Here is a 285,999-nt window from a genome sequence, read left to right on the forward strand (position 1 = left end):
CTAGTGGAAGGTCCTTGTCATCAATCTTTCCCAGCTGAGGACCTTCTCAGCACAGGGACCCCAGGTCCAAAGGATGCTCTATTCTCCTGGCTCTTGTTTATTGGTGGAATGAGGTCCCCACGTCTCTCTGCTTGCTTTTCTCTTTTATATCTCAAAAGAGATTGACTTAAGACACAATCTAATCTTGTAGATAGAGTCCTGACTCATTAACATAACTGCCTCTAATCCTGTCTCATTAACATCATAGTGGTAGGATTTATAACACATAGGAAAATCATATCAGATGACAAAATCGTGGACAGTCACACAATACTTGGAACCATGGCCTAGTGAAGTTGACACGGATTACGGGGGGACACAATTAAATCCATGACACATCCCAAAAAGTGGAGGTCAGGCAACTATAGAGGGCAGAGGGCAGAAGGCAAGCCAGCTTTGCCAGAACATCCATTTCTGGAGGCAGAACCCACCCCCAAGAAAACTCCCTTTAAAAGGATTGGCTGCTCACATCAGATCACAAAATGGAAGGTGATTACACTGAGAATCATAGCCTAGCCAAGTTGACACATAGCATCAACCATTCCAAATAGTATCTGCCTCCATAGGGTTATTGAAGATCGAGTGAGCTGATACCTGCTGTGCACACCATTAGCTGTTCATTAGCTACTCTCATTAGCACGGTGTGGGTACTGGAGCCAGGTGAGAGCTAGTTCATTTGAAGAAAAGTTGGGAGGGACAAGGAGGAGGAAAGGAACAAATTCTTGGGAGAATGAGCCCTGTTTTATATCTTCCCAGGTATATGCTTCCCTCAAGTTTTTTTCTTTATTTTGACAATTTCAAACTTACAGGGAAGCTTCAAGAACAGTCCATTTTCATATATATTTCACCCCGATTCCCCAATCATAAATTTACCCCACTTGCTTTTTCCTATCCCCTCTCTCTTTCTATATATTTTCTGAACCATTTGTGGGTAAATTGTAAACCTGATGCCCCATTTAGCCCAAATACTGTATGTTTATTTCTTAAACACGAGAACATTCTCTTACACAACCAAGGTTTGATCATCAGAAACAAGAAATTAACATGGATACAATACTGAAATCTACAGGCCTTTTTCAGATTTTGCCAGTTCCCACTAACGTGCTTTATGTTGTTGTTAGCTGCCATTAAGTAAACCCCTGGTTGCTGGTGACCCCATGCATGATGGAATGAGACACTGCTCAATCCTGCACCATCTCCATGACTGTTTGCAGTTCGGACCATTTTGCTGCATTGGGTTTTCATGGCTAACTTTTGGAAGTAGATCGCCCTGTCTTTCTTCCTAGTCTGACATAGTCAGGAAGCGCCACTGAAACCTGTCCAACATCATAGCAACATGCAAGCCTCCACTGACAGACGGATGGTGGCTGCATGTGCTTTATGTTGTTGTTGTTGTTAGGTGCCGTCAAGTCAGTTCTGACTCATAGCAACTCCATGTACAATAGAATGAAACACTGTCCAGTCTTAACACCATCCTTATAATCGTTGTTATGCTTGAGCCCATTGTTGCAGCCACTGTATCAATCCATCTCATTGAGGGTCTTCCTCTTTTTCGCTGACCCTCTACTTTATTAATCATGATGTCCTTCTCCAGGGACTGATCCCTCCTGATAACATGTCCAAAGTATGTGAGACAAAATCTTGCCCTCCTTGCTTCTAGAGAGCGTTCTGGCTCTACTTCCAACATAGATTTGTTAGTTCTTTTGGCAGCCCATGGTATATTCAATATTATTCATCAACGCCATAATTCAAAGGTGTCATTTCTTCCCTTGGTCTTCCTTATTCATTGTCCAGCTGTTGCGTGCATATGAGGTAATTGAAAATGCTATGGCTTGAGTCAGGCGCACCTTAGTCTTCGAGGTGATATCTTTGCTTTTGAACACTTTAAAGAGGTCTTTTGCAGCAGATTTGCCCAATGCAATGTGTCTTTTCACTGCTTGACTGCTGCTTCCATGGGCATTGATTATGGATCCAAGTAAATGAAATTCTTGACAACTTCAATCTTTTGTCCATTTATCAGGATGTTGCTTATTGGTCCAGTTATGAGGATTTTTGTTTTCTTTATGTTGATGTATAATCCATACTGAAGGCCATAGACCTTGATTTTCAGCAGTAAGTGCTTCAAGTCCTCTTTACTTTCAGCAAGCAAAGTTGTATCATCTGGATAACACAGGTTGTTAATAAGTCTTCCTCCAATCCTGATGCCCCATCCTTCTTCATATAGCACAGCTTCTCGGATTATTTGCTCAGCATACAGAAAGAATAAGTATGGTGAAAGGATACAACCCTGACACACACCTTTCCTGACTTTAAACCACTCAGTATCCCCCTGTTCTGCTCGAACAACTGCCTCTTAGTCTATGTACAGGTTCCTCATGAGCACAATTAAGTGTTCCGGAATTCCCATTCTTCACAGTATTATCTATAATTTGTTATGATTCACACAGTCGAATGCCTTCGCATAGTAAATAAAACACAGGTAAACATCTTTCTGGTATTCTCTGCTTTCAGCCAGGTTCCATCTCACATCAGCAATATCCCTTGTGCCATGTGCTCTGCTGAAACTGGCTTGAATTTCTGGCAGTTCCCTGTCAATATACTGCTGCTGCCGTTTTTGAATGATCTTCAGCAAAATTTTACTTGTGTGTGATATTAATGATACTGTTCAATAATTTCCCACATTCAATTGGATCACCTTTCTTGGGAATAGGCATAGATATGGATCTCTTCCAGTCAGTTGGCCAGGTAGCAGTTTTCCAAAATTCTTGGAATAGATGAGTGAGCACTTCCAGCCCTGCAACGGTTTGTTGAAGCATCTCAATTGGTATTCGGTCAATTCCTGGAGCCTTGTTTTTCACCAATGCCTTCAGTGCAGCTTGGACTTCTTCCTTCAGTACCATCAGTTCCTGATCATATGCTATCTCCTGAAATGGTTGAACATCGACCAATTCTTTTTGGTACAGTGATTCTGTTTATGCCTTCCATTTTCTTTTGATGCTTCCTGTGTCATTTAATATTTTCCCTGTAGAATCCTTCAGTATTGTGACATGAGGCTTGAATTTTTTCTTCAGTTCTCTCAGCTTGAGAAATGCTGAGTGTGTTCTTCCATTTTGGTTTTCTATCTCCAGGTCTTTTTACATGTCATTGTTATACTTGACTTTGTCTTCTTGAGCTGCTTTTTGAAGTCTTCTGTTCACTATTTTACTTCACCATTTCTTCCTTTCACTTTAGCTACTTGATATTCAAGAGCAAGTATCAGAGTCTCTTCTGACATCCATTTTGGTCTTTTCTTTCTTTCCTGTCTCTTTAATGAGCTCTTGCTTTCTTCAGGTATGATGCCCTTGATGTCATTCCACAATTCATGTGGTCTTCAGCCATTAGTTTTCAATGTGTCCAACCTATCCTTGAAAAGGTCTCTAAATTCAGGTGAGATATACTCAAGGTTGTACTTTGGCTCTTGTTAACTTGTTCTAATTTTCTTCAGCTTCAACTTGAACTTGCAAAGGAGTAATTGATGATCTGTTCCATAGTCAGCCCCTGGCTGTGTTCTGACCGATGGTATTGAGCTTTTCCACTGTCTCTTTCCACAGATGTAGTTGATTTGAAGCCTATGTATTCCATCTGGTGAGGTCCACGTGTATAGTCTCTGTTTACGTTATTGAAAAAAGGTATTTGCAATGAAGAAGTCATTGGTCTTGCAAAATTCTATAATGCAATCTGTGGTATCATTTGTATTACCAAGGCCGTATTTTCCAACTACCAATCCTCCTTCTTAGTTTTCAACTTCTGCATTCCAATCGCCAGTAATTATCAATGCATCCTGATTGCATGTTCGATTAATTTCAGACTGCAGAGGTTGGTAAAACTCTTTGGCCTCAGTGGTTGGTGTATGAATTTCAGCAATAGTTGTATTAACCCATCTTCCTTGTAGGCGTATGGATATTATCCTGTCACTGACAGTGTTGTACTTCAGGATAGATCTTGAAATGTTCTTTTTGACAATGAGTGCAATACCATTCCTTTGCAAGTTGTCGTTACCAGCAAAGTAGACCATATGATTGTGTGATTCAAAATGGCCAGTACCAGTCCATTTCAGCTCACTAATGTCTAGGATATTGATCTTTATGTGTTCTGTTTCATTTCTGATGATATCCAGTTTTCCTAGATTCATACTTCATACATTCCAAGTTCCTATTATCAATGAATGTTTGCAACTGTTTCTTCTCATTTTGAGTCGTGCCACATCAGCAAATGAAGGCTCTCAAAGCATGACTCCATCCATGTCATTAAGGTCAGCTCTACTGTAAGGAGGCAGCTCTTCCCAGTCATATTTTGAGTGCCTTCCAACCTGAGGGGCTTGTCTTCCAGCTCTATATCAGTCAATGTTCCACTGCTTTTCATAAGGTTTTCACATTTTTTTCAGAAGCAGACCTCCAGGTTCTTCTTCCTAGTCTGTCTTAGTCTGGAAGCATGACTGAAAATGTCCACCATAGGTGACCCTGCTGGTATTTGAATACCGGTGACGTAGCTTCCAGAATCATAGCAACACTCAAGCCCCCACAGAATGACAAACTGACAGATATGTGGGGGTACATGCTTTATAGCTAAAGAAAATTCGGGACCATGCATTTCATTCAGTTGCCTTGTATTTTTAGTCCAAGTTTTGAAATCCCTCCGTGTTCCACTCAAAGTTCTGGCTGAGGCCACAGCTCTGAGCTGGCCGGTGGATGCTTGATGGAGTGGGCTCAAAAGAGGGGCCCTTTGTCTTTGCTTTCCTCCATCAGCCCAGCTTCTCACAAGTGTCCTCTTGTCACTTGGGTGAAACAAGAAAAGACTAGGGGCTTCTGCTTCCTCTACGGGATGAGAAAAGGGAACTATGGCAGAAGAAAGGGGCTCAGCTCCTATTCCTCCAAAGCTCTCTGTGTTCTCTTTTTCCCATTTGCTCCAGTTAAGGGAACTGGCTAAGGCCAGCTTTTGCCTAGGGCATGGATACTGACTCCGCATTGGGTACACGCATGAGGATTGAGGATGGACCAGGGAGCCCTATTACCTGTTGTCTGGGGCTGGAGTCCTTGTATGTCAGATCAAGTTGTAAGTCATTTTTGTGCCTACAGGAATACCTTCTCTCAATTATATGCCCTGACTAACATTTGGGGGCAGGGAGGCAGGGAGAGAGGTTTACTTGGATATAATTCTTTATTAATAACAAATTCACCACTTATTGTGGGTTTACTATTTGCTTTACACAATTGTCTCATTTAATTTTTTTTCTGGTGAAAATATACACACCAACACATTCACCAATACAACATCTTCCACATTTACAATTCAATGACATTGATTATATTTTCATCTTGTAACAATGTAACATAATAATGGTGATTATCACTCTCCTTTTCCAAACTACTCTACCACATTAACACAAACCCAACGTCCCCCGAACAAACCTGCCCCTTTTCTCCTTCCTCCCACCCGTGGTAACCATTAATAATCTTTGGCTTCTACATATTTGCTTATTTCATGTAAGTGAGACATACAATATTTCTCATTTTGCAACTGCCTTATTTTGCTCAGCACAATGTTTTCAAGGTTCATCCATACTGTGATATGCATCAGAACTTCATTTCTCTTTATGACTGCATAATATTCCAATGCACGTATAGACCACATTTTGTTTGTTCATTCGCCTGTTTTGGTTGTTTCCACCTTTTGGCTATTGTGAAAAGTGCTGCCATGAACACAGGTGTACAGGTTTCTGTTTGCATTCCTGCCTTCACTTCTTCTGACTCTGTATACCTAGAATTGGGATTGCTGGATCATACCTCATTTGACAACTTCATGAGCTATAGGTACTACTGCCTGTTTTACAGCTGAGGTAAACTGAGGCTGAGTGAGGTCTAATTAGTAACCAGCCCAAGGCCACATAGGTATTACGTGGCCAAGACAGGCTCCTATCTGTCTGTCTTCACAGCTCAGGACTCTTAAGCCACCACTCTATTTGTAAAAATTTGATTTGTTTACATTGTTACAGTACAAATTCTTTATTTGCTTCACAGTTTGGAGAACTGATTTAATACAGCCTTGCAGTTCCATTTCATTTGGAGCCCTGGTGGCGCAGTGGTGAAGACCTCGGCTGCTAAGCAAAAGGTAATCAGTTCGAATCCACCAGCTGCCCCTGGGAAACACTATGGTGCCTTTCTACTCTGTCCTACAGGGTCGCTATGAGTCGGAATCAACTCGACGGCAACGGGTTTGGGTTTTTTTTTTTTTTTTGCAGTTTTATCCCGCAAGAAGCACCAGGTCTTGATAGTATATGAGAAGAAAGGTGTCAACGGGGTCCGGAAGCTCAAAAAAACGCTAGTTCAGAGAGCTTTAAAAACTATCCTCGGAAAACGTCAGCCGGCGTCGCCTGCTGTTGCCAGCAGTGGCCACGAGGGGGAAGCCGATGCCGAGCTGCAGGAGGCACGCCTCTCTTCCTCTCTCTCATCTCTCTGGTTTGCTTGGGAAAAGAGCCCGCCTCCTGGCCCATAAGGCCCAGGGCCGGAAACCTCGCTCTCTTTTCCTGTTCTCCATCATGGCGGTGAGTAGCTGAGGTTTAGGGTTTGCTTACTTCATCCGCCTCCATCCGCGGCTGGCTGAGGCCTCGTGGGCTGCCCTGTCCGTGGCCCGAGGAGAACGGAGCCCGCAATGCCGGCCAGGCCGAAACTGGCGGAGCGGCGCGGGTCCGAAGCCGGTCCCCTCCCCTCGCATCCTCCTAGCAGCGGGCTCCGGGCAAGCTCCCGGAGGGCTTAGAGGGCCGGCCTGGCCGAATGGGGCGGCCCAGGACTCGGGCTCCGGGCCCGTCCCCGGTCTCAGGGGCTTGGGGCTGTTTCCCGGGGTCAGGAACCGTCAGTTGGTTCCTCTGTTTGGGGCGTCAGCCTTCGGCCGTAGCCAGCGAGCAGGGCTGTGGAATGGGGTGGGGGGAACGTCGCATAACCACGTGTTTCCTGTTTTCTCAGCAATTAAGCTTTATTCTCTAATCAGCCCTGTAATGGGGGCGCTCTTCCACAGGCTGCACCTTGAGCCCTTTGAGGTTCATCCTCGGTGGTTAACTTAACGCTCGGTACCTCGGTCTCAGATCACCCGTTACGTGGCCGGAGGAAGATGCAAGGTCTCGAGCTGTATTTTTTTAATGCGTCTGTTACAAACACGGTGAAACACTTAGGGCTTTTGTTGCAATTTGAGATGAACAGAAACATGCTGTGAAAATGGAAAGAGTAATAAAGATACTAAGTTTGCAACTGTGTTGGGCTTGTAAGTGTGTTGACTGCTGCACTTGCCCGTTGCAGCAGGATCAAGGTGAGAAAGAGAACCCCATGCGGGAGCTTCGCATCCGCAAGCTCTGCCTCAACATCTGTGTGGGGGAGAGTGGAGACAGGCTGACCCGGGCAGCCAAGGTGTTGGAGCAGCTCACAGGCCAGACCCCTGTGTTCTCTAAAGGTGAGTAATGTTATTACACCAAGTTGTTTCTTAACTCACCTGCTGTCAGGCCAGCTTAGTGCCCAGTTTGAAGGTGACAGTTGGCATAATTTCTAAAAAGCGTGAAGTATATGAACTACATGAGGAGTATCTTCCTTTGAAGATAGGATTTGGTGTCAGAATACTTGATTTTATATGAGCAGAGATGAAGCTAAAACTATCCCAGGTAGAGATTTTCCACCCAGGGCGTGCAGTCCCTGGGTGGTGCATATAGTTTGAGATTGGCTATTAACTGAAAAGCTGGCAAGGTTGTGGTTCATTTCCATCCAGCAGCACTGTGGAAGAAAGGCCTGGCCATCTTCCTGTAAGATTACAGCCATTGAAAACCTTATGGACTGCAGGTCTCTCACATGGGGTGGGTGTGTCTGAAGTATAAAGTTGTGAAGGACAAAATGAGTTGGTATGTGTGAAGTGCCTTCTACATACCAAGGGAAATGGAGGTGTTAACTATTGTTACTTTGTTTTTAAAGTGTTATTGACTTAGAATAAAGACTGATTAAAGTGTCTGGGTTCAAAATTAGCCTACCACCTGTGTGACTTTATGCAAGTTTGTTAATCTCAGAACCTCATCTGTAAAGTGGGGATAACAGCACAATAAGATTTTAACAGTAGCTATTATGGGTGTTTTGTTTTCTTAAGAACACAAGGACTGTTTTCCTTTCTAGGTGGCCTGTTTGGCTTATTCTGGTTGTGACCTTGACCTTCCTGAGTCTATAATATGGTTTCAAGTTTTTAATTGTTTGAATTGTGGTTGGGTGACTTCGAGAATCTGTTTTCTGTGTTGTAGATGAAATCAATTAACAGATGTAGGTGGAACTAGTTAGACTACCACCGCTTAAGTGTGTAGATGGATTCTTAGTATCTCATTTGAGTTACGGAGATGATGTTTTGGGAAGAAGCAAGTGCCTGGGATTATGACAACACCTCGCTGCTTGTTCCCTTTTGCCTGCAGCTAGATACACCGTCAGGTCCTTTGGCATTAGGAGAAATGAAAAAATTGCCGTCCACTGCACAGTTCGTGGGGCCAAAGCAGAGGAAATCTTGGAGAAAGGTCTAAAGGTGAGACTGATTCCCTAATGATTGCAAACAGTATTTAATTACGGTGGTAGTAATTACTACTAATGTTTTTGAAGCTTCTAAAGGGCTTTTTCTGCACCCAGTAGTTTTAAAATACATTCTGTCCTTTGGTGGCTTAAAAGGTACTGGGCATTGTTGTGTTGCCATTGCTTTCCCTGGGGTTTTCCCTGCTCTTTGGCAATTGGGAAAGCTCCACAGAATCTGTAGAATTGGGATGTCATTTGGTGTCAGGGAGAGGTTTCGTTCCCAGCCAAGTTTTTCTTTGATGGGGGTGCTGAGTGTTGCAGGCTGAGCGAATTATCTTTTGAGGAGTTGATGCTGATGAATGTCATTACTGCGTTTTCTTCTCAGGTGCGGGAGTATGAGTTGAGAAAAAATAACTTCTCAGATACTGGAAACTTTGGTTTTGGGATCCAAGAACACATCGATCTGGGGATCAAATATGACCCTAGCATTGGTATCTACGGCCTGGACTTCTATGTGGTATGAATATTTAATCTTCTCTGCTCTTGGTCTTTGCAGAGAGCAGTCTACTGCTGCTTTATTTTGTATGTGCTCTCTTGATGTTCAGGTCTGGGGTTGAAGCTTTGAGTATTGTCTGCTTGTCTGTTCTCCTCTTTTGGGAAGGTGTGCGTCCTGTGTGGCAGGCATAGGGATACAGTAGTAAACGAGATAGACAGGATCCCTGCTGTCAGGAAGCTTACAGTCTAGCATCTAGTGAGCACCAACATGGCCTAAAGGTGGAAGGAAGAAAGTGTTCAATCCAGGCACTGAATTGGAAAATTTTTGAGAGAGAGTGTTGGTGCTACTTTTGGCGCATGGGTTAGCTGCTCGCTGCTCTGGGGCTGCTCTTTCCCAGCCCGCCCAGTAGATCCAAGGATGGGGTGACATCTGCCCAGATGATACAGACAAGAGTTTTGGGTGACGTGGCTGTTTGCTCGGGATGGGGATTTTTAAATGTGGAGATGACCATTTGTGTTAGCAGCATTTTGGTCCAACCATACAACTAAAATAGTAATGAAATAGGATGATGATAGGGAGTTTGGGGGTGGCAAAGGTTTGGAAAACATTTTTGAGCTGAACCAGAATGGGGAAAGTTTGACTTTGTTTCTTTATGCGTCTCAGAATTTTTGAAGTTTTTTTTACAATATACATGTTGTAGTAAGTTTTGGGGTTTTTTTTTTTTTTTTTTGACGTTATTTTTTTAGAAAGTGCTTTGGAGGTTGGGGAAGCAGTGGTGGAGGATCTTTACATTGGAAGTTTAGGTAGGAAGGGGGAGGGTGCTGAAAGTTCCAGCCTCCAGAGTGAACCTGTAGCGTGGTGGTGTGTTGTCTGGGATGCTGAGAGCAGTTCTGCCAGGCAATTACGAGCATGGGTCTTGCTCCAGAATTCATTGGGCTGCAGGTGACTCTCGAACATCTCTCCAGTGTGTGAGTCTTGTCTGTCCGCTCTTGACTTGAGCTAGCTAGGTGACTGTTGGTTATTCCTGGGACAGGTGCTGGGTAGGCCAGGTTTCAGCATCGCAGACAAGAAGCGCAGGACAGGCTGCATTGGGGCCAAACACAGAATCAGCAAAGAGGAGGCCATGCGCTGGTTCCAGCAGAAGGTAAAGCTGATTTATCAAGTGAGGCGGTGGTCTGTGGTGGTGGTGAATGGAGTTGGGATTTGGGGGTGCAGAATATAGCACCATTTGGCGGGTAGCTTTTTTTAAAAAATGGAATATTTGGGCACTTTGGTGTATGGGAGCTTCCAGGGCTGGTGGTTGGAAAAAAACACCCAGAACTAAGTTTTCTGCTGTCCAAATGAATGTGGGTAGCTGGAAGGGGAGGAATATGGCTTTAAAAGGTGCCCCCTTTTCTGAAGATACAGAGGTTGAGCACAGTGTTGAAATTTTAAAACAAGCCAGCTTCCTGTTTGGTCCAAAAGGGGTGTGGGGTTTAGAGCCAGAGTTCTGCGTATCAGGTTTTAACTCTCAAATGTTAGCCATTGCTGCAGTCTTTGCCGTTGCCGCCTATTCTGAAAAAAATAAAATCTCTTCTCTTTCAGTATGATGGCATCATCCTTCCTGGCAAATAAATTTCCGTTTCTATGCAAAACGCCAATAAAAAATTTTCAGTGAAATGTACGTTACTGTTGTGTGTTCTGTGAGAGGAGCCTGGCCATGTTGAAGTCCTTGGACATCAAGCCACTTAAAGCTTCGATGGGAATAGCGGGTAACCAAACCCTGTCGTCCTGACTGGAGGCCGGTGTTGCCTGGCAGATGGAGTCCGCGATGTGTAGCGTTGCCCGTGCTCCCCACACCCTGGTTGACGTGCTGTGGTGCGGCAGTGTGCCTTTCATGTAAACTGATGTTAGGGAGGCGGCGGGTATGGTTGGGGTTGGGGTTTGAAGTTAGGTGGGGTGCAGTGCTTGCCATGTTCTAGGAGGCTCCCCTCTGGTGATCCTGTTTGTCACTAAGGATTTTATCAGTACTGATATGCTGGTAGGGTATCACAGGCTCTGGTGTGGCCCTTGGGATTAAATCTTGGCTTAACTGTTCAGGCTCCATTTTCCTTTGAAATGAGAATTCTGAGTTGTTGAGGGGCAGTATAAGTGGAGTGAATAAAAGGGTGGTCTTTGAGACAAATTGCCTGGATTTGCTTCCCAGCCCTGCTGTCCGCTAGCTCTGTTACCCTGAGCGGGGTTATTAATCTCTACCTCACTTTCCTCATCTGTATCAGAGAGGCAGTGATAATAACCCTCAGAGGGTTAAATGGATTAGTACTTGGAGAAGGCTTAGACCAGTACCAGTCCCAAGTGCTCAGAGTTACTTTCATTTATTTATTTATTTTGGTATATATGAGACATGTCTTATAAGTTTGCTCCCCCTTTTGGTGTGGAAGTTAGGCTTGCTCCTGTACTTTTCCAGATCACTGGAACAGTGACATGCAAAAACCATTTCTCTGACCATTAGACACAATACTTGACCAGCGGGTTGGTTCATGGTTTTAAAACCTTGCATTTAAATTTTAAGCACATTTTAATTCAGGTATATAATTTATTCATATGTGACTAATGAGTTCATTTGTCCTCCGGCCACCTTTTAATTGCTGTTAAATGGTCCCCTGATTTGTTACCTGCTTTTATAGAGGCATTTTTTTAACGTGACAAGTACTTGCTGTGCCCTATTTTTTTTTTTTAATGAAAATATGGTATTTTTTGTCTGCCTGATATTAAAATTAACACAGTAGATGTTCTCTTTTCCAGTTAAGATCAGATCCATTTGGTTAAAGGGGAGAATCATGAAATGTGTTCCCATATGTTATCGATCTCGCTTAAAATATAAATGTGCGTTCACATGTCAATCTTTTGCAGTAGGGCCAGGCTCACCACCTAAACAGAATGAAAACCTCTGAAGAAGTCTGATTCTTGTGATTCTGCTTCGTTTTTAGAGGGGGGAAAAGCACTCATTTTTATAACGTATGTAATTACAATAACAACTACAACGGACATAAACATGGTTGGGAACAAACTAACTCTTGGGGACTACGCAGTCAAGTAGCGCTGAGTGCTCGCTGCAGTGGGGAGTCGGTACGTTTTACAGAGGAGATGGAGGATGTATCTCAGTGTAACCGAAATGAAGCGTTTCAGAAGTAGGAAGTGTAAAAAGAGAAAGACCCTCTAATGCTCCTGCTGACCACGTCCACGTTAACTGCTCTCAGCCACCTGCTGTGTGTCTCATGTTTTTGTGTTGATATTACTATCGGTCTTGCTGTATTGTGTACTTGGTTGAACAAAAAAATACCTGGGCTCCTTCTGGCCCAGTGGAAGGAGCACTGCTGGGTGTTCAGAACCAAAACAAACCCACTGCCGTCGAGTCGATTCCTACTCATAGCGACTCTATAGGACAGAGTAGAACTGCCCCATAGAGTTTCCAAGGAGCGCCTGGCGGATTTGAACTGCCATCCTCTTGGTTAGCAGCTGTAGCACTTAACCACTACACCACCAGGGTTTTCAGAGATCCAACAATTTTAGTCCTAGCTGTAGCTAGCAGGTTTGGGATGAATCATCAAACATCTGGACTGGAACAAGTGGAAACATTTCCCTAACCAGCTTAGAGCAACTTGTGCTTGCCACTGACCTGATTAGAAGTTTGACTTCAGTCGCATCCCGCTGAAGCAGTGAAGTTTTGGGTTGGACTTGAAGTAGGTAGGTAGATAAGGTCACCTGGGAGTTAGTTAAAGCTCTGAGGCCCCACCTCAAACCTGCTGAATTAGACTCTGCCTTTAACCCTTAGGTAACCCAGTTATTTTCTGCTTTGAATTTTTTGCTGTTAGCATGCTTTCATTAATGGAAGCATGCCGAGTCACTGAGTGTATTTGGATTTTTGGTAGATAGTGTGGGCTTTCTTTCTTGCCCCTACTCACAAGCCTACCCTAAGTGTTCAGTGGTACATATGAAGTACCACTAATCATACCCTAGAGTGCCCACTGGGGTCTGTTGGTACATAAGTATAACAAAATCTCGTTTTCTTTTTCCTACCATAAATTCAGACAGCTCATACAATACCCTGTAAAAATAGTAGTTTACAGCGCATGCCCATTTCTTTGGTTTCAAACAGTCATAAAGGCCCCTGCCTTGTGGCAGCATGCACTATCAGTGTACAGCAGCTTCCCAGTAAACCCCAGAGGCTGAAAAAGTTCATGGTTGCTGTATGACTGCCAGGCACGAAGGGTTAACAAGATCCACAGGTGGTTTGTATGCACGTTGAAGTTTAGCAGCACTGGCCACATCCTAATACCAAAAAGGTGGGAGGACATGAGTGTCAAGGTTTCTTTAATAAGTTTAGTTTTATTTTTGCTGTGTGGTTATTTTTCTCCTTTAGCTACCCATGAAAGCTTGGCAGTGGATCAGCGTTTGGTGGCCTTGTGCCCCATGTCACATTGTGTAATTGTCTTTGGAGTAAGGTGGTGTCTTTAGTGGGCATCTGTCTTAATATCCCAATACCAGGCCAAGAGAAGCCGCATGCTATTTTGCTGAATAAATGTTCTAGCTCTGCAGCTGTCCTCTAGGGCATAGTTCTCAAGCTGGGTCAGTATTCCCCAGCCCCATCCTGGGGTAGTTGAACATTTAGGGGAATGGATTTTTGATTTTCACAGTAATTGGAGCTGCCATGGGCATTAAGAAACCCTGGTGGCATAGTGGGGTTTTTTTGTTTGTTTGTTTTATGGGCATTAGTACTTGAAGGTCAGGAGTGTTATTCCATTCAGGATAATCCCATGCAAACCAGTAAATACCTAAAGTGCTGTAGGTATAAAGGGTGTCACTGATAAGTGATAGAGCTGGACAGCTGTGCAAGCAGTAGGAGGGAGACCCCAGAGTATTTGGAGTGGTTGAGGAACAGCAGAGAGACCTTGTGGCTAGAGTGAGCAAAATTGGAGGCCAGTGAGGGGCTGGATTCTGGCGAGTGTGGAAAGCCTACCACTGCAGGTTTTGGCTGCTGTGACAAAACATGAGAAGGGATTTAGGGCAGAAGTGGGGAAATAATTAGGTTATGGTGTTTTATACCTGTGTGCTGGTATTTTCATCCATATAGGATGGCAAAAGGATAGGAGTAAAAATCTGGTAATAGTCTAAGTATTCTTTTAAAGGTGTGATCAAAACTTTAAAAAGTGTGTGAGAATGTGTGTCTATAAATACATACATAGAGAGAGATGTACATATTGGAGCCCGGGTGGCACAGTGGTTAAGTGCTAACTGCTGTTAACCAAGAGGTCAGCAGTTGGACTCCACCAGCCACTCCCAGGAAACCCCTGTGGGGCAGTTTTCTGTTCTGTCCTATAGGGTCACTATGGACCTGACGACAGGTTTGGTTTGGTTTTTAAATGTATATATACACACGCAGACATTCACTGTGTTTCGAGCTGTTAGGTAGAAAATTCCTGACCACAGGGATTGTTTGAATGTTAAATAATACACATGTTAAAAGCAGCACAGCTCGCAGAAGAGCGCAGGCCTAGGGAGGAGGTTCTCCCCATTGGAATCCCAGTACTTGCAAACTGCTAATGTTGCCTTATAGGCTTTTTATAATTTTAGTGTAGTTGAAAGCGGTGATTTTAATTTGTGCGTTTTACCCTGAACATAATTGTTCTCATGTCATTACAATGGCTTCATGATGGTCCATTTTATGGATGTATAGGACACACATACTTTGGACATGTTATCAGGAGGGACCAGTCCCTGGAGAAGGACATCATGCTTGGTAAGGTAGAGGGTCAGCACAGAAGAGGAAGACCCTCAACAAAATGGATTGACGAAGTGGCTGCAACAGTGGGCTCAAACATAGCAACATTTGTGAGGATGGCAGAGGACCGGGCAACGTTTCACTCTGTTGTACCTGGGGACGCTATGACACCACCTAACAATAACATAGGACACATTGCCTTACCTACCCAGCTGGCAGTGAATGTCAGGAACGTCATAGAACTGTCCCAGTAAAGATTCTGTTTTGTCCTGTTGGCTTGGTCCTTTGGCCAGTGAATACCTGTTAGGTCCTTGCAGTGGCTCTCAGAGCTGTTAGTTGGTATGTTACAGTGGAAAGAGCACTAAGCTGGAAGAGGGTTTTCTTCGCATTCTAATTTCTGCTGTGTTTCCCCTGCTAGTGGTGTGACCCAAGGGAGCTATAGCCTCTCTGGCCTTCCAGAGCAGAACCTATTAGGTTTTGTGTGTAACCATTTATTTCCTGAGTTTGTGCTTTTGCCTTTCCCTGCAGTTTTACCTCCTGCAAGTTGTAACTTCTTAGTCCATGCCCATGCTGAGTAGCTCAGGCCCTCCGATGGCTGAAGACCACAAGTAGGCTGCCGGAAGGGCCTGAATCCTAAAGGGTTAAGGCCCAGGCCTCTAGGTGAGTGGTGAGGTCAGGGCCCAGAATCTACTCCACAAATAGCCTAAGCTGCCAGCCACTGGGGACAGAGCTGGTGCCTGGGGCCACAGAGCCCCTTTCAGAGCAGCTTGTTATGGAAACCACAGTTGTGGTTGTCAGAGGGGAATCCAGCCTAAGGCACCTGGGGGCACCAGGAGGACTGAACTGAACTCTTCAAGATGTGGGAAAGCTTAGGAAACAAACCTACAGTGCATAGGGTTTGTGCTTTCACACATCAGTGAACGAAAATGATGAGGCTCTTACATAACTTGATTTTAGGATACTATGTAATTATATTTATTGCTGTTGATACAATTATGTTGTAAGTATGTCAGCAGTTACCTGGAGTCTGAAAGTAGCTGGAAAGGCAGTGGCATTCCACAATTTAAGCAGAAATGAAGTTCTTGCCCCACTCAGTTACCCTGCTGTTACTGGGGATTGGGGGTAGTGGATAGCTTTGATACTGGATGAGTACAGGTGGTCATTAACCCTTTGAATACCATGGTGACTGGCTCTGGGAACAGTATTTTTCTATTTTTTGCTTTAAAGATTGGTTCTGTTCAAACAGTGTGTGGTGTTGCCTAATGGTTAAGAGCACAGAATTTGAAGTCACACCTGGGATTCAGTAAGAACCTGAGACCTGGCCCTTGCTGCATTTGAAATAAAGCACTCGGCATGGTCCCTAGCAGATAATGTAGGCTTGTTTTTTTTTTTAATGAAGAGTCCTACTAGCTGCTGCCGGCGCCCCTTCCAGCCCTGACTTTAGGACTTAGTTGTGAGATGGTTGTTAGGGGGTGGTCATGTAGGCGTACTCTCAGGGAAGGTACACTTGCACTGCTGGTGCTTGGGATTCTTGATGTGCGTGTGTTAGCTTGTTTAGTGTTCAGGACTGTGAGGTAAGGTGGTAACCTTGCCAGGTAAAGACACAGGCATAGAGAAAAATGAAACCAAATTCTGTCTTTGTTTCCTAGTGCTGCTGTAACACCACCACCACCAAAAAATAACACACAACCGGATGGCTCTAAAGAAAAGAAATTGATTTCAGTTTTGGAGGCTAGAAGTCCACATCAGGCCATTGGCTCTGGGGAAGGACTCTTCCTTGTTGGTAGCCCTGGGCATTCCGTGTTAGTCTTTGTCTTGTAGAGGGATCTTCACATGGTGTCTGTCTTCCCCGTGTGTGTGTCTGTCCTCTTTGTAAGATACCACTCAGCAGTGATTGGGTTTAGAACCACTCTGCTCTGGTATGACGTCACTAACGTAACAAAAGAAACCCCTATTTCCAAACAAGGTCCTATTTATAGGTACTTTGGAAGGGGTTAAGGCTTCAAGCTAACTTGGGAGGACACAGTTCAATCCATAACACTCCACCCTTTGGCCCCCCAAAATTCATGTCCTTCGCACGTGCAAAGCAAATCCCCCCCTACCCCAGCATCCCCAAAGTCTTAATCCGTTCCAGCATCCACTCTGAGTCCAAAATCTCATCTTCTGAATCATGATAGGTGAGATTCCAGGTATGGTCCATCCTGGAGCAAAATTTCTTCCCATCTACAGACTTGTAAGTTACCTGCTTCAAAAGTGCAGTGCTGGAAAAAGCATAAGGTAGACGTTCTCCTTCCAAAAAAGAAAATTGGAGGGAAAGAAGGGTCACAGATACCAAGTAAGTCCCCAAATGACAAATAGGTGATGGCAGAGCTAGCCTTCAAACCCAGGCAATCCAACTCCAGAACCTCCAGTCCTCCTGTCCTTTTGTACAGGCTTGTGGCTCTAAATCACATCTGCCCCTTGAAATACCCTCCCAGAAACTTTGCCCTGAAGTAAAGTTGACCAACCCACAAAATATTGTTTATCGTTCCAGCCTATATGTCCCAAGTCTGCCAGGAGGGCCAGGAATCACAAAAACAGAGTCAGCCTTTCCTTGTCAACAGGTGAGTCTAAATGACACACCCAAATAGCCCCTGAATTATAATTGAAGAAAGCTGCTCAAAGTGGAAGGTGTGTGCATTTTATTACTGACATTCTGAATGCTAGTTATAGGGCTCTGTCTCACTGTCCATATGTTCCCAGCATCTGACCTTTGAGACCAGCTAGCTGCTCGAATTGGGCACAGGCAGCAGTGTTGTCCCTTACTGCCTGGGTGAGATCTTGGGCAAGTCAGCTAGACTCTCTGGGCCTCAGGTCTTGTGTAAAATAGGTTCAGTACCTACCTTGCTGGAGTGCTTTCAAACGTTAAGGGTAGTGTGTATAAATAGCTGGGAATAGAGTAGGAGTCGTCTTAAGTATTGTAAATAGTATTATTTATTGAGTATATTCTTTGTGTTCTGTGATAGGCTTGAACATAAGAGGTTTTCTGTAGCTTGAGTGCTTTCTCCCTTCCCTAGGGAAGAAGAGGGTGAGGATGGGGATTATTCACTGTAAAGGTATTGAATAAGCTCGAGTTTAGGGGTTTATTTGCTGGGCTTCTCTCTTAAAATCTATGGAATCCCTGAAATCTATGAAGAACTGGGCTATGGGAGTGAGAATGACTTGTAGAGAGACCAGATACAGCTTCCTGTTCTCTCAGTTCGGCATTTATCCTTTAATCCATTCAACAAATATTTGAGTGTTTACCTACATGAAGTGTGGCATTTAACTAAACAGATATAGTCCTCTTGCTAAGTGGGTGAAAAATGTACATGTTCTTCCTCCACCCCCTTTTCAGGCAGAAGGAAATCCAGTGCCCCTCTTTAATGCTATTTAAAATAACATAATAGGGTTTCTCCTACCTCCCCAATATCACAGTACAATGATATTAACCATGCTTGTTCAATCCTTTACCGCTACCAAAAAAAAAAAAAAAGGAATTTGCTTCCCCCGAGGCCATTCTGAAGGAGTCCTGGTGGCACAGTGGTTGAGCACTTGACTACTAACTGAAAGGTCTGCAGTTCGAATCCATCAGCTGCTCCACAGAGAAAAATGTGGCAGTCTGCTTCTGTAAAGATTACAGCCTTGGAAACACCATGGGGCAGTTCTACTTTGTCCTGTAGGGTTACTATGAGTCAGAATCCGTTCCATGGCAATGGGTTTGGTTTGTTTTGGTTTCCCCTCTCCCAGTATTGAAAAGCACTGCATGCGTTATAGTGTTTCTGTAAGTGTGGTTGAGAAGACCACCTGCATCAGTCACCTGGGAACTTACTAAAAATACAGATTCCTAGACTCTACTTCCAGAGACTTAATTTTGTGGGGCTTGGAAATCCGCATTCTTCCAGCATTGAAGGATGGATCATTGTTCTTTCTACAGCAGTGGCTGTCAGAGTTTTTTGACCACAACCCACGGTAAAAAATGTGTTTGATCAGTAATTACTACCTATGTATACATAGGCATGGGTTGCTTAACATTCACGGCATGCTCTGTGAAATAGGACATCATGGGATTCAGATGTCGTGGAAACACTGTTATATACAGGCAGTCACCAGATTACAAACGTCTGACTTACCTACAACCTTTAGTTACGAACCAGCCCCCGTAAAGCCTATTAAAAATTAGAGGTACATACAGTGGTTTGTAACAACAAATGGGTGCTACTTTGTGACATGCATGAAAACATTATTATTGCTGTATTATTACTCTGGGATTCCTGAACTCTGTTATAACCTCATGGGACCACAGGTGTACATGTGGTTGGGTGTTGTCTGAATGAATGTTATACAGCATGTGACTGTACTTATCTCCGAAAAAGGTTTTACAAAACAGTATCCTTAACTACAGACAGTGAATTTTTATTTTATAATCTGTTTTTTCTAATGGTGATTCTAACCCATTAAATAGATCTAATCTGCAGTTTGAAAAGCCCTGTGTACTGAATCAAGTTTCAGTCACAGAATTTCTGAGCCAGAAGATCCTTCAGAGGTCATCTAATCCAGCAGTCCCTACATACTAATCACTGCATAGTGCGGGGCTCGTTACAGGAGAATCAACTAAGACATTTGTTTAAAATCTAGATTCTGGGGCTTCGACCCCAAAGCACTTAGAGTGGAACACAGGAATCTATTTTTTATAAGCTTCCTAGCTGATCTGTATGCTCAGCCAGCTTTGGCAGTTCTAGGATGCAGCACTTACTCTGTGAAAGCCTTCTGGAATGGCAGAGGATTTAGAGAGCAGTGTTTCTCAACTTGCGTACATGTAACTGTCTAAAAAAACGTGTTCTGCTGAAGTCATTCATCCAATAACTTTTGAGTGCCTCTTACATGTTAAGCACTGTTTAAGGTGCTTAGGATGTATTAGTGAACAAAGACAAAAATTGTGCCTTCATGGGGCTTACATTTAGTGGAGGGAGACGGGCAATAAACAATACACATGTTAGAGTATGTCATAAAGTCATATGTGCTATGGTGAAAAGAAAAAGTCGGGTGGAGGAAGGTGAATAGGGAAGGCCGGTCAGAGAAGGAGAGATTTTAGAGTACTTGAAGGAGGTAAGAGTTGGCCTAGTGGTTGTCTAAAGAAGAGTGTTCAGAGAAGAAACTGTTAGTGCCAAGGCCCTCAGACAGAGGAGCGGAAGGCGGTGGGTGGGGAGGGGGAAGGCAAGATGGGAAAGCAACTCCTGTAGGGCTTTGTAGGCCGTTGTAAAGACTTTGACCTTTTCTGTGAGTGAAATGAATCATTCATTGTAAAGTTATGAGCAGAGGCATCACGTAATCTGACTTCTGATTTAAAACGATAACTCTATGACTGCTGCGTTGAGAATAGAATCGAGAGCAAGGGTGGAAGCAGGGAGACCTGTTATGAAGAACTGCATAAGCCAACCAGTCATGTTGGCTCTGACATGGTGGCAGCATTGGAAGTGGTGAGAAATGGTCAGATAATGGATATGTTTTGAAGATAAACCAGCAGGATTTCCTTGAATGATTGGATAAGGGATATGAGAGAAAAAGAAGTCAAGAATGACTAAAATTTTTGGCCTAAGCAACAAGAAGGTTGGAGTTGCCATTAACCTAGGTGGAGAAGGTTGCACGTGGAGCAGCTTTGTCAGGAAACTACGAATTCCGTCTTGAACATGTTCAGTTTACAGTGTCTATTAAGAGGAGATGCTGGGTAGGCAGCTTGAAGTCTGGAGCTTGGGAGAGGGGTCTGTGCTGAATCTGTGTGTTCGGGGGTCTTCAGCATAAGATCCATATTTAAAGTCTTGAGCCTGAATGAGTTCATGGGGAGCATATTGAAAAGGAGAAGAGGTCCCAGGACTGAGGTTTAGGGTACTCCAACATTAAGAAGTCTGGGAAAAGCAGAAGAATCAGTGAAGGAGACTAAAGAGGAGGGACCAGTAAAGTAGAAAGAAAAAAACCCAAAAGAGTGTGGTATCCTGGAGTCAAGTGAGAGAGTGTGTGAAGGAGGTGGGCATGTTAAACAGGCGAGTGCTGCTGATGGATCAAGTAAAATGAAGACTGAGAATTGACCGTTGGATTTCACACCATGGAGGTCATTCATGACCTTGACTAGAGCAGTATTGGGAGGGTAATGGAAGTGAAAGCCTGAGTAAAGTGGGTTTAAAAGAGACTGAGAGTAATTGGAGAAAGTTAGTATAAAAAATTCTTTTGAGGAGTTTTGCAGTAAGCAGAGCAGAGATAAGGAAAATAAGTTTTTATGACGGTTAGGAAAATCCAGTAGAGACAAAAATGAATTTGGGATCGGGGAGACTGGCTGCAGCAATGTCATTGAATAGGTGAGGGGGAAAAAAAAAAAAAAAAACCAAGCCCGTTGCCATCGAGTTGATTCTGACTCACAGTAACCCCTACAGGACAGAGTAGAACTGCCCCATAGGGTTTCCAAGGAGCGGCTGGTGTATTCAAACTGCTGACCTTTTGGTTAGCAGCCAGGCTCTTAACCACTGCGCCAGCAGGGCTCCTGAGTAGGTGAGAGGGGTTGGGTTTTAGCACACAACCGGAGGGATTGGATTTGCATTGAAGCAGGGTTGGGATATGGGGATAAGTAGAGAGGCTGGTATATGTGTGCAGATGTTGGAAGGTGGTAGATGTAGGATGGAGATCCAAGGACATTCTCTCCTGATTGCTGCTGTTTTCTTAGTGAAGTAGGAGAGGGAGGATGGGGTAAGAGGTGTTAGGTGTGAGAGGAGTGAGTCAGCTGGGAGAGTGGGACAGTCCTTGCACCAAATTTGGGGAAACACTACTGAACAGCAGGACCCTCTCAGTGGAGCACCCATGAATGAAGAAACAGGTTAAAGAGGTAAAGAGCTGTGCTCAAGATCACACAGCTGGTTAATGGCAGAGCCAAGCCTAAGCAAGTGGCCTCATTTTACTTGATAGATCCAAAAGGAACTAATCGTTTCATCATCCTGACAAGACTGAATCCTTTTCAATCTTGGCTCCCCCTGGTAGTGCCTCAGCCCCTGTTCTGTTGCAGAGAGCGGTCCTGTGAGCAGCTTTCTCTCCTCTCTGCTCTTGCTCTCTGGATTCTGTCTTGGCTGGCTGCTGTGTATGTTTAATAGACCCGTGATGCTTGAACTTAACTGCATTAGAATCACCTGGAGGCCTTGTAAAACTAGATTGTTGGGCCCTATCCTCAAAGTGTCTGATGTAGTAGTTTTGGGGTAAGTTCTGAGAATTCACGTATCTAACAAGTTCCCAGGTAATGCTGAGGCTACTGATTCAGGAACCATGCTTTGAGAACCACTATAAGCTTCTCTATGGGTCTCAAGTTCATGAACACAGAAGTCATCTGTACTCCATCATGCCTTAGGAGTCTGTCACTTTGACTACGTGTCCTAAAAATGTTTGCTGAACTCATTCAGCAAATTGTTATTGAGTGCCCGCCATGTTCCCAGATAGGTGTTGGGATCTGCGGATACAAAAGTGGAATGGAAGACAGTCTCTACCACTGAGGAACTTGCAATTCAGTGAGGGAGACAGACGAATAAATCCATATGCTTCCCCAACTTTATTCATTCCAATACTGCTTTTATTTTTATCTTATTTTATTTTTTTACCATATCCAGATACTGCTTGTGTTAGTACCTAATGTTTACTTTAAATAGACTTACTTATTCAATTTCTGTTTCTCTCTCTTCTACTAGAAATGGAAAGCCAGTATTACTAGCAGGTTAAATTCTGTTTCCTACATAAGACTGAGCCTGAGTCTTGCTCTATTCAGGAATAATTAGCAAGACTTGGAGGTGTTCAAGAGAGTGACTCTAGCTGTTTGTTCCTGAGTGCTTACCATATGCAAATCAGTGTGCTATTAACTGTTTTGATCATTAGCAGGACCCCATTTATGACGCACACGCACATAAAAAAAAACCAAACCCATTGAGTTGATTCCGACTCATTGTGACTCTATAAGGCAGAGTAGAACTGCCCCATAGAGTTTCCAGGGAGCCCCTGGTAAATTCAAACTGCTGACCTTTTGGTTAGCAGCTGTGGCTCTTAACCACTACGCCACCAGGTTTTCCCTATGAGGTAAAAACCCAAACCCATTGCCGTGGAGTCGGACTCAGAGTGACCCTATAGGGCTGAGTAGAACTGCCCCATAGGGTTCCCAAGGAGTACCTGGTGGATTTGAACTGCCAGCCTTTTGGTTAGCAGCTGTAGCACTTAACCAGTATACTACCAGGGTTTCCTGTGATGCACAGAGAAGTTAATTGGCTATTAAGTGGCATAGCAGGGATTGAACCCAAGCAGCCTGGCTCCAGAAGCTTTGCTCCCAGCCACTTTCTATGCACTGCTACCCAACTGAAACTTCATTCCTGTAGTTGGAGGGATTGCAAGAGAATTTAAAAGGGAATAACTGCCAAAGACACAGGGAAAGATTAGTCCAAAGGACTAATGAACCACAGCTACCACAATCTCCACCAGAATGAGCCCAAAACAACCCTGTTACCACCACCAACTGCTCTGGCAGGGATCACAGTAGAAGGTCCTGGACAGCTGGAGAAAAATGTAGAACAAAATTCTAACTCACAAAAAAAGATCAGACTTGCTGGTCTGATAGAGACTGGAGAAAACCCTAAGTATGGCCCCTAGACACCCTTTTAACTCAGCACTGAAGTCACTCTTGAGGTTTACCCTTCAGCCAAAGATTAGACAGGTCTATAGGGCCAACAATAACTTGTGAGGAACGTGCTTCATAGTTCAACCATGTATAGGAGACTAATGGGCACACCAGCCCAAAAGCAAAGACAAGAAGGCAGGCAGGAAGGGACAGGAAAACTGGATGGATGGAAACAGAGAACCCTGGGGTGGAGAAGGGAAGAGTGTTGACATATTGCAGGGTTAGTAACCAATGTTGCAAAACAATTTGGGCGTTAGCTGTTTAATGAGAAACTAATTTGCTCTGTAAACTTTTTCCTAAATCACTCACAAAAAAAGAATAGCTTTTTCACTGTGATTCCATATTATTTAGTATTGTGTCCATGTGCCATGTAAAATCACATGCACTGTAGTAGTACCTGTCCCACACTTTGGGATACAGCAGGCGGGAGGACAGTGTGATGTGTGGGGTGCCAGAGGTTTGCTTAGGCTGTTCTGTGAATATACATTTTGCAGGGAGGGGAGCTGATGACAAAAAAGCTCACTTGATTTAAATCGGTGTCATGAGTGAACCAGGAAAAGAAAAGGGATGAGGGAAAGGCATTTCAGGCTGGGAAGGAGTCCTGGTGGTGCAGCGGTTAAGCGCTCAGTGGCTAATGAAAAGGTCAGCAGTTCAAACCCATCAGCTGTTCTGCCAGAGAAAGATGTGGCAGTCTGCTTCCGTAAGGATTACAGCCTTGGAAACCCTATGGGGGCAGTTCTACTCTGTCCTGTAGGGTTGCTATGAGTTGGAATTGACTTGACAGCAACGGGTTTTTTTTGTTGTTGTTAAGGTATGGATGCAAGAAGGACAGCAAGTTATTAAGTGTGTCTGGAGCTGAGAGGAATTGTGGGCATGTTAAGACATGGGCTGAATTGGCTGTTTCTGAAGGGCCTTGTACGCCATCACAGAGAGACCGAACCTGATCCTAAAGGCTTTGGGAAGCCTATCAGGAAACCCTGGTGGCGTAGTTGTTAAGAACTATGGAAACCCTAGTGACATGGTGGTTAAGAACTACGGCTGCTAACCAAAAGGTCAGCAGTTCGAATCCACCAGGCGCTCCTTGGAAACCGAATGGGGCAGTTCTACACTGTCCTAGAGGGTCGGTATGAGTCGGAATCGGCTCGAGGGCAGTGGGTTTGGTATCAGGTATAATATGCTCTGGAGCCACAGGGATCTGGGGTAGAATTCCGGTTCTGGCACTTAATAACCTTGTGATCTTGGTGAGTTTCTTAATTTGTAGTTTCTTTGTCTGGTAAATGGGGATCGCAGATGAGGATTCCTATCTAACTACTTACTTATGAGGAGTTTCATTCAAAATGAAAATAAAATGCCTGGCATGTAAATGTGACTTAGATGGTATCAAATTACCTTTGTGCTTAGAAAGCTCACCTTGCAGGTGTACAGGGGGTACCAAGGCAGAGGCAGCAGGAATAGCTTGCTGTATTCCTGATGAGAGGTGATGTAGCCTGAACTGAAGCAGTTGGAAAAGGGATGGCAAGTAAGAACAGTTGACTGATCTATACTGTTTGCAAATTTTAACAGTCAAAGTTGCTACTGTTTGCCAGCAACCCTGACAGACTGTAGCAAATTTTAATTTGTAATTTTGTTGCCATCTCAGGAAAGTCAGTTGCTAGTGAGAGTGATGGAGGTAAAGAGAAAATGATGTAGCCTAAGACTGGGCTTCTAACTGGTTTGTTCCATTTGAACTGCTGCTGAGAATTTGCATTTCTAACAAGTTCTTAGGCAATGCCAATGCTGCTGGTTGGGGACCAACTCTGAGAACTGCTAGTAGAGCAGTGTTCTCAAAATTTATTATACGTAAGAATCACCTGGGGATCTTGTTAAAATGCAGATTCTGATTCAGTATATCTGGGGTGGAAATACACATTCTCAGCAGGAGTTTGAACCAGAACAAACTGGTTCAAAGCCCCGGTCTTTTGAAGGGTCTTTTTTTTTTGTCCCCCCAGTATACTTTACTTCATGTAAGGAGGCAGTTATGTGGAGGCATAACTCTTATCCCTCCAGAATATCAAGTGTTCTCTGTAGAACTGACAGGCTTTGGTCTATAATTTTCAAGGTTACACTTATCTTATGCTTTCAAAGATGATAACAAATGAAGTCATCTAGTGTAGGTTCTGAAAAGTAATTACAGGATAGGAATGTGGTTTGAGATACGTTAACTCAGTATGCTGGTCTGGTTTTTCAAAGCATTTGTCACTGATCAGAGCATGTCTGGAGAACTCTGGTTAGTTTGGAAGTTCACGCTTTAAGAGGGGAGCTGGAACATTAAAGTCCAGGGAGGGCCACTGAATATAAGGTATAAAAGATGTCTACACTGTCCTAGGTATTTTGTACAAACTGGTGGGTTCAGTGTAGACTGGGTTTATGCATTAACCTCTCTGAGCTTCAGTTTCCTTATTTGCAAAATGAGCCAAAAACCTGGAACCCACTGCCATTGAGTCGATTCCACCTCATAGCAAGCCTGTAGGACAGAGTAGGAGTGCCCCACATGATTTCCAAGGCTATAAATCCGTGAAGCAGACTGTTAGGTCTTTCTTCCACAGAGCAACTGGTGGGTTCGAACTGCTGACATTTGGGTTAGCAGACGAGCGCTTAACTACTGTGTCACCAGGGCTCCATTTGCAAAATAGAGATATGTAATACTACTGTTACACAGGGCTGTTGAGAACTGAGATCATATCTATACAGTTTCTGCCATATAATAGATCCACGGTATGCATTGGCCCCTGATATACTTACAAGTAACTACTAAACAGCCTTTGTATCCATTTATCTGCCTAGCTATTCATCTAACAAATATTTATTGAAGGCTAGTGTATTTCAGGCACTACTTTAGGGTCTAGGTATACTTACTGTCATGGAGCTTTACTTAGTAAACAAATATATGATGGCAAGCATTGGTTAAGTGCTATGAAAGGTAAGTGGATAGAGAATGATGTTAAGGATAGTAGGGGGGACCTCTGGGGAGGTTACATCTGAGCAGCCTTAAAGGGAATGAGGGAGGCAGCCTTGTGAATATCTGGGAGAAGAGCATTCTAGGCAGAGGGAACTTGCAAAGATCTTGACATGAGAAATGACTTGGCCCCTTTGAGCACGGAGGCCAGAGTGACTGAAGCACAGTGAGGGATGAGAGAGTGGAAGGAAAAGAGGCTGAAGTGCAGGGGAGATGGGGAAGGACCTTGAAGGCCATGGTAATAAGGACTTTGGATTTAAGTGTGATAGTCAGATGTTGAAGGGGTGGTACTTCATCAACTTTTTTTTTTTTTTTTTAATAATTTTACAGAAGAGCTGGAAAAGAAAAAAGTCTCTCACACACACAAATGAGTACAAGTATAATGGGGAGGATGAGTAGATTGTATTGATGTCAGTCTCCTGGTGATATTATACCATGTTGTTGTCGTTAGGTGCCGTTGAGTCACTTCCGACTCATAGCAACCCATGTGTACAGCAGAGTGAAACACTGCCCAGTCTTGTGCTATCCTCACAATCATTGCTATGTTTGAGCCCATTGTTGCAGCCACTGTGTCAATCCATCTTGTTGAGGACCTTCCTCTTTTTCGCTGACCCTCTCCTTTACCAAGCATGATGTCCTTCTCCAGGGATTGATCCCTCCTGACAATACGTCCAAAGTATGTGAGACAAAGTCTCACCACCATTGCTTCCAGAGAGCATTCTGGCTGTACTTCCAGGACAAGCTTGTTCGTTCTTCTGGCAGTTCGTGGCATATTCAGTATCCTTTGCCAACAGCGTAATTCAAAGGCATCAGTTCTTTGGTCTTCCTTAGTCACTGTCCAGCTTTCACATGCATATGAGGCCAATTGAAAATACCAGGCTTGGGTCGGGGCAACTTAGTCTTCAAAGTAACATCTTTGCTTTTGAACACTTTAAAGAGTTCTTTTGCAGCAGATTTGCCCAATGCAAGGCGTCTTTTAATTTCTTGACTGCTGCTTCCATGGACGTTGATTGTGGATCCAAGTAAAATGAAATCTTTGACAACTTCAGTCTTTTCTCCATTTATTGTCATGATGCTTATCGGTCCAGGTATGAAGATTCTTGTTTCTTTGTGTTGAGGTGTAATCCATACTGAAAGCTGTAGTCTTTATTCTTTCAGCAAGCAAGATTGTATCATCTGCATATCGCAGGCTGTTAATGGGTCTTTCTCCAATCTTGATGCCATGTTCATCTTCATATTGTCCCAGTTCTCAGATTACTTGCTAAGCATACAGATTGAATAAGTATGGTGAAAAAATACAACCTGACACACACCTTTCCTGATTTTAAACCATGTGATATTCCCTTGTTCTGTCCGAATGGCTGCCTCCTGTTCTATGTACAGGTTCTTCATTATAGTGTTGCAGTATCGTTTCCTATACTGTAGTTTTGCAAATGTTAATATTGGGGAAAACTGGGCAAAGTGTACAAGGAATCTCTCTGTATTACTATTGATAACTGTATGTGAATCTATAATTATCAATAAAAATTTCAGTTTAAAAAAATAGTAAAGCGAGTTCTAGTATACTCTTTACCCAACTTTCCCTAATATTAATATCTTACATAACCATGGTACAGTTATTAAATCTAAGAAGTTAATGTTGGTGCAGTACTATTAACTCTACTACGGACTTCATTTGGATTTCACCATTTGTACTACTAATGCGTGTTTTTTGTTCCAGGATCTTACATTTCATTTAGTTGCTATTTCTTCTTACTCTCCTCCAATCCGTGTCAGTTCTTCAGCCTTCCCTTGTCTTTCACAACCTCAGCACTTTTGAAGAGTACTGATCAGCTACTGCATAGAATGTCCCCCAATTTGGGTTTGCCTGATGTATTCCCATTAGATTGAGATTGTGTATTTTGAGAAAGTGCCACAGAGGTGATGTGTCCTTCTTGGTGCGTCCTTGGGGCATATGATGTGGATCTTATACTGAAGAGGTAGGAAAGACCTAAGTAACTTTGGAAAAGTGTTTTCATTTAATTCTGTAAGGCTAAAGAAAAACAGAACTGCACACAAACACCGTGCTGTAGTTGGAAAATTTATTTATCATGGGGGCTGGGGGCATGGAGTGGGATGGACCTGGATTAACAATTCTGAAACAACTTTACTGTAATACAGTGTAGACAATGAGAACCAGGTTTCTGTGTTCAAAAAGAAGTTTCAAAAAGAGTTACAAGTAGGCGATGAGTATACCTAACACCTAGATCTTGGTTTTTAGATGCCACTTTCCAATAAAAAGAACCAGGGCGCCCTCTTTGGAGAAGTGATTAGTTCCAGGGCTTGGATGGGGAAAATACAAGAGCCTGGAATATCTTGTGCTGTCAGATAGTAAGAAAATACTTTAAAATAATAATAAAGGTGGGGACATGTTGAAAGGGCACAGCCATCCTGAAAGAGCTCCCAGCATCCAAAGTTAGAATGATTTGAGCAAACAAATAATAATATTGGAGTATAATCCAAAGTATAAATAAATATTCTTGAGCCAGTACTGATATAAATAAATTATTAAATAAGTAAATACAAAAATCATTGCCGTCAAGTTGATTTCAACTCAGTGACCCTATCAGACAGAGTAGAACTGCCCCATACTGTTTCCAAGGAGCACCTGGTGGATCCGAACTGTTGACTTCTTGGTTAGCAACGGTAGCTCTTTACCACTATACCACCAGGGTTTCCCGTAAATATAAGGGGAGAAGGAATAACTCTTCCTTGAAGAAGAAGTCCAATTAAAAATGTAGAAGGAATGAGAAGATTGCCATTAAAATACCACAGTAGTAATTGCTGCAGGCAGGATCCACTGATGACTGCTAAAATTAGTGGGTGAAAGTTTTAGGAGAAACATAGCATTCGCATAGGCTTAAGGTGTCTTCCTCTAAATATTTATTAATTACAAAGGGAAAAATAGTGACTACAGTGGAGAAACCCGATAGATTCCACCTTAACTAAGTGATCAAGATTAACACCACCAGTCACGAGACATATCAACATGGTGATGTATGTTCTTAAAAGATTACCAGTATTTGCTGTGAGAATAGACTGTAGGGGGCAAAGAATGGATATGGAAGCCATTGCAATGAGCATGGCGGCTTGGACTGGGTTGGTAGTGGGAGAAGCATGGTGAGTAGAGTGGAATTCTGGATTCTTCGTTCTGGATATATTTGCAGAATTGACTGGATTTGCTGATCAATTGGATTAGATCGGGTGCATTAGAGGGAATGGCGTTAAGATGACCATGTAGATTCCTGACCTGAACAGCTGAGTGAATGACTGTGCTAGTTCTCAATGGGGGGAGACTGCCAAAGGACCAGGTTCAAAGAGGGAAAGTCAAGAGTTTAGTTTTAGACACATTTGAGATGCTTTTTAATCATCTAAATGGAGCTGTCAGATAAGCAGTTGGATATATGAGTTGAGCTCAGGAGAGAAGTGGGGGAAATAGATACAAATTTGGGAGTTACCAGGTGTCTTAGTTATCTAGTGCTGCTATTACAGAAATACCACAAGTAGATGGCTTCGACAAACAAAAGTTTACCCTCTCACAGTCTAGCAGGCTAGAAGTCCAAATTCAGGGTGTTAGCTCCAGAGGAAGGCACTTTCTCTCTGTTGGCCCTGAAGGAAGGTCCTTGTCATCAATCTTCTCCTGGCCTAGGAGCTTCTGAGCACAGGGACCCTGGGTCCAAAGGACACACTATTCTCCTGGCTGTTGTTTCTTGGTGATATGAGGTCCCTTTGTCTCTCTGCTCATTCAAAAAAGATTGGTTTACAGTACAACCTAATCTTGTAGATTGAGTTCTGCCTATTAACATAATTTCTGCTAATTCCATCTCATTAACATCAATGAGACAGGATTTACAACATATGGGAAAATCACATCAGATGACAAAATGGTGGACAATCACACAATACTGGGAATCATGGCCTAGCCAAGTTGACATACTTTCTGGGGACACACACAGTTCAATCTATGACATCAGGGTACTGAATGAACCAATTTATCTTTTGTGTGTAACAAAGTGCTTCTCAACCTTTAGTGGGTTTAAGAATCTCCTACAGAGCTCATTAAAACATAGATTCCTGGGCCTCCCAGGAATTCTGATTGAGTAAATATGAGGTGCGGGTCGAGAATTTGCATTTCTAACAAGTTGCCAGGTGATGCTGGTGCTGCTGGTCTTCCAGACTATACTTTGAGTAGAACTTAATGCTGACTTTCACTTTTTTCCTCCGTGTTCAGTTTTTCCCAGGGCTTCAAAGTGGTGCCTTATGGTTCCAACCCCTGCCGAGAATTTGTATTTCTAACAAGTTCCCAGGCAATGCTAATGCTGCTGGTTGGGGACCAGTTCTGAGAACTGCTAGTAGAGCAGTTGTTCTCAAAATTTATCATACATAAGAATCACCCAGGGATCTTGTTAAAATGTAAATTCAGATTCAGTATATCTGGGATGGAAATTTAAATTCTCAGCAGGGGTTTGAACCAGAATGAACTGGCTTAAAGCCCTGGTTTTCCCTTTGTCTCTCTCCAGGAAGGCAAAATACTCTGGAAGATAAGTGTCTAGAAATCATATGCCTCAGTTAATTATTTCTTTTTCTAAAGCATATAACCTGAGTCTTATTTACTCTCTCTTGCCCCAAACCACAGCATGAGTATATGGCAGAGTCAAATTTGAATCCAAATCTCCTGATGCTTTGCATTATGCCCTGGGGCCATGTGCAAGTTATCTAAACTTAGGTCTTTAAGCTCTCTGTCTTAGTTACCTTTGAAGCCCTGGTGGCACTGCTCATGCTAACCAAAAGGTCCGCAGTTTGGCGGTTCAAATCCACCAGCCACTCCTTGGAAACCCTGTGGGGCAGTTCTGCTCTGTCCTACAGGGTTGGTATGAGTTGGAATAGACTCCACAGCAGTGGGTTTGTTTTTGGTTTAGTCTTAGTTATCTCGTGTTGCTGTAACAGAAATACCACGAGTGGGTGGTTTTAAAGGACAGAAATTTATTTTTCACAATTCAGGAGGCTAGAAGTAAGGGCGGAAACTATAGGAGAAGGTTCTGTCTCTGTTGGCTCTGGAGTAAGATCTTTGTTTCTTTCAGATTCTGTAGCCTCAGCGTTCCTGGGTTCCTTGGCATCTCTCTTCTCTCTGTTTGTGGTTGCTTGTCTCTGCATACAGGCTGCTCTTTATCTTATTTATTTTTTAAATAATATTTTATTGTGTTTTTGGTGAAAGTTTACACAGTAAATCTGGTTCTCATCTAACAATTTCTGTGCATATTGTTCAGTGACTGGTTGCATTTTTCACAGCCTGTCAACATTCTCATTATTTCCATTCTGGCTGTTCCAGTTCCATGAATTTAGCTTGCCTCCCCCTGCCTCCCCACCTTCTCATCTTTGCTTTAGGGTAAATTAATTGTTTGGTCTTGTGTAACTGATAGGCTGTTTTTTATATCACTCAGATTAGGTTTAAAACACACCCTATACTGATATGACTGCTGTAACATAACAAAGAGAACTCTGTTTCCAGATAGAATTATATCCACAGGTATGGGGGGGATCAGGACGCCAACATATATTTTTGGAGGACACAGTTCAATCCATAGCACTCTCCACCTGTCACTGCCTGGCTCAAAAGAGATATTATATATGAAAGTGCTGGGTAAACTCTAACATAGTATATCCTTGGGAGGTGTTCTCATCATCCTCATTATAGATGTGGTCAGTGTTTGTTCATGTGCCTAACATTTCTGATCTGGGAATAGTAGTTAAAAGTCTCTCAGCTCTAATTGTGAATCGAGCCTCCGTGGAGAGAACGTGTGGTGCGTAATGAATTCCTCTGCAGAATATGGTCCTTTGGCCTTTGTCTTAGAAATTGCCCTCATGGTGACCAAAACCATAAAGGCTTTCAAAAACAGATTCTCCTGCCTATCAGCTAAGCACACACAGGGTAGGGGGCGGGGAAAGGCTGCAGAGGAGGAAAGGAGGGCTCCATGTACAGGCCTTAAAATCAGAAAACTTTAAAACATTGGGCAAAACAAGACAAACCTGTGGGCAGCCTCTTTGAGACCTCTGGGAATGAAAAAATCCCATCAAGAACTGCTTCATTTTTCTGCCGTTTACATCTGCTTCCGGCTCCACCTTTCCGCCCAACTCAGATAAACTGCCATTAATTTATTCATTTAGCAAATATTGATTGAAGCACCGGGCACCTGCCAATCCCAGTATCGGGTGAGACGGACATGGTTCCAGCCCTCAGGGTGCTAAAGGCTTCAGTGGAGGAAGGACGAGGGGGGAGAGGAGTGTAAACAAAACAGTAAAGAATGGACGAAAAGTCATGCAAATAAGCATATAATAGCAATGGCGGTAAGTACTGTAGAAATCCTATCTGATGTTGAAGGGCAGTGGTAGTTCGGTGGCAAAATTCTCACCTTCCATGTAGGAAACTCAAGTTTAATTCCTGGCCAATGCACCTCCTCAAGTGAGTGTTGCTGTGAGACTGAACAGGTTTCAGCGGAGCCTCCAGACTAAGACAGACTAGAAGGAAAGGCCTGGTGATGTATTGAAAATCACCCAGTGAAGACCCTATGGATCACAACAGCCTGAACCTGTTGTGCATGGGGTCACCAGGAGGGGGCAGCTAACAACACAACCTGGTGTTGGGAGAGAGGATTGTTCCAGTTAGTGGGGTTAGGGAACCAGGGAACCAGGTAGAGCTTCCTCAGTAGAATGGCATTTAAACTAAGCCCTGAAAAGGTTAATTTGGTAAAGGAGAGGGGATTGTGGAGGACAAAGCATTCCAGAAGGAAGGAACAGCAAGGTGAAGGCCAGGGACCACAGAGTTTGTATGTGGAGCACAGAGGAGGAGGGAGAGTGGGGAGAGGGCAAGTTGGAGAGCCAGGCCATCATCACACAGGCCCTTGCAGGCCACACAAAGGATTTTAGGTGCCTTCCAGGAACAAATGAAATCCACTGAAAAGTTTTGAGTAAGGGATGTATATATCAAACCAAACCTGTTGCCGTCGAGTTGACTCATAGCAACCCTATAGGACAGAGTAGAACTGCCCTATGGAGTTTCCAAGGAGCACCTGGTGGATTCAAACTGCCAACCTCTTAGTTAGCAGCCATAGCACTTAACCAGTACACCACCAGGGTTTCCTGATATGTGTGTGTGTGTGTGTGTGTATGTGTGTGTGTGTGTATTTTTTAAATAATATTTGTGTTTTTGGTGAAAGTTTACACAGCAAATCCGGTTCCCATTTGACAATTTCTATACAAATTGTTCAGTGACATTAGTTACATTTTTCACAATTTGTTAACAGTCTGTAATTGCTTTATGGTTGTTGCGTTTCCAGTGCTCTAGTTGCCCTGCCCCCTTCTCCTCTTTGCTTGAGAGTCATTGTTGACTTTTTGGTCTCATACAGATGGTTTTTTGGTGGCGCACCATACTCACAGGTAATATCCTTTATTTTGTGTCCCAAATCTGTTATTTTGCTAAAAGGTGACCTCAGGGGATAGTTTCTGCTCAAGGTTTAAAGAGTATCTCAGGGCAGGAATTTCTATTTTTAATTTGCAAGCCCATTGATCTTATTTGAGAGTAAGTAGATAGAGAAGGAAGTTAAAGTTTATTGAGGGCTCACTATGTGCCAGCTGCTTTACTTACCATTCCTTTCTTGGGTGGAAACTCTGTGAAGTCGGAATTATTGGGAGATGAGTTCCTTGAGGACAACAATCAACCATCCTTGTATCATAGTCACTAAGCATAGCACTTGGCACAGACAAGGTGTTCGATAATTACCTGAACGATTGATCTGACAGATGAGGCTCAGGGAGGTGAAGTCATTTGACCCAAGGGGTTCTGCATGTGAGTCCTGGACTTTGTGCTTTAAAAGTGCCTGCCCTGGATCTCCACCAGCTGTGCACCTCCCCTCAGGGTAAAGAATCTTTGTGGCCCAGAGGACGTTCCAACCTAGATCCCATACTCGCTCCCAGACCATGCTGCAAGTACCTGAAACCCCAGATTTCCCTGCTCAATAGTTCCAGCCCTCTTCCACAGCCTCAGTGGACCTCTTCTCTGGGCCCTTCCTCCAGAGAGCACTGGTGTCTGTACCCTTAGCCCAAGGGTTTGTGGGGCTTGTGAACTGGTGTGACCCCACAGGTGAAGATGGGGCCCATGTGGTACAGGGTGGAGCCTAGGTTGTTGTACTAGTTTCCTAATGCTGCTGTAACAAAACAACACAGATTTATTATCTTACATTTCTGAAGGTCTGACATGGGTCTCCATAGGCTAAAATCAAAGTGTCAGCAGGGCTTGCATTCCTTTCTGGAGACTCTAGGGGAGAATTCATTTGCTTGTGTTTTCCAGCTTTTAGAGGCCACTCACATCCCTTGGCTAATGGCCCCATTCTCCCATCTTCCATGCCAGCAATCACATGGACTCTGATCTCTGCTTCTTTCATTACACTCCTCTGACTCCGACTCTCTTGACTCCCTCTCTCGCTTATAAGGACCCTTGTGATGGCACAGTGGTTAAGTGTTTGGCTGCTAACCAAAAGGTTGGCAGTTCACATCTACCACGGCTCCTTGGAAACCCTGCAGAGCAGTTCTTCTCTGTCCTATAGGGTCGCTATGAGTCAGAATCAATTCAATGGCAATGGGTTGGTTGGTTGGTTGTGATTACATTGGGCCCACCCAGACAATCCAAGATAATCTCCCTATCTGAAAATAAACTGATTGGCAACTTTAATGCCATCTGTAACCTTAATCCCCCCCTTGTCCAGTAATATATCCATAGGTTCCAGAGGTTAGGACATGGCCATCACTGGGGGCCATTATTCTGCCTGACACAGGTAGGAAGGGAAAGGGGAGTGGCAGGGGCTAGTTCTTGTACCACCACATTCTGAAGCAGAACTCTGAGGAATCTGAGAATTCTAAACTCAAACCTGGCCTTCCAGGTCATTATGAAGGTGTATTTGTCAAAGTAGAAGAATACAACATATTTAATAGTTTGTTAGTTTGAATTATAAAGTTTCAATATTTAAGTATATTATATATGGGCCTCTATTTGAACTCCTGCTGTGGGCCCTGCAAATGTTAGGGGTATGACTAACCCGGAGTCACATAACAAGTGAATGTTTAAATTAGAACACAGATCCTCTGTTATTTCCACCTCACAAGGCCACCTCTTCAAGGGGAAGTAAGGCAACAGGCTGCTAGCACTGTCTTACTCAGTCTCCCTGTTTGTTACAGAGCTGCCTAACTAACAACAACAATCTGGAACTTGGCTTCCTGTACCTTCGGAAGCTGCGGCTCTCTCTCTCTTTTTTTTTTTTTAACTGTGTTTTGGTGAAAGTTTACAGCTCAAGTTAGTTTCTCATACGAAAATTTATACACATATTATGTGACCCTAGTTGCTGTACCTGTAAGACAGCACACTCCTCCTTTCTACCCCAACTTTCCTGTGTCCCTTCAATCCCATTCCTATCCCATTCTGCCTTCTCATCTTGCCTCCGAACAGGAGCTGCCAGTTTAGTCTCGTGTATCTACTTGAACTCTACTTGAACTAAGAAGCACACTCTAGATGAGTATTATTTTATGTTTTATAGTCCAGTCTAATCTTTGTCTGAAGAGTTGGCTTCGGAAATGGTTTTAGTTTTGGGTTAATAGAGAGTTCGGGGGCCATGTTTTTTGGGGTTCTGTAGTCTCAGACCATTAAGTCTGGTCTTTTTGCATGAATTTAAGTTCCGCACCCTACTTTTCTCCTGCTCTGTCAGGGACGCTCTGTTGTGTTCCCTGTGGACAGTCATTGGTGGTAGCTGGGCATCACCTAGTTCTTCTGGTCTCAGGCTGATGTCATCTCTGGGTTATGTGGCCCATTCCGTATCTTTGCTCATACCTTGTCATATCATGTATTGCCCTATGTGAATACTTCTTAAACTGACCCCTGCCCTTCTCTGGATCGTTTGAATTCATTTATGGATTCACCAGAACTTAATGAGCGTGTCCACTGGGCTGACCTCAAGGAGCTCACAGTCTAGTGAAGGCGCCAGACAGTGAAACAACAAGGGTGATGATACAGATTCTGTGTTACAGTGGTGATCTGGAGGTGGGGTGAAGGGGAGACTTTGCAGAGGAAGTGATTCTCAAACCAAATCTTGACTAGGCCAAGAGTCTGAGGGCTGGAATTTCGGGTTGAAAGTGAGGCATATTCATAGACCTTGAGGCTACCAAACCAAAAAAAACCCATTGCCATCAAGTCACTTCTAACTCATAGTGACCCTGTAGGACAGAGTAGAACTGCCCCATTGGGTTTCCAAAGAGCAGCTGATGGATTTGAACTGCCAACCTTTTGGTTTGCAGATGAGCTCTTAACCATTGTGTGTCACCAGGGCTCCCTTGAGGCTACAGTGGGGTAAATTTGGGGAATCACAAATGGGTCATAATGACTAGAACAAAGAGTAGGAGGAGGCCGAGATGAGGCTTAAAACACTTAACAGCTGAATTGACCCTGATAGACTATAAGCTTCATGAAGAACTCTAAATATTTATCCTTTTCTATAGTCTTAGTGCCCATAGTAGGTTCTCAGTAGGTATTTGCTGAAAGGGCAAATGACCTGGAGCTCCTGAACACCATTCAGAGGAACCTGGACTCTATTCCAGAGGCTAGTGATCACCTGGGGAGCTTTAAAAAAAAAAAGTCCAGGCCACACCCCCAAACCGAAATCAATTTGTCAGAGTCTCAGGGTAAGGGGACTTGGTGCTGGGATATTTTTGAAAGCTCCCCAGCAGGGGCAACACTATCAGCCCTAGCTTTCAACAATGGATTATCTAATATAATAACAAAAGACAAAATGAATAAATGGGACCTCATAAAAATTAAAAACTTCCGTTCATCAAAACTTTACCAGAAAAGTGAAAAGACAAGGTACTGACTGGGAGAATATCTTTGGAAACCGTATATCCAACAAGAATCTAATAACCAAAATATATAGAAAACTTCAACAACTTAACAACAGAAGGACAAATAGCTCAATCATGAATTGGGCAAAGGACTTGCATAGACATTTCACCAAAGGGAACATTCAAATGGCCAACGAACTTGTAAAGATGCTCAGCATCGTTAACCCTCAGAGAGCTGCGAATCAAAATCACAATGAAATACCATTTCACTCCCACTAGGATGGCTATGACCCGGCAATTCCACGCCTAGGTATATACCCAAAAGACTTGAAAGCAGAGACTTTGAGTCAAAAAGAGACTTGCACACCAATGTTCACTGCAGCACTATTCAGAATAGCCAAAAAGTGGAAACAACCTAAATGCCCATTAACAGATGAATGGATACACAAAATGTGGCACATACATACAATGTAATATTAGTCAGTAGGAGAAATGAAGTCTTGGTACATGCTATAGTATGGATGGAGCTTGAAGACATTATGCTGAGCAAAATAAACCAATGACAAAAGGACAAATATTGCATGACCTCACATAAAAAGACAAGAAAAGGCAGATGTATAGAGACCAAAGATTATTAGTGGATACCAGGGGCAGGAGGGAAAAGGAGGATTAATGATGATGGAAAAATAAAGTTGAGTAAAGGTAGGGTTGCACAGCTGATTATTGTAATTGCTGTCAATAAGTTGTACACCTGTAAAAAGTTGAATTGGCAAAAGTTGTGTAATAGATATATTTACAATGACCAAAAAAAAAAAAAAAAAAAACAGAGTAGCTGCCGAGGCTGCTTATGTACAACTAAACACCTCATGGGATTTGGCTCCTTGGTTTGGAAGTTAGGGACATACAGTTAATTGGCAGAATAATGTGTTTAGCGCTTCTGTTCATTGCATAGCGCCTGTGGTCTTAAAAGCTTGTAAGTGGCCATCCAAGGCACAACAGTTGGTCTCTGTTCACCTGGAGCAACAGAGGAAGAAGAGGAGTCAGGAATAGGAGGAGGAAATAAAATATGTGGCTTATTGCCTCCATGAATAACTGCCTCCTTTGCCATGAGACGAGAAGAACTGGATGGTGCCCGGCTACCATTATTCAACAATTTGATCAAAGATTTCATAAATGAATCCTGATCAAAAGGGGGAACATGCAGAACAGAATTTTAAATTTTCATGTACTCTAGGCTTTCTGGAGCCATGAAAGGTGAATGAATCCCTGAAACTATTGCCCTGAGATAAACTTTAAACCTTAAATCAAAAATATCACGTGAAGTCTCCTTAAAACCGAACAATAGTTTAGCCTTAACTAGTGAAAAAGGTCTGTCTTGACCATTATGCTCTTTTAAGAGCTGTCTATATGGGATCAAATTGACAACAGCATCTCAAAAGATTAGATAAGAAACTTATAGGGAAGCGAGTTTATATTAATGAGGGAGGAACCACTCAGAAAAGGAGGGTGAGAACGGTTGCACAACTTAAAGAATGTGATCAATGTCACCAAATTGTACATGTAGAAACTGTTGACGTGGTGTATGTTTTGTAGTGTATATTCTCAACAACAAAATAAAATTTAAGAGAGAGGGAAAAAAAAAAGGCTCCCGTCATTCTAATGTGCAGCCAGGGTTGAGAGCCGTTGTTGCAGGTCAAGGGAGACCATGGAAGTGTTTAAGCGGAATCAGATGTGTATGTTAGAAATCCGTCTGGCAGCTCTGCAAAAGGTGAATGGGTGGGTGCAGAGGTCGCAGTTGTTGTAGTGATCCAGGTGAGAGAGGGGGAGAGCTCAGCTAAGAATATGGGGGAAGCAAATAGATTTTGAGAGAGCTTGTTTTTTTTTTCTTGTTAGCTGCCGTTGAGTCAGCCCCTGACTCATGGGAACCCCATGTTCAATGGGATTGGACCATTGTGGTCCCTAGGATTTTCATTGGCTGATTTTTGGGAATAGATCACTAGTCCTTTTTTCTTAGACTGACTTAATCCAGAAGCTCTGCTGAAACCCGTTCAGCATCATAGCACACCCCAGCCTCTACTGACAGATGGGTGGTGACTGTGCATAAGGTGCCTTGACTGGGAATCGAACCTGGGTCTCCTTCATGGGAAGCAAGGATTCTACCCCGAACCACCACTGTCCCTGAGAGAGTTTAGGAAAGTGCAATCAACAGGATTCAGTGACCTGGGGGTGGATGATTCGGATTTGGGCAACTTGGTACATAATTGTGCCTGCTTCCTGGTATGGGAAATATTTGGTAGAGATTTATGGAGGGTTCCTTGTTTTATAGGAGCCCCTGAATGGTGCAGACAGTTAAGTGCTCAACTACTAACTGAAAGGTTGGCGGTTTGAATCCACCCAGAGGCTCCTCAGAAGAAAGCCCTGGCAATCTGCTTCCAAATGGTCACAGCCTTGAAAACCCTGTGGAGTCAGTTCTACTCTGAACCACATGAGGTCACCATGAGTCGCAATCAACTCTAGGGCAAATGTTTTGTTTTTGTTTTTTCCTTGCCCTGTAGAGCTCTAAGGGAGCCGTGGTGGTGCACTGGTTACACGCTTGGCTGCTAACCAGAAAGTCAGCAGTTAGAGCCTACTAGCTGCTCACAGAAGAGAGATGTAGCAGTCTGCTTCCATAAAGGCTATAGCCTTGGAAACTCTATGGGGCAGTTCTGCTCTGTCCTTCAGGGATACTATGAGGTGGAATTGACTTAGCAACAGCGGGTTTGGTTTTGGTTTTTTGGTAGATCTCTAAATAGCTGCTTGCTCACCTACTGGCCTTCTGACTGTTAAGTCCCAGGTTACAGTGGGGGCTTATACCCTGTGCCTCAGGCTCTGAGTTCCAGCTACTTTCTGTTCTTTACTGCCTCCACCATCCATCCTATCCACTGGGACACTTCTTCCACAAAGCCTGGCTGCAGCATGGGGCACAGTCTCTTCAGCTCCCCTCTGCTGTGCTGTCCTTGAAGACTAACACTCAGGGTCTGCTTTTTCAAGAAAACAAAAATGGGGTTGGGGTGGGGACAACAGGGAGAAGGCTTCCTTTACTGATACGAAAGTAACACTCAGAAGAGAAACTAGATAACTGGAAGCTCCTAAAAATTAAGCACTTATGCTCATCAGAATACTTCACCAAAAGGGTAGAAAGAGAACCTACAGACTGGGAAAAAAAATTTGGCTGCGACCTATCTGGACAAGAGTCTAATCTCTAAAATCTACAAAATACTTCAACACCTCAAAAACAAAAAGATAAATAATCCAATTAAAAAAAAAAGGCAAAAGAACAGACGCTTTACCAAAGAAGACATTCAGGCGGCTAACACACATGAGGAACTGCTCTTGATCATTAACCATTAGAGAAATGCAAATCAAAACTACACTGAGATACCATCTCACCCCCAGTAATACTGGCACTAATCAAAAAAAACAGAAAATAACAAATGTTGGAGAGGTTTCAGGGAGATTGGAACTCTTAGGCACTGCTAGTGGGAATGTAAAATTGTACAACCACTTTGGAAAACGATATGGTGCTTCCTTAAAAAGCTAGAAATAGAAATGCCATATGACCCAGCAATCCCACTCCTAGGAATATACCCTAAAGAAATGAGAGCCATCACATGAATAGACATATACACACCCATGTTCATTGCAGCACTATTCAAAATAGCAAAAAGGTGGAAACAACCTAAATGCCCATCAAGGGATGATTGGATAAACAAATTATGGTACATACACACAATGGAATACTACCCAACTATAAAGAACAATGATGAAACAGGGAAACATCTCACAACATGGATGAATCTGGAGGGCGTTATGCTGACTGAAATAAGTTAGTCACGAAAGGACAAATATTGTATGAGACCACCATTTAAGAACTCAAGAAAAGGTTTACACTCAGAAAAAACATTCTTTGATGGTTATGAGGGTGGGGAAGGAGAGGGAGGGGAAATCACTAACTAGATAGTAGACAAGTGTTAACTTTGGTGAAGGGAAAGAACACACAATACAGGGAAAGTCAGCACAACCTGACCAAAGCAAAGGCACAGAAATTTTCTAGACACATCCAAACACCTTGAGGGACCAAGTTGCTGGGGCTGATTGCTGGGGACCATAGTTTGGGGAGACATCTAGGTCAATTGGCATAACATAGTTCATAAAGAAAATGTTCTACATCCTACTTTGGTGAGTATCTGGGGTCTTAAAAGCTTGCGAGTGGCCATCTAGATATATCTATTGTTCCCATCCCCTCTGTAATAAGGGAGAATGAAGAAAACCAAAGATGCAGGAAGTATTAGCCCAATGAACTAAAGGACTGTATGAACCGGAGCCTTCACCAGCCTAAGCCCAGAAGAACTAGATGGTGCCCAGCCACCACCACCAACTGCTCTGACAGGGATCACAACAGAGTCCTGGACAGAACGGGACAAAAATGGAGAACAAAATTCAAATTCACAAAAAATACCCAAACTTACTGGTCTGACGGAGAAGGCTTCCTTTACTGATAGGAGAGTAAAAAGACTGTGATCCCTGGACACTCTGTTAACGCAGAACTGAAACCACACCTGAAGCCCATTTTTCAGACAAAGATTAGATAAGCCTGTAAAACAAACAATAAGACACATGTGGAAACATGCTTCTTAGTTAAATATATATGAGACCAAATGGTCAACTTCTGCCCAAAAGCAATGCGAGGAGCCAGGAAGGGATAGGAACTGGACGAATGGACACAGGGAACCTGGAGTGGAAAAGGGGAGTATGCTGTTACATTGTGGGGATTGCAACCAATGTCACAAAATGATATGTGTATAAATTTTTGTATGAGCTGTAAATTTTCACCTAAAGCACAATAACAACAACAAAAAAAAAACCCAAAGTAACCCTCATTTAAGAACATTTGGAAAATATTAAGGAAAAATTTAATCACTCACATTCAGCCTTCGTAAATCCAGTCCCTGCTACCTTTTGGCGTGTTTCCTGCCCATCTTTTTCATTAGAGCTAGCTTATTTTGTTTCATTCTTTTTATAGTTGTAATCATATTGGTGAAATTGAACTGATTATAAAAATAACAAGGCAGCTTAAGGAGGCAGCTGGAGCAGGGTACAAAGAAAGCAATAAAAAATAGACCCAGTGTAGGCAAGGGCATGGAAACCAGGCATTCTCATACAGCATTGGTGGAAATGAACCTCTCCTAACTTCTCCCAGCTGCCTCCATTTTTTCACGTGAAAAATGTTGATTATAGTGTCGCTCCTACAGCATTGTAAAGATTTGGGGGTACTAGCATATAAATATCTTGCTCAAGAAACTGTCTCTGTAGATCAATTGTAGGTCAAGAAATGGCTCTAGGTCCTGACCCCACTGCAGTTGTAACAGCAACCTCTGGGTTTTAACCCTAAGGGTGTATCCCACTGAGTCTCTAGTCCAGGAGGAGCACCTTGCTCCCAGGGCGAGACGTAATGGCAGTCAGTGCTGGCAGTGGGTGGGGGAGAAGAGCCACGTGGTAAAAGAGGGAGGCCAGGTGTTGCCCTGTGGAGACTGGGCCAGATCATAACTTTTTCAACAGAAGTTGTGAAATCTCCTAATTTTTAACTCTTGGCAATTAGTTCAATTTTATAAACAGTGTAAGGGCAAACAAAACATGTCAGCAGGCTGTCTTTTTAGCCCGCAAGCTGCCAGTTATTTCTCTCTGCTCTAGTTTTTCTACACTTGATTTAGCAAAATATTTACTATGTGCCTGGTCTACCTGTGGATCCTTCAGTACCTGGCCGTGTTTACTGTTCCACAACCTCAGGGCTGCAGGCCCAGCATTCCTATCAGGCACTAAATCAGTTCTCGTGGGTTTGAAATGGCAGTTCATTGTGGTCTTAATTTGCATTTTCCTGATTACTCCTGAGAAAGAGCATCTTTTTATATTGACTACAGAAGTTTCCTCTTCCTCAGTGGAATTTTAGTTTCATCCTTAGGTCATCCTCTAGTTGCTGATAGATTCAGGGCCTCCCTAATGGAATTTTTCTTTTGAATAACATCCCATCGACTAGACTGGACTCCTTGTTTAGGCTTGGGGCGGTCTGCACATCTCAGGAGGCCCAGCACCAGACACAGAGTACGAGCTCAATAAATACTTGAACGAATCAAGTCGTGTTTCAAGAGCAAGGTATTTCTTCATTATTCTTTAGTTCTTGGCACAGGTATTATTGATTTAGCTATCAACTTATTCAACAAGCTCAACTCACCACTTTGATTAAAAAAAAACAAAACAGAGGTTTGTCTGTGTCCTGCCCCCACTGCAAGCAGGAAGTAGAAAGGGGAACTGGCTGGCCTTAAGGGAACAGTGATTCATTTTAGGTGATGGGGAAGTATCTACTGAAAGAGGCTTTGGCACTTGAGAGAGTACAAGACTGGAAATCTAATAACCAACTGCATACTTTTTTTTTTTTTTTTTTAGAAATTATCCTAACACTGAGGCTGAGGGTAGGAAGCCTGAGATGTGAGCGCCCTTGCTAATTGGGGCATATCCTACAATTGAATATACTTTCTTCCCGTGTCATAGAGAGAGCCCTTCCCCTTTCATCGATCAGTCATTAAGTGAAGGCTCTTTCGCGAAAATAGCATTGTTTTCACGCCAGAAACCTGAGTTCCAGTCCCAGTGGTTCCCATTATCTCACCAAGCCTCAGTTTCTTCTTCTGAAAAATAGGGACAATAATAGTCATCCTGTAAGTTTGTCTTTTAAATGAGAAATTTAAAACACCTGCCTCCGCTAACAATATTAAGCCTCTGATTTGATTTTTTTTGTTGTTGTCACCATAACTTGCCTTCCTTCGTACTAGGTCAGAGGGACCAGATTTGCCACTAAATCAATCTGCCATTCTTAGGCAACTTATTCCCTGGAATGTTCTTCCTATGGATCTGCCGATCACGCCTGATCCTTGTCCATGGTGCCAGTTTCCCTGCTTCTTGGTTACATGATGACTTCTCAAGGGAGTAAGTTCCTTGAGAGCTGCAGAGAGGTCATGCTGATTTGCACATGGTGGTTCTGTATGGCTGGTTTTGCATCTGTGCTCTGTGGGGGAGATGGTGTATACACTGTAGGCATTGCCTTTCTCTCGACTCTACTTCATGAACCCTCTACTCAAGCCAAGTTCCATTTCCCCCAACACACCAGACTTGATCGGACCTCCAGTCCCTTTACACCTGCTGTTGCCTCAACTGGAGTGTCCTTCTCCTCACTTCTCCACCTGGCAAATTCCTTCCTACTTATCCTTCAAGATGTAGGTCAAATGGACCCTATCTGAAGCCTTGTCTGGCCCTCCAGGCAATTAGGTCTCCCTTCTTTGTAAATATTCACTCTTGCTCACTGGTTAGCTAATTGAGGGTCAGCTGTGTGCCAGGCAGAGGTTACTGGGATTAATAAAAAAGTAGTTCTTGCCCTAAAGAGATTCATAGGCTAGTGGGGGAGACAGACCCAAACGCAGAGACAAAAATGCTGACTGCATTAGAGAAGCACCGGGGAGGAGCACCTCACCTTCCTTGGAGGACAGATGACAGGGGTGGTTCCTGAAGGTGGTAATACCTGAGTCTTAAGAGTGTGTGGGTATCCAGATGGAGGGACCAGCTTGGACAAAGGCACAGAGGAGAGAAATAATGTGGTGTGTGTAGAACAATGACAAGCAGTTGGTTTTTCTGGAACATAGGCAGGGGTCAGAAAATGTAGGACTTTCTGTTAGGCTCAACCATATGAACTTACCATTTTGGTAGGTCAGCAATAGTCATATATCAGCAGTTTCACATGGCTCAACTTAATAGCTACCTTAAGGGTCTTGGACTTTATCTTACATCTCAGTGTTGCCCAAACTTCTGTCATTCTCGAACCACCTTTATGATTTTTACCCTTCTTTGAGTTCCTACCTACTCAGTATCCAATTAATTTTAATTTAGAGACTTATTTTTTAACTTTAAAATTTTATTTAAAAAGGAAGCTTTATATCAAAAATTCAAAAAACATTGTTACTTGTCATAAAAAGCAGGTAACTGTAAAAAGAAATTCAGTAAAAACGAAACAGTGCTATCCAACTCTTGCCGGACCCTGTTGCCCACCAAGCTCTGAGCCTAAAGTTTTCTCTCCCACAAATAAAAGGTATCTAAACAATTGTTAGGTTCCTGGGTGGTGAAAATGATTAATGCACTCAGCTGCTAACTGAAAGGATGGAGGTTCAACTCCACCCAGAGGTGTCTTGGAAGAAACCGCTGGTAATCTACTTCCAAACAAATCAGCCACTGAAAACCCTGTGGAGCACAGCTGTACTCTGAGATGTACGGGGTCATCGTGAGTCAGAACTGACCCAAGGGCAACTGGTCCTGGTAAGCAATCGTTAGAGAAGTCTGCAATCAGAACGTTTGAAAGAGAGTAGACATCGGTTAGGGGCCCAGGAAAGTTTGTGGCAGTAGGAGTAGAGAGGAGAAGATGGAGGTAACAAGTGTTTGGGATGAAAGTCACTAGGGTTAATAGGATGGCGATTGGGACTCATAGTGACCCTATAGGACAGAGTAGAACTGCCCCATAGGGTTTCCAAGGAGCGCCTGGTGGATTCAAACTGCTGACCTTTTGGTTAGCAGTCATAGCTCTTAACCACTATGCCACCAGAGTTTCCTTAACTGGTTATAGTGGGAGAGAAAAAAGGAAGCAAGAACAACTTTCAGGTTTCTAGCTGGGAGGTGTGAGCGTAGGTGACAGCAATTGATTTGGGAAACATTGATTTAGGAGGGAACTTGGTGAGGTGAGTTTTGCACCTGTTGCATTTGAGGTATCCGTGAGGTCTCCTGGTAAAGATGCCCAACAGGCAGCCAGGTGTGTGGGTTTGGAGCAGAGCCACTGGGTACAGATGGTCCTGTGGCTGTGGGTATGAACCCTCTAATAGAGGAGCTAAGGAAGCTGCCATTTTGGCAGGTATGCTTTGTGGCAAAACCCTCTCAGCCTAAGACTAAATTTTTGCCCTCCCCCTCAATGGAGGTCCCAGGGGCAAGAGTGTTATTAGTCATCTCTGTCTCAACAGCCCCTAGCTTATCAGAGGAGAGAAGGTTTAAGAAGATAAGTTCTGTCTTGAACTCGTTGAGTCAGAGGGGAACAGGGCACCCAAGTGGAAATGTCCATCCAGATAGATTCAGAATTCCATTAAGCAACCTAAAGTTTGGGACTAGACCTATGGATTTGGGACTCACCAACTTATAGGTGGTGGTAGAAACTATGAGAGTGGATGAGAACACCCAAAAAAAGTGTGTAAAACCAAACCAAACCCGTTGCTGTTCAGCCAATTCCAGCTCATAGTGACCCTACAGGACAGAGGAAAACTGCCCCATAGGATTTCCAAGGAACACCTGGTGGATTCAAACTGCTGACCTTCTGGTTAGCACCATAGCTCTTAACCACCACACCACCAGGGTTTCCAAAAGAGTGTGTAGTATCATAAAAGTAGCTGGCTGGTGACTGAACCCCGGGGAATTAAGGGAAGAGAAGTGATGAAAAAGGAGATACAAAGGACACAGAGAAGGAACAGCCAGAAACCTGTGAAGCTAACCAAGAGAGTGAAATGTCATGGAAACCCACAGAATGGAGTTTCACAGAGGGGAGTGATGACCAAGGTCAGATAGGCAGAAAGGTCTGGAAGGATAAAAGCACCTTCTGATGTTCCGATGAGGACTTTACTGATGACCTTAGTAGAGTGGTGAAAATAGAAACCCAACTTCAATTGGATTGAGGGTGGCTGGCTGATGAACAAAGAAGAGCAAGTGTAGACTGTTATTTGGGGGAGGTATAACTTACCTTTGTTATTTACTCATTCAGTAGGTCATTACTGACTGCCTATACTATGTGCCTGGTGATGCTGTGGTTGAGAGCTCGGCCGCACCAAAAGGTTAGCAGTTTGGATCTACCAGCCACTCCTTGGAAACCATATAAGGCAGTTCTGCTCTGTCCTATAGGGTCGCTATGAGTCAGAATCAACTCGACAATGGGTTTAGTTTTTTGGTTTTCTACAATGTGCCAGGCACTGTTCTAGAAGCTGAAGAACTAAAAAAAAAAAAAACCCATTGCCTTTGAGTCGATTCTGACTCATAGCAACCCTATAGGACAGAGTAGAACTGCTCCATACTATTTCGAAGGCACACCTGGTACATTCGAACTGCTGGCCTTTTGGTTAAGCAGCTGTAGCTCTTAACCACTATGCCACCAGGGTTTCGGCCAATGAATAAAGCAGTGCCTGCTTTCACAGAACTTACGTTCTAGTGGTGGTGATAAGTGCTTTGAAGAAAAATAAAGAGTGACAGAGGTGTGTGTGCTATTTCATATAAGGCGGTTAGGTAAGATCTCTGTGATAAGGTGACTATTCTAAGGGGATTGTTCAGTTTTACAAGGTTCTTGGCTGCAGGGTATCATGGTCCGTCATCTTGATACACGGTGTACAAGGTTAAAATGATTAATATATAGTTTTCATTACTCCTCACCTAAAATCCATAAAACTTTACAATAAGATACAAACTTCTTACTATGGCCTCTAAGACTGTACATAATCTGCCCCCTGCTTTCCTCACCAAATTCATCTTCCACTACTCTAGTCCTCATCACACCAACAGACATCAGTTCTTCCCACCTCCTTCTGTGTGCTGCTTTCTTAATTATCTCTACTTAATTCAGAGATTTTTAAATCATTTTTTAAAGAGAGGAGGGGTGTGTGGACCCTTCTGAGAATTTGTAGTCTGGGGACATTCAATCTCAGACGGTTCGTAGACTTCTGCAGACGTTCTGGGTCAAGCAACCAAATTGATTGATTCGATTAAACACAATCAAATTTGATGATCCAATCAGTAAAATTGATTAATTCAGTTAAAGCCAATCAATCTGATGATCCGATCAGTAAAATCAATTGATTTGATCAAATTCAATCAAACTGGATGATCCATTCAATCAAACTCTCTCTCTCTCTATCTCTCGTCTACCCCCATCAGTTTCAGACCAGCTACGTTTAGCTCACACTTTTTCTAACTAGTTTCATTCTAAGCGCGTTCTCAACAGAGACCACAGCCACAGTCTCCATTTCTGGGACTGAGGGCATAGGTGTCACATAAGCTTCCTAAGCATCAATATCCTTATCTGTCAAATGGGAATATGAATATCTGGTAGAGGAGAGTTGTTGTAAAGATTAATTAACATTGTTGATAGCACTTTGCTAGATGTTTTCCCACATAGGCTCATTTAATCCTCACAACAATGCCGTAAGGTTGATTTTCCATTCAACTTAATTAGTTAAATATTTACCAAGTGCCTTTACTATGTACCAGGGGCCCTGGCGGTGCAGTGGTTAAAGTGCTCAGCTGCTAACCAAAACATTGGCGGTTTGAACCCACCAGCTGCTCCAAGGGAGAAAGATGTGGTAGTCTGCTTCAGTAAAGATATACAGCCTTGGAAACCCTATGGGGAAGTTCTATTCTGTCCTGCAGAGTCGCGATGAATGGGAATCAACTTGACAGCAGTGGTTTGGTTTTCCTACTATACAGGGATAGCCACAGTGATACCTCGTGGAGTTTATATAATGGAGAGAGAGATAGACCATAAAAACATCAACTAATAAGATAATTTAAAAATCGTGATTGTAAGTGCTATAACAAAAATAAGATGAAGAGCTAACGGAAAGCATTTAGGTTACTACCTGGATACAGTGTATATAAATTCATAATGTATACAAGTATCAAAGTAAACAGTCTGGTAAATACCAGTCCTCGGCAGGCTGCTTCCCATGGACATTATAAAATGCTGCAGCCTGCGCTCTTTAGACAAAGGGCCTCAGAGGCTTTCTAGGCCTGATACGCTTATAGCGTTAGTGGAAAATTTAATGCAACTTCAAGGCATCCTATGAAAGGTGTGGATTCTGAATCTCAGACATCACTCGCTGGAGCTGGCGCTCTCCACTTGCATTACTATATTTGAGAGGGTGAAGCCAGTCTGTGAAGCCCAGCAAGATGCCATCCCTAAGTAAATAACCAAGTGAACATGTTTGAAGGATGTGAAACAAAGATGAATGTAGTCAATTCAGAAAAATGAGCCCATGGGAGAAGAGAACAGTGGCTACAGCTGTGCAGAACAAAACTGCCCAGATGGAGGATTTTATATCCTGCTTTACACAGAAGACGATATTCTCTTTATCAAGGCACTCAGTTTTCCCTAATAATTGATGCTTTAAAAAAAAAAAAACCTATATGCTAGCTGGAGCCCTGGTGGTGCAGTGGTTAAGAGCTCAGCTGCTAGCCAAAAGGGTTTCCTTGGAAACCCTATGGGGCAGCTCTACTCTGTCCTATAGAGTCGCTCTGAGTCGGAAGCAACATCAACGGATTTGTTTGTTTGTTTTTTTAATATGCTAGTTACATAACATAATGTATTAACAAGCCTCACAAGAAAGCAGTAAGGTAGAAGGAAACAATTTCAGTGAGTTTTAGTAACTTGACCAGGAGTCCCAGTTAGCAATAGTAGAGTTGGGAATTGGAGCTCAGGTTATCACTGAGCCCCAGCCTGTTCTTTACACCCACCATCCACGCAGCCTCAGATGCTGCCTCCTTGGTGAGGTAGAGGAGTGGCAGAGCCCAGGTCATGATCCGTCCCACGTGGGAAGCCCTCCACCGTTACCTCTCACTCAGCACTCTGTCCAGCCCGCAGAATCTCACTTGACCATTCCATGACAGGCAAGGGATCATTCGCTACTGAGGGCGTGGTGGTTGACTGTGTTTTTTATTTGTTTGCTTTTTAATTTTTTTTTAATTTCATTGATCTGTCTATATAATCACCCTTATATAGCCAGCCTGGGATTGTTCTTTTCCAAAATTAAAATATCTTTGTTCTTGTTAAAGTAGATCATATTTGCTGCAAATACTCAAAAAATATAAAAAGCAGAAGAGGAGAGCCTTCCTACCCATTACCCGCCTCCAAGTCACCGTAAACAGGCCTTCTGTGCAGAGTAGAACGGGTCCTTTAATCACCTCCCAGGGGCCTGGGTCTGTGATGCCGGTAAGAGAACTAGGGAGTTCCCCTCAGGGTTTCAAATGATACTCTGGGTTGTCCTTCAATTTAATAATAATTAATTCTGTTTTCAACCAACCTTCATTGAATGTCACCTCTGTGCTTAATGTTGCTGATCCAAGATGCCCCAAAACAGCCTTTGCCTTAGGAACTTATTCCGGTGTTGGATAAGACTGTCACATCTTCCTCCCTCGAAGCGGCTGTGTAAACTAACGTGATTGGAGAGTGGCACATACATAATTAACTGCTCATCAGTGGTTGTCGGTGTTAGGTGCCATTGAGCTTGTTCCAACTCATATGGACCCTATGTACAACAGAACGAAACGCTGCCTGGTCCCATGCCATCTTCACAATCATTGCTATGTGAGAGCCCATTGTTGCAGCCACTGTGTCAATCCAACTCATTGAGGATCTTCCTCTTTTTTGCTGACCCTCTACTTTACCAAACATGATGTTCTTCTCCAGAGACTGGTCCCTCCTGATACCCTACCCCCAAAAACAAAACCCATTTCCGTTGAGTTGATTCTGACTTATAGCGATCTTATAGGACAGAGTAGAACTGCCCCCATAGGGTTTCCAAGGAGCAGCTGGTGGATTCAAACTGCTGACCTTTTTGGTTAGCAGCCAAGCTCTTAACCACTGCACCACCAGGGCTCCAAGTCCCTCCTGGTAACATGTCCAAAGTACATGGGTCTTCGTCTCATCTTTCTTGCTTCTAAGGAGCATTCTGGCTGTGCTTCTTTCAAGACAGATTTGCTCATTCTTCTGGCGGTCCATGGTATATTCAGTATTCTTCGCTAACACCATAATTCAAAGGCATCAATTCTTCTTCAGTCTTCCTTATTCATTGTCCAGCTTTTGCATGCATATGAGGCGATTGAAAATACCATGGCTTAAGTCAGAGGCACCTTAGTCCTCAAACTGACATCTTTGCTTTTTAACACTTAAGAGGTCTTGTGCAGCAGATTTGCCTAATGCAATCCATCATGTGATTTCTTGACTGCTGCTTCCGTGCGTGTTGATTGTGGATCCAAGTAAAATGAAATCCTTGATAACTTCAATCTTTTCTCCGTTTATCATGATGTTGCTTATTGGTCCAGTTGTGAGGATTTTTCTTTTCTTTATGTTGAGGTGTAATCCATACCGAAGGCCATATTCTTTGGTCTTCATCAATAAGTGCTTCAAGTCCTTTTCACTCATCAGAGAAGTATCCATATATTCGAGCATAAAGAGTACTTTCCAGGTAACCTCAGCTCAGGCTGACACAGCTGGGAGACGGGTGATGCATCCTCCCCAGGATCCCCAGCAGTGTGTGGGCCAGGGAAGGAACTGCGTGCACATGCATGTTTCTTTTCATCCTAGTTGTTGAGATCTCCCTGGGCAACATGCACAAAACGTTCCGTGTGTCCCAAGTACGTGCCAGGGCAGTTAGTCAGCAGTTCTTCAAGAGCCAGCCCATATTCCATTACTCCAGCATTTGCCTGCTCACCACCTTTTCAAAATGGAAGGAACTGAAGAGATCATTGAAAGGCATTTGCTTCTAGAGGAGGGAGACTCCCAGGGAAAGGTAGGGCTGGGACTAGGATCCAAGTCTTCTAATGCCCAGTTTGGTGCCCATGCAGAGCCTTAGGGGCATCAAGTGGACAGTTGTTAATCTAGTATGGACTCTTTATCCAGTGCTGGTTATATTGCTGGATGGTCCTGGGCAGCAGAGATTCAAAATCGGACCAGTGAGTCACTGCACTTAATAATAACTGCCAGTGGCAAGATGGATAAGTTGACAACTTTTCTACAACCTGAAAAGGGCTAGTTGCAAGGGAACTTGGGGAGGGGCACCAAGCCAAGGGCTGGGGGACTGTTGGGAGGGCTTCCCAGCACAGTGAGTGAGTGAATGAATGCTCGTTTGAAGAAACAACTTATATTGAGTTTATTTTCCAGAGTTAGGACCTGGAGAAGAGACTGCTGAGATTTCCTGATTAAGGCTAGAGGTCAAACCGGCGGCACTGCACCTCTGGAGATCTGGCTAGGATCTAATCTGATTTGGCTAATTAAAAGAGATACATAGTAAAACCTGGGAAAGCCGGATTCTGTGTAAGCTGGAAACCTGTCAAAGAAGGAAAACTCAAATATTTTCCACTAAAATGAGTAATAGAAAAGTGGTAAGACTGCACCCTGACAGAAGTGGGAAATTTGCGAGACCCAGAAAAAAACAAGGCATCCTCTGCGAGTTCTGGCTTTCACGGGTTTCACTGTAATTAATGCTGACATTTTAAGTTTAGACTGGTTCCTCTTTTTTGTAGTAATAATAGTAAAATGAGACACATGGACTACTATTGCCCTTATGGAGCTAAGCTGTTTGACTTAGGACAAATTCCTTTCTCAGCTTCAGTTCTGAAACCTATTCAGAGGTATGGCTCACTCTGGATCTAGACTTGAACCAAACCAAACCCGTTCCTGTCTAGTCCACTCTGACTCACAGTGACCCTATAGGACAGAAAAGAATTGCCCCATAGGGTTCCCGAGGCTGTAAATCTTTAAGGAAGCAGACTGCCACATCTTTCTCCCGCAGAACGCCTAGCGCGTTCCAACCGCCTGAACCGCCCACCTTTTGGTTAGCAGCCAAGCGTTTACCCACTGCGCCACCACGGCTCCGGACCTAAACTTAGATTCAATTTTGGCTTCAACTCTTCCCCGTTGCATTACCACATGCAAGTTAATTTGTTCTCTCTGATCCCCAGTTCCATCTGTAAAATGGGGATAACGTAACTCGGTTCATCAGGTTTTGTGGAAGCTGAAATTAAAGGCAGTCTAACTACTGGCGCATGGTGCTCAACCCAGGGTGGTCGCCGTCGTTGACTCCCGCCGATTGACTTCAGGACCACCAGCGGGGGTGGCGGTGTGGGATTTATAAGGCCAGCGTCTGGCGCTGGACCCCCAGTCCGTCCGGGACTGCACGAGCGGATGTCATCCCGGCCTATGGCTCCGCGCAGCGAGGCCCAGACGCGCGGCTGCCCAGCGGCGGCCCTCGCGCGACCCGCGTGCCCAGACCCCGCGGCCCCCGGCTCGCGGCGCGCGCTCCCGGGCGCCCGGCCCCCCGGGACCTGGGGGCGGAGCCTGCGGCCGGCCCCGCGCCCCCCGCCCCCGGCCGAGCCCCGGAAGGGGCCAGTCGCGCTTCCGTCTCCGCCGGGGATGCACGGAGGGCGGAGCCGCGGCCCGAGGACGCGACGCGGACCCAGTTCCGGCGAGGAGGCCGCGCCAGTGACAGCGATGGCGGCGGAGTCGGCGCTCCAAGTTGTGGAGAAGCTGCAGGCGCGCCTGGCCGCGAACCCGGACCCCAAGAAGGTGAGTCGGCGGGCTGCGCGGAGCGGGGCGGGCGTTGGCCGGCGCGGGCCCCGTAACGGTCGCGGGCGCAGCCGGGGTCCCCGAGGGTCGATCCAGCCGCCCGGGGCCGGGGACTCGGACCCCGTGCCAGGCCCGCGGGGCTCGCGGACCCGGGTCGGGAAGTTCGCGGCCGATCGGCCGCTTCCCACGCGGTGGCTCCCGGTGTCAGGCTCGCAGCTGGGCGGCCCCGGGCCCCGTCCTTCCCTCCTGGTCCCCGGACGGCGAGGGGCGCGCTCCTGCCCGGCACCGCGTGCCCAGGGCTGTGCCCCCGCCGGGCTCCCGGAGCCGCTCCCTCGGCGCCCCGAGCCAGCTGTTTCCTGTCGGGGTGGCTCGCCGGGGGCCGGGAAGGGCGCTCGCTCCGGAGTTAACTCCTGCCTGCTCCCGGTTCCTGCGCTGCGTGCTTGGCTCCCTTGCTCTCCCTGCGAAACGCCCTCGGTTTCTTAGTGTCTTTAGGTGCCCAGAGGAGACGGTACAGCCTGTGCACGAGAGTCTAGACTCGGGGTATGTGGGGTCCTGCGTCCGTAAGCAAGGTTTTAATCGCTTGCCAGCTTTATGTTAGAGCACTGACCTTTTCGCTTTCTCAGTGAGTCCCTTTCACAACAAAATAAATAAAAACTCCACTCATAGAAACTTAGGTTGAAATTGGGAAGGTGAAAAAAAAACAAAAAACGTTAGAAGTTGCAGCTAGATTTCCTTCTGGCCTTGATAAAAAAGGCCAGAGTGATGGGCATTTTTATTTTTACCTAGCTAGTAGCGCTCGTTTGTCTCTCCTTCCTCTTACCCTGCTTCTCGTCTCTGGGAGCGTCTGGTGGGTGTTAGGATTTTTCCATTGAGGTGTTTGTAAGCATTCTAACTGGGCTGTACCCATACCTAGAGTTGAACCTCTGAGCCCGAGAATCCTGTTCAAAGAGGAAGCAGTGGAGAGAGGCAGTTGAGATAAAGTCGTGGAGAGTTTGGGTTCTAATCCGTTCAGCAGCGTAGACGTTGGGGGGAAGTTCCCTTTGCTGAGCCTGTTTTATCACCTGCATCATCGCTGCTTCCTAGGACTAAACTAAAGCTATTACGTGCCAGGCTCAGAGTAAGTGCTCAGTGGGTATTACTTGCCACTCTTTAAAAAGGCGTTTTTCTCTTTACCTTGTTCTTAGTCTCTCATAGGAGAGGTTTTCTCCATTTCCAAAGGCTGCCTACAGCTTCTCATCATCAGGTCACTTTTTAACTCTCCTTCCACTTTTTCAGGAAGCCATTTTAGTTTTAAACCTGTGAAAACTTAAATGCTTTCAATTGTGTTGTGTGATATTTTCTATTGCAGCTTTAGTGCCTAGTGGCCAGGCGTATTTGCAAGTTGCCTTTTACAGTTACCCTTTGTGGTCATCTAATAAATGGCCCTTATTTCTGAGTACTAGTTTGTTTTCTTAAACACTGTAAGGTTTATGACTGATTTTAAAACCACAATGCAATATTATGTCACCATCCCCCATTTGGTCTTTATTTCCATCAGATAAAAAGTGGCTTATGTAGCATCTATAGTCATGTTTCCACTAGTATTTAAGTTTTGAAGAAGGCTTTCTAGTAGTTGGTGTGTATGAAATATCAAATTTGCAAAACGCTTGTTGGTTTCCCATCCTTCTTGAACTGTACGTGATTTTTGTGAGCATTTGGACTTTGTCTTCATGGGTAGAAAATCACCCTGAACTTCTGGCTTTGTACTGTGAAGTGAGCATTACGAAGATGGCAGAATGTTGGGAGAGATCATTTTTACAGAGGACATAGTAGCTGGCATTCAGAAATGGTCTAACTGCAGAGGGAAAATTGCAAGCTGGCACACTGGCTGCCTTCCCTTCAGCCTTCTGTTAATGCTACAAGCTCGCACAGGTTGTTCTTGAAATTGCAAGATGATTATATAGCAGTATTGAATTTGGAACCAGATTTTGATTTCAAACCATTATTAGCCAAAGCGTTGATTCTACACCTACGTTCATGGATTTTCTGGCATTAAACACTGGTGTTTAACTGTAACTCAGTTTTCACCTTTAAGCCCATTTATGATCTAGGCTTACTTGGGGAGAAGGTATTTGGCTGACCAAGGCCTCTTGGTTTCTGTTCCACCTATTTAATTGAAGACTATTTTCGTGGTTGGTATAGTAAGGCATTAATACTTTAAAAAATTTACCTGTCCTGTGGTACATTTGGGGGTCCCGCTGGTTCAGTGGTTAAGCGTTTGGCTGGTAACCAAAAAGTTGGCAGTTTGAATCAACCAGCCACTTCTTGGAAACTCTATAGGGCAGTTCTCCTCTGTCTTACAGGGTCACTCTGAGTTAAAATCAACTCAATGGCAATGGGTTTTGGTTTTCGGTATGGCGTTTCTTGAATGCTAAAACTACAAAGAACACTATTTGGTAGCAGATGGAGAGCTAGGCGGTGGTGTCAGTAGGGGAGTACCAGGGTTGTAGACCACGCTGGGTGACACTGTCAGAGGGGGTGACACCGAAATAACTGTCTATAAAATTTTTATGCAGTGTTTCAGCAGAAGTTTATTACTTTTTAATAAAAAAATTCCTGTAGTTATAATAAGAAAAACATTTTTTGTAAGCCCAGCTGACATATATCAGTATACCTACTAGGCTAAAGCTCTATGCTGATGTACTTTTTGAGCCTTCTAATGCGCTCTGGTCAGAGCTGTCATTATCACCCAATTACAGTGACACTTCATGTGGCTTCATCTACACGCTACAGGCACGCACTGTTATTTTGTTGCTGCCAGTGTTTTTTAGTGGCTGATTTTGTCAAATTCTCTGGTGTTTTAGCTACAGTATTGTGGTGATTAGTATACGTGAACCTGTATCAGTAACTGCTTTTTTGAGGATGAAGGAGTAATTAAAAGGAAAAGGAGGAGTGACATGTGGGAATTACGACTGATGAGTAACATTAGTACAAAAAACGTTACTGAGGATTCTGTATGGTCTGGTGCATGTATGAGGAAGTCCATAGTGGGGGTGACACCGTGAGCTACGGCACTGGATGACACCAACCCTAGTGACGCTGCTGAGCTAGGGATCAGCATCACGAACATCTCTCGCTCTTTAGGTTGAAGGTGCGCACAAGGGACAACTGAGATTCCTAAACTTGTACTGTGCCAATGTTTGAAATTTCTCAACTGTCCTTTATCAGTTGGTCCTTTGGTTTGATAACACAAGTTTACCTGGAGATGCTCAAAGTACTTTTACCTTGTCATTGCTCTGTTCCTTCTTGACATTCATAGAAAATGGAAGTCCCTTTTCTCTTTTGTTTGGCCAAATCGGTTTGGAAATCTCGAGGGTTTTAGTTTTGAGTGCTTTTAAATCATCCCTGCTAACCCAAAGTGAAACAGGAAGGCAGTATTCTCTCCACTAGCAGCTAGTGCTAGGCTTCGGGATAAACACTGTCCGTGACCGCTGGCCTCAGCCTGTATGTTGGCTTTGTAGGTCCTGGGACTCTTTGTTCACATAGTGACCTCGTTTATGGTGTGGATTCTAACCTGTCTGGCAGTGTAATACTGACAGGTTGTTCTGCTTTGTTCCCAGCATGCTAAGAGACTGACGAGCCACTGCTCCATTTTCTTTTCCGATTTCCTAAGGATAGTGCTGTTATGTTGAATGTTTCTTCTGGCTTTGTAGTACATGGCGTGGTAGACATGTTTTGTTTACTTACTTATTAGGCAGATTACCTAACCCCACTGGGCTCAGCTTCAGTATCTGTAAAATGGGGAGAATAATACCTACTTCCTAGGGTTGTAATAAGGATGAAACAAGGTAACATGTGTAAGCACTTATCATAGTAGCTGATACACAGTGGATGGATATAAATGTTCCCAGCCTTCCTCTTCCTGGGAATGGCATTTTGGGGGAATGGCCTGTTTTTAATCTTCTCAATGATTCTATATATTCATTTAAGAAAAGGAATTGGTGTTGATTTTTGTACCCATAGCTTGGGTGATATGAAATGATGCACATAGAAATTGTCCTGAGTTAGATGATGGTGGTGGTCAAGTTTAAAGTAGAAGATAATTTTCAGTCAAATACACCAGTTTTCTTCTTGCATGTTCCCAGTCAAACAGGATTATCATCTGTCATCTTATTGCTCAGCCCAGCAACTATGTTAAGTAATTATTGAAGTAGAATGGCCAGAAAAACGTACTCTACCTAATAGCAGTATAGCATACTAACTATAGCCTGGGCCACACATGGAAGAAGACTAGATCTCATTATCTAAGATTTGAATGTAAAGGTAGTCACAGTTATCTATTTTGATCTAAGAGTACTTTGCAGCACTCCTGTAGGTATACATAAACATTTCCTAGAAAAAGGCATAGCCAATCATGACTCTTGGTAGAAATAGAGCAAGTTAGGAGTTGGCTGAGGAATACTCATTTGAAGATCCGGGTAGAACATTTAAAGAGCTATCAGTCGATGAATGAGATGATTAATAATAAACATTTATTGAGCATTTATAGCATTCCACTCACTGTGGCTCAGGACTGGACATGCATTGTCTCAGGGAATCCTCACAGCTAGTGAAAGCAAGGCAGGATCTAGTCCCTGCTTTGCAGGGGTGCTAGCTGAGGCTCAGAGAGGTTACTGACTTAGACAAGATCAACCAGCAAGGAGGTGACAGAGCCAGACTGTAAGGCCCATTTCTGACTCTGGAACACCATATTAACAGCTCTGTTCTACCAATTGTGACCTAGTTTCAGGGACTAGAGAAAGGAAATGTGGCCAAACCCAGATCACTTTTCTAATCTACACAGACATTTTATGTTTATCATTAATGACAAAACTCTGGTTCTGGTAACTTAAAATGCTGTAGGCTTCCGGCTTGTATTGAGATCACCTCCCTCTCTTTAACACTGTGAGTCTTCCTGGAAATGTGATACCCTTTTCCTGTAGAGACTTTGTCCCCTTTGTCCTTTCCTCTGCACCAGATTCATGGTTAATTTTCCTAAAATTGGTACCTTTCTGGTAAATTCTCTGGTAAAACTGGGGCAAGATGATAATTGTTGATGACTTTTATTAGAGTTGGTGAGTTTTGATTCTCTTCTAAGCCTTACTTCTTCCTGATACAGCATAGGGGTTGAAAGCATGGATCCAAAGACACAGACCTAGTGAATCCTGCCCCACTTGCATCCTGGGACAAGTCATTTAACTTTCTTGAGTGTGTTTCCACACTTGTAAACTGGGACAGTAACAGTACTTGTTACTGTATAAGACTTAACCCCAAGTAAGCGCTCAGCTGTTAGTTATTACTCAGCTTCAATGAATACGATTATAATTTTGTAGAAGTTAATGTTTAATGTCTTTTCTCTCTGCAGCTATTGAAATATTTGAAGAAACTCTCCATGTTGCCTATTACAGTAGACATTCTTGCGGTAAGAGTTGTACAACTTTGAATGTTACGAAACAATTTCCTACCCCCTACACACTGGGAAAGATTCTAGAGTAATGATTACGAGCATGGACTTTGAAAGTGAAAGAAGCCAGACACCAAAGGCTACATGTTGTATGATTCTGTTTTTATGAAATATTCAGAATAGACAAATCCATAGTCAGAAAGTAGATTAGTGGGTGGCAGGGGATGGAGGCAAATGGGAGGAACAGGGTTTCTAGAATTAGATAGTAGTTATAGTTGCACAATATTGCAAGTGTTCTGGAAACCACTAAATTGTACACTTTAAGATAGTTCAAATGGTGAATTTATGTTATGTGAATTTTACCTTCATTAAATACATATAAATAAAAGGTGCATGAGCTTTGGCACCAGCCAGTCCTGGGTTCAAATCCAAGCTCTGTGACTTTAGTCTGTACCTCTTTTGTAAAACTGGGTGACTCCTGCCTCACTGAGCTATTATAAGGACTGATTCAGATATTGTATGCAAGCCTCTTGTTAGCTCAGTGCCTGGCACCTGCCACTCTCTCTGTTATTATTAACGTGTTTTAATTAAATGTTCCTCCTTTAAATGTTGTATGCTTTGCTACTGTGTGTCATTGGAGAGTTGAGGCAAAGAAACAAAGTATTTTTTAAATTCTTGCTACTTCTGTCTCATGCATTTCTTGCTCTTTTTTTTTGTACATTAGACAATTAATACACATAGTTTTGTGACATTGGTTGCCAACCCCACAACATGTTGACACTCTTCCCTTCTTGACCTTGAGATCCCCATTACCAGCTTTCCGGTCTTCTCTTGCTATCTTTTCATTGCTCCTGGGCTGGTGTGCCCCTTTAGTCTAGTTTTGTTTTATGGGCCTGTCTAATCTTTGGCTGAAGGGTAAACCTGAAGATTGACTTCAGTACTGAGTTAAAAGAGTGTCTCGGGGCCATACTCTCAGGGTTTCTTCAGCCTCTGTCAGACCAGTAAGTCTAGTATTTTTTTTGTGAGTTAGAATTTTGTTCTACATTTTTCTCCAGCTCTCTTGGGGACCCTCTATTATGATCCCTGTCAGAGCAGTTGGTGGTTGTAGCTGGGTACCATCTATTTGTGCTGGACTCAGTCTGGTGGAGGCTGTGGTAGTTGTGGTCCATTAGTCCTTTGGATTAATCTTTTCCTTGTGTCTTTGATTTTCTTCATTCTCCCTTGCTCCAGATGGGGTGGGTCCAGTGGAGTATCTTAGATGGCTGCTCACAAGCTTTTAAGACCCCAGACGCTACTCACCAAAGTAGGATGTAGAACATTTTCTTTATAATCTATGTTATGCCAGTTGAGCTAGCTATCCCCAGAGACTATGGTCCCAGCCCTCAGCCCAGTAATTCAGTCTTTTAGAGAGAGGTTGAATGTGCCTTTGAAGCTTCCAAGATCTTGCCTTGGTCAGGTTGTGCTGACTTCCCCTTTACCAAAGTTACCACTTATTATTCGTCAATTTAGTGTTTTTCCTTCCCTACCCCTCTCCTTCCTAGTAACCATCAAAGATTGTTTCTTTCTGTGTGTTAACTTCATGAGTTTTTATAATAGTGGTCTCATACAGTATTTGGCCTTTTGTGATTGACTTATTGACTTATTTCACTCAGCAGTAATGCCCTCCTGATTCATCCATGTTTTGCAGATTCATCATTGTTCTTTATTGTTGTGAAGTATTCCATTGTGTGTATGTACCCTAGTTTGTTTATCCATTCATCTGCTGACTGTTGATGGGCACTTAGGTTGTTTCCATCTTTTTGCTCTTGTGAATAATGCTGCCGTGAACATGGGTGTGCAATGTCTGTTCCTGTGACGGCTCTTATTACTGTAGGGTATATCCATAGGAGTGGGATTGGTGAATCGTATGGTATTTCTATTTCTAGCTTTTTAAGGAAGCGCCATATCATTTTCCAAAATGGTTGTACCGTTTTACATTCCCACCAGCAGTGCGTAAGAGTTCCTAGCTCCCCGCAGCCTTTCCAACATTTGTTATTATCTGTTTTTTTTTTGATTCGTGCCAGTAATACTGGGGTGAGATGGTATCTCGTTATAGTTTTGATTTGCATTTCTCTAATGGCTAATGATCACAAGCATTTCTTCATGTGTCTGTTAGCCGTCTGAGTGTCTTCTTTGATGAAGTGTCTGTTCATATCCTTTGTCCATTTTTTAATTGGATTATTTGTCTTTTTGTTGTAGAAGTGTTGGATTTTTCTATAGATTTTAGAGATTAGACCTTTGTCAGATTTGTCATAGCTAAAATTTTTTTCCCAGTCTGTAGGCTCTCTTTACTTTTTAGCTGAAGTCTTTTGATGGGCATAAGTGTTTAATTTTTAGAAGGTCCCAGTTACCTTGCTTATCTTCTGGTGCTTGTGTATTGTTAGTCATGGTCTGTATCCTATTTATGCCATTTATTAGGGCGTCTTGCATTGACCCCATTTTTTCCCTATGATCTTTATAGTTTTTGGTTCTATATTTAGGTCTTTGATCCACTTTGAAATAGTTTTTGTGTATGGTGTGAGGTATGGGTCCTGTTTTTTTTACAGATAGACAGCCAGTTTTGCCAGCATCATTTGCTAAAAAGATTATCTTTTCCCCGTTTAATGGACTTTGGTTCTCTGTTGAAGATCAGGTGAATGTAGGTGGATGGATTTACATCTGGGCTCTCGATTCTGTTCCATTGGTCAATATGTCTGGTGATGTACCAGTACCAGGCTGTTTTGACTACTGTAGCTGTATAGTAGGTTCTGAGGTTAGGTAATGCAAGGCCTGCTACTTTGTTCTTCTTCAATAGTGCCTCTTTTCTTTCCATATAAAGTTAACGATTAGTTTTTCCATCTCATTAAAGAATGCTTTTGGTATTTGGATTGAATTTGCATTGTATTTGCAGAGTGCTTTGGGTAGAATTGATGTTTTCACAATGTTAAGTCTACCTAGTCATGAGTGTGGTGTGTATTTCCATTTATGTAGATCTCTTTTGGTCTCTTGCAGTAGTGTTTTGTTGTTTTCTTAGATACAAAATATATGGTACTAAGACTTGCAAAGTATGTTTTAGAGAGGAACTATTGTTTGTTGAAGAAGCCCTAGTGGCTGGTAATTGAAATATTGGCGGTTCAAACCCACCAGCCACTCAGCGAGAAAAAGATGTGGCAGTGTGCTTTCATAAAGATTGTAGCCTGGCGATCTATTTCTTTAAAAAAATTGGCCAATGAAAACCTTATGAATAGCAGTGGAACATTGTCTGATATAGTCAAGGAAGACAAGCCCCTCAGGTTGGAAGGCACTCGACATACAACTGGGGAAGAGCTGCCTCCTCAAAGTAGAGTCGACCTTAATGATGTGGATGGAGTCAAACTTTCTGGGCCTTCATTTGCTGATGTGGTACGGCTCAAAATGAGAAGAGACAGCTACAAACATACATTAATGGAATATGGAAAATCGGAAATCACCAAAAATGAAATGCACAAACATCAGTATCCTAGGCATTAGTGAGCTGAAATGGACTGGCATTGGTCATTTCAAATCAGACAATCATATGGTCTACTGTGCCAGAAATGACAAATTGAAGAGGAATGGCATTGTATTCATCATCAAAAAGAACATTTCAGGACCTATCCTGAAGTACAATGCTGTCAGCGATAGGATAATATCCATACGCCTACAAGGAAAACCAGTTAATATGACTGTTATTCAAATTTACGCATCAACCACCAATGCCGCAGATGGATAAATTGAAGTCTTTTACCAACTTACATAGTGTGAAATTGATCAAACCTGCAATCAGGATGCCCTGACAATTACTGGTGACGGGAATTCAGAAGTCAGCAACAAAGAAGAAGGATCAGAGGTCTCACCTTGCATTTGGCAAACGAATGCACCACTAGAAGCACTCACTTGTCTATGCCAAGAAATTTGGAAGACAGCTACCTGGCCCACCGACTGGAAGAGATCCATATTTGTGCCCATTCCAAAAAAAGGTGATTCAGCAGAATGTAGAAATTGTCCAACAATATCATTAATATCACATGCAAGTAAAATTTTGCAGAAGATCATTCAAAAGTGGTTGCAGCAGTACATCAACAGGGAACTGCCAGAAATTCAAGTCAGTTTCAGAAGAGGATGTAGAACAAGGGATATCATTGCTGATGTCAGTTGAATCCTGGCTGAAACTATAAAATACCAGAAAGATGTTTACCGGTGTTTAATTTACCATGCAGAGGCCATTTGACTGTGCGGATCATAGCAAATTATAGATAACATGGTGCAGAATGAGAATTCCCAAACACTTAATTGTCCTTGTAGGGAGCCTGTACATAGACGAAGAGGCAGTCTTTCGAACAGATCACGGGGATACTGTGTGGTTTAAAATCAGGAAAGGTGTGCATCAGATTTGTGTCCTTTCACCATACTTATTCATTGCGTATGCCGAGCAAGTGGAAGAAGCTGGACTAGATGAAGAAGAAAGATCACGGTATCAGGATTGGAGTTAGGCTCATTAACAATCTGTGATATGCAGATGACGCAACTTTGCCTGCTGAAAGCGAAGAGGACTTGAAGGACTTATTGGTAAAGACCACAGCCTTCAGTATGGATTACGGAACATAAAGAAGACAAAAATTCTCACAACTGGACCAATGAGCCACATCATGATAAGCAGAGAAAAGATTGAGGTTGTCAAGGATTTCATTTTACTTGGAACCACAATCAACACCCAAGGAAGCAGCAGTCAAGAAATAAAACAACACGTGACATTGAGCAAATCTGCTGCAAAAGACCTCTTTAAAGTGTCGAAAAGCAAAGATGTCATTTTGAGAACTGAAGTGTCTCTGACCCAAGCCAAGCATGGTATTTTCGGTTGCCTCATATGTGTGCGAAAGCTGGACAGTGAATAAGGAAGACCGAAGAGGAAGTAACGCATTTGAATTATAGTGTTGGCGAAGAATATTGAATGTACGATGGACTGCCAGAAGAACGAACAGCTCTGTCTTGGAAGAAATACAGCCAGAGTGCTCCTTACAAGTAAGGGTGGCGAGACTGCATCTCATGTACTTTGGATATGTTATCAGGGACCAGTTCCTGGAGAAGGATCTCGCCTGGTGAAGTAGAGGGCCAGTGAAAAAGAAGACCATCAGCGAGATGCATTGACACACTGGCTGCAACAATGGGCTCAAAAATAGCAGCAATTGGCACAGGATGGCCCAGTACTGGGCGGTGTTTCATTCTGTTGTACATAGGGTCCCTGTGAGTCGGAATAGACTTGACAGCACCTAACAACAGCGTAGAAGCCCTGGTGGCGTAGTGGTGGTTAAGAGCTACAGCTGCTAACCAAAAGGTCGGCAGTTCAAATTCAGCAGGTGCTCCTTAAGAAACCATATGGGGCAGTTCTGCTCTGTCCTTTAGGGTCGCAATGAGTTAGAATCAACTCGATGGCAACAGGTTCGGTTTTTTTTTCTGTTGTTGTTTAACAACAGCATAGGGTTGATATGAGTTGGAATTGATTCAGTAGCACACAACAACAACAACACTATTTGTTGAATAGTTTCTCAGAGCAGTAGGCCTTATTTCTGTAGAAAAATGTGAGCCTAGCTCTAAAATCCTCTAACAATTCCTTTCTCAAATGTGTAGGAGACTGGAGTCGGGAAAACAGTAAACAGCTTGCGAAAACACGAGCACGTAGGAAGCTTTGCCAGAGATTTAGTGGCCCAGTGGAAGAAGTTGGTGCCTGTGGAAAGGTAAGAATGTTTCTCTTTTGGCTTGCTCAACTTCATGGTTAAATCTGGTACTTGGAAATGTTTATCTTCAGAGATGGTTTTTTTAATTAATTCCTTTCTGCCTTATTTAAAATATCTATTTTGCCTCCGTTATAAAAATAATTTCTGTCATTTGTATAACATCAGAAGATATAGAAAAATAGAAATAAGAATAAAAGCTTCTTGTAATTTTACCATCCAAAGATAAGCATTATTAACATTTTGGTGTATTTCTTTCTAACCTCCTTTTAGACGCATCTTTATGTAGTTGTGGACAAACTGTATAAATTTGAAACCTCCCATTTTATGAAACAGGTTAAACATGTCCCCATGTTGGAAAAAAATAAGCATTTTTATGTCCACAAGATATTTGATCTTTTTTTGTATCCCGTAGTTCAACTAGTCATTTTCCATTTATTGAATATTTCAGTTTCACAATTTTAAAACCTACTTGAGTATTTTTTTGTTGTTGAAAATAGACACAGGGAAACATACAGCAATTCAGCAGTTTACCTGTATAGTTCAGTGACTTTGTCTATATTCTTTAAGTAGTGCAGCATTCTTGCTCTGCATTTCCAAATTGTTCCTCCCCTACCAGTATAAACTCTCTGTCCGCCAAGCTTCCTTGCTAACCTTATGAGTTTGATCCCATATAGATAGTTCTTTATGGAAGCCTGGTGGTGCAGTGGTTAAGAGCTCACCTGCTAACCAAAAAGTCAGCAGTTCCAATCTACCACCTGCTCCTTGGAAACCCTGTGGGGCAGTTCTGCCCCCTCCTATAGGGTCGCTATGGGTCGGAATTGACTGACGTTTTTCAAAAGAGCACAATGCTCAAGGCAGACATTCTTTACTAATTACGACTTGAGTATTTTTGAGCATAACCATTTATGTCTTTCCTGAGGTGTTGTTTCTAACTCTGCATTTTCGTCAGCTCTTTTGTGAGTTTAGGTTCTGTGATCCTGTCCTCTGAATAAGGATTCTACTGAGACTCGTTTGCTTCATCTGCTTTTTCTTTTATTTTAGGAACACCGAGACCGATGAACAGGACTTTGAGAAGAGTAATTCCCGAAAGCGCCCTAGGGATGCTCTTCAGAAGGAGGAGGAGATGGAAGTGGACTACCAAGGAAACTGGAAAGCCTCTGGTAGCCGATCCTACAGCCCTGACTACAGACAGAAAAAACACAGAAAACTCCCAGAGCTTGAGAGACCTCACAAAGTCTCTCACAGTCATGAGAGGCAAGATGAGAGAAAGAGGTGCCACAGAGTCTCACCAGCTTATTCTTCAGACCACGAATCTTCCGATTATGGCCACGTTCAGTCTCCTCCGTCTTCTACCAGTCCTCATCAGATGTGTGTGGACCACTACAGATCCCCGGAGGAGGACCACGTGCCCATTGTTCCACACCAGAAGCCTGGAAAAGGCCATAGTAATGCCTTTCAGGACAGACTGGGGGTCAGTCAAGAACGGCACCTGGGTGAACCCCAGAGTAAAGGGGTGGTGAGTCAAAGCAAGGAGCACAAATCTTCCCACAAGGAGAAACGCCTGTTGGATGCCAAGGGTGATGACAAGTCCTCTGCTCTGAGCAGAGAGAAATCACACAAGGCCATTTCCAAAGAGGAAAACCGAAGGCCGTTCTCAGGCGATAGCACAAAGGAGAAACCACCCTCTAGTGGTGCCAAGAAAGAGAAGGAAAGAGAGGGCAGCAACATCAAGAAAAAGTTGTTACCCTCCTTGGAGGTTGCTTCAGACAACCACCTTAAAAAGCCAAAGCACAAAGACTCAGAGAAAACCAAATCAGATAAAAATAAGCAAAGTTTAGACAGCTTAGACACAGGAAGGGGGGCAGGAGACCCAGTGCCCAAGGCAAAAGAGAAGGCTTCCAATAATCTAAAGACTCAAGAAGGGAAACTAAAAACTTCCTATCTGGATAGAAAGTCAGTGGGCTCCTTCCCTAAAGCTGAGGAGGCAGATATGGATGACGAATTTGAGCAGCCCACCATGTCTTTTGAGTCATACCTTAGCTATGACCAGCCCCGGAAGAAAAAGAAAAAGATTGTGAAAACTTCAGCCACTGCACTTGGAGAAAAAGGACTTAAAAAAAGTGATTCTAAAAGCACTAGTAAAAACTTGGACTCGGCTCAGAAACTACCTAAGGTGAATGAAAACAAATCAGAGAAGTTGCAGCCGTCTGGAGCCGAGTCAGCCAAGCTGAAAAAGGTAACTCCGTGAGCCCCTTGGTGGCCTCGTATTCAGAGCATCTGGCCCTCCAGAGCTCACAGGATCCGCCTGCTGCTGTTTTGTTGACTTGGCTTTACATGTCCTGTTGAATTTCAGTTTGCGGTAATTTTTTCTGGGCCTCACTAGCTGCCAGGGTAGGTTGTACCCAAGTTATATATTTTCTGAGGTGTCCCATTGTGATGGGCCCATGTGTACTGACTTCCTGACTTAGATGTTGTCACCCATGACCACTCCCCGCCACCGGTCTGAATCTGATGGCAGTGTGCCCAGTTAGTCCTGTTAGGAGTGGGCTGTAGGGAAGAGCTGTTTTCGTAGAAGGGGCTCTCCATTCACTGTCTCTTTTCTCTGCAGGTCCCCACCGATGTACTGCCAGTGTTGCCAGACCTCCCGTTACCCATGATACAGGCCAATTACCGCCCACTTCCTTCCTTTGAATTGATATCCTTGCAACCAAAGCGAAAAGGTAATTTTCTGGGTGTTTTTTTAAATCAGATAAAGATTTTAAATATTCACGTACAATAGCAAAAAGATGGAAACAACCTTGATAGATGCCCATGAACAGATGAATGGATAAACAAACTGGTACCTACACATAATGGAATACTACACAACTGTAAATGATGGGTCTGCGAAGCATCTCACAACATGGATGAACCTGGAGGGCATTATGCTGAGTGAAATGAGCCAATCACAAAAGGACAAATAATGTGTGAGGCCACTACTATAAAAATTCATGAAAAGGTTTACATACAAAAAGAAATGATCTTTGATGGTTATAAGGGAGGGGAAGGGTAGGAAGGGAAAAACACTAAATGGACAATAGATAAGTGGTAACTTTGGTGAAGGGTAAGACAGTACACAATACTGGGGAAGACATCCAAACTCCCCAAGGAACCGAGTTGTTGGGCTGAGGGCTCTAGGGACCATGGTCTTGGGGGACATCTAGCTCAATTGGCTTAACATAGTTTATAAAGAAAATGTTCTATATTCTACTTCGGTGAGTAGCATCTGGGGCCTTAAAAGCCTGTAAGCGGCCATCTAGGATACTCCACTGGTCTCACCCCTTCAGGGGAAAGTGACAATGAAGAAAACTAAAGATACAAGGGAAAGATTAGTCCAAAGGGACTAAGGACCACAACTACCAGGGTGTCCACCAGACTGAGTCCGGTACAACTAGATGGTACCCAGCTACCACCACTGACTGCTTTGACAGGGATCACAATAGAGAGTTCCAGACAGAGCTGGAGAAGAATGTGGAACAAAATTCTAACTCACAAAAAAAGACCAGACTTACTGGCCTGACAGAGACTGGAGAAACCCCAATAGTATGACCCTCGGACACCCTTTTAGCTCAGTACTGAAGTCACTCCTAAGGTTCACCCTTCAGCCAAAGATTAGACAGGCCCATAAAACAAAACAAGACCAAAGGGGCACACCAGCCCAGGGGCAAGGACTAGAAGGCAGGAGGGGACAGGAAGGCTGGTAATGGGGAACCCAGGGTTGAGAAGGGAGAGTGTTGACATGTTGTGGGGTTGTTAACCAGTGTCAGAAAACAATGTGTGTACTGTTTAATGAGAAGCTAGATTGTTCTATAGACCTTCATCTAAAGTACAATTAAAAAGAAAACAACCAAAAAAAATTCCCATACAGTCTATCACCAAAACATAGTCATCATAACATCAGGTTTTGGTGCATTTCCTAAGAGCACAAGTTCTGGAGTTTGAAGGCTTGGGCTCGATGCCCAGCTAAGGCACCTGTAAGTTATATGAGCCTGGGTAATTTCTTAATTTGTTTGGGCCTTAGTTTTGTATTCCGTAAAATGGGAGTAACAATGATTTCTGTCTCATAGAGTTGTTAAGTGGATTAAAAGTGATAATGCCAGTAAAACCCTTAGTTTTGGGTTTTTCACATAGTAAGTGTTCAGTAAATCTTAGCTGCTGCTGTTATTATTAGTCCTCTATTCTATATATACTACATGCACTTTTTATCTTAGAAAAAAATTGTCTAGTTTTAATAGCAAAAGAATTAGAAGCCACCCACCTAGGAGCCAGAGACTAGCAGTTAAATAAACCATGGTTCATCCATGCAGTGGTGCCCTGTGCGGCTGTAAAAACGTGGAACGTCTCTATACACTGACTTAGAATCATCTCTACAGTAATGGAAGTGAAGAAAGCAATGTGTGCAGTATATTTTATTTTTGCATAGACTCCAGATACTCAGGAAAACGGTAGCATTGATTGCCTTTGCAAAGGAGACCTGGGAGGCTAAGGAGTGAGGTGGGAAGGAGAATCCCCTGTAAAGCTTAGCACCTTTCGTGACTTCCTTTTCTGTTTCTCTGGCTCTGTAGCACTCTCTTCGCCCCAGGAAGAGGAAGAAGCTGGATTTACTGGACGCAGAATGAATTCTAAGATGCAGGTGTATTCTGGTTCCAAGTGTGCCTATCTCCCCAAAATGATGACCTTGCACCAGCAGTGCATCCGAGTCCTGAAAAACAACATCGACTGTAAGTCACACACTTCCCTCAAGCACACTGTCACACTGAAGACTTATCACTGTGTGTTGGCCACTCCTCAAGACTTTCACCTTTGATTCTCTGCAGCAATCTTTGAAGTGGGAGGAGTCCCATATTCTCTTCTTGAACCCGTTTTAGAGAGGTGTACGCCTGATCAGCTGTATCGCATTGAGGAGTACAATCACGTGAGTATCCTGTTTTAGATGAGGACAGTTTTCTGGCCTCTGTCTCCAGAAATAGCCTTGTTTCTGTGTATCTGCCAAAGCTGAAGGGCAGGCCAGTGGTCAGATCACCTTTCTGGGCATTTTCAGTCTGCATCTGTGCCTTTAAACAAACAAATTGTTAGCACCTGCTCCTGGCATCTTAAGTGGACCTCTTGGGCTCGAATCAAGGTGGGATTCAAAGGGAGCAAAAAACACATCAGTGCCTCCCCTGAGCTTGCCTAGTCACAAAGGTCGAGGGAGAATCCTGGCAGCAGTAAACCTGGGACCCAGGGCAGGGACAGCGCTTTGTGTTGACACTCAGGTGTCTGGTATATATGAAAGAGCACAGATTGGCTGGCTGTCTCCTGAGACATCTAGATCTCTCCAAAACTCCTTGTAACAATGTTGGAATATACTCATTTGATTGCATTAAATTCAGAGAAACCTCTCCTTAGGAGGCCCCCTCTCCACTATAGTTCAGTGTCTCACTGGAGCAATGCCTAGATTTGACTTCATCCCATCTCTACCCTTTACTGATTTCCCAAAAGCAGAAAGACTGTTTCTTAACCAGCTTTTGCTTTGCCTCTTCTCCCAGCCCCACTCCCCAACAGCAACTAGCATAGTGCCTTACATAATTTTTTAATTTAGTGATTTGATTTTTTTTCCCTAGAAACTGTGATGTTTAAATATTATACTGCTATGAGGACCAGAAAATTATTAGAAAACTAGTCACCCCTAGGTGATTAAAGAACAGAAAAGAGACATGTAAGAGTGCTTGTAAGTGAGTGTATATAAATGATGTCCTGGTTCTGGTTTCAGGTATTAATTGAAGAAACAGATCAATTATGGAAAATTCACTGTCACCGAGACTTTAAGGAAGAAAGGCCAGAAGAGTATGAGTCGTGGCGGGAGATGTACCTGCGGCTTCAGGATGCCCGAGAGCAGCGGTTACGGCTACTGACGAAGAATATCCGGTCCGCGCATGCCAATAAGCCCAAAGGTAAAGGGAAGTGGGCGGAGTGGGGGAAGAACAGCAGGATGGGGCCTGGCGGACAGCGGGCCTATGCTTTGGTCGTCAGCAGGGTCTTGCTGGCCCGGCTGATACAGGACCTCTGGCACCTACATTTCTTTTGCATTTGCAGAGGGTGGGCAGAGGTGGGCGTGCTTCTGTGCCATTCTGTAGTAGGGATTTCAGAATTGATAATCCCTTAGAGTACTTGGAAAGCCTTTATCTCTTCATAGCGTGGATGGTTTAAATAATAGTATCATCTCCGCACGAGAAAGCAGGCGTTAATCTCTGTATCTTTCCACAGGCCGACAAGCAAAGATGGCCTTTGTCAACTCTGTGGCCAAGCCGCCTCGTGACGTCCGAAGGAGGCAAGAGAAGTTTGGAACAGGAGGAGCAGCTGTCCCTGAGAGAATCAAGTAAGACTTCTGCCCCTGTGTGGTTTCTGCATGGTCAGGGAAGGGAGCCCCCAAGCTTGTCATCAACCCCAAAAGGCAGCCGTAGGAATGGGAAGAGACTCCTTTTTGGAGGGGAAATCAAGGCAGTGCAGGGTGTGGGGTCTGGAGACAGATCTTGGCCTGCTCAGCACTTTACCTCCCTGAGCCTCAGCACCCTGGCCTGCAGAGTGGGGTCTGTAAGTATTCCTGACCCTCCAGTGGTCAAGAGTGAAGGAGGAACAGAGCCTGTCTCATGGCCGGAGCTTGGCAAACACTATTTCCCTTTCACCATTTAAACAAGAAAACATAAGCATTTTCAAAATACAGATTTATACCTAAATAGTGAAATATTATATAATAGCTGAGATTGTCATTCATTCTGAAAGGCTGATGCAGTGATCTCTGAGCCAGAATCCAGGGTCCACTGGTCGAATAGTGGCCACAAAACAGTCCTCAGACAGGCCAGCTTCAGGCTGTTCGTGCTGAGGGTGGATTCACTGATGCTGATGACTGACCAGCTGTGTCCATGTTACAGGATCAAGTCAGACCTGTACACCACAGGAAGCAGCCACGCTTCTTCCAGCAGTTGCAGCAGCTTTAACCCTTCCACCGAGGAGCCGGCCTACGACGGCCCGAGCACCAGCAGTGCCCACTTGGCGCCGGTGGTGAGCAGCTCTGTCTCCTATGATCCTAGGAAACCAGCTGTGAAGAGTAAGTAACTTGGGGTTCCTGCCCAGATATTTCAAAATGAGTGTTTGAACCCCTTCACTGTCATTGCCACTATTACACTGGGTGTAATGGATGTAGCATGTGGATGGTGCCTTGTACATAGCAGGTCTCAACGTTAGTGCCTCCTCACCTACTTTCCTGCTTGTCCGTGGTACACGTGTGCCTTTGAAATAGTGAATGTTCGTTCCGGCACTCTGCTGCTTTCACCTGAATGAAACCCTTTTCTCCAGACGGAAACACGGGGTTTACAATTACTTTTTAGCAGCTAAATGACAGTCTATCTGATTGAGGTTTTATAACCTTATAGCCCCAGCTTCCAAGTCTTTATTTTTTATCTAGCTGGGTCTATATTTTGTTAATGTTATTACATTAGACAATCCCCAGTATCCTAAGGGGGGGTCCTAACTTAAGACTTAATCTGTATTCGTTGGTGGGCCCATGGTGGGTGGAGGGGTGAGGGTCCTGCCTTAAGCTTTTGCTGTGCTCAGTTTAACCTGTTGAGAAGGTGGGCTAGTCCTCCTTCAGCTGGATTTGCATTTAAGCTCACTTTAGACCTGTGGCTGCTCTGGGCAGACAGGGGTATTGTTTACTGGCTTGGATATGGCTGAATATGTTAGACCTCTCCGAGCCTTGGTGCACATCGTTAGAACGGCTTGGTAGGTGTTCGGTTGTTAGCTGTGTGCCACTGCTCTGACTGTTGCCCTTTATGTATCCTTGCTGTTGGCAGAGTTAACAACTTGTATCCATCTGTCTGGTGTGCCCAGCCTAGAGTGGCAAGCCTCGGCTTTGATAGTGTGAAGTGTGGCCTGTGTCTAAAGTGTCAAAGGATCTGAAACAACTGCCTCATTTCTCTTTTTACAGAAATTGCCCCGATGATGGCCAAGACAATTAAAGCTTTCAAGAACAGATTCTCCCGACGATAGACCCAGGACTTGCCTGGGAGGTGGAATTTGGGGTGGGGGTGGGGGGAAATAGAAGGGCAGTGGGGGTTGGGGAATGGAACGTCCCAAGGAGACCAGAGTCTTTTGTTCTGTGGAAGCTTTTGGTCTCGGATCCTGCAGTTTTCAGGTGCTGCCCCCGTGAACCTGCGTGCCACACCACTGCCTCCCTGCCTGGAGAGCCCTTCAGAATTCTGAAGATGTGAAGCCTCAGTCTTACTGAGGATTTTAAGGTCAATTATACTTTTGTTGTTAACTAGCTTCTTTGTAAAGTATAAGACATAGTTTTAATTAATAAATATTGTCCCCAGATTGTATTTATATTACCCCCAGTATTTTTTTTTTTTTTTTTTTTTTTGGGGTCCTCTACCAAACAGCCTTTTACTCTCAGAGTCCTTTATTAATTTAGGACAGAAGCCTGGTGAAAGCCATTCCCGTCTCAGTTGAGCTCTCCCGAGTGAACTCGAGTCCAGAGGGAAAGCTGGGCATCCCCCAGAGCCTGTGTGGTGCCTGCTGCACTCGGGCGAGGACTGGGGCCAGGGCCGCCCTGGAGGGGGCAGGGTGTGTGGGACCCTTCGCCTCAGAGGCCCTTCTCAGTGTTGCTTGGAGCCCCTATGCAGGTGCATCTCTTACTCATCAACTAGTATTTATGAGCGAGGTTATTTGTCAAGGTCGAGAGATTTTTCTGCCATCCTTTTTGCCAGTTGCCTTTTTTGTTTGTTTGTTTTTTTGAGGCTTCACTGGAGGACATAGAACCTGTGGGAGACTGGTTTGCACAGAGCCCCAACATTTTATAATTTCCAGTTTTTGCCTCAAAATTGTAGGGTTTTGTTCCCCTTCCCTATTGTTCCTTCTCCCCACTAGTGTGGGGAAAAAAACAGAGACCCATGGCAGGGCTTCCTGTAACCCCAAGTGAGACTGTAGACTTGTAGAAGCACTTTAATCTCTTGTTCCCTGTGAATTAACTGCTACCAGAAGTGAATGGTTTTAGAAGTTGCGATGCTACGTTGGAAATTGGTTTTGTTTCACCTTTTTTAAAAAAGATAAGATCATGTGATTGGAGGAGCACAGCCATATGCTATGTTTTTTAAGACAGCTGAAGCTCTCTCTGCCCTTTGAGCAGAATTTGGAAGGAAGAGCCACGCAGAGAAAGTGTCTGAGCTGCAGCATCAGGATGGGCGGAAACCGCAAGGGCATCACGTTAGGGAAGGGAGAATCTTGCTTTCTGAGTGACCTGGGAGTGAGATCAGGATGAGGAGGACAGTGCCGGGGCCCTCCTGGGCTGTTGAAGAACGCGGAGTTAGTCAGAGTCCACTTGGTTGTGACCTAGGTTGGAATAAATGCTATAATTTGAGATGCCCGTTCTTAGGAGACCTCAGAGGCAGACTGAGGGGTGGTTAGTGTGGCAGTGTGAAGAGCTTTGCAGTCAGTCCCTTTGGTTAGCTTTCTCCAAGCCCAAATTATGGGCCCCTTGTTTTTAAATATCCTGGAGACCTCAGATAGGCTAACCTTGAAGATTCCAGAGCAATGCAGGGCATCTCCTCTGCAGCATGTTTCCGAAGGGCGCCAAAGCTCTGCGTCACAGTGCACAGCGCCAACGGGACACAGATTGCTGTGTTTTAATTTGCATCCTGCATTTTTGAATTGGGTAAAGCATTATTTCTTTTGATTGCTTGTATTACCATTCCGCCCTTGTCCCACACCCTGCTCCCCAAATCTGATGTTAGGAAGCCCCTTGCCTGAAACCAAATGAAAATTTCAGTCGGTGCAGCCATCTGTTGCCTAGGATAACTTTCTTGAATTCCCCTCCCTGCCCAGCCTTGAATTTGTCTCTTAGCTGTGTGTTCAAGCCTTTGTCACTGAAACCAGTTTTCCATATTTCAGATTCAGTTGTGTATGATTTAATTTCTTCTATTAGGAATTTTTAGGCAGGGAGGGAAGAAAGGACACATATATCCTATTTGTTCATCCCAACATCAATATCCATTTTTGGCACATGAGAGATTTTTTGATCATCCCTGTTTGCATAGAGCCAGACCTTCTCTTGTTCACCTCCCTACCCTTCTCCACAAGTGTCTGCGTCAGGGATGTGACTTGGTGAAAAGAGGGAAGAGGAAAAACCTACTAATTTCTACACGACCTCCTCACCCGGGTTGTGGAAATGGCTGTGGAGCAGACACATGATATCAAACTTTTGGTCTCATTTGTGAAAACTTGTGCAATTTTTTTTTTTTCCTGTGCTACACTACATACAAATCACCAAATTACAAATGAATGCTTTGTGATCCTTGGTGTGAGGAACAGTTTCTTTGGGGCTTTTTCTTTCCGGGAAGCAGGAGGGAACGGAACAAGTCGTCATCCTGCCCTTCATTTGTATTTTGGTCCCAAAATGTAAATACAATTTTCTATGTTACTTTTTTGTGGTAACTACCAAGATGAATATTTTAATTAGATAAGTTATATGAAAAGGAAGACAAATTCCATGTCTAAATAAAAAAAGAAACAAAAAAAACCCACACGCCGTCATCTTTCTTCCTTTCTCCTTTGTTGCGTCAGAGAATGGAAGCCAGTCACAAACTGGTCCCTGGGCTGCGAGGCAGAAATCTGAATCCGTGAGTTAAGCCTTAGAGATGTTGGGTTCCTGCCTGTAGTAGGGCATGGCTGAGAAGGGGGAGTTCACAGGGAAAGAACCCAGTGGGCCGGGGAGGAGTCAGATGTGATGAGCACATCCAGGGACCAGACACTGTCCCTCGTTATACTTGGAAGCCTGGAACCGAGCTACCATTTTCTAACCATCTTATAGTTAGAAACTGAGGCTCAGAGGGTAAAATAACAGCCAAAGCCACATAGCTAGTGTCTTGATTATCTAGTGCTGCTATGACAGAAATACCCCCAGTGGATGGCTTTAACAAAGAGAATTTTATTTCCTCACAGTCTAGTAGGCTAGAAGTCCAAATTCAGGGCATCGGCTCCAGGGGAAGGCTTTCTCTCTCTGTTGGCCTTCTCATCAATCTTCCCCTAGATTAGGAGCTTCTCCACACAGGGACTCTGGGTCCAAAGGACTCACTCTGCTCCCAGCACTGCTTTCTTGGTGGTATGAGGTTCCCAACTCTCTGCATGCTTCTCTTTCCTTTGATCTCTTGTAAGATACGAGGTAGTGCAGGCCACACCCCAGCAGGGAAACTCCCTTTACATTGGATCAGGGATGTGACCTGGTAAGGGTGTTACATCCCACCCTAATCCTCTTTAACCACAGGCAGAGATGATGATTTACAACACATAGGAAAATCACAAAATGGAGGACAACCACACATGGCCTAACCAAGTTGACACGTATTTTGGGGGGACACAGTTCAAGCCATTACAGCTAGTAAGTGGCCAAAGAAAGGATTTGGAACACAGATTCTCTGGCTGCATGGGTGTGCCCTGCAAACTTTCAGGCTCCTTGGGAGTGGGAAAGGCCCAGGTAGGTCTCCAGTCTTGAATTGGTGCCCTAACAGACCATAAGAAACACTAATGGGCAGGTCAGATCAGCAAGGACGTAGTAAGAACCTGGTGTGTTGGTCCTGGCTGAGCTGCAGGCCTTTCAGCATTTGCTATGGATCCAAGGGCTTGGTTTCAACCCCTACGTACAATAAATGCACTGGATCCCGGATCAAACCTACAACATCTCAAGGTGACATGGTTTCATTATCCCTGCTGCTCTCGGGTAATGGGTTGATTTGTGTGTCCCCAAAATTTATGCTAAAGTCCTATCCCCTGGTACCCGTGAGTATGACCTTGTTTGGAAATTGGGTCTTTGGAGATGTTATCAGTTAACATGAGGTCATGCGGGAGTAGGGTGTGTTCTAACCCAATCCAAGTGGTGTCCTATAAAAGAGGAGAGATAGAGACAGGAAAAACAGCCATGTGAGGGCTACCAGAAGCTTGGGGTTCAGAAAGGATCTTTCCCTGTTGCCTTCAGAGAAAATATGGCCCTGCTGACACCCTGAAATTTGACTTCTACCTTCCAGAACTGTGAGACAATACATTTTTGTTCTTATGAGCCTTCCAGTTTGTGGTATTTTGTTATGGCAGCCCTACCCATTGCCACCGAGTTGATTCCAACTCATAGTGACCCTATAGGACAGAATAGAATTGCCCCACAGGGTTTCCAAGGCTGTAAATCTTTATAGAAGCAGACTGCCACATCTTTCTCCCATGGAGCAGCTGGTGGGTTCTAACTGCTGACCTTTTGGTGAGCAGCCGAGCACTTAACCAATGCACCACCAGGGCTCCTTGTAGCAGCCCTAGGAAACTAATACACCGCTTTCCCTCCCAAAGAGGGCATTCTTGTTTGATCTGGGCTTATTTTTCCCAATTTTTTTCATAATGTAATTCTCGCTGTTAGAAACTGCTATCTATGCATTGAAGGTAACTATGGAGTGTGATATCTGGTGGATGGTTTTACCCCAAGTTTGCAGTTTAGTCCTTTGTCCCTTATGCATTAATTTAATATTTGCCAAACCAGAACCTGTATTAGACCCTGGGATATAGAGTAACATATAGTTAAGGCTGGAGCTCACAGTCAGGAGTAACTGCAGCTACTATGTGCCAAGCACCATTCTGTCTTGTATGCATGGTCTTGGCTATCAGCGATCCTACAAGGCAGGGAGTGATGGCCCCGTTTTACAAAAGAGGAAACAGGTACAGAGAGATTCAGAACTTGCCCAATCATACCGTCAGTGAGGAGGGCTGTGTTGGCCTGACTTCAGAGCACAGGCCCTTAGTCACATTAACCTTCTCATACACAAATACACATCCCCAACGTGAGGCTTCTGTAAGCAAAGCTGGTCTCCACAGGTAGAGAAAGCAATGCAAAAAGATCCTTGGGCCAAGGCTGTAGTTTTGAGGATGATTTCTTCTGCCTGCTGTGTGTAACCAGTGCCCAGCAGAAAATCCTCTCCCTGGCTTATCACCTTGGCAGATGCCCTCTTCCCAGGGTTTCTCTTCTAAGGCTCCTTGTCTGCTTGAGTCTCTCCATGGGTTTTGAATAAATGGTAAATAGGCACTTTGTCTTCACAGGTTCCCAGACTTCTTTCTGTGATGTCCCTCAACCTTTTCAAAAACTTATGGGGAAGGTTCCAGCCATCAAAAATTTGGTCTGTGTGTTGTCTAGCTACACCTGCGTTTCTCAAGCATAGAATCTCTGCAATTGGAATCCAGGAGTATGTTTGTTTTAATAAGCAACCCAAGTAATTCTTCAAATATATACAGAAGGTTGAGCACTACCACTCCATAGAACTTGCCAAAAATAGTGTAACTGCTCTTCCCATTGGGTCTGATGAGGTCTCAGCAAATATTTGTGCGTCACTGAGTAAGACAGACATGGCCCCTGTCCTCGTGGAGTTTTCATCCAGTAGGAGAGACAGCAATCAAACAACTGCACAAATCATTGTTTAAAATACAGATTTCTGGGACATGCTGCAGAAAACTGTTTGAGTAGGTCAGAGGTAGGATCTGGAGGTACATGCTTTTTTACACTCCTTCCAATGAGTTTAATGAGCAGTGTGGTTTGAGAATAGCTAGTGGGCTGGGAAAACCATGCTCGAGCTTTGGAATGATCAGACAGAGCCAGGTTTAAATCCTGGCTCCTCCACTCAAGGGCTATGTGAAATCTCTCTGAGCCTTAGTTTCCTTATCAGTAAAACAGGATAATAATTACACCCCACAGAAATTATTTTAAGACTTCAATGACCTTCCTCCATTCCCCTTAAATGTGGAACGAAAGGAAAAAGTTTTGTTTCCTATTGATGGAAATTCAAGCATTAGGGTCACAAGCTAAGAGCTATTCTGAGGTCAGCGAGTCCTTTCTGATAACTGATATCTTATCCCCTGTTTTTTTTTTTTTTTCCTACCCCAGTTCAGGGCTGTTTAACTCTTCTGGTTTGGGACCTCTATCTTAGTCTTTCAGGCCCTTACACTGTAGCTCCTAACAACCTCTAAGAAGGAAAACTCTACCAAGTTTCTTCTTATCACAAACTCAAATACTGGGGCTTATTTTATACCAGACAATGGGAGTGGTTGGACCAGAAGAAAAATGAGAGCTGTTTACACAGCGGCACCTGATCGTTTCAAGGTAGAAGGCAAGGCCCTGTGTTGTCATACCTTCTGAGTTTTAAAGGCAGAAGTCCAGATTTCCATGTGAAATTTTCCCAGTTTTCAAAAGTCTATGCCACAGCTCTGTGTTATATATAGAAAACCTATTTGGTACATTTGGATACTTTTCTAGAAAAATACAATTTACCAAAACTGGCCCCATAGAGACCAAATTGAAACAGACTAATTACCATAGAGGAAACAGAGAAAGTATTTACAGAGCCTCCTCCATGAGGAAACTCCAGGCCCAAGATGGTTTTACAGGGGAATTCTTCCAATCTTTAATGATCAGATAATATCAACACCATTTACACTATTCCAAACCAAAGAAAAAGGACAATTGTATTGAAGCTAATATAACATTGAGCTTGAAAGTGAATAAAGATCGCACCAGAAAAGATAATTATAGACTACTCTTATACATGAATATTGATGTGACCATCCAAAATATTAGCAAACAGAATCCCACAGCACATTAAAACAAACAAAAATCACATCCAAGTGGGGTTTTTTTTAGGACTGACAGGACAATCCAATTCTGTATTAATCAGGAGAGGCTAGGGCAGTAGTTCTCAACTGGGGGCGATTTTGCCCCCTGTGGTACAATGGGCCATGTCTGGAGACATTTTTGGTTGTCACAGCTGGGAGGGAGGTTGCTACTGGTATCTAGTAGGGAGAAGAGGCCCAGGATGCTGTTAAACATTTGACAATGTTAAACATTTGACAATGCACAATACAGTCCCCACAACAAAGAACTACCCAGTCCAAAATGTCAATACCCTGAGATTGAGGAACCCTGGGCTAGTTATGTTGCAGTAGCAACCCCCAAATCCCAGTGGCTTAGAAACAACAAAGATTTCTTACTCACACTGCATGCCCATTGTGGGTCTGATGGGGGCACTGCTTCATGTCATCCTCAGTCAGGGACCCAGGCTGACCCTAAGCATCTAAGATTTCCACATTAATGATGTACATCTGGCAGTAATGAATGCTGAGGTGCCTCTGTTTATCTTTCTGGGGGGAGGGTCCACAGCTTTCAAATGACTCTGAAAGGTGCCTGTGGCCCCAAAATGGTGAAGAACCTGTGTTCTGAATAGAATAACACCCTTCGTCTTCCTGGCTGTGATGGTTAAGGTTATGTATCAGCTTGGCTGGGCCATGATTCTCAGTGGCTTGGTAGTTATGTAATGATGTAATTTGGCAGTTGTGTAATGATGTAGTCATCTTCCATTTTGTGATCTGATGTGGTCATCCTCCATTTTCACATAATGCTGATTTTCGCACAACAACCTGGTCTTTGGAACGTAACCATGTTGATAAATGAGGAGTGGGTGTATACTAAGACAAACATTTGACTAACTGACATTAGATATGAACCATACCTAACTGTTTTGACTTATGTACAAATTCGACTTAAAGACAGACTTAGGAATGGAACTCATTCGTAATCCGGAATACTGCTGCTATATAATACAGTGCTGTGCAATGTCCAAATCACGTAACATTCTATTCCACAGAATGTATCATGGATGTTAAGTGACACATGGCTGTACTTTTACTATACTATACCTTTGCCACAAGAGAACGTTCAAAAGTAACCAGAAACCAGTTTGTTTCTCTCATCCTAGCTGAGGCAGGAGAGAAGGGTAGATGGTTACAAATTCAGCAGTCCTTGAGGTACAGAAATGTTGCAGATGGAATGTGGGAATGGGAGAAAGAAAAAAATAAGCAGCTTTCCTCCCTGCCCCAGGGCAGTCCTAGAAGTCAGTGAGATAGCACATTTGTCCTCAACACAGGAGTACCAGAAATGGGACGATAAGCAAAGGCACAAGGCATTATTCCCAGATCACAGCTAAGCCACTCTGCAATCCAGGTGGTCTTCCAAATCCAACCCCCTTAGCAACCGTAGTTTCTCATCCAACCAGGGGGTGGGGGCTGAGCTGACAGCCGTGCTCCTGGCAATAGTAATAAGTCCATAAGAAGCCTATTGCCGTCCAGTTGATTTCGACTCATGGCAACCCTATAGGATATAGTAGGACCGCCCCATACTGTTTCCAAGGAGTGCCTGGTGGATTGGAACTGCTGACCTTTTGGTTAGCAGCCGTAACTCTTAACCACTATGCCACCAGGGTTTCCAGGGCAATGTAATAGTCACCATTTACCTTTTTCCTATGAGCCACGTGTACCACTTTTCATGTGGTATCTCATATTACCTTCATAATAAAACTCTGCAAAGTAGGAACTCTTATTATTCTCATTTTATATACGACAAATCTTGCCTAGCAAGACACCCTTAATATTTATGGGACCAGGGCAAAAGTACAAATGGAGACATACTTAAAAAGTTATAAATGAAACGTTAAAATATGTTTTATTCTCCTATCTTGACAAATAAACCTTCACAAAGAGCCAGAAATTTCGAATCACATTTTTGGACCTCTCAGAGTTCTGTACTGGAGGTGATACAAGGGGGGATAGCGGGACCACAGTCCTGATCCTTTTCATATCCCCAAATCCATTTGCCTAGTGTCAGAAGAGAAGCCAAAACTGAGCAGATGACCTGGGAAAGGCCTGTGTTGGTCCTGCAATGTGACACGGTCTTTCCAAAGAAAGGCTGCTGAGTGTCATTCAATTAAACAAGCATTTACCAAGCTTTTGCTGAGGGCCAGACCCCTTCCTTGAAAGCAGGGATAATCCATACCATCGAGCTACTTTGAGGCAGGAGGGAGTTTGCCTATTTCACAAAGAATTGAACTGGACATCAAAATATTTCTGAATGGAACTTGAACAGATGGGCATTTGGGTTTGTATTCCACCATGCCCAGTCTGGACACTCCAGGGCCAGATGTGAAGAGTGTTTGAAACATACAGCCTGTGAAGGGCAGTGGGTACGGGATTTCCCATAACTCTCTGCACCCCCTATCTTTTCTCCTCCCATCCAAAACAAAAAAGCCAGATCCATTGCTTCCAGTCAGTTCTGATTCATGGCAACCCCATGTGTTACAAAGTAGAATGCTCCATAGAGTTTTCTTGGCTGTAATCTCTATGGAAGCAGATTGCCAGGACTTTCCGTGGTGCTGCTCACTGGGTGGCCTGGAACTGCCAAGCTTTTGTTTAGTAGCTAATTGCAAACCTCTTGCACCACCCAGGGACCTCTTCCTCCCATCTAGGGAGCAGGAAAGTTTTCTACAAAATCATATCCACTCTAAAAGGAGGCTTTCAATTCTTTTGACTATGACCCACAATATGAAAACATTTTTCATTGCACTCAAAACTGAAACAAAAGTTCCATAAATCAATACTTACAATGTATAATACGTTTTGGAATTTTTAAAAATTGTATTCTATTATATTTTTAAATGCCAATCACAATCTTCCAAATAGATTTTAAAACCTATTTGTTGTTAGGTGTCATAGAGTCCGTTCTGACTCATAGCGACCCCATGTACCACAGAACAAAACACTGCCCGGTCATGCACCATCCTGACAATCATTGTTATGCTTGAGGCCATTGTTGCAGCCTCTGTGTAATGGATGTTTTCAGCTGTTTCTTCTCATTTTGAGTCTATTAATGAATCGCAATCAGCTATTTGAAAAAAAACTGATCTGAATCATCCCAGGGATGGGAACTTAACAGTCATGTAGTCCAATCTCTTCAATTTACAGGAGGAAAACTGAGACTCAGAGAGGTTAAGCCACTTGCCCAAGGCCACTCAGCTAGTAAGTGGCAATGCTTGAATTTGAACCAAGATCTGACTTCAAGACCGCTTCTAAAATTAAATAGTAATTACTGTAATAACCAAAATCTATTGAATTCTTAGACCACATGTCAGGTGGTGTGCTGAGTTCTGGTGCATTATTTCATTGAATACTCACTGCGATCCTACGATATAGAAATGATCATTATTCCCACTTTACAGATGAGGAAACGGAGTCTCAGAATGGAAAAGAACATACACTTTAGCTGAGGGGCAGCAGGTATCGAATTCCAGCCCCATCACTTATTCGGAACACCAGCTGAATCTCTCTACCCTTCAGTTGCCATATCTGTAAAGCTGCGGTAGTACAGCGTTCGTCTCAAAGATAAGACAACATTAGTTCCCTGGCACCCGACAGGCACTTGTCAAACGTCAATCCTCTCCCAGCCCCGCCCCCTGCCCCGGGCGCATGCGCCTTACAGGCGCGCCTTTTACGACGCGGCGGGCGCGTCGCGCTTGGCGGCGGGAGTGGAGCGAGCGCGGCGCGGCGCGGCGCGGCGCGGGCGGCGGTGGGGCCGAGGGGTCTGGCGGCCGGCCGCGTCGCCATGTCGCACGGCCACAGCCACGGCGGGGGCGGCTGCCGCTGCGCTGCCGAACGGGAGGAGCCACCCGAGCAGCGCGGTCTGGCCTACGGCCTGTACCTGCGCATCGACCTGGAGCGGCTGCAGTGCCTCAACGAGAGCCGCGAGGGCAGTGGTCGCGGCGTCTTCAAGCCGTGGGAGGAGCGGACCGACCGCTCCAAGGTGGGCCTGACGGGACCTGCGGCGGGTGGGAGAGGCGGGGACCCGCGCCGGGCCCTGGCCGCCAGCCTTATTCGTGCTGTTAAAAATAACGACAGCCCGCTTGCCAAGCGCCCTCCCATGCCCACCTCCGGCCAGCTTTTTGGGATGCGAATAGGGTAGAGTCTCCTTGTTCTGCAGATAGGGAAACTGAGGCCCCGAGAAGAAAAGGGACGCCTCGGCTTTACCCAGCGCTGTTCCAGGGCTGTGGGAGGTTGTGAGGGACGATAGTCTGTGGGCGTTTTCCGTTGCATTTGATCGCTGGTTCCAATGGCTGCCCGATCATATCACCTGATAAAGAGCAGACCAGGAAGACGAAGGGTGTTATTCTGTTGAGAACACAGATTCTTCACCATTTTGGGGCCACAGGCCTCTTTCAGAGTCATTTGAAAGCTGTAGACCCTCCCCCCCAGAAAGATAAACAGAGGCACCGATATTTGCACACCATATCAGGAAGCTGGTGGACCCTGGAAGTTCCCCATAAAGCTAATTAAAGTTAAATACTGGAAAACCGAGGGAGGTTGACGATTTGCACTGCACCCCAGTTGTAGAACAGCGTGGGGGATGCTTGAAATTAGGTTCTCAGCAAATATTTGTTGCTCTCTTCTCTCCACACCCCACCCCCTCCAGTTTGTTGAAAGTGATGCAGATGAAGAGCTTCTGTTTAATATTCCGTAAGTATCTCCTGGTGCCTGCTTCAGGCTAAATAGGCTATACCCAGTTGCCTAGTCAGATGGATTATTTCATTGGTGGCATCAGGAGTACACACATAGTTGCCAAAAATGGGGTTCGGTGGGTTTGAGGAGGTGAGCTGCATACCTTTTTTGGTGCAGACTGGAAACAGATGTATTTGTTGAAAGATAATTGAGAAGTCAAGGTAAATTTCTTAGAATTGTAGTATTCCAGAGTTAGACAGGATCTTAGAAATTATCTAGTACAAACCTGACCAGTGACTAAACTGAAGTCCAGAGGGGAGGGTCTTGCCCAAGGTGACGCATCTAAGCAGGGATTCAAATCCGCGTTGACAACCGTCTCTTGCATTTCTGGCAGATTTACGGGCAATGTCAAGCTCAAAGGCATCATCATAATGGGAGAAGACGATGAATCGCATCCCTCTGAGATGAGACTGTAAGTGGCAAGGGCTTAGGCCCTCAAGAAGCTCGTAGTCATTCTCTTTCTCTGGTAGCACTTTATTAACTAATAGAGTATTATTTTTCTTTTCACTCTTTTTTATGTTTTTTTTTATTTCATGGTCTTCTCATTGTTCTGTATGTGAACGCACTTATCTCTTCCTGAATTAACGGCTTTTTTTAGGTTAAGCATCTTCTGGGCCAACAGCTTATCTCTTTTTTCAAAATGCTCACTCCAGCACCATTCATTCAGAGGGCATCCTATGAATGCCAACTGTTGATGACTTTGCAGTTTTTTTTTTTTTTTTTAATAACTCAGCTGCAGTTCTTGAATGACCTTTATAGATTCTGTTCTTGAAGTTAGTGTCAAAATTTCCCCTGGCCGGCTCATACAGTAATAATCTTTGTGTGTGTTTTGTTGACATGGAATTTTTTCACCTGCACTTGCGTGGGCTTTTTAGTTAATGAAGTTCTGTATATTTCTCGGAACGGTGGCTCTGTTGCCATCAGAGATAGGACTCCTTTTTGACAACTAACCTTATCCCTAAGAAAACGAGAAAGCAGCTTTTTGAGTGCTGGAGGAAGAAATGTCAGGTGATGAGAGTAAATGAAGTGGTATCTTGTGGTTAGCTGCACTGTTTGCAGTATAGGTTTCAAAAAGCTCTTGTTTAAAGAACGGTACATAAATTGCATTTGAAAAAAGCAATTTAAATGGATTTTAGGGACATTTAAGAAAGGTTATTAACACTATTTTTGGATGTGAGAAACATGAATTTAAAAGCAGCTCATCCACATACTTAACCATTTTAAGAAAACAGGAAATGGCATTCAGAGATGCTTTTGGGGGCTCATTTACTTTTGGGATGAATTGGCTTTAGAAGACTAAACATCCATGTTGTATCATGGTTAAGAATGTAGGCTCTGTAGTTTAAAAAAAAAAAAAAAGTGTAGAGTCAAATAACCTGCGTGGGCTCAAATTCTGGCTGGACCACTTGCTAGCTGCATCACCTTGGGACATTACTTGTCTTCTCTGTGCCTCGATTTTCTCATATGTAAAATGGAATAGTAATGGTACACACCTCATAAGATTGAGGAGAGAATTAAATGAATTATACGATGTAAAGTGTTTAGAATAGGTCTGAACCATAGTAAATGCTCCATTTTGGGTAGGCAGGTATAAATACATACTTAGCCTTCAGTTTTAAGCATTTTATGTATATTATACTTTATTAAATCTAACATGTAAGATGGACCATTATTTTATATACCATTAATAAGGGAAAATACGCTGCCAATTCAACTATAATATACCATTGACACACCAGAAAAGTTAAATTGAGAGTCTTAAATCAGAGAAATCTGAACACAGACTAGGTATTTAAAGATACTGAGGAATTGTTAATATTGTTAATTAATGTAAAATGGTATCAGTTTTTTTGTTTGTTTGTTTCAATTAAGTTCTTTTTTTTTGTACTTTAGATGAAGGTTTACTGAACAAACTAGCTTCTCATGAAACAATTAGTACACATATTGTTTTGTGACATTGGTTACCAACCCCACGACATGGCAACACTTTCCCTTCTTGACGCTGGATTCCCTATTACCAGCTTTCCTGTCCTCTCCTGCCTTCTTGTCCCTGGGCTGTTGTGTCCTTCTAGTCTTGTTTTGTTTTATGGACCTGTCTAATCTTTGGCTGAAGGGTATGCCTCAGGAGTGCTTCATTACTGAGCTAAAAGGGCATCAGGGGCCATACTCTTGGGGTTTCTCCAGTCTGTCAGGCCAGTAAGCCTGGTCTTTTTTTGTGAGTTAGAATTTTGTTCTACATTATTCTCCGGCTCTTTCCAGGACCCTCCATTGTGATCCCTGTCAGAGCAGTCAGCGGTGGTAGCTGGGCACCATCTAGTTGTGCTGGACTCAGTCTGGCGGAGACTGTGAAAGTCCTTAACTTTTTGGAGATACATACTAAAGTATTTATGGATGAAGTGATATGCTGTGTGGGATTTGCTTTAATACTGAGCAAAGACAAACTGAGGGTGATAAGCAAAATCTGCTTAATGTTGATTATTGAAACTGGGTGTTAAGTATATGGAGATCATTATATTATCTCTACTTCTGTCAGTGTTTGAAATTTTCCTTAGCATCTCTTAGAATTGGTTCATTTTAATCTCCACATCAACTATAGGGGGTAAGGACTATCACTCTCCCCATTTTTCAGATGAGGAAGCTGAGACAGAGGTTAAATCACCTGCCAAAGGCAGACAGCTGGTAAGTGAGAGAGCCAGGCTTTAAACCCAGGAAGTCTGGCTCCAGAGACGCTGTGCGTAACTACAGGGTTATGCTGCCTCTCATAATGCCGCTCATAAATGTTCACTATTATTACTATTAGTATTCTGCCTCGCATCAGTCTTAGAAACACTTCGAAGCACACATTTGGTTTTTTAAATGACATATGTTTTGCTGCGGCTCAAAAAAAAAAAAAAAAAATTTTTTTTTTTTTTTAATATCTAGGCCCTTCTCCTGTGGGTGTTTTAATAAAATACCCTGGAGATAGGTGTGTGGCTGTGTAGCTCAGCCCTTTAGAATTTGTGTGTTCTATGTAGGAAGACGGCTGTTTTCTTAGATTTTTTCTTTGAGCAGTCTTTTCTTCACTAGCAGTTTGACCTTGACTTTCCCAAATCTCTTGTGAGTTTGCAGCCTTTTGTGTTCTTTTCAAAATGGAAATCCTTAAATTGTGTTTTTTTGAGAGCTGTAAGATGACTGAGTGTATAGGCCAATTTCTGGACACAAAAAATGCTTGAGTGTTGAGTTACCTGATCTTATCTCTCAGCTGTTTAATACGTTTCTGCCAAAGTCTGTATTTTCACCCATGAGTAGGCTGTTGGGTTTAGCATCCCCAGCTTCGCGTGATGTGCTGAGCTGGGTGTTTTTCGCTGGGCATTTGGTGCACGTGGTCTAGTTTGAGCTGTCTCTTTGTGTATTACTTGTCATGTGATCTTAACCCACTCAGAGATGCCACTTGGTTATGTTGCAGCTTTCAGCTCTTTTCTTGTTGGATTAAAGATATTTGTGTCTAAGTGCCAATAAAATGCCATTTCCAAAATTTTATGTCCTTTTGATAGAACCAAAGGCAGTTTTGAGGAGTTAGTAGAAAGTTCTTAAAAGCCGAGAAACATGATACTGCACATTTCTTGAACTTCCTTTCCTTTCCTTTCTCAGGTATAAGAACATTCCGCAGATGTCCTTTGATGATACGGACAGGGAGCCAGACCAGACCTTTAGTCTGAACCGGGATCTGACAGGAGAGTTAGAGTATGCTACAAAGTAAGCGCTTGGCCTGCCTTCTACTCTGGCCTTTCCTGAGGAGCCGCAGGTGCTCCCTTATCTGCAGCCAGCACACACGCATCAGCACTTACTGCACTTGCCATTTCCTTTTGGCTGCTCTCCTGCTCCACGTGTCAAAACTGAGTTAAAACAGTGGAGGAGGAGGCTTGATCCTGGCTTGGTCAATTTTTGGCAGAGATGCAGTGCAAGCCACCGACTTGTTAACTTGTAAGCAATTGGCAGATGTAAGTGAGCTCTTAAGGTAGTTTTAGGGAAGAGGTTTTCAGAGTTCCTCTTTGCAAAGTGGGCTTATAAAAAAAAAAAAAACACTAAACCAAACCCATTGCCCAGGATTTGATTCCAGCTCATAGTGACCCTCGATAAGCCACATCATGATAAACAGAGAAAAGATTGAAGTTGTAAAGGATTTCATTTTACTTGGATCCACAATCAACACCTATGGAAGCAGCAGTGAAGAAATCGAAAGGCACATTGCATTGGGCAGATATGCTGCAAAAGACCTCTTTAAAGTGTTGAAAAGCAAAGATGTCACCTTGAAGACTAAGGTGCGCCTGGCCCAAGCCATGGTATTTTCAGTTGCATCATATGCATGTGAAAGCTGGACAGTGAATAGGACGACTGAAGAATTGACGCCTTTGAATTGTGGTGTTGGAGAAGAATATTGAATATACCATGGACTGCCAAAAGAACGAACAAATCTGTCCTGGAAGAAGTACAGTCAGAATGCTCCTTAGACGCAACGTTGGCGAGACTGCGTCTTACATACTTTAGACATGGCTGTCAGGAGGGAACAGTCCCTGGAGAAGGACATCGTGCTTGGTAAAGTACAGGGTCAGCGGAAAAGAGGAAGACCCTCAACGAGATGGTTTGACACAGTGGCTACAACAATGGGCTCAAACACAGCAATGATTGTAAGAATGGCGCAGGAGCAGGCAGTGTTTTGTTCTGTGGTACTCAGGGTCACTGTGAGTCAGAACCAACTCGATGGCACCTAACAACAACATTTTAACCCTATAGGACAGAGAACTGCCCCATAGGGTTTCCAAGGCTGTAAATCTTTACTGAAGTAGACTGCCATGTCTTTGTCACGTGGAGTGGCTGGTGGATTTGAACCACCAATGGCAGGCTGAATTTTCATGTGCCCACCTTCCTTTACTCTTTGCCAGTTCCCTTTTACCTAAGGGCAAGATCCAAACTGAACTTGGTTATACAGCATTTCTCATTCCTACTTCTTGAGGGCAGGAACAGTATTGATTCATCTTTCCATCCCTTCTGGCTTGGACAGTGTCTGGCCTAGAGTAGATGGTCAGTAAATCTTCATGGGATTAATTGCCTATCCAAAAGAGAGGGATGAGAAATAAGAATCTAAGAGTGTTCAGTGATATTTGTCCACAAGTTGGAGCTGGAATTGCTTTTGACATGGTGGTGAGATATTCAAGGAACTCTAACCTGTGTCTTCTCCCCCCACTCCTCTCATCTTCTAGAATTTCTCGTTTTTCAAATGTCCATCATCTCTCTATTCATATTTCAAAAAACTTTGGAGCAGATACCACGAAGGTCTTTTATATTGGCCTGAGAGGAGAATGGACTGAGGTAAGTTGGGGTTGTATATGTATTTTTCTGCACCATATGGTAGTGGGTGGGAGCTTTAAGAGAAGGGAAACAAGCAAATGAGACATCAGTTACCCCCAGTCTGTTTGTAATTTTTTTTCCTGGTTTCATTGTAAACTGTCCATCTCATTTGATAGGGTGTAACTATTTTTAAGGGAGTTGAATTATTGATATTCATGGTTTTTCACTTTAAAGTTTCTTCATTCTACAAACATTTTTTGATAAACTTTCTTGTTCCAGGCATCAGACAAAGTCTTATAAACAAGATAGGCAAGGTCTTGTTCTCCTGGTGTAGCCATTACAGTAGGGGGGAGACATAGGAATCTTCTGTGTTAAGGGGTGGACCATTTATAATGATCTTTGCAGGCTTCTCAGGATAAAAAGTATCAGAAAAGAAGAGATACTAGATGATGACTTCTAAAAATGAACTTAATCAGGACTACTCCAATGTGTGTGATCTTGGAAAGCACCATTCTTTGATGGCCATCTAACCCAGCTTCATGATTTTCTTGCAGCTTCGCCGACACGAAGTCACCATTTGCAATTATGAAGCATCGGCCAACCCAGCAGACCACAAAGTCCATCAGGTTACCCCACAGACGCACTTCATTTCCTAAGGGCTGGCGGAGGCTCCCACAGAGGCTCTCTGTCAATGAAGATATATAACTACCTATTGGAAGGAAAACATGATGGGGCTCCCAAGAGAGTTGGCTGCCACAGCCTCTGCCAACGCTTTGTCTTTGGGGCTTGCTGTAGAAACTTGGCCTACAGAAGATACCACACCACTGGGAGGGTTGTGTGGGTGCTGAGGGACAATCATGATTCTCTAGGGCACTGCAGAAATTTGGTCTTGGGCTGGTCCGACATTTGGCAGTCATGGATAATAATGGCTGCTTTGCCAGTCTGAATGTGCCATGGAATCCCAAGTGTCTTGTTGATTTGTGGCAGGATTTGTGTGTGACCTGTTTTTTAAAAAATGGAAACGATTCCTGGGCTTCAGGGAACTTCTGAAGCCTCTGGATCGTGTCTGTATTAGCCATCAGGAGAGTCTCCAGTGAGAAATACTTGTCCCTGCTTGCTCCTTCTCCCTGTCATTGTTCAGCATTCTTGTCAAGTTGCCCAGCTTGGAGTTGTCTGTCACGCACGAGTGTCCCAGAAGTAATAGCTGGAAGGGTAGGAGTCTCCTGGTGATACTTAATAGCTTGAGGAGAAGGCCTTTTTTCCACTGCCTAGGCAAGCAATCTGAGGAGAAATGGGAATCGTTTCCATGTTTGTGGAAAGATTTGGGGGTGAGATTGGGACTTAGGTAAGATTCCCTTTTAGAAGATCCTTAGTGTTTATTCGCTTCTCACTAGTGTTTTTAATGCCAGAATTTGGAGATCTCTGAGTTCTTCTGTTCATGGCTTTTTATTCTTTGTGACTAATAAGCTTCCTAATAAATCCTTGCCAGACTTAATGTTTGTATTTTCTTTTGAGTTCTTGGTAGCACTGGTGAAACTTTTATCTTACTGTGAACTGTATCGAACCTTGAAAAAAATGTGTAGTTTTGACCTAAGTAGATCATAAGAAGTACTACAATTAAATCAAGATTAGATTAGCTCCTCCAGGGAGGGTCAAGAGGGACATTTACAAACATAAGAGAATGGATTCTGGAGATCAAAAGAAATGAGGATGAGGAGAGTAGTTAAGCGCACACAGCACGTGGGGGCTGAAAGTAGACCAGAGACCTTGGACTTATTTTTTGAAAGGAATTTATGTATATCAGTACAGCAGTTGGAGAGAATTTATGGATCTAAAAAGGGATTTGAGATGGTCAGTATTCTCTCTTAGAAAATAGAAATGGTTGATAAAGGGAATTGAACCTGGGTTACTTGAGAGAATTCCTCCGAGGGACTGGTCCACACTTTCGTTAGGAGGATATGCTCGCTGCTTCACCCTGTCCTGGGAGAAACCTGCTACCACCAAGCCTTGTGAAGCCTCAACGTTTCTAATATGCAGTCTGAAATCAACCAGAAGGCAAATGCAATTCTGGGTGCCCAAGGATCCTACTTCCTCAGCCACAACCTCTGTTCCAGTTGAATCATCTTGGGGATAAAAGAAGAGCCATGTTTTAATTTGAAGGGATGGAGAGGTGGAATAAAGTTAGAAGTATTAGAACTGACTATGCTGTAGAGTCAATTTTCAACACTTAAGACTAGCCCTTCATTAATTCCACTAATAAAAGCACTAACTGGTAGCCCAGCAACTGGGCCTCTGAATTTGAAGCTTTACTCTGAAGAATTTGCTCAGAGTCCCACAGTGTCTCAGGTGATCTCCGGGCAGAGGAGGAATCAGTTGTTCATTGTTCTATAAGCAGACCCAGCAGGGAGTGGGGCAAGTGCATTTTTTTTTCCCCCTCCCACTGCTATCTCCTTTTCCCTTTGTCCCACCCACAGTTCTGGGTCCTTGGCTTGTTTTGGTCCTCTGGTTGGAAGGTTTCCTGCCTGGAATCCTGGTATTTTATTTTAGGCTCTCTGTGACCTGTTGAGCACTTAGGCCCAACCTGCCTCTTGACCTGGGGAAAGTGCTTTGTGAACTTCCAGTTAGTACTGTTTTCTTTCTGTTAAAAGAAAAACTAAGTTGCTGAAGGACGAATGTGACTCATTTCCTGTTTGCTGTTGTCCACATGCTCACTCAGGGACATGGTCCTTCACTGCAGTTTGCCATGCCTCCCAGCCTTTCTGTGGATTCTGAGCCGCACTTCCACTTTTGCAGCAAAGAGCATAGTGTCTCATTGGTGACCAAATGAAGCCCTTTCTGTTCTTAACTGGAGCTCATTGATGACATTATTTTGTGCACTGTCTGCATGGCACTGCTGGTCGAGCTAAGACAACACTGCTGATGACCTGTCCAGCTACCCCGGTATGGAGCATGGCCTGTGTTATTTTCCCGGGGTCTTTTTAGAGTCATTAAGACCTCTCACTGATTTTACCGTGTATAAAGCATTTTCGTGTGACCTCATTTGAGCCTCATAGCTGAGTTGTGAAGTAGGCAGGCTGTTTATTACTCCCATTTTATAGCTCAGAAAACAGGTCTAGAGAAGCAGTATTACAGTAGAATATCGAGGTGGCTTATTTACTTCCCCACCGTGAGCCTCAGTTTCCTCATCTTTAAAATAAGACTGGAGTACTAGATGATCACTAAGGATAGTCTCAGTTCAGAGTATACGATTCCACCTATGATCCTGGAATTCTTAAGGGCAAGAAAGCCAGCAGTGGATACCAAAATCAAAACCAAACCCATTGCCCTGGAGTCTATTCCAGCTCATAGCAACCCTATAGGACAGAGTCCAACTGTCCCATAGGGTTTCCAAGGACCGGCTGAAGGATTCGAACTGTCGACCTTTCGGTTAGGAGCCATGGTTCTTAAACACCACACCACCAGGGCTCCAGTGGTAGTAGACACACAAAGCCATAATGAATTGTGTCCCATGCGGATGGGAAGGTGGTACACTTTGTGCTAGTAGTGTGAGGAATGCCTCTCGGATAACACTCCTCTAGGAGGCGAGTCTCCAATGCCCTGCCTAGACTGCAGGTCGGTGCTGGCAAGAACTCAGTGACTCGGTGTCTTAATTACAGGGAGTGGTCCCGCCGCAGCCAATATGGCAGCTTCTATCGGGCGAAACCCTGTACCCCACTTCCGGATTCCGTAACTCTGTCCAGGCTACTTCCGGCAGCACGATGGCTGGGTTCCCCGGACACAAACGGAAGTTCCGGCGGGGGCGGCCGAGGGGAAAGAGTGTGTGTCTTGTGCGGGAGAAAGAGAAGAATCGCCCGAGACGTCTGGCACCCCGCCTCGGGAGTGGAGGTACCCTGGTCCTGGGGCAGGCAGGCGGAGGGAGGGGATGGGGAGGCCGATAGGGCCACCGGGAGGGTCCCGAAGAGTGGGGAGGGGGAGCTGCAATTGTGAAGATGGGGGTGGGGAGTGAGGTACGGAGAGGCGCCCTCCAGTCTTGGGGACTTTGAGGGTAGAGAGGGGCTAGGAAAGAGGGTGTCTGGGTGTGATGAGAGGGACTCCGGGGTCGGAAGTGGAAGATGCCATTGTGGGGCGGGGGCTCCCCAGGGCCAAAGGTAGAAAGCCCCTTTGTGGGCAGGAGCGGTGCTGGGTCAGGGTAGAAAATGTCACTGTAGTGAGGGGTGACCCTTGGTCAGAAGGAAGTTCCCATTATAGGGTGTAGGAGACCCTGGGTCAGAGTGGAAGTTTTTACTATGGGGAGGGAGACACCACGTTGGGGTGGGGGTGACATCTCTCTGAAAGGGGGGACACGGGGTGAGAGATGCAAGTCCCCACAGTGGAGGAGGAAGGGAATCCCAGCTTAGGAAGAAAGGTCCACTGCCCTGTGGGAAGAAGGACCCCCCTGGGTCAGAGGTGAAAAAGCCCACTGTGGAGAGGTGCACAGGGGACAGGGGGCTGTCAGTTAGGAGAGGTGGGTGCTGCTGGGAGGGGTATGCACTTAAAAGCAAGTAGCAGAAGCTTCCGGGCGAGTTTGGAGGATGCTGAGGATGGGGAGGAGCCAGCCAGCCTGACATTCTTTTGTGTATTTGGGAGTCCCAGGGCCTGGCCAAGCTGGGGAGCCCATTTGGAGTCAGTAGGCAACAGCAGCAGCAGGTAGCCCATTCAGGGAGGCTGGAGCACCATTTGGGGAGTGGGTGATGGAAGGGAGTCCATATGTCTTCTGAGGACATAGGCATCCCCCAGGGGCTCTGGGAAGGGCTGAACCAGAAACTGCTGTGAAGGCTGGATGGGGGCTGGATGGGCAGGAGGGAGGGTGGAGAAGGGGGGTGTGTGTGTGTGTGTCTGTGTGTTGGGGGACAGAGGCTAAAAGCATATTTCCCTGGCATTTTTCTTCCCTTCATTTTCCAGAAGGGCTGGTGGAGGCGGCTGGGGGGGGCACCCAGGGGCTTCAGAGAAGGGGGATGGCGGGAGAGCAGGGAGGCAGTTCCGCCTGGGCAGCAGTAGCTCGCTGGGCATCAGTAGCTGAGGAGAGGCAGCAGGGGGTGCCCTACCTCCCCTGCTGTCCCTGAGTCCTGCTCCTGCCCCACTCCAGCAAGTTCAAGCTCTGTGTTGGGCCAGAACCAGGGATGTGAGTTCTGGGCCACTAGGTTGACTGCCTGTAAAACAGAGGCTAGCCTCTTGCCCTCTCTGCTCTGGGACCTCCTGCCTGCCTTTTTTTTTTTTTTTTTTGTGGCCAGAACAGAACTCTGGCCAGGATGCTGTGTGAGGGCTGATGGCTTGGGCGGGCCCTAGGTTCGAGGCCCCGCCCTGTGACAGGAGTCTCTCACCTGCCTGGCTTTGCTCGTGAACACCCCCTCCCTATTTGTTCAGGCCCCAGCCGTGGAGCCTTGAAGTGTATGTGCGGTAACACCATGTCTGTGCCCCTGCTCACCGATGCTGCCACTGTGTCTGGAGCTGAGCGGGAAACGGCTGCGGTAAGGGTCCTTCTACCCAGACTCATACTTAGCTGGGGGCTGCCCACGTGGCTGGCTAGAGGAGTGTGGGAAAAATGGAGGTGGCAGTGATGAGAAGGGAGCAGCCCGAGGCCAGAAGGCTGTTACCTCAGTTCCCCCCAGGTCCTTTGGGGTAGGGGAGAGGTAGCAGAATTTGAAGAATAAAGAGGGGAAATGATAGCAGCATGCTGACTACCCTCTTCCCCAGCTTCTCATTTCTCATTCTTTTCCAGGTTATTTTTTTACATGGACTTGGAGACACAGGGTGAGTGAGCTGGGTGGGGATGTTCCTTGGGGAGGTGGGGCCTGCCACCCCTCCCTTCCTCTGCCCTACATCGGAGTCTTTCCTTCCTTCCCTCCTACAGGCACAGCTGGGCTGACGCCCTCTCCACCATCCGGCTCCCTCACGTCAAGTACATCTGTCCCCATGCGTGAGTGTCACCCCAGCAAGGGAGGGGCTGAGAATGGTGACCACCCAGGGGTGTGGTCCTGTGGTCCCAGGCCTGTTCTCTCCCATCACCTGTGTACTGGCTTGGGCCCAGGGCATCAGGAGTGCCATTTCAGCCTTAGCTCCTGTGGCACCTCCAGGAACGGGTCCCGGCACCAGCCCCCAGCCCTAGGGCCTCCCAGAACTGAGACCTTCTAGAATCAGGACCTCCCTGGGTCCCTTCCCCAAGTACTCACCCACTGTGCTGGACCCTCTCATGCTAAGTGTTGGTCTCTGCTTCTCCATCGCTACCACTGATGCCCCAACCGCAGCTTCCTGCCCCACGTGGCTGTTTGCCTGGCAACACCTTAAACACAGGCTCTCCCTGCTGGGAGGGAGCCCCAGGGGCTGCTCTGCTCCCTCCCAGCCTCTCTGCTGTGCCCTCCTTAGCCCTCCTGAGCATGGGCCCTTCTTGCTGTCCCTCCCCAGGCCTCGGATCCCCGTGACACTCAACATGAAGATGGTGATGCCCTCCTGGTGAGTGTCGGGAGGGGGCATAAGCTGAGGAGGTACAAGGGGCTGGTCGGGATCCTCCAATGGCTGCCATTGCCTCTGCTCCCCCAGGTTTGACCTGATGGGGCTGAGTCCAGATGCCCCGGAGGATGAAGCTGGCATCAAGAAGGCAGCGGAGAACAGTAAGGCTCTAGCCTCTCATCAGTGTCCTCCCTGCCCCTTCCCCAGAAAGGTTGGGCAGTGCCTGCCGGGCTCCCTTCCCTGGGCCCCTCAGCAGCTTCCCACCCACCCAGTCATGCCCCTCCTCCCTCCCAGTCAAGGCTTTGATTGAGCATGAGATGAAGAATGGGATCCCTGCCAATCGTATCGTCCTGGGAGGATTTTCACAGGTGAGAGGAGAGGTGGGTGGTGGGTGGTGGGTAGGTGGGCTGTGCCCTCATGACTTCTTGTTCTCTCATCAGGGTGGGGCCCTGTCCCTCTACACTGCTCTCACCTGCCCCCACCCTCTGGCTGGCATTGTGGCGTTGAGCTGTTGGCTGCCTCTGCACCGAGCCTTCCCCCAGGTGAGTGTCCCCACAGACCCCGCCTCCTGCCCTTCCAGTCTCCTGGCCTAGGGATAGTGCTGGTGAACTGGCTTTGCCCTGAGTCCTGTCTGGCCCACAGGCAGCCAATGGCAGTGCCAAGGACCTGGCTATCCTTCAGTGCCATGGGGAACTGGACCCCATGGTGCCCGTACGGTTTGGGGCCCTGACGGCTGAAAAGTTGCGGTCTGTTGTCACGCCCGCCAGGGTCCAATTCAAGACTTACCCAGGCGTCATGCACAGTTCCTGCCCTCAGGTCAGTGACGAAGGACCACTTCCCACACCTACCCCTCTCTTCCCTCCAGCCAGAACTCTCTCACAATCCCCCCTCGCCCCCAGGAGATGGCAGCCGTAAAGGAATTTCTTGAGAAGCTGCTGCCTCCCGTCTAACCAGAGTCGGCCCCCAGCGCAGTCCCTCAGCTCTTGAGGGACCCAGCACGCGCGGCACCATCTTGGATCTGAGCCGGTCGAGCCCCTGTTCTCACCTTCCTCAACCTGTTCTCTCCCACAGGCCTTGAGGCAGACAGGCCAAGGCCTGGCCCAGCCTGCCCTCCTGGCCTCAGCCACCTGGCGCTGTCTGCAGCAGGGCTGGGCTGCTTCCTTATCCCATTTCCCTGGAGGCGGGGCCCCCCCCAAGCAGCAGTATTGGAGGGGCTGTAGGCAGCGGGAGGAAGGGGCCCAGCCGCTGACCCACTCACTCAGGACCTCACTCACTAGCCCCGCCTTGGGCCCCCCTCCTGTGACCTCAGGGTTTGGCCCATGGGGCCCTCCCAGGCCCCACCTACTGACCCCCACCAATTTTGCCCAGATAATCTTGTTTCCTGCCTCCTCTCCAGCTGCTTTTCAATCATGAATGTGTCCACGGCCCCACCCCCTTGCTGCTGTGGGCCACCTGTCCCTGGACAGGACTGTTGGTGAGGGGGGTGGAGTCCCCCCAGGGGCCTTCCCTCAGCTGTTCCCTAACCCTTGGGGGCTGGGCCCACCTCCCCTTTCCACTCCCTCCCGGCAGGCCTGGAGCCTGCAGGGCTGGACTGAGGCTCAAGGTCTCCACCAGCTGTCCCACCCACACTGTGTCCCCACTCTCGGGCCAGGGAGGTGGTGGGGGAGGAGTTGTGTCTTGTCTTCTGTCTCCATGTGGTTTTTGGGTGTTTTTCTTGTTGTGTCCTGGATTCCGATAAAATTAAAGAAATCGCTTCCTCAGCTTGGGCCTGGCTGATTCTATTCAAGGGAGAGAGAATGATCATCTCTGAGAGCCTGCCCCAGTGTAAGAAAACCTTTTATTTTAAATACTTTGCAAAGCTCTTCATAGCAGTATAAATTAGTGCTTGGGAGGAGGGTATTTGTCCAAGGGTCCTTGCTGCCCCCACTTGCTCTTGGTGGTTCCTGTGGGGTTCTGGACACTGTGGAAGGTAGCCATTAGAGACCCCTGACTCCTGGTCAGTGGAGCTCCTGGCCTCAGGCCTGCCTGGTGGGCTAAGCAGCCAAGCTGGGGTTTGAGGTAGGGAGACCTTGGCTTTGCCCAGAGGTTCATGGGTCCCTAGGTTCCTGCTGGAGGCTGGAGATCAGACAGTTGTTTCTCTGTTCTTTTTCTGGTCCATCATAGGAGGGTCCTCAGGCCTGCGTGCCAAAGCCTGACGGATTCTGCTTCTGCCAGCGCCACAGATCCTCACCTGCAGTAGGATCGGGTGTGGGGGGTGTGGTCAGGGCCTACAATGGGATGTGCCCAGGTGGGCACGCCAAGAGCTGATTATCCCCTTCTGAGCCTCAAACTCTCTCCCAGGGGTCAGGGCTTGGGCAGTACTCACACATCTTGTCCAGCCCTAAGGCTGCTGACCAGCCCAGCTCCTCACAGGCCAGGCTGGGGTTGGCATAGCAGGCGGCCACATCACCTTCCCGCCGTGCAACCACCTTGTAAGGGATCTGTAAGAGGAGATGGAGCTGAGCTGAGCCAGCTCGGCCCCAACCACCCAGCTGCTGGCCAGGTCCTCAAGAAAGGAGGCTGCAGAGGAGGGTCTTGCTCGGTCACCTGGTGCTAAGGGGCAAGGCAGAGCCGAGGAGACAGGGCAGGCTGGTGGGCACCCAGGCTCTTCTCTTGCTGAGCGTTGGCTGGGGTGGCCTACCTTCTTCCCAGAGGCCTTCTCCATGGCATGGACCATCTGCAGCACCGAGTAGCCTGTGCCCGTGCCCAGGTTGTAGATCTGCCCAGGAGAGGAGGCCAGGGTTTGTGGAAGGCTCCCTCTGCCCAGGCCTAGGCCCTCCTTCCCTCTCTCCCTCTTCTCTTTCTACCCGGCAGCCGCACTGCTCCTTCAGCTTCCTCAAAGCAGCAATGTGGCCCTTGGCCAGATCCACGACATGGATATAATCCCGGACGCCTACAGAGAGGAGGTGGGGGTCAGAGGGGTTCAATACAGCCTCTGCCCCACCTCAGCCTCCCCTCCTGGGTCCTCCTGGTCCTGGGCTCACCTGTGCCATCCTCTGTGTCATAATCATTGCCGAAGACATTGACGGCCTCCCGTCGCCCAATCGCCACCTGGTGGTGGTGATCAGGTCAGCTCCTCCCAGGCTCCCAGCACCAGCTGCACCCCAACCCTAGGGCTACCCCCTCTCGGTCCCTACCCCCTTCCCCCACCTGTGAGACATAAGGCATGAGGTTGTTTGGGACGCCCTGGGGATCCTCGCCGATACAGCCTGAGGCGTGGGCACCTGTGGGGTTGAAGTATCGCAGCAGCACTGCATTCCAGGCCTGTGGGTACAGGGATCAGATGATGGGGGGCGGCGGGCAGCATGTCTTGGGTGAATCCAGAGCTCCCTACCTCACCCCCTACGCCTGTTCTCTGTCTCTAGAAATGTGCAGGGGACAGGACCCTGCCCTCGGCGCTCTGACCTTGGGCATGTCACCACTCTTTTCTGAGCCTGCACTTCTTCCTTGGTGGGTCTTGCTCAGGAGTCCACCCTCAGGCCGTGGGGTGGCTGTGAGGAGTCCAGGAGCGGAGCACTACTGGGTCAAGGGGAGTCCTCACCTTGTCTGCTCGGCACAGGTCCTGGATCATCTCCTCGATGAAGAACTTGGACTTGCCGTAGGGGTTGGTACAGCCACCTGTGGGGTGGGCCTCATCCAGAGGCAGGTACTGGGGATTCCCGTACACAGTGGCCGAGCTGCTGAACACTAGGTTCTTCACCCCGTGGGCCCTCATGATCTGGCCGTGGAGGGAGGGGAGGAGTCAGCAGCCTCGGCCTCACATATTATCCCCACCCTGGGACTTCCTCCAGAAGCCCTGGTGGTGCATTGGTTAAGCACTTGGCTACTAACCAAAAGGTCAGCAGTTCAAACCTACCAGCCGCAGTCTGCCCATAAAGATTTCCAGCCTTAGAACCTTTGTGGGGCAGTTCTCCTCTACCCTGTAGGATCACTGGGAGTCAGAATCAGCATGGAGCTGAGCTGATGGGCGCTCACACTGACAGAGGTGAAGATGTTCAGGGCCTGGCTAGGTCAACTGGGACTGGAAACGGAGGCTGTGTACATATCACTCTAGCACCAGGTCCTTAGCCACTGTGTTTGGTTGGCACTGCCTGCCAGACTGGGGCCTGAGACGGCCTGCCGGCCTGGCTAGGGGCCCTCCCTATGTCTGTGTCTCTGCCCTAGGCCTCTCACCTCCAGAAGCTGGATGGTCCCTGTCAGGTTGACTCGGTAATAATCCAGAGGTTTCTGTACCGACTCGCCCACAGCCTTGAGCCCCGCGAAGTGGATGACCGCCACAAAGCTGTGCTGTGGGGGCACAGGTGGGTCAGAGGTTGCTCTCCAGGCCCTGGGCAGTGCATCCTGCCTGCTTGCCTGCCTACCAAGCCCCCACCTTCTTGAAGAGACGCTGTAGGGCTGCTTTGTCCAAGATGTCAATTTCCTCAAATTCCACAGAGCGGCCTGTCAGCTTCTGTACCCGTCGAAGGCTCTCAGGCATGGAGCCCCCTCCTGGTTGGGCACATGGAGGCCATCAAAATCAGAGGAGATGGGATCCAGGGTTGCCAAGGGATTAGCTAGACACACACCCCTCTGTGGTGTAGGTGGAACCCAGGGCTTTCCTTCTGCCATTCTCTCAAGAAGCCCCGGCCCCTGGCCACTCCACACTCACCACGGATGGCATTATGGAAGTTGTCAATGACCACAGGTGAGTAGCCTGCCTCCAGCAGCTCCAGCACCGTGTGGCTGCCAATGTAGCCAGCTCCACCTGTTACAAGCACCTTCTCCTCCATTGCACCTAGACAGGACACAAAGTTCAGGGGTGACTGAGGATGCCGACTTGGGGCATCCTAACCAGCGGCTGGCCCCGTGAGCTCACCTTAGAGGGAGGCAGCAGTATGTCTTAACTAAAAGGCTGGCTCAGGAGTCAGCCCTGGTTCTAGTCTCGGTACCATCGCTTTCTGGCCTTAGCCCTAGGGCAGCTCACTTACCCTTTCTTGGCCTCAGTTTTCATTTTGATGAGATGGACCTAATTGTACTATTTCACATGGTGGTGTGACAGTTAAATGAAGTGATTTTAAGAGCCCTGCCCCATGGTACAGGTAAGGAGACTGACACACAGGCCTATTTTCTGGCTTAAGGTTGGGAAGATGGAATGTGAAGACCGAACCTGAGGACCCTCCCTAGGGTGCCCGAGGGCTGGGGAGGCCTGGGCAGAAGGAAACGTGGCAGCAGGACTGGGACTTCAGCAGCCAGAGAGAAGGGGTTCTGTCTGCTCAAACAGCCTTCCCAGTTCCTCTGCCATCGCTCTAGGTAAACAGGCTTTTCAGCTCAGTGACTAATACCTCCCCATCCAGGCAGCCCTCCTGTCTCCTTCTCCCTCAAGGGTTAGCTGGGAGGAAACAGGAAATATACAGATGGCTCAAGGGTGGGTCCTCTGGCAGGCAGGGTGAGACCAGCTTTGGGGCTGCAGTACCCACTGTCCTGGAATGGACCCCACTCCACCCCACCGGAGGGCTGCCAGGCTGGCTCAGCCTCTGCCTCTGCCCATGCCAGTGTTCTCCAGGTTTGGAACTAGGGATCTCGCCCAACTTTAGGCCGAACGGGGTGGGTGTGAATACGTGGCCTTGGCCCTGTCTCCACTACCAGGTGTGCACCTCCGCCCTGAGCAAACTCTGCAGGGCAGAAGGGTGGAGGGAGGAGGAAACCCCAGACACTGAGGCCTTTCATTCTAGGGTGTCTGGCCTGCAGCCACCTTCCTCCATCCAGGCTGCCACAATCTCCCTCTCAGCTCATCCAGCTCCAACCCGGTTGACTGAGCACCCCCTGAGCCCCAGGCTCTGTACTGGGCACTTTTGCACTATTTTCCGGGATGAGGTAGGTGTGATTACTGGCACTTCACAGAGAAGGCTGTAGAGGGTCAGACAGGTGAAGTAATTTACCTGAGGTTAAACAGCTAGGTTAAACAGCTAGGTTAAAACGCCGATCTCCAGGACCGCAGCCCAGTCTCTCTTCCCCACCACCCTCCCACCCCCACTTCCGCTGGACTCTGCTCCCCTGCTCTGGACGCTGCAGCCACTTCTAACCACCCCACCGAGCTCTACCCACTGTTCGGAACCCTGGAGACTAGTTGCAGAGGGGCCTGGGAGACAAGGCTTGCGGTCCGTCTCGCCCCGGACCCATCCGCTTGGTGTCCTTGGCCAGCTGCCGTCGCCTCAGTTTTCCTAGTCTGTATAATCGACTTGACGGGGCGTTGAGTCGTAAGCGCTCAAGTGCAGCTGAGCCTCGGGCTGCGAATCGGGCCACGGTTCGGAGGGACCGAGCCAGGAGTCCTCCGGCCGGGAATGAATGAGCCCGGGCCACCCCAGCCACGGCGGCGGGGAACTGGGAGCAGGGGGGGCGGCCGGTACGCGGCCAGGGCCCCGCAGAAACTCTCCCCTCGCTTCCTGCGGGCCACCCGCCCCTCCCGCAGCCCACCTGCCCCCACGGCCCGCCTCCCGAACCTGCTCAGCACCCCACGCTCCGCGCTGGCTCCAGCGGCGCTGCCCTCGGCGCCCCGCGCGGTGGTTCTTTTAGCAGCAGACGGTCCACCCAGGTCCCGCCCCCTCCCACGCCCCTACAGCAACGTGTCATGTGGGAGGCGGCCACTACGGAGACTCTGGGAGGACAAAAAGGTCGCTGCAGTTACCACGGGGCCTGCGCGGCGCGCTCTCGCAGGGCGAGGAAGTCCCGGTACCATCCCCGGGACCAGAGCGGTGAGCGGGCCGTCGTGCCGGTGACTGCGGGGGCGGGGGTCCGCTCGCTGGCCAGGCCCCCGGGGGCCCCCGAGCAAGCGCGAGCGCTCGGTCTGAGTCCTAGAACCAGGCTGGGGGCAGGGAGGAGGAAGATCGGGCCCCTCCAGGGCCACCCGGCAGCTGTCCAGCTGCAGGAGCGACAGGGATCAGGAGCAGTGCTGCTAAGCCCCTGGCCCCAAGCTAACCAGCAGGTTTTCAAACTTTTTTGTATTTGCCAAACTTATTCTTCAAATTACGTCTTGCATGAAGTATGCGACTACTACGTGGAACAATGGCAAAAGGGGGCTGTGGTGATAAAAGGGGAGGGGGATTTAGTTTGAAAGACACCTGGAAAGCTAAAGTAGGAGTTACAGTGCCGAGGGCTCTTAGCCCTCACTGTGGCCTCACTGTGTGGCCCTCACTGTGGCCGTCTAACTGCTGGGGAAGGTTTGCTCCTTGCCTACCACAGTATGTTAGAAACCGGTGTACGTTTCTGTGCAAAGAAAGGTAGCGCTAGGGAACGATGTGTAAAAAGTTGTGTGCCACACGGAGTGATGAAACCTGAGCAAAGAAGTAAGTCCATCCTGCATAGGCATGTCCCCAGCATAGAGTGCCCTCCCTGCCTGAGCCCAGCAAGGATGACCGGCAGACCCCAGAGCCTGAGGTACAGAGACAAGAGAGCTCCAGCTAGCTACAGAGACTGCTGCCCAGGCCCAGGGGACCAAGTGGCAGCTGCAGCCCACCAGCGAGCTTGTGTAAGTGCCCTCGCTCAGAGGCAGGATCCTCAGAAACTTCCTCTTTGGCTGTTCTGGCCGCCAATGCTGCAGGCATTGTCTTGAGACCAAAGCTCACCAGTTTCTAGTCACTATGAATCTGGGGCTCAGGTGGGTAAACAGGGAAGAAACCAAATGATTAATAAACTACTTCAAAGACTACATTTTCCTTTCAGAGTGCCATGTTCTAAAGACGTTTTATTCCCCAACAGTCTTCCCCCCTCTCACATACACACACACCTGCACAACGGAATATCGGGACCTTCTGTGCCATTACGCCTTTAGTCACATAAGCTGCTTTCAGAAATCACATTCCGAGGGAAGAGTGTCCTCCATGAGAATTTCCAGGAGTGCTCAAGTTGGCAGTTGGCCACCCCACAGCAATGTTCCTTTGCTCTAAGAAGTCAGAGAGCAATGGCCGCAGGGCTAGGGCAAGGTCAAGCTGTGCAGAGGGTAGCTAGCTGCCAGATTTCATCCAGAGACAGGACTCTCGGATCAGCCCAAGCCAAGGACTTGGGCTCCCAAGTGCCCTCAATGGACACATTCAACTGCTGGGTCCACAGTGAAGGGACACCTTCAGCCCCCAAAGCCTCTTACGTCTGACGGGACAGCTGAGGCCATGTGGCTCCTCCTGTCCCCCTCCTCCTTTCTGTGAGGTACCTGCTCTTTTCACTTTTTATTCCACTTCCATATCCCCGTCCACGATTCATCCATGTGTGCCCTACTCCCATACAGTCCCCGGAACTTCAGGTGGCCAAGTAGCTCAGAGTTTACTGGTGGCCTGAGCCACTTTGGAGCTGGTTTTTCTGTTTAGGGCCTTAGAGATAAAGGTCCCAGCTTCCAGGAGCTTCTGGAGGTTCACACCCTTTGAGAAACAAGTTAGAGGAAGCAGTAAGTCATGGCATGCCCTCCACCCAGGGCAACATCAGACTGGACAGGCAATCGGGCTACTGGAAAAATAAAGGTGAAGACAAACAGGCCCTTGTTCCTCTTGATGGTGGGACATGGGCTACCTGTGAGGTCCTGTCCTTCTGGCATCTGAGGTTAGCCTGACTCCTCACGGTATAAGATGCACCAGTCTGTGCCAATGGTTTGCAGTGCTGCCTCGAGGGCAGTGGTAGCACCAGTCTTGTGCAGTACTCCACCTCAGGGCCTAAAGCAGGGCCTGGTCACACTGGCCCAAAACTGCATATCAGTGTAAGGACTGTGGGAAGAGAGAGGTAGGACCGACAACACCAACCCGAAGGCCAGGCCGAAAATCTGTTCCTAAGAGTAGCTCATATTTAGTGATGCTTGGCTCTGTGCTAAGACCTGTATATACATTTCCTTCCTTAATCCTAATAGCCCTGTCAGATAGGTGCTGTTATGATTCCCATTTCATAGGCCCAGAGAGGTGAAGTAATTTGTCTGAGGTCACAGAGCCTCTGAGTGGAGAGCTGGGTTTTAAGACCCAGTTCCATCTGATCCAAAGCACAGATGCCACATTGCTTCCATCCTATCACTGAAGGCCCTCGCTGACCTGGGCAGGGCCCGTCACGCTGTCCAATTCTGCTGCACTCATTTTACAGAGAACAAAACAGGCCCAGAGAGAAGTGACTCATTTCAGGGCATGGGCATGGGCATGACTCCTGTAAGGGCTTTTTCCTATACCCTGGTGCCTCCTGGAATTGAACTGTCAAAATCACATGAGAGCCTAGCCCTCTTGTGCCCAACTCATGGCTTTGTTTAACCACATGCTGCTGCCTTAAAAACATAAGACAGAGCACCCTTACTCCCCTGGGACCCTCCCCCTCTTGAACCACTCCTCCACAAAACAAAAAAAACCCCTCAGCTGCTGCCCTCTGGCTCCAGGCTGAGCTCCGGTCAGTTCAGGGCTGTCGCCACCAGGGGGCAGGCTGGCTTACCGTGTGAATGCCCAGGCCTGCTAGCATGTAAAGGAGGTCCTCTGTGGCCAAGTTTCCCGATGCTCCTTGTGCATAGGGACAGCCTCCAAGTCCTGCCACAGAAGAGTCCACGACACTCACTCCCATCTGAAAACATAAGGATATGGTGAAACCGGGGCGGGGGGGGGGGGACGACGACGACCAGGGCCTGTACAGCTGATCCTCACAAACCACCCAATTGTCTGCTGCCTGAAATTTTACTATGACAGGTGTTCATTCTTGGCCTTATGGTTCTGTTGAAGTGAAAATTCCACTGAAAGAGAAGGTGTTTCCCCTTTTAGTTCCTGGAACAGTGAGTCTTTTTTGCATAGTTTCCTCTGCCTGTATAACTCTCCTCCATTCTTTTCACGGCCGACTCCTTGCCCTTGAGGTCTTAGCCTAAAAGCCACCTCCTCAAGGAGGCCCTTCCTGACCACCAACCGGAACCCCCCCCATCACTGTGGAGATTTCACACCCCTGCTGTTTGCTGGGAAACATTTACCACGGCCCCCCAGGCTGCTCTAACCTCCCCTACGCTGTGGGTCCTCCTCGGGCAGTCACTTTCCACTCTTTTAGATGACAGTTTCACCTTCTCCTCTCCTTAAACCTCTCACACCCCTTTCTCCATCCTCACGCTCAGCTGCTTCCTTATTCAGAGGAGACAAATCCATCAGAAGATATGTCTCCATTGGCTCCCACCATCACATCCACTCCCACCTATACCTGGTCTACCTTGTGTGCCGGGGTGGACTCCCCAAGCCCCCAGCCAAGGCCCACCCCTCCGCTTCTGTCCGAGGCCCATGCCCATGCGTGCCCTTGCTCAAAGGCAGCTCCATTAGTCCCTCCTCGCTCCTGCAACAGCAGTTCCTCCCTCTACTGGCTCGTTCCCACATCAGCTGGCAGGGACGTCTTTCACAAACTCTTTTTTGGAACCCATATCCTGTCCAGGCTCCCGTTTCTTTGCTCCCATTCACAGCAAAACTCCCTGATGGGGCTATCCCTACCTACCGCCTCCTCCCATTCTCACCTGAACCCACTTTAAAGTTTTTATCCCTACAGCCTTCCCTGAGACAGCTCTAGTCAAGGTCACTGCACCCTCCAGCCAGCTAATCCAAAGGTCGATTCTCAGTCCTCCGTACTTGACCTATAAGCACCATCACCTCGGAACACTTTCTCCACATGGGCCAGTCCTCCGGGCTTTCCGCCCAACCCTCTGGCCTCTCCTGAGGGCTCAGGCCAGTCTTTTCCGGATCTTTCTTATCTCCCTGAACACTTCTTGATCTACTTTAAATACTCCACCTCTGTGCTAAAGACACCAAAATATTTATCCCCAGCCCAGATTCTCTCTGAAATCTAGATTCTTACACCAATGCCTCCTCAGCAGCTCCACCCAAAAACCCCATTGCCGTTGAGTCGATTCTGACTCATAGCTACCCTAGGGATGCCTAACAGATACCTCACACTTCGGTGTCAATAAAACAAACTCCAAACTATCCTTCCACACACCTGCTTCTTCCACCTTTCACCCGGATTATTACAGCCTCCAAACTGGTTTCTCCGCTTCCATCCCTGTCCTCCTAAGGTCTGTTGGCCATGCAGTAACCAGAAGGATCCCTTTAAAGGGAGAAAATCTGATCACACTTCCCCCTCCTCCCGGCTCACAGAAAGAGAGGAAGTCCCACAGGGTCCTGATCTGGCCTCACACTACCAGGTGCTCTTCTACCTCCCGCCCCTCACTCATGCTGCGCCTGCCACAGACTGCCTTGCTGTTCCTTCAACACAGCAAGCACCCCGAGCTGCACCTGCTGTTGCTGTGTCTGGGATACTCCCCTACTCCCAGCCCATTCGGGATGTGTGTCTACCTTGTGTGCCGGGGTGGACTCCCCAAGCCCCCAGCCAAGGCCCACCCCTTGCTTCTCTCAGTCTGTCCCAAATGTCACCCTCTCAGTGAGAACACTATATAAAGTAGCCGGCCCACCTTAATCTTCCAAAGTGGTTCTCCCTGGTCCCCTTTCCTTTTCCAATCGCTCTACTCCTCTGCATCCTGCAAGCCTCGCTCAGGCCTCACCTCTCCTGGCAGATCCTCCCTGACCTCCACAGCTGGGACAGGGCCTGCTCCAGGTGTCCTCAGCCCCATGCTCCCCTCTTCCTGGCATCTGTCATGATGCATAAGGATTAGCAGGTAATCCCCTAGGAGAGGTGGGCACTTTCAGGGCAGGGTGGCATGTCTGTGTCCACTGTGTCTAGCCCAGGGCCTGGACACAGGCATCAGTAAATGTTTGCTGAAAGAAGAAACAAAACCAAGCTGTCCTGCCCCATGCCCTTTGGGAGAGCGGGCATGTGCCTCTCTCCTAGAACACACCCTGGTTACCTGCAGGGCCATCAAGGTATTGGCCAGGGCCTGTCCGTAGGTATCATGGCAGTGGACAGCCAGGGCGGTCACAGGCACCTCGTGCATGACAGCGGACAGCATGTCTTTCATCACCCCTGGGGTGCCTACACCGATGGTGTCCCCCAGGGAGATCTCGTAGCAGCCCATTGAGTACAACTTCTTGGCGACCTGGGGAAAGCAAGCCATCACTGGAGGATACCACGTTCCACCAGCCAGGGCTCAAGGGCTCAGGGATGGGGGGCTTTGGCCTGAGCAGAGCACTTCCAGGGTCTGAAGTGCTAAATTCCTATCAGATCATGGGCTCCTCACAATTTAACCAAGAATAAAAATCCTCATTCTACTGACAGCTAAGGCAGGGGACTGAGCCTTAAAGGAGCAGAGCCAGCCGCATGGCAGGGCCCACAGCTCCACCCCGTGGTTCCTCACCACCCGTGTCTCTCAGACTCAGTCCTTCACTTACCACCTACACACATTGTCATTCCCAGGTGCTGGAACCAGGAAAATTGATTCCTTTCATGTAGCTTTAGCCTCAGCAGTGAAAACCAAACCAAACTCACTGCCGTTGAGATGATTCTGACGCATGGAGACCCCATGTGTTACACAGTAGAACTGCTCCATATGATTTTCTTGGTTGTAATCTTAACAGAAGCAGATTGCTAGGACTTTCTTCCACAGCACCACTGGGTGAGTTTGCACCACCAACTTTTAGGTTAGTAGTTGATCGCAAGCCACTTGCACCACCCAGGGACCTATAGCCTCAGCAATAAGACCTGTGAAATTATTGAGTCTGAGATGCTAGCTAGATATTTTTAACAGATGAACATCATTATTTAAATTTTAGAAGTCCATTTGCATACCCCTAAAATCACAGCAAGACTAGAGAGGTACAGGTACAGAGGGGACACTGCCCCTGCCAGGCTGCTGCATGAGGCAGAGGAAGGATGTGGCAGGGCCCGGTACACAGAGGATACTCAGCAATGACCTGCCAGAGAAGGGAAGTGCTGGCCTCTCCACCATTGCCCACACCAGCAGTATGAGGAACAGCGGCCTCTGTCTCTGTTGGGAGGCAGCAGGGTGAGTGATAGGAGTGGGCCTCTGAAGTCACATGATGCCAGAGTCAAATCCCAGTTCTGCTGCTCACAGCCATGGGGCCTCGGGCAAGGGACTTAACCTTTCTGAGTTTCCATTTCTGCTTTTGAAAAATGGTGGTGACCCCTCGTAGGGCCACGGCGAGGACTGGGCACCGGGAGGCCAGGACCTGGAGTACAGCACCACTCTCAACGGCAGAGCTATGGTTACCATTCCCCATACCTGGATGTTACACGGTGCGGTGGGAAGAGGAACTGGGCTCTAGAGGTGGACAAAATTGGGTCTGAGCCCTGGTTTTACCATTTACAACCTGTGTGGCAAATTATCTAGTCTCAGTTTCCTCAACTATAAAATGGAATAATACTACCAAGTGTGCAGGGTGGTTTGGAGAACTAAATGACATAAGCTGTTGGGCTTCTCAAAATCAATTCCCGAACCGTGCTCTTCTCAGTGCTGACTCGGTCATTGGGCATCAAGGGTGTGGCACCTCCAACCAAGAACTGCACAAATCCCTCCTCAGAGGTCTGCACACCCTCGGTGCTTAGTTAGCACCTGCCGACTGACCACAAACTGCAAACAGAGTCACGGGCTCTTCCTCTGGGGTAGAGGACGAGCTTCAGAGACTATACGCCTGCCCAGGAGGTAGCTTCCAGGGAGCAAGTTCAGGGTTGTGCACGCAAGAGGGCTTATTAAAGGAGCTGGGTAAATGAATGATATCAGTGACCTGCCAGAAAAGGGTGGGAAGAGGAATCTCTACACTCAGGGGCAGGCAAGTCAGCCAAAACCCCAGCGCCAACAGACACACACCTCAGCTACTTTAGCCGGGGAGATCTTTCCTTGGTAGGGGCATCCAAGCACACAGGAGACGTACCTGCGGGAAGACAGGGGAGGAATGAAGTCAATGCCCCTGAACTCTCTGGCCAGCAGGGCTGAGACAGGGTGGCTGTTTGACAACCATCCCTGGTCCGCCTGCAGTCACAAAACCTCAAGTTGGGTGGGAGGCAGAGTGTAGCTGAAATTAAAGCAGTGAGGCCAGAATGCAGGTAGTACTGCTTAGCACCAGGAGTGGCAGTAGAGAGCCACGGCAGAGACGGGAGGGGGCCTAACAGGCCTGTATTTCAGGAAATAGGAGTTGCTTAAGCCTCAGGAAAGCCCGCCAAGAATTTACAGTAAGAGACAAAGACCAAGCAAGGAGGAGGAGCTAGAGAGGGCAATATGAGCAGGCACCTGAACTGTATGGAGCTGAGGTAAAGCAGACCCATGCACCAGGGTAGCTGGGACTAGCAATTGCAAGGAGACTCAGGACTAGATGAAACCAAACGCAGGAACGAGAGCTGGGTAGGATCTGAGTCAATGGCAGGCTGGATGGGCCTGAGAGCCAAAGGCTTAGCTGCTCCAATGAGTTGCCAGAGGATTCATTCATTCATCCAACTGATCCTTACTGAGTTGCCTACTATGTGGCAGACACTGGGTACAGAGCAGTGAGCAAGACTGCTAAGGTCTCTACCCTCATGGAGCTGACTTCTAGTTAGGGAGAAAGCCAACAGAAAGACAATCAAATAAGTGAGATAATCTCAGAAAATGATGTGCTATGAAGGAAAGAAAAGCAAAATGTGATAGGAGCAACTATTGTTGTCAGGTATCACTGAGTTGGCTCCAACTCATAGCGACCCTACATATAACAGAATGAAATGTTGCGTGGTCCTGTGCCATCCTTACAGTCATTGCTATCTTTAAGCCTATTGTTGCAGTCACTGTGTCAATCCATCTCATTTAGGGTCTCCCTCTTTTTAGCTGACCCTCTACTTTATCAAACATGATGTCCTCCTCCAGGGACCGGTCCTTCCCGATGACATGTGCAAAGTAAGTGAGGCGAAGTGCGGTGTGATGGATCACTTTTGCGTGGTCGTTCTAGCCATGATCTTTTAACTTCCAAGCAAGTGATTGGGCAGGACTGTGCAGATATGGTAATTACAGCCCACCAAAGGGATTGGTCAGTTTTGCCATCCTGCTGGGCTTGAAATAAGCCATACCAGAGGCAGGAAAGAGAAGATCCCACCACCATGAAGGAAGAACAGCCAGAAGCCAGCATGTCCTTTGGACCCAGGATTCCTGTGCTAAGAAGTTCCTGGAACCAGGAAACCAAGAGAGGGAGCTGTAACCCTCTAAAGTCAGTAAGAAGCAGTAGCAGGAGTTACCTGGTAGGAGAAGACAGCACCGTGGGCTTCCCAGCCCATGGAGAGAGAAAGCCGGCTGCCTTTGGGCAAAGGCTGGGGGCTAGGGAGAGGCTTGCCTGCAAGCACAGCTGGGAAGAGGCTGTCCTGATGGAAGAACTATATCCTGAGTGTTCCTAAGCCTGGATTTTAACTGTTACTTCCCTAAAAAAAAACCCATAATCGTGAGCATTGTCTGTGAGTTGTGTGTGGCCACTGCAGTGAATTAATGAATCCAGCAGAGAAGTAGAGGGACAGCTGGTGTCAGGATTGGTAAAGACAGCAGAGAGAGGAAGCACGTCTGACCTCTGCCTCATAGGAATCAGCCTTGGGCTGTTGATCTTGGTTCTCCTTCCCCCTTGTGAAGTCAGAGGAGGTCAGACACTGTCTCCAAGCCATTTTGATATGAAGTCTCACCATCCGCACATCTAAGGAACCAGTCTGGCTGTACTTCTTCCAAGACAGACTTGTTTGTTCTTCTGGAGTTCATGGCATATTCAGTATTTTTCGCCAACACCGTAATTCAAATGCATCAATTCTTTTTCGGCCTTCCCTTTTTCATTGTCCAGCTTTCATATGAATATGAAGCAAATGAAAATACCATGGCTTGGGTCAGGTAAACCTTAGTCAGCTTTGCTTTTAACACGTTAAAGAGGTCTTTTGCAGCAGACTTGCCCAATGTAACATGTCATTTGATATCCTGACTGCTACTTCCATGGACACTTGATTGTTGACCCAAGAAGACTGAAATCCTTGACAAATTCAATTTCTCACCATTTATCATGATGCTGTTTACTGGTTCAGTTGTAAAGATTTTCATTTTATGTTGAGGTGCAATCCATAATGAAGGCTGTAGTCTGTTACCTTCATCAGTAAGTGCTTCAAGTCCCTCTCACTTTTGGCAAACAAGGTTGTAAGTCATCTGCACATCGCAGGTTGTTAATGAGTCTTCCTCCAATCCTGATGCTGCATTTTCCTTCATACAGCCCAGCTTCTCAGATTATTTGTTCAGCATATAGATTAAATAAGTAAGGTGAAGGAATACAACGCTGCCGCATACCTTTTTCCATTTTAAACCAGGCGGTATCCCCTTGTTCTGTTTGACGACTGCCTCTTGATCCATGTACAAGTTTCGCACGAGCACAACTGAGTGTTCTAGAAGTCCCACTCTTTGCAATATTATCCATAATTTGCTATGATCCACACAGTGGAATGCCTTCGCGAAGTCAGTAACACACAGGTAAACATCTTTCTGGTATTCTCTGCTTTTGGCCAAGATCCATCTGACATCAGCAATGATATCCCTCATTCCATGTCCTCTTCTGAATCTCTCTTTAACTTCTGGCAGTTCCCTGTCGATGTATAGCTGCAGCCGTTTTTGAATTATCTTCAGCAGAATTTTGCTAGCATGTGAAATTAATGGTATCGTTTGATAACTTTCACATTTTCTTAGATCACCTTTCTTTGGAATGGGCACAAATACAGAACTCTCTTCTAGTCAGCTGGCCAGGTAGCTGGCTTCCGAAATTCTTGGCATATATGAGTGAGCGCTTGCAGCGTTGCATCTGTGTACTGAAGCATGTACATTGGCATTCCGTCAATTCCTGGAGCCTCGTTTTTCACCAATGCTTTCAGCAACCAGGAGCGACTAGAACAGGCCAACAGTAGCTAGGACGTGATATTGGAGCTGAGAGAAGGAAGACAATCTGGAGGAAGGGCACTCCAGGCCAAGAGGGGAGGATGTATAAAGGTCCTGAGATGGAAAAGGGCTGGGTGTGCTCAAGACACAGACCAAAGGACGGAAGAGCTGAGGCACAGACAGCAATGGGCAGAGATGAGGTTGGAGGTGGGCAGGGGCCTGATTATGGGGTCTTGTAGACTATGGTAACAAGTTTAGACATAGACGGCATCTATTTCCACCCATCCCTTTGGGGCCAAGGTACCTTTAAAACCCTTTAGAGTCTAGCGAAATATTTCGCATATTAAGAGGCATGATAAATTTTTGCTGGATAAATAGTTTCAGATTCAAAGATCTCAGTGTATTTTTCCATTTTAATTCTCTCACTTATTCTCCAAACATAGCTGGGCAAGAAAATTATGAGATACTGAAAAAACGGCACAGGTTTGGGAGTCAGGTAATTTTAGTCTCCCTGGACTGCTCTGCACAGGAGCACCCAGGGACTGAGAGTGATGCAGGCTCCGCCCTCGTGGGCACAGGGAAGAACTTAAAAAGCAGCTAAGTGCTATGGTGGAGGATGTCCATGGGACTATGGACTCCCGGAGGAGGCATGCTAACTCCAACTAAGGGACAGGGAAAGCTGCTCAGAGGAGCTGGCATTCACAAGAGGACCTGAGGAATGAGCAGGAGCAGGATGTAGGAGGAACTGTCTGAGTATACGGAAAGCACGTGCACAGGCCCAGAGGCAAGAGAGCCTGGGCACACATGCCAACTGAAAGACATCCCAGCTGGGCTGGAGTGTGGTGCGTAGAGGAAGCAGTGGCCAGTGGGGCGCAGTGCACAATGAGGCTGTAGAGAGTGGCCAGGGCCAAATCCCACAGGGCCTTGTAAGCCATGTGGAAAAGTCTGAACTTGGGGAGTCCATGAAAAATTTTTAACCAGGGAGAGATGTGATCACATGTGCACTTTTGAGAGAGCACTCTGGCTGCAATTTGGACAACTGTATGACCTTAAAGTAGCTAGTCATCCTCTCTGAGCCTGTTTTGTCATCTGTAAAGTGGGGCTAGCCCCCTCCTGGCTGGAGTGTTGTGTGGGTTAAGTTAGCTAATGCACATACAGTAGCTGGCACTGTTGCTGTTGATATAGCAACTTAAAGGCCTAAGGCAGTCTTCAAGGATGTGTGAGGAGTTGGCGCTGAAGCCATGACCACACTGACCTCACAGGCCCCATTTACTGTCCTGTCCTGCCAAATTCCTCTTCACACCCCTCTCCAGCGAACGAACCCCAAACTCGGGCTTGAGAGAAAGCACCTGCTAGGATTTCTCCTGACCACGCTTAGTTGGGCTGCCCTGCTGCAGGAAAAGGGGTATGTGTGTGGGAGGGTCACCTGAATGAGAACCTAGCCCCATTCCAGAATGGTTCTAAAGAAAAGGTATGTGGCACCAAAGTGGTCTGACTCACCCCCGCACAGGAATGCTTCGCGCTTGAGCTGCCTTTAAGACCTCGTCAGACCGCTGAAAGCTCTCATCCAAGGAGCAGTTGATGTTCTTCTTAGTGAACAGCTCCGAGGCAGCTCCCAAGACCGCCACTTCCTTGGCTCCAGCAGCAACCTGCCAACAGCCAGGTGAACTCCTTTCAGCATTTTTCTCAACAGAGACACTGACACAGAGAGGAAAAAAAAAAAAAACCTTTGTATTGTGGTGAATTTTATGATGTGTGAATGACTTTTCAATGAAAAGAAAAAACCCTATCTTTCCCCCAAGGAAACCACTACCACGCTGGAAACCACTCTTGAAAGAAGCCTTTTGCCTAAATGCAGAAGCAACACCTCTAATGGCGTTCTTGTTGAGAATCCTAAGAAAGTAGACAGATACCAGCAACTACTGTTCAAACTCTTGTTTAGAGCTTGGTTACCTTTCTCCAGAGAGGAAGTGGGTAATAAAAACAAGAGCTAACCTTTATTAAGGCTCTTGCTAAGCAATTTATATGCATTCTACCTTCTGAAATTCTCACGATTTTAGGTAGTACTGTTAGTCCTTTTTTATAGGCAGAAAATGAAGCTCAGAGCAGTTACGCAACCCGTTAAGATCACAGAGCTGGGAGTGGCAGAGCCAGGACTGGTCTGGGTCTATCTGATGGTGCTCTTCATCGCTGGAGAAAGCCATTCAGATAGACACCCCAGGACTGGGGACAGAGGTCCAGACAAGGCAAGGACAAATGCAATCAATCTCATTCCAGGAGCCCCCCCACCCACCAAGCAATCCTCTTACCGCGTCCTGAAAGCCTTTGAGATTTGGGGTCAAGACTGGGTAGTTGATGCCAGGAAACCTCTGAATGCCCTTCAAGACTTCAGCAGCGTCAGCCAACTGGGAGCCAAAGGAGATACAGACAAGTCATCACCGAGGGCAGTCAGAGAGAACCTTTTTATCACAAAATCTCTGTTCTCCAGAATCCCTGGAGAGTGACTCCGTCTGCAGAACTGAGTCTCCCCAGTGCTGTCACTGTTTGTTTGACTGCTGATGGGCCTGAAGGCCCCTAGGTTTGGGTGACACCCCCAACTTCTCCATATGGCAAAACCCACCAGGAGTAATAACAATACCAGCCATTTACTGAGAATGTTCTCCGAGCTAGGCATGGCTTCAACTCTCCCTGTGTTAGCTAACATTTGTTTTTTTTAACAGGGTTTTTATTACCCACTTGACAGCCTCTGTGAAGCAGGAGTCATCAGTTTTCCCGTCACATACGCAGAAACCAGAAAAAGACATGGAGATTCCAGACTTCTACTGCCAGAAGAGACTGGAAAGGCCATTTGCAATTTGGGGAGGCAAAAGACCTCTCCAAGGTCACCAAGCAAGTCAGGGGTGGACGCAAGATTGACTCCAGGCCTCCTGACTCCCAGGCTATATTCCGTTTGCTGTGCCATGCTGCTATGAATGACCTGAACCCTCTCAAAGCCAGGGACCCAGAAACCTATGTTCCCAACTTCTACTTACTTCTAAGGCAAATGCAAAGCTTTCCATCCCCGTCACCTGAGAAATCCTTCTCACTGAGGGCTGGGGCTCACCTGGGGAACCCACTTCGGAGACACAAAGCTGGTAGCTTCTATAACAGGGAGTCCCGCTTCAGAAAGCATGTCTATCAGCTTGATTTTCACTGGAGTAGGTATAATGTCCTACAATGGAGAGAGAAACATTAGACAGAAGACAGGTCAGCAAAGTGGGGGGAAAAATGGTCTCAGAACCCAGTGCCTGTCAATTCAAAGTCTCTAAGCAATGTGACTTAAAGACATGTGCAAAGAGCTGGAGATGGAAAACCAAAAGGGAAGAACACGCTTGGTGCTTCTCAAGCTGAAAGAACTGAAGAAAAAATTCAAGCCTCGAGTTGCAATAGTGAAGGATTCCATGGGGAAAATATTAAATGACGCAGGAAGCATCAAAAGAAGATGGAAGGAATACACAGAGTCATTATACCAAAAAGAGTTAGTCAATATTCAACCATTTCAAGAGGTGGCATATGATCCGGAACTGATGGTACTGAAGGAAGAAGTCCAAGCTGCTCTGAAGGCATTGGTGAAAAACAAGGCTCCAGGAATTGATGGACTATCAATTGAGATGTTTCAACAAACAGATGCAGCGCTGGAGGTGTTCACTCATCTATGACAAGAAATATGTAAGACAGCTTCCTGGCCGACTGACTGGAAGAGATCCGTATTTTTGCCTATTCCCAAGATGGGTGATCCAACCGAATGTGGAAATTATAGAACAATATCATTAATATTACACGCAAGCAAAATTTTACTGAAGATCATTCAAAAACAGCTGCAGCAGTATATCGACAGGGAACTGCCAGAAATTCAGGCCAGTTTCAGAAGAGGACGTGGAACCAGAGATATCACTGCTGATGTCAGATGGATCCTGGCTGAAAGCAGAGAACACCAGAAGGATGTTTACCTGTGTTTTATTGACTATGCAAAGGCATTCGACTGTGTGGATCATAACAAATTATGGATAAAATTGTGAAGAATGGGAATTCCAGAACACTTAATTGTGCTCATGAGGAACCTTTACATAGATCAAGAGGCAGTTGTTCAGCCAGAACAAGGGGATACTGATTGGTTTAAAGTCAGGAAAGGTGTGTGCCAGGGTTGTATTCTTTCACCATACCTATTTAATCTGTATGCTGAACAAATAATCCGAGAAGCTGGACTATATGAAGAAGAATGGGGCGTCAGGATTGGAGGAAGACTCATTAACGACCTGCGTTATGCAGATGACACAACCTTGCTTGCTGAAAGTGAAGAGGAACTGAAGCACTTACTAATGAAGGTCAAAGATCACAGCCTTCAGTATGGATTGCACCTCAACATAAAGAAAACAAAAATCCTCACAACTGGACCAACGAGCAACATCATGATAAACGGAGAAAAGATTGAAGTTGTCAAGGATTTCATTTTACTTGGATCCACAATCAACAGCCATGGAAGCAGTAGTCAAGAAATCAAAAGATGCATTGCATTGGGCAAAACTGGTGCAAAGGACCTCTTCAAAGTGTTGAAAAGCAAAGATGTCACCCTGAAGACTAAGGTGAGCCTGACCCAAGCCATGGTATTTTCAATCACATCATATGCATGTGAAAGCTGGACAATGAATAAGGAAGACCGAAGAAGAGTTGACGCCTTTGAATTGTGGTGTTGGCGAAGAATATTGAACATACCATGGACTGCCAAAAGAACGAACAAATCTGTCTTGGAAGAAGTACAGCCAGAATGTTCCTTAGAGGCAAGGATGGCGAGACTGCATCTTACATACTTTGGACATGTCGTCAGGAGGGATCAGTCCCTGCAGAGGGACATCATGCTTGGCAGAGTACAGGGTCAGCGGAAAAGAGGAAGACCCTCAACGAGGTGGACTGACACAGTGGCTGCAACAATGAGCTTAACCGTAACGATCGTAAGGATGGCTCAGGACCGGGCAGTGTTTCATTCTGTTGCGCGTAGGGTCGCTATGAGTCGGAACCGACTCGACGGCACCTAACAACAACAAAGCCATGTGACTGTGCTTTTGTTACAGCAAGCACCTCACAATCGCCTCAATTTCTGAGTAGTAACAGGAGTCACATGTAATCCCTGCCAATAGCGTGGTACAAGGCTTGTCTTCATATTTACCAACAGCAGTTTGCAGTGGAGGCAGTTTCTCACCTGCAGAGGAGTTAGTATTTACATGGAAACAATCTTTTTCTGACATATAGACTTTTCCTTAACCATGTGTTAATTTATGACCCATCATAAATCGGGAGCAACATGCTGTGGCCTGAAAGGGCACAGACATGACTTATCTTCTGGGTTTTGGGGATGACACCCCCAAAGTATCACATGTTCCCCTCTTCCGTCTCCCAACTTAGCTGGGACCTCATCTTCACAGGTCAGCCTCTGGCTCTCCCTCCCTCCCCCACCATGTCCTAGTCACTCATCAGATTCTATGGACTCCTTTCCAAACCTACCACCACTATCCTGTGCATGTTGTGGCAACAGCGGTCTAACGGATCTTGCTGCCTCCTAAGGTCTCACTCCACCAAGTCATCCCACACGGGAATCCTCCTAAAAGGCAGTCTGTTGTCTCACTCTCCTGCTCGAGAGGCTTTCATGGCTACCTACAGAATTAAGTTAAAATTCCTAAGAACTCTAGGTCCTTTTCACCAAGCCCTTCTGCCCTCTCTCTCTCCAATTTCTTTCCCATTGCTTTAATTCAATCCACTCCACAAATAGTTTTGACAGCCCTTCATGTTCCAAGCATTGTGCTAGGTGCCAGGGATACAGAAATGAGCAGATGCCCTCATGGTACTTAGGAGTTTATTGTTTCCGACAAGTACTCACTATTAAATCTAGGCTGGTCATCCTTAGATTTAAAAAAGAAAAAAAGCTTTTCTTATTGAAAAAATAATTTATATATGATTATTTAAAAAAAACATGCCAAAAACCAAAGAAAAGCACTCTTAAAACCTCCCAGAGGCAGGGGGAGGGGGAGATTTTTGTTTTGGGGGTTTTATGTTAAACTGCTGCTGTGGAGTTTCCTAGGCTGTCATTGTTAAGGAAGCAGACTGCCAAGCAGACTGCCACATCTTTCTCTTGTGGAGTGGCTGGTGGGTTTGAACTGCCAGCCTGGAATGTTTTGCAGGAGGACAGTGATAATGGTGGTACAACATGAAAAATGTAATCAGTGCCACTGAGTTGTAAATATGGAAGTTGTTGTCTTGGCAAATATTCTGGTGTGTATGTTTACACCACAATTAAAAAGAGAAAAAACAAAAACCTCCCAGAGAACACTATTAGCACTTAGATATTTAACTCTCTGCAGTCTAGTATGGTAGCCACTAGCCATATCTTTGATTATTGAAATCAACTCAAAGTATATAAAAATAAAAAATCAGTTTCTAAACCACACGAGTCACATTTCAAGTGCTCAACAGCCATATGGGCCCAGTGGCTACTATACTGGACAGCGTAGGTGTAGACCATTTGCATCACAGCAGAAAGCTCCACTGGGCAGCACTGATCTAGATCCCTCTCTAGGCAGATGCTCCCCCGCATGTATAAATGTTTTTGTTTCTTACACAACTAAAATTTTAAAATACATATACTATTTTATAACCTGCCCGAGTCACTTAATACACATCTATATTGTTAACCGTTTCATAGCGTTCCGTTTTATGAAAAGTTCATAGTGTCTGTGACCTAACCCTCCCCACATCGAGCATTTCCGTTGTTTCTAACTGCTCTGCTATTACCAGCAGGGTTGTGAGAACATCCCTAAGGCTAAATCTTTGCATACGGCCATTAGGACTTCCTGTGCATAAATCCTCCTCGGGGACTACTAGATCAAAAGGCACACTCACTTTGCCAGCTGTGTTTTACCTTTTCCCATTACTCCTGATATACTCTGCTGATGCCCTACACCTGAAATGCCTTTTCCACACTCTGCCTATGCAAACTGTCCTCCTTCACCTTCACTCTATACTCCCCCAGCACTCACTGCCCTGGGCCTTGGGATAGACCTGGTGACACCATACCTATTGCACAGCCATCTGAGATCATCTGTCCTGGGTGTCTGCCTGGCCAACCCAGATCCGCCCTAAGTTCTTCCAAAGCAGTGATCATGTCTTACATAGCTCTGTCCACCCCTGCTGCACCTACCACTGGACACTCAAAGCAGATGCTCGAAAAACCCTTTTTGGTTTTATTCCATCTTTACCTTTTCATTCTGTAGTCCATCTCGGGGGCCGACTTCCACAATTTTCACCCGTTTTGGAAGAGTGCCCACAGTTGAGGTGCTGACCTTCAGTTTAATAAAGGAAACAAAAAGTAATAGGAAGAGATTGTCATATTTCTTCAGGGAGCACAGAGCTGAAAGAACGGATCCATCTTTACCAATACTGAGACAAGAAGCATTATCTCTCACCTGTTTAGTTCACATATTTGGTCTGTTTTAGAATTAAGAATAAAAATATTTCACTCTAGAAACAGGAATGAACAAGAGAGTCATGCTCCCCGTACAGACTGTCACTGGAGGTGAGACTCATGCTTCTAACTGCTGGTAGGACAGGTATGGCAGTTCCATGCACCTCTCGTAAGACACTTAAAACTTGGCAGTCCCAAAACCGATGCTTTCATTTCTCTCAAAGCCCTGTTTGACTCCATGCTTTCTCTCAGTAAAAGGCGTAACCTTGTACCCCGGTGCTTGAGCCACACACCTGACTCATCCCCTTTCTCATTCGCATGGCCTAGAAGGCTCTGCATGACTTGGCTTCTGCCAGGCTCAGTAACCTCATCACTTCGTCCTACTGCCCGCCCCCTCCTCCTGCAGGGCCACTATGCCACAGCCCCACTGGCCTTCTCTCTCCCACAGCAGGGCCTCTGGGTTTCCTGTTCCCACTGCCTGGAATGCTCTTCACCTCGCTCTTCTTGTCTGGCTCCCTCTTATCTTTCAGACTCAAAGAGGTCTCCTCTGACCACCCTTGCTAAGCAACTCCTGCCCCATTACTCTCTATCTCAGGACAACTATTTCTTTTGGAGCACTAAGAAGAATACCTACCCAGTGCTTCCTCCAGTAGTATATAGTTAGCTCTATGAGGGACCCTGTCTGTCATAATTTCCACTTCATCCTATGTGTTTGGCACTGAGCTTGGCAAAAAGTAGGCATTCATTTAAAAATGACTGAAACAACACATAAATCCATGAAGGGCACAGCTGCCCCAGAGGAGGGCAATTATTGGGTGTAGGGAGCTGTGGTTAGTCCTAAACTCTGAGTAGGGGGGAGACTCTGTTCTGTTACAATCATAGGCTGACAAGGAGAATGGGTCTGAGGGGCGATGACACCCCTAGCAGCTGAAGATGCTAAGAAAAAAAAAAGGCCTTAAGTTGCTTCTACATAAAGTCTGCCCCAAATCTTCCTCTCCTTCCCACCAAGTAACATGATGCTTCTTTTCCCTCTTTGTGCTACCCTTCTTAATACCACAACTCTTCAAATGAATTTTGTTTTACCAGATTTAATTGGGATAAACACTGCAATGCGGCAAAGGGAGAGGTGCCACCGAGCAACCTGCTAAGGATACCAAACCCTCAAATCCTGAAATGCCGAAGAAGGGAACTAGTCCTGGCTATCAGTCAGTTAGGTTGGCTAATAGAAAGGCTGGAGGTTCAAGTTCACCCAGAGGTGCCTCAGAAAAAAGGCCTGGTGATCAACTTTAGAAAAATCCGCTATTAAAAACCCTACGGAGCACAGCTCTACTCTGACCCACATGGGGTCTCCATGAGTTGCAGCTGCCTTGATGCCAACTGTTTTTTTATGAATCAGTTGGCACGTGGACAACTCACTTGAATTGGCCTTGGTTTTGGCCAGCAAAGCTTCCTGGAAACAAAGGTGATGGACCATTGAATTTCATGAAGTCACCAGCTGGAAGGCATAAATTGGAAGGTCACTGCAATGTGAATCTCCTGCCAAAAGGGATTCCCAGTCTCTGCTGGCACATTACTCTGCTGGCACATTACTCACCTGCTAGGGGTGTCATCGCCCCTCAGACCCATTCTCCTTGTCAGCCTATGATTGTAACAGAACAGAACAGAAAGTAAGTTTCATAAGGGCAGGGATTTTGTTTTATTCACTGGTATGTCTCCAAGGCCCTGGGACACTGTAGGGGTTCAATAAATATCTGTTGAATGTAGTCGAGAGAGGTAAAACCTACTTCCAAGTTCCTTTTATTAGGTCAGAATAAACTCATTTCTACTTCCTTCCCCATAACAACTCATCATATAATAACAACCGAAAGACAACAACTCACATTTATTAGGCACTTAGTATTTGCCAGGTATTTATAAGAGCCTTTTACATATTAACCCATATCATCCTGTCAACCACCTTTTTAGATAGGAACTACTGCAATCCCTATCTTACTGCGAGTCTGTGAGAAATCTGAGGCCCAAAGAGATTAAATTACTTTCTCAAGTTCACAGGGCTAGCAAGTCACTAAGCCAATATCTGAATGTAGCAGTGTGACTCTAGATGCTCTTAACTCCCAGGCCATGTTGCCTCTTTGCTGCCCTTCAGTCCCCCTGGTTCTCTCTTCTGTAAACCACCCCAGTTTCTTCCCTCTGTAACATTCTGCTCAGAGGTGATCCCCTCTAACCACACAAGTCCTATGCCAGTCTCCTGTGCTATGGTGCACCAACATCAATAACCACAGATAATATTGACGAAAGCCCAGTACTAACTACAGGGACTATTATCCCAACTTGATGGAGGAAGAAACAGGGCCTCAAAGAAATTACCCCAAATCACACAGCCAGGAAGTTATAGAGCTTGGACTTGAACCCAGGTCTGGTTCTGATACCAAGATTATGCTAGTAACCCCATGGGGACCTATCACCACCTGCCTCATTACACCAGGAATTTTTTTCAAAGCACATTAATACCCACCATCTTGTTTGATTTTCTTAACTTTTCGAGTTGGAATTACCATCTTTATTTTGTTGTTTTTCATGTTAGCACAACAGGATCGGACAACTATGACCCATAGGGTTTTCACTGGCTGCTTTTTTGCAAGTAGATCACCAGGCCTTCCTTCCTAGTCTGAGTCGGAATCGACTCGAGGGCACTGGGTTCTGGGTTCCTTCTGAGTCTGTATTAGTCTGGAAGCTCTGCTGAAACCTGTTCAGCATCATAACAACACACAAGCCTCCCTGACAGAGGGGTCGTGGCTGCACAGGAGGTGCACTGGCTGCAAATCGAACTTGAGCCTTCCAGTGGCAAGAATTCTACTCCTGAACCACCGCTGCCCCATCTTCGTTTTACCCATGAGTAATTGGTGGAGGTAGGTGGGCTAGTAAAGACAGGAGAGTGGCTTTCTGAGAAGGGTACACTGCCTGCACACTGTAATTTTTCCCACCATACAGCTCTCTTTCTAAACTACCTAAGGTAACAATCCCGCCACTGGCTGATCACTTAAGAGCCAGGGTAATGCCAAATGCTTTACCTACATTTCATTTAATCTCCTAAACAATCCTGAGATATAACTGGAAAAAAAAAAACACAAAAAACCTCAAACTGCACTCCAGTCGAATTCCGAGTCATTGCAACCCTATAGGACAGAGTAGAACTGCCCCAGAGGGTTTCCCAGGCTGTAAATCATTATGGAAACAGACTGCCATATCGTCCTCCCACTGAGGGGCTGGGGGTTTACAACCACCGCCCTTTGCCCTTTCGGTTAGCAGCCAAGCGCTTAACCACTGCACCACCAGGGCTCCTTTAAGGTTACCCGTTTCTAAAACCTGAGGTTTAGAGGGTAAATAACTATGTCACTTGACCTAGAAAGTGGCAAAGCCACAGGAACAACGAAGCTTGAATTTTAACCAAGATAATTTATTCCACCCTTTACACAACTAGGTCTCCTACACTTTCCACCCACTCACTGAGCGCGGGGAAGGGAAGAACACCGGGACCGAAAAGCCCCCCAGTCCTAGTTCAGGGGAGTCACAGCGCGGCCCCACGGCCCAAGCCCTGCTCGGCGCGCGGCGATGGCGTCCCAAGCGTCCCCACGAGCACCAAGAGCTGGGAAGGTAGGCGGCGGCGGGCCCCCACGCGGAGCAGGAGTGTCGGTGATTCGTACTAACGAGGAGGTTAGGGAGGTCTCAGGTTCTCAGTTAGAGGAGAAAGGGGTCAGGGCCACCGAGGAAGAGACTGGACTGGAGCCAGGACGCCTGGGCTCGCGCCGCAGGTTCCCGTGACCCAGGCCAGTCGCTCCCCCTCTCCTGGTCTCAGTTTCCCGACACCCCTCAAGATCTCGGGGGACCGGGAACGTCCAGGACTCCAAGGCCCTCACGACTCTGGCCTGAGGAGCTGCGGACTTCGCCTCTGGGAAAGCAGCCGCCAGAGAGAGGCCAAACCTCGCACCCCGACCGTCACGGTGCCTGCAGGCCGCCCCTTCAGCGGGCGAGGCACTTACAGCCCGGAGGGACTCCAAGCCCGCCAGTCGCAGCCGCATCGCCTTCCTCGCTGTCGCCATCTTGGCTCGGCTTCCCCGCGGCCGCCCCTCTGAGCCGCACCCGACCGCCGGCTGAGAAGAGCCGGCCTGGTGGGCGTGGCCACGCCACGGGGGCGGGGCCTCCGGGACGACGGCGACGACGCTCTATGCTGGCTCCGCCTTCAGACTCTGTTTTTTTGGAAAGTTCTCCTTACTTGTTTACTGAGCGGTTATTGTTATCGTTGTTGTTAGGAAACCCTGGCGGCGTTGTGGTTAAGAGCTACAGCTGCTAGTTGAAAGGTAGGCAGTTCGAATCCACCAGGCACTCCTTGAAAACTCCATGGGGCGGTTCTACTCTGTCCTTTGGGGTCACTATGAGTCGGAATCGACTTGACAGCAACGAGTTGGTTTGGTTTATTGTTAATTGTGGAATATAAATATAAACAAGTTTAACTAAAGTCTCTGGTTTCATGAGTTCATAGTCTGGGGAGACATTAATAATCACGCAAATAGTTGCGTAGTTACTACTTTGACAATAATAAGAAGCCACACTATTTGCTACGCACTGTTATGAGTTCTTTGTATGTATTAACTGAAATTCATCAGGATCTTCAAAATTCAAACTCAGGCAGTTGACACCAAACAAGACAGCATCCTTTTCTTTCATACCTTGAAGGTTGAGTAAGATCAACCCAGGTGAAAAATATGCAAGGAAAGCTCCTCAGACAGAGGGAATAGTATATGCAAAGACCCTGAGGCAAAGAAATTGAGTGCTTAAAACCCATTGCCATTAAGTCAATTCTGACTCATAGCAACCTCGTGGGGCAGAGTAGAACTGCCCCATAGAGTTTCCAAGGAGCTCCTGGTGTATTTGAACTGCTGATCTTTTGGTTAACAACTGTAGCTCTTAGCCACTACACCACCAGGGTTTCCATCAAATGTAGAGCAGAGTTTTTCAAAATGTGTGTGGGGACTCTAACTGGTCATAAATTCAATTAAGTGGGTACCAACTGCTTTTTTTTTTTTTTTTTAATAAATAGATATTGAAGGCACTGTGCCTGCCTTCAAGGAGCTCAGGTTTTAGCTGGAGAAAGAACAAGACATTTTAAGTGTTCTGTTAGGCTTCCAGGGCACCAGAAATTTCCTTCTGTCATAACACTTAGAACACTTCTCACAGAATTCTAAACCTGCAGCTAGAGGGCTGAACTTGGTCCAAAGATGCTAGCGCGGTGTTTAAAAAAATGTCTTTACACTTGAAGCTTAATAAAAATTAAAAAAAAAATGTCTTTAGGCATGTCCTTGCCAGTTCCTCAGTCCCTGCCACTCCCCCTTGTTTTGCAAATTTCTCCTTCACTCAGTTCCCTGTCTGCCCTTGGCAAACTGCAAATGTAAATTATTTACAAGACTAGTTCAAAGGTGAGTACCTGCAGGACAGAGATTTTAACTGTTTGTTCATTGTGGCGTGACCAATACCAAATAAATACTAGCAAGTGTACAAGACTCTGCTCAGGGTCACCTTCAGTTGAGATCTTATTTTAACCAAGGTGCTTTGTTTGTTTGCCCTGTAACTTGCTCTCACTAAAAAGCTCGCAAGAATAATAGAAACCCTGGTGGTGTAGTGGTTAAGAGGTACGGCTGCTAACCAAAATGTCAGCAGTTCGAATTCACAAGATGCTCCTTGGAAACCCTATGGGGCAATTCTACTCTGTTCTTTAGGGTAAACTATGAGTTGGAATCGATGACAACAGTTTTTTTTTTTGTTTTGTTTTTTACCATTAGTCATCTTTTATACACTAGTCATGATATATAGGAGCTTTACATAACTTATTTATCATAAACTCTACAAGATAGATATTACTATTTCCACTTAAGAAATGGGGAAGCAGATGCCCATCAACAGATGAATGGATAAATTATGGTACCTACACACACAATGGAATGCCATGCAACAATAAAGAATAGTGATGAATCAGCGAAACATCTCACAACAGGAATGAATCTGGAAGGCATTATGCTGAGTGAAATTACTCGTGAAAGGGCAAATATTGTATTATAAGAACTCAAGAAAAGGTTTAAACACAGAAGAAAACATTCTTTGATGGTTACAAGGGTGGGGAGGGAGTGAGAGGTGAATTCACTAACTAGATAGTAGACAAGAATCATCTTAGGTGAGGAGAACAGCATACAACACAGGAGAAGTCAGTACAACTGGATTAAAGCAAAAGCTAAGAAGTTTCCTAAATGCAAACACTTTGAGGGACAGGGTAGCTGGGACTGGGGTCTGGGGGAGGGGCATGGTTTTGGGCTAGGTCAATTGGCATAACAAAGTTTATTAAGAAAATCTTCTGCATCCCACTTTGGTGAGTGGTGTCTGGGGTCTTAAAGGCTTGCGAGCAGCCATCTAAGATGAATCAATTGGTCCCAAACCACTTGGAGAAAAGGAGAAGGAAGAACACCAAAGACACAAGGAAAATATTAGCCCAAGAGACAAAAGACCCATATAAGCCAGAGACTCCATCAGCCTGAGACCAGAAGAACTAGATGGTGCCCTGCTACCATCAATGACTGCCCTGAGAGGGAACACAATAGAGAGTCCCTGATGGAGCAGGAGAAAAGCGTGGAGCAGAACTCAAATTCACATAACAAGACTGGACTTAATGGTCTGAGACTGGAGGAACCCCTGAAGCCATGGTCCCTGGATGCTCTGTTAACCCAGAATTAAAACCATTCCCAAAGCCTACTCTTCAGACAAAGATTAGACTGAACTATAGAACATAAAATAATACTCGTGAAGAGTGTGCTTCTTAGTTCAGTCAGATACATGAAACCAAATGGGCAGCTCCTGTCCGGAAGCAGAATGAGATGGGACAGGAACTGGTTGAATGGACACAAGAAACCTGGGTGGAAAGGGGGAGTGTGCTGTCACATTCTAGGAATTGCAACCGATGTCACATAACAGTATGTGTATAAATTTTTATATGAGAAATTAACTTAAGCTGTAAACTTTCACGTAATGCACACACACACACACAAAAAATGAAGCTGAGGCTCAAGAGAGGTTAGCCAACTTTCCTAAGACCATACAAGGTAGGTAAGTTCAGAACCAGGTCTGACTACAGGCCGTGCTTTTGTTGCTGCAAGTTACCACCATTTTTCTCTTTCCTCTTCCTTCTTCACCAACCTCTACAAAAAAATATAATTTACTAAGAGAGAGAGGTCTCTGTTGCTAAAGCACAACCCTGCGCTAGATTCTGGGAATACAGTAGAAAGCAAGACTCAGGAAAATTCTACGCAACTTTCTCAGGGCTTCTGATTTTGTGGTATTAGGTTTGCTTACTAGGCTTTTTTTTTTTTTAAATTGCTTTGACATGTGAAGCAGGTTGAGCAAGCTAAGAGATTATTACCTTGCTTTAAGCAATGTTAGGTGCCTCTGTTGTTGTTAGGTGCTCCCTTGTTCATTGTCCAGCTTTCATTACCTGGCCAACTGACTGTAAGAGATCCAAATTTGTGTCCATTCCAAAGAACGGCAATCCAACAGAATGTGGCAATTATTGAACAATATCATACGTAAGTAAAATTTTGTCAAAGATTATCCAAAAACGATTGCAGCAGTACATTGACAGGGAATGAATGCATATGAGGCGATGGAAAACACCATAGCTTGGCTCAGGCCACCTTAGTCCTTAAAAATAACATCTTTGCTTAACACTTTAAAGAGGTCTTTTGCAGCAGATTTGCCCACAAAAATACATCATTTGATTTCTTGACTGCTGCTTCCATGGGTGTTGTGAATCCAAGTAAAATGAAATCTTGACAATTTCAGTATTTTCTCCGTTTATCATGATGTTGCTTAATTGGTTCAGTTGTGAGGAATTTTTGTTTTCTTTATGTTGAGGTGTAATCTATACTGAAGGCTGTAGTCTTTGATCTTCATCAGTAAGTGCTTCAAGTTCTCCTTGCTTTTAGTAAGCAAGGCTGTGTCATCTGTACATCGCAGGTTGTTAATGAGTCTTCCTCCAGTCCTGACGCCGTTCTTCTTCATATGGTCCAGCTTTTTGGATTATTTGCTCAGCATACAGATTGTATAGGTATGGTGAAAACATACAACTGAGATGCACACCTTTCCTGATTTTAAAAAATGCGGTATCCCCTTGTTCCGTTCGAACAACTGCTTCTTGTTCTATGTACTGGTTCCTCATCAGCACAATTAAGTGTTCTGGAATTCCTATTCTTTAAAATGCTATCCATAATTTGTTATGATCCACACAGTTGAATACCTTTAGATAGTCAATAAAACACAGGTAAACATCTTTTGGTATTCTCTGCTTTCAGCTAAGACCCATCTGACATCAGCAGTGATATCCCTGGTTCCACGTCCTCTTCTGAATCTGGCTTGAATTTCTGCCAGTTTCCTGTTGATACGCTGCTGCAACCACTTTTGAATTATCTTTAGCAAAATTTTACTTGTGATACTAATGATATTGTTTGATAATTTCCACATCCTGTTGAATCGCCTTTCTTTGGAATAAGCACAAATATGGATCTCTTCCAGTCAGTTGGCCCAGCAGCTGTTTTCCAAATTTCTTGGCATAGGTGAGCCCTTCCAGTGTTGCATCCATGTGTTGAAACATCTCATTTGGTATTTCATTAATTCCCAGAGCTTTTTATTTTTTTTTGCCAATGCCTTCAGTGCAGCTCGGACTTCTTCCTTCGATACTATTAGTTCTTGACCATATGCTACCTCCTGAAATGGTTGAATGTCAACCAATTCTCTTTGATCAGTGACTGGGTATTCCTCCCATCTTCTTTTGATGCGTCCTGAATCATTTAACATTTTGCCCATAGAATCCTTCAGTACTGAAACTCGAGGCTTGACTTTTTTCTTCAGTTCCTTCAGCTTGACAAATGCTGAATGTGTACTTTTTGGTTTTCTAACTCCAGATCTTTGTACATTTATTTCATTATACTTTGTCTTCTTGAGCTGCCATTTAAAATCTTCTATTCAGCCCTTTTACTTCTTCATTTCACTTTAGCTACTCTACGTTCGAGAGGAAGTTTCAGAGTCTCTTCTGACATCCATTTTAGTCTTTTCTTTCTTTCCTGTCTTTTAAATCACCTTTTGCTTTCTTCATGTATGATGTCCTTGACATCATTCCACAATTCATCTGGTCTTCGGTCATCAGCATTCAGTGCATCTAATCTACTCTTGAGATAGTCTCTAAATTCAGGTGGGATTACTCAAGATTGTATTTTGGCTCCTGTGAACTTGTTTTAATTTTCTTCAGCTTCAACTTGAACTTGCATATGAGCAACTGATGGTCTATTCTGCAGTCGGCCAGACCAGATTGGAGAGGTTTGCTTCTAACATCTTGCCTTGAAGTATAACATTTACTGTAAATTGCTAATTGATACCTACTCTTAGTCCTGCTTTACAAGCCTTTATCACAAATGCGTTTTGAATTTTATTAAGATTTTTCGGAAACTGTTGAGAATATCATCTGAATTCTCTCCTTTAATGTGGTGAATTCATTGATAGATTTTTCTGATATCAAAACCTTGAATTCCTGAAATATAATCAATTTGGATATGATTATGTTTTTATGAATATCGCTTGGATTATTTGCCAATACTCCGCTTAAATTTTTTGCATCTAAATTCACGAGTGAATTGGCCTGTACTTTTACTTTACCCTCACCTGACTGTGATATCAAAGTTACTGTAGTATTATACACTATGTTGAGGAAAGTGTTCCCTTTTTGTGTTATCTGAAATACTCTTAAGACTGAAATGATCTTCTTAACTGTAAAACTGCTTGGTTCTGGCATTTTCTTTGTGGGAAGATTGCATACTACCGATTCTGTACCACTGATTTAGTTTCTTTATATATTAAAAGGAGTTTCAGGTTATCACCCTTTAAACCATTTCTCTTCATGATATTTTCTAGGCATGTGTGTACTTTGTTTTACATTTTACTGGTTTAAAATCATCCATATTATTCTTACAGGACAGAGCAGAACCGCCCTGGAGAGTTTCCAAGGCTGTGTATCTTTACAGAAGCAGATCGCCGCATCTTTCTCCCATGGAGCGGCTAACCTTTCAGTTAGCAGTGGAGCACTTAACCATTGTACTACCAGGGCTCTTTATTCTCTTTTTAATCTAGGCAGCAACTGTAAAGTGTCCTTTTCATTCCCAAAATTTATTTGTACCTTATCTCTCTCTTTTCTATTGTCTATTTTGTTAGTATTTCAATGAATCAACTCTTGGCAGTATTGATCATTACTGTTCCTGGTTTTAATTTCATTACTTCTTTGGATTAGTGCGCTTTTTTTCCTGATTTCTTAAGTCCTAATGATACTTAGCTCCTTAAATTTCAGCTTTTCTTCTTTTCCACATAAGCCCTTACAGGTATACATTTTCCTAATTCTGCTTATGAGGAGTTAGGGAATTATTTAGAAGTATGTTTTTAAAATTTCCAATCATGGGCTTTTTTTCCTCCAAGTTTTTGTTATTGTCCTCTAATTATATTGTAGACACACTATACAGTCTATAGGATACTGCTTCTTTGGTATCTGAGACTTATAAATGTTCCAAATGTACCTGAGAAAAATATGTATTCCTGAAGTGTTGGGCAAGGATTCTGAAATACATCTACTGAATAAAAAAGACACAGAAAATCTGATTAGACCTGTGATTAAAGAGGCTGAACTGGCAGTTAGCTCAGAATGGTACTAGAAGTGAGGGGCAGAAATTACATTCTTTGTTCTATATTCTGTATTAAGGAGACTCGGCAGTATTTTTTTTTTTTTTTTAAAGCAGAGACTGCTCATAAAGCTACAATCCAAATGGAAACTAGGAAAATAAAGTTACTACAAGCGTTTTGACAAAGGATTTGACATATAAATTTACTTATTTGATATGTACAAAGGCACAGGGCAGAATCACATTCACTTTCCTCACAGTATCACTGTAAACAGACTGGATTTCAGGGCCCTTAGTTTGCTTTGGAACTGACCAGTAACACCCTTACGCCTTTTCCTTTCCCACTAGGCTCCCCAGCCCTTTGGAGGGGAGGGGGAACAGCTGGTGACAACTGATGCAGCTTATCAAATCCAGTCCGCTTCCTCCCACAGGCAACAGTATAACTGGGCTTAGTTTTCATCTAAAGTCATTGGCAAGGATCAGCGGGTAGTGTCCCTTTCCTCTGGAACTCAAACATCACTCCACTCCTGTCAGCTTGAGAGTCCAAGCAAACTTAACAGGGAGAGCAGAGGGTGGTAACTGAGGCAGGGAAATGAAGAGGCCTTGACCCGGATCCTGGGACCATTTCAGATCACCTTCGAGTCCCAGCATCGTTACCTGCAAGAAAGCAAAAAGAGAACCCAGTGAATACAGAATGGGGCCTGACATGGTGGGTGACACAATGCTGGGTCAAGGAAGATAGTCTAAAAGGGGAATAAATATGGGAGAAACCTGGAGAAGGAAAGAAAAAGTAGCAAAGGTCTGTTGCTTCCTTTGTAAAAAGGTGTATCTTAGAAAGGACTAACTGAGGCTCCCCACCTTTGTAGCCGAGGTAGTTTTAGGGGACGCAAGGTATAAGACTCCATTTTTTGGCCACTGCAGTAAAATGGCATAAACGTCTGGTACTTTTGAGGTATACCTGGGAAAAAAGAAACATCATTGTCAAAGATACCTGGCTTGCTACCCTGACACGTAGTCTTACACAGTTCCCTTTCCATCAGCTACCAATTCCAAGACTTGGAGCCTGTCCCGGCTACTGGGAAACACTGAGAAGTGGATGCCAGTGAAGGTCGACGGGAAGGCAGCAGCCTCTAAAACGCTTTCTGGGCATCTCCTCCATTTCCTCTCTCTGGATGGGTATTAAGTTTTCTTTCAAAATTGTTAACTCTTCTACTAGGTATTTCACATAGAAGCCACTTAACTTATTATTCAAATCTTTTCATCTCCCAATCTAAGTGAAAGTAGCACAAAGGTGAGATAAGAAATGAAGACAAATTTGTTGCTCTGAGATGTCACTGTTTGAGAGAAGAGGGTGAAAATCACTAAATGGAAACTCCGCCAAAACAGAGGGATTAATGTGTTTCTCCTGATACAAAGACCTGGGCTCTTTAGTAATAACGTTAGCAGTTCCCTTTTATTGGACACATATGTGCCTGGCACCCCCTGACACTTTACGTATTTTATCTCATTTAATTCTCACAACCTCCTATGAGGCTAAGCATCACCATCCCATTTTGTGGTTGAAATAACTGAGGCCCAAGATCAAAATACCTAAAGACAGAATTCCAAGTGTGAATCACGGCCTCTCCACTTACTGGAGGCATACTGGTAGGTGGTATCCAAGCATTAGCTACTACAGATTTTAGAAGGCAGGGTAACATTCTCAGCTAGATCGAATGATACTTTGTAGCTCCTTCTCTTCCCACCAAGCCCACTGCCTCCCTCACCAGTCAATGATATCCTGGTGGAATAAGACATAACCCAATGGGGCACACATTTTAGAGCAAAAGAAGTGCTTTGGGGTTTCTTTAAGAGAACGTCCAGCCTGGCTTGCAACATGTGGATCTAAGAAGGACACAGTTGAGGATGGGCCACAGTCTTGTTCCTGCACGCAACAGAAGGTAAGACTCACCAGACAGATGTGGTGTTCCTATCTGACTGCACCCTCCACGGCTGAGAGGCATAGATAGCCTCCCCACTGATGCTCAGCCACTTCCCGACGGCAAGAAGCCTTTCTTGGAAGATGGGAACAATCACTCCATCCTTAGTTGGTCCAACGTTGAGAAGATAGTTGCCTCCCAGACTCACTGCCTGAACCAGTTCCTGGAGAGACCAGAAACAGAGAAGGCCTAGCTATGAATGCCAAACCTGACACAGTGCTTAGGACACACAGATGCTGAAAGAATAAGAATTTAAGGCACATTCTTCCTGCTTTGTGAATATTCTTGATTCTTTTAGAAATAACATCTTTATTTTTTGTCATTGTAAAAGCAGAACAGACTCATTAAAAAACTGAAAAATTCGTGTTACAAGATGGAGAAATATATTAACTCGAATTCCAGGGGGTGATGATTAGGGGCAAAGAAAGCAATTGGAATCAGAAGTGAGGCTGTACTTCCCATGGTGCTGTGTGCAGTGGAAGGAAGGATGGCGTGTCAGAAGCACAAACTGTGGGCTGGGACGCTGAGACAGCAAGCACCTGGCAGTGAAGAGATCACATGGAACAATGCAGAGAATACAGGGAACAGAGAGATTCTAAGCAGCTGCCATGGGGATTCTGGAAAGATGGAAGAGAGCTGAAGGATTTTAGGACACTCTGCTGCTGTGCCATGGGCTGATGCCCTCCGGGAAAACACGCTATAAAAAGATACTTTCTTCTACGTTCCTGGGGTAGAATCTCTGTGTGTATTTACCATGACCTTGACCAGGTGCACTTCAAGGAAGCCAAGTAAAAATAAGGTTACGTATAGCAATCTTAAAAACGGAGAAATTCAGTACCCCAAGATGCCACACCATGAACTTTTAATGTTTCCTTCCAGTCTTTTTCCTATGCAGTTAATTTCACACAGTTGTGATAATGCTGATAATATGTAACTTATTCTTTTACTTAACCCTCTAACGTTTAACCCATGTTACGTTCATAAACATTTTAACGGTCAAAGGAAAACTCCTAACTTCGTTATATCTTCATGGATACGAGAAAAAAAATAACTCACGTCCAACTGAATAACAACCCTGAGAAGGACATCTCTGTACGTACAACTTCCTTTGGTAATTACACTTATTTCCTTAGGGCAGGTTTACATTAATATGTTCAGTAACCCTAAACGGGTCTATCAATTTACACTTCTATCTGGAGTATCTCTGTCGCTCTTAGTTAGAAGGCTGGTTTGAGAGGAGTCGTTACAAAATACCTCAGAGGTGCTCTTACCGAAATGATCTCCTCTTCGCTTGCAATGCCTGCCATCACCATGTTGCGGCGATAGCCCCAGGATGACTTGTCCACGGAGGTGCACATCTCCCACTTGTGAGCTGGCAAGCTCTTTGGCATGTACTTATCTTGACAGTTGTAGAATCCTCCATGGTGACAGGAGCAGTTTTGACCCCACCGGTCATTTACTACCACCTGATCCTAAAGGAAGGAAGTGTACTAGGTCATCACCTAGTTTCCTAAACTAAAGCATTTTAATAAATGAAAAGTCTATGTGGAATTGTGCCGTAAAGTCGATTTGGACTCATAGCAACCCTATGTGACAAAGTAGAACTGCCCCATAGGGTTGGGTTTCCTAGGCCGTAATTTTTATGGGAGCAGATCGCCAGGTATTTCTCCCGTGGAGCCATAGAGTGGGTTCAAACCTTTTGGTTTAGCAGCCAAGTGCTTAACCATTGTGTCACCAGGGCTCCTTAGTCTACAGGACTGGTTCTCAACCGGGAGCAGTTTGTTCCTCAGGGAACATTTGGCAATGTCTGTAGATGTTTTTGGTTGTCACAACTGGGGTGGTGCTACTTGCATCTAGATATAGGCCAAGGATGCTGCTAAACATCCTATGGTGCACAGGACACTCCCCTACAACAAAGAATTGCCCAGCCCCAAATGTCAATAGTGCCAAGGCTGAGGAACCCTGCTCGAGAGACGCATAGTGTCAGAGCTGGGTAAGTCTGTTTTAAAGACCATCTAGTAAATCACTTAGTGTTCTATTAAACATAGAAATGGAGGTTCAGAGGAGAAGACTCGCCTGAGGGCACAACTCCTAGGCTGGGGGAAGCTGGGACTATGAATTAGGTATCTGAATCCAGCCCAGAAGACTTTCCACTGTGTAACCCTGAAAAGTCAGCAATCAAATATTTGTTTCCCTCCTTTAAGGTTAGCTGAACTATGAGAAATCATTACCTGGCATATCGTAATGTAAATGCTTAATGCAGTGGTATATTTTATAACAGGGTGGTAAATACAAGGTATAACTGAAAACACTTTCAACTCATCTTTAAAAAAAAAAAGATTTTTTTTAAGTTTAAAATCCCTATTATTTCTGTTTCAGGTTCATTCACACTGCTAAGTAAATTTTTCCTACAACTAGTAAGTGCCAAAGCAAAACAGAAGAACATTTGTTGTTTGAAGCTGAGTTTGATCGAATATCCTGTATTCAATTAGCAATGCCTGGCATCATACTTAAAACCAAACTCGTGGCCACAGAGTTGATTCTGACTCACAGCGACCCTATAGGACAGAGGAGAACTGCCCCAGAGGGTTTCCAAGGCTGTAATTTTTATGGAAGCAGACTGCTACATCTTTCTCCTGCAGAACAGCTGGTGGGTTTGAACCGCCAACCTCTTGGTTAACAGCTGAGCACTTACCACTGCACCACCGGGGCTCCTTTTGTGGTCTCAGAACTGAAAAGGGCAATGCATGGGCATCACTGGCTTTGAGGTCCACCCCTGGATCCACCAACTACTAGGCTACTCAGGGGGTCTTAGGCAAGTGACTTCACATCTTTAAGCCTCACTTGCCTTATCTGTTAAAAAAAAAGAAAATACCACCTACTCCAGAGGGTTTTGAAGAGAATAAAAACGACAGTGTGTCCTGGCACAGTGGCTGCTCAATGATACTCTGTTCCTGTCTCCTTCACTCACTCCCTCATTCTTAGCACCCTCAGACAGTCTGTACTTCTCCCTGCACACTTGGCCGTTAAAGACACACGGCCTTGAACTTCTTCATATCTGCACTCTCTAACTCGGTACCCTACAGTATGGTGTTCAGGCCAATGTCTGCGGATTGTGAAGCCCTTAGGATGTACTTCTATTGCCATTATTTATCACCTTGTAATGTAATCTGTGGAAACCCTGGTGGCGTAGTGGTTAAGTGCTACGGCTGCTAACCAAAGGGTTTTGAATCCACCAGGCGCTCCTTGGAAACTCTATGGGGCAGTTCTGCTCTGTCCTATAGGGTCGCTATGAGTCGGAATCAACTCGACGGCAGTGGGTTTGGTTTTTAATGTAATTTGTTTACATGTTTGTCTTTCTCTTCAGACTCTGAGTTCCTTGATAGCAGAAACCATTTTATTCAATTCTGTATCCCCTGGGCTAGCACAGGGCATGCCACAGAGCAGGCTTTCAATAAATCCCTGCAGAAGCAGAAGAGACAACACAGTGAGCATGGAAATGGGTAGCCACCACCTCACAAAGAGAAGCAAGCTGTCCTGGTTGCTCCAGAATTACTGTTTAAGAAAGCCCCAAAACACTCAGGGCCCTGACTAGTTAAGCTTTTAAAATGGCATTGGGGTTGATATGATCTTCCAAACCTGTATCTTTGCTAATCTTTTTTCCTTTGTGTGATACTCCCATCATGAACACTTGCCTGTAATCCCACACAGCAAACGACCTGGCTCCCATCATGAACACTTGCCTGTAATCCCACACAGCAAATGACCTGGCTCCCATCATGAGCAAATGACCTGGCTCCGTGGGTATGTATTCTGAAGAAGTATGTGAAAACCACTTCAGAGAAAAACGGGGCATCAGAAATCCTAGTCCTTCATTCAGCACTCATCTATTTAATCAATAACTCCTTACTCAGCAACTACTATAGGGCTGATCTTGTGGCAGGGTCTGGGGTATCCAAGGTAAATAAAGCACAGTCCTTGGAGACTGGCAGCGGAGACAGACATGAGGGCAATAACAGTGTGACCTCACATCAGAGGTAATCGCCTAATGATTAGCATAAACTGACCCAGGGAGTGTTTCTCACTCCTGTCAGAAAAGGATATAAACTGCCAGGAGCCGGACTTAGTTTATATTCAGCCAGTACTTATTATGGGCCTAACATGTGCCAAGTACTGTTTTTGGGGCTGGGGATAAAGCTCCAAATAGACCAAAACCTTCACTCTCGTGAAGATGACACCTTAGTAGGAGAGAAAGACAATGAACATGGGTAAATAATATCTGTAATATGTTAGACCATGAGACTAAGAAAAAAATAAAGCAGGGAAAGGTGTACAGTGTGACAGCGGTGAGCAGCCATTTTAGACAGGTGTACTAAGTCAATGACAACTGAGTAAAGACCTGTGGAAAGTGCGGGGGTGAGCAGTGCAGGTACTGCAGACGGAAGGCACAGGAAGGGTAGGGGCCTACTTCTCCCGATGACTAAAACACCCACCCTGCTGCCTTGTAGGGAACACTATACTGTGCGCAGACTGCAAAAAGGAGAACAGAAAGTGTCAGAAGTACTGGAAAGAGGGCGGAAGTTAACAGGAAATGAGAGCAGGCGCCATCAGCCCAGAGTCTCTGCCCCTCCCTGATTTTTCTCTGAGCTACTCCAGACAGCTGAGATCACACATTTACCATCTGGTTGCCTTGTTAAACAAGAGTACCCCCAATTTCTCCTCAAAATATTTTCCTAACATGAGTACAGTTCAAAATAACCCTTTCCTGAATGCACAAGAAAGCATTCAGAAGAGTGGGTAGAACAGGGTCTGCAGTGCCTCCAGGTCCCAAGTCTGAGCCACCCTAGCGTGAGGACCCTTGGGGAGAACGGTGATGATGTATGGCTAGGAGTCCCCACACATTCAACAAGTCCCAGTAAACCAGCCATCATCTGTCTTTATTTGTCACCTTGGATCTCTGTCCCTTTTTCCTTTCGTCTCATTTTCTGTTTGGTAAGAGTTACCCAATAAGCTCCTGAGAAGCTTATGACTCTACCAAGTTACCTCAGTTCAAATCGGTTTTATACTTAGAGTTTTATTCAAAACCCACAACAAATTTAGAACATGTACATAAACATTTGAAAATTGTCTACAATGAAGATTAAGATTTCTGCTACTTTGAAAATGTACCAAAATACAAACTATAAACAGGCAGCTGTTATGTATCGGTTAATAGTATTGATTATTGGGAAGTGGCTAGGAGTAAGCAAAGTTCCCTCAAGAATCTGAACATAAGGTTCACCCTTTTAACTCAGTACTGAAGTCACTCCTGAGGTTCAACCTTCAGCCAAAGATCAGACAGGCCCATAAAACAAAATGAGACTGAATGGGCACACCAGCCCAGGGGCAAGGACGGGAAGGCAGGAGGGGACAGGAAAGCTGGTAATGGGGAACCCAAGGTCAAGAATGGGAGAGTGTTGACATGTCATGGGGTTGGCAACCAATATCACAAAACAATTTTTGTTTAATGAGAAACTAATTTGCTCTGAAAACCTTCATCTGAAGTACAATAAGAAAAAAAAAAGAATTTGGATGTAAGGGAAATGAATTTGCTCCTTGAGAAGTAAACTGTATAGTCAACATAGAGTAGGTGAGGTCAAGACATGTGCATTTTATTCCTATCACTTAATTTTATGTTTTTTGTATATTAATTTTTTGGGTGGTTTTCCCATTTATAATGTTTGTTTGCTTATTAGAGTTCTCTTTTTTTCCCCTACAGTGGTTTGGGAATTCTACATACGATTTCTTTTCTACTACTTAAACTGAACAATATTTAAACCTGTATTTGTCAAAATCAATGAAGAATAAAAGGGAAGCCCTTAACAGCCGTTAAGCGCCCCTTTCCCACCACCCCAGCGTCGATATCACTATTTATTACCGCTGCTGTTTGGTTATTGTTATTACGCCACATCTTGGCTCCTGTGCCGTCTTTTATCGAAACTAACAAATAAGAAATAAGTCATGCAGTTACATACCTTGACCGGGCTATCATTATAGAGCCAAGCAAGAAAATCTGTAGAGTTCCAGTAAGTATCAGGACATTCCCACTCTCCATCAGACCAAATCAGGTCAGGCTTGTACCTGAAAGACAGGAGATGAGGACAAAGTTTATCAGCTGAATGCATTTACAGTAAAGTCTTGTGAACTTATTTTTGCCACGAACATTTGTTTTATGCATAGCTTTTCTTTCTTTTTTTTATTGTGGTGGAAACATATGCACCAAAACACCTGCCAAGACAACAACTTTCAAGTTTACAACTCAAAGACATTGCAACAAACATTTCAAAATTCATTTCCCCCATTTTGAAAGTAACATAAAATTAAAATACAGAAAATGTGAAAACCGAGACAAACAAAAACAAGCAAAACCCACTTTGCTAACATAACCACTATTTAATACAAACACAGCATTTCAGTGTATTTTCTCCTAGTCTTTTTCTTTATAAAGACGCCCTGATGGTGCAGTGGTTACAGTGCTTGGCTGCTAACCAAACGGTCGGTGGGTCCACATAAACCAGAGATTACACCAGCCTGAGACTGGAAGAACTAGATAGTGCCCGGCTCCCACCATGACTGCCCTGACAGGGAACACAACAGAGAATCCCTGATGGAGCAGGAGAACAGTGGGATGCAGATCTCAAATTCTAGTAAAAAGTCCAGGCTTAATGGTCTGACTGAGACTAGAGGGACCCTGGAGGTCATGGTCCCAGGACTCTTTGTTAGCCTAAGACTGGAACCATTCCTGAAGCCAACTCTTCAGACAGGGATTGGACTGGACTATAAGATAGATAATGATACTGGTGAGGATTGAGCTTCTTGGCTCAAGTAGACACATGAGACTATGTGGGCAATTCCTGTCTGGAGGCAAAATGAGAAGGAAGAGGGGGACAAAAGCTGGCTGAATGGACACAGGGAATACAGGGAGGAGAGGAGGAGTGTGCTGTCTCATTATGGGGAGAGCAGCTAGGAGTACATAGCAAGCTGTGCATAGCTAACCTTTTGTATGAGAGACTGACTTGATTTGGAAACTTTCACTTAAAGCACAATGAATAAATAAATAGAAAGGTATTGGGAAAAAAAAGGTCCGTGGATTGAACCCACCAGTTGCTCCACCAGAGATAGATGTGGCAGTCCGCCTTCACAAAGATGTACACCCTTGGAAACCATATGAGGCAGTTCTACTCTGTCCTATAGGGTCGCTTTGAGTCAGAACTGACTCAATCCCAAGAAGTTTGGTTTTGTTTTATACTGTTTTAGAAAATGGAGCTCTAATTAATATATTTACTAATTTGGTTTCCTTCCAGTAACTAATTTCAGTTACATCAGTGGTGCTGCAAAACTCTAGGACTAGGGTTTCTTTTACAATGTGTTAGAAGCTTGAACTATTCCCCCAAATGCATTTTTTTATTACGTACTCAAAGCTTCTACTGTAAAGGATCTACAGAATCCACTTGTGCCCTACTTGTACCTTTCACATATTATTATTGAGCCCTATAAGGCAGGCATTATTATTCCCATTTTAGAGAATGAGAATCTGAGGCTCAGAAGGGCTATTTGCTTTATTTTATTAATTTTTATTGTACTTTAGGTGAAGGTTTATACAGCAAACAAGTTTCTCATTAAACAAGGGCTATTTGTTTTAGGTAACAATGCTTGTAAGTAACAGGAGTGGAACTCAAAAGCAAATCAGCCAAATGCCAAACCTTTGCTGTGCTTCATAATTAGGACAGTAAGTAGGTGGCCAGGAAAAAGACGGCCAGTCTAAGCGGCAAGCTGTAACACAGACAGTGTGTTTTACCGTGCGCAAGAAACCGTACCAGGCACTTTATACTCATTACTCACTGACAACCCTATAGTGTACTATTCTATTTTGCAGGTGGAGAAACTGAGATCTAGAAACATTAAGTAGTTTGCTCAAGGCCACACAGCCAGTTAGAAAAAAAACCTGGGGTCTCAAGTTCAGTACTATCTGACCCTAAGCCTCTGCTGGTCTCTTACAACCATGCCATCTTCTTAGAGAAATTATGTGGACAGAATCTGGATACAAGGAGTTTTTTTGGTCTAAAATGAGTGTCAAAGGAGAAATGGCTGCCTTTTAAGCTTTAAGGGTCCACCATCGCCTATAAAGACCCCAGATACCAAAAGGGCACACTAGGGCTAAAACACAGTGAAAACAAGTGACAAATCCCTAAGTAAAAGCGATCATTTTAAGAATAATGATGATACTAACAACAGCCTTACTATGTACCAGGCACTGTGACAGGTCCTTTTGACATATTATTCTGAGTCCTATTAGGAAGCATTCTTCCCAGGTGGTGCAGTGGTTAAGCACTCAGCTGCTTACTGCAAGACTGGCAGTTCAAACCCACCAGCTGCTCCACGGGAAAAAGATGTGGCAGTCTGCCTCCGTAAAGATTTACAGCCTTGGAAACCCAATGGGGCAGTTCTACTCTGTCTTTTAGGGTCACTATGAGTCAGAATTGACTCGACGGTAGTGAATTTTTTTTTTTTTTTTATAAGTAAGGCATTATTATCCCCATTTTATAGAGCGAGACTGAGGCTCAGAGGGGAGATCTGTTTAAGGTGACAAAGCTTTTAAGTAACAAAAACTGAAGCTCAAAGCCAAATCCTATGCAGTGTCCATTAGACCAGGCTGCCTCTCCCCAGTGTCCTGACAGAGGGCAAACAGCTGGCAAGGAAAGAACTGTTTGACTTACCGCCGTCCTGCTTTTGGTTTGTTTTAATTTATAAAGGCAATGTGGCCACATTATAGAAGTTTTTAAAAGTCGGAGGGAAAAAAACAACCACCATATGTTGCCTTGATATAAGCACCACATTTATTATTTCGATGTCTTCTAGGTTTTTTTCACATGTCTTCTCTGCCCCCTCCCCACGTGTCTCACCGAACATACCCTAGAGGAGGCTCTGATTTCACTGGTAAAAGTCACATGCCAAACATTTGTCTCTTACCTATTAACGAGATCATAAAGCTCAGGCATTGTTTTCGAACTCACAAAATACTGGGTCTTGAAGCCATTTTTCTTATCAAGTAGGTAGAGCGGATGGAACCACTCTAAAAGTGAATGATAAAGTCCATAGCGTATGTTCCTTGAATAAAAAAACAGAGCAGCAGATGTCATTAAGCAAAGAAAACACATCTTATCTTAAGTTGCAGCATTTTCATATCTCAATGAAACTCACCCGTAAGGGCATGGAGGGGGATGGGATCCGAAACCATTTCCTCAAATTCTCTCTTATTCACTTAAGGAAAAAAGACTGGGTTTACTGTGTTTTTTATAATACATACAACCACTCTTTACACATAAATATTTTAACACCAACATGTCATTTAAACCATTTTTAAGGCAATTGTCTCAATAAATGACATAGTCCTACTTTTTAAAAGCTTTTTATCAGCCAATTATTACAAAATACATATTATAGGGAAATTGGAAAATAGAAGTATAAAGAATAAAATATCCAAAATCCTATCCGCAGAAGTAATCATTAGTAACATTTTCCACCTAGCTGAAATAAGTGAATATATGCTTAGCGTTGTATTTACCTAAGGTTTACCGATAGTTCCAAAATGAAACATGGTTAAAGTGACTTATTTTCATCAGAATAAAGTTTGTTTTGAGTAAAGAACGGTGAGTGTTACATAAACACTATAATGCAAGTAATATTATATATAATGCAATGTTACATAACGCAAGCAATGTAAAGCTAACGCTGCAATGGCACAAATAAGGCAGGAAGGACTGAAGTACTTCATCACATGACTCCGACTAGATAGATAAAAAGAAGGTAAAAATCATGTCTCTTAAAGTCCAAATCTAATCAACATCTTGGAATTTTACAGCATGACTACTAGCCACATACAGTGCTGGGAAACTGAGTATTGCACAGGTAACAGAAGTCAGCAAATCCTTCCTCAAAGGCTCAGACAGTATGTCAGGCTTTGCGGGCCATTGCTTTTTTATTACAGCTACTCAACTCTGAAATTGTAGCTCAGTGTAGCTTGAAAGCACATATAAACTAGTGGGTGTGGCTGTGTTCCAATCAAACTTTATGTACACAGAGGGCTGGCCTGCCCCTGAAACAGGATATCAATTTTACCAAATCATCACAGAGCTGAGGTTCGGAGTGGCATGGGTACCACTTTTCCTCCTTAGAGGCAAACACACCCAGACTGTAGGATCCAGCCAGAGTAAACCAAAACCAAACCCACTGCCATTGAGTTAATTCCAACTCATAGCAATTTTAGAGGACAGAGCAGAACTGCCCCATAAGGTTTCCAAGGCTGTAAATCTTTATGGAAGCAGATTGCCACATCTGTCTCCCACTGAGCAGCTGGTGGGTTTGAACTGCTGACCTGCTGGCTAGCAGCTGAGAGTTTTAACCACTGCATCACCAGAATATCTGAGTTTAAATTCTAGCTCTGCTACTTCCCAGTTCTTTGATCTTGGAAGTTACTTCCTATTGAATGGCAAATATTAGAAATCGTTCATTAGAATCTTAACTGCGTGCCTCCTCACCTCATTTTTTGCCGCTGTAACTGCCTTTTTTTTTGGTCTCCTACTTAATCTATCATTTACCCAAACTTTTCCTGGAGGCCTGCAAAGCTCTGTGCTGACCGCTAAGGCCTCCATCAGACACAGGATCCAGGCCGGAAAAGGCCCTGCATTGGGAGGTTCCGAGAGGGACTTCTTCTCAGACTGCAGATGGAGCTCCGTGATCTGTGCTGGGCACCCCTCACCTAATCAGACACGGCCAGCGTCACTGTTGGCCATGTGAAAACTGCCAAGCTTCAAATACACTGCTAATTGAATGGCTAGAAGCCCTCAAGGTTACCTCAAGTCCCTGCTAAATGCAAACTGGGAAAACACACAGAGTAGAGAAGGTATGGAGCTCAAAAGAGATGACGGAGTAACCATCCCCAGATACACACCTCTTCCGAAGAGCTGTTCCCAGTTCCCCAACCAAATCACGATGGGGTCCCAGGTCCTGAGAGTTCCAGTTCCAAGACACGGGACTTGGCCAGTTTGTGAAGCCTTCATGATGCTTTGCGGTCAGGACTACATACCTGTGGACATGAACACCATGTGAACAAAGGAAGTGGGTAGCAGATCAGGACCAAGTTCACGCCCAGCACGCTTGCGGTTTTTAAAATGGTCGGAGAACTTGACTACAGGAAATGTACTTAGCGAGTGACTATATATAAGTGATACCCAGGGGGTTGCTGCAGTCACAAGCCCCCTTGGGTATCGCTCCAGGGATGGAAGCAAACTTGAGAATGCCACAGTCCTTTGTCCCCAGCCAAGGAGAAGGCCTGGAAGGAAGAAAGGAGTAACAGGGGAAAAGACGTGAACCGTAACTCTCAGGTTCTTCAAGCCTTCCGAGCATACCTGATTAGCTTTTTTAACCCTTTGCCCTCAGTAGAAAAAGACCTCTATTGGAAAGAGCAGATGACAGAATATTGAGTTGTTTGTTTTATCAAGCCTCTATGAATTGCCTCTCATTTACAGAGGTGACAAAGGACTAAAAGGATTGAAAGAGCTGGAAAAAAGGCAAGTGTTGAAAGAGCAACCAAATAATTACAGTTTTATTTGGTTTTTTGGCAGAAAAAACAGATATTACCTACATGTGATAATATAATCACTGACTGGTGTGGGGAACTCCAGGACTTTAATAAGAAAGGCTATCGAAACTATCATGTAGCTCAACTGGTGTTTATGAAGAAAATGTTCTATATCCTACTTTGGTGAGTAGCATGTGAGGTCTGAAAAGCTTGTGAGCAGTCGTCTAAGATACTCCACTGGTCCCACCCCATCTGGAGCAAGGGAGAATGAAGAAAATTAAAGACACAATGGAAAATTTAGTCCAAAGGACTAACGGACCCCAAATACCACAGCCTCTACCAGACCGAGTCCTGTACAACTAGATGGAGCCTGGCTGCCACCACTGACTGCTCTGACAGGGATCACAATAGAGGGTCCCCGACAGAGCTGGAAAACAGTGTAGAATAAAATTCTAACTCACACACAAACAAAAAAAGAGCAGACTTACTGGTCTGACAGAGACTGGGGAAACCCCAAGAGTATGGCCCCCAGACATCCTTTTAACTCAGTACTGAAGTCACTCCTGAGGTTCACTCTTCAGCCATAGACAGGTCCATAAAACAAAACGAGGCTAAGGGCGCACACCAGCCCAGGGGCAAGGACAAGAAAGTAGAAGGGGACAGGAAAGCTGGTAAAGGAGAACCCAAGGTCGGGAAAGGGAGAGCGTTGACATGTCATGGGGTTGGCAACCAACGTGACAAAACAGGATGTGTATTAACTGTTGAGAAACTAATTTGCTCTGTACACCTTCCTCTAAAATACAATAAAAAAGAAATGAAAGTATAAATTAAAAAAAAGAAAGGAAACGCGGAACCTAGGGTGGACATGGGGAGAGTGCTGACACATTGTGGGGAATGCAACCAATGTCATGGAACACTTCATGTACCAACTATCATATGGAAAACTAATTTGCTCTGTGAACTTTATCTAAAAAAAAAAAAAAAAAAACTATATATGACTGATGTGGTCTGTCTGAGAAACAGCTTTTACCTAAAGGCCTGAAACCATTTTCACAAATTTAAGGCATTTTAGGGCTTGCCCTCTTTGTGCTGTAGTTTAGGGACTGGCAAGCTTTTCCTATAATGGACCAGGTAGGTAACATTTGTCTCTGTGGCATACTCTTTTTTTAAAAAAACAACCCTTTAAAAATGTAAAAACCATTCTTACCTCATGGGCCTTAGAAAAACAGGCAGAGTACCAATACCTCCGGACATAGTTTGCAGACCCTACAACATAGTTTGTAGCAGTAAGAACCTTCATCTTAGTGTCATGAGATTTGGAGTCTAGGACATCCGGTTCCTTCCTCTTTCTGGGCCAGTCACCTTGTCTACAATATAAGGGGGCCGGACAGAGGCTGTCTCCCAGATTTTAATTTTTTTTGCTCGTAAATTAGGGATCTCTAAGGCCCCTAGAAGTTGGTTCCTGGGTGGAGCAAACAGTTTGCACTCAACTACTAACGTAAAGGTTGGTGGTTCAAACCCATCCAGCGGCACCATGGAAAAAAGGCCTAACAATCTGCTTCCATAAAGATGATTGACAAGAAAACCCCATGCAGCCTTTCTATTCTGTAACCCACGGGGTCACCAGGAGTCAGAATCAACTTGATAACAGGTTTTTTTTTTTTTTTTTAAAGCCCGTAGTAGACAAAGAGGAGCCTTGTGGCACACTGGTTAAGAGCCCAAATGCAAACCAAAAGGTCAGCAGTTTGAATCCACCAGCTGCTCCTCAGCCGAACGACCAGAAGAGATCCATATTCATGCCCATTCCAAAGAAAGGTGATCCAACCGAATGCAGAAATTATCAAAGAATATCATTAATATCACACGCAAGTAAGACTATGCTAAAGATAATTCAAAAATGGATGCAGCAGTACATGGAAATGGAACTGCCCAAAATTCAAACCGGATTCCGAAGAGGATGTGGAATGAGGGACATCATTGTTGATGTCAGATGGACCTTGGCTGAAAGCAGAGAATACCAGAAAGATGTTCACTTGTGTTTTATTGACTATGCAAAGGCATTCGACTGTGTGGATCATAACAAGTCATGGATAACATTATGAAGAATTCCAGAACACTTAACAGTGTTCATGAGGAACCAGTACATAAACCAAGAGGCAGTCGTTCGAACAGAACAAGGGGATACTGCGTGGTTTAAAATCAGGAAAGGTGTGAAACAGGATTGTATCCTTTCACCATTCTTACTCAATCCGTATATAAGGAGCTCTGGCAGCGCAGGGGTTAAGAGCTCGGCTGCTAACCAAAAGGTAGGCAGTTGCAATCCACCAGCTGCTCCCTGGAAACCCTATAGGGCAGTTCTACTCTGTCCTTGTTGTTGTTGTTAGATGCCGTCAAATCAGTTCCGACTCATAGCGACCCTATGCAGGACAGAACGAAACATTGCCCGGTCCTGAGCCATCCTTACAATTATTGTTATGCTTGAGCTCATTGTTGCAGTCACTCTGTCAATCCACCTCGTTGAGGGTTTTCCTCTTTTCTGCTGACCCTGTACTCTGCCAAGCATGATGTCCTTCTCCAGGGACTGATCCCTCCTGACAACATCTCCAAAGTATGTAAGACGCAGTCTGCCATCCTTGCTTCTAAGGAGCATTCAGGTTGTACTTCTTCTAAGACAGATTTGTTCGTTCTTTTGGCAGTCCATGGTATATTCGATATTCTTCGCCAATACAAAGGCATCAACTCTTCTTCGGTCTTCCTTATTCATTGTCCAGCTTTCACATGCATATGATGCGATTGAAAATACCATGGCTTGGGTCAGGCTCACCTTAGTCTTCAAGGTGACATTCTTTGCTCTTCAACACTTTAAAGAGGTCCTTTGCAGCAGATTTACCCAATCCAACGCGTCTTTTGATTTCTTGACTGCTGCTTCCGTGGCTGTTGATTGTGGATCCAAGTAAAATGAAATCCTGGACAACTTCAGTCTTTTCTCCGTTTATCATGATGTTGCTTATTGGTCCAGTGGTGAAGATTTTTGTTTTCTGTATGTTGAGGTGCAATCCATACTGCCGACTATGGTCTTTGATCTTCATTAGTAAGTGCTTCAAGTCCTCTTCACTTTCAGCAAGCAAGGTTGTGTCGTCTGCATAACACAGGTTGTTAACGAGTCTTCCTCTAATCCTGAAGCCCCGTTCTTCTTCATGTAGTCCAACTTCTTGGATTATTTGCTCAGCATACAGATTGAATAGGTATGGTGAAAGAATACAACCCCGATGCACACCTTTCCTGACTTTAAACCAATCAGTATCCCCTTGTTCTGTCCAAACAACTGCCTCTTGATCTATGTAACGGTTCCTTATGAGCACAATTAAGTGTTCTGGAATTCCCATTCTTCACAACGCCATCCATAATTTGTTATGATCCACACAGTCAAATGCCTTCGCATAGTCAATAAAACACAGGTAAACATCCTTCTGGTATTCTCTGCTTTCAGCCAGGATCCATCTGACATCAGCAATGATATCCCTGGTTCCACGTCCTCTTCTGAAACTGCCTGAATTTCTGGCAGTTCCCTGTTGATAGACTGCTGCAGCCATTTTTGACGGATCTTCAGCAAAATTTTGCTTGCGGGTGATATTAATGATATTGTTCTATAATTTCCACATTTGGTTGGATCACCCGTCTTGGGAATAGGCATAGATATGGATCTCTTCTAGTCATTTGGCCAGGAAGCTGTTTTCCATATTTCTTGGCATAGGCGGGTGAGCACCTCCAGCGCTGCATCTGTTTGTTGAAACATCTCAATTGATAGTCCATCAATTCCTGGAGCCTTGTTTTTCACCAATGCCTTCAAGCAGCTTGGACTTCTTCCTTCAGTACCATCAGTTCCTGATCATATGCCACCTCTTGAAATGGTTGAACATCAACTAATTCTTTTTGGTATAATGACTCTGTGTATTCCTTCCATCTTCTTTTGATGCTTCCTGCATCGTTTAATATTTTCCCCATAGAATCCTTCACTATTGCAACTCAAGGCTTGAATTTTTTCTTCAGTTCTTTCAGGTTGAGAAATGCTGAGTGTGTTCTTCCCTTTTGGTTTTCCATCTCCAACTCTCTGCACATGTCTTTATAATACTTTACTTTGTCTTCTCAAGAGCCCCTTTGAAATCTTCTGTTCAGTTCTTTTACCTCATCAATTCTTCCTTTTGCTTTAGCTGCTTGACGTTCGAGAGCAAGTTTCAGAGTCTCCTCTGACATCCGTCTTGTTTTTTTCTTTCTTTCCTGTCTTTTCAATGACCTCTTGCTTTCTTCACGTACGATGTCCTTGATGTCATTCCACAACTCCTCTAGGACTCTGTCCTAGAGGGAGTCATTATGAGTCAGAATTGATTTGATGGCAATGGATTTGATTCAGTCTGTATGCTGAGCAAATAACTTGAAAAGGTGGACTACATAAAAAAGAACACAGCATCAGGATTGGAGGAAGACTCATTAACAACCTGCATTATGCAGATGACACAACCTTGCTTGCTGAAACTGAAGAGGACTGGAAGCACTTACTGAGGAAGATCAAAGACCACAGCCTTCAGTATGGAGGCTCAACCTAAAGAAAACAAAAATCCTCACAGCTGGACCAATATGCAACATCATAATAAATGGAAAAAAGTTTGTTGTTGTCAAGGATTTCATTTTACTTGGATGCATAATCAACACCCATGGAAGCAGCAGTCAAGAAATCAAATGATGCATTGCATTCGGCAAATCTGCTGCAAAAGACCTCTTTAAAGCGTTAAAAATCAAAGATGTCACCTTGGGGACTAAGGTGCACCTGACCCAAGCCTTGGTATTTTCAATTGCCTTATATGCACGTGAAAGCTGAACAATGGAAGATGGAAGAAGAATTGATGCATTTGAATTATGATGCTGATGAAGAATACTGGACATACCATGGGCTCCACAAGAATGAACAAATCTGTCTTGGAAGAAGTACAGCGTGAATGCTCCTTAGAAGTGAGGACATACTTTGGACATGTTATCAGGAGGAACCAGTCCCTGGAGAAGGACACCATGCTTGGTAAAGGAGAGGGCCAGCGAAAAAGAGGAAGACCCTCAATGAGATGGACTGACACAGTGGCTGCAACAATGGGCTCAAACATAGCAATGACTGTGAGGTTGGGACAGGACCAGGCAGTGTTTCATTCTGTTGGACACGGGGTCACTATGAGTCAGAAACGACTCCACGGCACCTAAGAACAGCAGCAATCTTTATGGGAGCAGATTGCCAGGTCCTTTCTCCTGCGGACTGGCTGGTGGTTTCAAACTGCTGCCTGTTAGCAGCTGAGTGCTTAATCACTGTTCCACCAGCTTTCCTAGAAGTTGAGAGAACCACTCCCTAACTTAACGACCTGCAATACACTGCCCTCAAGGCTTACTCCTTCATGACTGCCCTAGCCTTCAACAACCTCAAGGCTCTAGTCTCCCTCTCCCCGACCCCAGTGCTCTGCTTTTGGTTCTTTACTCTGCTTGCGCTTCTCTGAACCAACCACCTGCAAGTGCCAAGTAGTTCTCAACACAATTCAAACACTGCTTGAGCACATTCTATGTACAAGACTCCGAGAAGAGTAGATGTAATCCATACTGTTTCCCAAACACTCCAGAATTCCCATCTCTCCCTTTCCATCCTATTATATTCGAGCTGAAAAGACCTAGGACAACTCCTTCCTACTACCATCAAAGGGGGCTGCAGGGAGGTGAAGCCGTTTGTCCAAGGTTGAGGTAGGACCAGAAGATTGGTTCAGAGTTGAGGTAGAACCCATACCACTGGTTTAATATCCTGGAATCCTGACCGTCCTGTCAGCCTGGGAGGGTCATTCGGTATCACCTTGCTCAATCCTCTCGAGATAAAGCTACAGACACCGAGGGCTTTCCAGCTCACTTCCTCCCTGCAACCTTTATTTTCTAGTCCCCAAGAAGACGCACCTTCTCTTGCTTCCCAATTCTGCATCCTTCAGGAAGCAAAACACAGGACTTGAGTATATGGGTCAGGCACACATCCGTGTGGGCTCGCCTCCCTCCGCTCCGTGTCCACGTCCCCAAACCCCACCTCCTGCAGCTCCAGCCGGCCCGGGCCGGGAAGGGGCGTTCCCGCACACCCCGCGACCACCCCCCTGGCCCCCGCGACCGCTCCCCTGGCCCCCGCGACCGCTCACCTGGCCCCCGCCGCCCGGAAGAGGTCGGCCCAGTCGTCCGGCTCGAAGAAGGTGGCCGTGAACTGCGGCCCGAAGTCGGCGTAACTGAAGCCGGGCGGGTAGTTCTTCTTCATGAAGAGCTCGTACTGGCGCTGCCCCTCGCCCTTCCAGTGCCACCAGAACCACTCGCTGCCCCAGGCCGGCACCGAGTAGACGCCCCAGTGCACAAACACCCCGAACTTGGCCTCGTCGTACCAGCCGGGCAGCGGCCGGGCGTCCAGACTTTCCCAGTCCGGGGTGTAGCGCTGATGAGCCCCCCGTCGTGGCCAGGCTCTGTGCCTCGACTCGGCCGCTCCGAGAGCCAGCAGCAGGAGCAGCGCCGCGCCCACCGCCCGCGACCGCATCTTCGGGGTACGCGGCAGGGCCGGCGCGCCTCCCCGGGGGCCCCCTCTTATCGCGCAGGTGCGGGGCGCGCGGTCTCAGCCCACTCCGACTAATGATTGGCTCGGAGCGAAGTAAAGGGGCGGGTCGCGCCGGACGCATGAGCGACCGAGTCTCTTCCCTCAGCGCCGGCGGTCCCTGCAGCGCCCTCTGGCGCTCAGAGTCGGAAAGACGCAAGGAGGTGTTCAGAGCGCTCGGCGGAGGCATGAATGAAATCTCTAAAAGGGATTTAGCTGCTGGATCAAACCGTGGAGCAGTCCATTTTTCTGCAGCAATCCTGCAGAGACAGGCTGAAGTCTGGTTTCGGGTTTTAGTTACTAGGCAGTTGGGAGCCATAGGGGCTTTTTGAGCTGTAGTATGGCGAGGCCAAGCCTGGAGGCAGGGATACCAGATGGAAGGGCATTGTAACAGTCCTGGCAGACAAAATAGGACTTGAGGTAGAGGGATGATGGCAGAAAGAAAGCATTATGAGAGGGTATGGGAGAGAAAAGGAGCCCTGGTGGCGCAATGGTTAAGCGCTTGACTGCTAACCAAAATGTTTCTATTGCTCTGATGTCCCACGTGGCACTTATCAGTCCCACATATCAGTGAGAAAACTGCAGTGTGACAGAGTTGGAAGGGACTTCGGAGATCCTCAGAGCCATCCCCTTTCCCATCTCCCCCATTTTACAGAGGAGGAAACTGAGGCCCAGTGAGAGGAAGGGAGTAGCCTAAGATCACACAGCTAGTTTGAGTCAAAGGTGGGACCAGAACTTAGGTCTTTGGATGCAGAATCTATGGCTGTCTCCACACAGCTTCTCTTTTGAACCCCAGAGGGGGTCAGAACCTGTGCTAGCAGAACCAAGAGCATCCTCATCCTGGGAGTGATAAGGAAAGACAGTGACTGTTTCTGAGTAAACAGCTGTTTTCTATTTTGTATTTTGACCCAATCTGTATGCTGAGCAAATAATCTGAGAAGCTGGACTATATGAAGAATGCAGCATCAGGATTGAAGGAAGATTCATGAACAGCCTGTGATATACAGATGACGTTACCTTTCTTGTTGAAAGTGAAGAGGACTTGAAGCAGTTACGGATGAAGATCAAAGACTACAGCCTTCAGTATGGATTTCACCTCAACATAAAGAAAACAAAAATTCTCACAACTAGATCAATAAGCAACATCATGATGAATGGGGAAAAGATTGAAGCTGTTGAGGGTTTCATTTTACTTGGATGCATAATCTATACCCATTGAAGCAGCATTCGCGAAATCAAATGATGTATTGTATTGGGCAAATCTCCTGCAAAAGACCTCTTTAAAGTGTTGAAAAGCAAAGATGTCACCCTGAGGACTAAGGCGTACCTTACCCAAGCCATGGTATTTTCAATTGCCTCGCATGCATGTGAAAGCGGGACAATGAATAAGGAAGATGGGAGAAAAATTGATGTCTTTGAATTATGGTGTTGATGAATAATATTGAATATACCATGGACTCAAAAAAAAAAACTTTTTTTTTTTTTTTTTACCAGAAGAATGAACAAATCTGTCTAGGAAGAAGCACACCCAGAATGCTCCTTAGAAGCAAGGATGGTGAGACCCTGTCTTACATACTTTGAACATGTTATCAGAAGGGACCAGTTCCTGGAGAAGGACATCATGCTTGGTAAAGTAGAGGATCAGAGAAAAAGAGGAAGACCCTCAATGAGATGGATTGACACAGTGGCTGCAACAATGGGCTCAAACACAGCAGCAGTTGTGAGGGTGGTGCAGGACCAGACAGTGTTTCATTCTGTTGTACATAGGATTGCTATAAGTTGGAACCAACTTGATGGTACTTAGCAACAACAACGACATTGTTATTCCGTGTTTCTTCTTCTGTAAGATTATGTTGAAATATTGTCCAAAACAATAAACATTGACACCTTAAAATAAACTCAGTTAGACACTTTTTCCAGTGATCAGAATAAGCAATTGGTCTTTGACGTTGCAAAACATGTCTTCAGGAAGATAAAATGGGACACTGTGACCTTCATTTCTCCTTATGCTTATAACCAAAATGTACATCTGCAGGAGCAGATGACAGGCACTGTGGTAGAGTGGACAGAACTGGAAGCTAGGAAATCTGGGTTTCTCGTACGAGACACCATCTCGCTGGGTCTCCTTGGGCAAATCTGGGCCCTGTTTCCTTATCTAAATAATGAGGGCAGTTCTCAGTGATATTTAGGGTTCCTCCTCCCTCCTGTCACCCTTCTGCATAAATTCTGCTCCTTAGTTAAAGCAGAGAGTATAACTGCAGAAGGAGAGAGGTAGAAAGTAGGGAAGTGACAGCATTTAATTTAATGAATTTTTAAATCTAGTTTTATTTTTTCGACAAATATTTACTGAGTATCAATGTGCCAGGTACTTGGGCATCTTTTATGTTCAAATGAGAGAAGACCCACCAATGAATAAAGAAAGGCACACTGCAGCTTTAAGGAATCACAACATATGAACATGCAAATTTATTTTAAAAAAATTACAGCATTTCTTCGCTTTACGAAGAGTTGGGTTAAAATAAAATTTGATTTTCCAAAATGCAGTTCACAATGAGCTTTTCAGAAACATTTCATTTCTAAGTTATTGACCAGACCCCTCGGGACCATATGCTGGGTCCTCGCTGAGCGCTGGGGACCCCCAGGGGAACACAGAGCTCATCATCTTGTGGGGAAGATGAACTGGTGACTGCAATTTAACACAGTCTGTGATATGGGCTATGACACCTGGGCGGACTTTGTCCTTCGGGACATAAAATGAAGTATGTTGAGATATAATTATGCAAACAACTTTGCAATGATCTAAGGAGTGATAATTCAAACAGAATTTGACTAAAGTAGGCTAACAGGCTAGTGGCTAACAGGGCAGGCTTTGGAGTCAAACAGATCTGGTTTGGAAACCCCCGCTTTCGCGGTATGACCTCGAACAAGTGTCTTTGCCTCTAGGAGGTATCCAGATACCAAGACCTTTGTCTTAGTCATCTAAATGCTGCTATAACCGAAATACCACAAGTGGATGGCTTTAACAAAGAGACATTTATTTTCTCACAGTAAAAAAGTCCAAATTCAGGGTGTCAGCTCCAGAGGAAGGCTTTGTCTCTCTGTCGGCCTTCTCATCAATCTTCCCCCAGACTAGGAGCTTCTCTGCGCAGGGACCCCGGGTCCAAGGGATGCTCCTGGAACTGCTTTCTTGGTGGTATGAGGTTCACCACTCTCTGCTTGCTTCTCTTTCCTTTTATCTCTTGTAAGATAAAAGGTGGTACAGGCCAAACCCCAGGGAAACTCCCTTTCCATTGGATCAGGGATGTGACCTGGTAGGGGTGTTATAATCCCACCCTAATCCTTTTTAACATAAAATTACAGTCACAAAATGGAGGACAATAGAATACTGGGAATCATGGCCTAACCAAGCTGATACACACATTTTGGCGGGGGACATAATTCAATCCATGACAACCTTCTTTATCAGGTTATTGATCTCAAGTGATGATTTATATCTAATGATCAAATTCAACATGAAAATTAAGATGACTAGAATCTTAGCACTGTTGACATATGTTTCTGTTCCAACTGGCTGCTGAGACTATGGTCAAAATGTGCGTATCCATTGAGTTCAAAAACCACGACAACCTTGAGTCTGTTTCTATCTCTATTGAGGCATTAAAAACCAAAACAGAACCAACGAAAAAAAACATCAAGCATGCAGAAGCCAAAGTAGTTGCTTCAAAATCTAAGTACATATTGACTTCGCATCAATATCATTGTCATCATCATGCAGCCCAGTGCCTGGCACGTAGTAAAACCAACCCACTTGTCGTCAATGCCATTCTGCTTATACCAACACGATGTACGTCAGAGTAGAACTTTACTCCATTGGGTTTTCTTTTTTAAAATTTATTTTGTGTTTGTTTTTGATAATACACACAGAAAACATACCTACACTAATTCAGCCCCTTCTACATGTACAATTTGTTGATATTGATTATATTCGTTGAGTTGTGCAGCCCTTCTCACCCTCCTTTTCTGAGTTGTTCCTCCCCCATTAACATAGACTCACTGCCCCCTAAAGATTAGATAGGAATATCTAATCTTTCAACTTGCTGTTGTCACTTTGATCCCATATAGAGAGTTCTTAAAAGAGCACAATGCTCAAGGCAGACATTCTTTACTAGTTTTGCTAATCTTTTTTTTTTTTATTATTATTGTTTAGTTTTAAGAAGACTCCAGGGATATTTTTGTTTTAAGTTTTGCTCCATTGGGTTTTCAATGGCTGATTTTTTTGAAGTAGATAAACAAGCCTTTGGGTGGGCTCTGGGTGGACTCAAGGCTCCAACCTTTCGGTTAGCAGCTGAGAGCTTAACCATGTCCAACACAAAGGGACTCCAGCACATAGTAAGAGCTCGATAAAAGCCAGCCATCATTTATGACGGTATCACATAGTAGGTCTATCCTACCTAAAGTTGTATGCCCCAATTAATCTCTATCACATCTCCCTGTTGATTTCTGTCATCATACCACCTGTGATTATCTTCTTTGTTTACTTGTTTGCCTCTTCACGGGCTCTCTCTCCACCTGAATGTAGAATGTAAGCCCCATTAGACAGGGGCAGTCTCATTGATGACTGGGCACCCAGGACCTAGTGGAGATCCTGGTACACTTCTGTGAGATGGATGAATGAGTGAATGAATAGTGGAGTCGTTCTCTTGTAACTATTCAGTGAAGACATGTTTACTCAATATCTTTCCTTCTACTTGCATTAGAATTCCTTAGTAATCCCCCTACCACCTCACACCTCTTGCCTATTATTTTAAGCCTCTTGGTAGGAACTCAGCCTCTCTGATATGTAAAATATAGGTACTCTGGAATCTTCAAAAATATGGGACTGTATTCTTACTGCATTTGAGATGGGATAATGGACCATGGGATACCAGCCCAGTGCCATGGGCATAGACAGAGAATTACCCCCTCCTCCCACTTTTTCTGCTTATTATACATTATAGGGGTGCAGAGGAGGCAAAGGGGGCTGAATTGAGAAGAGTGGGAACACTTTGGGGCTTATAAAATCTTTGTTAATATCTCCTTTTCTGGAGCTTGGTTAAACAGGGACACTGCTCTCATTGGCTCCATCAAGCAGGGTTTTACAAGGTCAGTAAAAAACAAGATTCTGTATCCGAAGCAATTCCGGCCTCCTTCTTGTTTCCTAGGGACCTAAGAGATCACCGTGACCGTGAGTGGGGATTAGCAGGGTATCAGGGAGGGCTCTTGTCCTAATAACAAGATGTCCTGAGCTGGAGGTTTATCAGTTTCCTCTGTAAGAGATGTGTCAACGGCCTCATCAGATCCCAGTTCTTGGTCCTCAATGGACAAGAGGGACCTAAAGGTGGGGTCTAGCGCATCTGCTTTCACAGCTCCAAAACCAAGGAGGTCCCAACAATTAAGCAGAAACAAGGGGCTGGGCGGCCAGCCCATACACTGAGTTCCCAGGAGAACGATCCTTTTTTCTCAGATTTCCTTCAAGTCATTCATTGCTGGCCCTGAAGGCCCCCTCTGGCTCCCTATTGTCTTTGAAGGATGAGGGCACAAAATTGACTTGCTGGAGGTTTTCCTGACCTGACGTGGACTGAGCCTGTCCCAGGCCCTTTTGTCTCCTGCTACCCCTTGTAGGGCCTAGCTACACAACAGTAGGCATGGCCTGGTCATGCTCCAGAGGGCAGTCCCAATACTCATCTGTGAGGAATGGTACATGTCCGGGCTCCTGGGGTGGTTCAAATAAGATGAGGCAGTCAAGACTGCTCTCTGACCTCTAGGGAGTGAAATGGTTTCTGACTTGGGTGGTTTAAAACTGGGAAAGAGGCCTCATCGGAAACTAAAACTGTACAGACCTCTAGCATCTGCCCACTGGGTGATTTTCACATCAACTTCTGTCTCAGTGACTGAAGACCGAGGGACCTCTTCTTTTCCCTCAGGCCCAAGGCCTGGCAGGTACTTCTTCCAGTGGGCCAGGCAGTGGTGAGCAGAAGAGCGGATTTCCCCACTCCGAAGGGCATAGATGACAGGGTTGACCATGGAGTTGAAAAGGCACAGCATGGAGCAGAAGGCGAAGACCTTCTTAATCTGGTCGCTTAGCTTGGTGGCAAGGCTGTAGACCATGAGGGCCAGTACTGGGAACCAGCAAATGAGCAGCACAGCCAGCACCACCCCCAGGGTCTTGGCCAATCTCACGTCCAGCCTCATCCGGGCCATTCCTGGCACCTGCCTTTCCTGGTGCCCAGCCAAGCTAGCTACATGCTGATGGGCCTTCCAAAGGACATGCCCATAGGTGTAGATGATGCCAGAGAAGAGGAAGGTGATGAACAGAAGCCAACCCAGCAGATAGTTATTGGGGATCAGCGGGAAAAGCTCAGAGCAGGGACTGGGACAGCAAGTCCATCCCATGAGGGGCAGGTAGGAGACCAAAGCAGAGAGGACCCACATGATGCCCAGGGTTACCAGTGCCCTCCTCTGGGTGAGTAGAGCTTTGTATGTGGGTGGGTGGTGCAGGCAGAGGTAGCGGTCAATGGCGGTGAGAAGTAGACTGCCCACCGAGGCTGTGAAAGTCATGGTCACACTGCCTATCTTCAGCAGGAAGACGGCCTTGGAATCCACGCCATGGAAGACATGGAAATTTACAAAGTTGCAGGTAAAGACCACGCTGGCCAGGAAGTCAGCCCCAGCCAAGCTGCCAATGAATAGGTATGAGGGCTTCCTGCGGAGCCGGTGGGAGGACAGGATCAGGTAGAGCACAGCCAGGTTCTCCAGGGCACTTAGCAGGCCCAGAAGGGTACACAGCACCGCAACAGCTATCTTTTGGGGGCCGTTCAGGATCATGTAATCCTTCATGAAGTTGAAATCCAAGCCATCCTTGGAGACATTGGCATCCACTAGGCATCTCTCCATGGGGTGGATCTCTCAACTTTAGCTGAACTTGTCAAGAAGACTTTGCTGTGGTACAACGGAAAGAAGAAAAGAGTCTTTTTCAATCAGCACAATAATGACATCACACAATAACTGATTCTATTCAAATCCTTTACCTGTGTGGATGGATCATATGTTGAAGAAATATCAATTTATATTTTGTTCCCCTGTATTTTGCCCTTTCTCCGTTCAAGAGGGGAGCCAGGTCTCTACTGTTTGCCTCAGGGGAAGTATGTGGAATGCAAGAAGCAGAAGTGGCCTGCAAGCTTTCTGGCCTTTTGTTTTCCAAAAGACTAATTTGAAGACTTCCCTTTGAGCATTAAGGAAATCCCCAAGGGTTCAAAAACTAAGATGAAATCAAAACCAAGAAGAAATGGATTCTGGAGTCATAAGGTTAATAGATTTTTTTGCATTGGTGTTTTGTTTTGTTCACCAATTTTGGTAAGGTGCCAAAGTCTTAACAACTGTTTGGGGATGGAAGAGGCGATTTTGGCTTCGGAGTCCAGCTAAATCTGAATGTCAGATAAACAACAGTTTTTTAGTATAGGTATGTATCGTATATTATGTCCTCGCCTCCCCAGGCCCCTGCTCACCGCTGGCCCTGTCTTAGTCACCTAGTGCTGCTGTAACAGAAATACCACAAGTGGATGGCTTTAACAAAGAGAAGTTTATTTCCTCACAATAAAGTAAGCTAAAAGTCCCAATTCAGGGCATCAGCTTCAGGGGAAGGATTTCTCTCTATCAGCGTTCTCATCAATCTTTCCTGACTAGGAGCTTCGCTGCGCAGGGACCCTGGGCCTACTCCTGGCACTGTTTTCTTGGTGGTATGAGGTCCCCTATCTCTCTGTTCGCTTCTCTCTTGTATATCTCAAAATAGGTTGCCTCAAGACACAATCCAATCTTGTAGATTGAGTCCTGCCTCACTAATACAACTGCCACCCATCCTCTCTCATTAACGTCATAGAGACAGGATTTACAACATATAGGAAAATCACACAATACTGGGAACATGGCCCAGCCAAACTGGTACATACACACATTATCTGGGAAACGTAATTCAATCCATGACACTCCCCTCCACCCTGAAAGAAAAAAAAAGAGAAACTCCAAATTTCCCTAGAGGGATACAGTATCCAGATCATACAGGATTCCAACAAATAAAGGCCCATGGATTTTTTTTTTAATAATATATATCCAGAAATTGTGTTTAATATGATTAAACAATAAGGAATAGAAAAACATGAGAATGGAATAAGAGACCGCCTGAGCAGGTTTGAAGTAGAATCAAGTAAAATTTCTAGAAATGAAAAATAAAGTCATTGAAAATGAAATGCTTAAGGGATAGATCATACAGCAGAACAGACCAATTGAAACTCATTGATCTAGAAAGTAGATCTGAAGACATTTCTCAAAATGCAGCATAAGGAGATGGAAAATAAGAAAGAGAGGTTAAAAGACAAGAAGAATTGAAAGAAAATGTTTAAAATATATTTAATTGGAGTTTCAGAAAGGAAGAATAGAGAGAACTGGTGGCAGACACAGGGAGGGGTTAGTCAAAGACATAATAATGGAAAACTGTCCAGAATTAATGAGACAGACAGCCTCAAATTCAGAAATCACAGTGAACCTTGAGTAGAATTTAAAAAACAAATTCCACATTTGCATATATCATAATAAAACTTCAGAATACCAAAGACAAAGAGAAAAATCTACAAGCGATCACAAATAAAATAGAAATTACCTGCAAAAAAAGCCATAATTAAATGTAAACGCAGATTTTCCAATAACAAAAATAGAAGCCAGAAGATACAAAAAAGAAGAGAAAAACCAAAAAACCTGTCAGCCTATAGTTTTATACCCAGCTAAACTATTACTCAAGAATGAGGACAAAGTAAAAAAACGTTAAACAAATATAAAGAAAATGGAAAGAACGGGCAAAGACCAAAGCTAGTTCTTTGAAAAGAACAAACCTCAGGAAAGATTGAGAAAAAAGGGGAGAAACCACAAATAAGAAAAATATTAAGCATGACAAAGAAATGACCAATAATCCTTTGAAAAAATGCTCACCCTCAAATAGTAGACAGAGAAATGCCAGTTAAATGCAAGTTTCACCCCCATCAGACTGGCAAAAAATAAGCCTGACAGTATTTGTGTTGGAGAAGTATGTGGAGAACACTCAACACATGTTAGGAAAGGTGTGGAGCAATAAAAACTCTCAGCACTGCTGATGGAGTTGTACATTGTTACAACCGTTTGGAATTGGTACAAGCTCTTTGGAGAGCAGTTTAGCAAAATCTAATGAGGCTGACAATGCGCCTGCCATCTTGGATGCATCAATTCCACCCCTGGGAATATGCCCAGGGGAATTTTTGTGCATGTGCTTAGGGAGACATGTACAAGAACATTCCTTTTAGCTTTTTTGAAATAACAAAAGAATTGGAAATAATCTAAATGTCCGTCAAGTGGAAAATAGGTAAATTGTGATATATTAATACAAAGGAATACTATGAAGAAATGAAAATAAGACTAGAACTACACTTATCAATTGGAAACCCTGGTGGCATAGTGGTTAAGAGCTATGGCTGCTAACCAAAAGGTTGGCAGCTCAAATCAACCAGCCGCTCCTAGGAAGCCAAATGGGCAGTTCTACTCTGGACTATAGGGTCACTATGAGTCGAAATCAACTCTATGGCAATTTTTTTTTTTTAAATACTTATCAATGGTTAAGTGGTTAAGAACTTGGCTGCTAACCAAAAGGTCAGCAGTTTGAATCCACTAGCTCCTCCTTGGAAACCATATGGGGGCAGTTCTACTCTGTCCTATAGGGTCACTATGAGTCAGAATTGACTTGATAGCAATGAGCTCGGTTTGGTTTGGTTGTACTTATCAATAAGGATAAGTCTTAAAAACACAATGTTGGGCCAAAAGCCTAATCCTTTAGGAGAATTTAGAAGATTTATGAAGTAGATAAGGGAGAAGAGAATTTGAAGGCAGTGGCAGAGTATCTCAGAGAAATAGGAGGGAGAGCAGGATTGTTTTTCCAGACTAGGCCAGAAAGCAGCGCCTCACCTGAGGCAAAAGGAAATCTATGTGCCTCTACGTGGACATTTTAATGTATTTTTTACTGGTTAATTTTTTTAAAGCATTAAAACACTAAAGTAGTTAACACTGAAAACTTGAAAAGTAGGTATATTGAAACTCACCGTATTATTTTAAATTAACATTTTTTATTTATACTCAAATAGAATTTATTCTAATTTATTGGCTCCCCTTTAAATTTTGTGCCCAAGGTAAGTGTCTCACTAGCCTCACCCTAATCGCTGCCCTGCTAGAGATTCCTAGGGACTGGACTTTGAGACAAGAAAGATCTGTGGCTTCCCCAATAATGGCTTCTTGGTGTGTCTAGGTAAGAAGATTGTAACAGCATTTTCAAATCTAACCCTCATAACAGCCACCACAGTAGGTGCACTTATGCTCATTTTACAGAGAAAGAAACAGAGTCTCAGAGATAATAAGCTCTCTGGGCTTGTTGTGACTCAATTTTCGTCTCTGAAAAATGGAGGTGATGATGGTAACCCATCTTTATAGGGAATTCATATTGTGAGGTCTAAATGAACTACCAAGCAAAACCAAACCCAGTGCCGTCAAGTTGATTCCGACTCATAGCGACCCTATAGGGCAGAGTAGAGCTGCCCCACAGAGTTTCCAAAGAGCGCCTGGCAGATTCAAACTGCCGACCCTTTGGTTAGCAGCCATAGCACTTAACCACTACGCCATCAGGGTTTACAAATGAACTACAGTAATATGTAAAATTCATTTAAAAGAGAGCTCTTAGGGAGTTTGTTGTTGTTAGGTGCCATTGAGTCAGTTCCAACTCACAGCGACCCTATGTTCAATAGAAGGAAGCACTGCCTGGTCCTGTGCCTTCCTCATAATTGTTTTTATGCTTGAGCCCACTGTTGCAGCCACTGTGTCAGACCATCTTGTTGAGTGTCTTCCTCTTTTTTGATGACCCTCTGCCTTACCAAGCATGATGTTCTTCTCCAGGGACTGGTCCCTCCTGATAACGTGTCCAAAATAAACCAAGTCTCGCCATCCTCGCTTCCAAGGAACACTCTGGCTGTACTTCCAAGACAGACTTGTTTGTTCTGCTGGTAGTCCATGGTATATTCAATACCCTTTGCCAACACCATAATTCAAAGGCATCAATTCTTCTTCGGTCTTCCTTTTTCATTGTCCAGCTTTTGCATGCATAGGAGGTAACTGAAAATACCATGGCTTGGGTCAGGCACACTTGAGTCCTCAAGGTGACATTTTTGCTTTTCAACACTTGAAAGAGGTCTTTTGCAGCAGATTTGCCCAATGCAATGCGTTGTTTAATTTCTTAACTGCTGCTTCCATGGGCTTTGACTGTGGATCCAAGCAAAATGAAATCCTTAACAACTTCAATCTTTTCTCCATTTATTATGATGTTGCTTATTGGTCCAGTTGTGAGGATTTTTGTTTTCCTTGTGTTGAGGTGTAATCCATACTGAAGACAGTAAGTGCTTCAAGTCTTCTTCACTTTCAGCAAGCAAGGTTATGTCATCTGGATATCATAATTTGTTAATGAGTCTTCCACTAATCCTGATGCCCTGTTCTTCATATAATTCAGCTTCTTGGATTATTTGCTCATAGTGGGTATCTATTACTAATTTTGCCCTTGCCCAAAATGACTTAGCTATTTACGTATGAAAAACTGGGATTCAGCTCCAATTGTGTCTACACCTGGGCTGTAAATGTGGCTAGTCTGAATCGAGATGGCAGTGTAAGACATACAGTAGGATTTCAAAGACAGTAGGAAAAAAGAACATGAAATATCTCAATAATTCATGTTTATAATTAACAATATCAATATATACATACAATCATGTTAATAATTTTTATATTACAACTTGAAGTGATAATATTTTGGATATATTGGGTTAAATAAAATATGATTAAAAATTAATTTCACCTGTTTCTTTTTATTTTTTCTTAATGTGGCTATAGAAAAGTTAAAAATTGCCTATGTGGCTCTTGTTCTATCCCTATGGTACAGTGGTAGCCCGCACCAATGTGCTGTATGACCTATTAACAGCCACGTCAGAAGACCTTCCAGAGCAGGAAGCCCTGGTCCTGCTCAACCGGATACTTCACCATTCCCCAAACAGTCTGCTTTCCTGCCTCCATACCTTTGCCCTGGGGTTCCTTTCCCTGGCTTCCCTTCCTTCTTGAGCTTCCTTCTGGGCCCATCTCCTGCCTGGTGAAGGCTGCATTCATCTTCCTCCGACTAGATTAATAACTGCACTAACCAACACGTGTATGGAGTTTAAATTTGACAAAATATTCTTCATGGCCATAGTCTAATTTAATCCACACAAGTCTAAGATGTAGGAATTATGGTTGTTATCATTTCAAGGCTAATGAGGCTCAGAGACATTAAACCACTTCACTGAGACACATAGCTAGAAAGATTGAGCTCCTAGAGATCAGGGGCTGAGCCTTCATTATTTATGGATCTGCAGTGCCCTAGCTATATAGTAGGTGCTCAGAAACTGTCTATTTAGTTGAATGAAACCCACTTGGATGGAAAGGCGCTGTCTTGAATGGAGTAGACCCGAGGTAAGGGTATGAGAAGGAGGAGCACAGACTGTGTAAGTTCAAATCCCAGCCTTGTGACCTTGTTCAAGACACCTAATGGCTTGGTTTCCTCATCTGTAAAATGGTTTGTGTGTATACGTGTACGTGAATTTAAATAAATTAATACCTGCAAGTGCTTCTTGTTGTTGCTGCTGTTGCATTGTTGTGATTATAAGGAGCATACTCATATGGGGGGAATCCACTTACTTTGAGAGGTTGTTGTGAGAAACAACGTGTCTGGCACATAAGAAGCACTCAATAAATGGTAGACTTTATTATAATCCGGTGGCTTTTAAATTTTTAAGAAAGCAGCATGCTTTTTACAATTGATGGAATCCTTATTCATAGAACAGGTAAAATCTGAGTTCATGTTACTTTTGCCCTCTCTTCAAGGCAGCCCAGTTTCCTCTGTTGGAACCCTTGGACTCCAAGGACACAGATTAAAAACCTCTGATCTCATCTACCGCCATCATTTTACCACTGAGGAAACAGATCAAGGGTAATTTACCTAAGTTCACCAAAAAAATTCATGGCAGAGCCAGGACTGGATTCCACATCCCAAGTGGGAGGTAGTCACAAGACAAGATCTTGCACTTGGATGCACAGCTGGACAGCAGTGCTTCCCTACGACAGATCTAAGCTGAGTTCACATCTGAGCTGACAGAGACAGAAAGTGATGCCAGGCTAGTTCTGGTGGTGAGTGAGTGACAGTGCAAGTCTTTCTCAGCTCCCACATCTCCACCCTGCCACTTCTGGAGGCTTCCATCCCAAGGAACTGGAGATAGATAAAGCAATCCCCGTACCCTTCCTCCATACCACCTTCCTTCAGTCAGGGAATGACTTACCCACCTACAGCCTAGAAGAGGAATCGGGGTGGGGGGTACAGCTGGGATTTGTGCCTCACCCAGGCCTGGTGTGGCCACCACAAGGGGACTATTACCCAAAGTGGGTAAGGGCAGGAAATGCAGACATTTGAATGGAGATTCTAATAAGACAGCATCTGACAACCACAGGATATGCAGAGCAACAGGAAACTCAGTTCCCTGTCTGTCTTCCCTTTGGGCAGATAGACATCCCTTTCGGAGTCAGGAGACCTGGTTTCTAGTCCAGGCCATCCTCTAGGGCAAGGACTATGGCTTATTTGTCACAGAATACCCAGCACAGAGAAAGACTTGGTGTTCGATGAGCCAAAAAGTTGTTTTAGTTCCACCTCTGCCATGGCTTGTCATGTGACTTTGGGAAGTCCCTTTAACCTTTTGAGCTCCTTTTCTCATCTATGAAATGATAATACCATACCTGTCCTATTTTCCTTGGGGAGATCTCCATCAGAGCTTTTCTTTTTTTCATTGTGCTAAAATGTTATATAGCATAAAATTGTCATTTTAACCATTTTTCAAGTGTACAATTCAGTGCAGTAATTATCTTTATAGGAGGCAGTTGTGGTTAGTGGTAGAATGCTCGCCTCCTCCATGCAGGGTGCCCTGGTTTGATTTCTGGCCAACGCACATCATGCAGAGCTACCACCATCTGTCAGTGGAGGCTTGCGTGCTGCTATGATGCTGAACAGGTTTCAGCAGAGCTTCCAGGCTAAGACTAGGAACAAAGGTGTGATGATCTACTTCTTGAAATCAGCCAGTGAAAACCTATGGATCACAGCTGTCCGATCCACAACCGATCATGGAGATGGCACAGGACTGGGCAGTGTTTCATTCCATTGTCCATGGAGTTGCCATGAGTCGGCAGCTGTCAAGGGCAGCGAACAACAACAACAATTATATTCACAATATTGTGCAACCATCATCACTATTTATTTCCAGAACTCTTCCATTACCCTAAACAGAAACCCTGGACCCAATAAACAGTAGAAACTCCCCATAATGCCCCCGCCAAACCCCTGGTAACAACGAATCTACTTTCTGTTTCTATGCATTTGCCTACTCTAGATTTTTCATGTAAGTGGAATTAAACAACGTTTGTTCTTTTGTGTCTGGGTTATTCCACTCAGCGTAACGTTTTCAAGATTCATCCATCATAGTTTTTTAACCTGGAGTCCTTGGGTGGACTTTGACGTATATATCGATCCTTCAGTTCTTTTAAAGTGTATATATGTGTGTATATATATATATATAAAAGACTTTATGTCTGTGCATTTTTGTTAGGGGAAAGAGTGCATATATATATAATCAGCATGTCAGTACAGTTCCACATGCTAAGAAAAACTGAAGGATGCAAAAGCGTCTGTGCACTGACACTGTAGGAAGGTAAGAGTCAAAGAGAACCAACCAGCCAACTCTTTTCCCCACCTAGCAAAATTGCCAAAGGCCAGAAGTCCCCTGACGCCTTCCCTGGGTATCCAGAGGCTGCCACCTGGAGGAGCCCTGTCTCCAGCTGAGCACCTGGGAAGGGCACCTCAAGGGCAGGGGCACCTGCTCAGGGAACTGTGCATCACGGGGTTTGCTGACCCGAAGTGAAAAAAAGCGTGAAGTGAAAGAACGCCACTGTTACAGATGGCCCCACCGTGTTTAAAGTGCCGGAAGACCAAGATGTGAATTGAGTAGGACAACCCTTTGTGTTGGCTGCCACACCTGCACTGGGAAGCTGAGATTTGACTTTTATGCTTGACTGGGTGTCTTAGTTTCCTAGTGCTGCTGTAGCAGAAATACCACAAGTAGGTGCCTTTAAAGAACAGAAATTTATTTTCTCATAGGCCCTATTGATTCCTTCTCTGTAGGTAGCCCTGGGTGTGCCTTGGTTCCTCGCTGATCCTTAGGACTGTTACATAGAGTCTGTCTTCCCTGCCGTGTGTGTATCTGTGTCTAATCTGCCCTTTTTATAACTTAAAAGTGATAAGATTTAGAACCCACCCTACTCAGATATGAACTAATGAAAACCTTATTTCCAAATAGGATTGCATACACAGGTACAGGGTTTAGGATTCCAACACATATCTTGGGGGGATGCAATTTAAACCATAACACTGGGAGTGGGGAGGCCTGGGTTCTAGTCCCTGTTCTTCCACTGTGTGACTTTGGATGGGTCCCTTCTTCTCTTGGGGCCTGTCTTTTTCTCATCTCTAAAGCAGGTGGGTTGGGCTAGGTGACTTCTAAGGTCTCCTCTGAGAGACCACATTGGACTCCAATGCCACAGACTTTGGAACCAGACCTCTCTGGTTTCTGTAACTTCTGTAACTTTGTGACCTTGGGCAAGTCACTTCACCTCTCTGAATCTCTGCTTCGTTCATCTGTAAACCGTGAGAAAAACTACTTGTATCAATCACATTATTGTGCACACCAAGTGACAGAAGTTAACTAAGTTCATGGTGCAGTGCCTGGCTTACAGTAAGAGCCTAATGAGAGGCAGGCAGGATGTGCTCAATAGAGTTGGATTATAGGATTCTAACAGGATTCTGTGTTCGAGTCTTGCCCAACCTTCATCTGAGAACCTCAAATAGAGGCAGACAGAAAGATCTGCACTCATTCTCTACTGAAGCTTTACCACCATGAGAGCCAAATCAGCACATTTTAAAAACTTGTTTGACTGGCATGAATGACCCATCAGTAATAGACCAAGGTGACTCTCGGGATCCGCTCCCCAGCCAGCTGGGCCCTTGGTCTCTGTCTGGGCATAGGAAGGGTGTCGTAAGGACTTCTCTTCACATTTCTTCCTTGGAGTCCCCATTGTGCTTAGTGGCACTTGCTTGCAGTTGCAAGACAGTTTTCTGAAGTCTTGGGCTCTAGGCTGTGTGCCTTTGCCCAAATCTTAGCAATTTTTTCAGGCTCTACATCAAAAGTCATTTCCTCCAGGAAACAGTCTCTGCTCTCCCCTCACCCCTCCAGTTGGCTAAAACTCATTGAATCCTACTGCATAGATCACTATCTACCTTGTATTATTTGTGTCCACTCCTCATCTTGCTTCCAGGACTGTGAGCTTCTAATCTGGAGCTTAGAATGCAGGTGTGAGTCATTTTTGTAGTCCACTCCTCTTCACACCAGAAAAAGTGTCTCTTAGCATAAATGTTATGCCCACAGTAGATTCTCAGAGAAGATCTTTTGAAAGAGAGGCTAAAGCTAAGCTAAGTAAACCTTATGGAGAGAGAACTCAGCGCAGCTAGGCCAGACAATTAGATGGCCCCCCAGACACTAGTCTCTGTTCCTAAGCCCATGGCAGACATTGCTCATCAGCCATTGTCTTCCTTCACCTTAACCTTTGCTATGCTTCTTGACATAATGCTCCTGGGCCTGGGAATCAGACTTGTGGAAAGGAAAGAAGTGGGAACCACAGCTGCAGGCTATAAAGCAGAAATTGAGCTAGAAGGTTGGTGACTGTCCAGGCTCTGACCTTGTGCACAGACTACCAAGGTAGTCACGCCTAAGATGGGTGTGGCAGGGAAGGTGGAACAGCACTGTAGGGGAAGGAATTTACAATATGACTCACAGGAGACGTTTATTAATGCCAGGCAGAACGTAGAAGATGTGCTAGTAGAGAAATAAAAAGAGTTGCCAAAGAGATTGTTTCCCAAATCGATTCCTTTAACAAATTCTTCCTGGGATTTCCGGGCACTGTGCCTGGCAAAAGGTAGGCATGTGAATAAATATTTTAAAGTTGATTTATTGAACGAACGAATAAATGCATATTAGGAAAAAAGCAGACTTCTCCAGACCAGCTTCTGGGGTTCCTTTTCCCTCAGCTGCCAGGAAGCTCAGGGCTAAATGTAATGGCTAGCTGGTAGTCCCAGAGCCATTCAAGGTTCTTTTTTATTTATTTGTTATTATACTTTAGATGAAGGTTTACAGAACAAACTAGGCTTCTCATTAAACAGTTAGTGCACATATTGTTTTATGACATTGGTTAACAACCCCACGGCATGTCAACACTCTCCCCTCTCGACCTTGGTTTCCCTGTTATCAGATTTCCTGTCCCCTCTTGCCTTCTAGTCCTTGCCCCTGGGCTGTTGTGTCTTTTTAGTCTCGTTTTGTTTTACGGGCCTGTCTAATCTTTGCATGAAGGGTGAACCTCAGGAGTGACTTCGTTGCTGAGCTAAAAGGTTGTCCGGGGGCCATACTCTTGGGGTTTCTCCAATCCCTGTCAGGACAGTAAGTCTGATCTTTTTTTGTGAGTTAGAATTTTGTTCTACATTTTTCTTTAGCTCTGTCTGGGACCCTCTATTGTGATCCCTGTCAGAGCAGTTAGTGATGGTAGCTGGGCACCATCTAGTTGTACTGGACTCAGTGTGGTGGAGGCCGTGGTAATTGTGGTCCATTAGTATCTTTTCCTTGTATCTTTAGTTTTCTTCATTCTCCCTTGCTCCCAAAGGGGTGAGACCAGTGGAGTATCTTAGATGGCTGCTCACAAGCTTTTAAGACCCCAGTCGCTACTCACCAAAGTAGAATGTAGAACATTTTCTTTATAAACTATGCATTCAAGGTTCTTGATTCATTTATTACTCTTTTTATTGTTACTGTTAATTGCTGTCAAGTCGATTCTGACTCATGGCGACTCCACGTGTGTAGTGTAGAACTGCTCCATAGGGTTGGTTTTCAAGGCTGTGACCTTTCAGAAGCAGATCACCAGGCCTGTCTTTCGACGCCCCTCTGGGTGGTTTCGAGCTGCCAACCTTTTGGCTAGCAATTGGGTGCTTAACTGTTTGCACACCCAGGGACTCCTATTACTCCTGTTAGTGGTTTCTAATGCTTTGTTTTTATTTTAACTGTCCTAATTCATATTGTGGAGTCCCTGGGTGGTGCAAATCACTAATGCACTCAGCTGCTAATATAAAGCTTGAAGGTTGGAGTCCATTTGGGTATGCCTTGGGAGAAGGGCCTGGTGATCTACTTCTCCCAAATCAGCCATTGAAAACCTTGTGGAGCACAACTCTACTCTGAAACACGTGTGGTCTCCATGAGTCAGAATTGATGGCAACCGGTTTAGTTCATATTATAAGCCACCTCCAGTCCTTTTTGAAAATAATCTGTAATTGACAACATTGGGGCAAATGACCATTGAAGGCTCTTCTAGAGTTTCTTAAGTGTCTATTGGTTTTCTGCCCTGCGGGGCTGAAGGATTCCATCCCAAGCCTGCTGTCCACTCACCACACATCACCCTTCACCCTGGGTTCTGTGGGCTCACTGTTGTTGGACATGCTATTTCTCTCTGGACCTTCCTTCCTCAACTGTCTGTATCTCCAGCCTCCCTCCTGGGTGGGCTTGAACTAGGTGCTATCTGAGGCTTCCTTCCACTGTAGCAAATGTTGAGCGCCAAGGCTTTGGGATAAAAACATCACTGGGTTCAAAACGCAGCCCTGCCCTTCATGGGCTGCGTGTCCTTGAGGGAAGTTATTCAAACTCTCTGACCTCAGTTTCTTCATCCGTCAACAGGGAAACTAATACCTACCATTCTTGATGTGCAGATTTGATAATTATTTTAAATTTGTTAAGCAGTATCTTGACTGCCTGATTGAACTACCTATAGACCCTGTGTGTGATGTAGTGGGAAAAAAAAGGGTTCCAAGTTAGGAATCAGTGCTCAGGATTTGAGCCCTGGATCTGGCACCAGCCAGCTATATGGAGAAGTCACTTACTTTCTCGTCCCAGTATAGCCATCTGAAAAGAAGATTGGAGGAGGAGGATGATGAGAATAATCAACATTTATTGATTGCTCTGCACTTGGCATTATATTAAGCATTTTATTATCTCATTTAAACCTCAAAACAACCCTGAGACTGGTGTTATTATTATTTTCCACATTTTAGAGATGAGGAAATTGGGGCCCAGAGATGTTAAGATACTTGCTGGTGGCACTGAAAATCTCCACTCTTACCCATTTCTCTGAGGACCCGGATCTCATCTTATTGCTTTGAGTTCTTCCTTCCCCACCTCCAAGCAATGCTTCGTGGCATGGATTGAATTGTATCCTCCGAAAATATCTGTCAACTTGGCTAGGTCATGATTCCCAGTATTAGATGATTGTCTACCATTTTGTCATCTGATGTGATTTCCCTATGTGTTGTAAACCCTATCACTATGATATAATGAGATGGATTAGTGGCAATTATATTGATGAGATCTACAAGATTAGACAGTGTCTTAAGCCAATCTCTTTTGAGGTATAAAAGAGAGGATCAAGCAGAGAGGCATGGGGACCTCATAGTACCAAGAAAGCAGTGCCAGGAACAGAGCGCGTCCTTTGGACCTGAGGTTCCTGCACGGAGAAGCTCCCAGACCAAGGGAAGACTGATGACAAAGACCTTCCTCTATAGCCAACAGAGAGAGAAAGCCTTCACCTGGAGACGGCGCCCTGAATTCAGACTTCTAGCTTACTGGACTGAGAGAATAAACTTCTCTTTGTTAAAGCCATCCACTTGTGGTACTTCTGTTACAGCAGCACTAGATGACTGAGACACTTGGTAAATTAGCTGAGTTATTTGAAATAAGGACCACAGGACCGTTTTGTTCAGTCTTTTCAAATATCCGCTTCCTCTTTCAACTGTCTGATACTCCAGCAACTTCTCATTCAGAGACTGGACTGATACCCACATTCATATAAGCCTGACAATTTACAAAGTGGAGAAGAGTCATGGTATGATGTGAGGAAGGTAGCATTCCTTGAGTACATGGATTCAGAGCAGGTGAGTGAGTCACCCAAAATTCACGAGTAGCAGGTGAAGCTAGGACTTGAGCCCTTGTGTTATGACAAAGTGGTGGGGTTCTCTAGAGAAACAGAACCAGTGAGACATATATGTGTGCATGTATATTGTTGTTGTGTGCCCTTGAATTGATTCTGATGGATAGCGACCCTATATGACGGAGTAGAACTGCTCCATAGGGTTTCCTAGGCTGAAATCTTTACAGGAGCAGACCGCCAGGTCTTTTCTCCCACAGAACCACTGGTGGTTTGAACCTCCAACTTTTGGTTAGGAGCTGAGCGCTAACCATTGAGCTAGCAGGGCTCCTTACACACATACATACATATAATATACATATATATTATGTGTATAAATTTCTGTCTGTTTATATATATCTCTATAAACAGATGTGTTGTTATTGTTGTTAGGTGCCATTGAGTCGGTTCTGACACACAGCAACCCTATGTAGGACAGAATGAAACACTGCCCAGTCTCAAATATATGTAAGTTAATATATGTATATGTAAATCCCTCTTAAATATAACATATTGTATATAATATATATTATATACAGTGTATATATTATGTGTATAATAGGAAACTTTGTTGGTGTAGTGGTTAAGAGCTACGGCTGCTAACCAGAAGGTCAGCAGTTTGAATCCATCAGGTGCTCCTTGGAAACTCTATGGGGCAGTTCTACCCTGTCCTGTGAGGTCCCTATGAGTTGGAATTGACTTGATGCAAGTATGTGTATAATATATACAGTATATATAATATATACATATATATGGAGAGAGATTTACTTTAAGGAATTGGGTCACACTTTTGTGGGGACTGGCAAGTCCATAGGTCAGGCAGTAGGTGTTGGAAAGAGTACAAAGTGACCTTATGTGGCAGGCATTACAAGTGGCTTTTTACATGCATTGTCTCATTTACCCTCCAACTGCCTTTGGAGGTAGGTTGTCTTATTTTCCCTATTTTATAGATGAAGAAAGAAGCCTTGGTGGTGCAGTGGTTAAGCACTCAGCTGCTAACCAAAAGGTCAGCGTTCAAACCCACCAGCTGCTCTGCAGAAGGAGGATACGGCAGCCTGCTTCTGGAAAGATTACAGGCTTGGAAACCCTGTGGGGCAGCTCTGGTCTGTTCTACAGGCTCACTATGAGTCGGAATCAACTCAACAGCACTGGGGTTTGTGATGTGGTTTTATAGATTAGAAACCCTAAGCTTGGTGAGAATAGATTTGCCTGAGGTTACACAGCTTGTAAGTGGCAGCGCCTGAATAGGAACCCAGCCTGCCTGACTCCGGAGGCTGTGACTGTGAGCACTGTGCTGCACCTAGTGCCAGTCCCTGCTATCAGAAGGCAGGCGGCCTAGATGGAGGGACCTGGGCACTCTTTCTCACACCTCTGGTCACGATCCCTCCCCTGATTTCTCCTTTTGATTCTTTCCTTCATGGACCACTTTTTCTAATCAGAGTCTGCAGTAGCACCATGAACTGCTAGGGCACTAGAATGGAAGCTCCATGAGGGCAGGGCTCAATTGATTTGTTTACTGTCGTATCTCAAGTACCTAGAACACTACCTGAAAAACAGTAGGTGCTCAAAAAATATTTGTTGAATGAATTCGGTTCAAGGAATTTTCTCTAACACTGTGAAAACCTCGAGAAAGGTTACCTTCTTCAAGATATTCGAAGCACAAAACTGATCCATTTGAGAAGATCCCTGATAGAACATATACAAGGAAGGAGAAAAGCATGCCTGGTTTAACGTTCCAAAAGTTCCCCTCCGAGGGCCTGTGACGTGGGAACTTAGGGATGGCCTTTCAGAACCAAACTTGCTCTGACATCAATGCTCAGGCGGGAACAGAATCGAGCTGGAATCGTACCTTAATAGTAATAGCTGTTTACCTTAATAGTAAGCACTGTGTAAACTTGACATGTGTAAACTCAATTCGTCCTCACAGTGATTCAGGGAGAGAGGTTCTATTATCATGATCTCTGTTTTAAAGTCGAGTAGACCAAGGCACAGAGAGATGAAGTGACTTTTCTGGTCACACGAAAAGCAGAGCTCGACTGGAGCCAGGCCCAGGCCCATAGCCATCTGTCTTAGTTTTCTGTGCTGCTATAACAGAAATGTCACAAGTGGGTGGCTTTAACATGGAAATTTATTTTCTCACAGTTTAGGGGGCTAGAAGTCTGAATTCAGAGAAGTGGCTCTAGGGGAAGTCTCTCTCTCTGTAAGCTTTAGGGGAAATCCTTGTCTCAGCTTCTGTAAACCCGGTGTTCCTCAGTTCTTTGGCAATTTCCACAGGGCATCTAGGTTTCCTCCTTTCGTGCTTATTTGTCTCTGTGCCTAATCTGCTCTTTTTATATCTTAAAACTGGTTAGTTTTAAGGCACATCCTGCGCTGATAATAGTCTCATTAATGCCACAAAGGAAACCCTATTTCCAAATGGGATTACATCCACAGGTATAAGGGTTAGGATTCCAACACGTATTTTGGGGGGGGAGCACAATTCAGTCCATAACACCATCACACCATCCTGCCTCCCGGTCACTGAGCTGGCTCCTTTGGCTTCCTCCTGGAGACCTCTGTCCTTTCTGTGAGACAGGCTCCCTGCTTTCTGCCTCACCAGGCCCCAGGATTCAGGGCCTCAAGATGGGCACCTTGACACTAGGCTGTCTGAAGACATGTGTCTTAATTTTGCTCCTACAGGATGCTCCCTGTGATTCTGTTGTCACTCGGATCCTCCAGCCTCTATACTCATCTTTATAATAGGAGTGAAAGACGTATATCCCTCTTTCAAAGAAAACCTGCTGTGAAAAATGATTTGAAGCTGCCCTATGAAGGTGTCAGTGACTGACAACAGAGTAGAGGTCTCTTGCAGCCTGGGGAGGCTTTAGTGGAATCTTAGTCATCAATCACTGGGAAGGAGGAGGCAAGGGCTTGGGGAGCACTGTTGAAATCACAATAGGAGGTGGGAAGTGGCTCATCACCCCTTCTGCCCATGAAGTCCTCTCTGGAGGAAAGAAATTCTTCATAGAAAACAAGGCATTTTAACTGAATATACAGATGTATAGGGGGTCTTTGAGTGATGATGGAGCCACTGGATGGTTAAAATAGTTAATGCACTCCATCACTAACCTAAAGGTTAGAGGTTTGAGTCTACCCAGAGGTACCTTGGAAGAAAGGCCTGGCAATCTACTTTTGAAAAATCAGCCATTGAAAACCCTATGGAGCACAGTTCTACTCTGACACACATGGGGTTGCCATGAGTCTGAATCAAATTCACAGCAACTGGTTAGTTTAATTTTTTTTGTTTGTTTGTTTGTTTGAATGATGACACAAACTTATCACGGAGGCATGTCTAAACAGCAGTGGGGCAGGAAAGGGTTAATCATAAAGTGGCTGTTCTGAATTACCTGCGGTTTCCCTCAAGGCTACTCTGCCTGTTCTTGGCTTGGCCAGATCCCAAAGGGTGGGGTCCCTGCCCTAAGTGAGACTCTGGTTTATAGGTTTATAGGTAGGGTTGAGGCGGCAATTCAGGCTAGTTCCCCCAGCAGAAGGCGTGGGTGGTGGGGTGATATGTAAAGTCTTGGAAGCTCAGTTCTTGAAACACCGTGGTAACAATAATCTCAACAAACACCAAATGAGTACATGCTGCATCACGTATGCCTGATACCATTATACATGCTTTAAACATATTAACTCATACACTCTACACAAACTGCCAATGAAAGGGGCTGGTATCACTCCCATTTCATAGTGGAGGAAACTAGGGTACTAAATCTGAGTGGCAGCAAAGTTGCTGGAGGAATCTCAAGGACAGCTGGATAGAGGTTAATAGACGAACTAAATGTGATTGTGGGCACTCACCACTACCTGTTTGACGGTTTGTGGTACTGTGGTGGCTTGAGTGTTGCTATGACACTGGAAGCTATGTCACTGGTATCTCTAATACCAGTAGGGTCACCTGTGGTGGACAGCTCAGTGGGAAAGAGGGAGACCTCCAATGAGATGGACTGACACAGTGGGTACAACAACGGGCTCAAACATAGCAATGATTGTGAGGATGGTGCAGAATTAGGCAATGTTTCACACTGTTATAAATAAGGTCACTATGTCAGAGCCAACTGGGCACCTAACAACGGTGGGCACTCAGGCCATGGACAGAGGAGAAGAGACAAGGAATGGGTCACACATCTGGGGAGCTGACCCTCGTGCATGCCCCATCTACCCCTTTATTATATAATTAATTAGTATGTATTTGTGCGACTGGCTTTCAGCCCCTGAGACCCTGAAGAGGAAAGCATGTCACCGTCTCTGGCCCAGGACTTGGCACCAGGCCCAACTGTACCGCTAACCTGCAAGGTGACCTGGATTTCTATCTCCTCCTTCTGTGAAGAGAGGTGGTTGGCAGGTAAAGATCAACTGAGAATAAAAAGAAAATAGGTAGACAGAGGTTTAAGAGGCAGCCCAGAGTTACAGTTGTAAGTTCTGATTCTGCCCCTTATTAAAATTGAGCAAACCGTCTCACCTCCCTGAGCCTCACTGTACTCATCTTTAAAATAGAGATAATAAAAGTACCTGTACACAGAGCTGTTGTGAAGATTAAATGGAGAATGCTGTTGTTAGTTTCCATCAAGCTGATTCCAACTTGCAGAGAACCCATGCACAACAGAATAAAACACTGCCCGGTCCTGTGCCATCCTCACAATGGTTATGCTTCAGCCCATTGTTGTAGCTACTATGCCAATCCATCTCGTTGAGGGTCTTCCTCTTTTTTGCCGACCCTCTACTTTACCAAGCATGATGTCCTTCTCCAGGGAATCCCTCCTGACAACACGTCCAAACTATGTAAGATGCAGTCTCGCCATCCTTTCTTCTAAGAAGCACACTTGTTGTACTTCCTCAAAGACAGATTTGTTTGTTCTTTTGGCAGTCCGCGGTATATTCAATATTTTTCGTTAGCGCCACAATTCAGAGGCGTCAATTCTTCTTCGGTCTTCCTTAGTCGTTGTCCAGCTTTCGCATGCATATGATGCGACTGAAAATACCATGGCTTGGGTCAGGTGCACCTTAGTCTTCAAGGTGACATCTTTGCTCTTCAACACTTTAAAGAGGTCCTTTGCAGCAGATTTACCCAAAGCAATGAGTCTTTTGATTTCTTGACTGCTGCTTCCATGGGTGTTGATTGTGGATACAAGTAAAATGAAATCCTTGACAACTTCAAACTTTTGTCCTTTTGTCATGATGTTGCTCATTGGTCCAGTTGTGAGGATTTTTGTTTTCTTTTTGTGGAGGCATAATCCACACTAAAGGCCGTGGTCTTTGATCTTCATCCATAAGTGCTCCAAGTCCTCTTCACTTTCAGCAAGCAAAGTTGTGTCATCTGCATAACGCAGGTTGTTAATGAGTCTTCCTCCAGCCCTGATACCTCATTCTTCTTCATATAGTCCAGCTTCTCGGATTATTTGCTCAGCATACAGATTGAATAAGTATGGTGAAAGGATACGACCCTGACACACATCTTTCCTGACTTTAAACCAATCAGTATCCCCTTGTTCCGTCGGAACAACTGCCTCTTGATCTATGTAAAGATTCCTCATGAGCACAGTTAAGCGTTCTGGAATTCCCATTCTTCACAATGTTATCCATAATTTGTTATGATCCACACAGTTAATGCCTTTGCATCGTCAATAAAACACAGGTAGACATCCTTCTGGTATTCTCTGCTTCCAGCCAGGATCCATCTGACATCAGCAGTGATATCCCCGGTTCCACGTCCTCTTCTGAACCTGACCTGAATTTCTGGCAGTTTTTTGTCAACATACTGCTGCAGCCGCTTTTGAATGATCTTCAGCAAAATTTTGCTTGCGTATTATAATAACGATATTATTCAATAATTTCTACATGTGGTCAGATCACCTTTCTTGGCAATAGGCATAAATATGGATCTCTTCCAGTCTGTTGGCCAGGTAGCTGTCTTCCAGATCTCTTGGCATAGATGAGTGAGAACTTCCAGCTATGCTCCCGTTTGTTGAAACATCTCAGTTGATATTCCATCAATTCCTGGAGCCTTGTTTTTCGCCAATGCCTTCAGTGCAGCTTGGACTTCTTCCTTCAGTACCATCGGTTCCTGATCATACATTACCTCTTGAAATGGTTGAATGTTGACTGATTCTTTTGGTATAAATGGAGTGTGTGGAGCATAGAAAATGCATAGCTCAGTACTTGGCTGGTCCTCAGTAAATACCCAATAAATGTTAGCTATTATGTTTGTTGTTGTTGTGTGCATTTTCTCTGCAAGGGTACTTAAGGAGTATATTCAAATTTTAAACAGTTAAACAAAATAGAATGAGGAGGTTGGACTAGATTGTCTCCAGTCTCTTCAGACTCAGAAAACTGTTTCACAGTAATACATAATTTTACAAACTCCAGTGGGATTTGAACCATTTCATAATTTTCCAAGGTCCATGATAAAAGAAGTGATTTTTAGACCAATGTACTATTTCCAATAAGTGTGTCATTTAAAATTTGTACTAATATTTATTTTAAATTATATCCATGATATGCAAAAACAAATTTTAATTTTCTCCACTTTATAAGCATAAAATTGGCATGGTGCGTTTTCTTCAGACCTTCTCGTCGGACTTCACAAGGGGGCGGAGAGAATCAAGATGAACATCAGCCAGAGGCTGATTCCTATGAGGCGGAGGCCAAACATACCTCCCTCCTGCAACCTGTCTTACCAATTCTGACACCAGCCGTCCCTCCCACGGCACTCTCTACTTCTCTGCTGTGTTTGATAATTCGTTGCAATGGCCACACAGAACTCACAGATCATATTTGCAGTTATGGGGTATATTAGGGAAGTAACAGTTAACGACTAGGATCGGGATCAGGAAGCATATAGGCAAAGTCTCTCTTCTTCAGTACAGGACAGCTCCTCCCAGACATGCAGGGCTCCTTTCAGGCCCCTGAGGGGAGGCCTCTTCCCAGCTCCCTGAGGATAGGCTCCTCTCGGCCTGCTCAGAACAGTCCTCTCTCGGCCCTCAACCATTGGCCTGGCCTCTGCTATTCTTGGGCAAGTGTTACAAAGCTCTTTTAGCTCTGCCAACAAGTGCCCAGAGGTACCCCACCCCACCAGTAAGCCTCCTGTCTGAAGCAGAAGCTCAGCTCTGGCACTCCATGGGTTGGCACACCTACTGTAGCTGTCTCATTCATTGAGCTGGGAAGCCCACCGCACAGTTTCACATTGCTTTCCTGGTTCTGATGCTGCCATTTCTCTGATGCTGGACTCTGCCATGCTTGCTGCCACTTCTCACCATCTTTGGTGTTATAGCTCTCTTTGTCTCCCGGGTCTAGGAGGTTCTTAGCACAGGGACCCTGAGTCCAGAAGATGTGTTCTGCTCCTGGCTCTTCCTTCTTTATGATAGTAAGGTTCCCCTTTTCTGACTCTGGGATGGCTCAGTTTAAGCCTAGCAGGATGGCAAAACTGAACAATCTTGTTAGGGTTCCATACAACTCATTGCTGCTAACCAAAAGATCAGCAGTTTGAATCCACCAAAAGATCTGCGTCTCCTGGTTCTAGGAGGTTCACCGTGCAGGGACCCCAGGTCCAAAGGATGTACTCCACTCCTGTCTCTTCTTCTTGGTGGTACTGAGGTCCTTATCTCTGCTTGCTTCTCTCTCTTTTTCTCTCTTGTAAGATAAAAGATGTGATTCAAGTAAGGGCATACCTTGAATAAGGGTGGTAAGGGTGATGACTGGCCACCAGTCAGACTGGGGTAAAGGTGGTAACTTGAGTCACACCCTCCAGTAAAGTGGTGACTCAAGATATATCCCATACTAATCCTGCCTCATTAACATAACAGACAACTCACTCCCAAATGGGTGTATAATCATAGATGTAGAGGCTAGGATTTACAACACATCACAAAATGGAGGATAATTACATCAGATCACAAAATGGAGAATAACCACACAATACTGGGAATCATGGCCTAGCCAAGTTGACACCTATTTTTTGGGGACACAATTCAATCCATGACAGAAACCAAATGCACATTAAAATGACTGAAATGTAACAAGAGGACAAAAAACTCTTCCATGAACTGAGAGGTGGAATTCTTGCATTTGGTGCTTAGAAACCCAATCTCTTTTGAATTTTATGTTTGCTAAATGATGAGATAAAATAGAAGTTCTCAGGTTTCTTTTGTCAAGCACCTCTCTGCGAATGCCTCGCAGGTGTAAATCACTTTTATGCTCAATACATGAAAAGAAAGAGTATATACTATTTCCTCTTTTTTATAATCTTTGACACTATTTTAAGTACTGGAATTTCCCTGATATGTCGTATAAGAAATTTGATCAGATAAATGCAAATTATGAATCTTGAGGTAAATTTGCAGGAGCTACCATCTTCATTTTCCTTATTTCTTTGCATTTTTGGTATCAGAGTTCCTGATACTTTCCGTCTTTTACCATTGGCTTGTTAAGGGTGTAAATGAAACAATGCAAGATTAAAGGATAAAAACAATGTAAAAAACAATATATCAGCCAAAGCCATTCCAGTGGCCAAATGATAAATTTCTTGGTTTTGAATAACGAGACAATGGTTTGTTTGATTGCCACTAACTTCCATTTTCGATTCTTCTGTTTATCCCGGAAAACTCTCAAACAGTTTAAAGAGGGAAATGTACCTTTTAAATATTAAAATAATGACTGTTTGCACTGATTTGTTTATTTATTTTTAAACAGAAACAAGTGCCATGGCCTTCTAATGATGGGAACCTTCTGGAACACTTTTGTGATCCTGTCCTCTTCCCTTCCAGGAAAAGGTGGTGGAAAGTAGTAGAAAGACAGACAGGCTTGCATCCTGTCTCTGCCATTTCCGTGCCGTATCTTCAGGCACCTCCGAGCCTCAGTGGTCTCATCTATAAAGTGGGTATTATTAAGAGAGGTCTCAAGAGAGGACTAGAGAAGGTTGATGAGCACCTCCATCCTCCCTGATTCTCAGCAGACTCCCACCCCCTGCTCACAGCTCCACAGATCTCCTGAGACCTGGAGAGACCCGCAAAGAGACACAGAGAATGGACTCGCTGAGTTCTGGCAGAGGCACCGCCGTGAACGCAGCTGTGGTTTTCAAAGAGGAACTTTGGGGTGGCCCCAACCCCTAGGGAGACAGAGGAGCACCGAGAGAACAGTGGTGGGAAGGGGGCTGTGGTAGGGAGAGGCTGCCTTTGACTCACTGTGTGAATAGATCAGGGGCCTCTCCCCTAGGGGTTAGAGCAATGGGGGAGGGGAGGGGAAGAAGCAAAAGTCACAGGACTCCAACCCATGCAATCACTTCTGTCCCGAGGCCACAGCAACAGCCTCCTGTTTGGATGAGATGCCTGGCAGCCTTCCCTCCCTGCCTGGCTCTAATGACATTGTGGGACTCCTCCTGCTTTGATTTATGGATTGATCTGCCCTTGTCTGTCATTTACTTTGTTTGGCACTTGGGGTATTGGATGATGTGGTAGGGGCAGGGCACCTCCATTCTCTGGTGACCCTTTTTCTCCCCAGGAGATGGAGTAAAGAGAGAATGGTTTTATCCTTTCCTGTCCTCTCCTGGAAGAGGAGCTAGTGGAGTTACTCCTTTTGGCCCTGAACTTGGCACATAGTTGTGGGTTAAGAGCCCTGGCTCTGGGTTCAGACTGCCTGCCTCTGACTTTGACCTCTGGCCCTTTGGCCTTGGCCAGGCAGTTACTCTCCCTGGACCCCAGCCCCTCCTTTATAACGGGGAGAGAAAGAGAACTGCCTTTACAGGGCTGTGGTAAGGATGAAACCAGATAATGCTGGTAACAGCCCAAGCAGAGGCAGGAAAGGTCACAGTGACTGTCAGAGATGATTCTCCAGAAGCAGGAACTGCCTGGGCCGATGGCTGAAGCCCCAGGGTTTGGCACAGAGTGGGCAACACAAAGTTATCGTTAGACCAATGTCCACTTAGGGGGGACATTTGTATTATATGCTTCCCTTCCGACACACGGCAAAGGCTCCCAGCGGTCCACTGCTGAGGAGCCTGAAACACAACCCTGCAAGTGATGGCAACGAATGCATCCATGCAGCGATGACTGATCCTGAGCCAGCATTGCATCTCAGAGCTTGCAAAGCCCTTTCCACACTCGTTCTCCTACTCGATTCGCCCCATAATCTAGCATCATTCTAGAGTCAAACAGACCTGGGTTTGAGTCTTGACTTTGCCAAGAACCACCAGCTGCATGACCTTGGGCAAGGTCTTAAGCCCGTGTGAGCTTCAGTTTCTCATCTCTCAAATGTGGGTAATAAGAGCATCTCCCTCACAAGCTGTGGTGCAAATTAAGTCTGGTAATGTCTCAGTGCTTGCAGAGCTCTGAAAAAAAAACCTGTTGACATTGAGTCAATTCTGACTCATAGTTGACCCCATAGGATAAAGTAGAACTGCTCAACAGAGTTTCCAAGGAGTGGCTGGTGGATTCCAGCTGCCAACCTTTTTGTTAGCAGCTGAATGCTTAACGACTGGTGCCACCAGGGCTCCAAAAGTGAGGTAAATGCTCAATACATGTTAGTTTGAGAACAAAACAAACACACCTTGAAGGCAGGTTGTCAATGCTATGAGGACTTCATCTTAAGAGCTGAAGAAACTGCGCTTCAGAAAGGTGATGTGACTCAACTGAGGTCACCTGACTAAGGGCAAAGGAGACTTGGGTCTTCCATGTGACTCATTTATTGACAGCACAAGCTTTGGAGGCCCACAGACCTGGACTTGAAGGCCAGCTCCACCGTTCCCAGCCAGGTGACCTTGAGCAAGTCACTATTGCCTCTGAGCCTTAGTTGTCTTTATCTATAAGGACAACTGTCTGCCTCATCTCACCTCAAAGAGTCCCCATTGTGTCTCCTGGCTCAGGGACTTTTTACAGGGGTGGGGGTAGAAAGCAGAAGCTATTTGAAGACAACCATTCTTCCTGTCCTTTGTGAAAACCTGAGCTCAGGAAGCTTAAACTGGGTGCCCCAGGTGGGTGGGGAGAGAAGAATGTGCCTCTGAGATCCTCACAAGGAGAGAGCAGAGATCACCCCAGAGCTCATGGGTCCCTTCAGTGTTGGGGACCTGGGCCCCACTCTGGAGATAGCAAGGCCTCTGGGGGAAATCGCCGGGTGGCACACCCCAGAGGTTGAACCCAAGGCACAGTGGTTTCAAGTCTTGGCAAAGATTTCCGGACAGCAGGAAGCACACAGGCTGGACTTAAGGGATCAAGCCCATTCAGACAATAGGCATCCATTACAGGGGGAGCCAGGGTGGCATGAAGGCCAGGGGCCTCCCTCACCCTGCTGCTCTGCTTGTGACCCTGGGAGTCTAAATAGGATGCTAGGAGGTGGAGGGTGGGGGCAAGAGAAGCTCAATATGCACTAAGGTTCAATTTCCAAACAGCCCACTAGGATGAGGGCTCCGAGTCCTGCTGAATATCGATAATAAAAGAATGTCTATGCACCTCTGAGGGCATGCAGTAGATTAACTGGTGCAACCAGAGGGAAGAGGAGACTGGTGCTTGAGGGCTCTGCTAACCTGAGCCTGGCTACCAGTTGGCCCGCCTTCCCTGCCATCCCAGGAACGTTGGCCAAGTGTAAAGACACGCTTCACTGGTGGAAGGAGACGCTGGAGCCCAGGGCAGTCAGGGGGCTGCCACATCCAGGTAAGCCACAGGTGATAACAGAGCTGGGGGCAGGGTCATTATGGCCTTCCCACATTCCTCACCATCCCCTCCTCTGCCCTTAAAGGCTCAATCCTGGACTTCATGCCCTCAGAGTGTCTACGTGCCACCCATTCTAGTGAGAAACAGCCTGCTGCTTCATCTTATTCTCATCTCTGGTCCACAGCAATGGACGTGGATGAAGCAAGATGAGGCGAAGATCAAAATCCTGACAATTACCTTCTATGGAGCCCCATGAAGTACCCGTCTTAGTGTGGTCACCACCATCTAATCAACCCTGACTGATGTCCTCGGGGTCCACATTTCTCAGAAAAAGAAGTGAGCCGGAGGGAAGTGGAGTGATTTTCCTGAAGCCATAGAGCTAGTGGGATAGAGCTCTGCCTCCAGGACAATGCTCCCTAACACTGCCCTTCAACAGAGAGGAACTTCCTCTGAATTTGACACCTGGCCTCGGGTCTAGTGCTGGACTATCTAGCTACCTAAATTTCTCTCTGTGCCTGAGGCTCCCCATCTGAAAAATGAGGGCACTGAACTCACCAGCTGATCTCTAAAGCCTCTTTGGTTCTAGCACTTTGGGGTCCTTTCCTGGCCCACCGCCTGCTATTTAAGCCTGCAACTTTTAAGGCAGTATACCAAACCAAACCAGTTGCTATTGAGCAGATTCCAACTCATGATGATCCTGTGTGTTGCACAGTTGAAGTGCTCCATAGGGTTTTCAATGCTATGACCTTTTGGAAGCCAGGCATTTCTTCCATGGTGTCTCTGGGTGGACCCAAACCACCAGTCTTTCAATTAGTAGTCACGTGCTTAACTGCTTGTGCCACACAGGGACTCCAAGGCAGTATAGGTTGCTGGTTAAAGGGTGGGACGTGGAACCAGGGTGCCTTGGTTCAAGCCCAGTGCCCTCGCTTAATGCCTGTATGACTTCAGGTAAGTCACTTAGCCTCCCATCGGTAAAGTGGGGATAATAATAATGCTGTATATAGGGCTGCTATGAGTTGGAACTGACTCGATGGCAATGGATTTTTTTAATAGTTGCTGTGGGGATTAAATAAATTAAACCATAAAAGGCCCATAGAGCAGTGCTGACCCATAAAACCAAACCTATTGCCATCAAGTGGATTCCAACTCATAGTAACCCTATAGGACAGAGTAGAACTGCCACATAGGGTTTCCAAGGAACACCTGGTGGATATGAACAGCCAGCCCTTTGGTTAGCCCCTGTAGCTCTTAGCCACTATGTTACCAGGGTTTCCTACACCATCAGGGTTTCCAACCCATAGTAAGGCTATATCACTACCCTTGCCACTTGCCATGGTGACCCATGTGTATCAGCATAGACCTGTATGGGCTCCATAGGGTTTTTTTTTTTAATTGTGTTTTAAGTAAAAGTTTACAGCTCAAGTTAATTTCTTATACAAAAATTTGTATACATATTGTCATGTGACTTTAGTTGCAGTTCCTATAATGAGACAGCACACTCCCCCTTTCCAGCCCAGGTTTCTTGTGTCCTTTCAACCAGCTCTTGTCCCTTCCTGGCTACTCATCCTGCCTCGAGACAGGAGCTGCCCATTTGGTCTCATGCTGAGTTGGAATCGACTTGAGGACAATGAGTTTGGTTTGCTTTTTTGTTTATCTGCTTGAACTGAGGAGCGCACTCTTAGTTTATGATTTATAGTCCAGTCTAATCTTTGTCTGAAAAGTGGGCTTTGGGAATGGTTTTAGTTCTGAGTTAACAGAGCATCCAGGGGCCATCGAGTTTTCAACGGCTGATTATTCATCAGGTAGATCACCAGGCCTTTCTTTCAAGGCAACTCTGGGTGGACTCGAACCTCCCACCTTTGGGTTAGCAGCTGAGCACATTAACTGCTTGCATCACCCAGGGACTTCGAGTCTATATGCGTGTTTGCTATGATTACCTTCTGTTCTGACCTTTGTGGGAATGAAAACCAAGTGCTGATTTTTGGTCCCATCTGAAGAAAAGAACCCCAGAAGTCCAGAGCGAACCCCACAAGTCCTCAGCATTCCTGTGACCCATCTTCAAAAACCTCAGGAGTCCTGATATAACACCCACCCCCTGCCCCAGACAGAAGCCAGCTTATTACATCCCTGGAGGGAAGGGGTAAGGTAAGAAGACCATAGGCTTTTTGGAATGAGGAAAAAGGCAAAGAAAATTTAAAAAGTTACTCACTGTTGCCTGCGGCTGGGCTCCTGACCCCTGCCTGGTGTTGTGGGATCCTGGCTGTTACGTGTCCGCTCCCAAGACCTGGCGCTGGGTCTCTGTCAGAGTTCCTGTTGAGCTGCCTGCCCTCAAGCCTGCTTTCCCTTGCTCTTGCTCTGTCTCACAGATGAGTGAGCATGAGGAGATCTGGCCTTCCGCCTCTGTCCCCACTTCCCCTCTGGTCCCCAATACCACAGCTTTCGTGCCCTTGCAGTTGAGCTGTTTCTCATGATGAGCTCTGGTCAGGGTGGGGCATGGGCATAGGCCCTGGTGTTCAGGGACTTGAGTTCTAATCCAGTTTAGCTGTATGACCTTGAGCAATTCACTTAAACTTCCTAAACCTTAGTTTTGTCATCTGTAAAACAGAAATAATAGACCTACCTTACGTGTTGTTGTTGTTGTTGTTGTCGTCGAGTGAGTTCCAACTCATAACAACCCTATGTGCTGCAGAACAAAACACTGCCTGGTCCTGCACCATCCTCACAATTGTTATGCTTGGGTCCATTGTCGTAGCCACTGTGTCAGTCTATCTCGTTGAAGGTCTTCCTCTTCTTCCCTGAACCTCTACGTTACCAAGCATGATGTCCTTCTCCGGGAACTGATCCCTCCTGACAAGTCCAAAGTATGTGAGACGTAATCTCACCGTCTGCTTCTAAAGAGCATTCTGGTTGTACTTCTTCCGAGACAGATTTGTTCCTTTTTTTGGCAGTCCATGGTATATTCATTATTCTTCTCCAACACCACAGTTCAAAGGTGTCAATTCTTCTTTGGTCTTCTTTATTCATCATCCAGCTCTCACATGTATAGGAGGCGATTGAAAACACTGTGACTTGGGTCAAGTGCACCTTAGTCTTCAAGGTGGCATATTTGCTTTTCAACACTTTAAAGAGGTCCTTTGCAGCAGATTTGTCCAATGCAATGCATCTTTTGATTTCTTGACTGCTGCTTCTATGGGTGTTGATTGTGGATCCAAGTAAAATGAAATCCTTGACAATTTCAATCTTTTCCCCGTTTAGCAGTTAGATAACATAAGTGAATGAAAGGTACTGGAATGGGGCAATAGGGAGTGGTGGAGACTGTGGGGAATAGGGGAGCACGTGGCCTATTAGCAGGCACCTCCTGTTGTTGTTGTTGTTAGGTGCTGTTGAGTTGGTTCCGACTTATAGTGATCCTATGTACAACAGAATGAAACACTGCCCAGTCCTGTGTTGTCCTCACAATCATTTGCTATGTTTGAGCCCATTGTTGCAGCCACTGTGTCAGTCCGTGTCGTTGAGGATCTTTGTCTTTTTCATTGACCCTCTACTTTACCAGGCATGATGTCCTTCTCTAGGCACCTATTAGCTCCAGCCAATCTTCACCACTTGGGAGTTCAAATCCAGTAGCCAGATATTCCAAACACAGGGAAAATGTATCACATTTTTCTAGAGATACTAGAAATCCTGGCTTTCATGTGATAGCTTCCCATCGCAGAATGTTGACCACAAAGTCAAAATGTTAAGAAATGTTATGTGGGTCAAAAAAAACACCATGTTTACTAGACCACGAGCTCCCTGAGGTATTGTGGTACTCAGGTATAATATACGTGATATGGTTCAAAGTGTTTTCACATATATTGTCATATAAAATATTTAATTAGAATCTACTAGGGATGCAAAGATGAATATGATAACTTCCTGCCCTCCTAGCTCATAGTCTATGATTATCTCATCAGCGCTTCTCACTAGCTGCCCTCCACATCCCAGATTCACCCCAGATACAGAGGAATGAATCTGGGCCAGTGGTTCTCAACAAAGGAGATTTTGCCCCCGAGGTAGAGTTGCCAGATTCAGCAAATAAAAATAAAGGACTGCAAAATTTGGGACATATATATTCATTGTTTGTCTGAAATTCAAATTTAACTGGGTGTTTTATCTTTCATCTGGCAACCCTACCCTGAGGGGACATCTGGTAATATCTGGAGACATTTTTGGTTGTCTCAACTGGTGGATTTCTAAGGACGTCTAGAGGCCAGGAATGCTGCTCAAAATTCTGCAATGCAGAGGACACCCCCCTTCAACAGGAATTACCCAGCTTAAAAAGTCAGTTGTGCTGAGGTTGCAAAACTCTGGTTGATCTAGAACTAGCTCTAGCCCCACCAGAAAAAAAAAAAAAATTGGGGGGGGGCTTTAATTTGATAATTAGTCCCCTTGGGAGAGGGCAGAGTAACAGCCTTCTGCGTTTGTGTTGTTACTGTTGTTGGCTGCCATCGAGTCGGTCCTCAATTCATGGCAACCCCATGCTCAATGGAACAAAATGCTGCCTGGTCCCTACTTCATTCCCATGATTGGTCGCTGATCAGACCCTTGTGATTCCTAGGGTTTTCATTCCCCAATTTTCAGAAGTAGATCGGCTAGATCTTTCTTGTCTTTCTTGGTCTGGAAGCACTGCTGAAGTCTGTTCACCATCATAACAACACGCCGACCTCCACTGAAGACAAAAGATGACTGTACACGAGGTGCATTGACTGGAAATCAAACCTGGGTCTCCCACATAACCCGTTGCCATCAACTCTATTCTGACTCATAGCAACTCTATAGGGCAGGGTAGAACTGCCCCACAGGGTTTCCAAGGAGCAGCTGGTGGATTCAAACTGCTGACTTGTTGGTTAGTAGCTGAACACATAACCACTGTCCCACCAGAACCAGCTGTAGCCCACGGAAGGTTAGAATTTTACCACTGAGCCTTCACTGCTCCCTTCGCTCTTCTACCTTTCCCCAAAGCAAGTAATTGTCTGTAAAGACTGGGACAGAGAGTCCAGGGGCACTGAGAGAGGAAAAAGGAGGCTAGAGAGTGCTGAAGAGTAGGAGCCATTCACAGCCTACTTCAGACTTCTGTCTGGGTCAGAGTGAGAACACCAAGGGTGAGCTCAAAAAGATCTAGCAGATGCTTTCATAATGCTGAACCTTGGACCACTGGCCTTGAGGAAGCCCCACTGGATGAAAAAGAGTAGGCTGCACTGAAATGCCTGGCTCTCCATTGCAGCCCAGCGTAGCGGTAGACTGAATGAATGCATGCATCAATGAATGAATGAAGAAAGGAAGGAAGCTGCTTAAAAGCTAAGATGGAAAGAACACTGGGCATCTGGGTTCCAGTGTCATCTATGCCACTGCCTGGCTGTGTGACCAGTTACTTCCTTTGCCTGGTCTTAAGGTCCCCATTCCTAAGAGGAGAACACTGGAGATGAGAGGTGTTTCTTAAAACTTCCGCATACATCAGAATCACCTGTAGGGCTTATTAAAAGGCAGGTTGCCAGGTCACACCCCCAGAGTTGCCAGGTCTGGGGTTGGCCCTGAGAATCTGCATTCCTAACAAGTTCATGGAGCTCTGGTGGCTCAGTGGTTAAGAGCTACAGCAAGCAACAGCTGCTAACCAAAAGATCAGCAGTTAGAATCCACCGGCCCCTCCTTGGAAACCCTATGGGGCAATTTCTACTCGGTCCTACAGGGTCGCTGTGAGTCAGAATCGGTAACTGGTTTAACAATTTCACAGAGGTGAGGCTGATGCTGCCGGTTCTTGGATCCACATTGGGTAGCATTGGACAAGATGACCCCTAAGGGTCATCTTGCTCAGTCATTCCAGGATCCTGAAGTCCCCCCAGTACCTGGGAAGGGCTGATGGGGCCCATACGGGAGGTCTGTTCTCCTTTTCCCCTAGAAGGGCAAGCACAGGAGTTGGTTTTTTCTCTGAGTTCCATCCCCAACGGCCCGTGTCCTGTGAGATGCTGCCATCTATTGGATCTTCCAGGCTGGGCCCAGAGCTCAGCCACAGTTATGGTCTGATTGAAGAAGGAACGTTCTCCGGTGCTGCCTTTCCAAGTAGGCCAGAGGGAAGCAGCTTTTGTCATGTCTGGGCCATCTGACCCCTTCAGATGATTCGGTTTCCAATATAGATGTTGGTGCCTGAATTAAGTGGGGCAGAAAAAGAGAGAGTCTGCAAGCGTGTGGGATAACATAAAACATATTTTCACCAAATCGTGATATCTTTTGCTTTTAAAAAACCTGGCATGCGATTATCTTAGAATACTAAACACAAACCTTGGTGGGGATATTTCTATGGAAAAAGATTTGTATGTATTACAAATTCTATACTACAGGTACCTTTTTAGGTGGTTCCATAAGACATGTTTAAACCATGGTGATCCACTTATTGAATTAGGCAAAAAAGAAAAAAGAGACAATAGCATTGGCAAGGTCCTGATAGGATAAAGACCAACTGTTGCCATGGAGTCGATTTCGACTCGTGGCAGCTCCACGTGTGTCAGAGTAGAAACGCACTGCATGGGGTTTTCAATGGCTATGATTTTTTGAAAGTAGATCTTTCTTCTGAGATGTTTCTGGGTGGATTTGAACTGCCTACCTTTCAGTTAGACAGAGCCATCTGTCTTGGGAGAAACAAATCTCTCTTGGACGAAGTACAACCAGAATGCTCCTTAGAAGCAAGCGTGGTGAGACTAAATCTTACATGTTTTGGATATGTTATCAGGCAGGATTGGTCCCTTGGTAAAGCAGAGGTTCATCTGCTTTAAAAAAAGGAAGACCCTCAATGAGATGGACTGACACAGTGGCTGCAACAAGGGCCTCAAGAATAACTACGATTGTGAGGATGGCACAGGGCCAGGCAGAGTTTTGTTCTGTTGTACATAGGGTTGTTATGAGTCAGAACTGACTCGGTGGCACCTAACAACAACAACAGGCACTCCTGTGTGGTAAAATAGACACTCTCATACACCTGTTGATGGGAGTGAAACTTGGTGTAAGCTTTTGGGGAACTAACTTGACGCTAGGTTTTCCGGTGTGGTATGGTGCTTTGAGCAGTCTCTGGAATTAGGCTAGATCTAAGTTTAAACTCTAAGGAGCCCTAGTGGTGCTGTGGTTAAGTACTTGGCTGCTAACCAAAAGGCTGCCAGTTCAAAGCCACCGGCTGCTCTGCAGGAGAAAGATGGGGCGGCCTGCTTCTGTGAAAATTACAGTCTTGAAAACCATATGGAAGCACTTCTACTCTGTCCTAAAAGGTTGCTATGAGTTGGAATCGACTCAATGGCAATGGGTTTGGTTTTTTTTTTTAGTTTAAATTCTAGCTCAGGAGAATGTACATCACCTTGGGCAAGGCAATCTGTTTTTCTGGTTTCAATTTCTTCAACCCAAAATGAGGAACTTGGAGGCTATCAATGTTTCTCAAGCTTTAGCTGCATCAGAAGCTGGTTAAAGTAGAGATTCCTGAGCGAGCTTGTGATGCTGACTCAGCAGGCAGGACTGAGGTGGCCTGGATACCCCGCATTCCTAACAAGGTCTCAGGTGACCTGTGTGAATATGTGATGTTGGCTGGTGCTTCCTTCCCAGCCTCAGCTTCCTCACCTGGAAATCTTCAAAGTATGATTGTGAGTATTACCTAAGATAACTTGTGTAACATTATCATTTCTTATGAATCTTAAACATGTTCATAGCATTTGAATCAGTAATTATACTTCTCGAAATAGATTTTAAGAAATTAATCAAATGATCAGAGATGTTCACAGTGGTATTATTTATGATAGTGAGAACTTGGAAACACATTCGACATCCAATAATAGAGGAGTTATTCCATAAATTATGGTACAACTGTGTTGGAATGTAATGCAACTATTAAAAATGAAGTTTTCAAAATACAAAACGATTTTCAAGACAAACCACCCATTAGAAAAGTGGCCATCAAAAGAAGATACGCAAATGACCATTAAACACATGAAAAAGTGCTCAAAAGCATTAATCATCAAGTTAATGCAGATTTCAACTGAATAAGTTACCATAGCACACTCACCAGAAAGGTAAAAATGAAATAAGGCAGCCTATGTCAAGTGTTAATGAGGATGTGGAGGAACTGGAACACTCACACACAGCAGGTGGGAGATAAAATTGGTTCAAACACTTGGGAAACTGTTTGGAAGAATCCCCTAGAACTAAACAAGATATGCTATGCCCCAGAAATGCCCCTCCTGATGAATCTTATAACTATAAAGATGGTTCTTTGTACAAAGTACAAAAACAGTTGAAACTAATCTATGGTCTTAAAAGTTAAGATAATGGTTGTCCTTGAGGGGATAGTGAATGGAAGGGAGTATGTTGGGGCCTTCTGGGTGCTAGTATGTTCTATTTTTTTTTTTTTTTAATTTGGATGCTGATTATACACTAGTGTTCAGTTTGTAAAAATTCATTGAATTATGTGCTGTCATGGATTGAATTGTGTCCCCCAAAAATATGTGTCAGTTTGGCCAGGCCTTGATTCCCAGTATTGTATGGTTGCCCTCCATTTTGTGATGTGTTGTAAATCCTAGCCTCTATGGAAACCCTGGTGGTGTAGTAGATAAGAGCTATGGATGCTAACCAAAAGTTTAGCAGTTCGAATCCACCAGGAGCTCCTTGGAAACAGTATGGGGCAGTTCTACTCTGTCTTACAGGATTACTAGGAGTCAGAATTGATTCTACTGCAAGGATTTTTTTTTTTTTAATGCCTGTGGTTATGGTCCCATTGGGGAGTGAACTGTCTGTTATGTTAATGGGGCAGGATTAGGTCATGTCGATGGCACTTTTTTTTTTTTTTTATGAGGATTAGGGTGGGATGCAACACACTCAGGTCACAGCCCTGATGGGAGGTAAAGGGAGTTTCCTCGGGGCGTGGTCTATATCACCTTTTATCTTACAAGAGATGAAAGGCGAGAGAAGTAAGCAGAAATGGGGAGATCTTCTACCACCAATAAAGAAGGGCTGAGAGTGAAGTGTGTCCTTTGGATCCGGGGTTCCTGCGCTAAGAACCTCCTAGACCCAGGGGAAGATTGCTGAGGACCTTCCCCGACAGTGGACAGAGAAAGCCTTCCCCTAGAGCTGGCACCCTGAATTCAAACTTCTAGCCTCCTAAACTGTGAGAGAATAAATTTGTTTGTTAAAGCCATCCACTTGTGGTAATTCTGTTATAGCAACACTAGATAACTAAGGGAAAATTTGGTACCAGCAGTGGAGTGCTGCTCTAAGAGATACCTAAAATGTGGAAGTGGTTATGGAATTGGGTAATGGGTAGAGGATGGAAGACTTTTAAGGTGCCTAATAGTAAAAGTCTGCTGGTGGAATTATGGATGTCAAAGGCAATTCTGATGAGGGCTCAGAAGGAAGCGAGGAGAGCTGTAACCCCGGAGACAGCACAGATGGCAAGAAGCAGTGGCAGAGAAATGGTGGCAGCAGAACCAGGAGACTGGCACGAGATGGTGCAGGACTTGATCTACGGAGCAAGAGAGCTGAGCACCTTTGGGCAGGAAGCTTCCTGGCGGACTAGGGTGCCTCTGGGCACTTGTCAGCAGAGCTAGGCTTGCCGACCCATGCAGTGGGAGAGCTAAGTACCTTCAGGCTGAGGTTTACTGGCAGAGAAGGGTGCCTCTGGACACTTGTTGGTAGAGCTGAAGAGCAGAGCAGAGGCTGGGCCAGCCTAAGAGGTCCAAGGGGCTGAGGAGCCAAGAGGCCAAGGAAACAGGAAGCAGAAACTGAAGAGACAAAGAGCAAGGGAAGCAGAGCTGCCTCAGAGGATACAGCCATGACCTGTGGGGTATCAAGGGGTAGGGCTATGGCCTCTGGGGTTTTAAAAGGTGGGGCTACAGCCTCCTAAGCCTCAAAGAGTCAGATCTTCACCAACTCAGTTCTGGAGTATGGGGCCATCTTTCACGAGTGCCGGGAGGATGGAGCCAGATCCACCGCCCAAAGCTGAGGGGGCAGGGCTACAATGGCCAAGGGGCAGAAGAATGGGATCTGTTGGGGCTGAGGGCATAGGGTTACTACTCAGATGGACTAGGAAATGGGACCTCCCAAAGCCGGGGAAGCAGAGCTGCTCTCCCAGTGGACCTGAAAGGCAGAGCTGAAGCCTAGGGCTGAGGAGCCTTCACCCAGAATCCAGAGAGCATGACCAACACCCAGAATCTGGAGGGCAGGGAATGGCTTAGGTGGCCTCAGAGAATAGATGATTATTTTCAAGTCTTGAGAGCTAATGGAAATTGTTCTGCTGGATTTTGGACTTGCCTGATGCCTGTTATCCCTTCTTTCCCTCCAGTTTCTCCCATTTGTGATGGAAATGTCTACCTTGTGCCTGTTCCACCATTGAAATTTGGAAGCAGATAATTATACTCTAGATTTCACAGGTTCACAGATGAAGAAGAGTTTTGCCCCAGGATGGGATTTGGACTTGGAGTTGATTTAAGATTTTGGGATGATTTGATGGGGTGAAAATGTTTTACATGTGGTAAGGACATGAATTTTTGGGGGCCAAAGGGTAGAATGTCATGGATTGAACTGTGTCCCTCAAAAATATGTGTTAAGTTGGCTAGGTCATAATTCCCAGTATTGTGTGGTTATCCTCCATTTTGGATCTGATTGGCCTCCATTTTGCGACATGTTGTAAATCCTAGTCTCTTTGTTTGTGGTTATGGTCCCATTTGGGAGTGAGCTGTTTGTTATGTTAATGAGGCAGGATTAGGCCATGTTAATGAGGATTAGGGTGGGATGCAACATCCTTACTCAGGTCACAGCTCTGACTGGATGCAAGGAGAGTTTCCCTGGGGTGTATCCTGCGTCATCTTTTGTCTTACAAGAGATAAAAGGAGAGAGAAGTGAGCAGAAATGGGGAGACCTATTACCACCAAGGAAGAAGAGCTAGGAGTGGACCCTGTCCTTTGGACTGGGGTCCCTGAGCTAAAAGCCTCCTAGACCCAAGGGAAGATTGATGAGGACCTTCCCCAACAGTGGTCAGAGAGAGAAAGGCTTCCCTTAGAGCCAGCACCCTGATTTCGGACTTCCAGCCTCTTAAACTGTGAGGAAATCGATTTCTGTTTGTTGAAGTCACCAATTGTGGTGTTTCTCTTATAGCAGCACCGGATAGCTAAGACATGTGCACATGAATGTGCAGTTTTCTGTATGTATATGATATTTCAATAAAAAGTATTTTAAAACTTTACTTATAGCATGATCTGAATTATGGGGAGATTTTACATATACCTATAGAAAAAAAGAAAATCCATCAAAATTTATTTATATGGATGGTCATTGTTTTCGTCTTTAAAAAGTGTCTTTTCCAAGTCTTCTTCAATAACCAGTCACTATTTTTGTAATTGGCTAGAAGTGACTTTTAAATGTGGAAAGACTAGGTAGAATTCCTAGAAAAGTAACAGAAGGAAGTGTAATAAGATGATAAAGAGAAGCTGAAGAACACTGAGACTCTTCAGCTTCTGAAAGAGATCACGCTGCTGCTTTCCTCATCTGCGTTCCTCATCGGCCTGAAGGGTTCTCACAGTAGAACAGGCCTGTAGAGATCATCTAGGCCTCCGTCAACCCCCAGACGAGGAAACGGAGGCCTAGGGACATGGCATGACTCATCCACGTTTACACAGATGGCCAGAGGTATTGCCGGCACTTCGGGTTCTATCTGCCAGCCAGTTCTCAGTCCATTACATCGCGCTGGTCTGGGAGTGACTTCATTCACTCAATCCAATCATTCAGCAAGTATTTTTAAAGCACCTGCCGCTGTGTTTGAAACAGAAGAGAAAAACACTCCAGTCAGCTGGTTTAGACTGACTGTCCCCACCCAGTCTCTGGCCTCTCTAGAATCTCCTAGAGTTCCTCTCTCCTCTCTATATTCAAGCCACTGGGGCCTTATCTCAGTTTCTCAAATGTGCCACAATCTGTCCAACATCAGGGCCTTCAGTGTCATTCTCTTTGCCTAGACAGCTCTTCCCTCCTGATTCATCCTCTAGGTGTCACCTGAAATGTCATTGCCTCCCCTGGGAAGTCCTCCTTGTCTACTCAGGCAGGTTAAGCCCCACTGTTAAAAGCGTCCATGGCACCCAGTACTTTTTTTTCATGGCATTTCTAACACTTAAAATTATTTGTCCTCCCCTTCGGATGACTGCAAACTCCATAAAAGCACAAACGCTGCCTGTCATAGTCACTGCCATATTCTCTGCAACTGGTCACAGTGCCTGGCACACAGTGTTGTTGTTAGGTGCCATTGGGTTAATTTTGACTCATAGTGATCCCATGTGACAGAGTAGAATTGCCCCATTAGGGTTTCCTAGCCTGTAATCTTTAGGGAAGTAGATTACCCTGTCTTTCTCCCATGGAGCTGCTGGGTCGGTTCGAAGGGCCAACCTTTCGGTTAGCAGCCAAGTGCTTAAGTGGTGCACCACCAGGGCTCCTTCTGGTACATAGTAGGTGTTCAATAAACAATGGTGAATGAGTAAATAAATCTAGGTGAGGTCACTCAAGTTTTATTTGGGAGAAAAACTGGCATAAGAAGGAGACTTGGTGAATATAACCTTAATCCTTGGGCAATGTTGACTTCACAGTGTGCAGACCTTGGGTAAGTCATTTCTTCATTCTGGGCTTTAGTTTCCTCTTCTGCAAATGAGACTGTTGGGCTTCCAGGGATGACACACAGATTTTTATCTGGAGTGTCAAGTCCAGTATTTTGGTGGTTTGCTGCCTAGGGCATGTGTTGAGAAGGACTCTGAGCTGGGTTTCAGTTCAGCAAGAAAGAGTGCCATACGTCTGGGGTCTTAAACCCTAGCAAGCAGCCATCTAAGAGGCATAAATTGGTCTCAACCCATCTGGATCAAAGGAGAATGAAGAACACCAAGGGCACAAGGTAATTACGAGCCCAAGAGACAGAAAGGGCCACATGAACCAGAGACTACATCATCCTGAGGCCAGAAGAACTAGATGGTACCCGGCTACAACCGATGACTGCCCTGACAGGGAACTCAACAGAGAACCCCTGAGGGAGCAGGAGAGCAGTGGGATGCAGACCCCAAATTCTCATAAAAAGACCAGACTTATTGGTCTGACTGAGACTAGAAGGACCCCAGTGGTCATGGCCCCCAGACCTTCTGTTGGCCCAGGAGAGGAACCATTCCCAAAGCCAACTCTTCAGACATGGATTGGACTGGACAAACAGTTGGAAAGGGATGCTGGTGAGGTTGAGCTTCTTGGATCAGGTGGACAGTTGAGATTATGTTGGCATCTCCTGTCTGGAGGGGAGATGAGAGGGTAGAGAGGATTAGAAGCTGGCGAAATGGACACGAAAAGGCAGAGTGGAGGGAGAGAGCGGGCTGTCTCATTAGAGGGAGAGTAATTGGAAGAATGTAGCAAGGTGTATATAAGTTTTTATGTGAGGGACTGGCTTGATTTATAAACTTTTACTTAAAGCACAATAAAAATAATTAAAAAAAAAAAGAGTGCCATAACCAATAATGAGGTTTGTAATGATAGAAGGGGGAGTGGTAGTTGGCAGGCCAGGGTTTGGCATCCTTGGAATACAGCAATAGTTCTTAAGGTTTGATGGGTCTTAGCCCCCTGTGAGAATCTGGTGGAGTCTAAGATGAGGGTTGCAAATCAAGTGTCTTCAGGGGGCAGAGAGAGAGCTGGGTGTCAGGAGGGAGTGGAGATGCCTGAGGCAAAGGGGAGGCCTGTGCTGGGCCTAAAGGAGGCAGTGCCCCTCAGCTCTGCTGATTCTTTCTTATGGGAATGGGATTCAGGTGGCTGAACATACGGTTTTTCAAAAGAATTCAAAAATAGGGATTTTTACGGAAAATTCCTTGATTTAATCAAACACTGTAAGGATCAATCAAAGAAAACATGTCTGTGGGCCGATCTAGGCTCCCATCCCCCAGGCCTCCAGTTTGCAACCTTTTCCTAAGGGCCCTTCCCACTCTGCCTTTTCTGTGCTGGGCTCCATCTTCTCCCTCTCCTGCCCCTCCCGGGGAGGACAGCTAAATGCTTCACATATGTGAGTACGTATACACCGCCTCCCCAAAATCAAACCAAACCTGTTGCCATCGAGTCGATTCCAACACACAGTGACCGTATAGGACAGGGCAGAACTGCACCGTAGGGTTTCCAAGGCTATAAGTCTTTACAGAAGCAAACCGCCACATCTTTCTTCTGCAGAGCTGCTGGTGGGTTCCAACCACAGATCTTTTGGTTAGGATTTTAACCACTGCACCCCTAGGGCTCCCTCCCAAGGGCACTTTAATCAAACCAGTTGTAGATTCTGACTCACAGCGACCCCATCCATGTGTGTCAGAGTAGAACTGCTTCACAGGGTTTTCTTTTTTTTTTTTTTATTGTACTTTAGACGAAGGTTTACAGAATAAACTAATTTCTCATTAAACAGTTAGTACACATATTATTTCATGACATTGGTTAACCACCCCATGACATGTCAACATTCTCCCTTCTCAGCCCTGGGTTCCCTGTTGCCAGCTTTCCTGTCCCCTCCTGCCTTCTAGTTCTTGCCCCAGGGCTGGTGTGTCTAATCTTTGGCTGAGGGGGGAATCTTAGGAGTAACTTCATTAGTGAGGTGAAAGGGTGTCCAGGGGCCATACTCCCAGGGTTTCTCCAGTCTCTGCAAGGTCAGCAAGTCTGGTCTTTCTTTTTGAGTTAGAATTTTGTTCTACATTTTTCTCCATTCACAGGGTTTTCAATGGCTGATGTTTTGGAAGTAGATTGCCAGGCCTTTTTTCTGAGATGCCTCTGCATAGTCTTGAACCTCCAAACTTTTGGTTAGCAGCCAAGTGCACTAATCAGTTTGCACCCCCCAGGGGCTCCACAAGGCACCTACCAAGGAGGGAAGGGAACATTTGACTTCACATCTGTCTTGGTTATCTAGCGCTGCTATAACAGAAATACCACAAGTGGATGGCTTCAACAAACAGAAATTTATTCTCTCACAGTCTAGGAGGCCAGAAGTCTGAATTCAGGGCATCAACTCCAGGGGAAGGCTTTCCCTCTCTGTTAGCTCAGTAGTGTAGTGTGTTCTTTGGACTCAGGGCAGTCGTATAATAATGTAATCACCTTCATGGTGAGATCTGATATAACGTGATCACCTCCATGATGGGATCTACTGTGAGTAACCAATCACTTGAAAGGAAGTTTCCTTGGCATGCGGCCTGCATCCAGTATAGGTGGACTTTCTGCCAAGGCTCTCAGGCTTTTGCTTGCTCTGGATCCTGCTTCATCTGACCTCTGGTTCTTGGGACTTGAGCTGGCAGCTTAGCTGCTGATCTTGGGGTTTGTCAGCCTCTGCTGTCTGTGAGCCAGTGGCCTGCCAGCTTACCTGCTGATCTTGGGATTTGTTGACCTCTGCAGCTGTGAGCTAGAGGCCTGTTGTCTGACCTGCCGTCTTAGGTTCACCAGCCCCTGCGGCTGCATGAGTCAGGAGAACGCACAGATTTGGAACTTTTCAGCCTCTACAACTGCATGAGCCATTCCCTTGGTATAAATCTCTCTTTCTCTCCCTCTCTAGATTCTTCATTGATTTTGATTCTTTACAGAACCCAGTCTAAGACAACATTCATTCCCAGCTATCCCTGAAACCCACCAGGGCTGCCAACCTCTCTTATTTGCTATGCCATTTTTTTCTGATTATGAAAGTAAACAGAAGCAACAAACCAGGTGTCCATACATGTGCCAAGTTAAAAAATAGGGACAAAACAGAATAAAATCTGTAACGAGGTGCCTTTTATGTACGTTATAAAATACTTACACATACCAAATAATACAACACATTCTGCAAGGATACTTTCAAAGTCAAGGTTACTTATCATACCTAAGATGTACCCAGAGGGATTACCTGTGGTAGTGGTGAGGGGTGGAGGGAGAAACAGGATGGGATGAAAGAAATTCTATGCATTAATGACTCAATTGAATAAGAGAGGCCTTGCGCAAAGTATGATGATAAAAAAAAAAACAAACCTGTTGCTGTCGAGTTGATTCCAACTCAGCAATTCTGTAGGACACAGTAGAACTGCTTCAATACGGTTTCCAGGGAGCAGCTAGTGGATTCGAACTGCCGACCTTTTGGTTAGCAGTCATAGCGCTTAACCACTGCATTACCAGGGGCCACCAGTATAATGTTAAGCCAAAAACCAAACCCACTGCTGCTGAGTCAACCCTATAGGACAGAGGAGAACTGCTCCACAGGGTTTCCAAGGAGCAGCTGGTGGATTCCAACTGCCAACCTTTATGGTTAGCACCACTGTGCCACCAGACAATGATAGTGAGCCATAAACTGGGAAGGGTATTTGCATAAGATAACATCTGCTCCTGAGGGTTCCTCTAAAAAAGTAATAATCCCATTGCAGATGTCTTGTAAATTTAGAAAAATATAAGGAACAAAACAAAAACGCCCTCTGATCCAATCACTGGGATGTATCCACAGCTAACTTTTAGGCGTGTTTTTCTCTAGTTGCCACAAGTGTCCAGGCTAGAGGTGTTGAGTGACCCAGCACACGGATGGGAGCTGTGGGGACAGAGACTGGAGGGAACATTTCAAGAGATGAACTAGAGGCTTGACCAATAGAACTTGAATATGGAGTACAGCTTTGTCTGAAATCTGCCCTGGAAAAGAAGCCCCATCTGAGCTGCCCCACTGCTGCTACTGACAGCTTTTCTTGGTGGGGGTGGGGGTGGGTGGGGGGGGTGGGGGGGTGGGGAGGGAAATATCTGTCAGACATTCTAACATTCTGAATGTCGGCAGACAGTCCTTCAGGTCAAGCACCAGCCGGTATTTTGACTGGCTCAATTCCATTGTTTCACAGCCCTGCCCAAGCAGTCAATAATCAAATCTATAAATAATTGCGTGGGCAGTGGCTGAAGGCAGACCTGAGCCTACCAGGCACAGGGACCTAAGAGTTTAATAATAGCCTTGACTCCTGGGCAGCTAACACCCTACCCTCCAAAATAGAACTGGGCAGTGTCTGTCATCTAGTGCTGCTGTAATAGAAATACCACAAGTGGATGGCTTTAACAAAGAGGAATTTATTTTCTCACAGTCTAGTAGTCTAGAAGTCGAAATTCAGGGCATCAGCTCCAGGGGAAGGCTTTTTTTCTCCATTGGCTCAAGAGAAAGGTCCTTGTCATCAATCTTCCCCTGGACTAGGAGTTTCTCCATGCAGGAACCCTGGGTCCAAAGGACAGGCCTTGCTCCTGGCACTGCTTTCTTGGTGGTATGAGGTCCCCTCTCTGCTTGCTTCCCTTTCCTTTTATCTCTTGTAAGATAAAAGGTGGCACAGGCCATACCCCAGGGAAACTCCCTTTACAACGGATCAGGGATGTGACCTTAGTAAGGGTGTTACAACCCCATCCTAATCTTCTTTAACATAAAATTACAATAAAAAATGGAGGACAACCACACAATACTGCGAATCATGGCCTAACCAAGTTGACACGTATTTTGGAGGGACACAATTCAATTCACGACAGGCAGGAACCTTTCACAGGAAAAGTTTAGATTTGAATTTTCAATCTCAATCCTGGCCATAAGAAGCAACATAGCACAATAATTAAAAGCTTGGCCTCTGAAGCCAGATAGGCTTGGTTCTATTCCCAGCTCTGCCACTGAAACTGAATAGCTATACGAACCTGGTAATTTCCTCGAGTCTCAGTTTTACCATCTTTAAAATGGGCATCGTACTAATTCTACCTACCTAGTTGAAGCAAATCAAATGCAAAAAAATTTTGAAAAGCACCATGGCACTGGGGTGGTGTACCATACATATAACAGGAATTAGTGTAAACTCAACATAAATAAGACATACATGTTGCTCCCAATAATAACAAAAAATTAACCCACGAGAAAACCAATGTCAGGCAGTAAATTCTACACTCCAGTTGTAAACTCCATGGAAGCAGACATTCTTGTGGTGTTTACCATGCTATGCCAGCACCTGGTACAAATGCCCAATGGTTGTGGTGTTGTTTGCTGCCTTTGAGTTTGCCTCCAACTCATGGCGATCCATGGGAATGCTGCCTGGTTCTGCACCATCCCCACGATCGGCTGCTGACCAGACTGTTGTGATCCATAGGATGATTTTCAGAAGTCGATCCCCCGCCATTCTTCCTAGTCTGTCTTAATCTGGAAGCTCTGCTGAAATCTGTTAGGCATCATAGCAACATGCAAGCCTCCACTGACAGATGGGTGGTGACTTTGCATGAGGTACATTGGCCAGGAATGGAACCCAATCTCCTGTAATGAAAGGAGAGAATTCTACCACTGAACCACCAATGCCCTCCAAGCCCATGGGCAAACCCAAACCAAACCGGTTGCCGTAGAGTCAAGTCCAACTCCCTCAATAAGTATTTGTTAAATGAATAAGTGCTGAGTGCCCATGAGATGGCAAAAAATAGGAAGCATAGTATTTGAGTTAAGATCTGTGTGCTTAGCTCAGGAAGGAGAATGGTACATAGAGAGAGAGCAAGGGAGTCAGGAGACCTGTGTCCAATTCCCAGGTCTGCCCTAGCGCCCTCTATGGGCCTGAGCAAACCCTTTCTTCTATGGGCTGCAGTCCCCTCAGCTGTAAAATGACAGCTAGTTGGGTAGGGATTTTTTTTTTTTTAACTATAGTCCATAAGAAATTCATTTTACATTGTGACCCAGCACACATGTAACACTTACATATTGTATGTAAAATTGTAACATGAGTTTCTAGAAATAATAACTACTCTTCTTCCTAGGTGAGATAACTCTGATGTTTTCCTTTCTATTTTATTCTCTAAAAACTTTTTTTAAGCAACAAAATCATCTTTATCACCCACTTTTATCACAAACTGCGATCTGAGAGGATCTGCCCTAGGTCTGGATTTCTAACCTGCCTCCTATTTCTGCTTCATCACACAGTTCCCCTTCCTGCAATGCCCTCTCCTTCCTACTTGACTTTTTGAACTTAATGCCTTCTCCTGGGCCTAACTCACATCCTTTCTTCTGTAGGAAGCCTCCCTGCTAGATCCTGAATTCCACTTCTTAATCTGTACTGTTATTTTTTTTTCTTAAGTGGCTCTCTCTGTCAATAAATGGGCAGGTATTTATGTATCTAGGACTGTGCTTGGGGCTTTGGGGAAATCAAAGACCTTAGACACGTTCAGGGACCCATGTGCTGAGCTGGTGTGACAGACAAGACACAGAGAACATGGGCCTTGAGCAGTCAGCCGATATAGGAATGAAGAGGAGGAAGGTGAGGGAACCCTCCTTCCGTTCTCACCCCCAACCCCCTGTCCCCACCTTCAGGGCTGCAGGAATTCAAAGGCGATGGCTGCCAAAGAGTTAGGTCTGAGGACAAAAGCAGAGCCCAAAGGGGAAGGGAGAGGCAGGAAAAGCTAACTCCCAAACAAAGAGAAGCCCAAGCTCAAGGCCCCAGTGCAGGAGTGCAGGGAAATGGGTCAGAGGGAAGTGCTTCCTGCCACTACTCTGGCTGGGTCACCGGTGATTAAGCAATCCCAGGGTTAGCAACTGCAGTTTCCACTCTGGGCTGATGCCACGGTGCCAAACTGGCTGGACACTGCGGACCCAGAGGTGGCTTGAGAAGCTGTGTGCAGGTTTATCTTGGACCTTCTGGGAAAAGAAAGTTGACTGAACTCTTACATGGTTTTACATTGAGGCTGAATAGCTGCAGGGCCCACGAAAGGGCATAGGAAACGGTAAGCAAAGGGTGGTGGGGAAGGCTTGGGTGGATGAGGAGGAAAGAAAGATCCGATCAGGGGACCGAGTTCTGGCTCTGCATCATCCTGGCTGTGTGCTCTTGTCAAGTTTGAGTCTTAGATTCTTCTCCTGTAGAATTAGAGGATGGGATGGACCTTCCAGATCTGACGTTCTGTGTCAGGCTGCATTAGACACAGCCCCTGCCCTCAAAGTGTTTATAATCCAACTGGGAAGTGTCTTAGTTCTCTAGTGCTGCTATAACAGAAATACCATTGAGGGGTGGCTTTAACAAACAGAAATTTATTTTCTCACAGCTTAGGAGGCTAGAAGTCTGAATTAAGAGTGTGGGCCCTAGGCGAAGGCTCTGTCTCTCTCTGTGGGCTGTGGAGGAAGGTCCTTGTCTCTGAGCCTGTGGTCCCAGGCCATCATCATGTGGCTTGGCATCTCTCTTTCCCCATCTCAGCTTCTCTAGCTTGCTTGTTTAATCTCTTTTATATCTCAAAAGAGGTTGGTTTAAGATACACCTTACATTAATCCTGCCTCATTAACATAACTGAGACAACCCATTCTCAAATGAGATTATAACCACAGGCATAGAGATTAGGATTTACAACACATATTTTGAGGCCCTTCAGTATGGATCACACCTCAATATAAAGAGAACAAAAATCCTCCCAACTGGACCAATAAGCAACATCATGATAAACAGAGAAAAGACTGAAGTTGTTAAGGATTTTATTTTACTTGGATTCACAATCAACACCCACGGAAGCAGCAGTCAAGAAATCAAATGATGTATTGCATTGGACAAATCTGCTGCAAAAGACCTCTTTAAAGTGTTCAAAAGTAAAGAAGTCACCTTGAAGACTAAGCTGTGCCTGACCCAAGCCATGGTATTTTCAATTGCCTCATACGCATGTGAAAGCTGGTCGATAAATAAGGAAGATTGAAGAAGAATTGATGTCTTTGAATTGTGGTGTTGGTGTAGAATATTGAATATATGATGGACTGCCAAAAGAACAAACAAATCTGTCTTAGAAGAAGTACAACCAGAATGCTCCTTAGAAGCAAGGATGGCGAGATTACATCTCACATACTTTGGATATGTATCAGGAGAGATCAGTCCTTGGAGGACATCACGCTTGGTCAAGTAAAGGGTCAGCAAAAAAGAGGAAGACCCTCAATGAGATAGATGGACACAGTGGCTGCAACAATGGGCTCAAGCATAACAACGGTTGTGAGGATGGCGCAGGACCGGGCAGTGTTTCTTTCTGTTGTGCATAGGGTCACTATGAGTTGGAACCGACTCAATGGCACCTAACAACAACAATAACAATTTTGGGGGGATATAATTCAACCTGTAACAGGCAGGTTGGCCAAACTGGGTCAGGAGTCATTCAGGTCTTTATCTCCACTGGCTAGTGCTTGGTGTGAAAACCAATAATTCGTAGTCATCTAGTCGATTCCTACTCATGGCAACCCCACGTGCATCAGAGGACAGCTGTGCTCCATAGGGTTTTCATGGCTGTGACCTTTTGGATGCAAATCACCAGGCCTTTTTTCAGAGTCAACTCTGGGTAGATTTGAGCCACCAATTTTTTGGCTAGTAGTTGACCATTTGTGCCACCCAGGGACTACTCTTGGTGCATAGTAGGTATTTGGTAAATGTCTATTGAATAAATAAATGGAAAACAATAAAAACTTGAACCCTCACTTAGCACTAGGCATAGAGCTAAGCTTTTGACAAATATTTTCTCATTTAATCCTCACAACACTTAACCATAGTATTCCCCAAGAATACTTTTACCAGGAGGGAGGTGAAAGAAGCTTCAGGTGCTTTGAGTAAGATCACATCCACCATCTTTTTGCCCAGGGATCTACTCTTCAAATGGTCCTATAGACCAGGAGGCAAATCTCCTCCCACCTCACCCCAGAATCTCCTGTCCCCCTCCTCACTTAATGTTTCTTCAAAGCACTTATTACCATCTCAGACCCACTATATATTTTCCTTATTTGTTCACTTGTCTGTTTCTTTCTTAAAATATGAACTCCACAAGAGCAGGGGTCTATGTCTGTTTTGTCTTTTACATTCCAGTGCCTAGAACAGTAGTTGATACATGCTGGTGCTCAACTAATATTTGTTAAATGAATTAAGTAATGAGGTAGCTGAGGCTCAGAGAAACTAAATAATTTATCCAAGGTCATTGTTATGGATTGAATTGTGTTCCCAAAATTGTGTTGGCCCTATACCTGTGAAAGGAGTCTCTGGGTGGTGCAAACAGTTAAGCGCTCAATTGCTAACTCAAAGGTTGGTGGTTTGAACCCACCCACAGGTGCCTGCGAAGACAGACTTGGTGATCTGCTTCCAAAGAGTCACAGCCTTGAAAACCTATGGAGCAGCTCTACTTTGCACACAAGGGGTCACCATGAGTCAAAGTCACTCAGTGGCAACTAACAACAACATATCTGGGGATATAATCTCATTTGGGATTTCTTTACTATGTTAATGGTTCCGCATCAGTATAGAGTGTGTCCTATACCCAATCATGTCCACCTTATAAGGAGCAGCCTAGACACAGAAACAAACCAATCCAAAAACCAAACCCTTTGTCACCGAGTTGATTCTGACTCCTAGCAGCACTGTAGGACAGAGTAGAACTGCCCCATAGGGTTCCCAAGGAGGAGCTGGCGGATTCAAACCACCAACTTTCTGGTTAGCAGCAGAACTCTTAAACACTGTGCCACCAGGGCTTCATGACACAGAGAGAAGGAAGCACATATTAGCCTTGCCCCAGAGCCGGTGCCCTGGATTTGGATTTCTAGGCTCTAGAACGTTGAGAAAAAAAATATCTGTTCATTAATGCCACTCACTTGTGGTAGTTTTGTTATGGCAGTGCTAGGAAACTAAGACATCCATCCAGCCAACAATACACAAAGCTGAAATTCAAACCCAGCACTGTGACTCCTACACCGTGGGGCCAATCTGTTTACCCTCTATACCATGACAGTCTCATTCATTCAACAAATACATATTGAGAGCCTAATCCCTCTGGCCAAAGACTACAGCCTTTAGTATGAATCACAACTCAGCATAAAGAAAACAAAAACCCTCACAACTGGACCAATAAGCAACATCATGATAAATGAAGAAAAGATTGAAGCTGTCAAGGATTTCATTTCACATGGATCTGTAGTCAGTGCCCAAGGAAGCAGCAGTCAAGAAATCAGATGATGTATTGCTTCGGGCAAAATCTGCTGCAAAAGACTTCCTTAAAGTATTAAAATGCAAAAATGTCACTTTGAGGACTAAGGTGCACCTGACCCAAGCCATGATATTTTCACTTACCTCATATACAATGTGAAAGCTGGACAATGAATAAGGAAGACCAAAGAAGAATTGATGCTTTTGAATTATGGGGTTGGTGAAGAATACCAAATATACCGTGGACTGCCAGAAGAATGAACAAATATATCTCTCTTGGAAGAAGTACAGCCAGAATGCTTCTTGGAGGTGAGGATGATGAGACCTCGTTTCATGTATTTTGGATATGTTATTAGGAGGAACCAGGCCCTGGAGAAGGACATCACGCTTGATAAAGTAGAGGGTCAGCAAAAGAAAGGAAGACCTTTGATGAGATGGATTGACACGGTGGCTGCAACAATGGGCTCAAGCATAGTAATGATTGTGAGGATAGCACAGGACCACACAGTGTTTCATTTTGTTGTACATAGGGTTGCTATGAGTTGGAACAGACTAGATGGCACCTAACAACAATCCCTCACTGTTTTAAGTGCTGGGGATATAGAAGTGAATAAAACAGACAAAAATCCTTGCTCTCACAGTGCTCACCTCGTATCCTCTAACATTATAAGGCTGCAAAGGCAGAAGCAAGGTCTGAGGGCTGACACTCTTTCATTACCAGCCCATGGCAAACATGACTAGTCAATCAAGACCCTCATGACTGTGGAGTCCAGGTGCTGCTCATGAGCCTTCTCAGTACAGCAGTCTAGGTTGCCACAGTGAACTGATTGGAGATGTCACCAAGACAAACTATTTGCCATGTGTGTATAGGTGTTGTCATCTTATTAATAAGGGCACAATAAAGGCACCCTATGCTCTGCAGCCAGAACCTCTGGGACCACAGCTGGAAGCCCCGTGGCTGGGACGGGACTTGGGGTTCCTTGCCATTGGCCCTAGGCCATGTCTCCCTCATTTCTTTCCCTGGCCTGTAGGACCTGCCCTGGAGAAATGGAGGGCAAAGAGTTTCACCAAGGCACAGGCCCAAAGGCCCTAGAAGTGACCAGGCTATGTTGATGCTGGGAGTACAGCCTGGTGTAAGGAATGGGCATAGGCTCGGGAACAATTTTGAATCATGGCTTCTCCGTGTCACTGCACCATTTTGATCTTTAGCTTCCTCAATTATAAATTGGGGATAATATACTTAACTCAAATATAGTTAAGTATATTATCCCCATTTTATGCTCAACATGAAGATTAGGTGAAATAATCTATATTAAGGGCCTAGCTGAGTGTTTGAGCCCTGGCGGTGCAGTGCTTAAGCATTTGGCTGCTAACCAAAAGGCTGGCAGTTCGAACCCATCAGCTGCTCTTGAAAACCCTATGGGGCAGTTTAACTCAGAGTCAGAATGCACTTGATGGCAACGGGTTTAGTTGAGTGTTTGGAGTCCTCCCTTCCCCAACTTCTCCTTCTGCAGCCTTCGGGGCAGGTTCTGATCCCCCATAGCTTTCAGGCTGTTGAATAATAAAAAGAGCACTGGATTTGGAGTCAGAAGTCATGGGTACATGTCCTGTTCCACCATCTACTAGCTGAGTAATTCTGGGCAAGTCAGTTTGACTAGCTAAACCTCAGCCTCCTCATGTATAAGGTGGAGAAGTTGTAACTACTAACATTTATGAAGCACCTTCTGCGTCCTGGGTACTAAATCCTTTAGAGCCGCTTCACTTAATCCTCACAACCACCCAATGAGGCAGGAAATATTATCTTCATTTTACGGGTGAGGAATCTGACTCAGTGGCATTAAGTAATTGTCGCCGAGGGTTACACATCTTCCTAGTGGCAGAGCTGGGGCTCCAAACCAGGCTGTCTGGCTCCAGAGCTTGTGCTTACACGGTATTGACCCAGCTTGGGTGGGGGCAGGGGTGCAATGCCATTGAGAAACTTATGAAAGGGCTTCTGTAAAAAAAAAGTGCTATATGCGAAGTTGAGGAAACATTTTTATAATTATTCGCAACTCCTTTATAGCACTTGGCCTGCTCTGCCTTGAATTACAGACAGTTCCTCCTGTTTCTGGACTGACTGGCACAGCTCCTTAAGGGCAAGGTTCACATCTTAATTCATCTCTGCACCCTGCACAGCATCCAACCCAGGGCCAAGGACTGAAGTGGGCTGAGAACAAATGTCTGAATTGAGTGGATTCCCTTTTTCAGTGGGAACAATAAGTAACAACAACAATAACGAAAAAACCTAAACCAGTTGCTGTCCAGTGGATTCCTACTCATGGAGACCCCATGTGTTACAGAGTAGAACCGCGCTCCATAGGGTTTTTCAAGGCTGTGACCTTTCAGAAGCAGATCGCCAGGCCTTTCTCTGGAGGTGCCTCTGGGTGGTTTCGAACAACCAATTTTTCAGTTAGTAGCTGAGTGCTTAACCATTTGCGCCACCCATTTTCTACTCAGAAAAATGTACTGAAAAGAAGAACACCTTTTACAAACGTGTTAAAACAAATTCTCAACATTCCTGAAACACTTCTAACTTCAGCTTTCTAGTCTGGGCTTTCAAACTCAACCCAGTGTTTTCTTTCTGAGAGTCTGCAGATGTGGGCTCAAAAGAAGGGGAAAAAGAGAAGCAAACAGTCTTCAGGACTCCATCAGATGGTGCCTGACACACTCCTTAGGGTGGGAAGGAGGCCATTCATTCACAAGTGGCAGAACCTGACAGGGTGGAGGATTATCTGAAAGTAGAGCGCTGGGGAGGAGAGGGGGGAGTTGTCAAGAGGCCCTGTTGAAACTTGTTTTCACAAAGCTCTCTTGTGTGTGAACTGACCCAGAAACTCTGGGAGAAGCTCCAGAGAAATTTTGATGTTATGAGGCCGCTGCATATGAAATTAGGCCCAGAAGCCTCCCTCAAGCCGACGCCTTTCTTTTAGAAGCCTGAAGAACCTGAACATAGTTTCCAATGTAGCAGGAAGGAAAATTCTTCGACATATTTGTGCTAGTGGGCTTGTGTTTCCTTTTCCACAGTGGGTAGGAAGTTTTCATAGCAAGTTGTCATTGAACTAAAATAGAAGGGTTTCTCAAATTTATTTGACCACACCTAAATACAGCTGAAAGAGCTTAGTCTTCTACTCATGAGCAGCCATCTGAGACTTTTACAAATCATAAAGCTAAGCTTTAAATTATAACCAAGGGCATTTCACATTCACCAGAGATATTGAAGCAACCGCATGTGCATAGATAGTACAATGGTTAAAAGCACAGCTTTGGGTTTGGACAGGCTGGGTTTGGATCCCAGCTCCATCATCTCATAGCCATGGGGTCGTGTTACTGTTGTTGTTAGGTGCCATCGAGTCCATTCTGACTCATAGCGACCCTGTGTACAACAGAACGAAACACTGTCTGGTCCTGTGCCGTCCTCACAATCGTTACGTGTGAACCCATTGCTGCAGCCACTGTGTCAATCCATCTCATCGAGGGTCTTTTTTTCACTGACCCCCTACTTTACCAAGCGTGATGTCCTGCTCCAGGGATTGATCCCTCCTGACAACATATCCGAAGTATATGAGACGTAGTATCACCATCCTTGCTTCTGAGGAACATTCTGGTTGTACTTCTTCCAAGATAGTTTTGTTTGTCCTTTTGGCAGCCCATGGTGTATTCAATATTCCTTCCCAACACCACAGTTTAAAGGCATCAATTCTTCTTCAGTCTTTATTCATCGTCCAGCTTTCACAGGCATAGGAGGCGATTGAAAACACCATGGCTTGGGTCAATGCACCTTTGTCTCACAGGTGATGTCTTTGTTTTTCAGCACTTTAGCTATGGGGTCATAGCTAAGTTGTTTAACCTCTTTAAACCTCAATTCCCTCTAGTACAAATGAGTATAATAATATTTCCAGATTCCCAGGGTTGTTGTGAGGATTAAATGAGTGTGTGCACACGGGGCTTGGTATATTAAACCAGATGTTGCTGAGTCAGTTCTGACTCAAAGCAACCCCATGTGTGTCAGAGTAGAACTGTGCTCCATAGGGTTTTCAGTGGCTGGTTTTTGGGGAGTAGACCACGAGGCCTTTCTTTTGAGGTGCCTCTGGATGGACATATTAAGTCCTTAGTAAATGTTACTGTAGACGGCCTCTAAAATGGCTTCGGTAGTCCCTGCCTCTTGGTAACCATGCCCTTTGTGTGATCTCCTCTCCTTGAGTGTGGGCTGGACCTACTGACTCAACTTCTAAGAAATAGTAACAGAAAAAGTGATGGGATATCACCTCTGAGGTTAGGTTACAAAAAGACTGTGACTTCTGTCTTGCTTACTCTCTCACTTACCCTGAGGAAAGCTGCTGCCACATTGTGAGCTGCCCTGTGGAGAGGCTCATGTGGCAGGACATGATGTCTCTCTAGTCCACACAGTGTGAGGACCTGAGAACTGCCAACCGCCATGTGAGGGAGTGTGGAAACGAATTCCCCCTTCAAGTGGAGCCTTGAAATCACTGCAGCCCCAGCTGACACCTTCACTGAAATCTTGTGAGGGACCCTGAGAGAGGACTCAGCTAGGCCGCACCCAGATTCCTGACCCACAGAAACAGTGAGGTAATAAATGTTTGTTGTCTTAAGCCCTTGTTTTGGGGTAATTTGTTACGCAGCAAAAAAAATTATCAAGACAGCTATTACTATTTTTATACAAATGATTTAATATGGAACATACTCTTTTATAATCTGTTTATTTTTATTTTTTTTACATTTTCACATAGCAAAACATACTTTTCTACAACTCAAATTTTTAAATCATAGTATGAATGCATAATTTAGTTACCTGGAGCTCTGCCTTTTCCATCCATGCATTTATTCAATGAACTTATAAAGATGTTTGAATAGGCTGGGACAGTCAATCAAAGGAATGGTTTGGCATTTGGGCAGCCATAATGGGATTTTCTACTGGATTTCCAGACACTCTTTTATGTGTCTGAGAACTTCAAAAGGAAAGAAGGGGGGGGGGGCTGAGGTGTTAGTTGTACCAGAGTCTTACCAGAAAAGGGGTTCCAAAGGGAAGATCCTGAGCCATAGCAGCTGGTGGCACTTGTGGTCCCATTATGGGATCAATGACTACTCCAGGGTCTTTCTAATGGAGATAGCTGTCACAGGACATGCCCAAGTTGATCTCTATTTCTACCAGATTTTAGGGGCATGTAAGCAAATACATTACTCCCCTAGATCAAGCAAGAGTGGCTCTTGCCCTGAGTCCCACCCTTTGTTGTCGTTGTTAGGTGCTGTCAAGTTGGTTCCAATTCATAGCGACCCTACGTATAACAGAATGAAACACTGCTTGGTCCTGCACCATCCTCACAGTTATTGCTATGCTTGAGCCCATTGTTGCACCCACTGTGTCAATCCATCTCACTGAGGGTCTTCCTCTTTTTGGCTGACCCTCTACTTCACCAAGCATGATGTCCTTCTCCAGGGACTGATCCCTCCTGATGATATGTCCAAAGTTTGTGAGATGTAGTCTCATCAGCCTTGCTTCTAAGGAGCATTCTGGTTGTACTTCTTCCAAGACAGGCTTACTTGCTCTTTTGGCAGTCCATGGTATATTCAATATTCTTTGCCAACACCACAATTCAAAGGCATCAGTTCTTTTTTGGTCTTCTTTATTCATCGTCCAGCTTTCGCACTCATAGGAGGAGATTGACTTGGGTCAGGCACGCCTTAGTCTTCAAGGTGACATCTTTGCTTTTTAACACTTTAAAGGGGACTTTTGCAGCAGATTTGCCCAATACAATGCACAATCACAACCACACATAAAATAAATTTATGAAAGAACGTCTAAAAGGTAAACGAATACAGGAATGAAAACTAGAATGTCTGAATAAACCTAATTCTGCCAGCCATGGGTTTTTTGTAGGGGTCAAATCACCACGTGGTCACGAGGACTGCGCTGCATGGTAAGAACGCGTGGGTACTCCTATCACTCAGGACCTGGCACTCAGGGCTGGGGCAACACAACCTGTTACCCCAACATCCACTCTCACCACCAACATGCTAAGGCCCCAGGGATGCTTCACCACATCGCTTGTCCCATGACCTCAAAACAAAAGGCAAGTGCATTCAAGCTGCATGAAGGTATGTGGTTGATTTTGTTGTGACGAGTGTAAACCCGTCAAAGTCGGAAGATGGAACATCTCTTATTTAAATGTTTGTTAGCTTGTCCTTGTAAAATTCTTTATCCTGCCAAAATACATATAACAAGAAATTGCCATTTGAACCTTTTTTCAGCATACAATTGAGGGACATTAATTCCTTTTGCCGTCTTGTGCTACTATCATCACTAGCTATTTCTGAAACTTTTTCATCACCCCAAACAGAAACTCAGCAGCCCTTTGGCAAAAACTTTATTTTCCCCTCCCTGTAACCCCTGTTGTTTTTAGTTGCCTTTCAGAAGCAGATCACTAGGCCTGTCTTCCAAAGTGCCTCAGGGTGTGTTTGAACCGCCAACTGTTAGGTTAATAGTCCAGCCCTTAACCATTGCTCCACCCAGGGACTCCTAGCCTTTGAGAACCACTGATAAATTTTTGTCTTTACGCATTTGCCTCTTCCAGAAATTTTATATAAGTGAAATCATATATTTGTCCTTCTGTGTCTGACTTACTTCATTCAGCATATTGTTTTCAAGGTTTATCTATGTCTAACATGGGTCAGAACTTCATCTCTCTTTAGCGCTGAATAACATTCTATTGTATAACGATGCCACATTTTGTTGAGTCATGCATCTGTTGGTGGACACTTGGCTTGTTTCCACCTTTCGGCTATTGTGAATACTGCTGCAATGTTAGCCTGCCCCTTTTAAATATTTAGACAAATGATACGTGAGCCTCCCTTTGTATTCTTGTCCCAGATTCCACAAATGTCAGGGACAGGCCTCAGCAAGTGTATTGATATGTTGGAAAAACAGAATCCACAGTACAAAGAAGTACCCTTATTTTACTTATTCTCCCTTGAAATTGGCTCAAGGTGGGTAGTTCTTCTCCAGTCACTGAATGAAAACTTGTGTGTGTGTGGAAAGGGGGAAGTGACCTTTTTGCTCCCTTCTAGGCAGAGCTGATGCTTAGCCAGTACGCTCTGGATGGCCCTCCTGGTTGTTTAATTTTGATTAGTTGAGTGTCTGTTCTGTCTGTGCTATACCAGTAAAAGCCAGCTGCTGTGGAGTTGTTTCCAACTCATGGCGGCCCCACGTGTGTCAGAGTAGAACGGTGCTCCATAGGGCTTTCAATGGCTGATTTTTGGGATGTAGACTACCAGGCCTTTCTTCTGAGGCACCCCTGGATGGACTTGAACTGCCAGCCTCTCAGCAGCCAAGCATATTAACTGTTTACATCACCCAGGGCCTCCACCTGCACTCTAGCAGCTGTTATTTTCATTATTACCCTTTCTTTTGGGTAATAGAATCCTGTAGTCAATCCAATTTCAATTCAGTAATTAAAATTGGCCAGTCCAGGTAATAATCAAAACTCTGAATTTGAATGAGAGTTGAATGTTCTCTACTTCCCTAGTCCTCCCTCTGCAGCTGGCTAACTGTAGTTTTTGATCTCTCTGGGCATGCGGTCGAGGAGGGAGGACAATAAAGCCGGGCAAGAAAATTCGTGCTGGACTAGAGTGTCCGTCAGATGGCTTCATGTTTTCCTGACCTGATGGATGCCTATAGCTGCCTCTTCCTCTCGTGAGTGCTTCTGGGGGCTCTTCAGCAAACGCCTTATCATGAATTCTCCTGGCTGCAATTTCTTTCCAACGAGCAATGCCCCGCCTCAGGGCACCAGCCCTGGAGGCTCCCTCAGGTTCTGCCTCTCAGCAGTACACCTCAGAGCAAGACTTTTACTGCAGGGGCCACGCTGGCAGGCAGGATCCCTGTGAAAATAATCCCTCATGTGAGGGTCTATAAATAGTCTAATTTTTCTTTACCTCTTTTCTAATGGGCATTGAAAACATATGTGTACATTTACTGGGCCAAAGATGGTTTGGACCTAGAAGGGTGGTCACCTCCCACCCCAGAGCAAGCTGTATTCTGAGTACTTTCTAGCAATCTGGACCCTGAAGACTCTGCCAGTGTTGCAGAGTGGCTAAGAGCAGATGCTTTGGTATTAGACTGACTCAGGTTCAAGTTCCATGTGGGCAACTTTGGACAAATCACTTAACCTACCTCTCTGAGCCTCAATTTTCTTGTCTGTTAAATGGGGGTAGGAAAAAGGTCACAGTTATAATCAAATAAAACAAGACCTATCAGTTAAAGACGAGGCGATGGTGTGAAAATTCAACGGCAGTGAACTAGAAAGAGTATTAAGTGAGGTCCAGAAATCAGACTGTCCTTGGGCAAATCTCTTCACCTCCCCATGCCTTAGAAGCTGTGGGAACACCATGGTGGCAAGTAGACCAAGCAGTTGTTTTTAATCATCTATTTCAACTTTGTCAATTGGTGTATTTTTTCTGCGGTGGCAAAACACAGGCTTTTGGGCCTTGCAAGCGTGACTCACAATCTCTTCCTCAAACCAGGCAATCAGCCAGGGGACAAACATTGGCCTGCCTGAGTCAATGGACAATTCCAGTTGCTTGTAGCTCCTTGGAAACCCTGGTGGCCTACTGGTTAAGTGCTATGGCTGCTAACCAAAGGGTCGGCAGTTCGAATCCACCAGGCGCTTCTTGGAAACTCTATGGGGCAGTTCTACTCTGTCCTATAGGGTTTCTATGAGTCGGAATCGACTCGATGGCAGTGGGTTTGTTTTTTTTTTTTTGGTTTTTGTAGCTCCTTAACTGCCAAATTAACAGCTATGGAGGCTGTCAACTATGATGACTAAGCAGACCTTACTAGTTCCATATTCCTCTGGAGAAAGGGTTTGTTTCTATGTAACTTGTTGTTGTTATTGTGTTCCATTGAGCCAATTCTGATATGTGACGTTTAAAAAAACTTCTAGAATTCTTTCAACTACCTCCCCTCTCTGTAAATTCACCAACTCTTACAGATTCAACGTCAGGGAAGAAGTCATAAACAAGGAGGGAGAAAAGTATCCTCAAAGTCAAAGCCTGGGACTTGATATTTATCCTGATAGTGGGATTGTAAAAAAACCAATTCCCTTAGAGTCATTCCTACTCATGGAGACCCCACTTGTAAACAGATACAAACTTTCTGGAAGGCATTTGGTAATTTGTATCAAAAGTCTTTCCTATATATTTACCCTATGACCTAGTAATTTCACCTCTAGGAATTTAAAGGAATTAAGGATATGCATGAAGATCTATCTATGCGGTTGTTGTGTGCCTTCGAGTCAATTTCAACTCATAGAGACCCTATAAGACAGAGTAGAACTGTTTCCAAAGCTATAGTCTTTATGGAAACATATTGCCATGTCTTTCTTTCGCGGGGCCACTGGTGGGGTTGAACCACCGACCTTTTGGTTAGCAGCCGAGTGCTTAACCACTGCGCCACAAGGGCCCCTTAGATTAACCTATTAGAATATTCAATTCAGCATATAATAGCAAAAAATTGAAAACAACAATGGGGTGACAAGATTAATGACAGTCATATAATAAAGTACTTTTAACAATGATGTAGATATGTGTGTATACATGGAAACGTGTACAATATATTGAGTTTAAAAAGTGCAAAAAATCAGGCAACAAAAGAATATAAACCATTTGGTACCATTTTTTGTTTTAAAAAAAAAAACTAACAAAACCCCACTTCAGTAATCGAAGGCTTTCTATATGCCAGGCATGATCCTAAGTACTTGAAAAATGGTGACTTATTTAATCCTTACGCTAACTACCTAAGTTAGGTATTGTTATTATCCCATTTTACAGGTGAAGAAACTGAGGCAGAAAGAGACTAAACAACCAGCCCAGGTCATATACTAATAAGTCACAGAGCTGAGATTTGAGCCTGGGCTAACTTCAGAATCTGCTCCTACCACTATTCCATATTGCTTCTCGGGATAGAATAAAGACTGGAAGGATGTACCTCGAAATGTTAACAATGGTTATCTCTGGGAAGTGACAGGATGAGTAGTTTTATTTTAATCTTTGTGTATCTGATTTTACTTCAATTAATATATATTACTTATTTAACAAGACAAAACCCTAATGAAAATTGTTTAAAATAAAAGATCTTTGTTGCAGACTTGAACAAGTCTCGCTGAACCTCAATTTCTTCATCTGTAGAATGGTGATAATGCCTATCGTGCAGGGCTAATGTGTAGACTGAAGGGAATAATGAATGTGAAAGCACTTTGACAGTGGAGATTTAGAATATGTTAAAAATGCTATGTTCTGGTACAGTACAAAGTAGAACATGATAAGACAAAAGTATCTATAGGACTTCAGAGATTGTCAAGCTGAGCAAACACTGTGTGGGAACTTGAGTGGTTTTATATCTCACATGATTCTCTTTAGTGCCTCCCATTATTCTGAGGCAGGATTGTGCATTTCTTCTTCATGCTGTGGGTGTGACTTCTTGGGAGACAGGTATTGCTGTGGTTTGACGCATAAGTAGACAGCTCCCATGTTCCAGTTTTTTCCTGGTGAGCATTGGGTGTCTTGGATTTCCTTTTTTCATCAGTCCTATTATGACCAGCCTTCTCAAGGTTGTTGCCCATCTCTCCGTTCACACAGCTTCTGGCTTGATGGGCCAGGATCTCAGACCCTAGAGCGGGCCAAGAAATGGACAGTTTGGATCAACAGTCCAGCAAGGAGCCTGATGGCAGAGGTTGGGATTCCATCTGTTTGATGAACAGTTTTAAAAGCAAATAATCCTGGACGTTCAGGAGCTAGTTTCTCACTTGTGTGTGTATGTGTGTGTGTGACTCCCACCTTTGAGAATCACAGAGGACAAAGAGGATCTCCTTCATGCATACACACACAGCAAGGGATTTACTCTTAGGAAAACGGCACAGTACCTCTCAACCAGAGCAAAGCGTTGGAATCACCTGGAAATCTTCTAAAACATACCAGATACCCAAGATCCCATTCCCAAATATTCTGATTTAATTGGTCTGGGGTGAGCCGGGAATCAGAATTGTTTCAAGTCCCCAGAAGTCGAGAAGCCCTGTGTCACAGTCATATGAGGTGTGGGAGTTTAGCATTGACTTCCTCTGTCCTATTTAGTAACTAGACCAAAATGGCTGTAATGGCTGAGAATAGATTTGCAACTGCTCTGAAATGGGTGAGAAAGTTGAAACAGGCAGCAGATGCTCCCCCAGAAAACAAATTCACACTGTGTGGAGAGGTGTGTGTTTTGGTATCGGTTTGGCAACAAGAGCAGAGCCCTAAGGCACATCAAAACATTGGGGAGGTGTCACTTTTTGTCAAGTTCTAAGAGCTTGCTTCTCCTGACTCAAATAAGCCATCAGCTGACAGACTTGCAAGCATTCAAAGTTGATACATTGAATTTGTAGATGAGTCTGAGAAAGAAAAAGAATCAAACCAGTTTTTGTTTTGAAATAGACACACTGGGAAGAAATGACCCAGCCTGAAAGCCAGTCAGTCCCGACTAGACTTGTTTTAAGGGTTTGGCAAATCTGGGTGATTGCCCCAACTGCCCTGTCACTCATGGAGTCTAAAATACCATAAATGTTAGCATGCAACTCTCAGAATGTTAGAATAAAAATCATATTTAGCCAATAATAGAAATAGATTAAAGTTATTTAATATACGATTTGGAAATTGGGGTAACATTTTGATTGTTGTTATTAGGTGCTGCGGAGTCAGTTCCGACTCATAGCGACCTACAACAGAGCGAAACACCGCGCCGGTCCTGCGCCATCCCCACAATTGTGGTTATGCTTGAGCCCATTGTTGCAGCCACTGTGTCAATCCATCTCGTTGAGGTCTTCCTCTTTTTTGCTGACCCTGTACTTTACCAAGCACGATTACAAGTCCAAAGCATGTGAGATGTAGCCTCGCCATCATTGCTTCTAAGGAGCATTCTGGATGTACTTCTTCCAAGACAGATTTGTTCGTTCTTTTGGCAGTCCATGGTATATTCAATATTCTTTGCCAACACCACAATTCAAAGACATCAATTCTTCAGTCTTCCTTATTCATCATTCAGCTTTCGCATACATATGAGGCGATTGAAAGCATCATGGCTTGAGTCAGTTGTACCTCAGTCTTCAAGGTGATACAACCCTGACTCACACCATTCCTGACTTTAGACCACTCAGTATCCCCTTGCTCTGTCCAAACGACTGCCTCTTGATCTACATACAGGTTCCTCATAAGCACAATTAAGTGCTGTGGAATTCTCATTCTTCGCAATGTTATCCATAATTTGTTATGATCCACAAGCTGAGTGCCTTTGCATAGTCAATAAAACACAGGTAAACATCCTTCTGGCACTCTCTGCTTTCAGCCAGGATCCATCTGACATCAGCAATGATATCCCTGGTACCACGTCCTCTTCTGAATCTGGCTCGAATTTCTGGCAGTTCCTTGTAGATTTACTGCTGCAGCTGCTTTTGAATGATCTTCAGCAAAATTTTACTTGTGTGTGATATTAATGATATTGTTTCATAATTTCCACATTTGGTAAGATCAGCTTTCTTGGGAATAGGCATAAATATGAATCTCTTCCAGTTGGTTGGCCAAGTAGCTGTCTTTCAAATTTCTTGGCATAGACGAGTGAGCACTTCCAGCGCTGCGTCCGTTTTTTGAAACATCTCCCAGATGGTATTCCATCAATTCCTGGAGCCTTGTTTTTTGTCAATGCCTTCAGTGCTGCTTGGACTTCTTCCTTCAGTACCGCTGGTTTCTGCTCGTATGGTACCTCCTGAGATGGCTGAACATCGATCAATTCTTTTTGGTATAATGACTGTGTATTCTTTACTTCTTTTGATGCTTCCTGCATTGTTTAATATTTTCCCTCTAGAATCCTTCAGTTTTGCAACTTAAGGTCTGAATTTTTTCTTCTGTTCTTTCAGCTGGAGAAATGCCAAGCATGTTCTTCCCTTTTGGTTTTCTATCTCCAGCTCTTTGCATGTGTCATTATAATACTTTGTCTTCTCAAGCCGCCCTTTGAAATCTTTTTTCAGCTCTTTGACTTCAGCGTTTCTTCCTTTTGCTTTAGCTACTCGACATTCAAGAGCAAGTTTCAGGGTCTCTTCTGACATCCATTTTGGTTTTTTCTTTCTTTTCTGTCTTTTTAATGACCTCTAGCTTTCTTCATGTATGATGTTCTTGATGTCATTCCACAACTTGTTCAGTCTTTGGTCATTAGTATTCAATATGTCAAATCTATTCTTGAGATGGTCTCTAATTCAGGTGAGATATACTCAAGGTTGTACTTCAGCTCTCGTCGACTTGTTCTAATTTTCTTCAGCTTCAACTTGAAACTGCATATGAGCAATTGATGGTCTGTTCCACAGTCAGCCCTGGCCTTGTTCTGACTGATTATATCAAACTTTTCCATTGTCTCTTTCCACAGATGTAGTTGATTTGATTCCTGTGTGTTCCTTCTGGCGAGGTCCACGTGTATAGTTGCTGTTTATGTTGGTGAAAAAAGGTATTTGTAATGAAGACATCATTGTTGGCAGTTGATGTTAGGTACCATGGAGTTGGTTCTGACTCATAGGGATCCTATGTACAACAGAACGCCATCCTCACAATCGTTGTTATGCTCAAACCCATTGTTGCAGCCACTGAGTTAATCCATCTTGTTAAGGGTCTTCCTCACTGACTCTCTACTTTACCAAGCATGTTGCCCTTCTCCAGGGACTGATCCCTCCTGATACCATGTCCAAAGTATGTGAGATGTAATCCTGCCATCCTTGCTTCTGAGGAGCATTCTGGCTGTACTTCTTCCAAGACAGATTTGTTCATTCTTTTGGCAGTCCATGGTATATTCAATATTCTTCTCCAGCACCACAATTCAAAGGCATCAATTCTTTGGTCTTCCTTATGCATTGCTCAGCTTTTGCATGCATATAAGGCAATTGAAAACACCATGGCTTGGGTCAGGCACACCTTAGTCTTCAAGGTGACATCTTTGCTTTTCAACACTTTAAAGAGGTCTTTTGCAGCAGATTTGCCCAATGCAATGTGTTGTTGGTCTTGCAAAATTCTATCATCTGATCTCTGGCATCGTTTCTATCATCAAGGCCATGTTTTTCAACTACCAATCCTTCTTCTTTGTTTCGAACTTTTGCATTTCAATCACCAATAATTATCAATGCATCCTGATTGCATGTTTGATCAATTTCAGACTGCGGAAGTTGGTAAAAAGTCTTCAATTTCTTCATCTTTGACCTTGGTGGTTGGTGCATAAAAGTGAACAATAGTCTTATTAACTGGTCTTCCTTGTAGGTATATGGATATCATCCTATCGTTGACAGTGTTGTGCTTTAGGATAGATCTTGAAATGTTCTTTTTGGTGAAAAATGCAACGCCATTCATCTTCAAGTTGTCATTCCCAGCATAGTAGACTACATGATTGTCTGATTCAAAATGGCCAGTACCAGTCCACTTCAGCTGACTAATGCCTAGGATATCGATGTTTATGTGTTCCATTTAATTTTTGACCTTTTCCAATTTTCCTAGATTCATAGTTCATACATTCCACTTTCTGATTATTAATGGATGTTTGCAGCTGTTTCTTCTCGTTTTGAGTTGTGTTACATCAGCAGATGTAGGTTCCAAAAGCTTGACTCCATCCACGTCATTAAGGAGAAGGCAGCTCTTCCAGTCTTCTTTTCAGTGCCTTCCCACCTGGGGAGCTCATCTTCCAGCACTCTATCAGGCAGTGTTCCCCTGCTATTCACAAGGTTTTCACTGGCTAATTCTTTTCAGAATTAGACTGCTGGGTCCTTTTTCCTAGTCTGTCTTTGTCTAGAAGCTCAGCTGAAACCTGTCTGCCATGGGTGACACTGCTGTTATTTGAATACTGGTGGCATAGCGTCCAGTATCGCAGCAACACGAAAGCCCCACAGTATGACAGACTGACAGATGCATGGGGGAACATTTTGACTAGAGAGTCAAAAATGTTCTGAAGATGAGAAGAACTTTCAAAATTCCTATACCACATCTTACTGGCACTGCCATGGAAACTTGTGGGGGGGGGCGGGGGATGCGGAGGAAACAGAACAGTGTTTATATAATAAGAATTTACCCAGTTTCTCCAAACTGACAGCACATAGATAATTCTACAAAAGAGCCCAATGCCTAGGGCAAAATGGTCTCCACTAAACCATTCACTAGGCTATTGTTTGACTTAAAGGTGACTTTAGGAAACCAGTTTCTTTAAAGCTCAAGGTTCAAAAAGGTCACCTAAGGGCAAATGGCCTGGGTGGGTCACCCCAACTTCATAGACCCCAGAAATCTGGATTCCAGGAGAATTAAAATGGTTTATCAGGAATTATCTTCTTTTTGCCCTCCCTTCTACTTACAGAAAACCAAACCCAAACCAGTAGTCACTGAGTGAATTCTGACTCATGGCGCCCCCAAGTGTTACAAAGTAGAACTGCTCCATAGGGTTTTCTTGGCTCTAATCTTTACAGAGCAGATTGTCAGGCCTTTCTCCCCTGGCCCGAGTGGGTGGGTTCGAACTGCCAACCTTTAGGTTAATAGTTGAGCACCAACTGTTGGTGCCACCCAGGGACCTGCTCTTCTTACAGACTGGGTAGGCAATGTTTACTTAACAAGTTTCAGTGATCTTGGCTCCCATTGATATGTAATTTAAAACAGACTAGACTCTCCTGTGTAAAAATTTAACTGGGTGTGGGAATCCCCTCCATTCTGCAGGATCCAAATACAATTCTATATACCGCGCCTCTTTAGTGATGGGCTTTAGGGATTGTCAGCAGGTTGACTTTTTGTGTCTACAACTGGCATTGCCTGCTCTTGACTCTCAGGGGAAGAACTGAGGAAAGAACCTCCCCAGACACCAGCTTCGCTCTGTGATAAATTGTAAAGGGAAAACTTTTGAGTCCTTTTAGGGCCTGGATAGTGCCTCATTCATTGTGTCCCTAGGGCTTGGCAGAGTGTCTGGCACAACGTAGCCACCAGATACATCTTTATTAAATAAATGTTTTGTATTAAACACACATGTATTTATTATGTGTTTTGGCTCCCACTGTTTGTGGTCGATCAGCATCCTGAGAGGTGTTTGCATCAACATTTTCCTATTCGAACTGAGAACCACTAAATGGATTGTGTTGGTGGAACTGACTTTAAAGCTGGGCTTTGAACCAGTGACTACATCATCCTGAGACCAGAAGAATTAGATGGTGCCCGGCTACAACCGATGACAGCCCTGACAGGGAACTCAACAGAGAACCCCTGAGGGAGCAGGAGAGCAGTGAGATGCAGACCCCAAATTCTCATAAAAAGACCAGACTTAATGGTCTGACTGAGACTAGAAGGACCCCGGTGGTCATGGCCCCCAGACCTTTTGTTGGCCCAGGACAGGAACCATTCCCGAAGCCAACTCTTCAGACATGGATGGGACTGGACAATGGGTTAGAGAGGGATGCTGGTGAGGAGTGAGCTTCTTGGATCAGGTGGACACTTGAGACTATGTTGGAATCTCCTGCCTGGAGGGGAGATGAGAGGGTGAAGGGGGTTAGAAGCTGGCGAAATGGACATGAAAAGAGAGAGTAGAGGGAGAGAGAGGGCTGTCTCATTACAGGGAGAGTAATTGGGAGTGTGTAGCAAGGTGTATATGGGTTTTTGTGTGAGAGACTGACTTGATTTGTAAATTTTCACCTAAAGCACAGTAAAAATTATTAAAAAAAAAAAAAAAGTGGGCTTTGGACTGGTTCGAACCAGTTCAATCATGGCTGATAAAGCTAAGCCGGAACAGACCTGAAATTTCACAACGTGGGTGAACTGCAACTATAACCAGAATGGGAAAAATTATGGGTCGAAGCCCGGGAATGGGAGACTTGGAAAAGGCCTAGTGAGCTTTTTCAGAAGCATTAGATTGGATTATTGGCAGGGCTGTGGAGAGTGATACACATTCAAAGCGGAGTGGTAGGTCGCCATCTTTGAGTGGGGCACTCCTGTTTCCTAGTCTGCTCAATTTCCCACAGGCGAGAGATTTGGTTGCTATGCAACACATACGCTGCCCTTGTTTTCTAAGAGGGAGGTTAGGTTTCTAGCAAGGCTTCAACCCATAATTTTCTCCTTCTACTTCACCCAAATTTTAAAAATGTGGGTCTGTTCCAGTTTCATTTTCTTGGCCATGACTGAACTGGCAAGGGCCTGTTCGAAGCCTTGCTTAAAGACCAGGATGGGACAGGCAGAAGCAGTATCAGATGTTCTGAAGAGGGTATTATTTTAACTCTTGCTCTCCAGTTCTGAGCTGTTGTAGGCACTTGGTAAACATAAACGAATGAGGAGAGTGGGCCTATATTTAGATGGTGCTGAGAGTCTGTGATGTGGCAAGGGCTTAAACAGTGCTCTCTGGAGTGCAGCCTAACTCTGCCCTTCTGGCAGAGAACCTGGTTCAGCCAGAGAGCAGGGTGGAGGCTTCCTACTGCCCAAGCAGCCCCAGCAGCCCCAGCAGCATCAGTGAGTCATTGTCTGCTCTGGGCAAAGCAATTTTCAGGCACTCGGGAAGACAAAGAGATGACTCAGATGGTACAGGGAGCATAGAGCCTGGGCTCTGGAGTCTTAGTGTGTAGCTCTCAGCTTTAAACTGAGTCTGAGATACTTTATCTGCACAGAGGAGATCAAGAGAATACCTAACTTATAAGGTTGTTGTGAGAAGCAAACGAAATGATGTAAGCAAAAACAATTTAGCACAGGCCATGGGGCAGAGGAAGTATCCAATATATTTTAAGTGTATGTTTATTCAGATAAAATTCAGAGGGTGAGTGAAGAAGTGAAAGATTAATTCTAGATGGTGATGGCCTTGAATAATTTTCTAAATAGAGCTTAAATTTTATACTCTAATACGGACATTTTGGAGCCACCAAAGTGTTTTTAAAAAGCAACACAAAAAGATTGATAAAGGATAGCGAGGAAAGAGGGAGAGGTGGGAGTGTAGAAGAGATGGATTTGAAAGACATATTTTAATAAGATAAAAAATTAGAAAAAAGGAAGTGCTCAGACTGAAACCAGAACGTCCACTTTAAAAACCAGTACTCTTTTTTAACAAAAACTTATTCCAAGAGCCTTTTCTGAGGTCACAGTCTTGAACCCATTAAACATGACTATTATCTGGCCAGAGGTCTAAGTCAGCTTCTTGGATTTTTGGGAAACAGATTACACTTTCAGTAAGCCAGCAGTTGGCTTACCATGTACATATTATTCGACTATAAAATAATTAGCACCGGAAAGTTCCCATGCTCAAAAATCTCTCTTCTATATATTTCACCAAATTAAACAACAAATCCCTCTTTTAACATGCTCTAACTTTTCTTAAGATCCATGGCTAGAAGAACACGGAGGTTTGGGTTGGACTGGAGGAGTGGGAGGTGATGGCAGTGGAAAACGACTAAAAAGCAAATTATGTGGGGTTTATAAAAAGTCAGTACATATAAACCATGTTATGAGTGTAAAGTAATGAGGTTGACTTTGGACCATTTACCCCAGAATTACTCATGTAAATAGAAATTAGCGTTCTCTTTTAAAACACTCACTCTGGGTTGCTTACACAAAGTAGCTGTTTTCTTCTTCCCTTCACCTTGCTATCTACCCATATTCAACTGAACGATGTTGTTGTTAGGTGCTCTGGAGTAGGTCCCCATTCATAGCGACCGAAAGCCTCTTTTCTCTTTATTTACAAATGGGGCAGAAGGGGACATAAGGGTGCCCTCAATCTCTCAACAAACTTTTATTGTGCACTTACAGCGTGTGAGGAACTGTGCTTAGAAAAATAAAACCTGGCTTTGCCCCTCGAGGGTGTCTACGGAGAGGGGAGGAGAGAATGGGTGGAGACAGGTATGTTGTTAGGTGCCGTGGAGTTGGTTCCAACTCAAAGCGACCTTATCCAGCGCCATCTTCACAACTGGAGAGAAAGTCCCAAGTTATGATACGATGTGATAAAGGAAGGGCCCTAATTGAAGGACCAGTGAGGACACAAAGGAAGAAGTGACTCTACCTTGAGCTCTGTGTGTGAGAGAGGCCTCCACAGCGAAGGTAACTTTTGAATAACTGGGCTGGGGGGCAGAATGAGCTGGGGCAGACAGGAGGGAACCACGGGAGTAACAGAATGCTTTGGGAACGACAAAGAAGTTTCATAACCGAACGACAGAATCAAAGCAGTGTCGGAAGCAAAGTCAGGACAGGTGGGCAGAAGCCAGGCCATGGAAAGCAACTTTTGAGTGTCTTCCACATATAAATTACCGGTTACACGACTCAGTAAATCGAGAACCAAATTCCACCCTTCACTAATTCCTCACAGGCGGTTAAAACCCTAATTCTAAGGGCCTTGGTGTCTCCGAGCAGGTAAGCCGGGGCTTTAGCAGCTTCCCGGTGGCCGGCTGACATTCCTTTCCAGGTGCCGAGCGACCGGCGGTGCCGCAAGGGGATCGCGTTTACAGCCGGGGCGGAGAGTAGAGGCGGCCGCGTCCTGGGGTGTAGGGAGCAGCCTGGCGGACGCCTTGATAAAAAGTATCAGTGGAGGGGGACTTTGGAGGAGCGAGGATGACGCTTGGCCACACAGAGAGGCGGTGCCAGGGCCGTTCGGGACGGAAGACAGACGGGAGGGCAAAGGCAACGACAGCGGGAAGGAAAAAAGCAGCCGCCTCTGCCGTAAGCAGTTATTCCCGACATGCTTCTGTCGGGGCGGATTTCAAACCTCGGCAACAACCACCTCCCCTCCCTCGCCCCCGTCCTGCCCCAGCAACAGGCGGCGGCCCGCTTCTCATTGGCCGGGCACCGCGCCGTCGTGTCTTGATTGGCCGCGGTGGCTCCCGGCTCCGCTTCTACGCTGGTCGCCACCTCCATTTTGTCGGTAGAAGCAGGACGAGGTCAGATTGGAGACGCCGGCGTGGTCGTTAGCTACCTCGTCGGTGCTCGTGGGCTTTCTTCGTTCCGTGCCTCATCTCTCCCTGGAAGGGGAGGGAGGCTTCGACTTCGCGTAGGAGCCGCCCTTGCCGCAGTTCCGAGCTCGAAGTCGGTGAGTGGTGGCGGCGCCGCGGGCGCGGCCATGTTGGTGGCCGCACTCCCCATTGTTGGGGGAAGGAGAGCGCAAACAAGATCGGGAACCCGGGCGGGGCGCGGGGGCCGGGGAGCACCAGGTGCCCGGACCGGGACTCGAGAAAGATGGGAGCCCCTCTGGAGCCAAGCCTCCCGTCGGAAGAGCAGTTTCCGGGTTCGCTGGGTTCGAGTTGTGAGTGACGCAAAGTCCGGAAACTCGTAATTTATTTAGGGTCATTAAAAATGTCTGGAAGCCCCGCTTATTCTTTCCAAAGGAAGGGCACGCTGTTTATTTGGTTACTTGGAAAGTCAGTGAAAGTGAAACCTTTAATGTTCCATGTTCACTGGAGTTGTACCTGTGGAAGATGAAAAGCTGGCTTAGGTTGTTACGGTTTGTGAAAACTTACTTTAAAACGAGGAGCCGAGTGTTCTTAACCGGGGGAAATGCCTTGCATGATGTGGACAGGTGGGGAGAGGAGGCTTTGTGAGAACGGGTGGTGTGTTGAAAGATGGGGGAATTCTGGTGGGATTTTGAAAACACGGTGCGGTGTGTCTCTTTAGAAAACTAACACTTCTCTAGTTTGACTTAACATTTGTGGTTAAAAAATCCGTGTGAAAATTTGAAAGGCCCTTCCCAAGAAAAAGGTTAACAGAACTTGTCGGGGGGCTTGCAGACAGTTTTCCAAAATGTCTCAGGGGTTTCTGGATCTCCCGGATAAGAGAAGTTTTGAAATGATGGCAGTTATAAGGCCAGAGAAAGCCATCTCCAGAGACATTTTCTACCTTTGGTTCAGGAAGTAGCCATTCTTTATAGTCAGTTAGTTCTGTAGTTGATATACACGATCAGTTCATTCCATTTTTTTAATTGAAATAATCTTTACTTTTCTAGCTGGGACTTCTCTGAAACTTGTGTGCTGAGGAGACTCAGATGTTGGCCTCAGCTCCTAGGCTGAACTCAGCAGATCGGCCCATGAAAACTTCTGTATTCAGACAGAGGAAAGGATCCGTCAGAAAGCAACACCTGTTAGCCTGGGCTTTGCAACAAGGAAGAGGACAGGTAGTGGAAATCCTGCGATCTGAAAAGCAGACTGAAAGGTATAAAAATTCATGTTGTAATGGAGAATTTTATTGGGCAAACATTTTATAATGGATCCAAATCCCAAATCAGTTGTCATTTTTAAATAGAGGATTGTTCAGATTTGTGGGCAAGCTTGTTTTAGAGAAAGTAATAAAGGTTGTGCATATGATGAAGTGTGAACCAGCTTACTTTAACTTTCTAGTTACAGCAGCTGAATAGCCATTTTTGAGATTGCCCCAAAACTTTTGAAATTGCAATTTGGGACTATATGGAAGCTTTTTAAAGAAAAATTTGAACCTTTTTTTCTGGACTTTTATTCAGTATTTTGTTTTCCATTCACTTATAGGTGACAAAGAAGCTGAAGATGGGTGGTGGAGAGAGGTATACCATTCCAGTTCCCCAATCAAGAAATGTTAGTAAGAACCAACAACAGCTTAATAGACCGAAGACCAAGGATCAGAATTCCCAGATGAAGATTGTTCATAAGAAAAAAGAAAGAGGACATGGTTATAATTCACCAGCAGTTGCATGGCAGGCCATGCAAAATGGGGGGAAGAACAAAGTACATTTCCCAAATAATCAAAGTTGGAACTCCAGCTTATCAAGCCCCAGCTTGCTTTTTAAGTCTCAAACTAATCAGAACTATGCTGGAGCAAAATTTAGTGAACCACCATCACCAAGTGTTCTTCCTAAACCACCAAGCCATTGGGTTCCTGTTTCCTTTAATCCTTCTGATAAAGAAATAATGACATTTCAACTTAAAACCTTACTTAAAGTACAGGTATAAGATAAAATATTAATGTTCAAACTTAGGTATCACCCTAAAGAATAGTCGGTGGGTCCAAAACAAGTTTACTAGGGAATTAATTCTGTATGTGTAAAACTGCTAATGTGGAAAATACGATTAGGTTTTTTGCTTGTTTTCTGTGTTATGTGCACTGTGATGTAATGATCGTATCAGTGCAACTTAAAATTACTCAAATATTAATAATTGTACTTGATATTGTGTTCTCATTTGACTAACTCTTAAACCATCCCAGCTTAGATTTGGGGAGTGGTAAAGGAATCAACTTTTTCTATTGCTTGTTGGGGAAAATACTAATTTGTCATTCATGGATCAGTAATTTACTTGTTGAAAACTTGTGTAACAGATTACCTGCATCTAGCTAAGACAGACAAGGGTTGAGAACTAATTAACATTTGAAGGTTTAATGTCCTAGAAACACTCAACCAGTAATATGCCAACCTGATGTACTGCCAAAAAAAAAAAATGTGAATTTTTAATGAATACTTGCATTTTAGTAATTGTACAGTGGTGAATGTGAAAAGGGCACTAGGGGCTTATTAAAATGAGGCACAGGACACCCCAGTGGCCTCTTACATGCAGTGGGTAGGTGTCTGCCAACAGATGCACCAAAACCATCTTTTATAGACACGGTATTGGGTCGTCACTGAATAGCTTTCAAAATACATTTTTGTATTACAACGCTGCACATGCTGTTGACAGTGATCTGGCCTCAAATCATCCCTGGAAAGCTTACTTAAAAGTTGGGATTGTATAATGTGAAAGTTTTAAGTACCTAGGGAAGTAGGAGCCATGTAAATAAACATGTAATAAATTTGTAGCATATGTAAAGTTTTGTTGGCTTTTATCCTACAAAAATAGACTATTTTAGTATGAATTTGCTGAATGTAAGACCGTGGACTTTTTTATACTATGGCCTAATTTTGAAGGTTCAAAATTATTTGTTTTTGAAGTTTGCCATTGTGCTAAAGTGCCAGTGTATGTATGTTATAATTGATTTGGTTGTAAACTATATTTCAAAGTAAATTCTAGTGTAAGAAGTCTTATAAGGGAAAAGGTTTAAGCTGCTAAAACACTTCCTATTTTTGAGATGTGAAATGCAGTACAGGACTATTTTTTTTCCTTATGCCCAAAGATTAACTACTAAAGGGTCCCACCAACTTTTAAGATTATGGCTCTCACCAATTTTTGTAACCTATGATGCTAGTATAGTGTGCGTGATACTAGCATATTGTGCTTTGCTAGTATATTTTTGTTGTCATGAATAAATACAACCTGAGGGGACTGTTTATGCAAAATATGTAAATTCCTGCATAGTATCTGGATACACAGCATGTTAACCCAATAGCACATTAAAGAAGTGGTGGTGGGAGGTCAATTTCAAAATTCTGATTGTACAGGCCCTATTTTCTGATTTGGCAGCTCTTTTGATGTTTATAAAGAATGGCTAAGTTGTATTTCTCCAAATAAATGCAGATGAAATAATGCCCAATAATATTGCTATTCTAAAGACAAATTTATATAGTACTTAACGCACATATAAGAATTTGAAGCATGAAATTAAGAATAAAATTGTTTTTCTCCCCAGTGGTTTGTTTTTATTTAAGAATGAAGCTCTACGACTGTAATAGTTTACTCTTAGGAAGCATGTAATTAACATTATTGAAATAACATAGGACCCTTAGTCTGAAAAGAGACAACTAATTTGCTAATTGTTGTTGAAGACATTTGGATTAGATTGATAGCTGAGCAATTAATTAAAGCAGCTACTCTTGACTCCTGCCCACCCACCCCCCATAAAAAGGCCACAGAACTGTGTCTTCACTCTCTGTACATTTTAAGATGATTTAGGCTTATAGGAAAAAAATAGCACAAGAGTTCCTTAAGTTGACAAAGAACCACACATGCTTTCTACCTGATGGTTCCAAATGATGGGGTAGCTTATAAACTAGTTCGAGTAATCAACCCAAGGCAAGGCTGTATCTTTTCATGCAAACTTCAATAACCAATTCGGAGATAAGACAGGATCAACATTTAGGTCTGTTTTCCCTTTTGTTCCTAGTATTTCTGTAAGAAAGAATGCCAAGGATTGCCAAATGGCTTCAGGGTAACCTGAATAAAAGCCTGATCATGACACCTAGCTTAGAAAGGTGCTACGTAATACTGCCTTTAGCCTACCGGAGATACGGTGACAGGAATTTACCAAATCAGTGCACTTGTGAAAACCGAGAAATGGTTGAAACCTTTCCTAAGATTTTTTTAGTTGTATTTTCATAGGCAATTACTTTGTAAAACAAGAAGGACTGAGTACAACTCTAACACTTCTTAAATGAGTACTCGGCCACAAATTTAAAAGGCAAAGCTAAACGTACAAAAACAAGACTTTCTAGCTCCTACTGAAAAACCGAACCCATTGCTGTTGATTCCAACTCAGCGCCATATAAAGACAGAGCGGAACTGCCCCATAGTGTTTCCAAGGCTGTAAATCTTTACTGAAGCAGACATCTTTCTCCCATGGAGCTGCTGGTGGGTTCAAACCACCAACCTGGTTAGCAGCTGAGCGCTTAACTACCGTACCACCAGAGCTCCTAGACCAGTGTTTCGCTTTCCAGCATATCTGAAAAAAATCAAGGGCATTCTCTTTACAAACTACTGTCCACTCTCAATGAAATGAATTTACATGCCTTATTTTTTATTCCACATAAGAAAAACCCAATCTTTAATACATGGGTGAAACAGTTGTTATATGAATACACAGGAACAACTCAGTAAGTATAACCAACACTATTAGAACAGCCGGCAGAGGAAAATACCCAAAAGAGAAGGAATTTTTTCCACAGTGACTAGCAGAATGTGGATGTCAATAATCAAAGACAGTTACCTCATATCAACTTATCACCATCTAAAATGAGATCAGTTTATCCCCTGGACTCCTAAAAAAAGCCCTGAAGGTAGAACACCACTAAATTACGGGCAGTCCCTGCGTTACAAACTTAGTATCTCCTAAAGCCTGTCACAATTAAAAATTTGAGGTAAGTACAAAAGGTTCGGGGGGCGTTCCTTTGTGACACCCATCAAAACATTACCTTAAGGAGGTTTTTAGTGTATCTGGAAGTGTTTTAATTTTTTTTATGCATACAAAGATACACTATATACTAAGACAAACATTTGATTAACCGACGTTAAGTATGAACCATACCAAATTGTTCTGACTTGTGAACAAATCTGACTTAGAATAAAAGACTTAGGAACAGAGCTCTGGGGACTGCCTATCTTCCAGAACTGGTGTTGTGCTGCCTCAAGTAACAGCCTTTCCCATTTCAAAATATACCTCAAGATTTTGTAAAGAATATGTTCAAAGAGATTGAAATTTGGGAAGCCAGGCTTGAAAGAACCTGAGTCACAGCAGCTGTAAGATCTTGGATTGCATTTAACCTCTATGGTTTCTCACCCAGAAATTACCAATTATCTTGTTAAGACTGTGAAGAGTGAAACACGGTATGCAATAAGGCTACCATATGGTAGGCATGACAATGTTTTCATCTGTAAAATGGGAACAGAATCCTTCCTAAGAGTTTTTAGGATTTAAAAAAGCAACATACAGCTTGACATCTTAGGTGCTTAATAATACTGACAGCATAAATGGAAACCACAGAAGGTAATTTAAAGCAATTCATTCTAATGCAACAGCTATCAAAACCACGTTGGCCTTTTTTATATTTAAAACTTTTCAAGAACTATCAAGTACAGTGATAATTGTACTCATAAAAACCAAAGGACAAAATATTTTCCAGCAAAAATAAAACCAGAAGGCTAGTAAAAAGTCAATTTAAGGATCCACCAATATTTTTTTTGAACAAAATCTCAACTGACTACCCCACTCTCCTTGAAGTTTTAACCTCACTTCAAAAATAAACAAGGAAGGGGGCAAAACTAACACAAAATTACACAAAATCCCTGCCTCTAAGAACCACCACCTAAAGTCTTAAGGCTGGTGAGTATTTGTGAAGGTGTTAAATACTCTTCTAAACTAAATCTAGTCACCTTTGCTCTAAGTGAACTTGAGATTCCATTATATCGATTTATTGTCCTGATGAAAATAAAGTTATAAAAAATTATCCCATTTGATTAAAACAATAATAAAGATGAACTAAATGAAAAAATACAGACTAATCTAGGATATGCTATTTACTTGCCGAGTGATCTTGGGCAAGTTAAAATTCTTTTCTAATACCTTCCTTTCATCCCTCCCTTGGTTAAGAACTCGGCTGCCAACCAAAAGGCTGGTAGTTGGAAACCCTACGGGGCAGCGCTACTCTTGTCTTATTAAGATTGCAATGAGTCGGAATTGACTTGACGGCAACAGGTTTGGTTTTTTTTTTTTTAAAGTTACATGTATCCTGCTGTATTTTCAAAATCTTTATAAATTCAAGGGTTAAATTCCACTGCTGGATTTTTAGAGGAATAAACTTTACATGAAAAGCTTTAAATGTGGCAAGAATATGATGAAAATCAAATATGTTTAGTGAGCGATGGAATCAATGTATAGGTGAACAAACTTCGTATCCTAAAATAAGGAACTAAGGAATCCAAAACATTTTGTGATACTAAAAAAGTTATTTATTCACTATACACAGAACATGTCCCCTATAAAATGTACATGTAAATCACTAAAAAGTAAATTTGGTGAACATTTTCTCAATTACAGAACATACTAAATCAGTTGGGATAACAGCCCTGTCTGCCTCAAAATAATCTAATTTTAGCACCCAGAGTCTCTCCTTTATATCTAATGCAAAGTTAAGTATTTATTTTGGGGGTTATTTCCTAATACGTGTTTGAAGAGGCAGAGTTAACAACTTAATATAACTCTAGTATATTACAGTAACTGCACAATAAATCAGTTTATTACAGATTAAAACAAATCATTTTTCTCATTATTTGTATTAATGGGATGCAAACAGAAATACTGGATACTTTAAAATGGCAGATAACCACAAAATTACTTTGATAGCATATTGGCTTTTACAATTACATTAGGATATGAGTGGTGTAAAAATATTGTTATGAATACACCTCAAACAAAACAATGAGGCCATACTGTAATGATTCGCTAGATTGTGCTCAGTAGACATTTATTGAATAAACGAATTATATCTGCTTTCTCCCCAATTACCCAGTACAATGTTTTGCCCAGACTAAGGGCTCAATAAATGTTTGCTGAATATACTGACTATGAAAGAGGTGAGTAGAGAGGACCCTCTTAGCCGGCTCTCAAGTATTATACTTGGAAATCACCTGGGTAAGAGTAGTTTAATTAAGGAAGATGTAAACGGCACGTGGCGTACAAGTAAATAAACTCAAGATGCCAACAAAGCAAACAATTAAGCAGAAACACTGGCACTGGAATAAACAAAGGCAAGGTTTGCCAGTAACAGCCCAAAAGGAACTGACTTCTTTAAGAGACAACCAAGAAAAAGTTTATATTGGACCATACCTTTCCCCACCCAATTCCGTTTGAGACAGACCAATAGAGGCACTGTAAGAGACTATGGCTGTCTTCCTTAATATTCAGACATCCTAGTTTTCAATAATTTATTATGGACCTATTACTCATGAATCAATATAAACCTATTCATATTTAGGGATTAGTTTCCACAAGTACAAAGTTGAATTTCCTTTTATTTGTCCTAAAATGCTTACTTTCAAACTTGAAGGGACTTCAATTATTCCATGTAGTTTTCGATAACATTCTTTTATCTTTTCAGACCAGAGTCAAAATATTCATACAGTATTCATACTGCAGCACCTTCCACCCACCCTTTGGTCGCTTGAACTGCCCTTCTTTGGTTCTTTTTCCGCTTTCTCAGATCTTTCTTGAAGTGTAGTAAGCAGAACTGTACTGGGTATTCCAGCTGCAGTTTGGTCTTAAATAAAAGAAGGATGTTTGTCAGTTTGGTTTTCTTTATTCTTCTCTGTGGTATACAGGATTTTGTTAGTTGAACTGGATGTAGCAGCTTACTGGGCCAAATTTTTCAAGAGAATAGTACAACAGCCCCCAGGTCTTTTCCCTGGGTCGTTAACTTATCAGCTCACACTCTATGTAGCACCTGTCCTTCCTCACTGAAGCATTATCTGTCATTTTTCTTCTTGCTTACTTGGCTTCGAAAAAAAAAATGCAGAGAGATCTTAAGTAAAAAGAGAGGTGAACTATCAACCCTCACTTGAATGGTCTACTCTATTTAATAACGAGCACAGTGCCAGACACAGTAGATACTCAGTAATTCTGGAACTCAATTATATAACCCAAAATTAAAACACTGTGTAAGGATCCTCATGAAGTATCAGTAGGATCTTAACTATCATGGGTTCAATCGTAATATAGCACAATTTTTGAGGTTTACTTGAGAAACATATAAGGCTCTTAAAAAAAAAAAACAAAACAGTCTGAGTTTAAAAACAAGTTTGGCAAACAGAAATTAAAACACCACACCTTGAGTTCTACAGTTTCAGTGGGCTACCTCCTGGATCTACTTTTGGAATTCATATGATTATTACACAGCCTACTTTAAGTTTCTTACTGAAACTGAGGGTCTGACATATTATGAGAAAGCTTATTTTTTATCTCTCAAACTGTAGGTTCATTAAAATCATCCAAGTATCGGGCCTAGGCTTAAATCCTGGCTCTGCCATTTACAGCCTTTGTGACCTTATCCTCTTTGTGCCTTAATTTCCTCATCTGTCATATGGGGATAATGGTATCTTTTCTTACAGGGTTTTGTGAAGAGTAAACAGTTTAACATGTAAAGGTTTCAGAACAGTGTCTGGCACATCATAAATACTCAATAAATATCAGCTAAAATTACTGTCATTGTCAAGTAGCTAGAATTCAAACTGCAAAAACTAAACCACTTCCCCAAAGTGGTTACCACTAAATATTAACTGCTCACCAATATTCAATGTAAAAATATTTTGAACTATGCCATAAATATAAGGCTGAATGTATCTTGTTTATGAAGAGGGGAGAGCAGAAACACTGGTCCATCCACTAATGAAAGTATCAGCTTACAGTTAGCTGCCCCAAATTGCCTTTTAACACTACCAATAACCTCTAAATTATTTAATCCAAGAGGCTTAACGAGCAATCATGGAACGACTTTTGTATTACGTAAGGAACTTTTAAGTATTCTGTAAAAGATGTAGCTTTCTGGTAAGTCCTATCATTTCCAGAGTCAAAGTTAATTCTGCTTAGTCCAACACTGATTAAAAATATTCCTAAGTCTACAAAGGATTGTTTTCATGGTAATTTTAGAATCATATTCCAAACTATAATAATTCCAGTTAATCATTATTTCCTTCATTTTGTTTTTATTATAGCATGTTTGCTTAATTTACAGCAAGCAGAAAATAAGCTGGGTCTTGTTTTGATCCAAACATTGATGTTTTAAAGGTTGTACACAATATTTGTTAAAAAGAACATATAAAAATACCTTTTTAGAAGCTTCTATAAGAAAGAAAATACAAAGTTTAACCCCACAACTTTCCTCTTAACTAGAACTGCAAACTACTGCTACAGTTTTAAATAGACTTTTTGTTGTTTAAACTATACATCCAGGAAAATCTAAAAAAATTAAAGAAACGTGCATATAAATGATTGCATAGCAGAACATGAACATTAACTGCAAACAGTAAAGAAATGAAAGTTAGAAATACTATCAAATATACAAAGGTTCTAGAATCAATCCTTCAAAACACATTCCACAAACAGTATCTAAAAATCATCTTTTGTTCTTTACAGGCAGGCCTAGATAACTAAAACCAAAACTGAAAACAGTAATCCTCTAAAAGGAATTGCCTCTCCACAATACTTCTTACTTTTATCTGCAAGAAAGCAATCTGGGGTTTTAAAAGATGCTACCTTTTATTACGAAATGAGATTGGATATGTAAAGTCACTTTATTGCCCCTAAAATGAACTTTCAGAAAAATACTAGAAATTATAAATGGTTCATTAAGGGTATCATTTTCTCATTTTTAGTCAGGTATTGCCAGGTCTACACTGATAATAAAAAACTCTCAGAGATGTCATTCTTGCTTAATATTGACTAATTCTTTTTCCAAAATTATTTTAAATTTCATGGCACCACAGAATCACCTAGTAATGAGAGTGTTGTCTTTCATCTTGCCTCACATTAAATAAACTGAGGTGTAAAGAGCAAGCCTCCTTCATAAAGAGATAATAAGATTTTGATACAAATGCACACACAAACACTGAGTGCTATAAGCATCAAAATTCAGTTCTTTTCCACTATCCATAAACACAAATAAAACCTACTTTGAAACAATCTGCTTCTAATAGCAGTAAGAAAACTAAGCATTACGGTCAACAATGTCCTTAAAATTCAGAGCAACTACAAAACATTTCCTCCTAAAATTATTTCTGCCATCATTGATCTGCTCAAATTTGTTTTTCCTGAAGTTTCTATGTTTCAAGTCTTCATAGAAATCAGAAAAAAGCAGTGAAGGCTCCATGTTTCGGTCAAAAACTCAATCTCTCTGAAAATGCTACCTAACCCAGTTGTCATCGTTGTCCAAGACAACAGAGCTAACAAAAGAACTATTTCACACTGAAAACTGAAATCAACTATTATCATGGGCCTAGACATCTTAACAAGTCATGAAGGTCCACCCTGAACCTAAATGTGTCTGAGCTGTGTTGTCCTGTGGCTACCACCTCACTTTTGTATCATTCTATTTTATTAACAAGCTACATTTCTAGGTTAACAGTTCTACCAAATATTGATATGAAAGTTTATTTTTAATAAGACAATGTTGCAAATTATGGTCAACCAACATCTTTTCACCAATACTCCAAGCATAAAAAATGAGAATCTTTACAAAAATATACAGAGACACCACAAATTGGTAGCTGCCCATAACATTAAACAAACTGGACTCTTAAGAGTGGCTTCTCAACAGCATATCATTTTAATTATAACCATTGCCTGGTACAGGGAAAACTAACAAGTGTTTTTTAAGCATCATTGCAACATTGTATTCCTGATAATTTAAGTAAACCAAACTATGAGTAAATGAATGATACATGCCTAAAAATTATCATGGTTTATATATACTATTAGTGGCCACTGGACTTAGGACTAGTCCAAGACCTTGATCTAGATTTTGACCTAGACCTAGACTGTGATCTTGACTGAGATTTGGATCTAGGTGGTTCTTTTTTCCTTGATTCCTTTTCATATCTTGAGCCAGACTTATAATGTGTTTTGGAATCTGTTTTAGAGGTGCCTCTAGTTTTGGTGTGAGATGCAGACCTAGAACGTGATTTAGCCTTCATTTCTTTCTTGGGCTGGGACTTGGACCGTGATCTTGAATTGGATTTAGATCTTGAAAAAGATCGATTTCGGTGTTTGAATCTTTCAAAACAGAGGAGAGATACAATTAGAGTAAAAATTAGATTCTATATTAATCAAATTTGTTATTTTTAGAGCAAAAGCTCACTCTGAAATTGAAAAATATATAGGTCTTTTTCAAAACAAAGTTATTTACCTATCATTGTCGGAATGGCTTCTGCTACGCCGTGGTCTTCCAGTCGGTCTACTGCTAAAAAGTATACCAAAAAAAAAAAAAAAAAAAAGCAAACAGTGACAAGCGTCTGTTCACAGAGATTCTTTTATAGTTTCTAATTAAAAAAAAAAAAAAAAAAAGTGACCCATAAAACTTTTAAAATGAAACACTAAAATATTTTTAGTCTCAATGAAACATTTAACATACATAGTTAAAAGTACACAAAAGGGTAAAAACAATTAAATGTGCTAGCAAACATAAATCTCTTCTAATGGATCACTGTGTTATATACGTCACACTTACTTTCTAGGGCTATAAGATCTTCTATAGTTGTAATCAAAAGACCGACTTCTTGATCTCCTTCTTTCATAACTTCGGCTCCTAGAACGTCTGTATCTGTCATAATCATCATAGCGTGAAGAGCTGTAGACATTCCTCCCTTCCTTGGCTTTCATTTGATTTGGTGCTGTGAAACACACAGACATATTCAGCAACACTAAAAACTTAGTATTTAAGCCCTCGAAAAAATTAAAACTGATAAACTGTTTTCCTGCATCCCTTTCCTTACACCCCCATCTGTGTCAAAGTTAATGTAAATATTAACCTTGGAAAAAGTTATTTATTTTCAAGGAAGTCTATTAGAAAAAGACTTCTATGTTAAAAATTCTGTCCTCAAATCTCTCTCCCACTGTATTGTTTCTTCAAGGTTCTCTCACCATCTAGCTCGTTGTCTAAGATATGCCAACTACTCTGACATTATGAAAACATATTATGTTATTTTTTAAAATTCAAAACTAACACCATGACAAAGAAAAGCAGAAGAAAACTTAATTAACCCTTATATAATACCTTCCTTACACACACACTGCATTCTTCAATTCTTATGTTATTTCATTTTAAATTCTATAAACCAGATACTTATATGTACATAAACAACAAGGTGAATACTCAGGAATCCATCATTCAAACAAGAGCTAGGGAAAGCGTGTGTCCACCTAAATGCCCCTCCCCCCTTCAGCAGCTATTTTAATTCCTATCTTTTAGTATCTTGGGGCCAAGGTAGCATTATGGTTGAGCCAGAATTCAAACCTAGATCTATTTGACTACCAAGGCTATACCCTTGCCCTGCCTCATCCATATACAGCAAATATCTGGTGTATGCCTGCATATATAATAAAAACGAAGTACTAACAGAAAACCTATTCCAAGTTTAATTTATATACCTTTTCCCGGTCTAATTATATCCATTTTCATAACCATGTGCCCAAAGAATTATCTAATTATACTTTGAAGACAAATGGCTTAAGAGACTCTTTTTAAGTTTTACTCCTTTTAATTTCACCCCTTGCATATTAAACATGCCATAACCGATAGTACTGATCAACTTTCTGAAGAGTCCAAGTGTATTTCAGCCATTCCAACCTCTTCTACATCCTGCCTATGTCTACCCTGAAATTTTCTAATACATCAGAAAAATATAATCAAATATTGTATTCAAGATGCTCTATCTTCTCAAAAACTTCAAAAACTATCTTTTTGGGTTTTGAACAGGTAAACTGCTTAAGTATTTCCAAGAAGAAACCTCAATGCAAAATACTGTCTAGGAAGGACAAATACACATTAGACATAAGGGTACTTACTCTTCCGATCCCCCTGTGCAAACTGGATTTCAATTTGACGCCCACAAATCCACTTTCTGTCCAAATTATGTAAAGCATCTTCGGCATCACGAACATCCTCAAATGTGCTAAATGTTAAGGGGCTTGGGAAATTTTGCAAACTTTGATAATGAATGGAAAGCTCAGTTGGTAAGCCTCAAACAACTCAATTTCCCGATACTGTTCTACACAATCAACCAGACCCCGCTTACTAGTTGCCTGACTCAGCTATAAACACTTCACTTATGATTTCCAAAGGCGTAAGTTTTAAAAAGCAAACGTGAATATACATTTTTAAAGTTATCATTAAGATGTCACAGCTCAATCATGAAACGAAAAACTTCTTGACCAAGTTTTAAGAATTAATGTTATAAAACAAGACAAAAGTCAGTTCTACATTAGATGTTATAACAAAAAATTCTTAAATAAAACTAAGATACTGTCTTTCATATATATTTCAAGGAAAACAAGAAAATGCCAATAGTTCTTGTGTAAGCAAGCAGAATATACCTTACATGATGAAAGTACTAACCTTGAATTAATTTTACTTTTTTCTTGGATATGTCTAATACTACTGTTTTACTTATTTGTCTTCCTTGCATCACACACGGAAGACTGGCACACTAGCCACTTATGAGCATCAAGACAGAGTCAAGCAATACTCAAGACAATCACTGTATCAAAAGCATATTACATCCATGGCGACTGTAAAAGCATGCTGTCAGTAAAAACAGACTAGGGGATCCTAGACTCAAAGGCCCTAACTGTGACATAGCTGCCTGCAAAGGAATGGGCCGGGGATTGGTTTCAACTTCATTTCAAGATAATATTTATCAGCCTGAAGCAAGAACTGCTGGTACCCGTTTTAGATTTGAGAGGCTAAGCTGCCTTGTCTTGTCCTTCCTTCCCTTAACATCAGCAGTACCACTATGAGAAGTCCTGGCTTTACCTAGTTATCTTGTCCACACCTAGCTCCTTTCCTAAAACCACCACTCCTAACAGCAGCCAAGTACACATTCAGGACAGCTTGGGAAAGGGAGCTAGGTTAGGATTCGGTGTTAATTTTCATTTTATCTTAAAAATCACTGTTCTAACCTGTCCGCTTCTATTTCTTAAATTTGAGAAGACAAATGTCGTGGCTGTGAAGAGCTGATTAAAAAACCAGAGAGTAACATATTCCGTTCAAGAATGATACTAGTGCTCTTTTATCCCAGACACCAAATGGCCTGCCTCCCCAGTCTTCCACTTTTGTTGTGAAACGATTCAAGGCCTGAAGCAGGCTTCCAGCTCTCTCTTCCAAAGGCTGTAATATGTAGGTTAAATGGAAGGAGAGGTTTTCCCAAGTCCTAAATCACTGGGCTTTCAATATGAAAAAGCAAAGGGAACACAGAATGTTGACTATTGTAACTGAATACCCCTCAAGGTTAATGCTGCCAGGCACTAAAATAATTAGGATTAAGTTCACTTAACGGGTATACTACTTTATTTTTTGTTACCCTAAGAGACAGAATACAATCATTTAAAAAATGATTTATATCAAAAGAACTATAAAAATTATCAACGAGCTTAACAAAATCTTCCTCTGGTGCTACCCTCAATAACGGAATCCTGGGCTGGATGGACCATGGCATGGTTCTACTTTACCTGTTAACCCAGGACAGGAAAAGAAGGCTAACTGAGAATGGAGTTAGGTAGAAGAGACAGGGACAACCAAATTTCACTCTGATGCCAACCATGGCAAAAATATGTACTTCAGAGTCTTTCTAAAAACACAACTGATAATCCTGTTACCTATTTCCTTTTAACTATTTTAAAACCATAGAAAGATTTACCGGGGGCACATGTACAAAAAAAAAAATTATTCTTCTTTAGATGACAACCCTTTTCTGGCTCAAGCTATCATATGCTCTTGACTCAAACTACTGGTTTCCAGGTCACCCCCAAAACAGGTAAAATTGCTAACTTTACTAGGCCAGATATAGCTCTTATTGTTTCTGTAGCAGAGATTTGCAACCAGTTCCTACAATGTCCTTGATCACTGGTTCTGCAGGAGCAGCTTTTAGCCTTTCCCCACAAGATGAGTCTCATTAAGACTCAGCTAACTTCAAGTTTCAAGAAATCCACTGAATTTAAACATTAGAATTTTTCCTAGTCTGAGGTCCAAAGGTCAAACCTCTGTTGTTGCAGGGAAATGATCTCACTGAAGGGACAGGAAATGCTGTCACCTGTAACTCTGGGTCAAGCAATTTCCTATAGACACTAATAAGGTACCCTGACTGGGGAGGTGGACATCTGGGACACATTTAGGGCCACCTGATCACGTGCACTGAAGCACTGCAGGGCCAGCAGGCTTCACAGCGCAAAGCTTCAGAAGTGTGGAGAGTGTGTGTGTGTGCGTGCGTGTGCGCTTCCAGCAGCCACTCAAATTTATCTATAAACAAGTAGTATTTCTAGTGGATCGAACCTTACAAAACCACCAGAGGTATTTCTAAGTAGTGCCAAGTGCACGTACCCGTCTCCCCTTTGTACAGAGTTCTGTGGAGTCAGCCTGACCCCAGAACCTCAGGCTACTCCAAAGAGCACTGCCTGCTACCCAGTGGCATCTGATCACTCGGTCCAAAACAGAAATATGCCGAGTTTAACCTTAACAATTTTACATCCTGGTACACTTTAACTTGACAAGCTACGAGTGTGCATTTACACAAGACCACAATCACAACATCAAAGGCCCACACAAATCAAGTTACAGGTTTTGTCACTAGACCAAACCAGAATAATTTTGAAAGTTAACTGCTTACAAAACATAAAAAAAAAAAAAAGGAAAATAGTTATTCTGTAGGATACATCAGGTATGACTCCTTTAATCTTGGCCATCATTCAACTTCATCTTGACCTTTAACTCTTTAAGTGCTTGTCAGAAGGACTTGTCATGAGATGCTTGGCCAAATATGACAGATGGCTTTATCTTTAACTTTGAAAAACAACCTTTTCCCCCTTTTGTAGATAAAGCGAGGCTTTGTCTCCCATTAGGCTTGTCCTTCTTCCAGCTTTTCTTTATTTTTTCTTTTCCCAAACTCTCCCTTCTCTTCAAGCCTGATCCTTAAGAGGTCTTTGGCTTGTCTACTTGCCTTAAGTGAGTGTTGAACTCTACTCTAAAGGTTCTTTCATGCTTTCTCTTTGGGGCCGCCATAACTGTACAGCTTTACATTCTCTGAGGTAACAACAGAGGACAGCAAATTAGGGGACAATATTAAAGAAGTTTACCTCATTGTTATACAATTTGTTTTTGATCAAGTGATTCAAATTAACAAAACAAGAATACCAAACTTTATATTGCTAAGCACAAGAACACATTAATTTTTAATCTGTTTTAAATTAAAGATGGTAGCAACCAGAGTGCATTCAAATTTAAAACACTTATTATAATCACTGATTTGAGTTTCAGCAGCATGAACGGGAACTTAAATACTTTTACTCTTTTTGGATTAATTTTAAGAAATAGTAAGAATAATGTGAGTCAGAATTAATTTTCAGAAAATCTGACGACATAAAACACTTATTACAGGATAAAAACAAACTACTTTTTAGATGTTACCTCTTACATAAACTTGAATTTCAAACTTCAACACCCCTCACTAATCAGCCATCTGAAGAAAGGATATTGAACATAAGCAAATCCTCTTGGACGTCGAGTGTAGAAATCAAGTGGAACATACACATCAACTATAGGACCATAGCGACCAAATTCTCGACGTAAATCTTCAGACCTAAAACATCATAAAAAGACCCCCAATTTTTATGTTCGTACCCTTAAAAGAGTTTCTTTGTAAGAAATAAATATCTTTTTATAATATCTCGACCAATGAAAGGGGCTGTGATTTAATAAAATGGACACGTGTGGCCCATAGTTCGCAGCTGTGCTCCTGGGTGACCTGAAACTGACAAGCCTTCTAAATCTCAACTTAAGAACGTAAGAAAATGAACAACCAATATATCTTTTTGTTCAATGAAAGCTATACACCAAACTAAACAAAACCCATTGGCATCAAGTCGATTCAGGCTCACAGCAACTCTATGGACAGAGCAGAACTGCCCCACAGGTTTCCAAGGCTGCAAAATCTTTACTGAAGCAGACCGTCCCATCTTTCTCCCTCTGAGCAGCTGGTGGGTTCTAATGTCACCTCTCCGTTAGCAGCCAAGCGCTTAAGCTACTGCACCACCATGGCTCCTCAAATGAAAGCTATAGGGTCCAAAAATTTGGAAGATAAAATCTATTACTATTTTACATTAATATGTCCAGAGGTCAGGACATATAACAGTCATATAGAATTCGATCACAATTTATTGTTTTTTTTGGGGACATGGTTCATTTTTCATTAAAAGTATGGAAATAGGTTGTAGCTAAGTCTCTATTGCTAATGTGTTTCTCCAATCAACTCTTTAACTGTGAAAAATATTAAACACTTATCTTGTTCCCCAAAATTTTAGACACTGGGTGAGACAACAGGTGGATATGATTTGAAAAAATAAAAGCCACAAACATATATGACTCCTTAAATAATAAATGTAAAAAATGACAAAGGAGAAATTTTTCTAGACACCAAAATATTTACTATTGCTTTTTTCCCCACTTAAAAGTCAGGACAAAAAAACGGGTAACCACACACGGCTAGAACAAACCAAAAAGTTTGATGATTTGTGAAACATGAAGTATCAATTTGATATCTTCTAAAATATTGTGGAGGCAGTTCGAAGGAATTAAGGTAGGTGCAAAGCCTATTTAAGGTACGGGCTGGATTGATCTAATTTAGCTATCAACGTCCTTACGGAAAGGGCTCCCAAACCCCCCTTCTCAAACGACCGGAATTTCTGGGAAACGGGAAAATTAAATTCCCCAAATCTCAAAATTCCCGTTCTCCAGACATCTCCAACAGGCCAGAAACCACAAACGTATTTAAAAAGCATCAAATGCTTCGCCACAATCCCCTCCCCCCACACCGTTATTTGAGGGCATAGAGATATTATTGTTTTTGTCTTAAAGAAAACAATTTCTTGGCCGACGGGGCGCGCACCCCCCAAAGCGTGAACTTCCAAGGGGCGCGGACAGGCCGCCGCGGTGACTGCATGCGCGCAGAGAAAGCGGGGAGAAGAGGCCTCCGAACTGCGGAGGGGGCTGGGGAAACGAAAAGGGCGCCACGCGGCCCGCGCTCCTCGCAACGGCCCAGCCTGGGCCTGGGGCGCCTCTCTCGCTACCACGCGGCGGCTGAGCCCGGCGGTGCGGCCTAGTTCAGGCGCCAAAGCCGGCGTGGGACCCGCCATCTTCATCCCTTCCCCTCCCCCGGCCCAGCGTCGCCGCCGCTCCGGTCCTCGGCACGCTCCTGCGGCCTCCCAGCGTATACCCGGCTACCTCCCCTGTACACACCTGGTGTCGTCAGCCACGTTCCTCACGAACAGAGACGTGTTGGGTGGACGCAGGTAGCGGGACATGTCGGCGGCGAGTATCTCACCCAGGGGTACTAACGGACTCCGCAAACCGTCCGCTGCTCCTGCGACCGAGCCTCAGACACACACAGCCAGAGAGCTCCCGCTACGCCAACCGCCTCTTCTCGCGAGACTTCACTCCCGCCTCCACCCCGCCCTACCTCCCCGCCGCGCGGGGACTGCCAACGGTTCTTTCCCGCGAGAGCACGAGGCGTGCGCCTGCGCATGTGGACAGCTCGGGTTGGCCTAGGAGCTTCGGTCTGATTCATTGGCTTCTCCCGCCGCCTCTTCCTTTTTACCGCCAACCCACTCTTTGTTTCTTTCTTGTTTTATTTTCCCGCTCTTTTCTGCTTTGTCCAGGCCCCAAGCCTGGAAGCAGATGTTTTAGTCCCTACGCCAAAACAGCATGGTCCTTAGAAGCAAGGACGTGTTGTCAGAAAGATGAGTTCCTGAAGAAGGACATCATGCTTGGTAGATGACCGGCGAAGAATAGGAAGACCCTCAAACGGGTGGATTGATAGTGGTTGCAACAGTGCGCTCAAATCTAACAAGGATGTGAGGAGGGCACAGTACCGGGCAGCCTTTCGTTCTGTGGTATATAGGATCGCTATGAGTCGGAACTGACTTCGGCACTTACCAACAACAATGACAACTGGACGAATTAAAAAAAAATTATCATTAGGGGGCACCGCCATAAAATTTCCTGTCTGGTCCAAGTTATGCCCTGGCTTTATATTAGATCCCTGTCCAGCATGGGAAGAATTTACAGCCTCTCGTATTGGGTGTAGGAGTCCTGGCCTCGCAGTGGTTAAGTGCTTGGCTGCTCATGGAAAGGTTGGCAGTTCGAATTCACCAGCCACTCTCCGTGGGAGATAGATGTGGCAGTCTGCTTCTGTAGAGATTATAGCCTTGGAAACCCTGTGCGGGCAGTTCTCTTCTGTCCTACAGGGTTATAATGGGTCGGAATCAGCTCTGTGGGAAAGGGTTTTTATTTGTGGTGTATTGCTTGTGGAAAGAAGTGTATAGCCTTGCATAGAGATGGGTCTGTCTCCAAAGCTTTCATCATGTGCTGCACACTCCCTGAGCGCCTTTGCCTAGGCTGCCTCTTGCTCACACCCTTCTCAGTTTTGGGATGTCCTTGCTGCTCCACTTATCTAGGCTCTTACCTCCTGGTAAAGGTCGTTCTCAGACTTTCCACATTTTAGTCGCCCTGTCATCTACAGTGTTTTCTGTTGCTAAGGGCTTCGTGGGTACGCATGTTCCAGTCTCAGAATCTGTTTACATTCTTAAATTATGGAAGACCCCAAAAGACTTTGTTTTTGTGGGTTATATCTATTTACTGAATTAGAAATGAAAAGGGGGACGTTTTTAAAACACAAGCACACATGCCACTTCCCTTCATTACATGTAGCCTAGGTAAACTCCATTCTACATTTCTGAGAGAATGAGCATGAAAAAGGCAAATAATGTATTAGTATGGTTTTGACCTTTCAGACACGCTTGAAGAGTCCTCCCATCCATACTTAGATAACCATTCCCTGCTCTATTAGACTAAACTTCTGGAGATGAGGCACCTCTTCTTAGCATGCCTCTGGCATGTAGCACAGTGCAAGCAGTAGCAGGGACTAAAACCAAAAAACCAAACCCATTGCTGTTGAGTGGATTCAGACTCACAGTGACCCTATAGGACAGAGTAGAATGGCCCCATAGGGTTTCCAAGGAGTGGCTGGTGGATTCGAACTACCCTGACCTTTTGGTTAGCAGCTGAATGTTTAATCACTCTGCCACCAGGGCTCCTTAGTAGGGGCTCAACTACTGTTTAAATAAATGATCATTTATTTTTACAAAAGGCCGTAAAAGGATTATTTTTTCATCCATCAGCATTCAAAGCAAATGATTTGTTGCAAGTGCTGATAGCCTGTTGCACTCCATAGCAGAGGTATTGTTTCTACACCGATATTTTCCAAGAAATTTTGGACACTTAATTTATTAAAACATATTTATTGTGCTTTCCGGCAGCACATGTACTAAAATTGGAACGATACAGAGAGGATTAGCATGGCCCCTGTGCAAGGATGACACACAAATTCCTGAAGCATTCCATATTTAAAAAAAAAAAAAACTTTATTAATTACCTTGTGCTGAAAATTCAGTGGTGCAAAACATGGGCCTTATGTTGTAGAAAGGGGGAGGGTTTACAGAAAATAAGTAAACGTGATTGTAAAACGTGATATGAAAAAAACATTAATGTGATTAAAAAAACCTTTTTTTTTTTTAAGAGTTGTCTGGAAAAGCTTTGCTGAGTGATTGTCTTCCGCCTTCCCCAAGTTAAGCACTTCTTAGTGGCAAGAAAACAGACACCTGCAAATTACCTTCAGTAATGGTGGAAAGGAAACCCTGGTGGCATAGTGGTTAAGTGCTACGGCTGCTAACCAAAGGGTCAGCAGTTCGAATCCGCCAGGCGCTCCTTGGAAACTCTATGGGGCAGTTCTACTCTGCCCTATAGGGTCGCTATGAGTCGGAATCGACTTGACGGCACTGGGTTTGGTTTTTTTTTTTTTTAAATGGTGGAAATACAGAGTCTTGGGGTGGTAAAAAATGTCAGTGAGCTTGGCTGCTAACCGAAAGGTTGAAAGTTTGAGTTCACTCAGTCTCAGAAAAAAGGCCTGGCGTCTTACTTCCAAAAAATGAGCCAGTGAAAACCCTATGGAGCACAGTTCTACTCTGACATACATGGGGTCCCCATGAGTCAGAAGGGACTCAACAGCAACTAGTTAATGGGGAAAATTTACACAATCTGGTGGTACTCTAGCCACTGGAATTTAATACAGGTAAAAGCTTAGAACAGAGCCTGGCACCTAGTAAGTGCCCTGTAAATATTAATTTAACAGGACTGGTACATAATTTGCCCGGCCCAGTGCAAAATGAAAATGCAGGGCCCCTTTGATTAAAAATTAAGAATTTCTACATGGTGATAGCACGATACCAAGCCAAGCTCAGAGTCCTCTGAGCACAAGGTCCTTTACAATTGCACAGGTTGCATGCCCAATGAAGCTGGCCCTGAATGTTAGCAATTACTTTTATTACTCATTGTCTTAGTCATCTAGTGCTGCTGTAACAGAAATACTACAAGTGGATGGCTTTAACAAACAGAAGTTTATTCTCTCACAGTTTAGCAGTCTAGAAGTCCAAATTCGGGGTGCCAGCTCCAGGGGAGGGCTTTCTCTGTTGGCTCTGGAGGAAGGTCCTTGTCATCAATCTTCCCCTGGACTAGGAGCTTCTCCTTGCGGGAACCCCAGGTCCAAAGGACAAGCTCTGCTCCCGGCACTGCTTTCTTGGTGGTATGAGATCCCCCTGTGTCTCTGCTCGCTTCTCTCTTTCATATCTCAAAGGAGATTGGTTCAGGACACAATCCAATCTAGTAAATTGAGTCCTACCTCATTAACATAACTGCCGTCTATCCCACCTCATTAACATCATAGAGGTAGGATTCACAACATATGGGAATATCACATCAGATGACAAAATGGTGGACAATCATGGCCTAGCCAAATTGATACATGTATTTTTGGGGTTCACAATTCAATAATGACACTCATAATACCTTGAGAAATAATAGGAGCAAGTGAGGTACAAATATTTACTCATTGGGATTACTTTCTGTCTCATACACATATTGGCCCTTCCATCTTTTGTGCCATAAGATCTCAGAGCATCTCTTCCTATTGTTAGTTGCCAACCGGTTGATTCTGACTCATGGCAACCCCACGTATGCAGAGAACTGCTCCACAGGGTTTTCAAGGCTGTGACTTTTCAGAAGCAGACCACCAGGCTTGTCTTCCAAGGCACCTTTGAGTGGGTTCAAACCAGTTAGTAGTCAAGTGCTTTATTGTTTGAAAAAGATGACATTGGGAAAAGTAGAGAAAGTGAGCACCTTTTAGCCAGCTGGTGCTGGAGCTGGTCAATTTACCAAAAACAAATCTGTTGGAGGGAGGATGGAAAGACACACTGAGGAATTTTGGAAGTAGAACACTCCCTCACAAAAGTACTGCCCAGTGTAGGAAGAGTGCTAAAGTTCACTCTGAGTAGTGTACTGGACTTGATAATTGTTTTTTTTTTTTTGAAGGCTCAAATGTTAACCTCTGAAAACAGTCCTTTGTCATTGCACCAGTCCATGAAGAAACAAAACCACTTTCCCTGGTGTTATGGATTTAATTGTGTCCCCCCAAAATGTGTGTCAGCTTGTCTAGGTTATGATTCCCAGTATTGTGTGGTTGTCCGTCATTTTGTGCTCTGATGTGATTATCCTATGTGTTGTGAATCCTAACCTCTATGATGTTAATGAGGCAGGATTAGAGGCAGTTATGTTAATGAGGCAGAACTCAATCTGTAGAATTAGGTTGTATTTTGAGATAATCTCTTTTGAGATATAAAAGAGAGAATTGAGTAGAGAAAAGAGGAACCTCATGCCATCAAGAAAGAAGTTTGGGGAGCAGAGCGCATCCTTTGGACCCAGGGTCCCTGTGTTGAGAAGCTCCTAGACCAGAGGAAGATTGATGATAAGGACCTTCTGGCAGAGAGAGAGAAAGCCTTCTGCTGGAGCTAGTGCCCTGAATTCAGTCTTCTAGACTTCTAGACTGTGAAAGAATAAAGTTTTGTGGTATTTCTGTCATAGCAGCACTAGATAACTAAGACAACTGGGTACTGTTTTCAGAGCTGCACAAATAAGACCCAAATGTCAAAATATAACTCTGAATTTCCTTGATGCTGAGACAGTTTTGTTTTTTTTTTAAATAATTTATTGTTGTTGTTGGGAATACGCAAAAATAAGGAACATGTCATGAATTTGTGTGTCATCCTTGTACAGGGCCATGCTGCTCTCTCTGCATCATTGCAGTTTTAGTAAATGTGCTGCCAAAGGGAACACTGAAACAACTCTTTCTTGATTTGGGGGTGATCGCGCAGACACTACGGCTCAGTGAACCATGCTGCTTGCTGGAGGGAAACTCACAGGGACAACTTCTTTGTGTGAAATCAGTGGGAATTATGAGCCTATCCCCACAAGCAGAACCAAAACCTTGAGTCAATACAACAAGATTAATTTTATTGGTAAAACTATTTAATTCAAACAATTGTCATGGACAGTACTTAGCCAGCACCGTGTCTTTCCCTGCACAGGCAAACAATCAATTAGAAGCATGTACTTTAAATGTGTTTAATAAGACATGCCTGCTATTTCCTATAAACCTTCTCACTCTGGTGAGTAGGCAACAAACCAAGTTCTCCAGGCTGAGGAGGACTCAGTGTTCCTGTTAATCTATTCTGTTCCTTGTGGGTTGGAAACTTTTGGACACACATCCATATATCCACACCTTATCAATTTGCCTAGGCAAGGCTCTGCTTTTGACCTCTGGCTCCCACTGGTTCTGCTCTGTGGGTGAATTCACAGCCAATGCGCACCTTTGTTCATCATGTTGCTTAGGTGGTATATTCTAGCATATAGATTGCTACCTGGAATCTGCTTAAGGTAAAATCACTTGTTCCATCTTAGCCTTATTTCAATGTTTTAAAATAACATTTTCCCTGGTTATAGTAAATGTCCTGCATTTATTGTTAAAATTTTGGAAATAAAAATAAAACAAAAATCACCTGAGAGCCTGTCGCTCAGAACAAATTATTGTTAAAACTTTGATGTATTCTATGCATGCCTGTAATTGTTAAAATTGGGATCATACTGTATATAGTTTTGCCATGTGCTTTTTTTCCCCATCAAGTATTTATCAATATCATCTTCCCTGGCTCTTAAATAAAGAACCTGGTGGTGCAGTGGTTAAGCACTTGGCTGCTAATCGAAAGGTTGGTGGTTCAAACCCACTAGCTGCTCTGCAGGATAAAGATGTGTCAGTCTGCTCCTGTAAAGATTTACAGCCTTGGAAGCCTTATGGGACAGTTCTAGTCTGTCCTATAGGATCTCTAGTTGGAATTTACTCGATGGCAATGGGTTTGGTTTGGATTTGGCCATTAAATCTTAAAAATACAGCTTATAGTAGTTGCTGTATTAATTATGAACTGAATCTAGTTGCCAGTTGCAAAAACCTGAACTGATGATCAAGATCATGATAATGATAGGTAACCCTTATTGAGTACTTACATGCTCGGCATGCTTCTAAGTGCTTTATGTGTATTAACTCCTTTAATATTCACACCAACCCTATGAGGTAAGTTACCATTATTCTCTTTATTTGATAGGTGAGAAAACTGAGGTTTACAGAGTGGCCTGAATAAATGAGGGGTTTTATTTACCACTTATGTATTTAATAATAAGAAATCAGGAATAGGCAGTCCAGGACTGGGATGGGGGCTCTAGGATAGCATAGGCACCCAGGCCTCTTCTCTCTTTCTACCCCATTATCCCCAGTGCTGGCTGCTATACTCAAGTTGCCACATAGTCACAAGATGGCTACTGGAGGTGCAGGCATCGTGTCTACATCCCACGCAAGAAGAAAGGGTAGGACAAAGTGCAAAAGGCACATGCTAGCTGCATCAGCTGCCCTTCCCCTGCTGACAAGGAGCTTTTGTTAAACTCACTCCAACAATTCCCACTAATACTTCATTGGTCAACGCTACCCTCAAGGGAGATCAATATAGTACACGGTAATCCTCGACAAAATCAGAGTTGAAATGAAAAAGGAAGAATGGAAGGATTTTGTGGGTAAGCTAGAAGGGTACATTTTATCACATGGTTGTAGCATAACTGACTTATGTAGAAATCAATGATAATACAAACTAACATTGATTAAGAACTAAGTGCTAGATACAGTGCTAAACACTTTATCTGCATTATCTCATTTAATCTTCACTACTGTGAGGTAGATACTATAACTCTCCCCATTATACAGATGAGGAGACTGAGACTTCGAGACACTATATGAGACTTTCTGATGCTATATAAGGCTTAGGAGATGAAAAATAAGACAGTTTCTATGTTTTCAAGGAGTTCTTAAGCCAGCAGAGTGCATAGTATTTGTAAAACTGAATTTTAGGCTAGTTTTACATAGTTCATGATTCACTTGTGTCTTAATTTTAATCAGATTAGTTTTATAACAGCCAAACTGACCATCAGTTATTATATAATCCCAGAGGGTAACAACAGGCCCAGGACAAAAGGTTATTGTCAGCTTGCTTAAACGAATCTATAAGTGTCACTGACCCTATAGTCAGAGACCATTTGAAACAAAACACACAAATAAGCAAACAACAAACAAAAAAAACCCCAAGTTTCATTAATTTCCTACTTCACCTGCAGCACGACCAGGTAACAATTAGAAAGTCAAACTCAAATCCTCATTTCCTTCCTTATTCAGGGTAGACTCGAAGGTTCATTACTACTTCCTTGCATACAGCCTCATCCTCAACTCCTTTGCTCCCTCTCCCCTGGGTTGTACTTCCTCAGTGTTACAGACTGAATTGTGTCCCCCAAAATTGTGCATCAACTTGGCTAGGCCATGATTCCCAGTATTGTATGGCTGTCCACCATTTTGCGATCTCATGTGATTATCCTACGTGTTGTAAATCCTAACCTTCATGATGTTAATAAGGCAGGATTAGAGGCAGTTATGTTAATGAGGCAGGACTCAATCTACAGGATTAGGTTGTATCTTGAGACAATCTCTTCTGCGATACAAAAGAAAGAATTGAGAGACATGGGGACCTCATACCACCAAGAAAGCAGTGCCAGGAGCAGAGCACATCCTTTGGACCCAGGGTTCCTGTGTTGAGAAGCTCCTAGACCAGGGGAAGATAGATGATAAGGACATTCCCCCAGAGCTGACAGAGACAGAAAGCCTTTCCCTGGAGCTGACACACTGAATTTGGACTTCCAGCCTCCTAAACTGTGACAGAATAAATTTCTCTTTGTTAAAGCCATCCACGGTGATATTTCTGTTATAGCAGCACTAGATAACTAAGATACCCCAATTAAAAAAAAAAAAAAAAAAACTGTTGCCATTCAATCAATTCTGACTCATGGTTGGTTACTCCATGTATGTCGGAGTAGAACTGTGCTCCACAGGGCTTTCAATGTCTGTGATCCTTGGGAAGTAGTAGCTCATCAGGCCTTTCTTCCAAGGTGCCTATGAACCAACAACATTTTGGTTAGTAGCCACACACTCAACTGTTTGTGCCACACAGGGACTCCTGGTAAAACCCCAACCCTTGTTAAACTGTTTACTCCTGCCTGTGCCCAAGTAACAGCACATGAGCTAGAGAAAAACATCCAAACTACACAAACTGGTCTCTTACTTTATATTTATGACTACAAATATCAAGTGAGTGCTCAGTGGTGCCTGGCAATTCTACTGCATTTTTCTAGTCAACTCACTCCTCTGTTTTCCTAGGGTTTCTCTTTCACACCTTCTTTCTCTCAAACCTGGATACCATCTGTACCTTCCTGACTCTCAGCTATTCTTTCATAGAGAGAATAGAAGCTGAAGAACAGACTTATTCATCTTCTCATCACCAACTCCATCACCAGTGTCAGAACTCCCATTTCCCTGCCTTTCTTCTTCCTACAATGGGGGACTGTCCCTGCTCCTACCAAAGGCCAACCCCTCCCCTGGGCACTTCCCTGCCCACTTTCTTCTACATCATCCATTTCTCTTTTCTTCTGGATTATTTCCATGAGCATAAACAACATGCCCTGATAGCTCCCGTCTTTAAAAACACCAGCTTTTATGTGCTAGGGCAAAAGTTGAGCCACATAATTTGACTTTAGAGCCTGACTCAGCTGATAGGAGGATAAGAACTCTTGCCCTAAAATCTTCACAGAATTGCCAAGTGTTCTTGTCCTTTGCAGACTGGTTATCTAGGTTATTATGTAACATTTGGTATAAAGTAACAAAGAGTATGCAAAACAACTGAAGATGTAGGAGAATGCTGCAGCTTTAGAGGTCATCTCATTTATGAATTTCAGCTATTTTATAAAGCTACAGAATTTCTTGCTCATACAAATTCTTTTCAGAAACCCCAGATATAAATCACTCCCCACCTGGTTGGGATTTCCAACAGTTTAAAAGACCACTGGTCTGGTTTAACCTCCTAATTTAATAGGCATGAAAATAGAGTCCCAGAAAGGGAGGGAGGCACCCAAGGCCAGATAGCAAGCTGAATTGGAGAGTTTGTTTTAGGAGTACAACTGTCAGCTAGCTGCTTGTTGTTGCATATAATTTTATCTTCAAACTACAGCTTCTTTGAAGGAAACTTGTAAAGCCACTTAACCATTTTGGGAAGGTTTGTTTAGTTAAAACTAGATAATATTTTTAAAATTATGTTTACTGAACTATAGTTTATATCCAATATACATTAAGTATACCTTTTGATGAGTTTTTTAAATTTTTTAAATTTATTTTGTTACTGTATGGAAAATATATACAGCAAAACCTACACGAATTCAACGGTTGCTACATATACAATTCAGTGACACTAATTACATTCTTTAAGTTGTGCAGCCATTCTCACCCTCTTCTGAGTTGCTCCTCCCAGATTAACATAAACTCACTGCCCCCTAAATTCCCTATCTAATCTTTTGAGTTGCTGTTGTCAGTTTGATCCCATGTAGATGGTGCTTAAAAGAGCATAATGCTCAAAGCAGACTTTTTTTTACTAGTAAAGCTAAACTACTGTTTGGTTTTAAGAAGACTTCAGGGAATATTTTTGCCCTTTCATTTCGACAGACGTATATACCCATGTAAGAACGATGATAATTAAAATCTAGAACATTGGCATTACCCCCAAAATTTCCCTTGTGTCCCATCTCAGTCAATTTCCCGTCCACCCCAGCCCCAGCAACCACTGATATGCTTTCTTTTACTGTATATTTATCTTTTCTAACATTTCATATAGATGCAATCATCCAGTATGTACAGTATTTTTACACAAATAACACATACCTTCTACATTTGTTTGCCAACTGTGCTCTCCCCTACAGATATTTTCATAAGTGCCATTAGGCCAATATTTTTTTACATGTTGTAAAAAACCCCCCAAAATTAGCATAGTGCACTTATAAAAATACCTCTCGGGGGAAGGTGCAGTTGGCAAACAAACGTAGAAGTCGCGTGTTATTTGCCTGAAAATACAGTATGTATACTCTTTTATGTCGAGCTTCTTTTGCTCAGCATAATCTTTTTTGGATATATCAGTAATTTATTCATTTTTGTTGCCAAGTACTATTGTATGGATATACTACAATTTGTTTATCCATTCGCCTGTCGATGGACATTTGGGTTGTTTCCAGTTTTTGGCCACTATGAATGAAACTGCTAGGAACATTGTGTACAAGTCTTTTTGTGGATATACAAAACCATATATCCACAAAAAGACTTGTGCACAAATGGGTTTCTCATCTGTTCCTCTCAACCCCTATTTTGTAACAGTAATCCTACCTCTTCAAGCTGATCAAGTTTAATTACCCTTGTTAAGATGGGGAAAATTTTAAATGACTCAGGAAGCATCAAAAGAAGATGGAAGGAATATACAGTCACTATAAAGAATTGGTCAACGTTCAACCATTTCGAGAGGTTCCAGATGAGCAGAAACCAATGGTACGGAGGAAGACGTCCAAGCTGCACTGAAGGCACTGATGAAAAACAAGGCTCCAGGAACTGATGGAATACCAATTGAGATGTTTCAACAAACGGATGCAGCGCTGGAAGCGCTCACTCGTCTATGCCAAGGAATTTGGAAGACAGCTACCTGGCCCACCGACTGGAAGAGGTCTATATTTATGCCTATTCCCAAGAAAGGTGATCCCATCGAATGTTGAAATTATCGAAACAATATCATTAATATCACAGGCAATTAAAATTTTGCTGAAGATCATTCAAAAGTGGCTGCAGCAGTATATTGAAGGTGAACTGCCAGAAATTCAAGCCAGATTCAGAAGAGGACACGGAATCACGGATATTGCTGATGTCAGATGGATCCTGGCTGAAAGCAGAGAATACCATAAAGAGATTTACCTGTGTTTTATTGACCATGCAAAGGCATTTAACTGTGTGGATCATAACAAATTATGGATAACATTGCAAAGAATAGGAATTCCAGAGCACTTAATTGTGCTCATGAGGGACCTGTACATGTTGCCTGCTGTCTTTGGGACATTGAGTAGTTATTTCCTTCGTTTATTGATTATAGATTTGTTTGTTTCATCCTGCTTTTTGTTTTATTTGGTTATGTCTGAGCAGGTTGGCTGTGCATTCTTTGTTGTTTGCTTGTCTGTGGGCACAATACTTTTCACCTCCTTATCCAATGGGCAGGGCAGGTCACTCAGCTATGGTATAGCAGGTCAGGTCCAGCTGAAGGGGAGGGGCTGGGGTGGATTGTTTGTAGCATGTCTTAGGGCCGACAGAGCAGGCCAGGAATCAGTGCAGGGCAGGTTCCGGTAGGCTGTGCCTGTGCTGTTCAGGGGTGTGATGTTCAGCGCATGGTGCAGGTAGGCAGGAAGGAGGGGAGAGGTTGTGATGTGTGAAGCTAAGATGGGTATGGGAAAAAAGAGAGAGAGGAGAGAGAAACGGGCAAAAACAAAAAGTGCTAAGGGAGTTTGCTGTTGGAGTGGAGAGATGAGAATCTGAGAAACGGAGAAAAACAAAAACGAAAAAAGAAAAAGAGAAAAAAATAAGAATAAATAAAAATTAAAAAAAGAACGAAAGAAAAGCTCCCAGGGATCCCACTGGTGCGGCTGTGCAGATCAGGAACTGTCTCCCTGGCCATGCAGTACAGCCTGGTAGGAGGGACAGAGAAGTCACACAGTGCCAGGTATTCAGAGGACAGGAAAAGAAGGTAAGTATAGAGAGACGAGAAACTGAGAAGTGAAGAAAGACAAAAAGGATAAAAGAGAAAAAAAAAAAAAGAGAGATGCCCCCAGGGATCCCACTGGTGTGGCTGTGCAGACCAGGGAAGTGGCTTCCAAGTTGCGCAGTACAGCCTGGCTAGAAGGCACTACCAAGGTGTGAAAAGAAAAAGAAAACAAACAAACAAAAGGCCCTCGGGATCTCACTGTGTGATGGTGCAGATCGGGGAAGCAGTCTCCCAGCTGAGCAGCACTTCACAGCCTTTTGAGAAGAAGCAAAGATGGCACATGGAGCCAGGTGTTGGAGAGAAAGGAGGGGGAGGAGGTGAGAGGCAAGGAAGAAACCAAAAGAAGTGGAAAAAAGCAACACTACCAACAAAGAAATGACAGTGAGGGAGCCGGCCAGTGTGGGCAGGGCGAACCCAAACGGCAGGGGAATCCAAACGGCCGGAAGCCAGAGCTGGTGCCTTCCAGCCAAGAGACCTTGGCTGGCTGGTGGAAGCTTCAGATGCTGAGGGGTGGGGGGCTGGGGGGGCAGGGATGGGGACGGGAAAGCATATATCGCTGGTTACCAGCTGCTCTGTCTCCTGCTGGGAGCTCTGTGAAGCTGCTTTCCTGTACTTCCTGCCTGCTGATCTCCTACAGGAGTCCAAAATGGCAAATCCATGCTGTCTTAGCTGATAGGGGACCTCTGCTGGTATCTCTCCTTGCTCTCTGTTCTCTGTTGGTTTCTTATTCCATTCAGTGCTTGGCTGAGTTCTTTATCTCTTCATTTGATGCTTAGGATTCCAGGATTGACGTTTGTCTCCGTTTTGTTTAGTTTTTCAGGTCTTTGCTGTGGAGGGACAGCATGATGCTTGTCTATAGGGCCATGTTGGCTCTTGCCTTAGTTTGATTTCTTGACTGCTGCTTCCGTGGGTGTTGATTGTGGACCCAAATAAAATGAAATCCTTGACATCTTCAATCTTTTCTCCATTTACCATGATGCTGCTTATTGGTCCAGGTGTGAGGATTTTTGTTTTCTTTATGTTGAGGTGTAATCCATACTGAAGGTTGTACTCTTTGACCTTCATCAGTAAGTGCTTCAAGCTCTCTTCACTTTCAGCAAGCAAGGCTGTGTCATCTGGGTATTGCAGGTTATTAACGAATCTTCCTCCAATCCTGACACCACATTCTTCATATGCCAGTGTGTTTGGCAGTGGGATGCATCATTTCATGAGGGAATTGATTCACTGGTTTAATTCTCACTTTCTATGTGTGTTTTTTTTGTTTTTTTTTTTTTTATGTGTGGGACCTGGGTTTGATTCCTTGTCAAAGTACCTCACGTGCAGCTGCCATCCATCTGTTTGTTGAGGGTTGTGTGTTGCTATGACGGTGAACAGGTGTTAGTAGAGCTTCCAGACTAAGATGGACTAGAAAGGAAGTCTTGGTGATCTACATCTGAAAATCAGCCATTGAAGACACTATGAATCACAACAGTCTGATCCGCTACTGATCATGAGGGTGGAGCAGGATCAGACAATATTTCATTTCATAGTGTGTGGAGTTGCCATGAGTTAGAGCAGACTCGATGGCAGCTGACAACAACAATAACACCTATCACTTCAGATTTTCTGGTCTCACCTGTTGCTTGTTCCATCTGCCACTGGGGCAACCAGCTCTGTGTGGGGTCCAATCAACTTCATGTAGTCTACAGTGGGCAGAACATTGCCTCATGCCCATTCCCTGTGCCTTTCATGGGCAATCAGAAGATAACACTGATGGGGCAAACCGCAGACTAATAGAAAATGGAAGAAAAGGAGAAGTTATTGCTTCAGGCTGTCTGAGATGCAGCCAATGTAGCTTCTCAGAGGATGATCCTGTAAGGCCAAAAAATCAGTTGCATTTAGTTGTTCCCAGATGTTACGGACTGAATTGTGTCCTCCAAAAAAATAAGTTGAAGCCCTAACCTCTGTATCTGTGAATATGACCTTGTTTGGAAATAGGATTTTTCTTCTGTTATCAGTTAAGTTAAAGGAGGTCCTACCGGAGTAGTAGTTGTTGTTGTTAGGTGCCGTTGAGTTGATTCCAACTCAGAGAGACACTGTGTTCAACAGAATGAAACAGAACGAAACACTGCCCGGTCCTCTGCCATTCTTACAATCCTTGTCATGCTTGAGACCACTGTTGCAACCACTGTGTCAATTCTTCTTTTTGAGGGTCTTCCTCTTTTTCGCTGGCCCTCTACTTTACCAAGCATGATGTCCTTCTCCAGGGACTGATCTCTCCTGATAACATGTCCAAAGTATGTCAGACATAGTCTCACCGTCCTTGCTTTCAAGGAGCATTCTGGTAGTACTGGAGTAGGGTAGGTCCTAATCCTACTCCTTTCTAGTCTTGTTTTATAAAAGGGGAGAACAGACATGGAAAGAGAGTCACATGCAGGGGGAAGACACCATATAAAGATACATCTACAAGCAGCAAAGGGATGCCAAGGATTGCCAGCAGCCACTAGAAGCTATGAGACAGGCATTGAACAGTCCCTTTCTCCTCAGAAGAAATCAATATGGCCGATGCTCTGATTTGGGCTTTTAGCCTCCAAAACTTTTTTTTTTTAATTAAACTTTTTTGTTTTTGATCTAATTGTAAATTCATATGCAATTATAAGAAATAATACAGAGATCCTGTGTAGTCTTTACCCAGCTTCCCCCAATGGTAGCACCTTACACAATTGTTGTCGTAATCTGTTTTTATTGGTTCTATATCTCAAACTGCCCATGTGTCTGTCAGTTTTTTGTACTGTGGGGGCTTGCTCGTTGCTGTAATGCTGGCAGCTATGCCACCAGTATTCAGATACCAGCAGGTTGACCCATGGAGGACACATTTCAGCTGAGCTTCCAGACTAAGACAGATGAGGAAGAAGGACCCAGCAGTCTACTTCTGAAAAGAATTAGCCAGTGAAAACCTTACGAGTAGCAGTGGAACATTGTCTGATATAGTGCTGGAAGATGAGCTCCCCAGGTAGGAAGGCACTCAAAAGACGACTGGGGAAGAGCTGCCTCCTCGAAGTAGAGTTGACCTTAATGACATGGATGGAGTCAAGCTTTCAGTACCTTCATTTGCTGAAGTGGCATGACTCAAAATGAGGAGACACAGGAGCAAACATCCATTAATAATTGGAACCTGGAATGTATGATATATGAATCTGGGAAAATTGGAAATTGTCCAAAATGAAATAGAACAAATAAACATCAATACCCTAGGCACTATTAGTGAGCTGAAATGGACTAGTATTGGCCATTTTGAATTGGACGTATACTCTACTATGCTGGGAATGACAACTTGAAGAGGGCTCGTCTTGCACTCATTGTCAAAAAGAACATTTCAAGATCTATCCTGAAGTACAATGCTGTCAGTGATAGGATAATATCCATACACCTATAAGGAACCAGTTAATACGACTATTATTCAAATTTATGCACCAACCACTAGGGCCAAAGATGAAGAAATAAAAGATTTTTATCAGCTTTCGTAGTCTGAAATTAATCGAACATGCAATCAGGATGCATTGATAATTACTGGTGATTGGAATGTGAAAGTTGGAAACAAAGAAGAAGGAACAATAGTTGGAAAATATGGCCTTAGTGATAGAAACAATACCGGAGGTTCGATGACAGAATTTTGCAAGTCCAACGACTTCTTCATTGCAGATACCTTTTTTCACCAACATAAATGGCGTCTATACACATGGACCTTGCCAGACGGAATACACAGGAATCAAATCGACTACATCTGTAAAGAGACGATGGAAAAGCTCAATATCATCAATCAGAACAAGGCCAGGGGTCAACTGTGGAACAGACTATCAATTCCTCATATGCAAATCCAAGTTAAAACTGAAGAATATCAAAGCAAGTCCACGAGAGCCAAAATGCGACCTTGAGTATATCCCACCTGAATTTAGAGATCATCTCAAGAATAGATTCGACACGTTGAATACTAATGACCGAAGACCAAACAAGTTGTGGAATGACATCAAGAACATCATACATGAAGAAAGCAAGAGGTCATTGAAAGACAGGCAAGGAAAAAAAGGACCAAGGTGGATGTCAGAAGAGACTCTGAAACTTGCTCCTGAATGTTGGGCAGCTAAAACAAAAGGAAGAAATGATGAAGCAAAAAACTGAACAGAAGATTTCAAAGGGCAGCTCGAGAAGACAAACTAAAGTATTATAATGACATTTGCAAAGAGTTGGAGATAGAAAACCAAAGGGGAAGAACATGCTCGGTGTTTCTCACGCTGAAAGAACTGAAGAAAAATGCAAGCCTTGAGTTGCAGTAGTGAAGGATTCTATGGGGAAAATACTAAATGATGCAGGAAGCATCAAAAGAAGACGGAAGAAATACACAGAGTCAGTATACCAAAAAGAATTGGTCGATGTTCAACCATTTCAAGAGGTAGCATATGATCAGGAACCAGTGGTGCTGAAGGAAGAAGTCCAAGCTGCACTGAAGGCACTGGTGGAAAAACAAGGCTCCAGGAATTGACGGAATATCAATTGAGACGTTTGAACAAACAGATGCAGCACTGGAAGCACTCAGTTGTCTATGCCAAGAAATTTAGAAGACAGCTACCTTGCCAACTAACTGGAAGAGATTCATATTTATGCCTATTCCCAAGAAAGGTGATCCAACTGAATGCAGAAATTATCGAACAATATCATTAATATCAGGTGCAGGCAAAATTTTGCCGATCATTCAAAAGCAGCTGCAGCAGTATAACAAGAGGGAACTGCCAGAAATTCAGGCTGGATTCAGAAAAGGACGTGGAACCATGTTTGCTGATGTCAGATGGATCCTGGTTGAAAGCAGAGAATACCAGAAGGATGTTTACCTGTGTTTTATTGACTATGCAAAGGCATTCGACTGTGTGGATCATAACAAATTATGGATAACATTGCAAAGAATGGGAATTCTAGAACACTTAATTGTGCTTGTGAGGAACCTGTACATAGACTAAGAGGCAGTTGTTCAGACAGAACAAAGGGATACTAAGTGGTTTAAAGTCAGAAAAGGTGTGCGTCAGGGTTGTATCCTTTCACCATACTTATTTAATCTGTATGCTGAGCAAATAATCCGAGAAGCTGGACTATATGAAGAAGAATGGGGCATCAGGATTGGAGGAAGACTCACTAACAACCTGCGTTATGCAGATGACACAACGTCGCTTGCTGAAAGTGAAGAGGACTTGAAGCACTTACTAATGAAGATCAAAGACCACAGCCTTCAGTATGGATTATACCTCAACATAAAACAAAAATCCTCATAACTGGACCAATAAGCAACATCATGATAAACGGAGAAAAGATTGAAGTTGTCAAGGATTTCATTTTACTTGGATCCACAATCAACACCCATGGAAGCAGCAGTCAAGAAATGAAAAGATGCATTGCATTGGGCAAATCTGCTGCAAAGGACCTCTTTAAAGTGCTGAAAAGCAAAGATGTCACCTTGAAGACTAAGGTGCACTGACCCAAGCCATGGTATTTTCAATAGCATCATATACATGTGAAAGCTTGGCAATGAATAAGGACGATCAAAGAAGAACTGATGCCTTTGAATTGTGGTGTTGGCGAAGAATACTGAATATACAGTGGACTGCCAAAAGAACGAACAAATCTGTCTTGGATGAAGTACAGCCAGAATGCTCTTTAGGAGCAAGGATGGTGAGACTGTGTCTTACATACTTCAGACATGTTGTCAGGAGGGATCAGTCCCTGGAGAAGGCCATCATGCTTGGTAAAGTACAGGGTCAGCAGAAAAGAGGGAGACCCTCAATGAGGTGGATTGACACAGTGGCTGCAACAATGGACTCAAGCATAACAATGATTGTAAGGATGGTGCAGGACCGGCAGTGTCTTGTTCTGTTGTGCACAGGGTCGGTATGAGTCGGAATCGACTTGACGGCATCTAACAACAACAACATATCTCAAACCAGTATCACTATTGCCTAAAGCCTAAACCAAATGTCCCAGCTTGGGGTGCTTTTCAGCACTATGTAAGACTGTCCCTCCCTGCCATACCCCATTTCCTCCAGAAGGCACACAGTAGCCAGATTAAGTGGCTTTTTCCTGGAAACTCCACAAACACTCCACCAACAGCACAGAATAGGGTAGCATTTAAGTTACATAGCAAGTCTCCTCCCAATGGGTCTCCTTAGGTCTTCCATAGATGTGAGTAGTTGGCTGATAGTCAGGTTGCCTTGGCCACCATACCCCTTGGTGTGGTCATCTTCCAGTCCCTGATGTACATGCTCCATCAAAGATTGCAGAACACCATACAACAGCCAGTGCACATCCCCGTATGTGGGACTGTCACTGAAAAAAAGCTGCTGAGATCTCCTGCAAACTTCTGGGACACAGGGAAGAGAGACTTTGAAAGGAGAAATTTCAGCTAGAAAGAAAGGCAAGTAGGTTATTTCGGAGGCCTGTGTATCTCTCCAGTGGCATCAGCTTTGCTGGCCATCCAAATAGGAAGGGCTGATTTTCTGCGCATTCAGGTAAGAGAAATATAAATTATATTGCGCTTGGTTTCCCTTTTCATTTTGACATTTATCAGTTTAACACCTTGATAGTTCACCGTTTTTCAAGTGATTAGTGCAGCTAGTCTCCATCTTGTTGCTTTCATATGGGGACACAATGTTATACCCAAGTTCCCAGTTATTACAAGATTATGTCTCTTTATCACGTCTGCTTTCATATCTAAGTGGTGAGTGAATGATAAGGGACTCTTGGAGGTAGAATCTGGGCTAAGATATGAAGTGGACTCAGGGACAGGCCATGAGGAACATTTTATCTATGTCCTCAAACAGGTCATTCATTACCAGTTCAAGAAGCTGCGCCCTCATCCTTCTTTGCAGGGAAAGTCGATAATGAAATTGAGAACCAGCCATAAAAAAGATGATTATCGCCCCTTCCTGGAGTCAAATTGACAGCCTCTAAAACTTTCAGACAGTAAATTTCTGTTCTTTAAAGCCACCAGCTAAGATACCAGTTCAATAACGTACACTTGTATTAGCTATTTCTCCTTCCCTGCCATACTCCCCTTTTCCTTCACTCCTGCTTCCCTGGGGTTAAAAGAGTAGCCCATTAACTTTTGTCTTAGGCTCTGTTTACTAGCAGCCGAGTTTACTATACCTCGTTTTTTTTTTCTTGCATTGGAGTGCTATGGTGCAGGAAATACTTTACTCAGATTCTCCCCTCCCCCACAATGATTTAACTATTCATACTGAGAGAGAAAACCTGGTCTGGACGTAAAGCTTTTATGCTTGCTCTTTAATATGTCTTCTCGTTCTGCTGTGTGAAGTTGATTCAACAGACAGGGTCTGTAAAAAAGCAGACAGCCTCTATTCTTCCACTTCACCCCTTGCTTGACAACAATTCTCATGTCAGCCTCTTTAGGAATGCCAGGCATGATTTGTTGGGGAAATTCTGGAAAAAGGGGGAGAAGGAAGAAAATAAGCAAATGTCTAAAAGCCTACAATAAAATCTTTAAGAAGTCCCGGTGGCACAGTGGTTAAAAGCTTGGCTACTACTAGAAAGGTTGGTGATTTGAATTCACCAGCCGCTCTGCAGGAGAAAGATGTGGCAGTCTGCTTCCGTAAAGATTACAGCCTTGGAAACCCTGTGGAGCAGTTCTACCCTGCCCTATAGGGTCACTAGGAGTTGGAGTCGACTCTACGACACACAACGACAACAACGATTCTTATGGAGTAAGCTTTCAAATCTGGCTCATGGTATTGAGAATGAAGAGGAAAGTACAGAAGTGCCGTGAGGGAGACGCTTAAAAGCTTTAGAAGCAGGGACTTCAGGGGACTCTCCTTAGTGGCTGTAGTGGTCAAAAGTGTGACACAAAAGTTTAGTTGGGGGAGAAAATAAGACAGGGAGCAAAGGCCCTGAGATCGGAGGGTGCCTGTTTGAGAAACAGCGAAGAGACTGGTGTGGTTAGAGGAGAAGAAAGTAAAAGAAAAACAGACCACGCTATCAGGGAGATAATTGGGCGTTGAGTGTAGAATCTGGAGACTTAGTAAGACAGGGAACAGAGGGGCCTCTAAATCTACAAACAAAGTAACAAGAAATGGGCCAGGGTGCAGAAACAAAGCTATTCACCAGATCAATGGGGCAGGGTATCTAAAAATAGCCAGCAAACTTCTTTAAAGTTGCCTTTCAAAAGCAGCTAGAGAAAACCAGCCCCAGAGACATGTGCAGAACATCCACCTGTGACCGCTGTGTGACCTTCCAATAAGGCAGTGAGGGACTACAGCCCCAGCCAGGGAATCAAACCCCGGGGAGCGAGAGACTGCGCAGCTGCAACACCCCAAAATAAGTCCTGCTACAAATCCCAGAGGCCTCCGGGACAGGCGCCATCCTGGAAAGCTGCTGAGCCTGGACCTTAGTTAGTTAACATATCCCCACCTCTGCCTGTGAATAAACATGACTCTTTTCCCACCCAAGAACTTTTACAAACTCAGGCCTGTCTTTTGTTCTGTGAAACAGGGGTATGCATTGCTCTAGGCCCTCCTCATCTCTGCTTGCAAGCCTCTTCAGTACAGCTTTGGTTGTGTGGAAAACTACGTGCCTTACCTGCTCATTCTTGACCAGTGAGAGGCAAGAACTTTATTCTAGTAACAAAAAGACTCATAAACTTAAAGAGTCAGAGAGTGAAAATAATTAAGTGCTCATTGCTGTAGGAATTGCTGGTACCTGAATATCCTAAAAGGGCCTTGAGACATCACCCCTATTTGACAGAGGAGGACACTGAGGCCACAGAGAGATACGCACATTATCTACTTAATGACAACATCAGGATGGGAATTGGCACGGGCGACTTTTTTTCCAGCGTGTTTGTGTGACATTACCGCTGTGTCTAGTTATTTGAATGCTCTATTTACCTGTACTTATTTATATGTTCAGTTTATAGGAGGATTATGAGGCAAAGAAAAGGTGCTCTAATGGATTGTTGTGTTAGTAGGTGCTGTTGAGTCAATTTCGACTCATAGTGATCCCATGAGACACAGTAGAGCTGCTCTATAGGATTTCCAAGGCTGTAAATTTTTACGGAAGCAGACTGCCACATCTTTCTCCTGTGGTCGGTCTGAACCACCAAACTTTTGGTTAGCAGCTGAATGCTTTAACCACCGTGCCACCAGGCCTCCTCTAATGGCTGTTGGAGTGGAAAGACGATGGGCTTTAGTGTCAGAGATGGTTTGAATCCCTATCTCAGCTACTTTGTATGGATGGCTGTGAACGCTTGAGCAGTTTACTTAGTCCCCCCAGCCTCAATTTTCTTATCCAAAGACAAAGATAATAATATATACCTCATAGGATTTTCATAAGGATTAACTGTAATAATACATGTAAAGTGTCTTGCACATAGTGGTTAGTAGTGATCAATAAATATTATTCTTATCATAAAAAATTATTATTATGCTCATTTCATGTCCATGAGGGCAGACAAGAGTTAATCAATATGAGAGTACTTTGCTCAGAGTCAGTCACTAACGTAGTTTCATCTCTGCTGGTAGGGGACGGTTATGGATTGAATTCTGTCCTCCAAACATATCTGTCAAATTGGCTAGGCCATGATTCTCAGTATTGTGTGACTGTCTACCATTTTGTCACCTGATGTGATTTTTCTGTGTGTTGTAAATCCTACCTCTATGACATTAATGAGGCAGGATTAGCAGCAGTTATGTTAATGAGGCAGGACTCAATCTACAAGATTAAGTTTTGTTTTGGGTCAATCTCTTTTGAGATATAAACAAGAGAAGCAAGCAGAGAGACAAGGGGACCTCATACCACCAAGAAAGCAGAGCCAGGAACAGACCGTGTCCTTTGGACCTAGGGTTCCTGCGTGGAGAAACTCCTAGACGAAATGAAGATTGATGACCAGGACCCTCCTCCAGAGCTGACAGAGAAAGCCTTCCCCTGGAGCTGGGGTCCTGAATTTGGACTTCCAGCCCACTAGACTGTGAGAGAATAAACTTCTGTTTGTTAAAGCCATTCACTTGTGGTATTTCTGCTACAGCAACAGTAGATAAATAAGACAAGGCCCAAAGCCAAGAAACGATGCTTATTAAGAAAAAAAAACCCTAAAATATTTTATAACACGGAAGAGAACAATCAGGGCTGCTATGTATGGATTTTCAGGTTGTGCATTGTCCAACACAGACGTATGGTTTACACAGACTATGATGTGAATGGTATTCTCTGGATTTGTTCAGTGCACAATTTGAATAGTTGTATGTGGAGGCCCTGAAGATAATAGATGGTTAATAGTCTTCAATGCACAACTGGATATTTTATAACAAGGAAAGAAAAAGCAATTAAAGATATCTTTGGGTTTTATTGCTGGAAAGACCCTTGGAAATGATTTAGTTCACCCCTCTCATTTTTCAGATGACTAAACTGAGGTCTAGACAGGGCAGAAGAGATGCTTCATCCAGAACAAAACTAGGACAAGAACTATGTCTCTAGGCATCCTTCTAATTGCCTTTGTGTTTATGACCTTTCTTCTGTATTGGTAGGTGTTAGCATTTCGTATCATATCTTAAAACTTCTATAGAGGAGATGTATAGCTGTTTTGCTTCTTCTAAACTTTGTCAAGAACAAACCCAGGATGGCCGAGCAGAAATTTACTTAGATCTTGGTCTTTGCACTTCTGTGTCTTTTAAGTTTTCTCAGGGTAAACAATTCCTGTTGAGCAACAACCCTTGAAAGCAATTTGTTTGGTTCTGTCTTTGACTTGGTATGAGCTGCCAAGCTTGTGGTTTACTAATACCTACAACCAGCTTGCTAGCTTGGTTGTAATCTGAGAACAGTATCTCTGGAGGCCAACTGAACTTCTCTGGAGCTTGCTATGGTGAGTCGACATACTGCTTCAAATTGTCTCCCTGCTCCCAGTGTTGCTTCCTTTCAATTCATTCTCCATACAATAGCCTGAACAAGCTTTGTAAAGCTCAAATTACTCCTGTTTTTTTTTTTTTTTTTTTTTAACACATCTTTCAGGGGTTTCCTAGTACTCTAAACATAAATTCTGAACTCCCTTATCTGATATACAAGCTCCTATGTGCCTTTCAAGGAGCCCTGGTGGCTCAAATGGTTAAGTGCTTGGCTGCTAACCAAAAGGTTAGTGGTTCGAACCCATGCAGTGGCTCCGAAGGAGAAAGACCTGACGATCTGCTTCCCTAAAGATTACAGCCAAGAAAACCCTATGGGAGCAATTCTACTCTGTCACATGGGGTCACTGTGAGTTGAAACCATTTCAATAGCACCTAACAACAATAACTGTGCCTTTCATGGAGGCAGGGTGGTTCAGTGGTAGGATTTTCCCTTCCCGTGCATGAGATTCAGGTTCCATTTCTGGCCAATGTACTTCAAGTGCAGCCACCACCCATTTATCAGTGAAGGACTGCGTGTTGCTGTGATGCTGAACAGATTCCAGTGAATCTTCTGGACTAACACAGACTAGGAAGAAAGGCCTGGCCATCTCCTTCTGAAAATCAACCAGTGAAAACTCTATGGATCCCAACAGGCCCATCCACAACTGATCATAAGGATGGTGCAGGATTAGGCAGTCTTTTAATTGTGTTGTGCATGGGATTGCCTTGAGTGAGAGCTTGACTCTACAGCAACTAGCAACAATGTGCCTTTTCAGCATCGATTTGTACCATACTTTTCAGCTACTCTCAATTACTACAATCCTTGGATCCATGCTCCTCCTATTTTTTGATTTCTAGACTTTAATTCCTATTAGGTCCCTTTTCCCAAGAAGCCATCGATGAGGCTCCTAACACTGTGTTAGTGCCCCTGCTATAACCTACTGCTGTCGAGTCGATTCCAACTCATTGCAACCCTAAAGGACAGAGTAGAACTGCTCCATAGGTTTTCCAAGAAGTGGCTGGTGGATTCAAACTGCCATCATTTTGGTTAGCAGCTGAGCTCTTAACCACTGCACCACTAGGGCTCCCATAAAAAAAAAAAAAGAAAACCAAACCCAGTACCAACGAGTTGACTCCGACTCATAGCAACCCTATAGGACAGAGTAGAACCGCCCCGTACAGTTTCCAAGGACCGCCTGGTGGATTTGAACCGCTGACCCTTTGGTTAGCAGCCGTAGCATTTAACCACTGCACCACCAGGGTTTCCAGGGCTCCTATATGCTTTGTTAAAGCCTGGTTTTTACCTCTCAGAGCACAATTCCCTTTTATTATGTTGTATGCTTGCTTGTCTACCTGCCTCCCTAGTCTATAAGCTCCTTGAGGGCAGGAAGCCTGTCTTCTTCAGCACTGTAACATCAGTGTCCAGCAATGACTGCCCTATTTCAAGTCCTCAGTACACTGAATTGAAGCGAACAAAGGACTCAACCTTTTCAGGCCCAATGATTCCTTTTATTATCTTTTCCCCCATGTGTTTCACATTCTGAAAGATTTTAACTACCAAACACAACTTAACTATTAAGCTAGTCTATGAGGACTTCTTAGGGAATTAATGCGTGATCTTTTTAGAAATACTGAAAGTAACTTGAAGACCGACCCTCTAGCTATTTTCTTGTGGGGTAGGGAATAATTCAGAGCCTGGGGATCCTGGTTTTAATCTAGTTAGTCCTGCCCATTTAATAGATAAGGAAACTGAGGCCTAGGAAGGTAAAATGACTTACAGTGAGTTAGTTAATAAAACTAGGTTAAAACTCAAGTTTTCAGACTTCTAATCCAGGATTCTTTCTGCTCTTTCATAGTAAAGGGCTCTGAGAGGCCTGGTAGAACCAGTTGTGTGCTGGTGAAGATTTAACAACCAGCTCTGTGGGGGTGGGAAACCCTGATTTGTAGCATTTTTTGTTTCTGTGGTGTAAATAGGAGCCCCGGTGGCACAGTGGTTAAGAACTCGGCTGCTAAATTCAGAGCTGAGAGTCCAAATCCACTAATTGCTCCTCGGAAACCCTACGGGCCAGTTCTACTCTGCCCTATAGGTTCACTATGAGTTGGAATCGACTCGACAGCAACAGGTTTTAGTTTATAGTGGTGTAAATGGTTAAATGCTTGGCTGCTAATCGAAAGGTTGACAGTTTGAATCCAAGCTTCAGAAGAAAGGCCTGGTGATCTACTTTGAAAAGATCACAGCTAATGAAAATCCTACGGAGTGTAGTTCTCCTCTGAAACACATGGAGCTGCCATGAGTCAGAAGCCACTTGATGGCAACTGGTTAGGTTTTTTTTCCTTTTTCGTGGTATAGATACTTCTACCTTCACTGATTTCAAGCTACTAACCCTAATGCCAGTGAAGTAAGAGCTGGTTCAAGCTGGCACTAATACGCCATTGGTTATAGCTCCTGAATTCAGACAAGGGATGACCAGACTTCCTCGGTTCATATTCTGGAGAAACTTCCATGCTGTTTTCTTAAAGGTTTGTAGAGCTAGAGGCTGCAGGCCTTAGAAAATGGCTTGTTGCCAGGCTGTTGCCAGGACATGCTCAAATCTGGCCAAGAAACGATGCAAAGAGCTATAAATAAAAAAAAAAAAAGATCCCAAAGGAATGACCTGCCGAAAAGATGACAAGATGGAAAACTCAAATGAACAGAAATAGCTGTTCATTGTCACATGTTGGACCCAAAAGCCAGTGATAATCTTTGCAAAGATGAGTTAATGAAACAGAAATACAAGTCCCCAAAGCATTTAGCAGGCCTGGTTCAACGGTCACCTCTACTCTGTAATTTTTCTGATTTATCTCAAGTGAGTAATTTCTTCAATACATCCAAACTCTTGAGCTTGGCAGACAAGGCCTTTTGCCAAATGAGTTCCCCAAGGTGGTGGTGGGACAATGGAAAGGACACAGGCTTTGCCGCTTGACCTATTCCGGGTTTAAGTCCTGTGCCACCACTTACTGCTAGGAGGCCTCAGGCCGGTTTCCTAACCTTTTAGCCTCGGTTGCTTCATTCTTAAATACCTTCCTTGGAGATGGACACAAGGATGAAACAACACAAGACATGCCTAACATGCCACCTGAAACATTTTAAGGATGCAAGAAGTTATGTGTCTGTTCTCTCCTTTTACGGGTTAAATATTTCCTGCTTGTTCAGTCCTTGGCATTTTTGAAGATCTTATTTTCCAATTAATGAATTGGTTCATTTATTCAGTCATCTAACAAATATTTAGAGACAGGAAAAATGTCTCTGTGGACGGAATCTCTGATTCTATTGTCTTTTAATGTCTAGTGATTTTGCATCACTAGGACACAGGAGAAGGAGCCCTGGTAGTGCAATGGTTAAGCACGTGGCTAACCAAAATGTTGGCAGTTCGACCTCACTGTAGGAGAAAAGATCTGGTGATCTGTTCTAGTAAGGATCATAGCCTAGGAAACCCTATAGGGCAGTTCTACTCTGTCCTATACTTCCTGGGCTCAGAGGGTCAGGTAGGCAAGGTAAGATCCCAGGAAAATCATTCTTAAATGTGGACCAGAGTGCTAATGGGTGGTAATAAGGGCCTGTTCATGATAAGCCTCACCACATGAAGACCATAACTGGGAGTGACATTAGTAGTCCACCTAAGGGCTGGGCACTTACCCCACAGCTTCTCATTTAACCCTCACATTAATCCTCTGAGTGTAGAATGATCCCAGTTTTGCTGGTGAGAAAACTGAAGTTCAGAGAAATTCATGCATTCATTCAACAGTGTTCATTGTGCACCTACTATGTGTCAGGCACTTTTCTAGATGCTGCAGATAGAGCATGAGCAAATAAGACAAAAACTTCCTGCCCTAACAGAGTCAACGTTAGCAAGATAAAACAAGCCAAACCCATTTCTGTACAGTCGATTCTGACTCATGGCAACCCTATGTGCTATAGAGAACTGCTCCATTGAGTTTTCTTGACTGAAATCTTTACAGAAGCAGATTGCCAGGCCTTTCCTCCATTGCACCATTGGGTGGGTTCGAACTGCCAACTTTTCTATTAGTAGTTGAGCACATACCGTTTGCACTACCCAGGGACTTTCAAGATAATACCCAAACCAAAACCCATTGCTGTCGAGTCAGTTCTGACTCAGCAACCCTATAGACAGGGTAGAACTATTCCATAGGGTTTCCAAGGAGTGGGGTGGATTTGAACTGCTGACTTTTTGGGCTGTAGCAAAGCCCTTAACCACTGTTCTAGAGGGCTCCTAAGAAGATAATAAACAAGATAAGTAGATGAAAAAATATAGTACAGCAGGTGTGCTAAGGTAAAAATAGAGCAGGGGCTAGAGGATTGAAATTTGATATAAGGTGATCAGGGAATGTCTCATGGAGAAGGTGACCTCTGAGGAAAGATGTGGAGGTAAGGGAGCAGGCAATGTGAAAAACTAGTTCAGAACCTTGCCTGAAGTTAGTAGTAAGTGACAGAGGGGGCATTGTATTTGTAGTCTGTTTGGCTTTAAAGCCAATGCTCTAATTTCAAGAAGTGGTGCCCCCATCCTCTCAGCCGGGTGTGTGTGCATGTTTTTCAGAGATATTGGTTTGTACTTTTCCTTTCTTGAATATCTGTATCTGGTTTTGATATTAGGGTAATGCTGGCCTCATAGAATGAGTCAGGAAGTGTTCCCTCTGCTTCTATTTTCCAGAAGAAATTATAGAGAATTGTTTTCATTTCTTTCTTAAATGTTTGGTGGAATTCACCAGTGCAACCATCTAGGCCTGGTGCCGTCTGTTTAGGAAGGTTATCGATTATTGATTCAATTTCTTTAGTAGATATGGGCCTTCAGGTTATCTACTTCTCCTTGTGTGAGTTTTGCTAGATTGTGTCTTTCAAGGAATTAGCCCATTTCATTTAAGTTATTAAATGTGAGGGCACAGAGTTGTTCACGTTGTGGTTAGTTGCCATCGAGTCGGCCCCTGGCTCATGGCAACCCCATGCACAATGGGATCAAACTGTTGTGATCCACAGAATTTTCATTGGCTGATTTTCATAAGAAGATCACCAGGCTTTTCTTCCAGAGCTGTTCATAATATACTTTTATTATCCTTTTAAGGAGCCCTGGTGGAGCAATGGTTAAAGTGCTTGGTTGCTAACTGAGAAGCGAAAAGTTCCAGCCCACCAGCCCTTCTGTGGAAGAAAAGACCTGCCAATGTGCTCCCGTAAAGATTACAGCTTAGGAAACCCTATGGGGCAATCTTACTCTGTCCTATAGGGTTGTTAGGAGTCAGAATCCACTCAACAGCACACAGCAACATTATCCTTTTAATGTTCATGGGATCAGTAGTGATGGCCCCTCTTTCATTGCTGGTATTAGTAATTTGTGTTTTCTTTCTCCTTTTTTCTTAGTTAGCCTGGCTAGAAGTTTATCAATTTTGTTGATCTTTCAAAGAACCAGTTTTTTGTTTCATTGATTTTTTTCTGTTATTTTCCTCTTTTCAATTTCATTGATTTTTACTCTGATCTTTATTATTTCTTTTCTTCTGCTTACTTTTAGTTTACATTGCTCATCTTTCTCTAGTTTTCTAAGGTGGAAGCTTAGATTGATTTCAGATCTTCTTTGTGTGTGTTTTCTATGAATGTGTTAAATTTCCCTGGGCTGACCCTGGTGCGACTCAAGCTTCCCTACTGATACCTTTCAGGGGCTGAGGCCTCACATTGTCGGTTTCACAGAAACTTGGCAAGTTCCCAGTCACCTGGCCCTGAGCCCTGCACCACATTCCACTGACTTTATTTGTGTGCCTGGAGCCCTGCCAGGGCTGGGCCTAGGACAGGTTGCCATGGTAATCCCCCCTACTCTTTGCAGATACGAATTTCATCAGGGATATTGCCCTTGGGCTTGAAATAGTTGGGGCCTATGCTCAGCTCACAGAAAGATGAATTTTGGCTTGGTGAACTGAGTCAGGAAACCTTCTCCTTCTCTTAGCCTTTCAAATTGCAGAAACTGAACCCTGGGTGAGAAAGACTTCAGGGGAGTGTGGTCCAGGACCCCCAAGCCTTAGGACTGGGGATGACTTTGCTTAGGATACTGGGACAGTTTCCTTTTTGACTTGTTATATTCCAACTGTGTTCAGAGACAGAGCCTGCCTCTGAGAGCCTTGCTGAAACAGAACATTTTAAAAACAGAAGAATTTGATCCCATATAGTAGATAGCTCAACTTTATTGAGGGATAATTTGTATACGTTAAAATGCACCCATTTTAAGTGTACAGTTTGATGACTTTTGACAATGTATATTGTTGCTGTTAGCTGCCCTTGATTCGGGCCCTGACTCATGGTGACCCTGTGAACAACGGAATAAAACGCTGCCTGGTTCTGCGCAATCCCGTGATAGGCTGTAGATCAGACCGTTATGATCCACAAGATTTTCACTGGCTAATTTTTGGAAGCAGATCGCTAAGACTTTCTTCCTAATCTGTTTTAGTCCAGAAGCGGCTCTGAAATCTATTCAGCATCACAGTAACATGCAGACACACCTTGGCTTACCTGGAGTTACCTGAGGTTGCTGGGAGCTCTTGAACCTGGGGCTTATTTCCTCCCCTTTCCTTAAATTCATCATGGCTAACTGAAGTTATAGGGTCGCTATGAGTTGGAATTGACTCAACGGCACTGGGATTGGTCTGGTTTTTGTTTAACCTAAGTTAAGAGTCCTTGGGTACAAATGGTTAACATTCTTGGCTGCTAACAGAAAGGTTGGAGGTTTGAGTCCACCCAGAGGTGTCTTGGAAGAAAGGCCTGGCAATCTACTTCAGAAAAATCAGCCAGTGAAAACCCTATGGAGTATAGTTCTACTCTGACACACATGGAGTCACTATGGTCACCATGACCTAAATTAAGGCCTAAACTTTGACTCTTCCCCACTACGTACTTCCAGCCACATTAGCTGGTAGATATCTGATTTGATTTAAATTATTTAGCCACATACCAAAAATTTTTCTATTTCATCAGCCTAATTTTTTGTTGCTTATTATTAAAAAAAAATGATTTATTTTGTTGTTGAGAATGTACACTGCAAAACATATATCAATTCTACAGTCTCTACATGTACAATTCAATGAAATTGATTACATTCAAGTTGTGCCACCATTCTCACCCTCTTTTCTGAATTGTTCCTCCCCCATTAATGTAAGCTCACTGTTCCCTAAGGTTCCTATCTAATCTTTCAAGTTGCTGTTGTCGTTTTGATCCCACACAGCTCTTAAAACAGCATAATGCTCAAGGCAGACATTGTTTACTGGTTAAGCTAAACTATTGTTTGGTTTTAAGAAGACTTCAGAGGATGTTTTAGTTTAAGGTTTAAAGATTATCTCAAGGTAATAGTTTCAAGGGTTCATCCAGCAGCCCTGGCTGCAGAAAATCTGAATTCCATGAGAATTTGAAATTATGTTCTCCATTTTCCCCCTTTTGATCAGAATTCTTTTATAGAATCTTTGATCAAAACGTCCTGTAATAGTAGTTGGGTACCATCCAGTTCTGGTCTCATGTCAAAGGACGCAGTTGTTCATGGAGGCAATAGGCCACACATTCCATTTCCGCCTCTTGTTCCTGACTCTCCTTCTTCCTCTGTGGCTCCAGGTGAATAGAGAACAGTTGGTGTGCTTTGGATGGCCACTCACAAGCTTTTAAGACCCCAGGCTGCTGCTTATTTTTGATTGAATAGGCACGGTGCTTCATATATTGCATACTTTATTTTTTGTTCTTTAAAACTGTTCTGGATAACTCCCTTGGTATGCACATGCATTATTACATTCCTCATTTTCTCACCACTTTCAAAGTAAATATTATTTCCACTTTTTTTTTTTTTTTGTATAATGACCTCTGTCGTTAGTCTGGGCAATATACAGTTTTATATATTCAAACCAATGATTTCCGATTTCTTTTGTAATTGCTTTCCTTTTTTTTTTTTTTAATTGCTCGCCTTTGATCAGCACATTGAAGATTCTCAGTGGCTTTATGTTTATTGGCTGTGACAGAGTTAATAATGTGTGATGAATTATGTGGGCACAAGAACAGCAACTCACAGTAGCGTAACTAACTGTATATAGCTCACACTGGGCATATAGCTCACAGTTGGCAAGCCTAAAATGACCAGTCACTATTGCTAATGCCATCTGTTGGTGGAGGGAAGAGTTGTTTTTTTCTCTGGAGTCTGCATTTCTGTAAAACTGTGGACATTGAAATTTAAGTGGAAAAACTTTGCAATACATATTATTCTGTGACTTTAAAAATAATTTATTACATGCAGTGGACATCTTTCCTTGCCATATAGATCTACTTCATTCTTTCAATAGCTGTGCAGTATTCCACAGTGTGGGTACACTCTATAACTTATTCAATCCTCCCTCTGCTGACGGACATTTGCATTGTTCTTGGATTTGTTTTTTTTTACTACAGATAATTACAAGATACGTATCTTTAGGTTTAAATTTAGATGAAGCTGAGCATTCGATTTAGATAAAGCTGAGCATCTTTTTATGTATGTTTATTGGCCGAATCAATAAACAAGGTTCTACCTCATGATTTTTTAGTACAACGTAGTATTATAAGATACAGCTCTATCATGACTTACCCAGGTGACCCCTAATGTTGGACATTTGTGTGGTTTCTGTAGTGGCAAAATCTCCTGAACCTACTGTGTGGGCTATATTGCAGCAAGGTTGCAGGAGCGAGTCAATCTCTGTCTACAGTCTGGGCCATTTGGCCTATTTCTCTGGTTAATTAAAAATAGAGAAACTTGTCTAACTGATCAGCTGCCTGGAAAATGGTAGTTAATGAACTGGCTTTTGTCATTGGCTTAGTTAGGAAGTTTCAGATATTTATATTTTATTGTTGAGATAGAGAAGCATAACTTTTGAAATGTTTGCTGAAATGTTGAGTGCCAGCTGAACTCCCACACCCCTATTATTCTCGAGAATAATTATCAAATTATAATTGGATAAGCATTATAGCAGAACTATTTTGCTTCCTTTTTTTTTCTTGATTAATGTATATATTTGGATAACCATCTGTTTGATCAGGACCCGTTTTTATTTGTCTGAAAGAGGAAACACAAGATAAAACCAATAGGACAAACTTCTTACTACTTTAAGGATTTTTCTTCTTTTCTGTCAAAAGCTTACGAGCAGAATGAGATGTCTAGTCTGTGGAGCTGACTGTTGTTGTTGGCTGCCATTGCATGATCGATTGTGAATCAGACTGTTGTGATCCATAGGGCTTTCACTGGGTGATTTTCAGAAGTAGGCCGCCAGGCCTTTCCTCCTGGTCTGTCTCACTCTACAAGCTTAGCTGAGACTTGCTCAACATCACAGCAACGTGCAAGCCTCCACTGAGACATACCCGTGCATGAGGAGCACTGGCTGGGAGTCGAATCCAGGTCTTCTGCATGGAAGGCAAGGATGTTACCACCAAAACACCACTACCCCTATAACTTCAGGCATCCTGCCGTAAATATATCAGAAAATTAGCAATTTTATCCTGAAAGCATGAATGTAATAGGTTGATTGCACTTAGCTAAATACAAGGTAAGATTTCTGTCTTTGCAATTTCTTTAGTGGGTTGCCTGTGACAAATCATATTCTGGCTTAAGGCTTATTAAATAAAACTTTTCTTTCTCTTTTGTATTTGCAGAGAGGTTTTCTGAGTTGGGAGTAGATTTTGCTTTTTAATTATATTTCCTCAATGATGCAGTATGCACTCTTTTATAAGAAGCTCCTTTTGCCCTGGAAGAGATTCAGATATAATAACCCTTAAATTAGTCCTCAGGGGTCCCATTGCTGTGAGCACAAAAATGGGGTCTCTAATCTTAGGACAAATTTGCTACCTGTCAACGGACACACTGTGTGTGTGGGGGCAGTTTATTTTGAAACAATATTTTAGTTAATCCAGGTGATACAGGGCTCCAGGGGACAGTCTGGCTGGAAAGCAGAAGACTCGTGTGGCTTGATCCATGTAAACTGGAACACGGGCTCCAACAGGGAGTCAGGAGAGAGCCTTGGAGTGCTGAGTGCTCTCAGAAGTTCTCTTCCTCACTGCCATGTCATCATTGGCAGGAGTGAAGAGGGCACAGAAACTTGTGGGTTGCTGGTAAGTGCCCCTCCTATCCTGCTTTCTTAACACTCATGGGCTCACCACCATTATCTGCCATCATTAGATGCGTCCCATCATCTCCTTTATCCTGTTGACTTTGGTCACCTTAAAAGGCCCAGGCTCCCATGCCTCATGCCTCCAATCTTTAATCACACTCTGCAATGTGAGACAGCCAACAGTTGGTCACTATTCATTGACTATCTTCCTATGTTAGAATCTAAACTTTCCAAGGGCAGGGGTTTTACTCATGGTTCACTGTATTCCCCTTGCTGGTTTCATTTTTCTCCATAGACCTTACCACCTTATGACAAATCATGTATTTCATATAATTATTCATTGAACTGTTCATCTCCAGTAAAATGTAAGCTTCATGAGGGTAGGAATTTTTGTCTCTTTGCTAATTGTCATTTTCTCAGCACCTGGATAAGAGATGGCACATAGTAGGTGCTCAATAAGTATTTGTTGAATGAATTGGATTGACTTCCAAAGTGGCAAAAGGCTGGGTGAGGGTAAAACAGATTATCTTTTTTACCCATTGAGCTGTGAGAAGCATTATGGAGAGTATGAAAAACCTGGATAGCTGCATGGCTATCATCTCTTTTAATTTACTGCTTAAATATCACCTTCTCAATGAGGCCCACCATGATCACCCTATTTAAAACTATAACACACGCCATACTCCTGATCCTCTTTCCCTTGCTCTATTTTTCCCCCATAGTGCTTATCACTTTCTAACCTAATGTGTTTATTATTGTGCCACGTATGTCTTTTAGCTCCAACCCACCCTTCTATATGCTTCTTTGCAATTCTAGGTTGGAACTCTGCAAACCACATTTCTGCTTTACCAGCTGGTTCCCTGTTAGGCTCTGCCAATAGGTAATGATAGAGAAAGGCTGCAGGGATGGGGGAGGAAGAACAGATTGCTCCTTCTGGTTTGCTTCCTGTTTCCATGCATCTCCCCAACAACAATTCTTCACCCCAGCAGTGGCAGTTCCTTCCCTGTAGCAGTAGCTGAATCCACTACGCAGTTTTTCTGACACTTGGAGAAGGAGCTTCATTGCACCTCCCTCAGAGATGCCAGCTAAGCAGTGCTTTCTGCTTAGAAGTCTGAGTTTCAGTTCCCTGGGATCCTCCTAAATTGAGTGCCTCCTCCTCATCCCAGAGTGAATGTCCTTAACCTTAACTGGGCTGTTGGAAATAAGTATGGGATCTATGACAGGGAGTCAAAGTTGGGCAGGAGGTGAGACTTGGGAGTTTCCAAACCATACACGGCTCTCATCACAGGGTGTCCTCCCTCCATCATGAATCACAGTGGCAATATCCTTCTGACACTCATGGCAGCTTCCATTTTCCTCCTATGTATTATGGTAGGAAAACGGCAGTTGAGATCCACTGATCTAGAGTCTGACACATGTGGGTTTCAATCTCTGTCACTTACTGGCTATATGATTTGGGACAAGTCCCTTCCTATCCCACAGCTTCAGCTTCCCCATCTGTCAAAGATGGGTTGATTACACATGATGTCCTCTTAGGTCCCCTCCAGCTCTCAGTTTGTGACTCCATGAAACCCATCAAGCTCTGGCTCATCTCCATCCCGGTACTGAGAAATAAGCAGGATCCGAGAACCATTTCACCACAGTCCAAGTTCCTGAAGTCGGTGGCTGCTGTAGCTGCTTTAGCATAATTCTCAGCAGTCATTTATGGAGACCGTCTAATCCCACAGTGGGTATAAAACACCAGGATGAGAAGGACAGAGCACCTGACCTCAAGGAATTCAATCGTAATGCAAGACAGTGTCTTAGTTTCCTATTGTTGCTACAACAAAAGTACAAGTGGGTGGCATTAAAGGACAAAAATTTATTTTCTTACAGTTCAGGAGACTAGAGGTCGAAATTCAGGGCACTGGCTCTAGGGGAGGGCTCTCTCTGTCAGCTCTAGGGGAAAAATCCATATCTCTTTTAGCTTCTGTAGCCCTGATGTTCCTCGGTTCCTTGAAGATCTTCATGTGGCATCTATCTTCCCCCGTTGGGCTTCCTTCTTCTTTTTTAATACTATTTTATTGCGTTTTAGGTGAAGTTTCTTCATTGAAAATACCTTTTTTTTTTTTTTACATTTTCTTTTATTGTACTTTAGATGAAGGTTTACAGAACAAACTAGTTTCTCATTAAATAGTACACATATTATTTTATGACCTTGGTTAACAACCCCACGACATGTCAATATTCTCCCTTCTCAACCTTGGGTTCCTTATTGCCAGCTTTCCTGTTCCCGCCTGCCTTGTAGTCCTTGCCCCTGGGCTGGTGCGCCCCTTTAGTCTTGTTTCATTTCATGGGCCTGTTCAATCTTTGGCTGAAGGGTGAACCTCAGGAGAGACTTCATTACTGAGCTAAAAGGGCGTCTGGAGGCCATGCTCTCAGTGTTTCTCCAGTCTCCAGCAAGTCTGGTCTTTCTTTTTGAGTTAGAATTTTGTTCTACATTTTTCTCCAGCTCTGTCTGGGGCCCTCTATTGTGATCCCTGTCAGAGCAGTCAGTGGTAGTAGCCAGGCACCACCTAGTTGTACTGGACTCAGCCTGGTGGAGGCCGTGGTACTTGTGGTCCATTAGTCCTTTGGACTAATCTTTTCCTTGTGTCTTTAGTTTTCTTCATTCTTCCTTGCTCCCAAAGGAGTGAGACCAGTGGAGTATCCTAGGTGGCCACTCATAGGCTTTTAAGATCCCAGATGCTACTCGCCAAAGTAGAATGTAGAACATTTTCTTTATAAACTATGACTATCGAGCTAGGTGTTCCCCAGGACCATGGTCTCCATAGCCCTCAGCCCAGCAATTCAGTCCCTCAGGGAGCTTGGGTGTGTCTATGGAGCTTTCATGACCTTGTCTTGTACAAGTTGTGTTGGCTTCCCCAGTATTGTGTACTGCTTTACCTTTCACCAAAGTTACCACTTATCTATTGTCTATTAAGTGTTTTTCCATCCCTATCCCTCCACTCCCTCGTAACCATCAACGATTGTTTCTTTTTGTGTGTAAACCTTTTCATGAGTTTTTACAGCAGTGGTCTCGTACAATATTTGTTCTTTTGTGATTGACTTATTTCACTCTGCATAATGCCCTCCAGATTCGTCCATGTTATGAGATGCTTCACGGATTCATCATCATTCTTTATCATTGTGTAATACTCCACTGTGTGTATGTACCACAGTTTGTTTATCCATTCATCTGTTGATGGGCATCTAGGTTGTTTCCATCTTTTTGCTATTGTGAACAATGCTGCAATGAGCATGGGTGTGCATATGTCCATTCATGTGATGACTCTTATTTCTCTAGGATATATTCCTGGGAGTGGGATTGCTGGACCATATGGTATTTCTATATTTAGCTTTCTAAGGGAGCACCATACCATTTTCCAAAATGGTTGTATCATTTTGCATTCCCATCAGCAGTGCATAAGAGTTACGATCTTCCCAAGGCCTCTCCAACATTTGTTATTTCCTGTTTTATTGATTCATGCTAGTAACGCTGGGGTGAGATGGTATGCCATTGTGGTTTCGATTTGCATTTCTGTAATGGCTACTGATCTCGAGCATTTCCCCATGTGTCTGTTGGCCACTGGAGTGTCTTCTTTGGTGAAGTGACTGTTCATTTCCTTTGCCCGTTTTTTAATTGATTATTTGTCTTTTTGTTGTAGAGGTGTTGGATTTTCTTGCAGATTTTAGAGATTGGACCTTGGTCTGATTTGTAATAGCCAAAATTTTTTTCCCAGTGTGTAGGTTCTCTTTTTACTCTTTTGGTGATGTCTTTTGATGAGCATGGTGTTTAATTTTTAGAACCCAGTTATCTAGCTTATCTTCTGGAGTTTGTGTGTTGTTGGTTGTGGTTTATACCATGTTAGTGTTGTGTATTAGGACCTCTAGCATTGATCCTATTTTTTCTTCTGTGAACTGCATAGTTTTCAGCTTTATATTTAGGTCTTTGATCCATTTTGAATTAGTTTTTGTATATGGTGTGAGGTGTGGGTCCTGTTTCATTTTTTAGCAGAGGGACATCCAGTTTTAACAGCACCATTTGTTAAGAAGATTGTCTTCTCCCCATTTCATGAACTTTGGGCCCTTGTCAAATACCTGGTGACTATAGGTGGATGGATTTACAGCTGGGTTTTCAATTTTTTTCCATTAGTCAATGTATCTGTTGTTGTACCAGTACCAGGCTGTTTTTACTACCGTAGCTGTGTAGTAGGTTCTGAGGTCAGGCAGTGTGAGTCCTCCTATTTTATTCTTCTACTTCAATAGTGCTTTATTTACCCAGGGCTTCTTCCCTTTTCATGTAAAGTTAATGATAAGTTTTTCCATTTCTTTAAAGAATGGTGTTGGTATTTGGATTTGCATTGCATTGTATTTGTAAACTGCTTTGAGTAGAATTGTCATTTTCACAATTTTGAGTCTACCTATCCATGAGCATGGTATGGTTTTCCATTTATGTAGATCTCTTTTGGTTTCTTGCAGTAACATTTTGTAGTTTTCTTTGTACAGGTTTTTTACATCCCTGGTTAGATTTATTCTTAAGTATTTTATTTTTTTAGGGGCTATTATAAATGGTATTGTTTGTGTGATTTCCTTTTCATTGTTCTCTTTATTGGTGTATAGGAATCCAACTGATTTTTTGTATGTTTATCTTGTATTCTGTTACTCTGCTGCAAATACCTTTTTTCAGGAATATAAACAACAACTATACACAGGGACCTCGCTGGATGGAATATACAGGAATCAAATCAACTACACCTGTGGAAAGAGATGATGGAGAAGCTCAATATCATAAGTGAGAACAAGGCCAGGAGCTGACTCTAAACAGATCATCAATTGCTTATATGCAAATTCGAGTTAAAGCTGAAGAAAATTAAAACAAGTCCACAAGAGCAAAAGTATGATCTTCAATATATCTCACCTGAATTTAGACATCTCAAGAACAGATTTGATGCATTGAACACTATGACTGAAGACCAGACAAGTTTTGGGATGACATCAAGGATATCATATATAAAGAAAGCAAAAGGTCATTAAAAAGACAGAAAAGAAAGAAAAGACCAAAATGGAGGTCAGAAAGGACTCCAAAACTTGCCTTTGAACATACAGTAGCTAAAGCGAACAGAGGAAATGATGAAGTAAAAGTGTTGAAAAGAAAATTTCAAAGGGCGGCTCAAGAAGACAAAGTAAAGTATTATAAATGAAATGTGCAACGACCTGGAGTTAGAAAACCAAATGGGAAGAACACATCTGGCGTTTCTCAAATTGAAAGAGCTGAAGAAAAATTTCAAGCCTCGAATTGCAGTATTGAAGGATTCTAAATGGAGCCCTGGTGGTGCAGTGGTTAAGAGCTCAGCTGCTAACCAACCATTAAGGCCAAAGATGAAGAAACTGAAGATTTTTATCAACTTCTGCAGTCTGAAATTGATCAAACATGCTATCAGAATGCATTGATAATTACTGGTGATTGCAATTCAAAAGTTGGAAACGAAGAAGGATTGGCAGTTGGAAAATACAGCCTTGCTGATAGAAATGATGCTGGAGATTGCACAACAGAATTTTGCAAAACCAACGGCTTCTTCATTGCAAATACCTTTTTTCACCAACATAAACAGCGACTATACACATGGACCTCATTGGATGGAATGCTCAGGAATCAATTGACTACATCTGTGAAAAGAGATGATGGAAAAGCTCAATATCATCAGTCATAACAAGGCCAGGAGCTGACTGTGGAACAGACCATCAATTGCTCACATGCAAGTTCAAGTTGAAAGTGAAGAAAATTAGAACAAGTTGACGAGAGCCAAAGTACAACCTTGAGTATATCCCACCTGAATTTAGGGACCATCTCAAGAATAGGTTTGATGCCTTGAACACTAATGACCAAAGACCAGATGAGTTGTAGAATGACATTAAGAACACCATACATGAAGAAAGCAAGAAGTCTTTAAAAAGACAGAAAAGAAAGAAAAAACCAAAATGGATGTCAGAAGAGACTCTGAAACTTGCTCTTGAACACTGAGTAGCTAAAGTGCAAAGAAGAAATGATGAAGTCAAAGAGCTCAAGAGATTTCAAAGGGCAGCTGGAGAAGACAAAGTAAAGTATTAGAATGACATATTCAAAGACCTGGAGATAGAAAACCAAAAGGGAAGAACACGCTCTACGTTTCTCAAGCTGAAAGAACTGAAGAAAAAATTCAAGACTCGAGTTGCAATATTGAAGGATTTTACAGGGAAAATATTAAACCACTCAGGAAGCATCAAAGAAGTTGGGAAGAATACAGAGTCACTAGAATTGGTCGGCATTCAATAATTTCAGGAGGTAGCATATGATCGGTAGCCGATGGTACCGAAGGAAGAAGTTCGAGCTGCACTGAAGGCATTGGCAAAAAACGACTCCAGGAATTGACAGAATACCAGTTGAGATGTTTCAACAAATGGATGCAGCGCTGGAAGTGTTCACACATCTATGGCAAAAAATTTGGAAGAGAGCTACCTGGCCAACAGACGAGAAGAGATCCATATTTATACCTATCCTAAAGAAAGGTGATCCAACTAAATGTGGAATTTTCTAACAATATCATTAATATCACATCCAAGTAAAATTTTGCTGATGATCATTCAAAAGCGGCTGCAGCAGTACATCAACAAGGAACTGCCAGGAATTCAAGCTGGATTCAGAAGAGGATATGGAACCACAGATATCATCACTGATGTCAGATGGATCCCGGCTGAAAGCAGAGAATACCAGAAAGATGTTTACCTGTATTTTATTGACTATGCAAAGGCATTTGCCTGTGTGCATCATAATAAATTATGGATAACATTGTGAAGAATGGGAATCCCAGAACATTTAATTGTGCTTTTGAGAAACCTGTACATAGATCAAGAGGCAGTTGTTTGAAGAAAACAAGGGGATATTGTGTGGTTTAAAGTCAGGAAAGGTGTGCGTCAGGGTTGTATCCTTTCACCATACTTATTCAATCTGTATGCTGATTAATAATCCAAGAAGCTGGGCTATATGAAGAAGAATGGGGCATCAGGGTTGGAGGAAGACTCATTAACAACCTGTACTATGCAGATGACACAACCTTGCTTGCTGAAAATGAAGAGGACTTGAAGTACTTACGAATGAAGATCAAAGACCACAGCCTTCAGTATGGATTGCATCTCAACATGAAGAAAACAAAAATCCTCACAATTGGACCAATAAGCCACATCATGACAAATGGAGAAAAGATTGAAGTTGTCAAGGATTTCATTTTACTTGGATCCACAATCAACACCCATGGAAGCAAACATACAAACAAAAAAAACAGCAGTTAAGAGATCAAACTATGCATTGCATTGGGCAAATCTGCTGCAAAAGACCTCTTGAAAGTGTCAAAAAGCAAAGATGTCACTTTAAAGACTAAAGTGCACCTGACCCAAGCCATAATGTTTTTAATCGTGTCATATGTATGCAAAAGCTGGATGAGGAATAAGGAAGACTGAAGAAAAACTGATGCTTTTGAATTGTGGTGTTGGCAAGGAATATTGAATATGCCTTGGACTGCCAAAAGAACAAACAAATCTGTCTCAGAAGAAGTACAGCCAGAATGCTCATTAGAAGCAAGGATGGAGAGACTATGTCTCACATACTTTGTACATGTTATCAGGGAGGGGTTAGTCCCTGGAGAAGGACATCATGCTTGGAAA

General features: G+C 44.0%; 10 protein-coding genes and 2 non-coding genes across 25 annotated transcripts; 6 read left to right on the plus strand and 6 right to left on the minus strand.

The window, feature by feature from the left end:
• Positions 1-6,510: 6,510 nt before the first annotated feature.
• Positions 6,511-10,755, plus strand: RPL11 (ribosomal protein L11). The gene is made up of 6 exons (XM_064281457.1): positions 6,511-6,619; positions 7,368-7,518; positions 8,510-8,616; positions 8,986-9,117; positions 10,130-10,240; positions 10,681-10,755. The coding sequence occupies exons 1-6, from the start codon at positions 6,614-6,616 to the stop codon at positions 10,708-10,710; spliced, it is 537 nt and encodes a 178-aa protein (XP_064137527.1). The 5' UTR covers positions 6,511-6,613; the 3' UTR covers positions 10,711-10,755.
• A 43,034-nt stretch (positions 10,756-53,789) lies between these two features.
• On the plus strand, positions 53,790-75,445 carry ELOA (elongin A). Its single transcript, XM_003415380.4, has 11 exons — positions 53,790-53,920; positions 59,304-59,360; positions 65,007-65,113; positions 66,155-67,349; positions 67,722-67,833; positions 69,718-69,873; positions 69,970-70,067; positions 70,905-71,085; positions 71,399-71,510; positions 72,064-72,239; positions 73,119-75,445. The coding sequence occupies exons 1-11, from the start codon at positions 53,846-53,848 to the stop codon at positions 73,178-73,180; spliced, it is 2,331 nt and encodes a 776-aa protein (XP_003415428.2). The 5' UTR covers positions 53,790-53,845; the 3' UTR covers positions 73,181-75,445.
• An 8,163-nt stretch (positions 75,446-83,608) lies between these two features.
• PITHD1 (PITH domain containing 1) lies at positions 83,609-91,409 on the plus strand. Its single transcript, XM_003415381.4, has 6 exons — positions 83,609-83,834; positions 84,501-84,544; positions 84,921-84,998; positions 88,217-88,321; positions 89,827-89,935; positions 90,469-91,409. The coding sequence occupies exons 1-6, from the start codon at positions 83,637-83,639 to the stop codon at positions 90,568-90,570; spliced, it is 636 nt and encodes a 211-aa protein (XP_003415429.1). The 5' UTR covers positions 83,609-83,636; the 3' UTR covers positions 90,571-91,409.
• Positions 85,265-108,151, minus strand: GALE (UDP-galactose-4-epimerase). 4 transcript variants are annotated; one of them, XM_023554354.2, is made up of 12 exons: positions 107,952-108,151; positions 105,866-105,991; positions 101,088-101,213; positions 100,812-100,927; positions 100,613-100,726; positions 99,981-100,157; positions 99,590-99,703; positions 99,424-99,490; positions 99,247-99,332; positions 99,081-99,158; positions 98,766-98,880; positions 85,265-98,630 (listed from the first exon to the last, which is right to left on the minus strand). In XM_023554354.2, the coding sequence occupies exons 1-12, from the start codon at positions 108,037-108,039 to the stop codon at positions 98,572-98,574; spliced, it is 1,266 nt and encodes a 421-aa protein (XP_023410122.1). In that variant the 5' UTR covers positions 108,040-108,151; the 3' UTR covers positions 85,265-98,571. The 4 variants fall into 4 exon arrangements, with proteins under 4 accessions (XP_023410122.1, XP_064137528.1, XP_023410120.1 ...); XM_064281458.1 differs by having other exon boundaries at positions 98,766-99,158; XM_023554352.2 differs by having other exon boundaries at positions 98,987-99,332.
• Positions 93,663-98,160, plus strand: LYPLA2 (lysophospholipase 2). Of its 2 annotated transcripts, XM_064281460.1 has the most exons (10): positions 93,667-93,799; positions 95,318-95,421; positions 95,673-95,704; positions 95,805-95,870; positions 96,356-96,403; positions 96,491-96,561; positions 96,695-96,768; positions 96,841-96,942; positions 97,043-97,216; positions 97,300-98,160. In XM_064281460.1, exons 1-10 carry the CDS (start codon positions 93,673-93,675, stop codon positions 97,348-97,350), a joined length of 849 nt encoding a protein of 282 aa, XP_064137530.1. In that variant the 5' UTR covers positions 93,667-93,672; the 3' UTR covers positions 97,351-98,160. The 2 variants fall into 2 exon arrangements, with proteins under 2 accessions (XP_064137531.1, XP_064137530.1); XM_064281461.1 differs by lacking the exon at positions 97,043-97,216 and having other exon boundaries at positions 93,663-93,799; positions 97,266-98,160.
• On the minus strand, positions 108,019-124,878 carry HMGCL (3-hydroxy-3-methylglutaryl-CoA lyase). Its single transcript, XM_023554356.2, has 8 exons — positions 124,749-124,878; positions 120,503-120,586; positions 116,320-116,427; positions 115,526-115,621; positions 114,717-114,865; positions 110,172-110,235; positions 108,255-108,443; positions 108,019-108,165 (listed from the first exon to the last, which is right to left on the minus strand). Exons 1-8 carry the CDS (start codon positions 124,806-124,808, stop codon positions 108,127-108,129), a joined length of 789 nt encoding a protein of 262 aa, XP_023410124.1. The 5' UTR covers positions 124,809-124,878; the 3' UTR covers positions 108,019-108,126.
• Positions 124,879-131,641: 6,763 nt separating this feature from the next.
• FUCA1 (alpha-L-fucosidase 1) lies at positions 131,642-151,671 on the minus strand. Its single transcript, XM_003415385.4, has 8 exons — positions 151,271-151,671; positions 144,435-144,569; positions 142,454-142,591; positions 139,459-139,564; positions 134,716-134,916; positions 133,417-133,607; positions 132,324-132,423; positions 131,642-132,122 (listed from the first exon to the last, which is right to left on the minus strand). Exons 1-8 carry the CDS (start codon positions 151,651-151,653, stop codon positions 131,982-131,984), a joined length of 1,395 nt encoding a protein of 464 aa, XP_003415433.1. The 5' UTR covers positions 151,654-151,671; the 3' UTR covers positions 131,642-131,981.
• Positions 151,672-153,298: 1,627 nt separating this feature from the next.
• On the minus strand, positions 153,299-186,793 carry CNR2 (cannabinoid receptor 2). 2 transcript variants are annotated; one of them, XM_064281462.1, is made up of 3 exons: positions 185,863-186,793; positions 165,616-166,062; positions 153,299-158,685 (listed from the first exon to the last, which is right to left on the minus strand). In XM_064281462.1, exon 3 carries the CDS (start codon positions 158,638-158,640, stop codon positions 157,561-157,563), a length of 1,080 nt encoding a protein of 359 aa, XP_064137532.1. In that variant the 5' UTR covers positions 158,641-158,685; positions 165,616-166,062; positions 185,863-186,793; the 3' UTR covers positions 153,299-157,560. The 2 variants fall into 2 exon arrangements, with proteins under 2 accessions (XP_064137532.1, XP_023410125.1); XM_023554357.2 differs by lacking the exon at positions 165,616-166,062 and having other exon boundaries at positions 153,300-158,685; positions 185,863-186,790.
• Positions 186,794-227,745: 40,952 nt separating this feature from the next.
• PNRC2 (proline rich nuclear receptor coactivator 2) lies at positions 227,746-230,235 on the plus strand. Its single transcript, XM_003415386.4, has 2 exons — positions 227,746-227,860; positions 228,190-230,235. The coding sequence occupies exon 2, from the start codon at positions 228,208-228,210 to the stop codon at positions 228,628-228,630; it is 423 nt and encodes a 140-aa protein (XP_003415434.1). The 5' UTR covers positions 227,746-227,860; positions 228,190-228,207; the 3' UTR covers positions 228,631-230,235.
• A 1,084-nt stretch (positions 230,236-231,319) lies between these two features.
• On the minus strand, positions 231,320-245,490 carry SRSF10 (serine and arginine rich splicing factor 10). 9 transcript variants are annotated; one of them, XM_064281465.1, is made up of 7 exons: positions 245,313-245,489; positions 243,551-243,657; positions 239,873-239,974; positions 238,536-238,698; positions 238,215-238,268; positions 237,980-238,081; positions 231,320-234,575 (listed from the first exon to the last, which is right to left on the minus strand). In XM_064281465.1, exons 1-7 carry the CDS (start codon positions 245,375-245,377, stop codon positions 234,515-234,517), a joined length of 654 nt encoding a protein of 217 aa, XP_064137535.1. In that variant the 5' UTR covers positions 245,378-245,489; the 3' UTR covers positions 231,320-234,514. The 9 variants fall into 9 exon arrangements, with proteins under 9 accessions (XP_064137535.1, XP_064137538.1, XP_064137537.1 ...); XM_064281466.1 differs by lacking the exon at positions 231,320-234,575 and adding an exon at positions 234,631-234,810; XM_064281468.1 differs by lacking the exon at positions 237,980-238,081 and having other exon boundaries at positions 238,215-238,265.
• Positions 245,491-247,376: 1,886 nt separating this feature from the next.
• On the plus strand, positions 247,377-247,481 carry LOC111752070 (U6 spliceosomal RNA). The gene has a single exon (XR_002787088.1). It is a non-coding gene; the product is annotated as a U6 spliceosomal RNA (small nuclear RNA).
• Positions 247,482-250,193: 2,712 nt separating this feature from the next.
• LOC111752072 (U6 spliceosomal RNA) lies at positions 250,194-250,298 on the minus strand. Its single transcript, XR_002787090.1, has one exon. It is a non-coding gene; the product is annotated as a U6 spliceosomal RNA (small nuclear RNA).
• Positions 250,299-285,999: the final 35,701 nt, after the last annotated feature.

Source organism: Loxodonta africana, chromosome 3, assembly GCF_030014295.1.
Source record: "Loxodonta africana isolate mLoxAfr1 chromosome 3, mLoxAfr1.hap2, whole genome shotgun sequence".
NCBI lineage: Eukaryota > Metazoa > Chordata > Mammalia > Proboscidea > Elephantidae > Loxodonta > Loxodonta africana.

Bases quoted from the DNA above. Each gene is read 5' to 3' on its own strand.
- LYPLA2 (XM_064281460.1), top strand. From the start codon at position 93,673: ATGGCTGGGTTCCCCGGACACAAACGGAAGTTCCGGCGGGGGCGGCCG. The intron at 95,705-95,804 runs GTGAGTGAGCTG...TCCCTCCTACAG, and splicing joins CATGGACTTGGAGACACAGG to GCACAGCTGGGCTGACGCCC. The intron at 96,404-96,490 runs GTGAGTGTCGGG...CTGCTCCCCCAG, and splicing joins AAGATGGTGATGCCCTCCTG to GTTTGACCTGATGGGGCTGA.
- GALE (XM_064281458.1), bottom strand. From the start codon at position 108,039: ATGCCAGGAAGAGGGGAGCATGGGGCTGAGGACACCTGGAGCAGGCCC. The intron at 101,214-105,865 runs GTAAGCCAGCCT...TGTCCTGTCTAG, and splicing joins CAGGCCTGGGCATTCACACG to GTGCAATGGAGGAGAAGGTG. The intron at 100,158-100,612 runs GTGAGAGGCCTA...CTCCACGGCCAG, and splicing joins GGACCATCCAGCTTCTGGAG to ATCATGAGGGCCCACGGGGT.
- CNR2 (XM_064281462.1), bottom strand. From the start codon at position 158,640: ATGGAGAGATGCCTAGTGGATGCCAATGTCTCCAAGGATGGCTTGGAT.
- ELOA (XM_003415380.4), top strand. From the start codon at position 53,846: ATGGCGGCGGAGTCGGCGCTCCAAGTTGTGGAGAAGCTGCAGGCGCGC. The intron at 53,921-59,303 runs GTGAGTCGGCGG...TTCTCTCTGCAG, and splicing joins CGAACCCGGACCCCAAGAAG to CTATTGAAATATTTGAAGAA. The intron at 72,240-73,118 runs GTAAGTAACTTG...CTCTTTTTACAG, and splicing joins TAGGAAACCAGCTGTGAAGA to AAATTGCCCCGATGATGGCC.
- RPL11 (XM_064281457.1), top strand. The intron at 8,617-8,985 runs GTGAGACTGATT...TTTTCTTCTCAG, and splicing joins TCTTGGAGAAAGGTCTAAAG to GTGCGGGAGTATGAGTTGAG. The intron at 10,241-10,680 runs GTAAAGCTGATT...CTTCTCTTTCAG, and splicing joins TGCGCTGGTTCCAGCAGAAG to TATGATGGCATCATCCTTCC.
- PITHD1 (XM_003415381.4), top strand. From the start codon at position 83,637: ATGTCGCACGGCCACAGCCACGGCGGGGGCGGCTGCCGCTGCGCTGCC. The intron at 84,545-84,920 runs GTAAGTATCTCC...CATTTCTGGCAG, and splicing joins GAGCTTCTGTTTAATATTCC to ATTTACGGGCAATGTCAAGC. The intron at 88,322-89,826 runs GTAAGCGCTTGG...CTCATCTTCTAG, and splicing joins GAGTTAGAGTATGCTACAAA to AATTTCTCGTTTTTCAAATG.
- SRSF10 (XM_064281463.1), bottom strand. From the start codon at position 245,377: ATGTCCCGCTACCTGCGTCCACCCAACACGTCTCTGTTCGTGAGGAAC. The intron at 238,699-239,872 runs GTAAGTACCCTT...TGTGTTTCACAG, and splicing joins TGCACAGGGGGATCGGAAGA to CACCAAATCAAATGAAAGCC. The intron at 238,269-238,535 runs GTAAGTGTGACG...TATACTTTTTAG, and splicing joins AGATCTTATAGCCCTAGAAA to CAGTAGACCGACTGGAAGAC.
- HMGCL (XM_023554356.2), bottom strand. From the start codon at position 124,808: ATGGCGACAGCGAGGAAGGCGATGCGGCTGCGACTGGCGGGCTTGGAG. The intron at 120,587-124,748 runs GTAAGTGCCTCG...ATTAAACTGAAG, and splicing joins GCTTGGAGTCCCTCCGGGCT to GTCAGCACCTCAACTGTGGG. The intron at 114,866-115,525 runs GTAAGAGGATTG...GGCTGTTGGCAG, and splicing joins TCAAAGGCTTTCAGGACGCG to GTTGCTGCTGGAGCCAAGGA.
- FUCA1 (XM_003415385.4), bottom strand. From the start codon at position 151,653: ATGCGGTCGCGGGCGGTGGGCGCGGCGCTGCTCCTGCTGCTGGCTCTC. The intron at 133,608-134,715 runs GTAAGAGCACCT...TGGTCTCTCCAG, and splicing joins GCGAAGAGGAGATCATTTCG to GAACTGGTTCAGGCAGTGAG. The intron at 132,123-132,323 runs GTGGGGAGCCTC...GCTTTCTTGCAG, and splicing joins AAACTACCTCGGCTACAAAG to GTAACGATGCTGGGACTCGA.
- PNRC2 (XM_003415386.4), top strand. From the start codon at position 228,208: ATGGGTGGTGGAGAGAGGTATACCATTCCAGTTCCCCAATCAAGAAAT.